General features: G+C 37.8%; 2 protein-coding genes, 1 non-coding gene and 3 pseudogenes across 6 annotated transcripts; 2 read left to right on the plus strand and 4 right to left on the minus strand.

Moving 5' to 3' along the window:
- Nucleotides 1-20682: 20682 nt before the first annotated feature.
- On the minus strand, nucleotides 20683-136336 carry DNAJC13 (DnaJ heat shock protein family (Hsp40) member C13). Of its 2 annotated transcripts, XM_069475423.1 has the most exons (57): nucleotides 136079-136336; nucleotides 120859-120939; nucleotides 106565-106640; nucleotides 105959-106108; nucleotides 105522-105563; nucleotides 103101-103301; nucleotides 101390-101596; nucleotides 101199-101294; nucleotides 100734-100825; nucleotides 98075-98241; nucleotides 97884-97963; nucleotides 97631-97800; nucleotides 97095-97194; nucleotides 95285-95392; nucleotides 94102-94257; nucleotides 93339-93395; nucleotides 90529-90650; nucleotides 88196-88271; nucleotides 87853-87948; nucleotides 86899-87042; nucleotides 83846-83860; nucleotides 83193-83275; nucleotides 81719-81872; nucleotides 79083-79186; nucleotides 78839-78998; nucleotides 77510-77572; nucleotides 76327-76428; nucleotides 75317-75421; nucleotides 74084-74286; nucleotides 72955-73039; nucleotides 68227-68381; nucleotides 67643-67688; nucleotides 64818-64972; nucleotides 63254-63455; nucleotides 61731-61846; nucleotides 60788-60866; nucleotides 59249-59384; nucleotides 56976-57160; nucleotides 56464-56538; nucleotides 55321-55440; nucleotides 54172-54351; nucleotides 53292-53459; nucleotides 50615-50728; nucleotides 50019-50135; nucleotides 48598-48775; nucleotides 46019-46110; nucleotides 44211-44310; nucleotides 42338-42412; nucleotides 42007-42119; nucleotides 36291-36460; nucleotides 36096-36138; nucleotides 35583-35756; nucleotides 33258-33437; nucleotides 32801-32941; nucleotides 30013-30156; nucleotides 27598-27697; nucleotides 20683-21545 (listed from the first exon to the last, which is right to left on the minus strand). In XM_069475423.1, exons 2-57 carry the CDS (start codon nucleotides 120924-120926, stop codon nucleotides 21439-21441), a joined length of 6747 nt encoding a protein of 2248 aa, XP_069331524.1. In that variant the 5' UTR covers nucleotides 120927-120939; nucleotides 136079-136336; the 3' UTR covers nucleotides 20683-21438. The 2 variants fall into 2 exon arrangements, with proteins under 2 accessions (XP_069331524.1, XP_069331525.1); XM_069475424.1 differs by lacking the exon at nucleotides 83846-83860.
- On the plus strand, nucleotides 114746-116398 carry LOC138386680 (growth hormone-inducible transmembrane protein-like; annotated as a pseudogene).
- Nucleotides 136337-152114: 15778 nt separating the features above from the next.
- On the minus strand, nucleotides 152115-152989 carry LOC138386681 (small ribosomal subunit protein uS2-like; annotated as a pseudogene).
- Nucleotides 152990-171212: 18223 nt separating this feature from the next.
- Nucleotides 171213-219942, minus strand: ACP3 (acid phosphatase 3). 3 transcript variants are annotated; one of them, XM_069473237.1, is made up of 11 exons: nucleotides 219781-219942; nucleotides 208220-208315; nucleotides 205093-205179; nucleotides 204477-204629; nucleotides 199789-199887; nucleotides 194694-194786; nucleotides 192838-192970; nucleotides 188045-188127; nucleotides 185530-185633; nucleotides 181848-182017; nucleotides 171213-171861 (listed from the first exon to the last, which is right to left on the minus strand). In XM_069473237.1, exons 1-11 carry the CDS (start codon nucleotides 219898-219900, stop codon nucleotides 171743-171745), a joined length of 1257 nt encoding a protein of 418 aa, XP_069329338.1. In that variant the 5' UTR covers nucleotides 219901-219942; the 3' UTR covers nucleotides 171213-171742. The 3 variants fall into 3 exon arrangements, with proteins under 3 accessions (XP_069329338.1, XP_069329339.1, XP_069329340.1); XM_069473238.1 differs by lacking the exon at nucleotides 205093-205179 and having other exon boundaries at nucleotides 219781-219912; XM_069473239.1 differs by lacking the exons at nucleotides 171213-171861; nucleotides 199789-199887 and having other exon boundaries at nucleotides 181742-182017; nucleotides 219781-219912.
- Nucleotides 219943-244319: 24377 nt separating this feature from the next.
- On the minus strand, nucleotides 244320-244409 carry LOC138388637 (small nucleolar RNA U13; annotated as a pseudogene).
- Nucleotides 244410-286478: 42069 nt separating this feature from the next.
- On the plus strand, nucleotides 286479-286550 carry TRNAC-GCA (transfer RNA cysteine (anticodon GCA)). Its single transcript has one exon. It is a non-coding gene; the product is annotated as a tRNA-Cys (tRNA).
- The last annotated feature ends 1808 nt before the right edge of the window (nucleotides 286551-288358 follow it).

Below are 288358 nucleotides of genomic sequence, written 5' to 3' on the forward strand. Positions count from 1 at the left end.
AGTATTTTATTCCTAAAAATGTTTAAATTTGTTAGAAAGTATATACATCACATGATTTTTTGATGTCCAGAGACTCTTTCAATCATGACTTAAATTTTTTCTTGGGGTGGGGGTGGAGGTGGAGAGCAGGAATTTGACAAAGGCCTGGCCTCTGACCCTTGGAGTGTTGTACGGCCCTTGTAAACATTTGCCATTACCCTTAACCTCTCTGTACCTCATTCTTCTCTCTCCACATTGAGATTAACTTTCTATTCCTAGGGGACCTGTACCTACTGAGGGTTTGTCCTGAGAATCACTGAAGCCATGTAGAAACATCTTGAAATGCGTGAAACACAATAAAGCACTTTATAAAGTATCCTTATTTAAAGTGGATAAAGCCTTATAACCCAAACTATTAATTTTAGAAGTTGTGATTTGGAAGAAATCAGGATTGTTTTTGAACAATCAGAATTAAAAGCTATGTCTGGTACTTATAATTTTGTGGTAATTGGTTTCGCTGTCTGAGGAAAGCGGGCTGAATTGGTTGCTGATTTATTTCAGTTAATCTGTTGTCACGTATCTGGCCAGCCCTAGAGCAAGTCGGTCCATGTGAACCATACTTACCTTTCTTCCTACCCTGAATTTATTCAGATAAAATTACGTTAAGAAGAACAGTATGGATTGTTTTGAAAGGGAAAAAAGTCTCCAAAGGGTAAAATGAGAAGATCAAGTCCAAGATCAGTGCCCCAGACATGGTGGGTGAACTGATGGACTGTAAGCTCCTGAGGTTCAGGGCCATTTCTAGGGCTCTGTCACCTGAGGCTGTCACCGGGAGTCACTGAGCATGGGACAGTCTGCCAGGTTTGCCATATGCTTGAAACCACATGATTTTAAAATGAGAAATCGTCCTTTATAGTAACTACATGGCAGGGAGAGGGGAGGGAGGAGCGAGCTCACCAGTTAGGGCTCTTCCCTGCACGACCCCTCCACGGTTGCCAAGCGGTCAGTGACCAAGGAGGAGGGGCCTCAAGATTGCCAGACAGGCAAGACACCACAAGGCTCCACACAAAAAGGTCACAGTCTTCCTCTAGCAACACTGTTAGGAAGCACAAGGGGGCAGCTGTGCCTGTCCAGGGGAGTAGCCAGGTAAGGATCTCTGGTAGTTGACATTTTTAACTTTGAAAACACACAACAGAAGGTTCAGCTGATTGTGGAGGAGCTGATTTCCTCATCAACTTCTGGTCATTTATAAAGGCAGCCCCATGGTGGGTCTCATCAGCCCAGCTGTTCCCATACAACTGTGGTCCACGTATGTGGCATGGGCATGCTTGTATTTCATCAGAGAAGACTCAAGTAGGTGAAAAGCAGCAAAGTCCAATATGGCATTTAGGTATTTTAATGGAAAAGTTGCACAGGGGTTTTGTTCTTAAATTAAGCTACAGCGGTCTCTGCGAAGTTCAGAAGTAAGGCACTTTTTAACCTAGGCTTCCTAAGGGATTTACATTTATAAATTTCTTAAATAAATGATTTTCTAAAATGAAATGTATTTATGAAAATGTCTACTATGAAAAATGTCCTATTTCTGTCAAGCCAGGTCACCTCCCCTGGCCTCTGTCACTGGCACTAGGTGATCCCTCCCTACCCAAAAGGCAGAGTCAGGGGGAGTGGGGACAAGATCAGTCATCGCCGCCTGTTAGCACTTCTGGCCCGTTTGTCTGCCACATGTCTTTCCGCACCATTTCTTTTGCCTGGATCACTGCAGGAGTCTCCCACCTGGACTTCGGTCTGTCCTCACAGCAGCCAGGGTGACCCTCTCAAAGGCTGCAGTGGCTTCACTTATTAATAGAATAAATTCAGGGTCCTTGCTTTGGCCAGCAAAGTTCCCTCTAAGCTTGTCCCCTGACACCTGTCTGATCTCATCCCCTGCCTCACTCCATCATGACCTCCCAGCTGCTGTTCCAGCACACAAGCGCATCCGGGCCTCTGAGCCTTGGTTCTGATGTTTTCTCTGCCTGAAAGGTTCCACTCTGAGATTTCCCAGATGCCTGCTCAGAAGTCACCTTATTAAAGTATCCTTTCCTGACCGTTGCTCTAAACTAGCACCACATGCTTTGTCATTCTCTACCTGCTTCTCTGCCTTTCTCACAGCACTTGCCACCTGATACATATATATATTTTTGTTTGTTTGTTTGTTTATGGTCTCTCTGCTTACTAGAATGTAAGCTCTACTTTTCCCTCCTATATTCACTTATCTTACTTTTTTTGTACTGGTGTCTCCTCAGTCCCTGGGATCATGTCTGACATCCAGCAGGCACTCAAAAAGAGTATCAAGGAATGAATGAGTGTGCATGGATGCTCTCCTGATCCCTGGGTTGCAGCACAGCCTCGGTGAGAGGACAAAGCATTCGTTTATGGGTCTGCAAACAGAACAAAGCCGAAGCCTGAGCCGTAGCCTGTTAACACAGAGGCTGGGCAACAGACCCAGAATGAGTTATGGGTAGCTGGAGAAGACCTGGGCCTTAGAAAGGACATCAGTGCCCCAGCAGCGGGAGGTGCACAGCACTTTGGGCAAGTCAGTTGATGTAATAGATGTCAAATGAGTATTTAACAATCCAGGGGAATATGCACTTAATTTTTTTCTCCTGATGTGTAATCCAGTCTAATCAGCTGGAGGACTGTGATCAGCTCTAGGTGTGGAGAGAAGTCGGGAAGAGAGGGTCTAAGAGAAACAAAACCACTTCTGGTGATTGTTAGAATTTTCCAATTTTCCAAATAAGCAGAATTCTGGGAAGTGTCCTCCCTTAATTCAGGGCAAAGAGCATTTAGAGTTTATGGTCCTGACACAATATTTTTCTATCTTTCTCTTTTTCAGCGCCTCTTTCTAATTGTAGCGATCATGAGTTTATTGTGAAGAAAACCCGTGCCCGTTCTAGTGTGAGAGTGGTTACAATGAGCTCTGTGAGACAAGAGCTTTTCTCTGCCTTGCCTTTGCCCCTAAAATAGGTGAACAAGGAAAGGGTGATTACTTATTGAGGAACAGTGCCTCACTCTTAGGACACCTTAAGTAAGTACTGGTCAAGTGGAGACCAGCTGCACAGACGGGGTCTGGGAAGCCGTTCTCCCAGCCCTCCTTCACCACTGGGCTAATGGCTAACATCACCCTGATGATGAGACTTTTGTTTCACTTTTGTATATGGGTAAAAGTGGAGATCGCAGACGCCCCTGCCTCCGCCATGCTTACCTCTCTGACTTCAATTTCTACTGCTGTTTCCCTATTCACTCCACACCAGCCACATTGACCTTGTGTTTTTCCTCCAATATCCCAGATATATTTCCTACCCCAGGGTCTTTGCACTTGAGTTTTTGTTTGCCTAGAAAGCTCTCCCCAGACTCCATATCCTTAGGGCTTACTCCTTTCCTACAAATGCAACTTTCCGAGGATTCCTTCGTGACCATCCCCTCTGAATATCTACTCTCCCAACACACACGTGTGTACGCACGCACACATGCTTTACCATTTTTCTCTGCTTTGGTTTTCTTAGAACTTTTCACCATGTGACATACTGTATATATTTTTTTCTTTTGTTTATTTTCCCCTCCTCTCCCCTGCTAAAATTACAGTGGGGGGCAGTGGGGGCTGGGGTGGGCGGTTCTTGTCTGTTTTGCTCACTGCAATATCCCTAGTAGCTGGAGCAATGCCTAGAGCATGCACAATGGCTTCTCAATAGGTGTTGAGTGCATGGATGCACGCTAGCTGCGGGAGGGCCGGGACTGCAGGATGTTTGATGAACCTGTATGTCAGGTAGCTCAGGCTCATGTTTACTCACTGGCCTAGAGCAGTGGTTCTTACCCTGGCTGAGGACTGGGGTCACCTGAGGAGCTTGGTGTAAACACAGCGGCCCCAGGCCCAGTCCTGGGGATTGTGACTTTAGTGATTAGATGCACCAGAGATTCTAGAGAATCAAAGGTCAAGGGTAAAGCCTCGCTTCCTGACAGATCTTGACCACATCAGTTAGGGTGCTCGGCTGCAAACACTACGAAGAGACTGACTAACGTGAGCAAAAGAGAGTTTTCTGCACGGGCGTGAGAAGGGAAGACTAAGCAAGTCTGGAGGGTCTCACCCAGACACAGGCAGGGAAGCAGGTCTGTGCAGCTGGGACCAGAGCAGCCAGAGCAGCCAATGGGAGAGTCGCCCCTGTGGTGCTGTCCTCCCTCTGACCTTGTCCACCAATTCTCTCAGTCCTGGCAGGGCGCGGTGGCTCACGCCTGTAATCCTAGCACTCTGGGAGGCCGAGGCGGGTGGATTGCTGGAGGGCAGGAGTTCGAGACCAGCCTGAGCAAGAGCGAGACCCCCGTCTCTACTAAAAATAGAAAGAAATTATATGGACAACTAAAAATATATATAGAAAAAATGAGCCGGGCATGGTGGCACATGCCTGTAGTCCCAGCTACTTGGGAGGCTGAGGCAGAAGGATTGCTTGAGCCCAGGAGTTTGAGGTTGCTGTGAGCTAGGCTGACGCCATGGCACTCACTCTAGCCCGGGCAACAGAGCAAGACTCTGTCTCAAAAAAAAAAAAAAAAAATTCTCTCAGTCCTTGCCTTGCTGAGGATTGTGTGGTTGGCCAAGCTCAGCTTACAGGCCTGCCCCCAGGCTGCCCAGGACGGGGGTGGGGGGGAGTGGGGGGAGCTCTTCCAGTGCTACCAACAGACTGTAAGGCAAGCCACACATGGAACTTAAAATTTTCTAGTGTCACATTAAAAAAGTAAAAAGAAACATGAAATTAATTTTAGTATGTTTTATTTAACCTAATATATCCAAATATCATTTCAACGTGTAATCAATTTAAAAATTATCAGTAAGATATTTTACACATTTCCCCCCAAATCCAATATAATTTACATTTATAGCCTATCTCACTTTGGAAGCTAAATTTTCAATGAAAATACTTGGTTTGTAAAAAGTTAACCATATGTAGGTTTCATAAAATTTATAGTTAAAAAAGTCATTCACATACCCAAGTTGTTCTAAGCCTACTTACAAGTTTTCAAAAAACTAAACTGTGTCAATTTTTAAATTTAAATGAGCTAATTAAAGTTAAATTAAAACTTCAGTTCCTCAGCCACACTGGCCACATTTCCAGTGCTCAGTGGCCACACGTGGCCAGCGGCTGCCCCTTGGCACCCTCGGTTTCAAGGTCACCCTCTCACTGAAACCACACTCCGTCAGGGAAAAGGGGATTATGAGAAACGGAGCACGGATGCTGAGCAGCCCCAAGCAATCGTCCACTGCAGCCATTAAGGGAGGATAGCGATTTTGTATTTTTGTTTGGTGAAGGAAAAAGTTGACGCCAACTCATCTCCTATATTTAAGAAAAAACAAAAAACTCAGCATGACAAGGAATTACCAGGCATTTCTAGTTTACCAAGGAACCTGTGTTACAGACATCCCTAAAGATTATGTGAGAGTAAATTGATATTTGTTGAGGATAGTTAGGGTTTCTGACCACAAAAAATGTTGGCTCCGATACATGGGAATTTGAAGTGTGTGAACTCACTCTCTTAAGTTGATCTATGAGCCAAATAGTCCTCTCAGCTCAGTGAGAATTAATAATGATCTTGTCTCACGGAAAATGGACAAAACATTTTTTATAAAATTCAAAACCGTAAGCATTATTCTTTCCCAATCCACTCTCTAGAAAATTTATTATCACAAAGTTTGGGCTTCAAAAGAAATGGTCCCAAATGGCGGACTTGCTGCATTTCATTCCATTTAGAGCATCGTAACTCCCATCTCTGCCTGCAAGGTGCCAAATGAACTTTGTACTATGGAGGAGCTAAGCCATGATATAAGCTGGAGGGACAGCACACTTATCAGATCTAGGTGGTCCCGGCGTGGAAGAGCAAGCCCCCTTCTCAAGAGTGCTGAGGAGCAAATGCACTTCCTTTCACAACCTGCTCTCCTGTGAGGTCAGGGCTGCTGGTTCTCAGGCTGATCAACACAGTCTGCTGGCCTTGGCAGTCTCCCTCCTCCTCTGTTGGGTCAGACTCTCAATTCTAAATCCAGCTGACACCTTCCTGCAAGAGATCTTCCTCCCAGCGCTCTAAAACGGCTGGACTAATCTAGCCTTAAAGGAGTAAATAATTTGACAGGCAAATCCATAATGTGGTATTATCTTCACATGCTAAGATAATTATTTTCTTTATTCTATTTTTAACGATTCTTTTTCTGGCAAAGTTTGAGACAAAAACCATCTAGAAGAAAAGAAGGGAGAAAGAAATAGCCACTCACAGAAGTTTTAACATTTTCTCAGATGTGGAGCACGAATGCTGAGGGGCTTCAAATACTTCCTTCCTGTTCAGTAGTATGTTTGTCAACTCATGATTCTTGATACACTTTAAAGTGTATGAAACCAAAAGGATTTCTTATTTATAAGTAGTTGAAGTAACACTAGACCAGCTGCAATCAAAGGGATACCAGATTAATTTTAGAGAGGAGATGGAGAACACCGGCAATTCTAGGCAATTCAACGAGTCCTCATTGCCCCTGGTGGACGCACCTGTGATAAGGGCCCTGCTGTCCTTGTCCTCAGGAGGTAGTTGACAGCTCGCTTAACCTAATAACCCCACCCATCCATACTAGGTAGGGCCAGATTTTCATCAACCACAGCAACCTCAAGGAAGTGAACGGGCTCTCACAGGAAATAAAAGAGAAACATTTTCAAAATTTCTCTTTTAAGATCCATTTCCACTGTAGAAGCTTGAGGACAATGTGCACGATGAGTCTGAGGCAACTTCAACCCAAGAACCTGGAAACAGGAAGCAGGAAAAGATAATAGGTGGAATTTCTCCTTATTTGGAAACTCCAGTCCCAGTTACAAAGGGCCTAGAAGCTGGTATTGTTGAAAATATTTTGAAGTCAGAGAAATCTGGCCTGGAGCAGGAATTTGTAATTTTGGAAACTAGATCACACCACACTGACTCAGGGACTGCCCACGCTGTATTAATGTGAATTGGTAAAGTTTACTGTTTTCTATTACAGTCCATTTTGTACCATGTGAATTTGGACTATTTTTTTAATCATGAAAGACTGATGTATACAAACACAGTTTAATTCCTTCACCAAACATTTAGCAGTGCCCATTATGTTCTAGGAATGTAAATGCCCCGCCCCCCCCCACCTTCTCCCTTAAGTATTTGAACTTTTGAGTTGTTTCCCAGAAATGGTGACCTTTCTGCAAGACAAAGGAGCTGAGATTCTAAAGGCCCCTGGGCAGACTTCCAGACAAGACTCACCATTCCCCACAACCTGCCCCAAAGCATGTGGCACCCACCTCCTTTAAAAGCTATGATTTCCACTAGGGGGGTCAGAGGGATTTGAAGCAGCTTCTCCTGTTTTCCTAACAAGAGAGTCTGTAGTCTGCAGTCTTGTTAGGTTTTAGTCTGAAACCATTGGTTCTTGGTGCACTCTTGGCCAAGGCATGACCAGACATGCCAAAGTTAGGCAAGCACGAAAATGAGGTTTATTGAAGAGAGAAAGATAGGATTATATAGGGCAAGAGCAAGATACAGGTTTACAGAACATGGTACATACGCCACAGGGGACGACTGGACCCCTTGTCACAGCAGGGCAAGCAAAAGGAAGGGCAAAGAGAGAGAGTTTGGCTATGGTCTGCATCTTATTTTATAATGCCCAGATAGGGACCTCTCTTTTGGCTCAGAGGTCACTATGGCACCACTTTGGACAGTTGGGAGTCACATGACCTGAGCCTTAACTACACATGTGTGTTCTAGGTCACTTTCTGAACTTTATGGTAACCATATGGCTTAGCCCGTGGGCTAGAGAGTCCTATGCATTCTTTTGCAGCTGACGTGCCAAGTTCTGATTGGCTGATTCATAGGGTATTCCCTCCTCCCCTAGGTATGGAGAATCAGGGTTGGGCAGGACCAAGATGGCGGCAACAGCACCCCCTTTCATCCCTAGGAGACCAGGAATCCCTATCTACCTAACAGTCTGTTGTATTAAAAATTCCTTGGCAATCCTCATTGTCTCAATAATTGGAGACAATGGAAGGACAAGCAACTAGACCTAGACCAAAACCCCTGTGCAGTTTCAACAACAGGTATAATACTAAGTTCTGGGGGATCTATAGATGAGCAAGGCAGACATGATCCCTGCACTCACTTCCTGCTGGGAGAGGTCAGTTAAACCAAGTGCTCTAATAAGAGGAGTCCACGGTACAGGGAGCCACAGAAGGCTCCCAGACCTGAAGAAGGAGGAGTGCGAGTAGAGAAAAATGTTCCAGGTAAAACAAGTATATGTGAAGGTCTGAGGAGAAAAGGATTGGCAAGTTCTAGAACTAGAAAAGTTTACTACTGTTGGAATGATAGCAGAGTAGCAGGAGAGAGAATGCCAGAGGAAGAAGGGGCTGGATCACAAAGGGCGTCACAGTGCAAGGTGAGGCAATGGACGTGGTCCTAACAGCAGTGGTGTTACTGAAAGCTCAGCATTTGTCCATGAGGCCAAATCAGAATAACAAGGACAAGTGGTCTGGGGAGGAGGACAGAGAAGTTTGATTATTTTTCCAGCAAAGGAGGAGAATGGAGACTCCTGTCTGAAATGCCTCCTCCTAATAATAAGCAGAAACACAGAGCTTTTAAAGGATGGGTTCTCAGCTTCAGGCAATTACTGTTCAACTACAGTTGATTCTGATCACTCCATCTCTGCTGAAGACAATCCCCTGACCTCCACCCAGGACATCCCTTTACCAGGAGGTCTAAAAAAACATCAGTCCAAGTATATGATAAATAGCATGTGATAAAGATGTCCTTCCCACTCAGTACGTGTGTCTATTTGAGTAAGAGAGAAGAAATGGATTCATTAAGTTGCTGGGGCATGGCCGGGCGCGGTGGCTCACGCCTGTAATCCTAGCACTCTGGGAGGCCGAGGCGGGTGGATTGCTCAAGGTCAAGAGTTCAAGACCAGCCTGAGCGAGACCCCGTCTCTACTAAAAATAGAAAGACATTATATGGACACCTAAAAATCTATATAGAAAAAATTAGCCGGGCATGGTGGCGCATGCCTGTAGTCCCAGCTACTCGGGAGGCTGAGGCAGTAGGATCGCTTAAGCCCAGGAGTTTGAGGTTGCTGTGAGCTAAGCTGACGCCACGGCACTCACTCTAGCCTGGGCAACAAAGTGAGACTCTGTCTCAACAAAAAAAAAAAAAAAAAAAAAAAAAAAAAAAAAAAAAGTTGCTGGGGCAACTGTCTGTCTCTGATATACAGCCCCACCCTGTATAGGAAAGGATCTGTGTGGTGGGGCCCCACCTCATTTCTTTTTTCTTTTTTTAAAAATCAAGACAAGGTCTTGATTTATTTAGACTGTTTGGTTCTATTGACCTTTTTGTTTACAGTGCCTGTCCCATACTTTTTAAAAATTTTTTTAAGGGGGGTTGTGAAGATGGGTGCTCAATTTTCTTGTTTTTGTTGAGAGAGTCTCACTCTGCTGCCCTGGGTAGAGTGCAGTGGCGTCATCATAGCTCACTACAACCTCAAATTCCTGGGCATAAGCAATCCTCCTGCCTCAGCCTCCCCAGTAGCTGGGACTGCAAGCCCACACCACTACACCTGGCTAATTTTTCTATTTTTGGTAGAGATGGGGTCTCGGCATGTTGCTCAGGCTGGTCTCCAACTCCTGGCCTCAAGTGATCCCCCTGCTTCAGCCTCCCAAAGTACTAGGATTATAGGCATGAGCCACCACACCTGGCTCTTTTCCATATTTTTATAGTAATTTCAAAAATGAGCCATAAAGTCCTGTTGGAATTTTGATTGGAATTGTACTGCATTTCCTTTATGGACAACTAACACCTCTAGCATATGGAATCACCCTATGCAGGAATAAGATGCGTTTCTCCCTTCCAGGATTTATGTCCACCCCTCAGTAGAGGGCCAGTCTTTTTTTTTTTTTTTTTTTTTTGTTGAGACAGAGTCTCACTTTGTGGCCCAGGCTAGAGTGAGTGCCGTGGCGTCAGCTTAGCTCACAGCAACCTCAGACTCCTGGGCTTAAGCGATCCTACTGCCTCAGCCTCCCAAGTAGCTGGGACTACAGGCATGCGCCACTATGCCCGGCTAATTTTTTCTATATAGATTTTTAGTTGTCCATATAATGTCTTTCTATTTTTAGTAGAGACGGGGTCTCGCTCAGGCTGGTCTCGAACTCCTGACCTTGAGCAATCCACCCGCCTCGGCCTCCCAGAGTGCTAGGATTACAGGCGTGAGCCACCGCGCCCGGCCTAGAGGGCCAGTCTTAATATAAATCTTGTGCATTTCACATTAAGGTTATTCCTAAATATTTTATGTTTCATTTTGTTGTTGTGGATATTTTTTCTATTATGTTCCCGGTTACATTATTTGCATGAACAAAAGCTATTTTTTTAAGTTTTGGTTTTACTGATATTTAATTTCTCTTTAATATGTATTGATTTTTTTAAATTTAGTTTTTTATTTTTTATTAAAGGTATATATGTCAGAGTCCAATCATCAAGTCACTGTCCAAAGCTAGTTATGAAAGACTTCAGTAGTTCCTCCTCCCACCATCCCAACATGCTAATTTCTCATTCTCACAGGCAATCACTTAAAAGCATTTAAGCTAGCCCGCCCAGCTTGAAGGCAGAGGTGGGAGGATTGCTGGAGTCTAGGAGTTCGAGTCCAGCCTGTGCAACATAGGGAGAGAGACACCATCTCCAAATAAATAAATTAATTAATTAAATAAAAACATTTAAGCTAATTGGTAAGCATGGTGATCTACTTCCATGTCTTTTAATAGTGCAAGTATAATACCGCTCACCTCTCAATTTTTTATATTGAAAAAAACTTTAAACCTTCAGAAAAGTTACAGGAAGAATGTAATGAACACTTATATATACTTACCTAGGTTCAGACTTGCTTTCTCTTCCTCCTCTCTCTATTTGAGAGTTAGTTGCCGACATTATGTCACCTCACCATAATACAATAATCATACTGGGGAAATTGGACCTTGATAAAGCATTATCTCATATATAATTGAGAAATAAAAATAAAATCCTAAGCACCCCAACCAACTGAACAGGACCCCCTCCCCCTGGCTTGGCCAAGGGAACCCCAGAGAAACCTTAAAACTGAGTTCTTGGCCATCATGGGATGGGAGGTTGGATACACCTTGTCATACTCCCTCCCTCATTAACCATTAACCGCCATCAGGCTCTCTTCCCTAAGTGTTAAACAGAATCAGCCTTTTGAAAAGACTTGTTCTGCCACTGGTTTCAATCAACTGCCTAATGCTGCTCCTCCCTTTGGTAGTTTCAACACAACTGACCAGCATTCTTTCCTGCTAAGGGGCCACCGACCATGGAGTGGTTCTAACCAGACTACCAAGTATGTGCAGTGAGGGTTTTGGTGTCTTCTGCTTCACCTTTGACATTAGAGGGCCCAAAACTCCACTCTGAGATCATGCTAATGCCACCACTTCTGAACATGGATCACAGGAAGGCGCATGAAGCTCCACTGCGCATGCGCATGATTCCCCTTTTATAAATATTCCTGACTTGTTAAATATGCATGGTCGATCACCTTGCTCAGCATAAATTCCTGTTTCTATTGTCTACTGCAGGCTATTGCTTCCCCAACCCTTTTAGGAAAAATAAAGCTCTCCTTTCCAAAGTCATGACATTCGTCATTTCTTCAGTAGACATAGTCCTTATATTGCTACTTCCTGATTTTTCTGTTTCAGTTATCTATTGATTTTTTTCATTTAGAAGCTAAGAATTCAGCTGTCTTTCATCTTCTCCTTGCAAACTTACATGCGTGCGTACACACATACTTCCTGCTTTTCATCCTCCCAATATAATCATATTGGCATTGTAACTATATAAGTACCAGTCAGAGTCTTACTTTATCATGTTGTGTGGACTATGGTTGTTGCTCCCGACTCCTCTAAATTCTTCCCCCAGCTGTGTCAATCTCTTCCTCTCCGTATGTTCAAATACACAGGCTGCCTATCAACTTCATCTTGAATTTGTTCCCAGAGACTCTGACCTGCTCTGGTCCGGACGGGTTGCTAAGTCAGCTGGCAAGCTTTTGTCTTAATAATTTTTTTTTCAGCACCATTTGAATAATCCTACCTTCCTTTTTCCAATTATTTCAAAATACTTCACCCCAAAATATGCTTCTTTGACATATTCTGAGATGATTGTTTAGAGGGCCTGCAAACAGAAGTAACCCTGCAAAACTGTCTTTTCTGGGGAGATTCGCATCTGTAGAGAGAATCTACATTGATGAAGCCAGACTTTCTCTGTGGGCCCTCCCTTGTTCAGATCTAGGAAGATTAACTGAGTCTGACACTTTTAAAGGTCTGAAAGAGACATTTACCAGCTGTTCTCTCTGAGGGCTGCTACCTGTGAGGTTTCGTCTGTGTAACAGGACCACCTCCGCTAGCCAGGACCCCTTTCCTCCGCCTTCCACATGTTTTCATGCTTCAGGCCCCCATCCTTTCTGTAACTCCCAGATGGTATAAAAGCATCAACTATCTGGCCATTTCTTTGAGTTCTCATATTCTGTGGAACTCCCTTGCACGTTAATAAATTTGTATGCCTTTTCTCCTATCCATCTGCCCTGCTGTCACCTTCAGAGGACAACAGGAAATTTTTCCCTTGGCCCTATACTTTCTTGGATGCAGAACATCCTAGAGCTTCTTGCAAAAGCATTCATGGGAGGTAAATCTGAGACTGTGTGTGTGTGTGTGTGTGTGTGTGTGTGAGAAAATGTCTTAATTCTGTTCTCCCACTTAATTGGTAGTTTGGCTGGATAAAGAATCCTAGGTTACAATTTTTTTTAAGCACCATTCCTTTGTCTTCTTTCAGTGTTATTGAGTAAACCTATTTTGATTCTTGTCCCTTTCTAAAAAATGTTTTCCCCTTCTCCTGCCACACCCTGGAAACTTACCGGATCTTCTTGTTTCCATATTGTGAAATTTCACAACATGTGCATTTGTAAGGGCTCATTGTCATCCACTGGGCTAGGCACTTAGTAGCGTAGGCTTCCTTACTGGCTAAGTGTTTGAATTTTTTTACTTTGTTCCTGGCCCCTTTTCAAAACTAGTATCTCTTTCTGGATCTAAGTTTTTTGGATAAGGGCCTCCTGGACTGGGCCTCTCTTTTGCTTAACTTTGGTTCCCCCTTTTTTTTGTCTCTATCTTTTTAAAGATTTCCTCAACTTTATCTGTCAATGTCTTCTATAGTTTTGCATTTCTGCTTTTATTACTTTTTAAAATTTATAAGAACTGATTTTAATTCTCTGAAAAAAATTTTTTTTCAAAGTGGCACCCTGTTGTTTTGGATGCAATGTTTATCTCTGAGGGTATCGTTAGATAGACTTCTTTTCCAATGTTTCTTCTTCCTTCATTGTGTCTCCCAAATTGCTTTTCTTGCTGTTTTGGCCTCTTTCATGCTGCGCTCTCTCGCCTGGAGGTGTGTGCCTGTCGCGTTCACACCAAGGTCTGGCTGAGCCGCTGGAGGGGAGTCCCTGCCACCGCAAAGTGTGGTGCCATCCAGCTCGTACAAGCTCACAAGGTTTTCTGCTCCAAATTCGAGAGGTGCTTAGATACTCTGAACTCACCTTGATCATTTTAGGGCTGACACGGTTGTCTTGGGCCAATGTTACACTGAAAACCAGGAAATACATCCCATTTCCTGCTTTGGAATGTTGCTGGGAAACCTGAGAGCTGCATACAGAGGGCTCTTTTGAGTCGTGTAAAATATTAAGATGTGAAACTGAGGTTTGAGCTTAAGTTCTAATTGAAGCAACCTTCCTCAATTGGTGCACGACTAAATATTTGGAGAATTACTACCATATGACCTTTCTTTTTGAAGACAAATGACTCACTGCTTCACTGACTCAAGCCACATCATCATAAACTTTTCCCTGAAATAAAGAGACCAAGGGCATGAGTTTCCTCTTTTCCTGCTCACAGATGTTGCACAGGGCTGGGGAACGAGGCAGATGTTCTTTGTGGGCATTAGATGTTATATATACTGCCACTGGACAATAACTGAAACTCTTCACTCACCACAACCACATAACCTTGTATATAAACCTTATTATCTTTTCAATGTTAGAAAACGCAAGCATAAACAATTCTTACTCGTATATATAACTGAGCCTTTCCATTAACAGTTCTGAGGCCTTTCTCTTCTCTTACAAAGTTATTTCCCTAAACTGGGAATTTATAAAAATGATGGAAAAGTATAGGTCTTGTTTTCTAAGGACAAATGATTTAAACTGGCCACCCTATTTCCTGTATTCATGGGGCCCTGGAGCCCACAATAGCCTGGCCCATCTTTTACTCCCTGAATATGGAAGTTAGTGGATAGTTAAGATGTGAAGTTCTTTGCTTTAAATGTTAAATGACATATTAAAAAACATATGTAGTAAAAACCAGCGATAGGAAAGCATTGACAGCATTGAACAGGATAGATTCCTGAAGTTTCCACTATAATAAAGGAGATTGAGATTCTATCATTTAAGCCCAGTTATTTATGGGGAACAGTAATTCTGAGCAGTGATCTAATCCTGGAGTTTTTAACTGGGGTAAGAGTGGGACTGAGTTTTCTAACATTTTAAAAATGTGTGGCCGTGGTGGTGGTGGTGTTTTGAGACAGAGTCTCACTCCATTGCCCAGGCTAGAGTGTAGTGGCATCAGCCTAGCTCACAGCAACCTCAAACTCCTGGGCTCAAGCAATCCTCCTGCCTCAGCCTCCCGAGTAGCTGGGACTACAGGCACGCACCACCATGCCCAGCTAATTTTTCTATTTTTGGTAGACATGGGGTCTTGCCATGTTGCTCAGGCTGGTCTCCAACTCCTGGCCTCAAGTGATCTTCCTGCCTCAGCCTCCTAGAGTGCCAGGATTACAAGCATGCACCACCATGCCCAGCTAATTTTTTCTATATGTATTTTTAGTTGGCCAGATAATTTCTTTCTATTTTTAGTAGAGACGGGATTTCGCTCTTGCTCAGGCTGGTCTTGAACTTCTGAGCTCAAGCGATGGTTCTGCCTCAGACTCCTAGAGTGCCAGGATTACAGGCATGAGCCACCGTGCCTGGCCGAAATGTGCTTTTGTGCATTCTTTCTTTCTTTCTTTTTTTTTTAAACTGTTTAAAAATATATATTTATTAAAATGTATGTTTTTAATTCCCAAAGTTTACAATCATCTTTTCATCTGGCCTGTGACGTCCTTGAGCATAGCTATTACGGTATCAGCAGTGATTTTCTCTCCCTGGGTCTCTGTTTCCTTTTTTGTAAAGTGAAGAGGTTCAAATATCCAGAGCGTCCCGTCTAACTCTAAAAACATAGTGGCTTTGGTTGGACTGCTTATTGCGTCTTCAGTCAGTACCCCACCGTGGCTTAATGAGTATTTTAAGTGAATGAATCATGTTTCCCCACCAGATGGTTATGAGTGAACAGTAATAAATAGCATTGAGTATTTTTAAATGCAGTTTTCTCTCCTGCATAAAAGAAGGATCAGGATAAGAGAGAGCATTAAGACCATGAAGAGCTTCCCAGACACTCAAGGCCATGAGATGATCTTCCTCCTGCAGGCAGTGCTGTCTGCTGGGAGGAGCTCAGTCTATCCAGAGGATAAGCCAGGAGCCTGGATAACAGTCCTGCGTCTCTGCCTTCAATCAGCCGTCACTTATTCTTCCCTTAATAAGGGGAAACGGTCTCAGAAGATCCTGCCATGCATCATGAATAAAACACAATTCATTAAAAATTTTGTTTGTATGAATGTGCAAAATTGCCAACCAGGAGTTCAAAGGGAAAATTTTTTTAAAAACTTAGTTCGTTAATATGATCCATAGAAGAGACTATCTTCATGTATTCCAAAGGCAGAAAGGTGAGAAAAAGGAGCTAGCTTGGTCTCTGTCCCCCAAAGACAGAAAAGGTCAGGAAGTCCAATGGAAGGTGCTCCTGTAGATAAGGCACAAAGCAGGAGACTGAGGGCATCTAGGGTCCATGCCCTTCATCGCTCAGAATCCATCTCCCTGTCTTGAAGATCTTTGGAAATTCTTAAGTTTTAAGTCACAGAGATGTGTTGTCATGGGCTCAGCAACCCTATCCCCCAGTTCTGTTCTCTCCATTCTCCCTTTGGTCACAGCAGCCTTACGGCACAAGACCGGGCCCGGGCCTTATGCAGGCTGGTTGAGGAGGGAGGTTGCTGCAAAGGCCTCTGAACTCCAAGAAGCAAGTGCTGGCTTCAGTTCAAAGTTTCCAGAGGTTGGGAATAAGGTGGAGGAATAGATCTCAGAAGAAGCAGCAGCTGGAGGCTGGGCACGGTGGCTCACACCTATAATCCTAGCACTCTGGGAGGCAGAGGTGGGAGGGTCACTTGGGGTCAGGAGTTCAAGACCAACCTGAGCAGGAGTGAGACCCCGTCTCTACTAAAATAAATACAAAAATTAGCTGGGCATGGTGTGTGCACCTGTAGTCCCAGCTATGTGCATTCTTTCATAGAGGGTTTATGTATCCTTCATCAGATTCTTAACACGGAAGTGTTAAGATTTCCTGACCAGACCAACCAGGGCATTTTACAGAAGAAACTGATGCCCACGGTCAGAAATCTAAGCAGGGCAGACTCTGCCTGCCACGCCGGTGTTTTCCTCCCTCCACACCAGCTGCTCATTACGAGATGCTCGTTACTATCTTCAAGGCTGGCACCGCACTAGGTGTCTACATCCATTATGGCCGACCTCCTGAACATCACCATGGGGAGGCATTCACGACTCCCATTTGGGAGGAGAGGCCCCAGGTCACACGGTGAAGGTCAGAACTGCCGCCCAGGAGGCCACAACCCCAGAGCCCACACTGGCTCCAGGAAAACTTTTTTCCATTCTCCTGCCCTCATTTAAACATAAGGTGACATAAGACCATGAGACAGACACTGAATTTGACTCAAAACCCACACCACTCTTTGGGGTTGATATGAATGAGGACTGACTATTCAGAATTAACACCTTGAACATCCAGCAGTGATTCTAATATAACCTGGACACCCAAACTTTAACAAATACTTAACCTCCCCCTGCCCCTCCAAAAAAACCCTGGAACCACTAGCAGGACGCAGCCAGTGACCTAGTTCTAACCCAGTTCCCGCTGCAAGTTCTGGTGTGAGCTGTGGGTCAGCCTTAAGGTTTTGCCTCCCCAGCTTCAGGACAGGCTGTCAGTTGTTGCTGAAGGTTCAATCTATACCAGGTTCAATCAAGGCTCAGGTGGTTCTGGTTCTGACCAGCCCTTTGTCCTACTAATCTATGAGCAAACTCTTCTCTCACTTCAGCTACTGTCCTCTAGCCAACAGTATGCATTCACCTGTTTGGGCTGCCGTAACAAAATATCACAGACCAGGTGGCTTAAACAGAAATTTGTTTCTCACAGTTCTGGAGGCTGGGAAGTTTAAGATCAAAATGCCAACAAGGCAGGTTTCATTCTCTTGGCTTGTAGGCGGCCACTATCTCGGTGAGCTCCCATGACCTCTTGGTGTGTGTCGGCAGGAAGTGCAGGTGGGCTCTCTGGTGTCTTTTATAAGGCACTAATCCCATTAGGAGGGCCCCACCCTCATGACCCCATCCAATCCTAATTACCTCCCAAAGACCCCATCTCCAAGTATCATCACATTCAACATGTGAATTTAATCCATAACAACTATTAATGGCTTCCCTGAAGTCCTTGTCCTCCTCTCTCCCCTCACAAAAGGGTATATGTGACTATGAAACTGTTATATATTACAAAAGCAGTTCAGACATTTCAAAATACAACTAATTTAACAACGCATAGGACAGAAAGCTCATCCATCCAATTCCTTTTGACCACTGGGTTGTATCTAATTTCAAGGGGAGTGAACTTCAGATTTTTTCCCCTCAGGGATGGCACACTGGCAACTCTTGGGCCGAATCCAAACCACAGGTATGTTTTATATGATCTATTTGGTTTTAAAAACTTTCAATGGGTTGGCCATATTTTAAAATCTGACTTCACGTGGAAATCCAGATTTCCTGCTTCTCTTGAGCTTGGGAGCATTTGGCACAATGTGACTACTCTTCCCTGAGGAGGACCGTAGCGGAGCCCAGCAGGGGCTGCCCCCCAGCAGACAGGGACTTGCCTTCCCTTCGCTCATCCACCTCGGCTGCCCTCGCACCGCACACGGGCACGGAAGCTGGCCGCTGTTGGTCAGACAGGCCCGCTGGAATCAATCTTCCCAAGGAATTCTGTATTCTCTAGCTTTTTCTAATCAATTAACTCCAAATTCTACACTTCTCTCTACAATGAGGATGGCTTGACTGTGTGAATAGTTTGTGTTTTAGTCTCTGGACAGAACTCATTCAACTCAGCTGCCAGGCATCCTTCTTAATTTGGAAACTAATTTAAGTTATTCTCTGAGTCTTGCCTCTTGAACGTCACATGCTGGTAAACAGGCAGCAGCTCAAGGGAAAGATGTTTTAATGTGTAGGGAACAGATGGTCTTGCTGACCAAAGATTTGGAGCCAAGATAATTACTTTTTAGTTATTGATTACATAGCAACATGGCCACTCAAGTATTTTTTTAAATTACAAATCACTTTATATAGACCTAAATAAGTCCTTGAGATTTGTTTTACCCTATTCCTGATCCAAGTATAATGAGAACAGTTAGTGTTGATAATTGCTGACTTAGTGTACCACTATTATTACTATTATTGTTATGCCTTACAGTTCCCAAAGCCCTTTCGCAGCCATATTTAATCCTCGTATTTAATCCTCATAACAACCTTGTGAGGGAGGGACTGAGAATTACCAACCTCATTTTATAGATAAGGAAACAAAATCAAAGGAGTCTTGTATTCCTTCGTCACACCCTCTCTGGCCAATAAAAGGGAACTACTTAGGTAAGAGGCCATGCATTCCTAAAAACTCAAGGAGGTGGTTAAATTCAGGGTCAGAAGAGGTTCCCAGAAACAGACTGAGTGTATCTGCAATACTTTTTTCAAAGTGCTCTTCCTAAAATCCTAGTAAAGGTTATTCACAGACTGTTCATTTAATGGACAATTTAAGCAACAGGAGAGGTAGCACAGAATTTCTGGCCCTAAGGTGATCTGAAGGGATTCTTGAAGCTGATCACTTGGAGATGATCCTTGGTTTACAGATGTGGTCCCAGAGTAGTCCCTTGCCCATTTTCCAGTGTTCTTCCTTTGCACTGTTCCTTAGTTGGACTGTGTTACTAGCATGTCTTTGAGTTTTGTCACCTCTGACCACCTTCCCCCATAACAAACATGCCAAATCAATCCCATTGCTGCTTACCTTAAACAGATCTCATTCTTGCATCATGATTAGGCCTGGATGCCCCTGACTGGTGCTCAGGACACTAGCTGGCCCCTCTCTGGGTCTCAGGCTGAGTTCTCTCTCTGGACCGTATATGCCAACCATACCAGACAACCCACCCCTCCTGGCGTCCTGTATTTACTTCCTGTTAACCTGCTCCCGCTGTCTCATGTTTATATCTCAGGACTGAGGAAAACTGCTGCATGCTTAAGTCTCAGATAAAGCCTCCACCCTGAAAGAGTAAAACTCAGTTTTCCCTGTCAGATACACTTGCTTGACATTGCTGCTGTCTTGACATAGTGGCTCAGAACAGAGACTTCAGTGTCATGTAAAAGTATAATCATTTTGATTTCTTACTCTGCTACTAGTTGTGTCACTTTTGGTAAGTTGCTTTACTTCTCTGGGCCCCATGCTGTTCACCTGGAAGATGGGGATGATTTCAGTCCCAAGCCCATTAGATTTGCTCTAAGTATTAAATGAAGTTATACAATGCTTGGCAGACAGTATATATTCAATAAAGATTAGCTACTATAGGCATCTAAACATCAATGATTGCAGATTAATTTAAATGGACCTTTAAATATTATAAATATTCACAATATTTATATTCTTAGGTAAAAGAATATTGCTGTGTTGATTTATGCTTTCCCAAACATCTACTCCCAATTTAGCTGTTAATCTTTTAATGAACATATTTTTATGACCAAGTATTGTCTAAAAACTAAAACCCTAGTTACATAGTAAAAAACATGAGTGTATTACTCCATAACCTTTGAGATGATAAATTTGATGCAAAATTTTGAATTTGTGATTTTTAACAGGAGTAAGTTTCCATTCTAGTTCTTCTTATACATCAAATGTGGAATAAATTTGGTTCTTGTTTTGAAAGACAATTTAGAGGTTTGGTGACTTGCCCATTCTTTTAAGAAGTATTTGTGTATATTTTTCATGTTTGTATTTTCTTGTAGTTTGTGGTCACACTAGAAGATCTATGTGCTGAGGTCTGTTATTGAAATGTCCTCTGGCTCTTTAATTTTCTCTCCTTTTAAAAATATTAGAATGTCATACACATTAAAGTCTTTATATTAATAGCTTGACACATTTCTGAATATTGTATGGGAAATAAATGAGACATCTGTTTCTGGAAACTTAGATGTGGCTGAAATATTAGTGAAAGGAGTTAGGAGTGATCAGATATGTCAAGATGGCTGTCCAGTAAGGAGTTATGAACGTGAGGTAAAGTCTGTGTCTACTACCACATCTGCCTTAGAAATTGATACCATGAGGTCTTCAGAGGGAAAGATTAAACTAGAACAAATATATGTCATTAACAAAGCAGTCAATTCCCTTTATTTTTAAAATTTTATGTACACATATGAATGATCTGTATAATGTACATTCAATATAGAAAGCTTTATATATTTGATAATGTATAGAACATTTCACAATTACACTAATCTCTTACATAACATCTTGACATCCATTTTAAAATTTTTTTTTGCACAAACTCCTTTTCATTCAATTTGGTAAAGCCAGTTATACATACTGGTGTGTACTGTGAGCTCTCAGAAAGTTAATGATTGAGGATACTAGTGAAGGAGGTTAGGGACAAAACCTAATAGGGTTTGATGGTGGGAGGATGATGGCCAGGAAAACTCGATGCAGGGGAGGGAAATACCTTTTTCTGGGGACAAGTGACTTAGCCCAATTTCTGTAGACTGTAGCTCAACCCCACAGTCACACTAATTTAAAAAAAAAAAATTACAAAAACTAGGAAGAAAGTTTTGTCTTTTTGATTCACAGTCTTGTAAACAGATATAAAGGAACAAAATGTGCTTACATACATTGAGGAAAAAAAATTCTTGTGTACCCACTTAGGTTGATCCACAGAGTGCTTTCTTTCAATGTGATACAATTAGAATCACTGACTTTTTTCCTAAATAAAAATATATTTATAGAAAAAGGAATAACACTGTCATGAAACCAGAAGAAAGGCAGTAAGAGTTTGCTTCAACGTATCAGCTGGAGGAATGTGGACTCGGCACTGGCCTTTCAGCATTTATTGTCTCTCATGAGTATTTCAAGTCTGATAGCCAAGGTCTCCCGCCTCATGGTCTACGGGAGGCGGCAGGTTAGACATGACTGACGTGGATGTACCCGCGGTAAGGTAGCCAGCAACTCCAGGTCCTGCAAGAAAGAAAGGAAACACACGTCATCTAGAGAGAAGAGTCATGTGAAAACACTGACCTTTATAAAAATGTCAGAACCTGGTTAGGTACCCCATCACAGGAAATTGATAATCTATTAGAGTTATCTAAAATGTACAACTATACTGTAACAAATAGCTACGCAGTACCATTTGCATGGTTTGCTTTTACTATAAAGTTAAAAATCATTGCAAATTTATGCTGGATAGTAACAGTGGTATGGAAATATGAAAAAAATTTTCCTTCTCACATCTGGGACAATCTTTCTAAAAATCCTGGGCATTGAAAGAGCTATGTCAAATGGAAAAAATGGGAACAAACAGACGAAAAAGAAAAAAAAACTCTACATTCAGTTCATCCAAAAGTCATATATGATAAAATTATCGACACAAACGCTTCTGTCAACATTCAAGTTAACCTATTTTCATTTGGTGCAAAGAAATGCTATTGTAACAAGTAACACCAAATGAACACGGTTGCTTGCTACACCAAGGTCTCTGTGAAAGAAAAGGCAGGCTCAGGACGTTCATCTATCATCGGTCAGAACAAGAAAACTAAGGGAAAAGGTATTGGTATTTTAGTTTTATATGTCTTCTTTCATTTTAACAATCTCTACTGCATGGAAATGCTATATATGCCAGAGTTAATCAAGATGCGTCCCTGTGAGCATATTAATGGCTTTAGCCCTCTAGAGTTTATTTTAAACATTGCACATTTAATTACATCTCAGAAGCACTGCACAAACTGTAAAAAGTACTTGAAAGAGACACTGAAGCATAATACTGCATACTGAGCAATACTTTTAGCTGAAATTGTAGGAAACGAGGCAAAGGACTAAGGAACATTGAAGGGTTAGGACGAGAAAGGCAGTGGGAGCGGCATGCATTTAGCAAAACATTTCTCTACCTGCTTCAGAGAGCTACACAGAAGTTAGCAAGCTGCCTGGCAGAGCGGATCTAAAGCCCACTCCTGAGGTGAAGGGGGCTGCTGCCAGTTAGAAGGGAAGGAGAGACACCTGAGGGGAAAAAAGAAATATAAGCAGCAAGGGAAGTTGTGAGGAAGTGCAAATAGCAGAGTAGTTTGATGAAGGCTAAGGCATAACAGGGGCTGATGTAGGACAAAAGGCCACAATTCAGATTCACCTTGTTTTCCACCTTACAAGCATTTGTACTGTGGGTGTGAAATGACTTGTACAGACACCGTACGTGGTTATATGGCCAGAGATGACTCAGCCCGCGTGAGCTGTAACCAAAGCCAGAGTGCCCTGGTGCTTGGCACTTTGTACTTACAAAATCCTTGTACTTAAATAGCTTACAAAAGGGCTTTCCCCTCTTTAAGATACCGTGGGAGGCTGCATCTATTGACTCCTGCCTTCTGCCAACCAGGGTGCTAGGCCTTCCACAAACTGCTCAGGACAAAGGCCACCAGGTCAAAGAACCCCTCTGACAACAGTTCAGAGCTACGGCACCGCACTGTTATCGCTTCCCACCAATCTATCATTCTCTGAACTTTAGGCAACAGCAAGATCACTGCAAAACTATCAAGTAGGTCTCACCAAAGCTGTAACCCTTAAGAGTAAAACCTCAAACATTCCAGACTGGTATGGTTTCTGAGCAATTCTGATGGTGGGCTCAACTTGGTTCACATCAAAATAGTAGGTTACGAGACCAAACCACGAATGCTACATACAGAAAGTGAACTGATGGTGCAGTTCTAAACTGTGCTGAGACAGCCTGTGGCAAATTCACAGGGGCATTGCTGGATATTTAAAATTTGAAACACAGCGACGCCTGCAGACTACCTGCAAACAGCTACTTTCAAGTTGTCTGTCTGGACATAACTACTTCATAAACTATTGCGTATTTCTTTTGGCCTAGGGAGAAATGAAAACAATTACTGAGACATTAAGGGCACTGTGAGCTGAGAAAATTTGAGAACCTCTGGGCTAAAATCTAAATTGTGAAATGATGGGCCTCGAAGGAAGGAACCAAACTCTAGCCCCACCATCTGCCTCTTTAGGAAAGGCAAATCAAAATCGACTCCTGGGTATTTCTGCAAATGGAGTCTGAGACGCTATCTCCCCCAGACCCCTGCCTTCTCCCTGAGGACGTGTCTGGTTTCTTGGGGCCAAAAGGTGCTCCCTGGTCATTAGGATGAGACAGAACAGTTGTGCTTTCCAGAGAAAGGCAGAAAGGAAGAGTTGGGGCCACCAGAAACAAGGCATATGGCAACATTGTGCAAGGCTGTCAGACTTCAGAGAAATGAGAAAAGATGGAAAATTAGCAAAGAATCCCACAAAACAGAACTGGCTACCATGATGGAGTAAATGTAGGAAAAGTTCATCTCCAATTCCAGCTCCTAAAAGCATCTTTACTCCCAGCCTCTGTTCGTCCTTTCACTACTGATTTTGTAGGGGAGAAAAATATAAGGATTTTCATTGCTGAAATTATTTTTATGAGGCCCTGAGCTTGTTGGCACCAAGCTGTTCTAGAACTTAATAAATGCCTAAGTAATTGAGGGCCCTGGGTGGTGAGCAATCAGAATTTATCTGCATCATAGGAAAAATTCCACTGAGGCACTTTTAAACAAGAATTTACCATAAAACTATATGCCAGGCAAGAGAACTTAGGGAATTAAGCAGTCTCACTTCAATTTATGAACACTGAGTAATCCTACCTAGGACTTTTACATTTTTACCCCAAATCTTGAGCATGTGATTGAATGATATTTGCTAGCAGCCAGGGAGAAGAAAATAATAAATGTAGTTTTGGTCATTTGAATCTTACTTTGAAGTAGTAAATAACTTTCCTTCATCTTCCCTAAACAAAATGCACTTAACTTGCCAAACTCACCCAAAGATAAGGGTTGCGATGTGTGTTCTGACAACACCTCATTTCATTTGCAAACTGATTAGAGAGGGGCTGGGTACAATTTGTATCTTCTGAAGGTTGGGAACAGCATGGGTACATTTTAATTAAATAAAATTCCAATTCAACACAGCATTGTACCCATTCCCGGAGTTCCACATAATGGCATTTTATCATTAGAAGTACTTGCTCCATTTATCAAACACACGACACATGATGCGTCAATGGAAAAGCTCAAACACAAAAAAACATTTGGCAACCCAAGCAATGAGCACACATCATTTCAACTGTCAGTAAACTTAGATGCTTTAGCTCTTGAAACAGAATTAGTCCTTTTAAACAGGACAGACTAGAGCTGATGGAAAAATCTTCTCAAGCAACTAACATCGTAACAAAACAATATCCCAGATTGATGATGTGCCAAGAATTGGACAATTCCGGGGCCAACACAGCTCACAGCTACTTCAGGCTGTCCTGTGTGGACATGCCTGTAGGCTTCAGCAATGGTTTTTAGAAAGCCACAGTAACATCGGGCCCCTTCCAGGTTGGGATTTACAGTATCTCCCCCTTGGCTGGGCTTGTATGGAACCTGTTGCACCTTGAGCTGGCCAAAGGATGAGAAGAAATTTGTATACCCCAGCTTTTTTCCCCCTAACCCTCTTCCAAGCCATACAGCTTATCATAGCTGCTTCTCACACTTCATTCAGAAGCCACCTCAGGGATCCAAGTAAAAAGCAACGCACAGACAGGAAGCCTTTTACTCCCTGTACTTTTTTCCTATAGTTATTAGGAAATCTGGATTGAGGGTGAGGACCAAATGAAGTCCAGGTCTCTGAGGATAAACCCCTATCTCTTCTGTATTTTAACCACAGGCCTTTTGGTCTACAGCCTGTCAATAAGTCAAGAATAATCTCATCGAGTCAAGTCAATGAATGCTAAGTACAATGGAGAACAAAAAGGATTAGAAGAGACATTCCTATAGAGAAGCTTATAATCTACCCATTACTATTCTTCAGGGCCAAATTTAAATAAGTTTACTTAGCTAAACAAAAGACAACAGATTTTTTTCAATCATACCATCCTTATATACAAAGTAATGAATGTAGGCCGGGCATGGTGGCTCACGCCTGCAATCCTAGTAATCTGGGAGGTCAAGGCAGGTAGGTCGTTTGAGCTCAGGAGTTCGAGACCAGCCTGAGTAAGAGTGAGACCCAGTCTCTACTAAAAATAGAAAGAAATTATAGACAACTAGGCCGGGCGCGGTGGCTCACGCCTGTAATCCTAGCACTCTGGGAGGCCAAGGTGGGCGGATCGTTTGAGCTCAGGAGTTCGAGACCAGCCTGAGCAAGAGCGAGACCCCATCTCTACTAAAAATAGAAAGAAATTATATGGACAGCTAAAAATATATATAGAAAAAAATTAGCCGGGCATGGTGGTGCATGCCTGTAGTCCCAGCTACTCGGGAGGCTGAGACAGGAGGATCGCTTGAGCTCAGGAGTTTGAGGTTGCTGTGAGCTAGGCTGACGCCATGGCACTCACTCTAGCCTGGGCAACAGAGTGAGACTCTGTCTCAAAAAAAAAAAGAAATTATAGACAACTAAAAATATATACAGAAAAAATTAGCTGGGCATGGTGGTGCATGCCTGTAGTCCCAGCTACTCGGGAGGCTGACGCAGGAGGATTGCTTGAGCCCAGGAGTTTGAGGTTGCTGTGAGCTAGGCTGACGCCACGGCACTCTAGCCCGGGCAACAGAGTGAGACTCTATTTCCAAAAAAAAAAGAAAACAAAAAACAAAGTAATGAATGTAATGCCATGAAAATGTAGCATGTGAACTTTTGGAAATGAACTAAAGAGGTAAAGTTTTTAGGGTATCTATAAGAACATACTTCTACTTAGAAGCTAGAAACTATAGCTTTACCCAGAATTTGAAAGATAGATAAGGGATAGACTAAGACCATATTCTAGGTATTTTCTGCATTGAAATCAGGGGCAGGAGATGGAAAAGTTAGAAGGAAAACCTATAACACTCTGCTCTGAGTGTACACACATGACTGGCTGCCAAAGCAATGCATGCTTCTAAATTTTAGGGCTCTACTCCAACTTTAGGGGTGGATTAATATTAAAGGGGTCATAATGAAGAAAACAACAGTAGTATCACAACCAAGTCTAAAATTAAAACCAGATAAAACTTTCTTCAAAGCCCCTACTTTTTAGTATTTAACACTGAGTCTTCATGATTTTATAAACCTCTACACTAGAAGTTAGGATTATTAAAACAATTACACTGGTATAAGAAAACACTGAGGGATACTTTTTTCTCTTAATATACCTTCATTATCTCTGGTTAGAGAAGCATGTGGGGCTGACATTTTTTCACACAATTTCAGACAGACAGCAGGAACCACCTCATATTCTTAAGGTTAATTTCGCACTGAAAGTTTTTATATCAGACACTATATTTCATCTTTAGCATATAGCAATAAAGTAGTGACTTGCTTTTTAAAAGCTTTTATATCAGACACTATATTTCATCTTTAGCATACAGCAATATAGTGACTTGCTTTTCAAACAGAAACCAATGTGAAAATGACTAATCTAAGAACACGATGCAATTAGTGTGCCAAATGGACAAATGTTCTGAGCTTCGAACATGTATTATTTTTTTAAACCTAAACAATAGAACATCCTTTCATTTATTATACCCACATATTCCCCCCATAAAAGAATGAATCCTAAATATTTAGCAAAACCAAAGACTAATCACTAGAAACTTAGAGGAAAATTTTTTATATATATTTGGAGTAATTATCTGTTATTTTGACAGAAAGGGAATGATGTATCATGTTTCTGATACTGATATTGAGTATGTTCAAGGTAAACATTTTAGTGCAGACATGCTTCAAATAGAACCTATGACACCACTAATTAATTAGATCAAAACTGAGCAAAGTACATGCTCTAGTCAGTACACATTCAACGTAACAGTTCACAAGCTGTATAAGGTTAAAACCAGAGCTCTGCTACATGCCCACAGCACCTCCAAGAAAAACCAGCTCTTAGTCTAGGAAAACACTCTGACCACTATTTTAAGTCTAGTCAGGGCAAAAGGAAGGCCCAAGTGGCTTCTGCCAGGTGTCTCTGAGTAACCAGTATGGTATGGCTTACCTGTGAGGTATCCTGCTGTTTGTGACTCAGAAATGAACAAATCATGTTTCTGATCTTTGAAGGCACTCCAGACTGAAGAACGACACAGGATTTCATTTACCTAGGCACGGAAAGTAAGCTATCTGAGCATAAATAAATAAAGGACTGGATGTTGGAAGATTGAAGTAAAGAGAAAAACGAGGTTCCAGAGCAACAAGGCAGGCAGCCAGCAAGGAAAGACCCAAATATGGAGCAAGAATTAGCATTCATCAAACACTCCATATGTCAGGCATTGTGCCAGGCACATCTCATTAAACCAGACCTGAAGAAACGCTCAAGTCAGTCTTCCCTCTAAAGCTGGACTCTATTATCTGAACCTACTATTAATGGCTTGTATGTAATTTGGGCAGGAAGATTCCTACACTGAGTATTTTCTCTTGACGGTAGCAGATGGCTGATAGTGTGGTATGGGCTGAGAGGAAGGGCTTTGGGGAAAAGATGTTGCAAAACTTAAAGCAGTCTTTCACATTATGGGTTGTGACCTGTAGAAGTTCATGAAATCAGTTAAGAGGGTTGTGAACAGCATGCTTGAGAAAATAAAATAGGTTAATATAGAAAGCATCAGAGTACCACATGTAAAATGGATACTCCTCTTTGAAATACATACACAAGAGTATAAATAATATGTATGTGGGAACGTGTACTAAGATGAAAGATGTGTCACACAAAAAGACACTTAGGAAATACTAACTTAGAGAATATCTTTTGCACATCCATGTTCAGATCAAATATTTACTGAGCACTTGGCAGGCCCAGTGAACACAAAGATGAGAAAGACAGTCTCTGTCTCTGCAGGGCTTACAGTCTAGTAGGGGAGATGAACAAACAGTGGCAGACAATTTCATCGTAGGCATTAAAGTGGAGATATACCTGGGGACCACTGTGAGTCCAAGGGAGGACACACGTGCCCCCACCTTAGAAAGAAGCAATAGTGTAAGTGATTAGTTGTGAAGGTAGTAGAGGAGTTCCTATTTTGGAAACTATCATACCTCTTTCCTCCCTTCCTTTTAGAGTGAAAGGTGGGTGTTAGGGTTACTTTGCTAATTTTATTACCAGGAATCCTGAGGCAGGTCAAGGGGAAGACAACGGCCTGCAAGTGGTACGCAGGAGTGCCTTTGCCTGGTGTTTGGAACACCCGTAGGCAAAACTAAAGAAAAAAAATTTTTTAAAACATACTAGTTAATGACTATAGCAACACATGCTACCTCTCTCCTTTAATATCATTCAAATGATGTTACTGATTTAGAACTGTCAATCAAAAAAATGTTTCTTTACTTGAAACATACAAATCCAGTGAATTCACTAACGGAAAGCTTTAGCCTGTAAAAGAGCATTATTAGGTGGAAACAACCCAAATGTCCATCAATGGATGAATGGATAAAGAAACTGTGGCATTTACATACAAGGAAGTCTTATTTAGACATAAAAAGGAAGGAAGCATTAATATGTGCTACAACGTGAATGAACCTTCAAAACATGCTAAATGACAGAAGCCAGACATATAGTATGATTTCATTTATAGGAAATATCCAGAATAGGTAAATCCAGAGACAGAAAACAGATTAGTGGTTGCCAGGGGATGGGGGAAGGAGGAGGAAATGGAGAGTAACTGCTTAATGGGTACAGGCATATAAAAATATTCTGGAATAGATATGGTAGTGTTTGCACAACATTATTAATGTACTAATGCCAATTAATTGTTCATCATAAAATGGTCAATTTCATGCTATGAAAATTTCACCTCAATAAAAAGAGATGAGCATTTAGCAGATGGGGCGATACAGTAACACTGAATAAGGAACTCCTCAGAGGCAACAATAAAAATAGAACCAAAGAGAAAAATTAAATTACTGGACAGGCCTGCAGTTAGCAGACATATGCAGCTGAAACACGTTAACACATACTAAGGAACAAAAGCCACAATAAAAGAAAAAAAAGCCAACATTTTAAAAGCACCAGTAAAGGAGAAGAAAACTAAAATGATGTTCTGTATCTTTTAAGATGGCATTATAGGATGGTTAATGAATGTGGTTATCACTGCCCATCAATAACTCCTAGAATTGAAAGTTAATCTTAACCAGCACTAAATGCTGAATATTCTTCTATGCTAAAGAATTCCAGCATTTTTCTTCTGGAAATGTACAACATGCCATCACTACCCAGAAAAAGAACCCTCCTGAGTGACAACTGAGAATATGGTTTGTGCTTTTTCATCAGTTATGAGGCAGCTATGCAAGCCATCCTTTGTCTTTGGATCTTCTCCAGGTACAGCCAAAGAACCACATCTGTAAGTGGAACCTGAACACAGGTGCATGGATCATCCATGGCCAAGGCCTTGGCTTTCAGAATATCAAAGATGCCTCTGTGCAGACTCACCTGTTCTCCGTACTGTAAGCTTCGAGTCATTGCCTTGAGAGCTTTCACAATCTGTGCCTTAGTGGCTGCTGGGCTGTCCAGATTTTCAAGGCCAATGCCTTCAAGTAATTTTAAGAGGTATGGGACCAAATCTGCTTTCAGGGCCTAGAAGGAATATTAAGCATATATAAACATACTGAGAAAATGTAAATCATCCACTGAAGAAATAATTTCACCACCAGGGCAATACCTGGAAGAAGAGCAGCCTGTTTCACAGTAATTTTAATGCCATATACAGACTTTTTTTTAGTATCTAATGCATTCTTACTTAATGAGATTTTATTCTGTGCCATTAACCATTCTAAATGTTAAACATCAATAATTTTACTCAATCTTCCCAATACCTAATGAGGTAGGCACTTTTATTGTCACAGATAAAATAATCAATCCATGGAAGGTGAAGAATATGTTCATAATTCCTGAGCTGGGCAGTACTAAAACCTGTATCTGGACCCAAGAAGTACAGAACCTGAGCTTTTAGCCACTACATTGTGCTGCCTGCTCTAATGACACTACACTAATAGGCAACAGTATCTGAAATAGCTTAGTATTTTCTCATATTTTCTTTCTTTTTGTTTTTTTTGAGACAGAGTCTCACTCTATCACTCCAGGTAGTGTGCAGGTGCATCATTACAGCTCACTGCAACCTCAAACTGCTGGGCTCAAGTGATCCTCCTGCCTCAGCTTCCTAAGTAGCTGGGACTACAGGTGTGTGCCACTGTGCCCAGCTAATTTTTTCTGGTTTTGGTAGAGACAGGGTCTTGCTCTTGCTCAGGCTGGTCTCGAACTCCCGACCTCAAGTGATACTCCCACCTTAGCCTCCCGGAGTATTAGGATTACAGGCATGAGCCACCGTGCATGGCCTATTTTCTCATATTTTCTCAAAACATCAATCTTTGCAGTCATCACACATTTCGTACCAGTGTAATGAAAGTTACATAATAATCCGGTATCATACAATTTTCACTGTCCCTTTTGAAACTCAAAGGGGAAGAGGTAGAAGTAACTGACATTTGGTGAGTACACCTCTCTGTTCAGATACTGTTCTTATAACAACCCTGTGAGGTAGTTGTAACTTTATTTTACAGATGAGGAATCTGAGCACTGTAAGGTTAAATGTCATGCTCATGCCTGACATTTAACCTTAAAGTCACAGAGCCTCCTTCAGGTCACAGAGCCATCAAGTGGTAGTACTGGCTCATGTTCTTTCCTATACAACAAACTCTCCAAGCCAGGTCTGAACCTCAGAGCATCCACGTCTCCTTGAGATATACCCAATACCTCTGCCGGCCCAAAGGAGGGGCTGGGGGTAAAGATGGAGGGTAGCGGGGAGATGCGGCAGGAAAAGAGCAAGGGAGAGTAGCAGGCCCAGACAATAAAGATGCAGGGCCCTGTACTCAGGCTTGGGCTATCAGATGTCACTTTGTCATCTGGCAGGAAAACCACCGAAAGGTTTTTAAGATGAAGACTGACCCAGTTATATTTCAGGGTTATATTTAATTACTTTTAAATTTTTATTTTATATAGTTATGGAATACAAAGTGATGTTATGACATATGTATACAAAGTGGAGTGATTAACTTTAGCTAATTAGCATATCCATTTCCTCAAATATTTATTTTCTGTGGTAAGAACATCTGAAATTTATTCTTAGCAATTTGAAATATACAATATATTATTATTAACTGTAGTATCATGCTGTGCGATAGAAATTTAAAAACTAGCTGGGTGTAGTGGCTCATGCCTATAATCTTAGCACTTTGGAAGACTGAGGTGGGAGTATTGCTTGAGCTTAGGAGTTCAAGTCCAGCCTGAGCAAGAGTGAGACCCCCATCTCCCTAAAAAAACCCAGAAAAAAATAAGCTGGGCATTGTGGCATGCGCCTGTAGTCCCACCTACTTGGGAGGCTGGGGCAGGAGGAACACTTCAGCCCAGGAGTTTGAGGTTGCTATGAGCTATCATGACGCCACTGCACTCTAGCTGGGGTGACGGAGCAAGACCCTATCTCAAAAAACAAAAAACAAAAACAAAAAACCTTGTTACCCCTAAAAGAAACCTCATACTTTTTGACCAACATCGCCCCATTCGCCCCATCTCTCCAGGTTCTGGTAACCACCATCCTACTCTCTGTTTCTATGAGTTTGATTGTTTTAGATTCCATTTATAAGTGATATCATTTGGTATTTGTCCTTAGAGTTATAGTTTAGAAAGATCACTTGTAATGATTTTTAAATTTATTGTACGTTTTTTGTTCCTTTGGTGTCTGTCTACTCTATGTCAATACCTACCAAGCCCTATTTTCATTAGGTGAAAAGTCTCTTTGAAAAGGGCCATAAAAATCTTGACATGTTTCTTAAATATGAGTTAAACAAAGGAGTGAATAAACAGAAGGACTCTTTCCAAAGAGAATGAAGCAAGTTTTACAAAGCAAGCTAAGAATAAATGCTCAGTAGACAGCCAAAATTTAAAATTTAAGCATCAAAAAGTACTTTGAAGTTGGTTAAGACTTTTGGCAGCTGACTCCACTATTCTGTGTGTGTGTGTGTGTGTGTGTGTGTGTCTGTGTGTGTGTGCATTCAGTGTGTCTGTGTGAGTGTGCATTCAAAGTACACAATTGTGTATGTACAAACTCACAAGTTACCTCTCACCAACCCTTAGTCAGGGAAACCAAATCTGTACTAAAGTGAAAATTTATTTGTTTAGTATGTTTGCTTTCCTAAAATAATGCTAAATCTAGAAAGTCACTTACTTGTGCTACTAATTCACTCTGCTCCTTCTGAAACATTCGATTAATTGCTTCACAGGCTAGACCAACAGTGTCTGCTCGCTTTTTCATTCCATTCATCAGTGGGCCAATGGTCTCTAAAGATGCCATGGCTCGAACACACAACTAAGTGCCCAAAAAGAGAAGGTTACTTGTAGAGTAGCAACATTTTATACTGCATAGTAAATAACAAAGAAAAAAAAAAACACCACCAAAACCCAAAAATTCTACAGTCAGTTCAAGTTTAATAATAAACTGAATTAAATTCAGTATCATTAATTATAACATCTAACCTGGTTTAAGAAATGATAAAATACCATGCGGTTCATATGCAAAAAGGCACATGGTAGAGAGGGCATTTATACTACAATGTACATTAGTCAAGAAGAGGGAGAAGAGGCAAACTTTGGAGCTGTAAGCTACTGAATGGATTCATCAATACCTCGTTTTCAGACAGGGCATGGATAACCCGGATGGCACTCTTAGGAATGGCATTGTTCCTATGATTCATCGCCTGGATAACTTTAGGAAGATGGCCCAATGGTGGGACTTGATCTGCCAGCTGAGGCTGTGCGTTGAAGAGACACACTGTTGCCATTGTCAAAGTTTCCAGAGTTTCCCCCTAGAGGGTATAAAACCACCAAAACAAACTATAAAATACTATTATAGTCCTAAATATTCTTGGCAATATATCTGATATTCAAAACCAGCGATTCAAAAGTTCTAAGTGCTGATACTTGAAAACTAATTCACAAATCCTAAGACAACAACAAACTTCCCATTTTCTTTGATAAAAGGCATAAATCCAAAGAACTTTAAGAATGTGGTTTTTTTTGGTTTCCCAGTGCATATAAAAATTATGTTTACACTATACTGTAGTGTATTAAGTGTGATAGCATTGTCTAAAAAAATGTATATACCTTAATTAAAAAATACTTTAGTGTCAAAAAATGCTAACGATCATCTGAGCCTTCAGTGAGTCTTAACCTTTTTTTTTTTTTTTTTTTGAGACAGAGTCTCGCTTTGTTGCCCGGGCTAGAGTGAGTGCCGTGGCGTCAGCCTAGCTCACAGCAACCTCAAACTCCTGGGCTTAAGCAATCCTCCTGCCTCAGCCTCCCAGGTAACTGGGACTACAGGCATGCGCCACCATGCCCGGCTAATTTTTTCTATATATATTTTAGTTGGCCAGATAATTTCTTTCTATTTTTTAGTAGAGACGGGGTCTCGCTCTTGCTCAGGCTGGTCTCGAACTCCTGACCTCAAGCGATCCACCCACCTCGGCCTCCCAGAGTGCTAGGATTACAGGCGTGAGCCACCGCGCCCGGCCGAGTCTTAACCTTTTTGCTGGCTGAGGGTCTTGCCTCGAAAGAATATGCTATCTTAATCTAAGCAGCCTTTTACTAGGCCAGGTATATCTCATTTTTACTGCAGGTTTAAGAAATCATATTCCAAAAGACACTTCTAGAAATTTTTAGACAATGTTATAGATAATGTCAGTGTCAGAGAACAACAATTCCAGAGAATGCAGAACTAGTGAAATGTTTTTCCCAGTTCTATTAAAAATCCTACTATTTAACATGTCTGGCTACCACAATGCACTTTCTATCGCGGGTAATAGGTTGCAAAGACCTATAGCTTATACTATTATATGTATACATATATATCCATAACAAAGTGAACATGAAAATTGAGATGTGCCCCAAAAGAAAGGTGACAGAGGAGGAAACTGTTTTGTGCTTTCCTTTTCTAAGTTTCAGCTTTCGAAGGTTGCATTTTCTAAGCAAACTACATATGTATTAAAAATCCCATTAAAAAGCAACATGACTATGGAGAGTAACACTGATAAACATCTGGCATACTAATCATTTTTTTAAAAATTTTACTAAGTTAATGGTAGTAACTATTAATAATTATTTCTAAGCACTCAAAATGTGCCAGACATTATGCCGGGTATTCCACACACATTAACCTATAAAACCTCAGCCTCAGGGGCAAGTGCTGGGATTATTCTATAAATGAGGCAGAGTCATGAGGTATTACCCAAGGTCACAGAGCTTGTCAGTGGTGGAGCTAGGACTGTGGTCCAGGACCATCTGATAGTACAGCCTGCGCTCTTAATCATCTCACTCTATAGGCAGCCTGTTCAATTCAACAATAATCACATATTCAACTATTTTCAATCTAAAGGTTCAAATAACAAAGTCTTTTATACTATTAGGCTTTCTGATTTGCCAAACCAAGACCAAAGCTACCTTCTTACTCACTTCTGCTTCCCTGGTAGTCTCTGGTTTTGAGCACAGACAGGTACAGGGTTCAACCACATGGTTACTGCTTTTCTGTCAATTACTTTGACTAGGGTCAGCCTTGACACATACACACACACACACACACACACACACACACCAGAGTAAAGAACATGCCTGGGCAGGACACACTTTAAGAGGAACAATGAACATTAGATTTCTCCTTAAAATTATATAATCATTGGAAATTGGGTGGCAAAAACTTTCTTTCAGAGCTTCTGTAATTGTTAGAAATAGCATCTTCTCAATATAGATATCTCTAACTTCGGTTCATAAATAACCATTTTACTAAAGAGTTTCACTTTTGAACATGGCCAAAAAAAAGATGGCTGGGCATGTGTGGCTGCTATATTCAAAGAGGTAGCTGATTTTTAATGCATGGTTAATGAAAATGAGGTTTTAAGAGAAACACCATCAGTCTAGTTAGCAAATCCTAGTTAGATTTGGGGATGACTAAAGCTTACATGAGGATTGTTCTTCTCCAGGAGTTCAGTTAATTTTTCCAATAGTGCAATAAGAAATTCTCTAGGCTTTCTTAGAACCCAAGCTGGTTGTGCAATAAAGATCCTCAAGAAGACTCCTCCAACAGCAAGTTCACCCTCTGCCTCTCCAAACACCACAGCAAAGTCTTCAGGTAACTTTAAATAGAGAAAGAACCACAGTCAAGACACAACAATCATTAGTTGTACATGAAGCAAGCAATGCAAACCCTATTAAAGAAATGTTTACAAAAGTAACCAGTTCATACCCAGCCATGAACATAACCAAATTATAATTAAGAGTTTTATTTTCTCTCAAAAAAATTTGGCAAGGGTGCTTTTATTAGTTACTTGCTTCAAAAATAAGTATTTCTATTTTTTGTGTTTGAAGCCTTATTTCCCAAGGGAATACCCAAGAGTTTTAATGACAAAGTAGCTACAGGCTGGCAATAAACTGACTCAGTAGGAATTAAAAAATAAAATAAAAGAATATTTTACCTTCCAGTTTACATCAGGGTTGTCCTGCTGATTTTTAAAGTGCCTTGGGGAAAAACGGGGGGATATCGAAGTTCAGTCACAAAATACACTTTAACTTTTAGAATAAGTCTTAGGTGAAAGGCAGAACCGGAAATGTCTGCCCTTCCCAGTAATTTTATTTGAAGGCTATATGTTACTACTTTTGTCTTTACTTACTCTAGCATCATTTCTCTAACTGTTGTGGACACTTTATCTCGGGAATTATCATTCCAAATTAACTCAGGATTTTCATGAGTCCCTTCAAAAATATGTACAGCAGCTTCAGGGTTGTCTCTCATAGCATCCATGAAAACGCTGGGTAGAAATTTCATTAATGTAATCCGAACCTATAGGAGGAGGTTTGAGAAAGGAAAAAAAATACCTATTAGAAACATTTCCATATTTGGTTTGTTTTACATTTTGCTAAGATGGAATATCAGTATGACCTATGTTATGGCTGAGTGGTTCATAACTATTATCTAAAAGCTCTGAAGTAGGAGAAAAGATACACCTTGGTTTATGCAAAGGTAAATTTAAACAACACTCACTATGACCTGGTTCTACTCACTTACCAAGTTTCATTTCTACTGGCTGCCTCAAACTTCAGAAACTAAGAAATTTAGCATTGCTGATGTGTAAAGTTGCCAGAGCGCCCCCTGCTGGCTCATGCCTCGCATAGCTGCTGCCTCTCCCCGAAAGCCCTCAGCTGGCCTGTCCTTCCAACTCTCCCTCACAACTCCCACTCCCACAAACTGATTTTTCTCATGCTACCTTTGTGTCTTACAAGTTATTTTTTAGTGCATTTATTTTGTTCTATGATTTGTTAAACTGTGCTTTCTTCTAAAAAGGATTTAAAAGGCAGCTTAAAAAACACATCTAGCATACACACACACACACACACACACACAAATTGAAAATTAGTTTGAGGCACAAGGACAAAGGGAAAATGAGGGTTGGAAAAGTAAGTTTTTTTCTTCAGATCACCACATCTGTTTTTCTTCTCCATGTCAAATTCTGTGCTCAAATCTTATCTTATCGAAACTTTCCCTGACCCAGTCTGTCTTTCTAGTTGCTCGTAATCTCAGCCTGGCACATAGCAGATGCTTAACTATTTACTGGAATAAACGAAGACTAATATGAAGTCAGTGCACGAAGGAAACATCAAAAGCTCTATATAATTGCCAGTGATATACTACAAATTTAACTCTGAACTTCCTAGCAGCCAATGAACCAAACAATTTCAGTTACATGAGAGCATCTACAAAGTAAAATCATGTTAGTTGCTTCAGAGACACCCAGCTGTTTCTGGAGGCACAAAGCCGTTTCTCCTGAGGCTCCCAAAGGATGGCATTTGTTATTATATAAAAAAAGGGTGAAATCAGCAAGGGGTTTCACAGGCTTATTTCTTCCTATATTCCCTAAGTATGCTGAGGACATCAAACCAAAATACAAGTCAATTCTACAGAGGACAAAAGGTCGAGAAAATGGTAACGTATGTCACTGTTCTTGGTTATAAGGTCCCTGAGTGTAAGAACCATGCCTGATCTGCTCACTGTGGTACATCCGCTCCTAGTAGCATATTCTCACAAAGCTCAGAGAAATACATATCAAAGAAGAACTAAAAGTTGGAGCAGGATGTAAAGGATATTTATTTTAGTTTTCTCACTGTGGAGCTAAAGAAATTTAGGTTTAGAGACAAGTTACCCAGCGTCATCAAGCTAAGTCAGTGGCCCCAGGTCTGTGATTTGTTCAAAAAACAGAGTTCTGCTCACAATGTCATGCTGCCTCCTTGCTCTACACCTTTAAAATAACAAATGATTGGATTGAAGTTTTTTTTAAAAAACAAAATCATCTTTTGAAACATACCTGGGCTACTTGGATATTTAATAAGAAGCCCAGCTTAATTCTTTTCACTGTTAAGCAACACTTAGACCCCTAACAGAACACTACTGAAACCATTCTACATCAATTTTAGAGCAGAAATATCTGATATGTTTTACATATTTCATTATATCCTAGTATTTAAAAAAAAAACTAACTAATCTCATATTTTTAAATATTTCATAGCTTGAAACAAAAATTGGAATCATTTTTATGGCAAGGAAGCTAAATTTCAAGTAATAACCTTTCTAGAAACAAACCATATATATACTTGTAAAAAGCTATATTCATAAGGTACTACTGCAGAAACCATCAATTGACCAGTTAGATGAATTTCAAATGTCTTATATTTAAGAACTACATTTATGATTATTATTAAATTGATATAAAAGCACACTCTAGTTTTACTTAGGTTAACTGTCACAAGCTTTCTCATCTCTAAGTTTATCTAATCTAGTTTACTAGCATCTGACACTTTACAAAAAAGGCACATTAAATTATTTGACCAGCTATACAAAATCAAAAGTTTCTTCCTATTTGATTTCTGATAATGCTTGCTTGGTCATCAATTTAATGAATGACCCAAGTCTATTCATTTATAAAGGACAGTATTAAAAAGCAAACCTTATCAGGATATTTAAAGCATTTCAGGTGTTAAGAACTACATAACCTGAACAACACTGGTTATAATATGCCATTAAACATTTGAGTAAAAAATCTATATAAGGCAAATACTTTTACCATAAACATTCAGAGTTATGTTCAGGTTATGCAGCTATTCTAGAACAGTGGTTGGCAAACAAGGGGCCAAATCTGGCCTGCCACCTATTTTGTATATAAAGGTTTATTGGAACACAGCCACATCCATTTGTTCACCTACTGTCTATGGCTGCTTTCCTGTTACAACAGAAGAGCTGAACATTTGTGACAGAGCTCATGTGGCCAAGAAAGAATGAAATACTTGCTACATGGTCCTTCATAGAAAAAGTTTACTGGTCCCACCTCTACTTTACACCATGCATAATACAAAAATTAACTCAAATGGATCAAAAAATATATATAAGAGCTAAAATTATAAAACTCTTAGGAGAAAATATAGACATAAATCTTTGTAATCTTGGATTAGGCAATGATTTCTTAAATATGACATCAAAAGTACAAGCTACAACAAAAAAAAGGTAAGTGGAACTTCGTCAAAATTTAAAACTTGTACTTCAAAAGTTATCTTCAAGAAAATGGAAAAACACTGTAATCCTAGCACTCTGGGAGACCGAGGCAGGTGGATCGCTCAAGGTCAGGAGTTCTAGACCAGCCTGAGCAAGAGTGAGACCCCGTCTTTACTAAAAATAGAAAGAAATTATATGGACAACTAAAATATATGTATAGAAAAAATTAGCCGGGCATGGTGGCGCATGCCTGTAGTCCCAGCTACTAGGGAGGCTGAGGCAGTAGGATCGCTTGAGCCCAGGAGTTTGAGGTTGCTGTGAGCTAGGCTGACGCCACGGCACTCACTCTAGCCCGGGCAACAGAGTGAGACTCTGTCTCAAAAAAAAAACAAAAAACAAAACAACAACAACAACAAAAAAAGAAAATGGAAAAACAACCAACAGAATGCGGGAAGATATTTGCAAATCATATATCTGATAAGGGAGTAGTAGTATCCAAAATATATAAAGAACAGTAAGAAGATAAACAATCCAATTTAAAATTAGCAAAGGATGTGAATAGATATTTCTCTAAAAAAGTTGTACAAATGGCTAATAAGCACATGAAAAGATATCCAACATAATTAGCCACCAGGGAAATGCAAATAAAAACCATGATATATCACTTCACACCTACTAGGATGATTATAATGAAACAAGACATCACAACAAGTGTTAAAGAAGATGAAGAGAAATTAGAACCCTCACAGAATGCTGGTGGAAAAATAGTAGCAGCCACTTTAGGAAACAGTATGAATGCCTCAAAAGGGTAATCACAGTGTTACCATATGACCCAGAAATTCCACTCCTAATGAAATAAAAACACACATCCACACAAAAACTTGTATACAAACATTCATAGTAGTATTCAGAATAGTCAAAAAGTAGAAACAATCCATGTGTCCATCCAGATAACTGGATAAACAAAATGTGGAATATTTGGCAGTAAAAGTGAATGAAGTACTAATACTTGCTAGAACACAGATGAAACCTTGAAAACATTATGCTAAGTGTCAGAAGCCAGTCACAAAAGACCACATATTACATGATTACATTTATGTGAAATGCCCAGAGTAGGCAAATCTACAGAGACAGAAAGTAGATTAGTGGTTGCTGGGTGCTTAGAAGAGAGGGGGCTGGAGAGTGAGTGCTAAAGGGAACAGTGCTTCTTTTGGGGCTGATGAAAATGTTCTATAATTGATTATGGTTGCCCAATCTATGAATTTAATAAAAACCTGATATATATGAATTGTATGGTATGTCAATTGTACCCTGATATATATGAATTATATGGTATGTCAATGATATCTCAATTAAGCTGTTACAGAAAAGGAAAAAAAAGTTTACTGATGCCAGCTTTAGAATCTCTTGCTGCAAATCATTCCATTAAGGGGCTGATATTTGCTTGTATTTCTCCTGTACAGAAAATTTAAGTATAAAAACATTCACTTTGATAAAATTTGTCCCTCATGTATTTCAAAAGCCAAAAACATTACTAAACAGCTCAAAGTCAATTCCAGTACATAGTTAAGCATCTAAACCACTATTTAAAACTTCTAGTATTCGATATTACAGTTATATGCTACCCTCCTCCAGCTTTGAGAAAATTCAGTATTAAACATCAATATTCATTCTTTTATGGACCCTTCTGTAGGCATCCAAATGTAATCTCCCTCATCTCATCAACGCTGCTGAAGATAGATTATTACTTTATTGCTAAGGTACAACAGTTTTAGATTCCCAATACCTAGTCTGAGAGATCAAGCAAAACAAAACAATAACAACAACAAAAAAACTGAATCCAACTTGTTTTACTGATATAAAAAGTGTTCATCAGCCTTTAAAATTTTTTTCAAACTGAACTTTACCTGGAGGGAGACACAATGTGTACAACAGAAGCCACCTTGGCTTTAGATAGAGGTAAGGGACCTGTAGTCTCTTCCTTACTCAAGGTACATCTGTAGATTCACTTGACCAAGAGTCCTAACTATCAGTCCAGGTAGGCTCCAAAACAGTCACTTGGGAAGTAAGTGTGTTAAGAATGCAGATTCCTGGGCCTCATCCCAGATATAAATATAACTCTGAAAGTAGGGCTCATGAGCCTTTATTCCACGGTTCCCACCATTCCCATCAAGGTGCTGCTTGGTGGGCCGGCACAGAGAATGAGTCAGTGGGTACGACTTCTTGTGAAACTGATTTAATAACAGAATAGAGGAACTCTGCTAACACCTGTGTCTGAATGAAATTCTATTCAGATGAATTGTTTTAACAGGGTCCTGCACTGCAAAGTGGACCACAGCTCCAGAGATTATGTGGTCATCTCCAATTCTGGAATAAAAGACCTCCTTGCAGAGTAGGGGAGGCAGAGGTACTGTTACACTCATGTCCCTGCACAGCCTCACTTCCTGTGGGAGGCTGTCCTTACTAATTCAGGTGTGGAGTGTAAAAGACAGAAATCACCATCTCCTTCACTAGCTGCTTCCACAGGCTAGTCCTTGCAGTGTGGAAGTCTAACGTATCTTCTGTCATAACCTAAATACACTCTTGTTCTCTCTTCGAGGGAGTTTATCACCATTATCCAAACTCTCTCGTAAGACCTTTCAATTTCAGCGCAGGCTTCCCTGACTACAGTTTTCTCAAGTGGTAATATATAGGAACAATTTCAGGTATGTCGATCTTCCAACTTTCACATCAAATCATTTCCTTATCCTCACCATCTCAGATTTTTGGCAAACTTCATGAAATCAGTGTTAAAGTGACAGAGATTTAATAATTAATTTACTGCTGAAAACTTATTTTGTGTTTACCTTTGGACCTATTAGTTTATCTGCTGTCATTTTAGCAAAAAGTTCTGCTGTTTGGGCTCGAACCTGTGGATGTGTTGAATTGCAGAACATATCCAATAAATAAATCAAAGCTCCTATGAAGGAAAAAAAGAATTAGTGCTTATACATAAAGAATTTGACTTTTCTAATCAGTAGAGCTCATTTTCAACCTTATTTCAACTCAATACAGTTTGATTTTTTAAAACTGTAAGTCTTTCAAAGTATTCTTCTAGTTTATTAGACTGCATAAAGCACTCAAAATAAGATTCATCATACTGAACATGACTGGATAAGAAAGCAATCTATACATTACCCTTTGCCATTGCTTCTTTGATTATTTTTGTACTTGATGTCAAAGCATAAAGAGTTTCCAGAACAAGCTGACGACCTGCAGAGGAAAAGACATTTCAAGGAATGCATCATGTTGCCTTACATTTACTGCCATCAACTCTGTGCCATGTACTCAACTAGATGTTCTACACAGGGTATCATATTTAATCTTCACAACAACCAGCAAGACAGGTATTACCATAGTCATGCTATGGATGAAGAAGCTGAGGCCCACTTTAACCAGCCTAGGGTTTCACAGCTAGTGAGCTGTATGGCTGGGTTTTGTATGCAGGTCTGTCTGACTCCAAAGTCCACACTTACAACTACTATGCAATACTGTCTTCCTACCTCATTGTTCACTGCACACTCAAAATCTCCTCACTTCCTGACACCCAGAGGACACTCTGATCAGGCATCCTAAGATTTTTACCTGGTATTACTGTCTTAGGGAAACAAGTAGGAAGTAGCGGTTGTAAGGCAGTGCTCTACTCTTAAGATATAACAGCATCCTTCTGCACACAGCCTGTGTCCTCTCACCCAGTCACTGCCATATGATATGCAAGTATACTGGATTGTTGTACTTTACTCTTCTAGAGTCAAAAGGGAATGACAGACAGGTGGCCAAAGGAATAAAGAGTTGGCAAAGAAGGGAGAGGCTGTACGGTATTAGGCTCAGACTAAAACAACAAAGATGTCTCTTAGCAAACAGTATAAGATAGAAAATTTAGTCTAAAATATAAATGATAGCAGAGTAGGCTGAAATATCCAGATATCAGCTATTTTACCTATAAGACTAACATATTGACTAGACTATATATGTCAGGTGTAAATATAAAGTTACACTTTCAAACTATAATTTCTGTAACACTCTTTATTTCACCAACCAGTTTAGTTTTGCATTGTTTGAAATCTCACAAAGTTATTGAAAACCAAAAAAAGCCAACTAAGGTTATAGGTATGATAAAAATAATCTGAAAATAATCTTTCCAAGCTGCCATTTTAAAGAGCTATTTCAAGCATGTCATCTATTCAAGAAAAAAAAAAATTGTTCAATGAAAATTCAACTCCATTCAATTCACTGAACATAAAAAGAAATGCTAAACATATGCAAGGCACTGGGATATAAGATGAATAAGATGGATTCCTATTCTCAAGGAGGTGGATGGACACAAAGTCAAGATTAACAAGATTTTCAAGGGGTTGGCAAAGCCCACTGAGCAAGGTACTCTGACTGTTAGTAGCGGGGTTGTAGTTACGTTGCAATGGCCTAAAAAATTCAATAATTTTGCATTTGAAAAGCAATCTCAAGGTTGGTGCTAGCACAGCTACAAACTATTACACTAGATAGCTGCATGGTTCGAGGAGCCTGTATTAGAACAGGCTATATTCAAGAAATAGAGTTGGTGTATTTCTTCATCACCTTGGTGGCAATAGTCTCTGTTAGTATCAAATCGGTAAAAGACATAGTACACAGGATTGAGTGCTAAACTGAATACAAGATAATCTTTACCTTAAGTATGCTTTTTATCATTCAATATCAATTATGTTTTCTTGTAAATCATGGAATACTAGTTAATTCTTATTTACTCATGTGTGCATTACTCTCAACAAATTAAGGATCCCAGGTTATTTTCCTTTGCATTTGGATGTCTCTCATCTCCAACTTTTGTAAGAGAAATGCAAGATGACCTTATTAATTTATGTAAACCATAATTAGGAAGACAAATCTAGTGTAAATATTCTAAAACTAAACATGGATAACATTTGTCTGAGGTCCTATATCAGCCATGTAATGGCTTCCTTCCAGAGGATGGCCATGCTATGGGTTCTAAAATTCTGTTTGTGAATATACGTACTTGATGGTAATGAATGTAGAAGAGCCAATAAATTGGACAAAACCATTGATTCAGCAATATTGTTTACACATTCTTGATTAGATGTCACTATATTCACAACCTGAAAATTAATCAACAGGATAATTAAAAGTTTGGGAAACAATTTTAGACATAAATCAAATTAAGTCATACAGACTTTACAAAGGTGAGAAAAATGTTTGGAGCACAAAATATTTAATTTTTAGAGAAGAGTTTAATTTTTAAAGATTGGCTTTATTACTTTGATCTTCTGAGAAATAATACCTTGAGGTTTATAACAAGCCTTCAATCCTATACCAATAACATACTCCAGAACTATAATACACTAAGCACTATAATGTGCTTTCCAATCACAGATTTGAGGTTGGGGGTGGTTAAGAAGATAATGATCTCTCCACTGGGACTTTCTTTTGCTTTTAGAGGAGAAAGTAAATGTCTTCAGTATCCAGCATAAGAGATTGGGTCTATTTTAAAGAAATAAGTATGTTTTTCTTTTAAAGAGAAAAGTCTAACTTCTACAGAATATATCTAGAGATCAGTATCACTTAATGATCATGTGGTCAGTATCTCAGAGCAACATACCTTAGATTTAATGTTTATTTTAAAAGTTACAAGATACTTGAAGGAATTCAGTAGTGGAGCATGTTCTTCAATTAAAAGAACATGCTCATTAAGCTTTCTGACCAATTTAATTTTTTCGTTTGTTTTGTTTTTGAGCAGGGTCTCGCTCTCTGGCCCAAGCTAGAGTGTAGTGGCATCATTATAGCTCACTGCAACCTCAAACTCCTGGGCTCAAGCAGTCCTCCTGCCTCCTAAGTTGCTGGGACTATAGGCATGTGCCACCACGCCCAGCTAATTTTTCTTTCTTTCTTTTTTTTTTTTTTTTGTAGAGATGGGGTCTCAATATGTTGCTCAGGCTAGTCTCAAACTCCTGGCCTCAAGCAGTCCTCTGGCCTCAGTCTTCCAACCAAAGTGCTGGGATTAGAGGTGTGAGCCACCACACTAGCGGGTTGTATTTGGTGTTCTTTGTGATAAATTATAATGAGCAGGAGCACCTGAGAAATGACCCTGGGAACTCACTCTGGGTTGCCTGGACAAACAGCTACCTGTGACTAGGAACTTCCTGCTTCTCTCAGAGGAAAAGGCTGTAGCCAAATAGCACCCCATGGGACCAATGGCTTCATTACACTGAAAAAGGGGCCTCCAACTTCTCTTGCACCCTTAAGACTAACAGGTTCTAGGCAGCTGGCTTTCCTAAACAACTGCTATAAATAGCAGCACACCCAGGTGTCTGTCTGTAACCCTCACTGGAAGAGTTGTTTTTGTACTAGACCTAAAGGGACAGCCACTGGGGGTGGGGGGTGGGGGCCAGTCCTCTGGAATACAAACCCACAGTGTGTAGCCAGCAGAGTGCCCTGGCCTCAATCTCTCTGTGAGGATGCTGAGAGATCAGAGGAGTCCTATATCCTCTTCTATGTGATCTGTGGCTCCTGAGATTCCCCAGTGAAGTCTATGTTCTTTAACCCACACATGACATTGTACAATGTATCCCAAGCCCTAATGCACAGCAATGACCACAAAGGGAACTACCTTGAATAATACTGTATTAACACTTGCTCTTCAAACTGAGTATGTTAATTCAAATTTTAGAAACATATTTGGCTTAATAGGCAAAATTTTAAAAATGATATTGCACATTTCCATTCAATTTTAGATAATGACTCTAAGACTCAAACCATATACAGTGAGTGGCAGGAAAGATAACATGCTTTAGTACAACATGCTTTTACCTCTAGAGCCAACTGCTGCACTTGACCAGCTCCATGGACTCGAAGAAGAGAAAATATTAACTTAAAGTGCCCAATGCATTCACTTTCAGAACCTAGGGAATAATAAAATGATTATTTTTTTATTTCCAAAGAGATGTTTTAAACTATAGACCTTCAGAAAACTGATATAAAGTCTCTGGTAATTCTTTCTAAACATTCATGACATGAAGTAAGTGGACTGTCTCTAAGCAGCAGTATATCTTAAAAGGCAAAAAGATATTAGCATTTCTTAAGTTTGTTTTGTTTTCATTAACACCCTCACCCCTATCACCCAGGCTAAAAACGAGAACTTCTATCAAATAATCCAAATACAGCTCAAAAATCTAAAGTGTAAGGTAGTAATTTTACTGTTTACCTCTAGACCGTAGGTCTAACCCCTTCAATCTAATTATATTTTGGGAGTGTTTGACATCATTTGGCTTTTAAGCAAGACTGGGTTAGAACTCTGCCACTTGAAGACTAATTACAAGCAAACAAACGGATAAACACATACAAAGGACTCCTGAAAATATACAGAAGGCAATGACATTTCCATTCCTGCTTACTTCAAATCCTAATCTCACATAATTACTATCATTTTGCTAATAAAATAAAAATATTAAACAGTAAAGTTTTGTTCAGCATATACTACTTGCTATACAGTAGTAAAACATACAGTGTAATTTGCAATCTTTTCAGGCCCCTTAAGATAACTTGGGCTCCTTCAACTCAAAGAGTCTGGGAATATTTTATAAATACATTGTTTTTAAATTCATTTTCAAACCATTTCTTTTTTTTTTTTTTTTTGAGACAGAGTCTCGCTCTGTTGCCCTGGCTAGAGTGAGTGCCGTGGCGTCAGCCTAGCTCACAGCAACCTCAAACTCCTGGGCTTAAGCGATCCTACTGCCTCAGCCTCCCGAGTAGCTGCGACTACAGGCATGCGCCACCATGCCCGACTAATTTTTTGTATATATATGTATTTTAGTTGTCCACATAATTTCTTTCTATTTTTAGTAGAGACGGGGTCTCGCTCTTGCTCAGGCTGGTCTCGAACTCCTGACCTCGAGCGATCCACCCGCCTCGGCCTCCCAGAGTGCTAGGATTACAGGCGTGAGCCACCGCGCCCGGCCGAAACCATTTCTTTCTTTTTTTTTTTTTTTTTTTGAGACAGAGTCTCACTCTGTTGCCCAGGCTAGAGTGAGTGCCGTGGCGTCAGCCTAGCTCACAGCAACCTCAAACTCCTGAGCTCAAGCGATCCTCCTGTCTCAGCCTCCCGAGTAGCTGGGACTACAGGCATGCGCCACCATGCTCGGCTAAGTTTTTCTATATACATTTTTAGCTGTCCATATAATTCTTTCTATTTTTAGTAGAGATGGGGTCTCGCTCTTGCTCAGGCTGGTCTCGAACTCCTGAGCTCAAACGATCCGCCCACCTCGGCCTCCCAGAGAGCTAGGATTACAGGCGTGAGCCACCGCGCCCGGCCCGAAACCATTTCTTAATAGGTAAGAATTGTCATAAATACATTAACGATACACAAACCTTACATCTAAATTAAAAGAGAGCAAGTAATTCTAACACGTGAACTTTACAGATGCAATCAAAAGGAAATTTCTGTGTAGGCTCTTCCTCAATATTTTACAAGTTCCAAATCAACAGTCTGCTTTGCTGCCATTTCTTTCTGCCTACACTAGTAATGTTTTATGCCAACTTCAACAATAAAAAAGGAAGTTTTCCTTGGATTTTATAACACTATCTTTAATAATAGCCCAATGTACACCAGGGGAGTAATTTTTCTAACATTTAATTACCGTTGATTATTTTATTTGAATAATTTTTTGGTAATAACCAAAAAGTCAGAATTTTAATAATACTTTAATACATCCCGAAAAGAGTAAAAAAGTAACTGAAAGATAATGTTCAATATTATTTAAAAAGACCTGGAGTCTCCAAGTAATTTAAATTGAATTTGTACTGTTTTAGGTTTTACATACTATATTTCTTATCTAATCAAAGTTACCAAAGTTAGAATTAGAAGCAGCTTTTATAATTTCATTAACCCATCTCCCTGGAGTCCGGCTAGAATGGTAACATTTTTGGAAATGTCCTCTTACAGATGTTCAAGAATGGGAACTCTCATCTTATTATTTCAATTTTTACACACCAAAAATTTCAGGCAATTCTTCAAAAATGTGAGTGCCCATATGCACATGGTAATGTGACCAGAAAAGCAGCAAAAATTAGACCACCTAATAGATAAATCTGACTCAACCACTTATACTTGGTATGTTAAGTATATACTAAGTCAAATTTTATACTATCATTCTGTCTTTTCAACTCATGTAGACTTTTTTTCTTAAAGATATGAATTCTTCTAAACATGGTACCTTGACCTCTCTTCCTCCCTAACCTACTGTTTACTGTAAAATTATGGTGTCAATACCCCTTAATATTATATATTATAACCACGTATAATTTTCCCTGATAAAACTGAGAATTAGAATTTTTAGGGCTCTTCTATTGGAAGGGTCTTACTGATCCTGATCGAGGGTACAGTCACATACCTGGATTATATTTTATGACATTTCTCAGAGCCTCCAAAGCCATTTCCACTCTTGGTAAGCGGTCTCCATGTTGCTCTGACTCCACTTTTGCAGCATGTGTGATGGCCATGAATGTGTGGAGGTACTGGGCCTGCGAGCCTATATAATCCAGGAGACTTGCAGCAAACGCTTTTGGAACCTAAGTCAAGCAAACAAATATTTAATAATGTGTGTCCCTTAGAAATAACCTATAACAAAGACTCCCTAGCAAAAGAAAAAACTTCAAGCTATGAAAGTGAATAAACATGATTATAATACACATATACATGAATATACCTAGGCATTATGGGGGATGGAGGGCAGGAAACATTACTTAAAAGTGTTTCTCAACTTTCAGAGGTCTGATATATCCCATCCTCAGAACCTCAGCTAGACCTTCTGGATAACTTGCTGTGGCTTCACCATCAGCACTTGCTGCTTCATCTTGAACTTTTATGTTATGGAAATGGCTTCTTTCCTTAAAAATCATGGACTAACCTCTGTTAGCTTCAAACTTTTCTTTTGCAGCTTCCTTATGTCTCTCAGCCTTCACAGAATTGAAGAGAGTTCACAGGCCTTGCTCTGGAGTAAGTTTGGGCTAAAGGGAATGTCGTAGCTGGTTTGATCTTCTATCTAGGCCACTAAAACTCTCCATATCAGCAAGAATGATGTTTTGCTTTCTTATCATTTGTGTATTTACTGGAGTAGCACTTTTAATTTCCTTCAAAAACTTTTCCTTTGCATTCACAACTGCGCTGTTTGGCACAAGAGGCCTATCTTAGCTTTTGATTTGTCTTCCTCACTAAGCTTAATTACCTCCAGCTTTTGATTTAAAGTGAGAGACATGTGACTCTTCCTTTCACTTGAACACAGAGAGGCCACTGTAGGATTATGAATTGGCCTAATTTCAATATTGTTGCTTCAGGGAATAGGGAGGCCCAAGAAGAGAGAGAGACAGAAGGCAGGAAGGGGAAGAGATGGCCGGTCAGTGGAGCAGTCAGAACACACATAACATTTATACATTTATCAATTAAGTTCACTGCCTCATAAAGGCATAGTTTGTAACACCCCAAAATAATTATAATAGTAACATCGAAGATCACTGATCACCCTAACAGATACAATAGTAACGAAAAATTGTGAAATATTGCAAGGATTACCAAAATGTGACACAGAGACACAATTTGAGCGTATTTGGTTGGCAAAAATGGTTCTGACACACTTGTCTGACACAGAGTTGTCAAACCTTCAAATTGTTTAAAAAAAAAAAAAAGCACTGTCTTAAGTGCAATAAAGCAAAGTACAATAAAACGAGGTGTGGCTATAAACAGTGTGAATAACCTAGTAGCTTTCAGTAACAAATGATCAAAGGTTTCAGATAAAATTAAAAGCAGAGAGCTTACCTCTAGTTGAAAAGTAGGGACTTCATTATACACTCTAACAAAAATCTCCCCTACAATAAGTTCTTTGGCATGATCACTGTATACAAATTCTGATCCATAAGTTTTGTCACAATCACCCTTTTTCAAAAAAGAAAATAGACTGTTAGATATAAATCAGAATCATTAACGTCTGATATGTAAGTATACCCAGGTTCAGTTTAATAACTTAATAGATAAATAACTCAAGAGATCCATTCATTTTCCTAAGGAAAGAAATGTGGCATGATACACGTCATAGCACTTCATACAACTTTGATTTACTGGGGAAAAGGGGATGAAGTAAACAATTAAAATAAGGCTTCTGTGTACAAAAACTGGTTAAAATAGAAAACAAATGTATATAAGTGGTAACAACAAAAAATCCTAATGTATTATTACATGAAATAGAATGCTGTTCTTAAATGGATCATATATTAGGTAGCAAAAAGCTATAGGCTTGATTAATACCAAAAATGAGAAATAGTGGGTTTCTATTTTGTTAATACTAAGTTATTAATATACTTCCAGAGATTCCATCAGAATAAGTTACCCAAGAATTTTATAAAACAATAACATACCTTTTTAATCATATTTTCTTGTTGGGATTCGAGAAATTCAAGTAGTTCTGCTCTTGTAGAATTGTTCCATATCAAATAGGGACTCTCTGTGTTGCTGTTAAGCATCTTCAAAATCTAGGAGACAGAAAATAACTGTCTTGCAATATTTAGTAAAAAAAAAAAAATCATTACAGTTATTTATTAAAAATGTCTACTACATGCCAAGCACTGTAATAGTTGCCTTAAGTATAAGGATTTCAATAAAAAGTATCTCAATAATTTCAAGTTTTTTGGTATTATTCAATTTGCAGCTCAAAAAAACCAAGGCTATGAAAGATCAAATTATTTGTATAACCAATAAGTGGTGAAAATGAGATTCAAATTGAGCCTGGCTTTAACATTCTTTACATTTATTTTGCTATGGTGAAAAGTCAATAGTTTATGTTAAAATATTTAATGAACATTCAGTAAACATAAGCTTAAAAAGAATCACACCATACTATCTTTATATACAAATAATATGAAAACAAAATCTAAGTCTTTAGGAAGCATAATCCTATGAAGGGAAATAAAATTTATGGGTTGCAAGTTGGGTCAGGCTGGGCACGGTGGCTCACGTCTGTAATCCTAGCACTCTAGGAGGCCGAGGCGGGCGGATCGTTTGAGCTCAGGAGTTCGAGACCAGCCTGAGCAACAGCGAGACCCCGTCTTTACTAAAAATAGAAAGACATGATTTGGACAGCTAAAAATATATATAGAAAAAAATTAGCCAGGCATGGTGGTGCATGCCTGTAGTCCCAGCTACTCGGGAGGCTGAGGCAGGAGGATTGCTTGAGCCCAGGAGTTTGAGGCTGCTGTGAGCTAGGCTGACACCACAGCACTCTAACCCGGCCAACAGAGTGAGATTCTGTCTCAAAAAAAAAAAAAAAAAAAAAAAGAAAGAAAGTCGGTTCAGATTTTCTTGGCCACACTCTGAGATTCAAGGTTGCACAGTAGTTCTGCAGGTATAGATTACAACTGCTTAGCCATCCAGCATACTTTCCCTCTGTTTAGGTCTTCTCGATTTTAAGTATAAACACAGACATCTGATACTTCCTTAAATGTCTGAATAAAAATCTTTTATATTTTACATTTACAGAGCTCTATGTTAAGAGGAAAGAATATGACCTCTATCTATACAAAGCCATCTAATCCTTGTTTTCAAAAGATTGAGTACTAGTAAAATAAAATGACTGAAAAAACATATGGTTGGGAAAAATCATTAAACACTGAGACTTGACAGTTTAAATAAGCATTTCATTAAATCCAGATGGGCTTATGCCCAGATTTAATTTTGAGGCCAGGTGCAGTGGCTCACACCTGTAATCCCAGCATTTTGAGAGGCAAAGGCTGGAGGATCGCTTGAGGCTAGGAGTTCAAAACCAGCCTGGGCAACACAGCAAGACCCCGTTTCTACAAAAAAATAGAAAAACTTAGCTGGGTATGGTGGCACTGGCTTGTAGTCTCAGCCACCTGGGAGGCTAAGGCAGGAGGTTGAGCCCAGGAGTTCGAGGCTACAGTGAGCTATGATTGTGCCATTACACTCCAGCCTGGGTGACAGAGCAAGACCCTGTCTTAAATTAAAAAAAGAAAAAAAAAAGTTTAATTGTGGAATGTTACCAAATTTGGGGGGAAGGGGGACCTTTTGAAGTTAATTACCAACTTGTTGGTATTTCTGCAGACAATGTTTTTAGTCAGCAAAACGTATCACATTGATGAGCACAAAGTCCAGGAAAAGAACAAAGATCAAGAGTGGCATCTAGAGCTCTTGCCTCTTACCCAGGGGGACTGAAAAGCATGTCCCACACTGAAAACCACTCAATCAGACTGGATGAAAACAAGCTGTTTAAATCCTAAAAGTAACTTAAATTTTAGAAACCTAGACTTTTTTCCTTAAAAAATAATAGGTGATCGTTAGAGAAAAGAAACATAGCCTATAACTCTGCCATGCAGGGATACCTGCAGTTAACATACTGGTATAGATCTAACAATCTATTCATTTCTTTATACCAAATATGGATCTAGTCTCTTCATTTAAAATCTTTTAATGTCTTTAAGTATTCTTTTACAATTAAAGGGTACATAGTAACCTACTTAATTAATGGATTTCTGTAGTCTGTCTCATTCTTTAATGCTATATTCTTAGATCTTTTCTCAATGGTACTCACAAAAGAGGACAAAGGTTGGGAGATCTGCCAAGTCCTACTTGTTTTTGAAATGTATCTATGCAGACATACAGATGTGTATATGCATGTATGTGTGCGTCCATATGTATAATATGTATTTACTTTCAGGATTTGAACCCTGAGTCTGAATAAGCTATGGCTTATCAGAAACAGCTAGAAGTAGATTTTGGATCTCCTCACTACTAGTAGTCTGCCCATTGTGATACACCATTCCAAGTGCACTCTCTTGTCCTGTCCCTTTGAGACTTAGATTGGTAAGAATTATGGTGGACTCTACCACAGAGACTGGACTTACAATGCTGATATCATTTGTGTAAATCCATAATAAAGTGAATTTCATGGTTAACAGAACAAGCATGTGAACATTTTCAATTTTTAGGTTTCCTAGAACAATCATTATTATTGTGTTCCTTTTACTACTCAAAGGATCTTGCACTAGTCATCAAAAGCCAGGCTACCTCTGAAGCACATACCTCAGTAACGCTAACCACAGCAAGTTTTCTGGCAACATAGGGTGTTAGCATGCCAGCTAAACTTTTCCTTATGGTTGGATTTTCTGGAGTTGCTTGTTCTTCAGGCAAATACCCTCCAAGGCGACTTAGAGCATGAACACTCAGTTTGGCAAGGCTGTTGGCCACTTCCTGTTATAAAAATTAAGTTATTAAAGTATATCAGTTATCTTACACAAGTAACACAATAACTTGGTGGAATCAAAATATGGAACATATTTAAGGAGCAGAAAGCCAACCAAAAAGGGCATAAAAGTTTCCAACACTGATGTCAGAAAATTTATGTATCAGAGCTTGTTCTTTTATTTATAGGAAAGACCATCAAAATCTCTGTACTTATTTAAACCCAACGCAGTATCTCATAGATAACTGGAAGAAGCACATTTGGGGGAAGCGTAGGGGATAGGGGATAGAAAAATTGATTTGCCTGCTAGAGGCACACAGTGACAATAAGAGCAATGAATGAAAGCAAACAGGAATGGAAAGACAGATAAAAGATCTAAATATCTATAAGAATCAGACAAAAGTGTTTGGGGGAGCTAGCCCCAATTGCTTGATGGTATCATTCTATTTCCCTGTGTTACACAATCATAATTTTGCAATCATAAAACTGAGAAATTAAGAAAATATTACATCTAGTATAGGCTATTGCAAATTCCCTTCTTCAAGCATAAGCAGTAAAGATGAAAAGTTCTGGGCCTTAAATAGCAATAAACTTAGTTATCTATCTTAAAAACAGTTTGTCCCCTAAGGGCTCTGGAAAGCTGAAGCCTTGCTTCACATTAATTTATCATCAAACTTTGGTTTGGGTTCAAATTCAACATTAAAGCATTGTTAAAGTTACCTGCTGATTTGTTTCTTCACTTTTCTGAATGCCACTCTCCTCTAGTGTGTAGTCATAATTAAATAAAAAACCAAGCAGATGCCACAAAATTCCAGCCTGAAATAGGTGTGTCTGTAGCCAGAAATCCACAGCAAAAGAACTGACACACTCTACCCCAAGAGCGGCCACCCGTGGAATACTCTGAGAGAATAAAAATGACAAAATTAAATTACATAATTAAAAAAAGCTCCCAAGAGAAATGGCTTATAAATGTATGTCAAGTTATCTGCTTTATTTTGCTAAATATTGACCTCTTCTTATATATTCAATTCCAATTTAAATCTGAATCCTAGATCCTTTAAAGCCTAAAATAAAAAGTGACCTTATGACGAGATATCAGTTACTGTCTTTGAGACTAGTATCCAAAGACTTGGGAATACAGTTTTCCCTGTTTTATTTCTTGCATTTTTAATTTTTAAAAACAGTCAGTAGCAACTCACAAGCTAGTGATTTTAAGCACGTCAATGATACCTTTTGTGCAGGTATGAGGATTTATTTCTTTATATCAGAGTTTGTATTCTTATCGATACTTGCAAAGACATCAAATAGATACAGTTGAGGAGATATTTTCATCAGATTCCTTACTTCTAGATACCTTAGTCCTAGATCAGCACCTCAATCCTGTTCAAAACAACTCTCGCTCTACCCAGTTATTTAAGAAATCTCTTCCTCCTTCCCAGCCACCTATTGCATCTACCCACAATCAATTCACCTCAGCAGTTTTGGATGGGGAGGAAATCGTGAGCTCTCAGATCCCTGTCTTTCCTCCCAGGCAGTGCCTGAACTCCAAGTTTCAGATTTTACAAGGCTTTTTGCTTTTTATTAGATTTATTTACTCCAGCTTTCTCTCTTTTATTCCTACCCCTCTTCTAAATCTTCAGGTGGGACCCACTTACCTTTAGATGTGTCATTCTAGTCTTATTTTTTATGGGTCAGCCTAGAAACAAAGCCTTCACTTACAGTAAGAATTCTGCGAAAAGTGCTTAAGAACCAAATAATTTATTTTCAAATAATTTTGAAAAAAACACCTGCTTATAAATTGGGACTGGCTATTTGACAAGAAAACCCTTTGCTGCCTTGTATCCAGAAAGCAATAAAGAACAACTCTACCTTGCCAAAATACAGCACCCGACAGAGATCTTTGATGATGCTGGGCATTTCTGTGATCTTCTCTCTGCATTCTTCAAACTGAGCGGCCACACTATAGCATTTACTTATGTGTCCACACACCTGCAGACAACAAAATCGGGTCAAAATAGAGTCACATGTATATTCCTTATTTAAGCCATAGCAGAAATCAAATAAGCAGAAATTTGTGAATAATACTTAATAGTATATATGCTGCTCCAAAATTAAACAGAATATTTTTACTGAATCACTAGTCTTTCTCATTAAGATTTCCTATGATGCAAGGGTTGGCAAACCACAGCCACTATGGCCCAAGGGCCAAACCGACCACGGGACTGTTTCTGTGCTGCCAGGGTGCTAAAAATGGTTTTTATACTTCTAAAGGGTTGTAAAAAAACCACAAAAGAAAATGTAACAGACACCGTATGAAGCCTGAAAGCCTCAAATATTTACCTTTGGACCTTTGAAGAGTTTGCTGGCCTCTAGATTAAGGTATTTTTGTTCATCTTATTAACATGGCAGAATATTACAATTCTATTTATGTAATGAACTTCAAAATAGAGGATAAAATTTAAAAGCCAGTGCTTAATTGTTTTATATTCTAAATTTTGCTAGCATAAGTAAAAAGCCACATAGAGAGACATGTTCTACAAAGATCTTAATGAATTCCTGATGACTTTCTACCAAATAATTCAGTATCATAAACTTAACAAAAATTAGGCCAATAATAGGGATAGGGGAGTGGGGTGGTGGAAGGTATGGGAAACAACAATGGCAGAATGACAAATGTTTGAAGCTGGGAGTAATGGAGACATAAGGATTCAGTAAACTATTCTCTACTTTAAGGAAAAAAATCAAGCCAATAGATCACAAGTGCTTTAGTGTAGTAATTCTTAAACTATCATATACAGATCAGTAGCATCAGTGTCACCTGGAAACTTACTAGAAAAGCATATTTTCAAGGCCCCTACCCCAGACCCATTGACTCAGAAACTCGAGGGTGGGGGGTGGGGTGGGGCTCAGCAACCTGTATTTTAATGAGCCCTCTGGTTGATTCTCAGATATGTTAAAGTCTGAGCCACTGGTCTAGTGTAACTTTCTTGGAACCATAGGTCTTAGCCTCACCTGTACTGACATGTCACTCGGTTTACTAGAACGATTCAAGACAGCCACACAGCGACTAAATGCCTCTTGTAACACCTGCAGAGAAAGAAGTCAGCTATTAACTCTCCATTTTGACTTGAAGCCTAAAAGTCCTTTCCTAGCAGAAATATAAATAATCTTCTAATGTCACTTAGTTGGTACATAAATGTTTGCTCAATTAACATTTATAAAATAAACGAGTATAAGAAGGGCTCCTAAAAGTTTCTTTTTAAGCATTCCCAATAAGCTACTTTGTAAGCAATATTACCTTTACCAAGTTTGAACCCAATGCTTATATTATGAATAGAGCTCCATTTCTACCTTTAATTTTGGTATGAGAATACAGAGAATATAATATTGCATTACCTGCTGGAATAAATTAAAAGAAGAAACTGTATCATCTACATTTGTACTTGGTACATTCTCCATTGCTAGGAGTCAGATAATGTGTCCAAATTAGCTTAAAGATAAGCCTGAAGGTCACTCCATATTACCTCTATTCCATTCTCCCTTCTGAGCTCTTCAGCATTGAGGGCTGAACAGTTAACAGTATGGAAAGCCAGCTCTGCAGCAGCAGGCAACAATGGTGATTCTTTTGAGAAAAGGAGGTCATCTGAAGTTTCCATTGTTATAGTCCTAATTAGCATGGGGTATCCTGCATATTTATAAGGCTGTAAATCTGAAAAACCCAAAGGTTAGTGTTGAGAGAACAAAAGACAAAACAAAAACTGATCATGCTATTGTTTTAAGTTGATTTTGACACCATGCTCAATTATGTTGTCTTAAAAAAAAAATAAAAATGATAATATATTCAACTTCTTAAATGTCTCCTAATTCCAGGTTTTAAAAAAAATTAAGACTAGTAGAAAATCCCTTGGGTCTTTCCTTTTTAGCAAACTTATTTGATTTCTTTAAAATATTTATTTCCACTAGAAAATAATATTTTCTGGTAAATTAACTGCCCTTGGTATATAGTTGTTTTGATCCTTTGTAGAATACCTACTTTCTATGTTGTCCATGTGATCTTTGCAACTTTTCACCTGGTCATAGACAGCAAGATATAGCGAATGCACCAGAAACTGCACTAACGTTCATGATACACACCTCTTTATAAAGAATAAAGATTGTGAGAAGACATTTTATTTAAATGAGAGTGAATATTTTATATTAACCTTTCTAGATAACAAGTGCCTTTTTCTATTTAACCAGTTACCTTAAAATAAACGTTCAAAAATACTGAATATAATTTATTAATAGAAATACAAAATAAAAATTTAATAACTGTATTTAGCTAATTCCATGTTTTGATAAGTTTAGAAGTGAAAGCTGGCATATATATGTGCCCAATTACTGTTCTTTTCATCCTTTTTAAAAACTAAACTATTATGCAGAAATATGCAAATTAATTGGCTGTTACATTAAAAGTAACTCTGCAATTTCACTTGAAATCTGCATAAAGCTTTTTACCCTTTGAGGATGACCAATAATCTGCCTTAAATTGAAATTCATTTCTAAACTGGCTTAAAAAAAGGTCCCTTGGAACTTGTCCTAATTTTCCTAACACATACATATATGTGAAAAGAAAAAAGAATAAATTAATTTTAAGTCCTATCAGATCAGGACCCCCACCCCAGAGCTTACTGGGTATAAACCCCCTTGGGAAAAAGGAGAAGACAAGCTTGACAAGAGGCATGGCTAATATAGTTATCAGCCATTAAAAAATAAACAAAGGTTTTGAAAATGGTTTCTAAACTCATTCTGATTAGCAGTAAATGCCATCTAACTAAAATGTTTTACAACGTGCTCTGTTCAATTTATATGCAAAAAGTAAATCAACTAATTAATCACTGCTCTCTTAAATGATACAACTGCTACATCCTCAGGCTGTCTCCTCCAATAATTCAACTGTAACTCCATCTCTTGTCTTCAATTACCCAACATTCCTCATGCTTATCTCAAATCTCCACTGTTCTTTCTTCCTTTTCTCCCAATATCATCCTGTAACAAATTGGTCTCCCATTCTGTGCTGTAAGCCAAGTTCAGTTCCCAAGTCAATAGACATTTGCCATATTGAACCTAACCCCTTATGCCCAAGAAAACCTTAAATGTTTTCAACATACTCCTGGCTTTCTGGGCTGCTACTGTTAGGGCTACCACAAATGGCTCTAGACACATGTTGGACAATCCTCTACCCTGAAATTACACTTAATTCATCTACACCAGTGTTTTCCAAACTGTCCCACAAGGGCCTTGATAGCTACAATAGGAAATGGGAGGCGTGACGAGAAGTATATGACCATTTGAAAAGTCTGTACTGCTTTTTAAAAATCTGAACATTCTTGGTGTTTTCAACCTTCAGAAGGTTCTAGAGTTATAATAGGCATAGTCTTTTATATGTCATTTAAGAACATTAAATGATCTTTAAATTCCAGATCCCATTTTAGATACCATTTAATATATTTGCTGCTAAATGGCAAAACACAAAAACTAGGTAACCCCATAGAAAGAAATGTCACTCAGGAAGGAATCATTAAAACTCACTGGAAATGCAAAATATTGAAAAACATAGGTACCATGGGGAAGGTGTAAGACAAACAATATTTTGGGTCTTTCTTTAGAAGACTACTCTTTTTCTGTCTCTAAAATGTGATTCCAAGAGTCTTTTGCAATAACAATTATAAATCTATTAAAATATGCTGAGGAAAGAGGTAACCTGGAAGGATTAGCTAGAGGATAAATTAAAACCTAAGAGTAACAGAGGCCTTACCTTCTTTATGACGGTTGAAGAGGATGCTCTGTGTTTTCAGAATTAAAATTATGTTCTCTGGATCTGGTCCATCCACTATTTTTGCTGATTTGGTACATAAAAATTCATATGCTTTATTTACTTTTTCAAACATATCCTGTATGTAACCAAGCATAATTAAATTTTAATTTGGAACATCTCAAATTACAGCTTAAAACAGGACACAACTGGTTTGTATTTTACCAATAACTTCTTTAGTTATTATTTTTATATTTTACATTAAGGAATTCATTCCAATTGTAATCCAGCTGGTATACTGTTAAGGTGAAAGTAATTTTTTTTTTCCAAATAGCACTTAGTGATCTCAATACCATTTACTGAAAAATTCTTCAAATAAGAATTTTAAAATGTATCTTTAAATAGATCATATTAAGCTCTCTAGTTTTTGACTTAATATAACAAAAATTATAACAGCTACTCTTTATTGAACACTATGCCAGGCACTGTGCTAAATGCTATTATTTCATTCAATCCTCAAAACAGCCATATGAGGCATATACTATTAATGTCCTCATTTTTCACATGAGGGTATTTAACTTAGAGAGAGTAAGTAACCTGCTCAAGGACACAAAGTCAACTGGTGGCAGCACTAAAGACTTACAGCAGGTCTGACTCCTAAATCCATGCTCTTAAACTACTATAGTATATGATGTTCTATTGATCTATATGTTGATTCTTGTGTATCATATTGTTTTATTATTATAGCTTTATGAAGTGTTTTAATATATGGTAGGTTAAGCCTGGTAATTTAATAACTGATTTCAAAATTTTTTCATATCTTGATTATTTTTTTTCCCAGATGAATGTGAATTACTACGAGGTTCTCAAAAACAGCCCAGGCTTTTGATTACAAATGCCTTAAACATAAAAGTGGCATCTTTTCAATATCAAGTCTTCCCATTCAGGAATACTGTGTCTGTTTCCAATGAAAACCACTGACCTTGAAATTAGTGGAAATTATTCTAAGTTTCTAGCAATAGACTATCAGTCCTAGTTTTAGTGGTTCTTACATGATTTCACCTTTCATGAGTCTTCATTGGATGAGGCAGGATCAGGGAATGCTGGCAGCAGATGATTTAAAATTGAACCAAATTTTCTACCTCTTTACTTAGAGTGATAGGAAGTTGGATGTCATTAGAAAAACACACATAAACTGCCCAAAGCAATCTCAATGGCAAATGCATCACCTACAAATGAATTAAGTTTACCCACATTCCTAACTGTCAATTATTCTTATGATTGCCCATTAGAGTTAACAGATATGAGTAAGGAGAGAGAATAAAACCCGTAAGTTACTAGTCACAAGGGCAGCCCTTCTAGTAAACTGAGGGAGAATCATTCATGTACAAAACATGAGCATGTGGCTAGAAGTTTATTAAACATACACTGGGAGTACATTATAAGGCAGATACTGGCACAGAAGGTGATATCTTTTCTCCTCCTAATAATAGAGCAAAAATAAATCAATCCAAAAGCCCTAATTCCAAAGGCAGTACATACCCTCCCTTCAGGATTCTTATCAGGGTGATACTTTTGTGCAAGTCTGAAGTAAGCTTTTCTAATCTTGCTCTCATCATGCCTGTTAAACAGGAAAACTTTTATGAATACAGTAAGGTACAAGAAAAAAAATTTACACAATCATCTAAAATGATGTTTTAAGAACCTTACTTATATCAGGAATTGTATGTGATCATCTATTAATGATTAATAGGCATCAAATTAAACCAGTAAGAATTAAGATTATTCTTATATGTTATCTTTACAGGTGAAAGACAAAACCTAAAAGTTCCCTATGCAAAGTTACCATTCACTTTAAATTATAAAACTACATTTGGGAGTTTGAAGAACTAAGAAATATTTTTTAGAAAACCAAAAGCCACTAACTTGTCAAAATTTTCAAAATGCCTGTTCCAATCTGTATTTCTAAGTTTTTATATCAGTCTTGCCAAAAATGTACAATTTTAGTCTATACTTAAGAAAATGGCTTTTAAATCATTTTCTCTAACATATCTAGTCTACTATAAAACTTCATTGATAAATAAGGTAAATCTGCATTCTTTCATAATCTATCATTTAGTGTCCTAGACATATTGCTATCAAATCTCTCCCTCATGCATAACACAAATTGTAAGACAAAGGGGAAAAAATATGTGAGTGACTACCATGTGTCAGATACGGTGCCAGGTACTCTGCATACATTATTTCAATTAATAGAAAAAATGAATGAACCAGCAAGAACAGAAGAATACAATTTGGCTAATGAATGTGCAATAAATGAAAGTTGCAGGGATATAGTTCCATATGGTTATTCCCATAGGGATATATATCAAAGAATAGGCAAAAATTTTTAAAATGGCTGGTTTAAATATAATTTAGTCTTTGACAGTAATATTTTAAGGTAAGGTAGACATTTGCTATTATAAAATAACTGAAAACAACTCACGGCCCCTGTCCTTGAGGCAGATTAAGCACTTCATAAGCATCATCTATTGACATTGTAGGTGGCTTCTTTTCTACTTCCTTCTTCCAGGCATCAAGGGTATCTTTTAGAAGCTTAACCTTAAAGAAAGAGGATTAAAACTTTTATCTCTTAAAGTAATGCTATTGCAGAATATAATTTTTAAGTCATAGAATTCTTGTGCTGTATTTAAAATGACACTTCTAGGCTATCTAACAATTTCTGAAACACAAATAAGCAAAATCATCTTTTTAGCACTGTTGTATAGTTGAGTAGCAATGTATTTGTTATAAGGCTACATTACTCTATTTTTTAAGTGATATTTTTTATTCTCTGCCAGTTTGTGTCTCTATCCTTAATTTTAAAAGAAACATTCAGAAAATATAAAAAGCTTTGAAATTAGTAAATGATAAATACACTGTCATAAGAAAGCAAGCACTGTGTATTGTATATGCTTCTTAAGGTGATCTGACATATTTATCAATCAGTATGATAGCATTCAAACAAATGTACGGGACAGTGAACACAAGGGAGTCTGGGTAGCAAGTGGGAAGAAAAGAGTGAATATTTATTGCATACTTATACGGCAAGGAGCTAGGTACTTACAGAACGTACAAATTTAATTCTTATATAAAATCTCAATAATACATGAAAACACTGAGATTCTGAGAGATAGCTACATGCTTCCCAGTTAGTAAGAGGTGGAGCTGGATTCAAATCTAGGTCTGACTAAAACGCCCATACTTTTTCTACTATCTCGTGTTGAACCCTGAACAAGTACCAATGTTTACCTACCTTTACTTAGTCACTGCACTATAAAGAGAAAGTGACTTGTGGTACTAATGGCAATTGTTCTGAAATCTTTTAGATAGTAACAGTATTACCTCTGCTACAGTAACAGAATAACATGGGCACCTTTGTCCCTACAGATATCCAAAGGCTCAAATTAGAGAAGTCCCAAGGAGCTTTACAAATGAGCAAGTCATACTTAATGCCTCTTATATGTGCCAAGAATTATGCTTATGTGAATTCTTATTTAATCTTCACATCTACCACCAGAGATAGCTATTATTACTACCACCATTTTAGAGATGAGAACTGAGGCTTAGAGAAGTCAAGCCATGTACTGAATATTAAATAGTTATTAAAGACCCAGATGAAACTCAATCCCAGATTGGCTAACTCTACCTGTGAGCTTAATCAATCTGCTATAAAGACTAGCTCTCACCAAGTTATTCTGGTATATAATTGTGTTATTTGCATGAAATTTGTTTTGTCTTTGTCACAAAAGATCAAGATTATAAAGTTCTTAATACTCCCTCAAAAAATTACTGATCAGTTTGAGATTTCTAATATACTGAAAATCTCAGTGTTACACAGTGCTTAGTTCTTAAGAGGAAATACTAAGGAAGCTATTATCCTTCTTATCATAGGAGGAAGAAATACCCAGAAGCGATTAGAGGCTATTTTTATAGCTTAAGAATGCACAAATTAAACTGCTCACTTACCGGGTCTTTAATTGGCCAATCTGGAAACCGGAGTGTATCACAAAGTTGTTTGAGGTAATAAATATTACAAAATAGTTCATTTTCTAGTTGTGGATAGTTGATAACAGGGATGGGACAATATTGATAAAGTGCTCTTGTGTTACTCTGAAGACGAGGTGTGAAATCAGCAAGATGGGCAGCAATCTTCTCTATCATGAGGCGCCTACAATTATAAAAACCCCAATTCATGCATTATGAAGGAATTATTTTATTTTAAAGAGATGGTTAAGATAATCATACAAGAGAATTACATGGATCACCTTCAGAATAACTTAATTATTGGCCTAAAATGAGAGCTTGTAAGCATGTTACTCAGTGTATTCTAATCTTACTGTATAAAAATACTCAGTGGAAGTAAATTTATCTATAATAGCTATAAAGATCATGGAGAAAGAGACTGATACTCCCAGTCCTTCCTATAAAAAAAAAAAAAAATCAGCCATTAGGCATGGCACTTGAATGCATGAGGATACAGCAAGGGAACTCAAGGTCACTGTCACCCCAAAACAGCTCACTACATGGCATTTATTTTAATTAACTTACTAGAGTCTAGGACCTGGCTCTCAGCTAAGCAGAAACTTGTTGTGGTCAGCACACAGAGAGATATATCTTTTCAATGGGGACTCAGACAATCTCAGGAGAAAAGAATTAGAACTGTGTTGTCAATTTATTCATATTCCTATACAATTTTTCCCAGTGAAAAATATGACTGCCATATAGAATATATTCAAATTGATGGCTAGCACATGCCAAGCCTATAGGTCAATCTACCTGAGAAGTCCAATGATAACCAGCAGATAGTATGGAGAGTGTGAAGTCAGCCTGAAGAGGGTGAATAATTGATTCAGAAGATCTAATACCATCTAGCTAAGAGAACTGAGGGGTTCTCCATAGAGGCAGTCTTGACACTGAAACTATTAATGTCAAGTCATATTCTGGACAGCACCTGGCTGGACGTTGCCATTTGCTTCTGGGCCTTTCCTTTTTCTTGATCTCCACAGGCTTTTCCTATGGCATTCCCTCCTAATAAGGACATTCCTTAGGAATGCTAACCTGCAGGTTAAGGTCAAAACGTGCTAGCTAGGGAGTCCTCATTCTGAAATAATTTGGGGTTTCTCTGGCTTGATTCACTGATCTAAACTATGTCGCTATAGCTTTTAATTAGTGGACTACAGTCCTATTTCCAAATACCTAGCAGGTATGTCTTGATTTTATCCCTATATATTCCTTATATACATATTACCAGTTCATTGTCTAAAATCTTACCAGTTCTATAAATTGATTTAAGAAGCACCAGTGGTAGTATTCCCTGTCCTTACATAAAACTCTATTAGGTTAACAGTAATTTTGTCAAGCCATGTCAGAATTGAAAAAAGCATAAGGCCCTGTGAAAACCCATCACTTGATTTGGCATCAATGACCATTATCATTTTAGACTAACGAAAACATTTCTTTTAATAGAAGTCAAACCAGATGGCAAGAAGCAAAAGTTCTGAGTATAAAATACAATCAACTGGTAATTTACCTCATTTCACTGCTCCAGATTGCTTCTGGAGTATCAAATTCTCCTAGAAAAATCTCAGAAAACTTTTCAGGTTCATAATTTTCTAAGTAACAAACCATTGCTTCAGGTAGGATGTGCCCAAGTATACTTCTTTGAAAAATATCTTGTCCTTTTGTCTTTAAAACAAAACAAAATGTAGTCAGAAACACTAAAGTTATCTTTCAATTTTCTAATAAGTGACTTACGGTTAGAGAACATTTTAAGAAAAGAAACACAACTGTTTTTATGCTACGGGAATTTAGATGGAAGGATGGCAAATGTGAAGTGGAAGGTGGCCGGTAAAAACCAGCTTAGCAGATCTCCAAGGCAGAACCGACAGCCTCCAGCCCTGCAGCAGTCTTAACTTCAAGTGTTAGGTGCTGCCAACATTATTTAGGGTGATTGGCCTTTGACCATGGGTAACAGTAATGGTCAACACAAGGAAGATCTTGTGAAGATTTGCATCGGTTATCCTGCATTACATTGATGGCTACAGTTCCCACCTATACCTGGTTCTGTTTTCAAAAACCAGTCAGTCCAGAAGATCTGAAAAAAACCTGCCCTCATGAAATGTGACTAGGGTTTAGATAGAGAATTTCTACCCAAAAGTAATTATAATTACCTAAATTGAGAAGTCCCTATCCTCTGGCTGGCCAAATGAAGTTAGGATAATGATCATACATTACCATAGTAAATTTTTAAACTCATTTCTTTACCTGATAGAAATAAAATCTTAAAGACTAGTATTTTAATACATAAATAAATGCTTTTCTTATTTCCTTCTAGGCAAATTTAGATGTTTTAGTTATCTAAAATAGGACAAAGAGACAGAGGGAAAAAAACCTAAACATGGCTTAACCACTTGGTGCAAAGAAAAATTAGAAAGGAATATTTTTCTCTGCCTAGTTATAGGAATAAAAGAAAAAAAATGTAAATAAAATTTAAAAAAAGAAAAAACAAGAAAGGAATATTTTTAGGCTTTTGGCTAATAAAAGTAATAGACGGCCGGGCGCGGTGGCTCACGCCTGTAATCCTAACACTCTGGGAGGCCGAGGTGGGCGGATCGTTTGAGCTCAGGAGTTTGAGACCAGCCTGAGCAAGAGCGAGACCCCATCTCTACTAAAAATAGAAAGAAATTATATGGACAGCTAAAAATATATATAGAAAAAATTAGCCGGGCATGGTGGTGCATGCCTGTAGTTCCAGCTACTCGGGAGGCTGAGACAGGAGGATCGCTCGAGCTCAGGAGTTTGAGGTTGCTGTGAGCTAGGCTGATGTCACGGCACTCACTCTAGCCTGGGCAACAGAGTGAGACTCTGTCTCAAAAAAAAAAAAAAAATAAAATAAATAAATAAAAAGTAATAGACAACTATCTGTTAAACTTATGGGTGAAAAATCAGTTGTTTTGTTCTTTAGAATACTATTATTTGTTAATTCTTCTATCTAGAATTCTGCCATAAACACTGTTTTGCTGTAATTGTTCAAAACACTGTAAGGGGAAATGACATGTCATTTCTAATATTATAAAATTTGAAAAAAAAATATAATGTATAGGCCGGGCGCGGTGGCTCACGCCTGTAATCCTAGCACTCTGGGAGGCCGAGGTGGGCCGATCGTTTGAGCTCAGGAGTTCGAGACCAGCCTGAGCAAGAGTGAGACTCCATCTCTACTAAAAATAGAAAGAAATTATATGGACAGCTAAAAATATATATAGAAAAAATTAGCCGGGCATGGTGGTGCATGCCTGTAGTCCCAGCTACTCAGGAGGCTGAGACAGGAGGATCCCTTGAGCTCAGGAGTTTGAGGTTGCTGTGAGCTAGGCTGACGCCACGGCACTCACTCTAGCCTGGGCAACAGAGTGAGACTCTGTCTCAAAAAAAAAAAAAAAAAAAAAAAAATAATGTATAAATGCACAGAAATAAAGGAAGAAAAAAGAATGCTCCAAATGCCTAATACTACATTAAGGTACTATCATTAGAGAATTTTCTCTTTTTACTTTTTTAATATTCTCATTTTCTATTTATATAAAGCTGTAGAAATTATGCTGCCATGGGCATTATTTTAATATTATTAGACAATTTTCTAGGGCTTTACTGGCTGCTCTAGAAAACATATAGTTTAGTCTAGTGTCTCCTGACAAAATGGTGCAACATTCTTTGTTAGTCTCCTAAACAGTAGTCTGGTTTTAGTATATTATTCTGCTCTTGACTAAATCCCCCCAAAACCTAAAAACACCCTTCAGTTATGTTTTGACAGTAAGTATCTCTTTGCAAAATGTAGATATAAAGTCTCAGGTTGTCAAAGCTACCTGATAAGTCTCATTCTTTTTTGAACTCCTAGTTTTCCTCTTCAATAAAATGACAAGAACACTTAAGAGCAGAGCATATAAAAAACTGAGTAACTTTAAAAAAGACACCTACACTCTGCCACCTTGGGATCTGAACAAAAAAAAAGCTGACGTCCTCCTGAATCATAGCTGACCCTATGAGGCTCAAATATGTAATGAATTATTTGTGCAAATCACTAATCTAAATCTTATACAAAGAGAACAACTTATATTCACAGGGACATCAGGTTATATCATAGCTTTTAATATTAAGTCTAAGGGGTTAGCAACATTTATTGTCATTTAAAAAGATTAGCTGAGACTTTCTATGTACAAGATACCACAAAAAATGTAAAAAAATGAATAAAACAATACCTGCCCTCAAGCACTTATAATCTGGTAAACACACATAGCTCAGGAACTCTATAGTGCCAAGACAGCATACCCAAGATTAAGTATTCAGATGATTGATCTGACTTACCTCCTCTGACTTGAAAGCCTGTTTGGTATGTGTGTATTTCAAAAACCTAGAAAGAAAAATAAACAACCTGTGAGATCCAGGAACTGATTTAGGTTTAGTAACCTCAATTTTCTTCAGATCTTTGACAGATAAATAAAAGGTAACTCACATTTATAGTCCCAAATTATTAAATTTCTGATTAAGGCAAGAACTTAAATGAAATAGAAAAAATTTTAAAGTACAGTCATATTAAAGATATGTAACAATATAAAAAAAATCACTCAATTTTAAGAAAAAGGTAAAATATTAATCTACAGGTATAATATGAATAGTTATAGCAAATGCATATATTAATATGCTAAATAATAATAGAATTCTTATGTTAGATGTGGTAAATTGGTACAATTCTGAGTAGTTTCTCCCCTATTCTTTTATTTCCCAAATCTTCAGACATGCGGTTAAACTGCTTTTACAATGAAAAGTTTAATAAAAACAATGACATACTCACAAAAAATTAAATAAATTAAATAAAATTCAATTAAATAAAAATCCAATTAAATAAATTCAAATAACAATTTTAAATGCATTACCCTTAAAGTTCTTACCGAGCAATAGGAAGCACATTGGAACCTGTGTACATCATGATAAAGAAAAACACTCCGCTCAGATAAAGACGGGGTAATTGTGGGTTATCTTGCATGATATGGCATAACAAAATAGCAACCTTCTCAACAAGGATAGGGTCAAAGGTCAACAGTAGCTGAAAAAGAAAATGTTTTGGTTATTGGGTTGCAAAAACTTGTAGTATCATAATTCATTTTAGGTTTATGTATTTCATGTGCTGAGGTTATATAGTTTCTTACATAAGTAGGATTTACTAAGCTGGTTTACTAGACCCATAACAGACTGGAAAATGATTCATTCTACAAAATGTAATGCAGAGATAGTCAAATATCAATTGAGAACTGGCCAAAAATTATTCAGAAAAATCCAAAACATGCCTCAAGCTAGTTTTGTCATGATGTTATAAGGTAAAATTGGTTCTTGTGTGAGAATCTTCCTAAACAGACTTCTCTGGATTAGTTTCAGTTCAGTTGAGTTGATGTGAAGAATCCCCTGAAGGCTACTTGAGAACTTGAGAAGACAAAACAACTATCGGTGAAATAGCACTAAACAGTAGATCTAGAAGGTAAGAGGGTAAACAAGTACCAGAAGTACCAGGAGTACTTCTACTACTAGAAAGTACCAAAAGATGTAGCCTTTAGAAATCTGAGCTAAGTATACCGAAGGGAATTTCTGGGACCACTGTAATGAATCTGGACTAGTAAGAAACCATACAGAATTGCTATGAATAAACATTTCATAAACAAATTTAGTAGACTTTATCTATGAAGTTTTATTAAAGTGGCATTTCAATTTTCTATAAATACTTGCCTCCAAAGAATCCCCAATTTGGGGTCAAATGCTATCAGAAAAAAAAAAAAAATAATACAACAAAGAGACTAAGGACTAGCTCAGATTAAGAAGCCAAAGTTACAGACTCTCATGTGAGACTAGACAGCTACATGTTTTTAAAGTAAATGACTTAAATTTCTCTGTGTTTTGGTGTCATCTGTTCAATAAGGTATTCAGATTAAGTGTTTTATACCATGACCTATTTTCAAAGGAAAAATACAGTCACACAGGATTTTCCCTAGTGTTAACTGCAGCTGTAGTTTAAGACTTGACATTATGGACATTAGCAGGTAAAAAAAACCAAGCAACCAACCAAACAACCCCCAAAAACAAAAAAAGCCCACCAAGTAGAGGTTTCAAACTATCACCATACTAGAAAACCTAAGACACTCTCTTACTTGTATCTCAAGCCACTTCACAAATTGTGAGGCTAGCAAAAAAAAAAAAAAAAAAGGAAAAAAATACACATACACACATACATGGTTATATCTAGTCCTAGATATAACCGAGGTGAAAGATCTCTACAAGGAGAACTATAAATCACTAATAAAAGAAATCACAGGCAAAACAAATGGAAAAAGATTCAATGCTCATGAATCAGAAGAATCTATCATTAAGATGTCCATACTGACCAAAGTAATCTACAGACTGAATGTAATTTCTATTGAAGTACCAATGTCATTTTTCACAGAAATAGAAAAAATAATTCTAAAATTCATATGGAACCAAAAAACAGCCCAAATAACCAAGGTAATCCTAAGCAAAAGTAACAAAACTGTAGGTATCACATTAACTGACTTCAAATTGTACTATAGTATGATATAGTATATTGGCTATAGTAACCAAAACAGCATCGTGCTGGCATAAAGATAGATATATAGATCAATGGAACAGATCAGAGAACCCAGAAACAAAACCATATCCTACAAGCAACTGATCTTTAACAAAGCAGACAATATACACTGGGGAAAGAAAACCCTATTTCAATAAATGGTGTTGGGAAAATTGGATAGCCACATGCAGAAGAATGAAACTGAATCCCTATCTCTCACCATATACAAAAATTAACTCAAGATGGGCTAAAGACTTAAATCTAAAGCCTGAAACCATAAAAATCCTAAAAGAAAACCTAGGAAAAACTCTTTTGGACATTGGCCTAGCCAAAGAATTTATGCCTAAGCTGCCAAAAGTAAAAACAACGAAAACAAAAATAGACAAATGGTACCTAATTAACTAAGAAGTTTCTACACAGCAAAAGAATAATCAACAGAGTAAACAGACAACCTACAGAATGGGAGAAAATATTCACAAACTATCCGACAAAGGACTAATACCCAGAATCTATAAGGAACCCAAACAATTCAGCAAGAAAAAAACAAACCCCATTAAAAAATTGGCAAAGGACATGAACGGGCATTTTTCAAAAGACATACAAATGGCCAATAAACATGAAAAAATGCTCAACATCACAAATCATCAGGGAAATGCAAATTAAAAACACAATGAGATACCATCTTACTCCAATTAGAATGGCCATTATTAAAAAGTCAAAACACAATAGATGTTGGCAAGGATGTAGTGAAAGGGAATACTTAAACACTGTTGGTGGGAATGTAAATTAGTACAACCTCTATGGAGATAAGTATGGAGATTTCTCAAAGACCTAAAAGTAGATCTATCATTTGATCCTGAAGTCCCACTACTGGGTATCTACCTAAAGGAAAAGAAATCACATAAAAAAGAAACCTGCACTTGAATGTTTATTGAAGCACAACTCACAACTGCAAAGATACAGAATCAACCTAAGTACCCATAACTGATGAGTGAATAAAAAAAAAAATGTGGTGTGTATACATACACACACACACACACCCACCCACCCATGGAGTACTATTCAGCCATAAAAAAGAATGAAACAATATCTTTTGCAGCAACTTGGATGGAACAGGAGGCCATTATTCTAAGGGAAGTAACTCAGGAAAAGAAAAATGCCACGTTCTCATTTATAAGTTGAGAGTTAAATCTATGACTATGCAAGGACACACAGAATGGTAAAATGGACACTGGAGACTCAAAAGGGGCAAGGGTGGGGGGGGTAGGAGGGGAGAGGGATGAAAAATTACATACGGGCTACAACATACACTATTTGTGTAATAAGTACAAAAGTCCAGATTTCACCACTATACGATATATACATGTAAAAGCATTTAACTTGTATCCCCTAATTCTATTTAAAGTTTTAAAAAGGAGGGAAAAAAGTTAAAAAAATTTTTGAAGCTTTATCAGATGGTAAAACTAATGATTGTTCTTAAAGTCAAATGTAGTACAGAAATCCCTTTTCAACCAATGGAGATAATGTTCCTGAAAACTACTACAGATACCTAATCGTGCTTTAGCAAGATTCTCTCAGAATATAAAAAATTGAGGGAAAAACAAAAATAACCTTTAAAATATATTTTTTGAACTCAGTATTAAAAATGTAGTAGGCATATGCTGTTAAAAGCAGCTAGATTGATCAACAAAATTCTTCTCTATCACTTTAATTGTTCAGATATTACTAAAAATATTTAGTTAATTAAAATAGAGCCTCCTTCCCCCAAGTTTCATGTTATGCTGACTGCATCTCTTAAATTTTTCAATCATTCCTTCCTGGCTTAAAATTTAACGCCATTTGCATTACTCTTTTCCTTTCAGTTTCATAAGTCTTCGAAAAATTTTTGGGAGAGGTTGATTTTCTGAGCATGGTGTTTTATCTCCATGTTGAGAGGGTTCATCATGGAAAACAAATCCTCTTTGCAACACCTCATATATGCAACCACATGGTCCTCTAGGGGTGCTGATGGTGGTAGTAATTTAGAAAAAAATAATTATAGTTCATTTCTTTTCATTTTCCAGTTTATTCCATTCAGATCCTTTTATTTAAGGATTTGAATGGAATTATTCACACAACAGAAAAGTATACAAATTTTAAAACGCTGGTATATGTAAATAACAGAAATTGGCAAAAAAAGAAAAAGTTGATAAGGCACTACTATATTCAGAGGTCTTTTTCATTATCAGTGCCTTACATGGGCACTTAGGTAGTAAATGTGTGAATGTAAAAATACATAAACTGAGTAATTCTCTCTCCACACCAATGTACAACTAATAGGTACAAATTGCACAAGTTACTGGCATAGATTTTAAAGTCAAGTCATGCGTAGTTAACGTCAAAAAAAAAAATTAGATTTTCCAACGGAATAATCAGTAAGCAGGAGGGAAATATTTACCTAAAATCTCTAGAACCTGACTTATTTGAGTTTAACGTTAATCTCATGTTTAGAAAGCTTAATTCCAAAGAGCAGAATGTAAAAGAAAAAAAAAAAAAAGAAAAGATACTTTAATATATCCTATATAATTTCAACTCAGTGCTTTGAATCAGTTGCTATCTATGAAAACACATAACAAAGAACAGTTAAAATCTGAGGCATAAGCTACTTGGGACTGCCGTTATTATTTGTTAAGATATAAACCATCATGTCAACATCTGTGGCTTGCTGGTATACCTCCCAGTAGTCCTAACATCAGCAACCTGTACCACAAACTAGAATAAATCACCTTTCAGTTACAATGGTGTGGTTTTAAGACTGGATAAATAAAACTCTTTTAGAATAATTTTGGAATCTGGAGACATCCCATGTTTTGGCTTCTGAAAACATGACCTTCCACAGTATATTCCGAGTATCAACTCAAGAGTAAGTGAAATGAATGTAATTCAGGGTTTAGGCTTTTTAAAAATGGAAGAGACAACAATAAAACAAAGACTAGGACTGATAATAAAATTGAGAAAGTGATTCTTAAGATATTACTCCTAGTTTGGTAACATAAAAGGAACTCACCTGAATAATATGGGGAAGACAAGTGCTGTCTGATAGTAGTCTTTTCACTCTGGGTAAAGGCCGAATGATGGCATTATCTTGATCCCTAGAAAGTATTTTCTAAGGTCAACATTTAATATATTTATTAAAATCTGCATGTTCAGAGCATATGACATTCTACTAGGCATGAAGCAGGTTACCTTACTTTTTTGTTAATGAAGACTAAGCTCTCATACAGCTGGGAACATGATTAGGTATTTTGGTTTAAATCTATTTGGCTGCTTAATATGACTTCATTTCCTTCCATAAGATTTCCTTGAAAAACAGTACCCTAGAAGAGCCAAAGACTCTTATTTATTATTTAATTGATTAAACTTGGTGTTGTCCAACACACTGTCAGTGGATATTTCCCCCCAAAGGGCATATCAAGCTTTCTTACAAATTTAATTTAACTATGTTCAGTATTTTCCAAGTGTAGCTTTAACTTTAATGCTACAGTATTTCTAAATATTAATTGCATGGTTTTGAGTCTGATCTGGTTTTTAAAGAGAATTGGCACCATGTAAACCTCCAGTGTTATAAAATATGTGACAATTTCTCAGTAATTTCCATCACAAGATATTTTTAGTACAGAATAAAACAAAATTATATATATGCAAATATTTTATAAAAATTGAAAAGTTCCAGGCAAGGGTTATAAATACTATCGCCACCAGAGAATAAATTCTTACCTTTACTAGTCAAGTGGGGCAAGGTGTGGGCCTAGACTCAGCTTCTATACCAGGAGTAGCTAACCTGACAGAACAAAAGGTGGCACTCACCACTGTCTATGGATTGCAGTGTTTGTTTCAAATCATTCACACCTAATTCACATAAATAACTGTTACTATTACTAGAGTACAGCTAGTAAGGCTCAATTTTGTAATATTATTTGAAATCTCCCAGATAAAGTGGCTTTTTCGCTACCTTATCGATATAATTTGTAAATTATTTTTGATATGTTTCAAAAAGTTCCAGGGTCAAAACAGCATTCCTTCAAGGTGTTTTAAATCGCCACAGTAATCCTATGACATCACTGAGGAAGCATCCATACAAATGGGGAGAACAATATATTTTAGAGTTCCCATGGAAACATTCAATTACATTTTACCTGCTTGGAAAATATCCACACATTGTGATCAACATGTTCAATATAAGAGTAGCAAGGTCAGTTTCATTCAGTACAGCCTGTCCACTGGCTAACAGACACCACTTAAGCTGCGGTATCGCCTGAAGTGGTCGCCATCCATCCATGCCTTGAGCCCAGCATCTGGTCTTTGCATTTAACATTCCTTTGGTCCACAATTCTTGCATCTTAATGGATGGAACGCATCATTACAAACAGACAAAATAAAATGCAAAATTTTGCCAATGTTTTATAGTACATACATACTAAACTACAAAACAAACATGCAAGTACATTATGGAAAAAAAATTGTTGTTGACAGGCCTTTGGAAACCCAAATTTGGCTAATGTTACAAGAAAAATAAGCATTGAGTTGGCCAACCTGCAGAACATAAAAAATACCAGAACGAGTAAAAATGGTAGGCAGAATGTAAAATGACCAAATTCTGAATGAGCCTGGGAAGCTAAGGATGGGAAGGCAGGACCAAATATCAGCAGATAAAGAGGGAAAGTGACCTTAGTTCTTGGACTGAAGGGGTAATTTTCAGTCAATTTCAGACTGCATTATTAAAACTTACCTTTTCATACCATATAGAAGCATTATACTTTGACATAATTACTAAGATAGCAATTGTTATTATATAAAGCTCATTAAACACCTATGTGATACCTCCATAACAATGGCATTTAATATTTTTATTTGTTTGCTTTTTTGAGACAGGGTCTTGCTCTGTTTCCTGGGCTAGAGTACAGTGGCATCATTACAGAGCTCACTGCAACCTCAAACTCCTGGGCTCAAGCAATCCTCCTGCCTGAGCCTCCCAAGTAGCTCAGACTACAGGCGCATGCCCCCATGCCCAGTTAATTTTTCTTATTTTTTGTAGAGATGGGATTTCACTACATTGCTCTGGCTGGTCTCGAACTCCTGGCCTCAAGCGAGCCTCTCACCTCAGCCTCCCAAAATGCTAGGATTACAGGCATGACCACCCTGCCTGGCCAGCAATAGCTTTTAAACAAAGTTTGAAGACATGATTTTGTATGCATGTGTGGTTCTCTAGAAGTACAAACCATCTAATCCGTCATGTGGAAATGGGCCCTTGGAGCTGATTACAGTAATTCAAATCAGAGTTTTAAAATATTCCACATCTCTATGAGTGCTAAGCAGGAGGGCATAAGAAAGGCTGAGACCTTCACAAAAAGTTTCTCCAAGATAAATACCTCATGAAATCCATATGGGCCACTCCTCTCTTTGTCTGCGTTACCAAAATACCATTCCTTTTCACTTTCTCTTTTCATGTCCGGAGCAGCTTCGATCACATTGCTCTAAGTTTTAAAAAGATTTGTTATTTTCCAAGGCAGAAATATAAGAGGGCAAATGTATGTCATAAAACAAAGTTGCACAGTACTCATTTGGGGGGTTTATAGCTCTTTAAAATTTCACCTGAAATTTTAAGTGACCTTATGTTAAGAGTTAAGGATTAAATGCCTAACCTAATAGTCCAAAAAAAGCTATTTCCTTATTTTTTTTTAATTTATTTTTTTAGAGACAGGGTCTCACTCTTCTACCCAGGCTGTAGTGTAGTGTTGTGATCATAACTCACAGTACCCTCAAACTCCTAGGCTCAAGCAATCCTCCTGCCCCAGCCTCCAGAGTAGCTGGGACTACAGGCACACATACACCTGGCTAATTATTTCTATTTTTAGTAGATACAGGGTCTCACTCTTGTTCAGGCTGGTGTCGAACTCCTGATCTGAAGCGATCCTCCCACCTAGGCCTCCCAGAGTGCTAGAATTACATGCGTGAGCCACCACACCTGGCCTCTTGGCTGGTTTCATCAAGGGCTCCAGATTCCTTAAGGTACAGCATATTCTAAATCCTTGTCAATGCTAAAAGTTCTATTTACATACTTGATGAATTCAGTTTAAATCCTAAAGGTCACAATGCCTCAAAATAAGCCACATTAAAGATGCAGTTACTTTAAAAGACAAAAGAGACATTAGAAAATTAAAACGGGATCAATCATTACTGACCATTTCAGATTCTTCTTTTGGTGACTTCACTTTTTATGTGTGAATTAATCTCCCAGGCATTAGTACTATTATAGTTATTGGAGAAATATACTCTTGATCACATATATTAACATATTTTCAGATTTCTATGATTCTTTTGACCCTAACATCGTATTCAAGGAATGTTACACTTGTAAAACCTAGACAAGCATACATACTTGCAGTGGTACTGTAGCTCGGCTTACATGGAGATGGGCAAGGGTAAGTAAGTCCACGAGGATTCTAATTCCATTTGAATCCATGAGATCCTTAACATTTTTCTGGAAGAGAAAATATTTTTCTGTAATCTAAAACATTCCTTTCCAATAGATACTACTACTTACAAGGTTCTCAAAGAGGAAAATACTTAGAATCTCTTGGAAATAACTAAATACTAGTATTACTTAATATTTTCAGGATTTTGTGTTTAAGGAATCTGAATTTAGATTGATTAAAAGGGCAAAACTATATTAAAAAGAGACCACATAAGAATTTTTATTTAAATATATTCTGAGTGAAAAAAACCCCCATAAAAATAAAAACTAAAGACTGTCATGATAAACTCTGGTTCTCTAGTTATTCTGCCAAAGTCTTTTTAATAAACAGATTATTCCATAATCAGAAATAATTCTGCTACATTAAAAACCTTTTAATGTTCTAGTTTGTTTTTTTAAACTTAAAAACCAGTAATTTATGAGAAGAAACTATAATTTAAATGCAAATTTCCTAGGACTTATTTAAAAACATTTGCATTACTTACAAAAAGTAAGAATAAAACCAGGCAAGTTTTAAGAAATAAAAATTTCTTTAAAAATTTAAGAAATAAAAATCTGCTTAGATGTCATTTTAACATCACACAATTGAGTTAATGTTATATATCACAACTATGAATTCCTGTTAGAAACTAGCATACATCTCTCAAATGTCTTTAAAAAGAAACAAGTGAAATCACTCATTTTATTTCTTCAATTAGTTTTTATCATAAAAATGTATATTGATAAATTAAAACCTTACCATTTTATGTCAAGTATTTATTTTATTTAAAATTTAATACTAAAGATCCCAGAAGAAAAATCAGGTAAGGATTGTTATTAAGTCATTTTAATACATTAAAGATTACCCTTCACTATTCTACATTTGGAATTTTATCATTAATTTATTCAGCATCTGTAACATTAGGGCCGAATATACAGGGAATATTGGCAAAAACTTTACCCCCAGGAGTTTAGAGTACTTTTTGATCTAAAACGAAGAAGATAAGAAAAGAACTATCTCTGGATAATTCACTCAAACTATGATAGTTTATCTTTACATATGCACATTACTTGGAAATGATTGCATATTTATGCAAAAATACTGTACCTTATTAAGAATCAATTTGTTAAGGAAGAGGATCAACCTATCTCGTTCAAGTTTATCTGTGCACTATTGAAATAAATGAGAATTTAGTCAGAAGTGAATAGAAACACAAATTAAGATATTACCATCACTGGACAAAATCAACCAATAACCCATAAGAAATAATGTTGTCTCTTAAATATAAAGGAGAAAAATCATAAAAGTCTGCCAATTATTGTAAATCCTCCTATATTCTCTGTAATTTTACATAATTTGTCTAATTTCCCTAGAAAGACAGATATTTTAAAAGTCATTGAACAGACTACTTTAATATATAGCTTTGAGGAGATATATAAAAATTAAATGAAAGAATTATTCCAAATAATACTCTTGAATTAAGTAAAAATTCTAAAGCACTGGTAAGTGATGTTCCACATAAATCACATCATGATCAACACAAATATGAGGAAAAATATAGCTGCCCCAAATACAAATGGTATGCCACAAGTACTACAAGTTCACTGGAGTAACAAAAGCACTGTCTGTTGTAACAGCAAACAGTAAGAATTTTTGACCTGGTTATGTTATTCTTAGGTATGTTTTATGACCTTACTCAGAATCAGTTTTCTAATCCACAAAACATGAGTCACACTTAAGGCAATTATAACAAGCATAGATGGCTTTTAAAAATTGATGAAATGGTTCCACTTAAAGCAGTTCACTGCAATTTGAATTGTTAAATATAAGAGCAATGTGAACACAAATGAAAAAATAAAACATATACACTGCAACAAATAGGTTAACATTCAAATAAGCTGCATGATGAATGAAATTAATTTATGGGCTGCACAATGAATGGACTGATTAATTTAACATCCCCCCACCATGCTCAAATGTTACATGACAAACTTTATAAAATAAAATCAAGATTCTGTTTTTTTGGTTATCACTATAGTTCTAAAAAGTTTTACTATCTTCATATCTCTAAATTTATTATGTTAGCATCATTTAAGATTTTTCCAAAATAGAAAGCCAAAAGTACATAACTCTGGAAGTCACTATGTCTTTTATACACCTGTCCAGCTCATCCATACTTATATTTAAAGACTTGCATATAGGTCACTAAAGTTGTTCAAAAGCAGAAACTGAAAAATAAACTGACATGGATAAATACTAACCCATCATTTTCCTCTTTATCTAACTTAGATAGAAAGTACAATATAAATTGTGGAAAAGCTCAAGAAGAAGGTTACAGTAATAACATGAGCAAATAGAACTTACATTTAGTTTTGAAATTTAACATGGACACCCGTGACAATATCAAACAGCAGTTTCCTTAAATGATATCCTTACCCTCTCTAACATTCCAATGATATATCTAGTATCTGTGAAAGGTCCTATTTCTTCGTGACATCTGCCATAAACAATAGCAAGGGCTTGTAAACATAAACACTTCATGTTTACTTTTGGGGTGAGCAGGAAACGATGATAGAGCTCATTGAAAAATTCATACCTGGATAAAAAAAAAGTTCACAATAAAAATAACCATGAAACCAATAGTGAAAACAAATAAAACAGGACACACAGAGTAGCTCACGATCTCTTTATTGATCCACTTTCTTCATTCTCATCTTCCTCCAATAGTAATCTCAGGTAATAGTCTCCTATTTTGATTTCCTCTGCGAGGCACTCATATTTAACCTTTATTAATAAAAGTAAATTATATTATTTTAGTTCGCAATAGATTTTTGGCAATTTCCACATAATTGTTTCTTATAATTCTTTCTGTTCAGAGCTTATCATTTCTTAAAATACCTGTTAATTCACATTATTACCATGACTTACTCTTTCAGTTAAATGTTGAGTTGGAATTATACACCAACTTTATGAATGTAAAACTTGCTGAAAAAACTGTCACAGCACTACATAGTATCAATGAAGACTTAGGGGGAGGAAGAATGAAATCTGCTTCATTCCCTTCTGGGTTTGCCATAACCAAGAAAGGAGTAGGTGGCCCTGTAGCACACAAGGTTTGCCCAACACACACAAGCTACCTCAGATCTTCTGTCCTACCCTGGCTCGACCCCCGGCTGATGGGCCAAGAATTAAAACCAACACATCAGCTTCATTTCACATTTTTGTACAGTACTCCTTTGCTGTATGTCAGATTACTCCAGGCTACTAATTAGAGGTGATAAATGAGGGGGAAGTCCAAGATCAAGAGTTGGGGCAGCACAATGACCCTTGCTCCCAGGCTGTTTGTCTCAAGGAAAGATTCACAAGCAATCGTAAAAAGGAATTCTCTGATCACATTATCAAAATTCTTTTTCCAAAGCCTAAAATAATTTATTTCTAAAAACAAACTACAGAAAATCAAGTATCTATAATCTCTATTTCACTTTCCTTCTGTAAGATCTGAGCATTCATTTAATTCAACTTCTATTTATTAAGCATATGCTGTGTGCCATGCACTGGAGATACAGCAGTGAACAAACATAAAAATTTATGCCCTCACAGGCATAGCAGGAAAAAGGCAAAATATATATGATAGTTGGGAGACAGCAGGTGCTATGGAGTGAAATAAAGCAGGAAAGGGGATATGGGGAGAGAATGTATATGTAAGTATGCGTATACGTGTAAAAGGGGCTGCATTTTTAAGTAAGATAGCAGGGACGGCCTGCTCAAAAGACCTGAAGGAGAAGAGAAAAGTTACCAGGCTACCCAGGGAAAAGATTATTCTAGCCAGAGGGAAGCAAGTAAAAAGACCGTGAGACAAGAACATGAATTTGGTGTTTTCAGGGAAGCCAGTGGGGTTGGAACAGAACAAGAAAGGGAAAGTGGTAGATGAGATCAAAGAAAAAAATGCCTGGAGTGGGAGGGGGTGTACAGAGATCGTATCTTGTCATTTCAAGGACTCAGGCTTTAAGTGAGAAGGGAAGGCATAGGAGAACAAGGTTTTTAGCAGAGAAATGCTATGATCTGCTTACATTTTTAACAAGATCATCCTGCTGCTATGTTGCTAATAGATTGATCACAGGGAGGCAAGGGTGGAAGCAGTGATACTGTTATAATCCAACAGTGAGATGAAGGTTGGGTTCTGTATAAAATTTGAAGGTGCATTATATAGGATTTGTTGACAAATTGGATTTGAGGTACAAGAGAAAAGATAATTTCAAGGGTTTGACTAGAAAATAACAAGTAACAAAGATCAGAAAGACTGCAAGGGGAAGAACTAGAGCACAATTTTGGAGAAAAAGTTCTAGATGCTTATTAGATACCCAATTAGAGATAAAAGTATGAAGTAAGTCTAGCAAACAAAGTCTAAACAGGAGATAAAAATCTGGAAGCCATAAGCAGATAAACATTTAAAGACAGAGACTTAATGAGATCATTGAGGTAATGAATAAAAATGAAGAGATCCAAGAACGGATCTTTTGGGGCCAGCCAACATTTAGTGGTTGGGGATATGAGAAGAAACAAATGTAAAGGATTGAGAGAGGTAGTATACAGCAAGGAAGGAAAAAATCCAGGAGACTGTAGACTCCCAAAACCAAAGTAAAGAAAGTTTTTACTTTGTTAAGGAGGGAATGAGCACGTTCACATTATTACATGTTTTAGAAATGCTGTCTGGTTAAGGATCAATATCAGCGGGATCACCCACATGCTCAAATTTATAGCTGTTATAACAGTTTAAACTATATACATGTATGTTTTATATACTTAAATTATACATACACACGTATAAAATTATCTACCACCAACATGTTTCTTATTCTTGTTTTCCCTGTTATTCACATCAATATTTTTAAAAGAACAGCAAAATATAGTCATATTCAGAATCAAATTACCACAAAAAATTAATCAAGCTATAAGGAACAAGGTGAATAGGCTGTGTTTTAATGGAGAAAGAATCTAAAGGTCCTAGAAATGGGAAAAAAAATTCCAAAAAAACCAACAACAAAAACATGCAAAGAACAGATTTAGAATACAAAGGATCAAATTTATAATATTAAAACTTCTACAGGATTCTCAGGTGCAAAGTGAGTTACTTAAAATTAACTTTTAATTTTTGTCTCAGGCAAAGATTAAAGTTTTCCAGTATTTACTCTGTAACATTAAGGGGGAAGGTAAAGTCACAAGTTCTATAATTAAATATTAAAAAAAAAAAATCACTCCCAAGATAGTATATGCTTTATTTTTTAAGATTAATGTACTGCAAAAATTAAACTTTACCTCAAATTCATGGTGGTTCCAAGAGATCACATTAGCACTACCGAGCTCTCTATCAATATTAAATGCTCTCATTTCAGATTCAAGAGTATCTTTCAGTTCTTCTCGTGTTTTGAAATTCCAAATAAGGTTTGATTTGGCATGGTCCTGACTAAACCTAGATATACATATAATCAGAAAATGGTAGGAAGCAATAAACATTAAAAAAAAACCTACATGTATCCCTCGCTCATCTTACAATAAGCAAGAAAACAGTGGAATAAACATTAGCAAGTATAAATAAAATAGATATAAAGCAAGTAGAGTAAAATGTTAATGGTAGAATATTGGTGATAGGTTTACAGGTATTCATTATAAAACACACTTTTTCTGTATGTTTGAAAGCTTAATAAGATATCAGGAAAAAAATGAACCTAAGCTACAAATCTGCATGAATTTAAAACAAAACTGATATTTCAGTTTCGATATTTATTGCTTACATAAATTCTAGTTAGAAAATAATTTTATTGTCAGATATCAAATTGCAGGTTGCAGATAAGTCTCTGGACTTTTGGGTGTGAAGTATGTGGGATGAGCAACATTCTCTATTAGAACCTTACAGATTACCCAAGAGAGAATACTGCTACACTGCCAAGCTATGATTGAGCATTTTCAAAATACTTCCCTCGTACTCTTGGAATAACTTAACTACTGTAATACACTTGGGCACAAGTCTGAACTGGGGATGGATGGACTTCACATCCATTTACTTGCAGTCTGTAATCCTCCTAGAAAGTCTCATTTCAGAGTTCCAAGGAAGTCCTAAGGGGGACAACACAATTGAGGGATTCCTGAGGGAGAAATCCAAGGCATATACTTAAGGATATACTATATACACACCATATACTTTAAAAGCAGTGTAGGAAGTTTTCACATATTTTTCTTTATTAGCCAAGGTATAATCAACATGTCAGCTTCTAGACTGAGTACTCGGTTATCTTAAAGAAGGTTTGCAAACTCCCCAAAATGTTTCCATGTCCTTCTATATATGTATATGTGGGGCAGATGACGGTGGGGTTAGTGGATGGGGAGAGGAAGGGGGTCACCATATTTGAAAGGCTAGAAAAGTATGTGAGATCAGACAACTTGGATACTCATTTCTCACACGTCTGTTTTCACCATTTACCTCTTTTAAGACTCCATTTCCAACACAGCCTTAGGACGTATGCAATTATTTCTAAGCCATAATAAAGTGTTTTAAAGTAATCACCTCTAAGCCTTAATAAAATCTTTAAAGTAATTTTAGCTCCTCAGACTATCAACATTCTATAAAAAGCCTTAATTTTATGAAAGCATCTCTAATCATACCAATTTTAACAGTAAAACTTCTTGAACTTGACAACACACAGCACTAGTTCCAGGGAAGAACAATCTGTCATAATTCCTCTAATAGCAATACCAAATTTAATCTATATTGGAAAGGAGGCCTAAAGTTTACCTATAATAGAAGAGATCCCAATTTGCTTCTATTTTTATTCTTTGTCTTCTCTTTCGAAGAACTACCGGTTTTTGATTTATGTTCTAGAATAGAAAAAAACTTCATAGTGCTCAATCTGGGGCTACCAATAGGCTCAATCAGAAGATCACCACGTTATAAGTGATAAGAAACATCTCTTTCATCAAATTGACAGAAACAAAATTAATAAAAGAAATAAAATCTATAAAATATTAATACAGGACATAAGTCATAACACATAACTTGCCAATATATACTTCTATAGTGTTGCTCAAATATTTTCCACTTAGCCTGAAGTTATTTCAACACCAAATTTTATTAAAGTTACAGTGATCATTAATAAAATTTATAACAGTAAAAAACAGTGACTCATTTCAAACATTTACATGCAGTTAATACAAAAGTCATGGGACAACAATAAATGCAAAAGACTGCAGGTTATTTAACTGCCACCAAAGCTGAGAGGAACAAGTACAAATTGAAATAGCTAATGAAGAAGAAATAAGTATCTACATTCAGACACATGTGAAGTGAGACTTGAACTGAATTCATTAAACAAAGAATATCAAAGATGACTCCACATGCCAGGCAGCTTAATGCATTTCACACATGTAGCAGCAGCAACTTAAACTCACCATATTGTTTTTGTCCTGAATTTAAATGTCCAAAGGAAAAAAATAAAAAAGATTTTAAAGAAAATAAAAACAGAGTGAACCTAGATCGGCTAAGCTATCTCTATTTTACAAATTATATGAGGATGCCATCAATATAAATCATCTTCACTTTAAGACAGAAAAAGGCCCATCTCCTTTTCTAAGCCTATGAGTCAAATTTTAGGCAGTTGTAATCCCTTGAGAATTCAAAGAAAGCTATGGCCTGTTTCAGAGATAGACACATTATGTAGGGTTTGCAGCTGGAGAAGATTTCATAGAATCCTTGAAGTCTGCATAAGCACTGAAGGTTAAGAATCTCTGCTTCATACGAAACCTGCATATATTTCAGACATGAAAATTCTAATCCTCAATGTGATAGAAACAAAAAGTAGAAAGTGGTATAGATTAAAACATGAAACTCTGTAACTTCATTTAAGAAATGGCAAATTATATAAATAAAGCAAGAAAACAGACTAGATGACATAGACAGAATAAAGGTAAAATGAGTAGTAAATTTTAAAAAGTAAATGCTGTTTATAATATAAAGCCTATTGGTTATATAAGGAAATGTTTCCTACATATTTTAATTCTGTGCACTATCATGAAAATTAATGCAAGGTGGCTTAAAGTATATAAACAATTCAAAATTTTGTTTTAATGAAACACCTTTCACTAAACCTTCTATTTAAAAAGTGCTTTCTTCAATTCCCTGCCCCCAGACCAAAGGTTGGAAGTCTAGAGTAATGAAAATGTAAATGCTATACAGAAAAAGGACAACCAACTCTCCATAAACTGAGCTGACTGAATTAGAAACTTAGGCTAAAAGCTCTAACTAGCTAAACAAATCCCTAAACTGAAAATAATGTAAATAAGGGGGGGGGGGGAAACCCAAATGTTATACATTAGCCAAAGGTTACTATTAATTCAACAAAGCATCAGCTGCAAACAGAGCTCACTTCACAAACATTCTGATTATATAAGAAATGCAGCTTATTTCAAGACTAGCCAGTTAATCTTGACAATGGTTAGTTTTCAGACTTTAACTAAAGCACAAAATCATTCCATACTTTGATGCTAGTGTTTCTATGAATAAAATTGTCACAAAGATCATTCAGTGTTTCATAAAGAAATTAATGTTAAAAATAGTACCTAGGCAGAAATGGTAATCAGTTGATGCTACCAAAAGATCTTGACCAGCATATTTATTTGCATCATTACTCGCTCAAAACTTTAATAATACTCCATGTAAATGATACCAACAAATGAGTAAAACATTTTGATATTAAAAACACACTTTTGGCCGGGCGCGGTGGCTCACGCCTGTAATCCTAGCACTCTGGGAGGCCGAGGCGGGTGGATCGCTCGAGGTCAGGAGTTCGAGACCAGCCTGAGCAAGAGTGAGACCCCGTCTCTACTAAAAATAGAAAGAAATTATATGGACAACTGAAATATATATATACAAAAAATTAGCCGGGCCTGGTGGCGCATGCCTGTAGTCCCAGCTACTCGGGAGGCTGAGGCAGGAGGATCGCTTAAGTCCAGGAGTTTGAGGTTGCTGTGAGCTAGACTGACGCCACGGCACTCACTCTAGCCTGGGCAACAAAGCAAGACTCTGTCTCAAAAAAAAAAAAAAAAAAAAACACACACTTTTCCCACTGAATTGCTGTCTTTAAATAGTAATTATCCATATTTCTAGCTAAAATAGCTTTGTGTTCATGGTTATTTTAGCTAAATGTTATATATGGAATCTGACGCCAAAACTTACTTACAGTATGATAATTATATTCAACAGTTTGAAACAAATGCAATTTTAGAACTGGGTTTAACTACCTGAAGCCAGGACCTTGTAATTTTTAATAAATAACTGAAAATCATTCATATTTATAGATTTTTCAACTATTCAAATGTTATAGTAATATTATCATGACCAGACATGTATTACAGTGCTTTTATAGTATCTTGTTTGTACATTAAAGCAACCCTAGAAGATAGAGAAGGGAGGTATCGTTATTCTGATTTTATGAAAGAAGAAAGTAAGGATCTGAAAACTCATAACTTGGGTTAATAAGTGATGGGACCAGGCTCAGATGTAGGTTAACCAATTCAAAGTTCAGTATTCTCTGTACTATCCTAGTCACTTGAAAGCCTGCCTAATGATCCTTAATACTGAATATATCATTTATACAAGCTAGCATTAACCTATTATGCTCAAGTTATAAAGAACTGAAGATTGGTCCCAATTTCAGATAGATACACAAGACTGTAATATTTGTTCTGTTATGTTTAGATATTCTGGTAATCTACAAGAAATCCATTTGTTTTATAAATATATTAAAATTATTTTCCATGAATAAGGAAACAGCTGCCATAAATAAAGAGATGGTTAAAAGGAAAGAATGTAAGTATCATCAACAAAAACAAGTCACCTTCTACAGGACACGTTAATTCATTCTCATCCAGTACAAAATCTAATTCTGTAATGCATGTTCTAAATAGAAGAACATGCATTACAGAATTAGATTCTGTAGCACGTACTACATGCTGAACAATGAGATTAAAACTGTTTTATATCTAGCTTTGATTTGAGGAACCAATATCGCAAAATTTAATTATACACAATGAATTTAATTTAAAAATGTGAATCTTAGCTCCAAAACACTTGTCTGGCTAGTTCTGAATAAAAAAGCTAAATAAGAAGAGCACCTTTATTTTTATAGGTACAAAGCAAAGTCCAGAAAAAAAAGGAAAGAAATAAACACATATGTATAAAAAAGTATAAAAACTGGAATTTATATAAGAAAAATTAAGAGTGGAATTCTGTGTTAAATAGCTAAACACCTTAACAATTAATTCATAAAACTATGAATTAAGAAAAATGTATGTACAAATATGAATCAGAATTAGGTGACATTCATTTTTAAGCTGCAGGTATTCCGTGAGAAGTATCTGAATACCATCTCCGTGAACGGCAGCAACAAAAGTAGACCTAGGACAAACAGAAGTGCTAAAAGTTTGGAAGTAGATTTTATTTTTACCTCTTTTTGAGCAATGCCCATCCTATCCCTCCAGTGCATTAACACAAGATCCACTTTTTCTTTGGCAAATTTTTCAACTTCTTTAGCAGCTTTTCCAGCTAGTCTTTGCCACTCTGGAACTTTATTAAATTTTCCATACTGATCCTATAAAATAATGTTGAAATCCATCACATACCTGTTTACAAATTGATTTTAAAACTATGTAATGCTGAGTCATACTATCTATTTTACATGATAAAATAAATACTGTATGCTAGGGTTCAGTGAAGAAACAGGCAAAATTTCTATAATAAATTACACTTTTTGTTAAGAAACTTTAACTTTTCGACTTAGGCGTCAAGATGATTCCTTTTTGAGGGGTGGCAAGATGCAAGTAGGAGATGGGTATATATAGAGAAAGAGTAAGGACAGAAAAAGAATACATATAAGAAATTATTATAACAATGTATCATGCAAGATGTTTAAGTATTTTCTCAGGGACAGCCTAACCCTAATAATTAACATAGATCTTATAAGGACAAAAAGTCTTTACCTAAGTAACTTTATTCATTGTTTACACCTTTACACCAACAACATTTATCAGTCTCATACTATATGCAAAATACTACATTACATACTTGAAATTTTTAAAAAATCCATTTCTGAATGTGCCAATAAATTGAGTTAGAGAAACAAAACATACAATAAAATTACCCATTCATAAAATTAGACAGTGGTGATATTTGCACAACTCTATAAGTACTCTAAAAATTATTGAACTGTACACTTAAAACAGGTGAATTTTATGGGATATAAATTTTACCTCAAGAAAGCTGTAAATAACAATATTAATGAGTATCTACTCAAGGCAGTGAATTCTTTGCTTACTTCTAAAATTTTTAGTGTGTTTCAGAGAAGAGTATACAATAATAGTACTCTTAATCCTGAAAAGACACTTAGGACAATCATATTTACCATTGCTATTTTGACATTATCTCTAACATGCATCCGATCGGCATCCTTCTCAGGAACTGGATCCGAGCTGTCCAAGTATGCCAGCAAGCCTGGAGGCTAAAAACAACAAATTAAAAACAAAACACAAAATCCATTTTCAAAATAACTGCACAAAAGAAAAGCTAGCCTTAAAAATCCAGATAAATTAATACTATCATTTAGACATTAACACTTACAATATGGTAACTCCTATAATAAATAACCTTTTCGATTAAAACCAAACAAACCCCTTTAACAGTATTGATAACTTATTCAAAGACATTTTATTGGACAGTACATAATTCCAGTTTCTCAACTGACTTACCAAAATGCGTTTCAACAAGTTTGTAGCAGTTGCATTATCAGCTGTCCAGAGTCCCACTAAATGTCTACTTAGCTGTCTGAAAAAAGCAGACGTTGAAAAAGGTTTGCTGCTTTATCTCAGCTAGAATAGAAAGGAATTTTTAAGAACAAAATATCATAATTATAAGAAATATGGCTATAGTAAAAAAATCATTCTGATCTAAAAATAATTTAAAAATTAATATTTTCATATGGAGAGGTATCTGAGACGCTAATTCAAATACTCATAACATTTTAGAATTTTCTCCAAACTAAAATACTTCCTTGATGAATACACTAATTTTCAATGATCCTGAACATGAAGAAGTAGGTTCTTGCCCCATTTAAAAAAATTTTTTTTTACATTAGACTTGATGACACAGTTTGTATAACAAGCCTTGATATAGTGACTATAATAGTCTGGCATTCTTTGAAATTCTGAGCACAAGAAAAAGTCAACAACTATGTTCTAATATAACTTTTTAGGCAAGGTGAGAGGTAGAAAATATTTTTAGTTTTGGAGTTTAGACAAAGACCTAAACCACTTAGCACAAATTATTCTATTCATCCCACTTAAAAGCTAAAAGCAAATTTCAATTTGGAGTGAAAATCCAAGATCCATGATGAATCTATGGTTCAGTCATTTATTAATCTTAACCCCCATGATAACATCTGTCTCCTAAACTGGAAGCTCCTCATGAGCAGGAAGCCTATTTAACCGACCATTGACCCTTTTGTGCTTTGGTAGAGATTCAATTACCATTTGCTACAAGAATGGTCATAAAACCTATGAGGGAAATAACCAAATAACAACCTACAGACATGTTTTGTATATATTGCATACCAAAATAATAAAGTTTCATAGCAAAACCGAAACTGTACTTTGTCAACAGAAAGTGAACACTAATAATACTATTCATTCCTGTGCCCGTTTGAAACCTAACATATCAGAGTAATTACACTTGTAATTTCCTTCACTGGTATTTGGTAGGTATCATTTCAGTGACTCCTAAAAAGGTTTAACTTAGGAATAAAAGACATAACACTTTATAATAGCAATCTGTAAAAGATAAAGCAATGCAAATGAAATGTGGAATTTCTATTATACATTGACAGCCTTCTTTTTAATACTGTATTTCAAATATTACTAACATTTTAGAATTTTCTCTAAATTATAATGCTTCCCTGATAAATACACTAATTGATCACAGTAGGGAATTTAACTGATTAACTATAATAAAAAGGAACACAACAAACAAACATCTAACATGGGAGTTTAATGGAGTAAGACAGTCTCTATTTTAATGAAAGATGGTATCTAGCATTGATAATAAGGTAATACTAAGGAAATATCCTTCCTGTTATATCTTTTTGTCCTCTTAGGCAATAATAGAAAACTACGTTTGTGGCTAACATTTACAAGTAAGGAATGCAGATAGCTTCCGGTAACAGTATAAACAGTAGAAAACCATTGTCAAGGCAGCATACCATAACACACAATACTTAGACAAAGGTGACAAAGAAAGGAAATTTACAGTATTGTAACAAAATAAGCATAAGTTATCAACTTATGCATTTAAAAAGTCAAAAGATATAAGAAATATTTATGATACTCATTGTTTTTACTAATGAGTCATAATCTGGTATGCTTAGAATAGCTAAAAGGGTCACATCAGGGACCACAAAGAAAAGTTAAAAGGGCTAGAATTCATGTAGCCTGAAGTAAATGAATAATTTTATGTGCTTCCTTATATTTGAATGATTATTAGAAAAAAGATGATTCACCAAAGGGGAAACATTTAACTCAAGAGACTTAGAACAAGCGTAGTTTAGACTGGCTGGATGTATTTTAAAGTTTTCTTTCTTTTTCTTTTTTTTTTCCTTTTTAAAGTAGAGTACCTAACTGACCAAAAATATTTAAAAATCATCTATGCCAGATTTTCACATGGGGTCATGTGCACACCAGATGGTCACAGGAAATACAAGGAGAGAATGCCTGGGGATGTTGTGCTAGTTCCATAAGCTTCTAGGTATTTTTTCCCATGTTCCAGTCCCATGACTGTGGGTTCAGGGCCTAATAATAGGACAATGGGGAAAAAACTGTTTGGTTTTTTTCCGCTCTGAGTTATCCACAGTCAGGGACAATGATCATTCGGGCATAATCTTTCTACAAAAAAAAGAAAACGAACTAGGTGGATAAAAAGAAAATGGAGTATTTGTGTAATCCAAGCATTTATTCAGTTATATCTGAATGCACAAACCCATTCTCTAAACAGAAAGTTAATTTACCACAGCAAATTAAATTAAATAACCTACCTATTTGTAAGCATCCTTTGATCTGAGCTTATTGTAAACATCGCGGTATGCAAGTGTCGAGGTAAGGCACCTTCACTTAAGGCAAGCTCCTGCATTTTTGTAGCGATTTCTTTGTCACCTTCCTTTGGGAAAAGGGTAAGATGATCCCTAAAGCAGCAATCTAGAACAAGCTATCCAAACTTTCAAACACTAATTTTTATATCTTTAAATAAGTTATTCAGAATATAATAAAAATTAAAACTATAACTTTCAATTACCCAAAAATAACATAGGTAACTAGCAGTACGGGTAACTTTTAAGACATTATATTATCTGCCTTTGGAATAAGGTTTAAATGTTACCAGATTAATTTACCTAATGAATTACACTTTGCTAAATTTAATACTAAAATTAGGCTCATTCCCGGTGTATAAATCAGCCAACAAAGGGGAGAAGTGACTCAGGGAAATCAGTAATTCCTACCAAAGGCATCTGTAAAATCTAACTTGCTTTTATTAATAATACATTCATTTTCATGGTGAACACAATTCTTTTTTTTTTTTTTTTTTTAAAGGATAATGTGATGTAGGGATAGTTCCTCTGCTTATTTAGACTCACTTTGGCAACAGGTAAGATAAATAGAACTACCAACCAAAGGGAATCCATAGGACTATGAACTAAGTAAGCAGTTTGATGTTTAAGACAACCTGTCGAAAAGCAAAAATGCTCACAATGTTAGAGAAAAAAGTACAAGTACATATTAAATAGTATGATTATATAAAATGAATTATGTAGTATGTATACAAATATATACATAGTTTGTAATATACATATATTATTTTGAACAGTATACAGTCTGAGAGGAAATTTACTGAAAAATGTTGATAGAAGTTATCTCTGGATGGTAAAAATATAGATGATTTATTTTTATTGATTCCTTGTATTTTTTTCCAATTTTTCTTCAAAGATCATATATTGTTTTTACAATCAGAAAAAAAATAATTTAAGATATGTACCAGGGTTTCAGTGTAAATAAACAAAGTCTTGGCCGGGCGCGGTGGCTCACGCCTGTAATCCTAGCACTCTGGGAGGCCGAGGCGGGTGGATCGCTCAAGGTCAGGAGTTCGAGACCAGCCTGAGCAAGAGCGAGACCCCGTCTCTACTAAAAATAGAAAGACATTATATGGACAACTAAAAATATATATATAGAAAAATTAGCCGGGCATAGTGGCGCATGCCTGTAGTCCCAGCTACTCGGGAGGCTGAGGCAGGAGGATCGCTTGAGCCCAGGAGTTTGAGGTTGCTGTGAGCTAGGCTGACGCCACGGCACTCACTCTAGCCTGGGCAACCAAGTGAGACTCTGTCTCAAAAAAAAAAAAAAAAAAAAAAAAAAAAACAAAGTCTTTGTCACAGATATTAGCTCTAGTCACCAGCTATGAATCTGACAAGTGTGGTTTATACCTGAAGCCAAAGTCAGCACTTTGATTAGCTCTCAGTAACTATATCTGCATGTAATATATGAATGGTATACATTATGTGAATGACAACATATTGGTGGATCAAGGTCAGGAGTATAATTTTATTTGGCCTCATGGTCTTAATTGTCCTTGGCTACTGCAAGCTCTGTAAAAATGAAAGATGTGGTACTTACTTCTTTTTTTTTGAGACAGAGTCTTGCTCTGTTGTCTAGGCTACAGTGCTGTGGCATCAGCCTAGCTCACAGCAACCTCAAACTCCTAGGCTCAACTGATTCTCCTACCTCAGCCTCCCAAGCAGCTGGGACTACAGGCATGCACCCCCATGCCCGGCTAATTTTTTTTTTTTCTATTTTTAGTAGAGACAGGGTCTCGCTCTTGCTGAGGCTGGTCTCAAACTCCTGACCTCAAGTGATCCTCCTGTCTCAGCCTCCCAGAGTGCTAGGATTACAAGCGTGAGCCACCACACCCGGCCAGATGTGGTACTTACTTTGGAAGCTAAAATTGAGCATAGAACATATTAGCTGGAGGGGGAAAATTAGCTTTTAGCTGTGTATACACATAAATATGCAAATGAACTTTGATGTTCCAACCAGTTCAATGCCTATATATCATATTTTTTACAGCTACTTAAGGGCATGCCAATTCTGTGCTTATTATTGAGTTGTATGCTACATTTATGTGCCATAATAGCTGAGTTTTTTTGGCAAAAGGAGCACTTATATTTTATCCAGATTGCTACTATGACAATAAAAGAATATAAGAATTCAAAAGCCATTTAGATTGATGTCACTATAAACACTGCAGTACACAGTTGACACTCATAGGCACTATCTTATCTTTTAAAAAACATAGAAGGGTAAAGCAACTATCTTGAAGAAGTGATATGTTCAACAATATCATATCCTGATCTCTAGAGTTTAACTACAAATGTACTTTAGCAGGAAGAACTTTTTGTTGTCAGTCTTATTTAATATCATTGTGCTATGTATTAACTCCATTAATAATTTCTATGTCATCTCAGTACCTCAAAATTTCAATACCATCATCATCACACCCCAAAGAGCAAGAGAGAAAGAATACCATCTTTTAGTTCTTTTAAATGAAATAAATAATGCAGGAACAGAAAGATTTATTTGCTCTATAACCCCACTTACTCAAGAACTTCAAACTCTTTTTAAGGATTGTGTCTACAATGAATTGGAAACTAATTTCTAAATTAAGATTTAAAGTTACTTTTCTTACCCAGAGAATTGCACGGTTCCCATAAAAGACTGAAAGGCAATTTTGTCAGCTTCAATTAAAATATCCAATCAATATTCAAGTAAGTTTAAAATTTCAAAATTATTCTCTCACCTCTATTATTGCCTTCATAACCAATCCAGCTCCCTTTATAATTGCCATGGAAGGATGCTTTAAAATGGGGAGAAAAAGGTACCACTAAATAAAAAAGAATTCTAGTTTGACACATTTAGCTGTTGCTCTTAAAGAAGATACAGTTTTTATGCAAGATATAAGCCATAAAATGAGTAAAGCATATATCCCAAAGTCAGATCACAGTTTGGTTAAATATTCTACGTATTCTTACAATATAGCTTTACATAATGTAAACACAAAAAGTTTACATTAGTAGGAAACAGTTGGTACTTATTTCAATAATATAGTTATTTGAATACTTATATTTATTTGAATGATACATATCAAACAGTAATGATACTAAAATAAAAATATAAATATCATATACACATATATGTACCTAATAAATATTACAGTATTGTATAAAATAAGCAATGTTTTCCAGTGCTTATAAAGAGCTCTGCTAAAGCTCACCTTATTTGGGAATTTGTAAAGAAAAGGGAACCTTAGGCCTACTACAGAAAAAAATGGGGTTTTCACTACTTCTAAGATGGAAGATGGGCAAGAGAGTCAAATAGTAGGGCTCTACATAAAACACCAAGAAATCTATAGGCTAAAATGTCCTAATATGATAATGTACTAGGCTGTATTTATTTGTCAACATTATTACAGAAGCATGCACATACCACTTAAAAAAAAAAAACTGACCCCAACAGAGGTTTCCTTAAATTAGTTATCTGATAAGAAAAATATAAGCTCTCACCTGAAAGAGTTTAAAGAGGGTTCTTCCATTGGATGCTACCATCTCTAAGAGCATATCAAACTGCTGCCCTTCGGTTGTCTCACTATATGGAGCACAGAGGGCAAAGGTAAGGAAGTCCAAGAGTGAACTAATAACTAGGGCACCAGTCCCATGATCCTGAAACAAAGCAAAAAGTTACCTTAAAGACTTAGGAAGCTTCAGTTAACACATATCAAGAATGTCTTCCTTTCTATGGCCGGGTGCGGTGGCTCACGCCTGTAATCCTAGCACTCTGGGAGGCCAAGGTGGGCGGATCGTTTGAGCTCAGGAGTTCGAGACCAGCCTGAGCAAGAGCGAGACCCCACCTCTACTAAAAATAGAAAGAAATTATATGGACAGCTAAAAAAATATATATAGAAAAAATTAGCCGGGCATGGTGGCGCATGCCTGTAGTCCCAGCTACTCGGGAGGCTGAGACAGGAGGATCGCTTGAGCTCAGGAGTTTGAGGTTGCTGTGAGCTAGGCTGACGCCACGGCACTCACTCTAGCCTGGGCAACAGAGTGAGACTCTGTCTCAAAAAAAAAAAAAAAAAAAAGAATGTCTTCCTTTCTGTTATTCTATATGTCAGACATAAATAATGACTTTACTGTCTCAATATGAGGTTCAAAGTTTGATGACTCTGTAGTATAGTACTTGCTTTGCTAATGTAGCGAATCCATTGTCCATTATACCTCAAAAGGAATATAATTAAAATTCCATTGAATTTCAAGAGAATCCTTAAGACTCCTCAGATGTGTATAACTAAGGTTAATGCTTATTTGCATGGAAGGCAATCTTTGACAATACTTCTGAAACTCTCGTTTTGTTCATGTTCCTTCTAGATGTTATAGATGCCCATCTCCAAAACTGTTACCAGTGACTGAGGAAAAGAGATTTGGCTTAATTTTTAGAGCAGCTTTTTTTATAATGACATTTTTAAAGAAAGACAAAACAAAAATCTGAAATATTATTGCAAAAATCTAAAGGCTTTGCAAGGTAATCTTCCCAGATGAATGGATATAGTCCTAAGACAAAATATTTTATTATTAATGACCAAGCGGAACGGTAACCAATACTGACCAAAGTTGGCAGCTGCAATGAAAAAAAAATTATTCACGTTGCACTCCTAAAATACCCATGAAGACAAGTTTAATTACAACTTACCACATGGGAATTAAATTTCTCCAGTAAGTTTTCCAGAAACTTCTTTGAAGAGAGAAGAGAAGCTTTGTTTAGCTGTTCTTGTCTTAAGTCATAGTCATCATGCATGGGCTATTGATAAAAACAGTGATAATTCATAAGCAGTCCCGTGTGCTGGCATCACACAAAAATCATGTATAAGGAATATTCATTACACAATGAAAGCATTAAAAACCACAGCCTTTAAAGTGTAAGGCAAAAAGGAAACTCATGATAACAAGCAGGCAAAGTAATGATTTCCTTCAGGGTTGATCAGACCTCATAAGTAATTTGCCCAGAAGTAACTGTCCCACAAGGTACTCTCTCAAAAGTCACAGACCTTCTTTATTAAAAGGCAACAACATCACCCACCTAGGATTTTGTAATTTAAATTCGAAATGGTAAAGCTTAGCTTTTTAAAAGCACGTACTAAAATTAGCAGCAAATACTTCTTTGTTTCGAGGTGATTCTCTTTTGCCTGTTGGGATAACTGCGAGTAAAAAGCATTCCCGCATGATGGTTAGGAATAGAGTTCAAATCCTAATTTTACTACAGACTATAACTGGGAGACATTAGACAAGGTAAGTTACCTTACCTCTCTGAGCCTCATTTTCCTCAGATGTAAAATAGCATTAACAGTACTTATATCTCATAGGACCATTATGGAGCTTAAATGAGATAATTCATATAAAATATATAGACAATATCTAATATGTAATGAGGATTTAATGTATATGTGTGTTTCACATCATTGTTATTTTATTTTTTTATTATTTAGAATAGTAAAGATAATAAAATAGGTAAACTTTAATTCACCTTTGGGAATAAATGCAAGGTTTCACACAAGTATTACTAACGTTTGCTCTATACCAGTAAGCTTGCCTAAAACACTTTACATAGGGAAAGTCCCAAATACTATACACAAAATCGAGATAATCAGAAACTTCACAGTTATACTGAAAACAAGCTGTCAATATAAACTATCACCAAGTTAGATCTTTGCTGCTGAAGTAGCTTTCAAATGTGTCCCCCTTTCAGCTCCTGTGACTACCCTAGCACAGCATATCACTTCTTACATGACAATTTGGTCTACCTGCCTCTAATTTTACCTCTAATCTGTTCTTCACATACCACCAGAGTGGGCTTTCTAAAATTCAAACCTGACCGTGTTACTGCTCCTTTATTGAAAAATCTTTGTTGTTTCTTATGAAAAGTTACATATCTAGCTCCTTTGATTCAGAAGGCTTATTACTGTCTGTATATATCTCTAACTCCTAATAACTCCCCCATACATAACTTATGATCCAACCATATTTAATTATTTGTTGCTTCCCAAACATGCCTTTGTATATGCTATTCCCTGTACCAGGAAACCCCTTCCCAGAGCTGGAAAATACTTGGCTAGCCTTTAAGATTCAAATCAAATGTAACGTCTTCCAGAGAGACTGGCTGAGAATCTTTCATCTTCCCGTCACCACCAAACAAAAATAAAGTGCTGCTTTTCAGGATCCCATGGCCCCTGCTACTTTATATTGTATGCCAACCTTACTAGACTGTCAGCAATTTAAAAGAAGGAAGGAACTTTGTCTTAACATTTTTGTATTTCTATTATATAGCACATTGCCTGGTATACAGGATGTGCTAAACAAATGTTTGTTGGAATAAAGGGCTATAAGAGCAAGTTAGTAAATACAGTAAATGTGGACTTCATCGACACAATGAAGGGGTTTGTGGAAATTAAAACCACCAGCTAACTTTAAGAAAAACCAGTTTTCTTAAGAAAAATCCTACTTACACACATAAGGGCACAAAGCATATCAACTGCCGCATGGATTACTCCGTTGTTGCTCCTCTTGAGTGCTTTCACTACCTTCACTCCTAGACGCTCCCGAAACCTGTTGGAACAAAAACATATAAAAGAAATATCAGAACATTTATTATTATTTATTAAAATATAACATAATAGGTCATCTTAAGTTTCCATTGCATTACTGCAGCAATTACATATTTTGAATCCCACCTTTGAAACATCAGTTTTCGTAACAGATTTTTCTTTGAGAGGAAAAATTTTTAAGGTTAACTAAACTAAAAGGCATGTAATTTCCCATTCAAATTCACCAAAACAAGAATCACTAATATTAGTGGTGAGTATGGGGCCAATATCCCACTTCAGCTTCACTTGTCTTCCTTTTCCATTTCTCATGAATAAAAGCTACCATAGCATCATATAAAAGATATCAGGTTTAGTCAGACATAACGAAGTAAATTGTACATTTTTTGCTACTGTGAGTTATTCAGATTCTCTAAGAGAAGTTTTAGAAGACAACTTACTTTGGAAGCTGAGTGAAGGCTAGAAAACCAGCTTTGGAAGCTACAAGCCTCCTCACAGCCTGGAACTGACTCTCGAGTTCTGCATTTGAAGCAACAACATCTCCCTCTTGGGACAGTAATGCTGTTATGGCATTATTGATCAGTTTTTCTTTGTTTTCTGAGAAGAGACCCTAGGTGAAAGAAGAATATTTCAAAAAAGTTTCCATACAAAAAGTTAATGACAACGAACAAATTACGATACAATTTATCTTACATCCTGTGTTACTGCATGTAGAACGCCACTGTATGAAATATTAGCATTGAACCTGAATACAGCATCTGCAAAGTTGCCATCTGTAAGGAGATAAAAAAGGTTCAAAAAGATTTATAGGTGTGTATTCCTAATTCTTAAATTATTATTAAGCAGATGGAAGGAAATGCAATTACATTTAAATCAATACTTACTTGGAGGTGTAGCTAAGAACCTGAGATGAAGGCTCTCTACTTCCTCATCAACAGGCATGCTGAGTAACCCCCATCGCTGACCTTTATGAGTTGGTGTCATTTTTACACAAACATCTCTGTTACCAGAGGCTCTTACTCCATCCAGCAAACTTGCTAATAAGGAATCTCTAAGCAAGGTTAAAGGTAAAAAGGTTTTAGGATTGATAATTAAGGAAAATGTTGATTCAGAAAACAGCACAAGCCCTTTAGCAGGTAACCTGCTCAGGGACACACTGGGCACAAAGGGAATCATGAAGAGCAGGGCTTTGGGAGAGAGCCTGGAGCTCTAATACTAGCTCTTCACCTTGCTGCTACAAGACCTTGTGCAAGTTACTTAAGCATCGTAGCTTGTATGTCTGTTTTTAAGATTGTTAACAGCTTTATTCAGATCTAATTCATAAGTCACAAAATTCACCCAATTAAAACATAAGTTTGATAATTTTTTTTTTTTGAAACAGGCTCTCGCTCTATTGCTCAGTCTAGAGTACATTGGTATTGCCATAGCTCACTACAACCTCAAACTCCTAGGCTCAAGTGATCCTTTTGCCTCAGCCTCCCAAGTAACTGGGACTAAAGGCATATACCACCACGCCCAGCTAATTTTTCCATTTTTTGTAGAGACACGGTCTCTCTCTTGCTCAGGCTGGTCTAGAACTTCTGATCTCAAGCAATCCTCCCACCTTGGCCTCCCAAAGTGCTGGGATTACAGGCGTGAGCCACCGTGCTCAGCCTAGTTTGACAATTTTTAGTAAATTTATACAATTATATGATCAACAATCATCATAATCCAGTTTTGATATACTTTCATAACCCCAGACAGTTTGTGCCCATTTGCAAAAATACTCCCAGCCCCAGGCAACTACTGATGTGCTGTCTCTATCGTTTAGGTTTTTAAAGAAACTTCATAAAAACAGAATCATACAATATTACTTATTTTACTTATCATAGGCTTTTGAGATTCATTTAAGTTATTGCCTGTATTAGTAGTTCAGTACTTTTTCCTGCTGAGTAGTAGTCTATTTTATACATATATAACATTTAGCCTGGCTGTTCACTAGCTAATGTATATATGGACTATTTCTATAATAGCTTTTGGCTGTTATGAATAATGTTATAAATATTCACATACAAGTCTTTCTGTTTTCAATATCTAGGAGTAGGATTGCTGCATTATATGATAAGCATATGTTTAATCTTTTACAAAAGTATCAATCTGTTTTCAAAGTGGTTATATTATTTTACCTTTTCACAAGCAATGTATGAGAGTTTCAGTTCCTCCACATCCTTGCCAACAACTGACATCAAAAAGACATTTGCCATTTTAGTGGAACTGTAATAATTTTCATTTCCCTAATGACTATCCTTTCATATTTACTATTCAAACATCTTCTCTATAGAGGTGTCTATTTGAATATTTTGCCCATTTATTATTAGGTTGTTTGGGGTTTTCTTAGCACTGAGTTGTTAAGAGTTCTTTATATATTTTGGATAAAAGTCCTTTATCAGCTACATGTTTTGCAAATATTTTCTCCTTATCTGTGGTTTGTCATTTCTCAATAGTGTCAAAGTTTTAGATTTTGATAAAGTCTAATTGATCACTTTTTTTCTGAATTGTTTTTAGTATTATACCTATGAAATCTTTTCTTAACTCAAAGTCACAAAGAAGCTGCTTTATTTTCCATGTGTAAGCATTATTGGGAATAACAGTGCCTTCTTCCTAGGGCTACCCTCAGATTGAACAACATAATTTACATAAAGCACCTGAAAAACTGAGTGTGGAGATCCTTCCTCTGATTAGAACATCTGTACTGTTATTTCAGACGTTCTCTTTCCTTGAATTCAGGATAGGAAAAAAAAAATAACCTTTTGAGATTTCAGTCTTGATCTTAGATTGAAAGCTTTCTAAGGTCAAAAAAAAAGTTACTGCTCATACTATAGAAAGTAAAAAAAAATCTCAATAAGGTTGTATTATAAAAAGTGGCAAAATATACTGGAACTGTCTGGACTAATTTAAAAAGCAGATTCAGTCTCATTCTAGTTAGAGCAGCATGAAAGAACTACCTGGAATGTAAGAATTGCCAATCTCACAATGGCTTACTACATAAAGGGAGATCCAGACCCAGTCGGTCATTCACAGTGCAACAGCATTATACATGTTTACCATGTAAGACTTTATGAGTGACAGCAGCTCACAGGTTTTCAGAGGAGGACCCAAGTCACAGTAATATAAAAATGTGCAAGCATATTCCACTGGAAAATTGGTAAATAGCTTATATATTAATGTATAAATATCTAACTTTAAGTGTATTTACATAAAAGCAACTTGCTGTTATCCAAACAGCTAAATGAAATAAAAGGTGCTATTTTGAAATACTTTAAAAACACTATTACACAAATGCTTTATTTTCATCATTTTATTTGAAATCAAAGCACCATTTTTATGATATTTAGGAATATGAAAAATGAAAGTCATTTTAAATATACAATAAAATAACCTTTTCCCAAGTTAAATAATTTTAAAGTTCTAGATTATAAATCTGTGTTTTCCTTGTTAATCAAGCACTTTGCTTTGCATATGTTAGAATCTCTAAAGCTTGATGAATAAAAAAAAAAAAAATACCTTTCTGTTGAAGAGTATTTCCGTACTTGCCCTTTTATAAATTCGATGGTAAAAAGTTGAGGATTTTCTGAGTCACAAACCAATGCAAATACCTAATGAAAACAAAAAGTAAGTTCAACAAAAAATGTTTAGTTTTATGATATCTCTAGAAAAACTACACATTTAGTTTACAAAAGTCAATGTTAAAAAATGTGACTTGTTTACAATATCAGAGTTTAAGAGGTGCTTAAAAGTCTCATTCAAATTTTCATATGATTATTGAATAACAAGTTCCATTCTATATATACTTTGAAAATAAGTTTGGTAATACTCATTGTTCTAAGATCAATAAATATAAATATGTTAATTAAATACAGATTCTACCTGTTTCACACTCCCTAGGCATGAATAAGTATTAAAACAGAAAATTACTATAGTTTATCAATAGGAAAAAATCTTATTTAAGCTAATAATGCTGAAACTTACTTCTCCTAAAGGCTTCAATGTTGCAATATTATAGGTTGCTGGATCACGTTCTACTAAACATGTTTCTGTAAGTGCTAGCACTCTTTTTACAGGTTCCTTCAAACAATAAAATTGAGACATATTAAACATTTATTTTAAAAAAATAAGAAAATCATATGAACAAATTTTTATTGTCAATATGAGAGTCTTACCGAATGTCTAGGTGATATTTTTTGGACTACAAACTCTGCTAAAGACGTGATGGATTCATCAGTGCTGTATTTTCCAAAGCGAAGATTCAAATATTGCTCGAATTCTAAAGGTTCTTTCCTGATTCTCAATGAAATACCTATGTAGTTACCAGCATGGTCTATTGCACTTTTGATAATCTCTTCTCTTTGCTCAGATGCAAATAAATGCTGCACAAATTTTAAAATTTAAAAAGTCAGAGTAGAAATAATTAAAATGTGACCATATTGAATCAACTCATAAAAAAGAGATTAAAGTAGCAATAATAGAAAAAAAAAAGAAGTTAGATCCTATCAGAGATAAATAAGCAGGGTATTGCAGTTGAAAGACTTACTAAATTAAATCACAAAGTCTGGGAGACAGAGCATCGCAAATAACTTGCTGAATAGAAATTATCTCCTAACTTCTCAGGGTCCAGTTCTTACCATCTTGAACAAAACAGCATGATGGGGCTTCTTAGGAGGGGTCCCAAGGGACTCCAGCCCAGCCATTGTGGTTGGTGGGTACCATGTGGGCAGGATTCTTTCCCACAAAGGCAGCTCTGATTTAATCTGTTTTACACAGCAGGCTTCCTTGTAAGATCATGTTAAAGAATGTTTAAATGTTTATAAGTCACTGGCCTATTGATGTTACAAAACAACTTCAAGGGCTATATTTACAAAGGTAAAGATAAAGTAGGAAACGCCACAGGTTGAGTATCCCTTATCCAAACTGCTTGGGACCAGAAGTGTTTCAGATTTCTCATTTTTTCAAATTTTGGAATATTTGCATTATAAGCATCCCAAATCCAAAGATCGGAAATTTTGTACATCAGATTACCCAGCCCTCCATCATTCTGCTTATTCTCCTTTTGCTGCTATCTACCCTATTATGTATCTAATAGTTTCAGGTTTGCCTTGGCTCTGATACCCAGGGAAGGATATTTTATCCACAAAACACTAAATCTTGGAGCAGTATTCTCAAGAAACTAGGTAGTTACAAGAATTAAAATTCTCAAGAAAAAGGAATCTTGTAAATAAATTCAACTGAGGCTCTCCATTTGGAAACTTTCTCTATTGCGCCTCCTTGAGGTCTGAGGTTTAAATTTTATTAAGAAAAGCAGGACATTTCTTTAAAAAAAAAAAAAGATGGTCATTATCTATAGTTCAACTTCTATTACCGATTAATAAACAGGGTGTCTCAGCATCTTAAGTAGCTTCTGTTATATCCCACAATTTACTTATATTAATATATAATTCAGAATTTCAAGACAAAAATATGCAATGAATTCCAAAAGTTTCAATGAGTACTCAGATTTCAGATCACAAATAGCTAGGCAAAGGACAGAAGACTAAAAATAAGAGATTTTAAATTACTTTTTCAAAGAAAGTTTAGAAACTTTTAGGTAAGACAATAGTACTAATGAAAATAACAACTGTAACCATCATTTATTGAACACTATTAAGCCATCTACCCTGCGAAGCATTTTACATAAATTACATACATATTACTTCTCTCATTTTGGGGAGCAGCAAAGTGGGTTTCAAGCCCAGGTACATTTGATACCAAAGCCTGCACTCTTAATACCACACTTCCTCCTAGAGGACTCATGATTTCTAAATGCAGTGTAAAAACTTTGCTTTCTTTCAAATGGTCATGTCCCTTTTTAAATGTCTTCTATAAAATACTACTTACCAATCTACTAAATCCTCCATAAAGTATACAAAATCCTCCTTGATAATCAGAGAGATCTACAAAGCCTTCAATATTTCTATAGTCATAGGAACAGAGTACTCTGTTGGTTGCAGGATTAATTTGGTCAAAGCCTCCAGGAGTTACTTCCAAAATTACAGGTTTTCTTGTGTCACTCCAGTGATGCTTATAGCAATTATATCTCTAGAGAGAGAAAAGTATTACCTTTAAGATTTGTAAAATAAAATTACCATAAAGTAAGTTACACTTTAATGTATCAGTCACTGGTAAAACAACTAAAAATCTAAACATCACAAATATTTAGAACCACTACCCAAATTGTTAAAAATATTATTAATTTTAGCTATTCGGGGGAGTGTGTTTAATTAAGAATTTTCACTCTAACTGAAGACAATATGTTCTTTTTTAATTAGCAAAGGTTTTGGGTTACAACTTTTATGAAACAATTTTAAACTACTCTATATAAATATATAAAAAGAAAAAATCCTACATATAAATATATTTTGAAAGAGTTTTATCAGGATAAAGATTTCAACTTTTGTTGATGGATTCCTTTTATCCAAGTTAGATACCAAACAGTCACATTTCAGGGAAGTTTCAAATTCAACTTAAACAACCTGAGCTGCCTCAGTATATTAATGTACATTTCATTTCCGCATACAAAAAAAAAAAAGCGGAAGGCTAAATTTGACCTTAGGCTTTTCTAATTACACCATTGGGATGTCATCCTTAAGAGTTTTGATAATATTAGCAAGTAAAATTCCATTTAGATAATGTTCCTTTGTAAATTAAAGTAGCTGAGTATCAGAAATAATTGGAATAGCCAATATCCACTTACTACCCAGTTTTATTCTTGGAAAAAGGAGACAAAGACAAAATAAAGTTTCAGATGTGTAATAAATATCCCTTCCCCCACCCAAATACTATAAAGTTTTCTACCAATCAATATGAAGATGAATACAGTATCAATTACACCACTCTTAAGGTAAAAATAAATTGGCTGCTCTAGAGCAGCTATCCTCAACCTTTCTGGCACCAGGGACAGATTTCATGGAAGACAATTTTCCCACAAGGGGTGGGGCAGGGGGTGTGGAGCTCTGCAGCCTGGTCTCTAACAGCCAAATCCAACTTACCTAAGAGTGTTGTTTAGCTAGCAGAGCATATGGAGTTTTTACGAAGGTATAGATGTCACTTTGAGCTCCTTACTCTTGATGTAAAATTAGGTGAACTATCTTTTAGGCAATCTTCTAGAGACACTGTTTCTATCATAAAGTTTTGAAAAATATTAAGTGGCCGAAGTAAACAAATACAAAGGGAAGCTTATAAACAAAATCTATAAGCATGCTTTTGAATGCAGTTGGGTTCCAAACAGATGAGATATACAGAAAACTTGCCTGCTAACAAAAAATAATTAAAATAAGCACACCCAGTTATGATTTACAGAAATTTGACCGTGGCTCATCAGGAACAAGAAACAAGCAGCTTGCCAGTTGCCATTAAGCTGTTTTAAAAGGCTCCTGGGCAACCAGCCAATTGCTAGAGTTGAAATCACTGAGGTTTCTGGAATGCTAAAACAAGCAGAATATCCATAGAAAGGATAAGGGCTTCAGAAAGACAGGGAATGGTGCGGCCAGCATATTAGAATTCAGTTCCTGCCTTTTGTCAGAAGCCAGGGTTTTGAACAGTGCTATATAAGTTTTGGCATTACTTTTTCTCCAGTATAAAAGTAATACATGCTCATGGAAAGAAATTCAATATTTCAAGAGAGTGAAAAAAACATAAATTTCCATTTCTCCTCCCCAGAAATCTTTGATTTACTTTAAATGCTACTGTTACATGACTAGAAAAGGCCTGGGGAAGTTAAGAAGAGTCTAATAAGCTACCATGACTTCCCCAAAGCTATCAGTGCACCAAGCCAAGCTTCAGTGTGGGACAGATCCAGTGCAAGAACATGAAGTAAGACAGCTTCGGTATGTTCAAACCTTCTTAAAATTTCAATACTTCTGAAATAAGAAACTCCTACACCAAACAACTGATTGCATGTTCCAACAACTATTATCAGTAGTATGATGCTTACTGGTATTACTGGTAAGTAAGATAGTCTTAATACTGTATTAAGACTCTCTGAATGGTTATAGTGTTATTTTTAATGCTCCACAGTTGTATTTTTTTTTTTTTTGCCTAATGATTCTTCCCCATCTATCAGCATTAACAATCTTAAATCTAATTATTTGAATTTCCTGTGAAACTACATCATCTATCACATACTGTCAGGAGATATTCAAATGATGTTTCCTTTTAGCTTTGTCATAAAAGGAACATACAGATTATAAAATGATTTCTACAATAAGGGTCAACATGTGAAGAAACGAAAATATATATTAGTAAATGTTAAATATTTACCCTTCCTGTGATTTTTCCCTCTGAAAAATCAGTTCTAAATCTCTGAAAGAGAAAACATAACCACAGTTTAGGATGACAGACTGGTAAGGAAGACCCTTTCTACCCAAAACAAGTAAAATCTCAACTTTGTAACCTTGATACTAATAACTTATTAAAATTATAGTTTAAGAATATTCAAGAAAAAGAATGTGGAACTTTACGAAGGACAAGATAAATGTACAATGCTTTGTCCTATATATGCACTTTATGAAGACTAATAACTATCAAATATAAAGGATTTTCCAGCCTTTCTGTCAGAGAAAAGTGGAAGTCTTACAGTGTCAAAGGTCAATTTAAAAAAAATAAGCATAGTGGGTATAGGGGCTGAGAACATTAATTTCTGTACTTAACCATTTGAAAAAGAGAAATTTAGTTTATGAACATAGAAACTTTCTTACCAATGCTTCTGTAAGAAGTTCTGTTCTGTGCTCTGTAGAGAATTTTAAAGTTTCTGACTTTTTCCCACTGCCTTTACGAAATGTGAGGTTGAACTCTGTTCCTTGTCCTTTTCCAACAGGGCTGATGCTGCAAATGTCTCCATAAGGCCACTAACAAAAAGAAAGGAACTCTTTTAACTGCTGCTATAATATCATAAAATGCACTTATTGTTAGTACCTTAATTTCATAATCACTGATTAAATGAGCAAAATTTTACAAAATAGAGGTCAAGAAGTTACGTGCTATAGCAATTCTATAACAAATTCTTTTAAAGGCTTTTAGTCATCAGAGACAACATATTTTGCATAAAAGAGGCAGCTACAACAGTAATATATCAAAAAGTTATACCCTTGACAATCTAAAAATAAGCCCATTCTCCCCCCTCCCCTTTATTTATTTATTTTTGGTGCTGAGTGCAGAGCATTATATAAGCACATCAATCTCTTTCAGATTTGACATTTCTATCAAACATACTGACTTCAGGACACCAGGTAGTGAGTCATAGCCTGGCTTTTAAAATTCAAAGGAAGTTTGTATAAACACCTATGAGTTTTTAACATGATTACCTGATTTGTTACTTCTAAGGTATTGGGATTATATGTAGTAATTGCATGGGTTCCAACTGAAAAAACACGCTTGTACCTACAGAGAAAGACAAATGCTTAAATTCAGTTTTAAAACATAAGACATTTTGTAAGAAAATATACAGTATCAACACAAAAGGAATATTTCTATAAATAAATAGAAATGCGTTAGGTAATTAATGGTGACTAAATATAGCTAAGTTTTATATTCTCACATTTTTTAATGTTCTAAAATGTTATTAAAACCCACCCGCCATTCATTTTACCGTAAACAATTAAGATTCCTAAATATTAATAGAAAAGGATGAATTAAAGTAAGCAACCTTGTATTGTTAGTATAAATTAAGATGGCAAAGCATCAGCTGAGGACATTAAAAAGTTCCAAACGGAAAATTTTTCCAAATTTCTGATTTGGAATTTTTTATTATAAAAAAAGACACTGCACATTATTAATTCTTTCAAAATATCCTTTCAACAAACCATGATGGAAAGGAAGGAAAAGCTATGGCCTGCAAATGGCCAGTCACAGCCATATCCTGGAATCTTAACAATTTCTACTTAAGCAACTACCTATTACATCTAAGTGGTGCAATCTTATAAAAGTAGGAAGCCTACACCACAAACAAGCAATTTTCACTTCTCACTTTACTTCCTTTACGTAAAGTAACATATTTGAAAGAGAAAAACCATTTGGATATCAGTAATCGTTTAGAAGAGAGAGGAATTCATAATGATAAAAGAGGAAATTAAATTAGAAAAACTTATTTAAATTGAAGAATTGTCTTTGGAAATAAAATATTAAAATGGGTAAAACATTAGCTAGTAGAAGTAAAAAAAAAATGCTGTGTATAACTCTATGCTTGTAAACTTTAAAACTAAGAATAAATCAACCTCTATATAGAAGAATTTAAGAAAGCTGCAAAGAATTACACCTCAAAAAGCCCAAGGCTCAATTTCAAGGGAGAAGAAACTTTAGAGGACCAGGTGACTCCCACATTCCCAAGTTGTTTTAGAAAACAGAGTAAAGATGATTTCTCAATTCTTTTAGTGATACCAAAATCTGATAAGAGAACACAATAAGAAAAAAATATACCAACCTATTTTTAAAACAAATATTAGCAATAAGAATCAAGTAGTATATTAAAATAGTAATATACCATGACCAAAGAAAAAGGTTTACTTTAGGCAGAGTTTAATAGTTTAAAAGTCTATTGATATATTAATAATTGATATCCATTTGTATTTTAATAAGACTTTTAAATTATCAAAAATAGTTGTTAAATTACATCAAATGCCTTTTTGACATCTATAGAGAGAATCATGTTTTCCTCCTCTGAACTATATTTAATAATATATTAAAAAGACATCTATCACATTAAACCAACAGCTATCATCAGTCTCAAGGGTAACACACGAAGTATTCCCATTAAAATTGAGAGAGATCATTCACATTTTTATTTTTTTGTTGTCCATTTTTTCTAATCAACATATTATATAATAAAATGGCAAAGTTATTTCCATTTGGGCAAAAAGAAAATTATAGATTTTATTAGTCTTTACCATGTATTCACTAAAAAGTATATTATAAATATTTTTTTCTTAATTTTACATGTCTAAAATGCAATGGGAAACTACCTAAAGAATGAGAGCACTTCCTTTTAACAAACACATTTATTTGCTTCTTTCTAAAATCAGGTGAGGGTTGGGGGATTGGTGAACTAAACGGATTTATCTGAACAGCTGAAAGTCAGAACTTCAAAGACTTAATGGGAACTAAAACAAATACCATTGTTCATATCAATATTTGACTTAAAAGATTGCACAATGAAATCAAATGTGGGATAGAAATGTGAATTCACAAACTCTATTTTTCAGAATCATCTTCAGAGTCAAACATGAGAATCTTTACAATCCTGAAATAAAACAACAGAATTTGTTTATTTTATTCTGGGAGTAAAAAGTGTAAGAATTAAATGCCTGAAATGCTTCAAATGTCAAATGCTGTTGTCACACACAGTCTTTGAGGATCAGTTAAGAAAATATCCTTTTCAATTCTACACCAATCTCTTCTGCCACACCTAAGCCCCTAACATTTTTCTCATTAATTCTGTCATCTAGGTCAGCACTGTCCAAAAGAACTTTTTGAAAGATGGTAACATTCTAGAATACACTGTTCAATAATGAGCCACATGTAGCTACTGAGCACTTGAAATATGGCTAATGCAAGTGAATTTTACATTTGATTTAAATTTAATTATTTTAAATTTAAACAGCCACATGTGGCTACTAGCTACCATATTGGAAAGAGCACCTTCTGGATCCTTCAACAAAAGGATCCTAGAGTTATTGTGCACATTAAAACTAAAGTACTGTCATGACTAGTAAACTCAGAGATTTCTTGCAGATAAATACTGAGCTCTAAATCCTTCCTACAAAGCTATAAGAAAACAATTCTTAAGAGAATTCCCTTCCCTTTTACCATAAGTACCCCCAAATGCCACTCTTCTTTAGAATGGCTGCTGAATTTTCTCTTAAGGATAGGGCAAATACTTCTGGGTTATTTAAAACATTTTTATAAGCAGCCCTAAACTTCCAAAGACTACCTAAAAAGCCCCCACGGATAAGATATTTAGATAGAGATTAATATCTCTAAATCATCTCACACATATAGAATGTTAGTCACAGCACCTGCAATGAAAAGATTTTTTTTCTCTACCTTTCACAAAGTCACCAGTGTCTTCAGTCATAAAGAACAGACAAATTTCACAGATTTAGCAGGCACATGTTGTCTTCATCTTTGAAACTCTAACTCCTACTGTAGTGCCAAGCATTGATTATAGGTGATGCTCTGTTTGTCAAATAGCTAAATAGACCAATTTACCCAATATGTCAACATGTGTTCAAATCTATGACCCATTAGTTTACTCTTGCCGTTAAAGCAGAATATAAGTCAAAGAGCAACTAATTTCACACCCATTTTTAAATTCATAACTACTCTAACATCTTAAAAAGACTGAGTTCATATTTTTATGAAGATAAAATTCATTTTATTGACTATCTGCAAAACGATTTGCCATTTATAAATTATAATAATTTAATTTGCTGTTCTGTGAGTTTGAAATGAATTTGTTGGTTAATTCTTAAAAATTATACTAAAAATAAGTTATTAGAAAAATACAGCCATATAAAAATAAATTTCAAAAGAAAGATTAAATAGGATGTATTAGAAATTTATGACAAATGATGTCATATACATAATGTGAAGAAATATTAAAGCAAGTACCTTTTCCCCCAACTGAAAAATTAATATTCATTATTGACTTTACCTACTGCCCTTGTTTTCTTTTTACTTAGGACCTAAAAACTTACACACATCATTAAATGCCCATAGGGAGTAGGCATTTTTCCTACTCCTTAAGTTTCGATAACTCACAGATTTATTGTAATATAATAGCTTATTAAGATATAATTTATGCTACCTATTAGCTATAATCCTACTTAGAATCAGGAAACAAAAGACATAGAAGTGTTTGAGGCAACTGCTTTATCTATAGGACATTTTACTTCCATAGCAATTGGTGATAAAGAACAAGAAGAAAAAATGTGCTAAAGATAATGCTTGGATAAGATCATCTGAAAGCAAAGGAAGACCAATGAAACAAAAGCTGAGGATATAATCAAGTTTTGCATTTGAAAGGTGGTGCTTATACTTTTTAATAGACTAAACTTATATTAGTTTACATTAAAACAAATACTCCTATATTAATTTCTGCAAATAAAAATGTCACATCATTCTTTTTTTTGTTTTGAGACAGAGTCTCACTTTGTTGCCCAGGCTAGAGTGAGTGCCGTGGCGTCAGCCTAGCTCACAGCAACCTCAAACTCCTGGGCTCAAGCGATCCTCCTGCCTCAGCCTCCCGAGTAGCTGGGACTACAGGCATGCGCCACTATGCCCGGCTAATTTTTCTATATATGTATTTTTAGTTGTCCATATAATTTCTTTCTATTTTTAGTAGAGACGGGGTCTCGCTCTTGCTCAGGCTGGTCTCGAACTCCTGACCTTGAGCGATCCACCCGCCTCGGCCTCCCAGAGTGCTAGGATTACAGGCGTGAGCCACCGCGCCCGGCCTGTCACATCATTCTTAAGTTTTCTAGTCCTTATGACTAGAAAATGCTTTCTCCTTTTAAACAATTTTTTATAACATTTTTTTTTCACATGGTCACCTTTTTTTACAGAAAAAAAAACTAACATGTTAGATCAGATACTGTATTAGGTATTACCATGGGTTGACCCAATATTAAATGAGCACCTAACGCTGTGCTGGGTTGAATGATATGGCAGTGAATTAACAGTCCTTAGAAGACTTAGTTTCCTCCCAACATTTTATTATTATTTAGTTATCTATTTCAGACATCTGAAATAAACAAAGCAGTAAGAGCTAAGATTCTTGTCACTCATCGTATAAAAGTGAATTTCAGATTTGAATATTTAACTAGCTTGTATCAATCAGCATGTACAACAGTGTCAACAGAGATACTGTCGAGCTGTGCAACTGTCCACGAATTCCACTTCAGACAGAAACATAGTACACTGCTGTCAAAAGCTGTAACAAACTGACATACTCGGCCCCCATAAACTCTCGCCAACCATCCTTGTGTGGTAGTCAGTCAGGGGAAGTTAGAACTAAACCATGAGCATAGCAGCTGTCAGTTTAGCCCTATGACTTACTAATGTTCTAATTGTGCTGGCCAATTTGAGAGGATTATTTTGTTGAAACTTACTTTATTCGTTGGTATTTCAAATATGTTCATTTTAAAAATAAAACAAACAGATAAAAGATAAACAAAAACAAAAGGGCTTGTTCTATAAAATTTGAATTCAGTCAAAAGGCCACACTTAAGGACCTAAAAGGCCACATGTGGCCTTAAGGCTACAGGTTCCCCACCCCTGGTATAGCCTATTGCTTCTAGGCTACAAACCTATATAGCGTGTTACTGCACTGAACACTGTAGGCAGTTGTGACACAGTAAGTATTTGCATGTGAAATATATGGGACCACCATCATTACTAACCACATAATTCGGTGCATGACGATATACTTACTTCATAATGTAAAAATTAAAAGAAATAATGTTTAGCACTTATATACTTGGCACAGTCAATAAATGTTAGCTATTCCTATGTTTTGTTTTTTTTTATTTGAGACAGAGTCTCGCTCTGTCACCCCAGCTAGCGTGCAGTGGTGTCACATAGCTCACTGCAACCTCAAACTCCTGGGTTCAAGTGATCCTCCTGCCTCAGCCTCCCAGGTAACTGGGACTACAGGCATGCGACATCACGCCCAGCTAACTTTTTCTATTTATAGTAGAGACCAGGTCTCTACCGCTCTTGCTGGTCTCAAATTCCTGAATTCAAGTGATCCTCCCACCTCCGCCTCCCAGAGAGTTCAGATTACAGGTGTGAGCCACCACAACAGCCTCCCTATGGATATTATTCTGCTTGTTGATTAATGGATAATGGAGTGGAGGGGAGGGGAGGATCCCAAAACTCCAGTAGATTAACTGAACAAGTTATACTTAGTTTCATTATGCTTTAAGGAGTCATGACTACTTTAGCGTATTCATATTTAAAACACAGAACAAAATTAATCAGAAAACTGATCATTCACCTGGCTGTATCACCAGGATACTCTGATTGTGGTAAAACTCCGCTTGAAAGATCAGTTTCACCTAGGAGGATTCATTCACATCAAAAGCTGCACTCCTCAGTAAAGATAAAGAAGGAATGGATAGGACATATTCTGTAAATGTCTGTCCTAATAACTCCTGAGAGGAGCTCTTAGAAGAAATAAAGGGCATCCCATGAAATGCAGTATTTTAAGAACCAAATACTTAAGGACATGAGGCAATTCTACATTTTTTCCAGCTCAGATGAACCTATATTTTACACACAATGTTGTGTTAAGAGCTAAGATTCCTACGGAGGAGATGTGATCAATTTGCATATCTAAGTGGAAGATGTTCAAATCCCAGATTGCCTGATAAGGACCACAAAGAGTTATACAAAGAAAACACAAAAAGAATTCAGGACAACCTCATCTGAGGTTTAGATGTGGGCAAGGTCAAGAGCTAGGATAAAATAAGGAACAAAACCCCCTCAAGATTCCTAGGGTTATCAGAATTGGTAAGGTGTGTAAGTGTCAGGCAACTAAAGAGAAAGGTATCTCTTCTCTTGTAGAACTCTGTCCCTGTGTATAAGAAGGGTATTAGAAATTCACCAGCTTCACTGTCCCTCAATTCTTCTCAAATTTTTGTGTCTAGTCATTACACGGACTATCTCTGAATGCAGTGAGCACCTGGTATTAAATTTCATAGACTTATCACCATATATCCTAATGTACTGAGGTTAAAGATATTGTGATTCAGACAACAAAATGCTCCTCTTAAATTCAGAGCATTCCTATAAAGAATGTACGCAAATATTACAGTGATCCATAGGTAGATTTAACTTGTAAGATTCATCAAAAAAAAAAAAAAAAATTAAGAACCTCTATTTTGAACCTTACACTGAAGTTTTCCTTAGCAAGTCTGCACTTCTGCTTTAACTAAAACATCTGCACCTTCCTTCCTGTCTGAAATGGCTTGCTTAGGCCAAAAAGGAAATTTCATCCTTTCACGAAAGAAAAGGGCTTTTTTCTCCCTGAAATCTACTCTCCCTTCTTGCTCCTCCCAGAACATATAATTAAATTATCTATGTACTTTACAAATGGGGAAAATGACAAGCATAGAACGAAAGCCACTTTGCCAGCTAAGGCATCTATGGTGATAGTGGAATAGACCTGCTTTAATAAGACACACGGCAGCTACAAAGTGAAGCATGATGAAAACCACTACAAAGGTAACAGAAATGAGTCACATAAATATCTTCAAGGGGAATATGTGGAGAGGTTATCTTTAACTTCAGCTTATGAAAAGAAATAAAAATATGTATTCATCTTTACTGCCACTATCAAATAACATCTTTCTGAAATGTTGGAACCAAGTTAGCAACATGGAGTCTCTTAAAACTGAGGCCCTATATCGCCAAAATCACATACAAAATTTCTTGCATATAGCCACGTTTCTAGAGACAAGGTTCAATTAACAACGCTGAGACAATAGAAAACTTTTAATGTTGATCATTTATTTTTTACATTCACACTGCTAAGGAGTACTTTCAACCTACATTAGAACTGGCCATATACAATACGTCAGGTATAATGAAAGATTCAGTGCCACATAATAGCATACATGACCTAATGAAATGATAACTATCACTATCTGGAAAATGTAGACTCTTTCAGGGAGAATTAAAAGATTTGAGGTGTATACATTGAAAACAAAACACTGTTGAAAGAAATTTAAAAAGATCGAAATAAGTGGAAATATCACGTTTACGAATCAGAAGACTTAATAGTGTTAATACTCCCCTACAATACTCCCCTGCAGTACTCCCCTAATTCATCACAGATTCAATGCAATGCCTACCAAAATCTCAGCTGCTTTTTTTTGTAAAATTGAGAACTGACTAAAATTCATATGGAAATGAAAGAGACCAGGAATCCCCAAAATAATCTTGAAAAGGAACAAAGTTAGAGACTCATACTTCCCAGTTTCAAAACATTACAACACTACAGTAATCAAGACAATACGGTACTGGCATAACACTAGGCATACAAGATCAATGGAATAGAATTAAGAGTCCAGGAAAAAGTCTTACATTTATGGTCAATTGATTTTTGACAAGGGTATCAAAACAATTCAATTGGGAAAGAATAGTCTTTTCAACAAATGATGCTTGGACAACTGGATATCTACATGCAAAAGAATAAATTTGGATACCTACTTCACACTATATACAAAGGTCAAAATTAAAGCCATGAAACTCCTAGAGGAAAACTCAGTAGTAAATCTTTGTGAGCTTGGATTAGGTAATGGCTTCTCAGATATGACACCAAAAGCACAAGTGTCAAAAGAAAAAAACAGATAAATTGGATTTCACCAAAATTAAAAATGTTGTGCTCAAAGAATATCATCAAGAAAGTAAAAAAACCTGAGTGAGCAGGAGAGACTGAGCGCACAGTGGCACATTTCAGATCTGCCTGGTAAACCTGGTATACCACCATGTTGGCTGCAAGGCTTGCTTGTCTCCAGAGACTACCTTCCAGGGTTTTCCACCTAGCTTTCACCATGGCCTCCCCTGTTGTGAAGAATCCCATCATGAAGAATCACTGGCTCTTGAAAGTAGTATGGAGATACCTCAAAGAACTAAAAGTAGAACTACCATTTGATCCAGCAATCCCACTACTGGGTATTTACCCAAAGGAAAAAAAGACATTCTATAAAAAAGACACCTGCACTCAAATGCTTATAGCAGCACAATTCACAACTGCAGAGATGCGGAAACAACCCAAGTGCCCATCTACATGAGTGGATTAATAAAATGTGGTGTGTGTATGTGTGGAGTATACCATGGAGTACTACTCAGTCATAAAAAATGGTGATCTAATACCTGTTGTATTAACCCGGGTGGAACTGGAGATCATTCTTCTAAGCGAAATATCACAAGACTGGAAAAACAAACACCACATGTACTCACCATTAAATTGGAACTAATCAATCAACACTTATGTGCACATATGGAAATAACATTCATTGGAAATCAAGCAGGTGGGAGTGGGGAGGAGAAGATGGGTAAATTCACACCTAACAGGTATAATGAACACTATCTAGGGGATGGGCACACTTACAGCTGTGACTCCAACGGTACAAAAGCAATTTATGTAACCAAAACGTTTGTACCCCCGTAATATTCTGAAACTAAAAAAAAAAAAAAAAAAAAGAAAAAGAATCAATGGCTCCTAACACCCAACAGGGAATATGTCACCAAAATAAGAATTTGGATCCAGTGTAGGGAAAACTGGCCAAGAACTCACATTGGAACCATCGATAGAAAAAATATTTAAAATTTAAAATTGATCAGATGGGAAGATGGTTTGCTGCTGGAGGGACTGCTGTTGGTCTTGGAGCATTGTGCTACTATGGCTTAGGAATGTCTAATGACATCGGAGCTACTGAAAAGGCTGTAATTTGGCCTCAGTATGTGAAGGATAGAATTCATTCTACTTATAACTCCTTAGCAGGAAATACTGGTTTGATAGCTTTGTCTGCCTTGGCAATAAGCAGAACTCCTATTCTTATGAACTTCATGATGAGAGGCTCTTGGGTGACAACTGATACAACCTTTGTAGCCATGAGTGGAGCTGTAATGCTGGTACAATCAATACCATATCACAGGAGCCCAGGCCCAAAGCAAGATGCTTGGTTGCTGCATTCTGGTGTGATGGGTGCAGTAGTGGCAATATTAGCCAGGGTCCTCTTCTCATCAGAGTCACATGGCACACAGCTGGCACTGTGGGAGACCTCTCCACTAAGCCATGTGCATGTCCAGTGAGAAGTTTCTGAATGTGGGAGCACCCCTGGGAGTGGGTCTGGGTCTTGTCTTTGTGTCCTCACTGGGATCCTATGTTTCTTCCACCTACCACTGTGGCTGCTGCCACTCTGTACTCAGTGGCAGTGTATGGTGATTAGTTCTTTTCAGCATGTTTCTTCTGTATGATACCCAGAAAGTAATCAAGTGGGCAAAAAAAACCACCAGTGTATGGAGTTCAAAAATATGATCTCATCAACTTGATGCTAGGAATCTACATGGATACATTAAATATATTTATGAAAGTTGCAACTATGCTAGCAACTGGAAGCAACAGAAAGAAATAAAGTGGCTCAACCTCTGGCTTCTCCACTGCATCAGATAGCTTGCTTGTTTAATAGGGCAGATATTCATTGAATAGTTTGTACAAGCAGCTTCCACTGAAGTTTAGAAGCACAGAACATGTCAACACGTTTAAAGTGTTCCAGTAATGTGATGCTTTCGGACTGCTTTTTCTTCTGGAGAATAAATTCAGTAGTTCTCTTCCAAATAAGCATACACATTTCCAATTCTCATGTTTGAGTAATTTTAAAATGTTTTAATGAATGTGGAAACTAAGGTTTTTGTTATGAGAATATAAATATTTTATCAATTTTTAAATTTATTAGGTTAAGTAAAAATAAGCAAACTTGGGTCTGCCTGCATATTTTCTGGAATGTAGAATATTGTTAAGTGATGTCATAAGTGATGTAGAAGTTTGACCAGAAGGAAGTAAAAGGTGATCTGTAGTCTATTTTTTGAATACTTAGGTCTTAGCACTTGGGTGATTGGTGATGAGCCAGTGCATCTAGGTATTTGGAAACAAACAAGTGATTGCTATTTTTACATTTATCTCCTGAACTTAGGAGAAGTATTGAGCAGAAACAAAGAGATAGGGGATGCATTCTCCTGCTGTGGCTTCAGAAGGCTCTCTTTACAAAGTAGATGTGGTCATGTTTGACTTCTCACTGTCAGGACAGTCCAGAATGTTAAGTATATGAAGAATCCCTTATGGAATTATATATGAGTGAGTTTTATTTTACTTTTGAATCTTCTAAAATGAAATATCCTTAAAACTGTTCTCACAATAAAATAAAGCATGAAATTTATTGATTTTTCAAACATACAAACAATATGTTCATGATTGCTGAGGTATTTTTTGCATATTTACTAAAATGCCTAACTGAATACATGCTTGCTTTTCTCATCCCTTCAAGCTTTGAAGCCTTCATAGCCTGTTTGTGGCTTACAGTTGAGAATACGAAAGCAGTTTTTCTCCTAAGACTATTGGTTTCTTGCATTTCCTTTCAGACTAAGCACTGAAAAGCAAAGCAAAACTAGTTGTCTTTATGAAATATAGCAATCGAAAGTGTAATAGGGGCCAGGCGCGGTGGCTCATGCCTGTAATCCTAGCACTCTGGGAGGCCTAAGCAGGTGGATCGTTTGAGCTCAGGAGTTCGAGACCTGCCTGAGCAAGACTGAGACCCTGCCTCTACTAAAAATAGAAAGAAATTAGCAGGACAACTAAAAAAATATAGAAAAAATTAGCCGGACATGGTGGTGCATGCCTGTAGTCCCAGCTACTTGGGAGGCTGAGACAGGAGGATTGCTTGAACCCAGGAGTTTGAGGTTGCTGTGAGCTAGGCTGATGCCACGGCACTCTAGCCCGGGCAACAGAGTGAGACTCTGTCTCAAGAAAAAAAAAAAAAAAAAAGAAAGTGTAATAGGGAAAAATCTTCATTAGTTTCTCTAGCAGAATTTTCCTTCTGTCCTGCATAGACCATAGACCATTACTTAACTTTCTTATGACGTTCATAAGTTTTCTGATACGAAAAGTTATTTTTGGAAGTATTTAATGAATAGAAAGAAGTCTGTATTATTATTGAGGTGACTGCTATTTTTGACAAATATTTATTATAGCAATCCAGAAATAACTAATTAACCATCTCAAAGTACATAGGATACTTATTCTGAAATAATAAAGGTTCCAGCCGGGGGGTGGGGGGTGGGGAAGAAAGAAAAAAAGTGAAAAAACCTGAAGAATTAGAGAAAATACTTGCAAATAATATATTTGACAAGGGACTTATTCAGAATATATAAAGAACACTGACAATCAATAATAAGATAGCCTAATCATGAGTAAATGATTTGAATAGACATTTCATCAAAGAAAAAATATATAGAGATATATATGGCACATGAAAAGATAACAGTCATTAGGAAAATGAAAATCAAAACTATGAGATATCACTTTATATCCATACTAGGATGGCTGAAATAAAAAAAGATAGACAATAACAAGTGTTGGTAAGGATGTGAGCAATTAGAACCCTCACATGTTGATGGTAGGAATGTAAAATATTGCAGCTACTTTGGAAAACAGTTTGGCTACTCCTCAAAGTTAAACAAAGAGTTACCATATAACCCACCAATTCTTTTAGGTATATATTCAAGAGAACTAGAAATACAGGTTCACCCAAAAACTTGTATACGAACATTCATAGCAGCATTATTCATAATAGTAAAAAAGTAGAAACACAATGTCCATCAATGGAGGAATGGACAAAATGTGGTACAGTCATACAACAGAATATTGACAATAAAAAGAGATCAAGTACTGACACATGCTACAACACTGATGAAACCTTGAAAACATTATGCTAAGTGGAAGAAGCCAATCACAAATGACTGCATTTTATATCATTCTATTTATGTGAGATAGTCCAAATAGGCAAATCCAGAGACAGAAAGTAGATTAGTGCCTGCCAGATGTTGGGAAGAGGGAGAATAGGGGAGTATAAGCTATTTTGTAAGCCGTTCTAAGAGAAAGTTTTTTTTGGGGGAGGTGATGAATGTGTTCTAAAACAGTTAGAGGTGATGGTTCACAAACCTATAAATATACTAAAAACCACTGAATTGTATACTTTAAAAGGGTGAATTTTACGGAATATAAGTGATATCTTAAAGTTGCTATAAAAACAAAAAAGTTTCAAGGTATCAATGGAGGAAAGAAATTGTGCTAAACAGCACAAAAATAGTTCTGCTCCAAATTGTTACAAAAAAAGCAAAAAAAAAAGAGGATTATTTTAAGCCTTAGTCACTACTCTATAAGAACATTAAAAAAAATTCCAGATGATCACAGTTACTGACAAGCTCACAAAGCAAAAAATATTTCAGTAAGTTTGTTCTTTAGAATTAATGCATCAGTATGTCATCATCATTATGAAAAACAGAAGTTGTATTATGATGACCAGGAAATCTACCACTTGAGGAAAAAAATATACAATTTTCTTTGAAGCCGATTCAAAAAACCTTTTAAAAAGATTCATACTACCCTGGATATGCCATTTTTCTCTCTGACTTTGCTCAACAAAACTAACTGGGGAAAAAAATTAGAGATAAGTATTCTACCAGGGTAACAATTATGCCCTCTAATTTAGGAGGAGTTCATCCAACTTAACTACTGTAAAAAGACAACAAAATCAAACACTCAAATCTTTCAAAATTATTGTCAGTTTGCTAATGCAACCAGAAACACCACAGAGTTCAGAAGTTGCACAATCCGGCCGGGCGCGGTGGCTCACGCCTGTAATCCTAGCACTCTGGGAGGCCGAGGCGGGTGGATCGCTCAAGGTCAGGAGTTCGAGACCAGCCTGAGCGAGACCCCGTCTCTACTAAAAATAGAAAGACATTATATGGACAACTAAAAATCTATATAGAAAAAATTAGCCGGGCATAGTGGCGCATGCCTGTAGTCCCAGCTACTCGGGAGGCTGAGGCAGTAGGATCGCTTAAGCCGAGGAGTCTGAGGTTGCTGTGAGCTAAGCTGACGCCACGGCACTCACTCTAGCCTGGGCAACAAAGTGAGATTCTGTCTCAACAAAAAGAAGAAAAAAAAAAGAAGTTGCACAATCCTAAGAAGTTACCACACTCTCTAGTAACTAAACAATGACAAGAATAAGAACAAAAGCTATTAGCTTTGTGCACGTGTCATGTTTTATCTTGTAGTCACCTATTTGTCAAACTGTCACACACTCATTTTATTCATTACTACTCAAAAAGATCAGAGACTAAACTTCTTTTGAAATGGTCAACAGGTACGATTCACTGAATACTCAATGTATTAGGCATAATTTAAAAGCCTTCATACATTTCATATCACTTCATTTAATTATTACAATGATCAGAGGGGTAAGAATTACTGCCAATCTTATAGAGAGGAAACAAAAGCATTTACACCTTTGGTCTGATTAGGGAAGCCAATAAAAAATGCCATTGCTCCCTCCCAAAGAAAATAAGAGATTAAACTCAATTTTTAAATTTTGTCACAGGCCTAAAAAAAGGCCCCAAACTTCACTAAAATGGCATTATTTCTCTGACAGTCAAATGGATAAGAAAATGTGTTGATTACACACAGGCTGGTCTCTGGGTAAGAAAGCTGTAGAGCTAACAATCTGCCACTACTGCACAACCTCGTCATTTACAGACAGCATCCAAGAGGGTGGTTTACTTTTTAACTGTCAATTTTAATTCTTACCAAACTCGTTCCCAAGACAGATATAGAAAACTAGAAATGTCAAAAGAAAAAAGGAACAGTAATTTATTCTAAAGGTAGCATTTACATTTAAAGTATACATATACGGTTTTTGGAAAAGAAGGGCTGAACAACACTATTGAATTGTGCAGTATTCAAGATATCGAAACAGAATAATTTTTTAAATGATACTTGATAGAAGCACAAAAAAGTAAAATCATCAGGAATACTTACTTTCCTCTCCATGAATGTTTTGTTGTGTAGAAACATGCCAGATCCTTATTTTCCCTAATTATGTTCATTTTGTGCTCAGACCTGGAAGATAAAAATATAGGTGAACTTAGTACATTACATAACCTTAATTTTCCTGAATCTCCCATACCAAAGGTAGTACGATCACTCTCAACTTTTATAACCTGTCATACATCCTTTATAAGACCACAAGGTTTTTAAGGACAGGGACCGATCCATTCAACTCTCTATCATAGCCTTCAGCACCATATTGTGATTATCTCCCTAATCATCTCTCTCCCCACTGGTCTGGGTTTCTTGAGGACAAAAATTGCCCTCTATCAACATGCCCAGTGTCTAGAATCAAAAAAATGTAACAAAGAAAATGAATCTTTAAATCTCACAGCACCAAACAATGCTTTGGGGCACACAATGGGCACCTAAAAATGTTTGAAAATGTCAGACCAATTCCAAAAGGTTTTTGTTGAGCTAAGTGCCAGCCATTTTGCTGTTACTGTCACTTCAAAGGGGACCTACTATAAACAAGACAATTTAAAAATAATTCTCATTATGAAAGTAATGCACATCCATAGTAAGAAATCTAAAATGCTCATAAATTATTCTTCATCCTAGTATCCAAAGATAATCATTCTAGCCTTTCTTCTTATATTTAGAAACATAATTTGTGCTTTTTAAACAAAACTGAGATTGTCATTTGTACTGTGTTTAACCTGTTTTCAAAGAATATTAACCTTTTCTTATAGAATTAAATATTCATTGAGAAAATTATTTAAGGCTATATACTATTCTATTGTATGAACATACTAGAACAATGGTACTCAAAGTGTAGCTGCAAATGGTTTATTTCCAGGACACATCAAGGTAAGTACAGAAATTGAGAGTAAGTTTGAATAGTGGACTCCTCTGGTTGAACACGATATAGAACAGATCAGGACAGTCACTTGTGTGATGAATCGCATGTGGAATGAGCTTCTTAACAGTCACATGCAGTGAAACGAACATTATGTGCAATATTTGTTGACTGTAACCCAAAAGTGTATAAAATCCAGAATCCATTTGTTTCATGGAAGATTTTAATTTACTAATTTTACAAGATAAATTGTTGGAACTGGCTACTAATGAAAGACATGATAAATTTTGAAAATCCTATGTCATTTATTTCATTTTTAATAAAAGTTAATTCTCAACATGGATGAAGCAGACAAAAAGTTAAAAATTAATATGGTTATTTCTTTTGTGATTTGGTTATTTCTCCCTAGCCTTAATAATTAGAAATGCACTGTAAAAAATATTGGTTATGTACCAAAGTGTCAACAATGCAGTAATGCAAACTGAATGGCTGGAATTACAGTTTATTTTAGCTTGCTTTACACCTTTATATACTATGAATTTTTTTAAATCAGCAAGTATTCTTTACACAATTACAATAAAACTATTTTCATTCAAAAACATTTTTAAAACAGCTTTTTGAGATATAATTCACACACCATAAATTCACTCTTTTTTTTTTGAGACATGGTCTCTCTGTCGCCCCAGGTAGAATGCAGTGGCATCATCGTAGCTCACTGCAACCTCAAACTCCTGAGCTCAAATGATCCCCTGGTCTCAGCCTCCTGAGTAGCTGGGACTTGAGTAGCAGGCACGCACCACAATGCCTGGCTAATTTTTCTATTTTTAGTAGAGATGGGGTCTCGCTCTTGCCCAGGCTGGTCTTATACTCCTGAGCTCAAGCAATCCTCCTGCCTTGGCCTCCCACAGTGCTAGGATTACAGGCATGAGCCACTACACCGAGCAAACTTACTCTCCTATCACCACTATTTTTACAACACTTTCATCACAATAAGAAACCCTGTTAGCATTCATTCCCCATTACAGCTCATACCGGGCAGCCACTACTCTACCTCCTATCACTAGGGATTTGCCAACACTGGCCACATTGCCAAATAATATTCTATAGTATGGATATTTCAATTTTGTTTATCCACCATTCATCAACTGATGGACATTGGTGTTGTTTCTACTTTTTGGCTATTAGGAATAAAATAGCTATGAACATGTACATACAAGTTTTTGTTTCAACATGTGTTTTCATTTCTCTTAGGTATATACCTAGTGGGAAAAACATTTTTAAAGATACCTCTATTTTGAAATTGCTTTCTTCATTCCCCCTACTTGTTTTTGTATTTCCAATTAGTGAAAGCCTTTGTACTCTACATAGGATACTTGCCCCTTGGATATTTATATCTCCTTCAAATCTGTGTTCAAATGTCACCTCCCCAATAAGGCCTATTCTAACCATCTTGTTTTAAATTGTAACCACCCTCCTCATTCTACACTTCCCATTCCCTTACCCTGGCTCTTCTTCCCCCATAGCACCTTTCATATTCTAATGTGCAATTTATTATTCATCTAACTCTACTAGAATACCAGAGAGGGGTAGTTTGTTTAGCTCACGAATATATCTCTGGAGCCTACAAGAGTGCCTAACACAAAACAGATGCTCAATACATGTCTGAGTGAATGAATGAAATATAGCAATGCCATGGGCAATTCTGATGTCTACTTCAAACTTGATGCTCTCTTCCAAATAGGGTTTTGTCAAACCTTCTGGAAAAGCATCATTAATTCATGCTCTGAAGAATACCAAAATAAACCACAAATAACACCAAGTTTAGAGAAACCTTTATTGTTACAAGAAGAAATTTCTTGCAGTCAACTGATATGTTCCTATTAGTGAGTACAGAGACAGCTAAATATAGTCCTGAAAGTTGCTGTGGTTATTTGTTTCTGGATTTCATACCTGGGATGACACAGGCAGCCAACTAAAATTTATTAACCCCCGTAAGCATTTACCCTGCCTTCTGAATCATTTGAGTAAATGATATTGCTGAAAGAAATCTGGGTAGTATCTCTGAGGACGCACCAAAAAAGTGTACAAATATCGATGTTCAAATAATATTTTCGCTTATATACTATAACTGAATATTGGAACAAGGGAAGAGAAAGAAATACAGAAAAAGGTGAATGGGTGATATTGAAGAGTGAAGGTCTGTATTCCTTGTCCATAACTTCAGATATCAGAATAACTAATTCCGTACCAAGGGCCTATCTTGGGAAAACTGAGAAAAAAGAAAATGTGTTTGAGAAGAGATTGGCTGATACCATTAAGGGTCTCCAAAATTAAAATGAAAGGCAGAGAAAAATAATAAAGATTTTAAAATGACAACCATAAAGAATGTAGAGCATGACCAAGAACAAATAAAGATCTCTAATAAATTCATAAGGGAGAAATAAAAGCAAAATAATCTTATAATTAAAAAAACAAATTTAAGAATTTTTTAATAGAAAACTAAAAAATGACCTCATAGGTATCACTGATTTGGGAGATACATAACTCAAACAGACCTTTTAGGAGAGGAATTAAAATAAGTTTATATCAAGAAGGACCTATGAACTTCGGGGTGATGAAAACATCATACTTCAGAGAGTTCTTAGGTTAGGACAGACAAAAGGATAAAGGGAGAGAAGACAGAATACATTAATATAAAAGTAAACTATCAACCACCTGACCTGTTAGAAGAAACACTGTATTCCTGATGCAGATTAAAATGCTGACAGAAAACATCAGGACTAAAAAAGTAGTACTTCAATTCTCTGCACATTGGAAGTTCCCTATGGCCAATACCAGGACACCTCGTAACTTTCTCTGTCTCTAATATTTTAGAAAGTACCAAGTGATACTGCTACTCTGCGTGCATCCAACAAAAGACTAGTAAAACTGAAGTCTTCTCTATGGAAGAAAATTGCTCCTCTATCTGAAAAGCTTGTCTTCAATCATGTTATAATTACATAGGGGTATATGTGAGAAGTAAGGAAGGGAGGAGACACCCACCTAAGTAGCCAAGTCAACTCTAGAAATAATGAGATAATTCAATGCTATTATTAGTGTCTGTACAGCCTCAAAATGGAAATCAGGATAACATTTTTCCATTTTAAACACTCATTAAAGACAGAAAGTTGAGGAGGCAAGGTTACTCTAATCTAAAAATTTATGACATATTCTGAAATTAGGCAACAACTTTTGAGTACTCATCACCTTAGTGATGGGGCTAGGCATGTACCACACATTTATCTCATTTTGTGCCCATAACAACACTGTGATACAGGTATGATGATTTATTCCCATTTTATTGACAAGAAAACCAGAGTTAAAGAAATCAATCATTTGCCCAAGGTCACACAGCTGGTTAAGTGGTTGGACCAGGCTCTGGACCAACCTGCGTAACTCCATACTCTATGTACTTACCCTAAGATTTAATACCTTCCCTCCACTTTAGGAAATCAAAATAAATCCATTCTGACTACATATTAATAACTCTAGACTTGTTATTTGAGAACATATTCTTGGAATAATTTAGAACTACTTCCAATTATCTTCACTTGGAAAAATGAGTAGGTACTTCTTAGAAATAACTTTGAAACCCACAATTTCAGGCAGTGAAACAAATTACCATCCATATTCAATACAGGACAAAAGAAATAAAAGAAAAGGGAAGTCTCTAAAGCTAAAAATACCATCTATAAATAAACTTATAAAGTGTTTCCATCTATACATAAGTCTTAAATTTTTCTAACAAAGTATTCACAACAAACATAAAGACAAAAATTTGTTACTAATCTATATTTCAGGATACACCTTAAGGAGAGGTTCAACAATTATTTTAACTAACATGAGCTTTTAAAATAACTAAATTAATGAGATCTGAGACTGGGATCTATTTCCCAGCAGTATAATATTAACCCCTCCAAATTTTCAAGTAAAACTATTTTATATTCTCAGTAAAACCTCAACTACTTTTTGGTCAAGTCACCTCATCCAATAAATGGCAATTGGTCTAGGAACTGCATTAACTCTTTCAGATCATGAGGATACTTCTAGACACACAAATAACTCACTAAAGAAGATAATGGCAATGCACAGAAAATGCATAAAAACAGAATAAGAATATTCTGTACCAACTGTACATCATTCAAAGTGACAGCTGGAACAATTTCAAGGGAATCACTAGAAAATGAGTGAAGGGGTCCTCCAGGTACGGTAGTCAAGTGTCAATTCAATCTCGGAAAAGTTCAAAATATCTCACTGGAGCACTGATTCCAGAGCAGCTACTCCACATACTATACAATTTTTTAATGATTAGCAAAACAAGCTACATTAACATTAAAGTAATTTTAATACTCAAATGATCATCAAGGTAAGGGTCGTACATTTTTAAAATTACTTATGGCACAAAATGGACTAGCAATAACTGCCATTTACCAGCTGCATGACTTTGAACAAAAGTTTCTGAACTTCTCAGAATCACAGTTCATCTATAAAATAGGGATAGTAACTGCCCCAGAGGGCTGTGGTGAGGACTAAATGAGATGACCTGAATAAAGAAAGGAGTTAGGAAGGTACCTAAGAACACATACTCGAAAATATTAACTATAATCATAATAATTACTGTATTTTAAATCTAGCATCTCAGATATACAACAGTTATTTGGGTATTTTTATTATTTCTTATTATCGAGAATCTACTACCACCTGTACTTTTTAAGGCATTTTGGAGGGCAAAGTTACATTACTTGATTTTCTCTAAATATTTTATTAGTTTCAGTCTTTCTACTATTCATTGTATATCATCTAGAATTTCTACCTTCAAAAGTACAGTGTTTTACCAATTTAATCAGTTTTTACTTAACCATTCAAAAATAATTATAACAATATATCATATTTCTTAAACTGGATGACCTACCTGAGCACATGATTTTATTATTGCTGTTGTCATTATTGTTTTATCCTTACAGTTTATCTTTCCCATAAATGAGGTTTTTGTTGTTTTTGTTTTGTTTTGGTTTGAGACATGATCTCGCTCTGTCACCCATGCTAAAGTGCAGTGGTGTCATCATAGCTCACTGCAACCTCAAACTCCTGGGCTCAAGCAGTCCTCCTGACTCAGCCTCCTAAGCAGCTGGGATTACAAAGAATGCACCACCATGACCAGCTAATTTTTTTTTTTTTTTTTGTAGAGACAGGGTCTCACTTTTGCTCAGGCTGTTCTCAAACTCCTGGCCTCAAGCAATCCTCCTGCCTTGGCCTCCCAACATGCTAGGATACAGGCATGAGCCATGGAGCCTGGCCATAAATGCATTTTTTGTTTTGTATTTTTTTTTTTTTTAAATTTCAGCATGTTACGGGGGTACAAATGTTTAGGTTACATATATTGCCTTTGCCCCACCCGAGTTAGAGCTTCAAGCATGTCCATACCCCAGATGGTGCACACTGTACCCATAAATGGTTTTTAAAAAGCAAAAATACATAAGATAGACCAAGATAATCATGACAGATGAAATTTTTCAAACTTATCTTAAGTCAACTATAACCCAATACTTCAGCTTCTCTTTATTTCAACTTTATTCCTACAAAATACTATTACAAGTTAATCTTTACTATAATTTCAATACTCCCCCTTAGGTATTTGAAATTTTAATTATTAGAATTATATTTTTACATGTATCCAACCTAATATTTTTAAATTTGTTTTTGATGCCTATAAGTTAACTATGGTTTGAGAAATTTTGGGGGGGAAAACTTCACCCCACAAAATAAATGTAATCTCCAGTTAATATTTTCTCAGTACAAATTTCTTCAATAAGCTCTAAGAGTGGTTCAAAAATCATTGCCTATAGGAAAAAACTCTTAAGCAACCATTAATTCCCATTACTCATGAAAAAAATCTGTAGAATTTCTAATATCAAAAGGCTCAAATATCAAGAAATAGCTAACAGTCATTTATAGGCACATGTTATAAATAACAATAAACTGTCCAAGTACAAAATGTGTAAACTGTTGAATGAGACCTTGGTAGCTGCCGTATCGTCACCATCTGCTATTCTGCCAGTTGTTTAGAGGGTATCAGAATCAGCAATTTAACTGCTCAAACTATCATCACTTAACTTCATCTCTTTCATTCCTACAATAGTGTCCCATATTTCAAATTCTCAAAGACTCACACTTGTTTTCAGTGAGGAAAAACTCAAATTTGTGTGCCCTTTGTAACTAAATTGCATTGAAAGCACCTCCAATTTTTGCAAGTCTGCTTCACTTGTTTTCATTCAATATCCTAATATTATATCACCACCAGAACTTTTTTGCAACTTCTGTTTGTTCCTTTGATAGAACTGAACTAAGGGTTAAAAAGTCAAATTCAGGGCAACACAGGCATTTTGGCTAGATTCACCTTTTTCAATGAATTCCACTGCTTCATGCTTTCAAATAACACAGTATTCTTGCATTCTCCAATTTATTACTGGCAGTAATACTGGCAATCCATTTAAGATAATTTATGGATAAAGTAAGAATGATCTTTTAGAAGATACATAATTTTGACACAAAACCACAAGATTTGAGAGTCCACTGAGCAGAAGCCTACATCAAACTGACACTAAGAACAAAAGCAGGATGAAGGAACTCAACACCACAGACACCCAAGCAGATTACAGCCAGGCTATAAGCAAAAGAATTTGCACACACAACAAAATTAAGTATATGTTTATGGCTTGTGTTAACTAAAAGCTCAGACAGGACACTCATTTAGCCAGGAATGAATGAGTACACTCAGAAAAAATAATACACTAGTGGATGAAGGAATTGGCATTAATCAAGGCTAACTGCCCGTTCAAAGCATAAATTTTACATGACCAACTGGAAGTAACATGACAACTTGCAGAGAGCAAGTAACATACTAATTTTCCCACTTTGAGTCTGTAAAATGTAAGAATAAAATTTACTTTCATCATTAGCTCTGCTCTCAAGTAATGAATTAAAAATGTGAGTTTGTCTTGAAATGCATCATAAAATAAGATGGATTGATGGATGGAAAGATGGACAGATTTGTGATAAAGTATAGTAAAATGTTAATGTAAAAATCTTGGCAGTGGACATGTGGTGTAAAGTTCTTTCAACTTGGCTGTAGGTGAAAATTTTTATAATACGTTGGGAGAGAATTATGAGTTTGCCTTTCTTTTCTGATCAAACTCTCCTACAACTGCAACATTGTTTACCTGCTAGCTTACAAAACCACACCTAAAAATGTAGTAGACATTCATATCATAGGAACTAATGTATGAAAGTAATACTTTTTCACACCACTATATATATTACTGAAAATGCAGGGTAAAAAAAACCATTGTTAAGGCAAAGGCTAACCCTGAGTAATAACTAAAGAAAGAATCCCTATGCTGGCTTCTTAAAGATCTAGTTTTATTTGTAACTGGATTCAAAATCTGAGTAAATCGTATCAATAGGTCAGTCTCCCAATAAAAGGTAAAAAATATAAATGGCCAAGAGAACATTAATTTTTACTGAGATTAAAAAGCTATTATACAACTAAATTGTTTTAGATAGAATGTGCTGTGTATGGAGGAAACTGCCATATGAACTTTAACCCTCTTTAATTCTTAATTTTAGCTTCACTGTAACATATGACTCAAGTACATAAAAGTATTTCCTTCCAAATGAACAAATTAGTATGTGTAATGTGTATGATACCAGCAGGAATCTTAAAACAGTCATAAATAGATCACAAAGTAAGGTTTCAGTACATTCCATTCTAGGCTTCCTTAACTTGAGGAACCTGATATCCCCAAAGCTAAATGTTGTTAGAGAATAAGAAAGCCAGTGGCAATATCAGACTTCAGCAGACAATTATATCTCCAAATAATTACCACGAAGTTACAATACTGAAGTGTTCGCATTGTCTGCCACATCAAAAATTAACTTTAAAATACTTCCACTACGATAGGTTAGGTGAAATGATCCGAGATATCTCTTATTTAAAAATTTGATTCCTTCAGTTAGAAACTAGACATATATTCATGGAATAAAAGGGCAAGAGAAATTCCAAAGCAACCCCTAAATCTGAAGAAGCACTTAATGGGAGGAGGAAGTGAACATACACAACACAGAGGTTAACCTTCCCTATTCAACAATGGAAATCAAGTATTAAAAAAGAGACCTATCTCATCTATTTTCATCACATGTATGCTAATTTTATCTGAGGGAATATAGTTCTTATTTCTGAAAAAACAGACCTTTATCTGTTGTTAAAAAAAATTAACATTTTTTCTATGAAGATATATTATTGTGATGCTTCTTCCTTTTGCAAAATTTAAAAATGCCTTGTAATATTCACCTAAAATTTTTTCAGAAATGTGTTCGCTTAAGCAATTCTTTGAAATCATTGGTATTGATCATTTACATATTTTTATATAGTTTGTACACATTATTATAACTTTCCAGACCTAATTTCTATTTCATGTTATCTTTGAAGCATAATTTGGCTTATGTAAGAACAAAGTACACTAGTTCAATACGTTCTTCTTCAGCTTACAAACAGGCATTTAATAATCTTGGTCTATTACGGTAAAGAGATTTCCAGCAGCTCTGTTCTAACTTCTTGTTTTTCCTATCATTATAGTAAATGTATAATGGGGTAATGGGGGACTAAATTTCCCAAGCCTATAACAAACATAAATAGAAGAAAGTTTTACAGTAAGCATCTTAATATTCAAACACTGTTCTCTTTATACTATCAGAAGACAAGGAGTTTAAGTTGCTACAATTTCCCTTTCACCCAATACAAAATAGCAGTAACATAGGTTTCTTATTTAATTCTTTCTGACATATCCCTATTATTCATAGTACTAATACTTTACAGTTTAGAGAACACTTCCAAATTACCTTAAAAAAGGAAAGTTCCACTTTTAAAATTAAACCCAGCAGCTCTAAAGTTTGGGGGAAAAAATGGTTTATCTGCTCTAAGATTTGATAAACATTCAAAATATATTCTACAGCTTGACTGGAAGTTTGAGGGAAAGAAACCTCATAGCATTAGATGACGAAGGAATACAGTACAAGTCAGAAAACCACGTATAAGAGTTTAAAGGTTAGTATACATAGTGGAGAATTCCCGAAATATTAGAGAAAGTCTCCTACACTTATAACCTTATCAATCCTTCCATTAAGTTCTGGCAACTTTAGTTGACAAAATGAGAACACTAAAATAATTTAGATTGCTTTAGGGGTTTTGTTTTCTGTTAACTAAAAAATCAAGCACTAATCAACTGCAAAGAGATTACCACTGGGCATGTGCTAAATATATGAACACTGCTTAGGCAGTGGTTCTACTTTTACGGGCAACTTAAGAGTGCTGCAACTACAAAATCCTACTGATTTTTGACCTCATTGTTTGAGAGATCACTCTTCGAGTAGTCCATAAAAGTACAAGTAAAACTCAAATATGCAGGCTGTTGAATAAAGTTGAGCATCTGAAATGAACTACTAGCAAGTTAAATGTTTATTTTTATTGACCAAACCACAACTAAATCTACCTTTGCATAGGTAACTGTATCTTAAATTTGCAAAGATGATCATAACCATGTTGGCTTAAGGTACTTGCTACAAAGATATCCCCTAAATCTGTGGCCCCCAAACCCCAGTCCCTGGCCTGTTAGGGGCAGGCCACAGAGCTCTGTACTCCCTCTCCTCCCCCATGGAAAAACTGTCTTCCATGAAACTTAGGAAGTGGGGGGATGCACAGCAAGAAGTGAGGGGGGTGAGCAAGGAAAGCTTCATCTGTACTTATAACCCTGCTCCCCTCCCCATCACTCACATCACTGCCTGAGCTCTGCCTCCGTCCCCTCACCGCCCCCCCACCTCACCCGTCAGTGGAAAAATTGTCTTTGGCACTGGTCCCTGGTGCCAAAAAGGTTGAGGACCATTGCCCTAAATCAGTAACTCTCAAAGGGGTTTCCACGATTAAAAATGACTCCCTATAACAAGAGATGTTATGGATTGACAAATGTTGAGCATGTGAACACTGCTGAAGCAGAAAAATGTGTTAAAAACCACTGATGAAAATTTTGAACTATATGATGGTTAAGGGTGGGATGTCACCCCATCTGAGGTACTATGATTGGGAGCACTACTAGCATTTAGTGGATGGGGCTAGATACCCCTCACGGTACAAGACAGTCCCACTGATTGAAGAACGAACCTCGACATATGACTTTCAAATGTCCAAGTGGTAATTCACATAGATAAAAGCCTATTTATAATGAAGTAATCCCAGAATCTAATTCAATTTTATGTATAAACTGAAGTACATTTAGCAGGGTTTAATATACACAGATTTTCCAGGAATGGAACACTAATGTAAATTAAGAGATTATACTTTATCTTGTTCATTTCAGAAAACAAGGCTAATGACAATCCCACTTGTGGTATTTGAGTCACCAATAGGACAAACCTGTACCCATCAACATTTCTGTCAAAAACAAACTGGTTCAATGCAAAGGTAACAAGCCTCTTCATTGTGCATTTTGGTGTAATCACACAAGTATTTACATATTAAAAGGCATATAGTCAGTTCTTCCATAATGCTCTTCTGGTAATGTGAGTTTATTCCAACAGGATTGATATATTACTGAACAATCTGGATGACACAAATTCCACATTTCTTTATGTGTGATTTTGTCCCCAACACACACTAGGTGAATGTAGAAAACTGTACCCCACTAAACTGAGCCAGACAGGAATTCACAAAACACAACCCCCTTGGTTGCACACATTCACATATATGTTGTTACTATTTTCCATTCCATTACATAACTTTCCCCTTTTCACTACTCACAAGCTGAAACTCCTTCCAATGCTCTTTGCCACAAGCAAACATTTTCAAGGCAAGATGTCATAATTATTATAGTATTTAACATGTACAAAACAGTGCTCTTGTTTTTAAGCTTTTTTTTAAAAAAAAAAAAGTATCATGATAATTGCTTTCTCTTGGGAATTGTTTTTCCTTTTCATAGGCCTCAACTTCTTGTCAAAACCTGTACATATTATGTAGCACAGTGGAGACTGAGGTGAATAATTTTTATGATTGGAAATGGGCATGCCTTTTGTTTGAGGTCTTTAGTGCAGGGTTTGTGTTAATCTAGTTAGGATTGGGCTGTTTAATGATCTGTTGTTGCTATGGTTATCCTCAGTGTACCACAGGCTTCATACACATACACAAGAGTTTGTGTCCATGGTGGGGGATGGTTACTAGAGCAATGTCAGTCTGATTTTTTTGTGCTGTGCTTTGCATAATCTTATTCCTTTCCTAGTAGCATTCTGTGGTTACTTGTTATTTGAAGCTTCTTAGCTTGGTGGCAAGCAGTAAGAGGATACGGTCTCTTGTTCTGATTAAAGTTCAGTCTAAGTCTTGTACTATGTCACTGGATCTCAGGGGTGTGGCCTTCTCGGTTCTCCTGACCCTCCCCTGGCTGTAGTTTTGGAATCAGGGACCCACCTCCAGGCAAAAGATTCTTTCCCCCTTCTTTGTTCACCCCCAGCCCAATGAATGTTCACCAACAGGGCAGGAGAGATTCCTCCTAACCCCCAAACCAAAGCTTTTGTTCCACAGAAAAGACAGGGAAAGAATCAGTTTCTTGACCCTAGTGAAAGCTCTGCTGCTGTTCCCCTTCTCTAGGTCTGCACAACAGATACTCCCCAGGGGTCTTTCCAATCTTTTCTAGGAATAGACACTGTGAGGTTTATGGACAAAGGGCTTGCACCATAGTGCACTCAGCCTCCATCAATTTGTCAGCTATTGTAGCTGAATTCTGCTAGTCCAGTTTTGTCTGATGAAGATGAACTGAATTCACATCTTCTTCTTCTCTCTCTCTCTCTCTCTCTGCAAGAACTTTCTCTCAATTTTTTGGACAGTGGTTTGGTCTGTGGCCTTAGTTCTTCAGGTTTCAAAAAAATCATGAATTTGAAGTTAGTCTAGTTCTTTTTTGTTGTAAAGGTGAGGGCAAAGCTTATTTTTGGCCAAGGTCAAGGCAAGAAGGTGATTATACTATTTTTATAAACTATTTCAGGATAGTAAAGAAGGTGTTACAAATTATTTGATATAAAAGGGGAGCCTTTGTTGGGTCTGATAATGTTGAGAAACACTGACTCAAAGGATCTCTTTCAGAACAACTCCCCTTTAACCACTGCCAAACATTACGGAGAACATTTAGGCCAAAATCTATCGGTAGCAACCAAATTTGTAGTGCAGTTTATCTGCACAGACTTGTTTCTATTTTTCTGAGTTTAAGTATCTCAATCAGAGAAGCAGGGGAAAGGTATGTGTAACAGACACCTCAAATTCACCTATGTAAATAGAACTGGTTGAGAAATGGAGCCAAATTAGCTAAAATGCACCTTTTTATTTCGACTCTAACTTAGTATCTACTGAGAACCAGACTCCGCTATTAATCTTTTCACAAATTTAATAAAGTCAGTATTGTTACAGCCCACCCGGGCAACCAGCTTCTATGTATTTGTGGATAAAGTTAAATTCTTAAAAATAACTCATGCTTTCCATGATTCCATAACTGTTTTTCACTGATGACACTCATATTTTACTCATTTTAGCTGAAGTATTTTATTTGTTTGCAACTACGCTTGTTAACACTGTATGATGTTCATATATTTTAGACTATTACCACCACTTTAGAAAAAGCAAAACATCATTGCCTCTCAGTAGAATACAAATGCTGATAATTTCCATGAACTGGACTGCAGCCTTAAGGTTCTTTACATTCCTATTTCTTAATAACCCACTGACTCCTCTTTTCCTCCCTTAATATATTCTACTTCCTGTTTTCAATCAAGGAGTATAATGTAGTATTTCCTACACAAGGACTTATGTTCCCTGAATGCATTGTGATATTAATAGCGCAACCCAAGTTTGAGATATAGCCACTTAAACAGTGTTTCACACTACATTTAAAATGTTAACAAGATTTTATGTGATATGCTAAATTAAGCCAAACAATAAAGCACTTTCCGGAAACCAAGGAATTGTGACATCAAGTCTTTTTAGGATACCGAATTTCTGACAAGTAGTTTCTATAAATTTCCTTTCTGTTTTTAAGGTAAGTCCTGTTTCATACTCCCATAGACTCACAGAGTACTGGTAATAAACTAAAAAACCACTGTAATTTCCCCAAATCTTGCAGACAGTACTTTCAGGACTTGATATCTATAAAGTCCATAAACTGAGAAAGATAATACAGTAAGAAAGACAATCACTAGGGGCAGGTCCTGAAGAACTATCCTGAAATTTTACTTTTCTTACAAAAGGCTCAAAATAAGTTTAGATTGTAAAGCCCTTCATGGAGGACGCAAAAGCATCACGTACAGACCCTCCTTTTTGAGGAATCAGAGGGGGAAAGTAAAGAGGGGAAGGGAAGCAAGAAATAATTATTTTGAGAGACCACCACCACATTAGGGGGAAATTCTTACTTTTTTTCCCCCTAATCAGTTGATAAAAGAAATAATCGAAAAGACAAGAGTGGTCAACTGAACAACCTACAGTAAGGTGACAATTTAAGGGAAAACACTCTTCTTAAGTGTAGTTAAGTCTCAAATACGCGATTAACAGCCAGCCAACTTCACTGAGCTTCTACATCGTACTTCACCCACTCCAAAGGCCACATTCAGAGGTAAAACTGCAGCAGCCCGAGGAAAGACCACTGTGAATAAACTACCTTGCAGGAAGGAAAAACCTTGGGGAAAAACTTGATTTTGGAAAAAGGAAAGGACTAAAGAGACAACGCGGGCGCTCATTTCCTAACAAAACGAACAAAGCTAAGCAAAGAAAGTTAGAGTCAATGCAAGACGTGCTGGGAAGGAAGGTCGCTGACCCAAAGAAACGAGTTACCGGCATCCAACAGGAAGGGTGCTGGGATTAGGCGGCTGAAAGGGAATCCCGAGGGCGGAGCCCACAGGGGAATGACGGGTGTGTGGAGTAAGGATGTGTGCTAAGGGAAATAGGAAAGCACAGTGGGTAGAAAACAAGAAGACCTGGTAAAAAAGAGGGGTGGGGCTGAACCGAGCAACGCCCTGGGCGAGTGTCACTCAGAGTTTGGGGGGGGGGGGGTCCAACGGAAGGAACCAGACCAGCGGCATGGGGGAAGGGTAATCTGCTTCCCTTAGCAGCTGCAGGCTGTGGCAGCCAAAACATCACCCCTCCTTTTCCGTAGCCTGAGCCCCCCAAGTCCCTGCAGCATGGGGAGAGGGTAAGCTAGAGCCCCAAAGTCCAGGGCTTGGAGTCGGCTTTACCTTCGCGGGGGACTGGAGAGGCTCCAGCCCTAGCTCCTCCCGCCGCCGGCTCAGCGTCCACAGTGGGATGAGGTGCCCTCCGGCCTCCTCACCCTCACCACTTCCCCTTTCCCCCGCCGGGGCCCGGTAGCTCCGCTGCCGCGGGTTCCTGTTGCTGCCGCGGTGCTGCCTCCCCGCCCCCTCCGCCTCCTCCCTCTGCCTCTCAGAGGCTCACTCTGGAGGCCGCCATCTTCGCTCAGGCTTTGAGCGACCGCGCTCCAATACGCCTGCGTCGCCACCGCCCAGGTTGTCACGAGACCCAGTCAGCTGATTTCAATTCTTCCGCCTTCTGCCCCGCCCTCCCCGTGCTATTCGTTCCCTTTCCAGGTACTTCTGCGTTCCGCCGCCCAGCTGTTACACATGCGCAGACTGAGAGGCCGGCCGTGAGATCCGGAGTCCACGCAGTGCGTGAGGGGGCCCGCCCTCCGCTCACATTGAGGACACGCCCCTGGGCGCGCGCGCGGGGACGGCTACGCCCCTTGGTTGGTGGTGTGTGTATCTTAGGGTTGCTGCGTGGGGTCTATGCTCTTAATTCCCCGGAAATCCGTTTTAAAGCGTCACCCCAGTTTAGCCTTTGACTTCAAATGCCCTGGAGCATCGCGAGACATTCTGGAGCCTCAGTCTATTCCCTGGTTTGGTTAGATTGGGAGCCAGTAGGTTCACTTGCTGTTGAAACTCCCAGAGCGACATCTGAGCTGGGTTTAAATTATGGGTGGTCTGGGGCGAGGGATCTCCGAGACCAAAGCCTAACATGCCTCGGGCTTTTGCTGATGAGAGTGCTGGAAAGATGATACTGATGGCTCCCATTTATTGTCTGCCTATCAGGTGTCTAGAGGTTTACTGAAAGTTACTTACTCAGTCTTAAACTCTTCTGTGATAGGAATTATCCTCGTTTTGTGGACAAATTGTGGCCCAGCCCCACGGTAGTGGCTTTGATGTTTGAACCCAGGCAATTTGACTGCAGAATCTGTGCCCTCTGGATGCTGTCTCCCCCTGGGAGCTGGGGGAGAGGAGTCAGGGTAGTGAAAAGAGGGAATACTGAGACTAAAGAAGGGTTTAGGTAGGAATTATGTTTTCTGTGGGCAGTGTTTAAATTAAGGCAGGTCAATGTTCATTCCCAGACCTGAATGTAAAAACCACAGTTTAAAATTTAGTGATTCTGCTGCAAACTTTGCAAGATAGTGTAGGGTGACTTGCACGGATACATTTTTATGAGGGTTAAAGGTAAGGAGTTTAATATTCACTCTGCCTGGCAATGCTAAAATTGTGATTTCTTGGGGTCTCTTTTAGCGGTTGGCTTGTTTTATAAATGGCGATTGCAGGATGAAACAATGTAGAAAATGGTTTTTACAAATTTGCTTCTTGACTCTATTAACCCTTTGCCCTACCTCAGGGCAGAAAAAGACTATTGGTGTTTATCCTTAGAGTAGACTTTACTGCAGCAGTGAGATAAGGTGCATATAAAGGGAGGAACCAGGAATAGCTGGGTGTGGGAAGACAGGACCTGAAATAGAGTAGGAAGGGAGGAGAAGAAAAAAGAAACAGGAAGGCTGAGTTAAGGGGCGTCCTTAGCTTTTGCCATGGAAACAGAAACTTGTGTATATGTGGCATTTTGTAGGTTACAAAACCTTCCAATAATCCCAGATGTAGATGTGGGGTGTATTATTTCAATGTTATAGAAGAAGCAGACACACGGAATCCAAGAGACTTGCTCAAGTGACCTAACTCCCAAAAGTTGAGCGAAGATTTAGTCACAGGACTTGTCACATTAAGTCCAGTGAACTGTTAAACCTCCACACTGCCTCTCTGTTTAATATTTGAGACTGATAAAATTGATTCTCAGAGTTAAGAGGAGTCTTAGGCAACACAAACTGACTCCATCTTGTGTAGTGGAAAATTCCCTGCCCCCCAAGACATCTTTTTCAATTTTATAAACCACTTTCCTTGTATTGAGTTAACTTGTGCTTTCTTCTGTGAGTGCTTTTTTTTTTGTCTTTTTTGCCTTTTTCCTCTTGTATGAGACATCCCTTTAAGTATTTACCAATACAGCTAATCATCCATCCTATCCCACACCCTCTCTCCTGCTTTTCCCTCTACCCGAGCCACAGATCCTCATCTTAAGAAGCCATCCATATTCCTAGTGCTTTCAATAGTTGTTCGTGAGAAGTGGTTACAAACCTTTTCACAACTCCTCTGGCTTCTCTTAATTGGATCTGCACAAGTTTGTCAGTATCTTTCTTAAAAGCCTGGAAAACTTAAACACAACAGTCAGAGGGAGCAGGACTTTCCCTATTCCTGTGTTAAATCAGCTTGGTCCCCTCCACCTCTTCCCCAAGCTCCTTTTTGAAAGAGTGACAAATTCAAGGCAGGACATTCAAAACTCTCTTTCTGGATTTATCTTTTTATTCAAAATTCAAGTTTGCACTAGCCTTTCCGACATTTTCATAGTTCAGATGTATCACATTTACGATCCAATTATGTGATATATACTCTTACTATATTTCACAGCTTTTTAAAAAATACATTTCACAGCTTATAGACACCAATAGCTTTTATCATTGTCCTAACAGCATACAGGCAGGAGAGGTCTAAGACTTTAGAAAGCCCACAAAATAGTCAAACACCTGTTTATCGAACTTCTATTGCTGCTAAATTGACCTTCCCAATTATATCAATGCCCAGATCCAAAATAAATCCCTAAGGACTCACTACCACTCAAAAATATTTGGACTATGTTTTCAATACAGTAGCCACTAGCCTCGTGTGGCTACTGAACACTTAATATAAAAAGGTGTAAAGTATTGCATTAACATTGTTTATATTGATTACATCTGTCAAAGAAAAAATTATTTAATGATACTTGTTAAAGCTTGGTAATGAAGACTCTATTCAGGACCATTGCAATAGATACAGCAGCAGTCCTAACCTTTTTGGCACCAAGGACTGGTTTCATGGAAGACAGTTTTTCCATGCAGGGGGTGGGGAGTGGGGGATGGAGCTCAGGAGATCAGGCAGTGACTCTAGTGATAGAGATCAGCTGTAAATACTGATGAAGCTTTCCTTGCTCCTGCTGTGTCCCCCACCACCCTCCCTATGCTGCACTCCCTGCGTCCCCCCACCCCCACTCTGCCCCGGGCGCTGCCCCGGTTTCCTAAGTTTCATGGAAGACAATTTTTCCATGGACAGGGATCGGGGGATGGGGGTTGTGCTGCAGAGCTCTGCAGCCCGGTCCCTATCAGGCCAGGGACAGTACTAGTCCACAGCCTGGGGGTTGGGGTCTACAGAGGTACAGGGACCACTGCAACAAGGTCATACAGCATGGACAAGGGGAATTTATAGCTGAGGAGCAGTGTGTGTGTGGGGGGGGGGGCAGGTAGCTGGTGGATGGAAAATTACTGAGAGGAAACATCATGGGTAAGGGGGATTCTGGCTAAACCTACATAACAGGATTCTTGTTGAATACAGAACGGAGTGATCAGACATCCCTTGGGGGAAGATGAAAGATTAGAATCCTGATCAGATATAGAAGATGAGGGGCTTTGGCTCAACTGACTTAGCAGGGTTCTTTTGCTAAAACTGGATCTTACAAGGAAGTGCACAGATGGGCCTACAGGAAGCTTTAAAAGCCTGACTAAAGTTTGGCCAAGCAAAGAATCTTCGTGACATGTTGAAATGATAATATTATGGATATATATTTGGTTAAATACAACACATTATTAAAATTAATTTCACTTGTTTCTTTTTAAAAATGTAGCTACTAGTAAATGTAAAATAAAACATATGGCTCACCTTATATTTCTCTTGGCCAGAACTCCTATTTGAAAGTCTTGTGCAGACACTCAGTAAGTGTCAGAAAACACTTTAGTTGAATTGGTGAGCTTGACGCTCTCACAGAATCTCTTCTACTAGGATTTATTTTAATTTGTTCTGTGGTGGTTGTTTGTCTTTAGTAGTTTTTCTCAATATGTATAGCCACATATATTTAGTTTTTTGTGTTCCTTTATACCAATAATTGTAAAGATAAGACTTGAAATTTTTGAAAAAAAATGACATTGTTTCATGATTTCTTGACACATATATACGTATATATCTGCGTATGTAGTTTACACAATTTTTTTTTTTTGTAAATCATAGCCTGGCTTCTTAATCCTGCCCACTTAATCCTACCCTAGGAACTCTGGTTTCATTATTAATGTGAGTGAAAACATCTATTTAAAATAGTATAGTGATGTTCATGTTTAAATGAATTTATAATAATTTTGTATTAACAAAACCATGCTTTCATTTAATGATGGGAAATTATCTAGATCTGATCACATTTTCAAAGATGAATCAAGAGGCAAAATAAAATACTTGTTCTGTGGTCTAACAATATTAAACCATTACTGAAATTTTAACTGCTTAAGGAAAAGGACTGTGTTCTTTCTCTTATTAGAATTAACTCCAACTGCTCTTTTGCAATATATACATTGCTAAGGATTTTCTAATTCAAATGTTCTTACTTGTTAATTCAAATACTTCTAGTGTTACCAGATTTGAGAAAAATCTAGAGCCTTACATATTTTTTCCACAAAAGGTTTTGAAGTGAATGAGATTTAAAATCTCTATGAAATTATTATATTCAAACATATTTAGTCATCAGCAGTTGAAGGAAATATAATATAGTTAAAAAAAAAAAAATCACAGGCAAGTTTTTTGAGCCTTAGTTCCCTTATCTGTATACTTGGAATATTGATACCTACTTTGAGAGACATTTGTGGGATTTAAATAAAATAACTTACACCGAGCATGTGGTTACTGAGCACTCAATAACTTAGTTTCCTCCTTATATTATAGTTAATATCAGAGTCTCTTTTATATTATTTGTATAGTCCTTATGCTTGAGTTTTCTGTAAATGAAACAAATTAACCATGACAAAGTGAACAGAAATTTAGACTGTATTATTAGCAAAATGGGAGAAGTTCAAGTACTTACTCTTAAAAACCATATCTGAATACTCTTATGAAAAAGCATAAAATAGTTCATACAAAAAGGTGTCATTTTTTTATTTCCTATAAGAGAACATAGAGCTGACTGGCTAAATTCATACATATATGTTAACAAAACTAAAAAGACCTGACTCATGCAGTTCTGTCTGTCACAATGTAATATTTGAGAAATGATGAACCAAAACTTGACCATGAAGTTCTTAGAATGCCAATGGCCCATTCATGCCTAAATCAAGGTGAGTTAATTAGGTACAACAGAAACTTTTATTTTCCATTTATTTTGTCAAAGTTCATTGCAACTACATAGAAGGTAAGGAATAATAACTGATTTATATTATGTTCATCTGAGCACATAAAACATTACACAATTAAATTCTTGCTGGCTTTGAGCATATAAAGATGATATGACTGTTTCCATGTAAAACTTAACTTTGCCATGAAAAAGGTAACTATCTTTTTTTTTTTTTTCTTGTGAGCAGCAGCAAATGAGGTGGCATCCACCTACTTAGCATAAAGGAAAATAAATAAAGTCGTATTTAAAGCTCACCTAATTAGCTTATAAAGTTATTGGTTCTCAAATCCATGCTGTGGATTTTACAAAAAATAAATAGCAAATCAATGTAAACTGAAATAAAAGGCATCTATTAATAAATGCATTTTGAAAAAATCTTACTAAGATAAAAGTAACTCACATATATTATACTCGTCATTGCAGCTACCCAATTTCAAAAAATAGTTACTTTGGGTCTATTACTGATCTGCCTATCAGACAAACTTTGAAAGTTGAAAACCGTGTACGATACTAGAAAGAAACAAAGGTTTAGTTAAAGAGAGTAAGGTATACTTTTTCTTATTTATAACTATCTTCTGATCATGTATTCACTTGGGGACATATTTTTTTTCTGTTATCTTTGCTCTGCCTTGCAAATGTTCAAATCCCAGTTCTGCCTTATTAGCTACTTAACCTTCAAGCCTCAATTTCCTTATTAATGAAATGAAGGTAATAATACATATCAACTAAAGTTGTTTTGAGGATTAAATGAAAATCAAAATATGCTATCTAATATTGAACCAATATTATTTAATATTATAATGTACATAATAGAAGAATAAAACTCATAAACTTTCAACAGTGAGATAAGGGAGAGGGAGATAGTCTAAATGTGGCAAGTCCTCATCTTTCACAATAAGGAGTAAATTAATGCTTTCTAAATTTTAAAAACCATGAATGGAGGGCAGAAGGAAAATAACTTTTATGACTCTTTTAGTAAGTACCACTCATTCTCCATAAAGTTAACTTTCTCCCTTCTTTATATACCTTTTATTCCCTTCTCTAATTCTAGAAGCAGATAATGCAACATTTGGGGCAGTACTATATTAACAGTAGGCAGTTTAAGTAAGTGCTTAGGGTATCAGCAAAGCAAGGATTTGCTAGTTAGTATTTTATAAAATAATCATGGGGAAAAACTCACAACTTTGTCGAGTTTCTTTACTTATTTCATGAGTGTAGAATTGAGGAGCTCTAATGATCTAAATCCAGCTATGAATTGGGGAGATTTAAAAAAAATCTGTTAACATATATTCATGGAACAGGATGCTTCCTGTTGAAAATGGTAGTTGAAGATAAGCATGATTCAAAAATCATATGAATACCTTGGACTAAGGAACTCTTTAAAAATATACCAGATTACTAAATTTAATAGCCTTTTTATCATTTTTTTTCTGTATAATCTTAGAAGACATATTTTCTTTAATATAGATTTCTTTAACCTATGTGTCTGTATAAATATTGGTTACTGGAAAAATATGTCTTAGTCCACTTGGACTGCTATAACAAAACGCTGTAAATTTACAACTTATAAGCAACAGAATTTATTTCTCCCAGTTCCAGAGGCTGGCAAACCCAAGATCAAGGTGCTAACAGATTTGGTGTCTGGTGAGAGCCCTTTATGGTTCATAGATGGTGCCTTCTAGCTGTGTCCTCACATCCTGGAAGGGGTAAGGGATCTCTCTCGTGCCTCTCTTATAAGGGCACAAATCCCTCCAATGGCCCCGTCTCCTAATACCATCACCTTAGGTGTTAGGATTTCAACATAAAATTTTGGGGGAACACAAACACTCAGACCCTAGCAATACGTAACTATTAGAAAACTATGTTTGCCATAAGATATTTCTGTATTTATATATGTTAAACATACAATTGAAGATTGTCTACAAATGTCAAAATGAAATAGTTTGTATTTCTGAATTTAAATGTCTCTCAGCAACCCAATTGGTTCTAAAACATGAATAAGCCCAGGTTTGGCAAAAAAGTCCTTGACATACAGTGAGAAATTCAAATAGACAATGGCTTCATGATGCCTTAGCTCTGAAACAAATGAAATTTGAAAAATTCTTATCATTGAGCACCTTCCAAGAAAAATTATTCATTTGTCATTAATATTTTCTATACCATCTCATATAACCAAGGAAAAGATATTCTAGTTAATCTGAAGTTCTAGTTAATTTTGGACCAACTTTTAAAGAAATATCATATGTCATATATCATCTTATCTCATGTCCATCATTTATTGAGCAGTTACTTTCTGCCAGGCACTGTGCTAAGGACTTCAATGCATTATCTCCTTTAATGTTTCGTAACACATAGGAAGATACTGTTATTACATCCATTTTACAGATAAGGAACCTAAGACTTTAGAGAGATCAGTTAACTTTCCTGATGTCATATCCCTAGAAAGCAGTAGCACCTTTCAAACCAAGTCTCTTGGATTTGAAAGTCCATGCTCTAAATCACTACATTTCATTTAATATACAAGCTCTACTAACCATGATTTCCTCTTTACTTGATCATCTAGGAGTAACTTCTGATTATCATTCTACTGAAAATTTATATTAGAGATTTTTAAATGAAGGAAAGACAAACAGTACAACTCTTTCACACTTTGTTCCATAGTGCATTTTCTCAGAATAACATGAAATGCCTGTGTTTTATTCTTATTAACATCCACTTTGTAATACTATATTATCTTTTTATTAAAATCTGGCCTATAGATAAATTGTGTCCTGAAAAATATCATGTCTATAAGTACATAATTTTAAATAATAGAAAATATGACTTACCCACATCTTCAGTCTTCCTCATTTCCAGCCCATCTGTAGCCTAAATTAAGAATAAAAGAAATGGAGAGTAAATAGTCTATTTCTAGTGAAATCAAATAAATGACAAAGGGGAAGTAAAACTGCAAAATAATCTAAACTCAACTGAAATTAAACTGCTCAGAGTTGAAGTTAGTGGATTAAAGAGGGGATTTTCATATTTTTTCTTTTTTTCTTAGTGTTTGAGTGAATTTATTACATTATCAGTTGTCTTGAACACAAAGTCCTAGTCTACATGAAATCAGGTAGATTAAGAAATCAGGGCCTGGAAGCTATTGGCTGTTTCCTTTCTTTTCCTTAGCTTCGCCTTTTAACTCACTCACCTCCTCTTCCATTTGGTAAAAGATGTCTTTGGAAAAGGGAGAAATCTAGCTAAACATTGGGAACAATCTCCCAATATTTTAAGAAGGAAGCAGATGCGGAAGGATATGTTACTATATGGACAATTAACAGTGGTGATGACCTATACAAAGTATAGGCAAGAATTGCTGATATTATCTCAAAAAAATCTTTAAGTGATCTCTCTCTGTCTTTTTTTCTCTCCAGCTTGAATTTTTTTCTTTTTGGTTCAATTTTATCGCCATTACTGACCTCACTCAGGGGAGCTTTTGAACAGAAAATGACCAAATGCATTCAGCCATCAACAAAGTTAAAGAGGCCTTCTAGATAGTCCATCACTCAGCCAATATTTCTTACAAAAACACCCTGATTAATGTTGTTATTAAGAGTCTGCTTACTCCACTGGCACTTCAGTTACACACTTTCATATTATTACAGTGGTTTTCATTGAGGAAGGCAGCCAACCATTCCTTGCTGCTGTCAGTCCGTGATATGCTCTTGAACATCTCTCCCACTGCAGGTTTCCTGGAAGATGGCGAATCCAGTGCCACAAATCAGATGGGTGGGAGTGGTAATTTGAATGTCCCAAAAGAAAGCCTGACTCCCTCTGCTTGGTTTACCACTGGCCAGCTTGGAATATTACAGTCATCATTACAGGTCACCACTGTTTACTCATAGTGCTGGGGTCTGACTCAAGTCTGGAGCAAGTCAGACTGTGAAGGCGAAACTTCAATTCTGCCTCTTGAGGGGCCTGAGTGAACCATGTAGCACCCTAGACCCTAACAAGCCTCTGGATTGAATGCTGCTTATCGAGTTTTGCATCAAAAACCCTGACTGCACTAGTCAGATAGGGTCACCACAGTTTTAAGAATCAATAAATCAAAATTCCTGGAGAAATCATGAAGATTGCAAAATGATTTGTTGAGAATAGTTGAACGCACTCTATTGAATGAGAAGGGCAGAGATTTTACAAAACATTAATTTTTACCATAACACATGCAAAAACAGCAAAATACATGCAGTAGGAAACTAATAAATAATTCCAGTTTTGCCTCCCTAAGGAACTGATTTGATACCAGCCCAAATAGCCTTTTTAAAGCACTAATTTAGTTTCTCATCCATCCTGCTTTCTGTTATGCCTCTATCCTCCTTGTGACCCAATATATGACTGGAACAGAAACTGTCTAGGGTCATTAAAGCAAGCTGTTGCAGAAGCTGGGCTGTCGATTCAGCATTTGGCAAAAGAATAGAAGACTTTTCAGTGAAAGCCTTGATTTCATTTTTGTTAGGCCAGCAAACAATAGCAGCACACTGGCTCTGCTGATAAAAAGAACAAAGAAAACAAACCGTACCTTTTGCTGACATTTCTATTTCTAATAAAAAAAAAAAAAAGGATGAATTTTCTGCCTTTCCCACCCTGCCTTTCTCACCCTTTTCTGGCATCAAAAAGTATTAATTGGATGGGCATAGTGGCTCAGGCCTGAAATCCCAGCACTCTGGGAGGCCAAGGCAGGTGGGTCATTTGAGCTCAGGAGTTCGAGAACAGCCTCAGCAAGAGCGAGACCCTGTCTCTACTAAAAATGGAAGGACATTAGCTGGACAACTAAAACTATATAGAAAAAATTAGCCGGGCATGGTGGCACGTGCCTGTAGTCCCAGCTACTCGGGAGGCTGAGGCAGGAGGATTGCTTGAGCCCAGGAGTTTGAGATTGCTGTGAGCTAGGCTGATGCCACGGCACTCTAGCCCAGGCAACAAAGTGAGACTGTGTCTCAAAAAAAAAAAAAAAAAAAGTATTAATTAAGTAGCCACACTGAGAACTAGTCCATTTGTCTGATAGTAAAAACTCATAACCAAAATCCATAAAAATAAATATCTGAATAAATAAATGGTCCCAGCCCTTCCCTTCCTACCCTGCTCTGCTTCTCTTCCCTCTCTGTTCCACATTGCTGTCTGCTCAATACAATTATGATCTTTAAAAACCAGTTTTTACAGAGAGGAAAAAGATTCACTGCTTTGTAACCTTCATGCTGCTCTAAGCAGTGTTCTGGTTGATAGTTCAGAACTCATGTTGCTGAGAAAAGGCCTTTCATGAGCAAGTCACACTGGCCTCTCCTAATATAGTTTACCATTTTCCTGCTTATGTTGTGCAAAAGTAGCAATTCTACATTTTTAATAAGCCCAGTTTCTTTCAGGAGAGAGAGTGTAAGTCCAAAATCAAAGGACAGACGTCTTCCTGTGCTTTTGTACCATTTATGGTAAAGCCTCTGGGCAAGAGGTTTGCTCTACTGAGTGATGAGTAAGGGGTTGTCAATTTGCTCTCTTGGGGTAAAATGTTTTGAAAATCTTCCATAAAGGACACAATATCACTATTATCATGTTTTATAATTTTCAGAATTATGCCTGTTCTGAGCCAACTCTGACCTTATTTACAATAGATGTCTATGAAATAGTTTGGCAGGTTTAGATTTTTTTTTTCCTATTGCCCATTAGTGAGAGTTATCATGGCTTGTTTCTTTTGTCATCTTTTTCTGTTTCTTCAGTTGTTCCTTATTATCTCTGTTGTCTCCATGTTCTCTATTAGGAGTCTTTTTTTTTATTATTATTTTATATCATCTTATTGTTATGGGGGATACAGAATTGCAGGTTACATACGTTGCCCATGTACCGCCTTTCCCCCCAAGTCAGAGCTCCAGGCGTGTCCGTTCCCCAGGTAGTGCACGTTGCACCCATCATGTAGGTATATATCCCTCCCTTCCCCACCCACCCCTTCCAGAGTCACCACCTTCAAGCGTTACCATTCCCCAAACGGTGCGCAATGCACTCATTGTGTAGGCATACACCCATCCCCTCCCCCACCCCCCACCTCAGTCTGATATCCGATTGGTGTCGTTCCCAGATGTGTATTTAGGTGATGTTCAGGGAAACCAATTTTCTGGTGAGTACATGTGATGCTTGTTTTTCCATTCTTGGGATACTTCACTTAATATAATGGGTTCCAACTCTCTCCAGGAGAACCATAGAGATGGCGTATCTTCATTATTCCTTATAGCTGAGTAATATTCCATGGTATACATATACCACAGCTTACTAATCCAATCATGTATTGATGGGCATTTGGGTTGCTTCCACATCTTTGCTATTGTGAATTGTGCTGCTATAAACATTCGGGTACATGTGTCTTTGTTACAGAATGACCTTTTTTCCTTTGGGTATATGCCCAGTAATGGGATTGCTGGGTCAAATGGCAGGTCTACTTGAATCTGTTTAAGATACCTCCATAATGCTTTCCACAGGGGTTGCACTAGTTTGCAGTCCCACCAGCAGTGTATTAGTGTTCCTGTCTCTCCACACCCACGCCAACGTGTTGTTTTGGGTTTTTTTGATAAGGGCCATTCTCATTGGGGTTAAGTGATATCTCATTGTGGTTTGATTTGCATTTCTCTGATGGTTAGGGATGTTGAGCATTTTTTCATATGTTTGTTAGCCATTCTTGTATCTTCTTTCGAGAAGTTTCTATTTATGTCATTTGCCCACTTTTTGATAGGGTTGCTTGATTTTTTTCTTGCTGATTTTTCTGAGTTCTAAATAGATTCTTGTTATCAGTCCTTTATCTGATGTGTAGTATGCAAAAATTTTTTCCCATTCTGTAGGTGGTCTGTTTATTCTCTGGACTGTTTCTTTGGCTGTGCAGAAGCTTTTTAATTTAATCATGTCCCATTCATTTATTTTTGTTGCTGCTGTGATTGCCTTGGGGGTCTTCTTCATAAATTCTTTACCTAGGCCAATGTCTGTAAGAGTCTTTCCTACATTTTCTTCTAGAATTCTGATTGTATCACGCCTTCTATTAGGAGTCTTTGCTGCAATTTTCCCTCAATTGGAAATTCCTTTAGACTTATTTGAAAAGGGCAATAACTTTCCTAAAATGCATGGAATCCAAAGAGAAAGGGGATTTTTCTTGTAGAAATGACCAGCTGGGTAAATGGTAATATTGTCTGTATTGAGATTTTAAAGACTTTATCTGTCATATTTTAGAATCATAGAATGTATTAGAATCATAAATATGATTTTTTCCTGATAAAATGTTACCACATTTTACATATGTTCATTTCTCAGTCCTTATTAAAGAGTCTGAGATAGAACAAGGCAGGCATTTTAAGTGCTATGTTCAGACAGAGTAACCGAGGAATTCATCTTGGCAAGGTTCAGGCTAAAGTCAGACCAAAACTTTGATGATAGAAATGGTACTGGCCATTCCTCACCCTTGATGAGTGAAGAACACAGTTATCGTCCACACTTCACTTAAAAGAGAGAGAGAGTGAGAGAGAGATGTTCCCCAACCTCTATGTGGCTCAGTTTCCTCAACTTAAAATGGATAAAAATAATATATACTTTATAGAGTTGTTGTGAGGAATTCTGTGCACATCTGAAGTGCATCTAAAAGTACCTGGAACATTGCAAGATCTTAGTAAATGCTGCTGCTACTATTGCCAGTACTACTATGGTAATCATAATTTGTTTAATTGAGGTACCAATGAGGTTAAAGCCAGATCTCTAAAAGGATGAGACTTAAAAAACTGATATTATTTAAATTTTTCTTTGATTATGTTTCTTAAAATCCCTGCTATTCTAGGATGTTACAAGAGTAACAAGGGTGAATAAGAAAGCATAAACCATTTCTGAGTATCTTATATGCATACATAAATATCTATTGTGTATGATGGATATATGGGTGGTGTGTGTATTTATGCATATATGTGTATGTATACACAGTTGTCCCTCTGTATCTATGGGGGATTGGTTCCAGGACCCCCATGGATGCCAAAATCTGTGGATTGCTTAAACACCTTATATAAAATGGCATAGTATTTGCATATAACCTATGTACATCCTCCCATATACTTTTGATAATCTCTAGATTATTTATGATAACTAATACAATGTAAATGCTATGTAAATAGTTGCTATACTGTATTATTTTAAAATTTTTATTTTTTTGTTGTGTGTTATTTTTTATTTTTTGAATATATATATTTTTAAAACAGGGTCTTACTCTGTTGCCTAAGCTGGAGTGCAGTGGTGCTATCCTAGCTCACTGCAGCCTCACACTCCTGGGCTTCATCGATCCTCTTGCTTCAGCCTCCCAAGTAGCTGAGACTACAGATGCATGCCACCATACCAGCTAATTTTTTAATTTTTTTGTAGAGATGAGGTCTCACTGTGTTGTGACATCACATAATGAAAACATGTCAGTAATTGCATTATGTAATTGCTATTGTTAATAATAAATATTACTCATTACTTATTGAGTGTTTACCACATACCAGGCACTGTGCTAGGTGCTTTGCATGCATTAACTCTTTTAATCTTCAAAAAATTCTATGAAATGCATACTACTATCAGCCCCATTTTACAGATAAGGGAAAGAGAGATTGTCTATGTTTAGATAGCTAGAAAGTAATTTTCATCAATTAAGGACAGTGAGAAAGTTTTGAAGATCAGTGTTCTTGTCGGAAGAATTTGTACAATACTTTCTACTTATCACTGCACAAAATGGAATTTTAGCTATTAAGTTAATTACTATAGATATCTAAATTAGGTAAAGCAAGACCCTAGTTGGGTGCTTATATTAATAAAATGACCCAGGTATTAGACACATCTTAGTAGGAACCTACATGTCTCCATTTAATGTTCTTTGTTAAACTTTTTGATCAGATTAGTGACATAATCTGAGCACTGAGAATGGGAGAAATTCTTCATGGCTGAAAGCGTAAGTAAATACAGTCAACATAATTCTTATCTCCTTAACAAGGTGCAAATTCATATTGTCACATTAAGGCAGCTTGTGCTTTCATTGAAGAGGGTTAGATCAGTGTCTTCTGGAAAGGGACCTCTTTGTGCAGGCATATCCTGAATGACACAATTTGTAAAGGGTCTTAGTCCAGCACAGGACAGCTTTGAGCCAGCTCACCCTCATCTCCAGTAAGTTTTCACACACTATTTGCTGAGATCCTTAAATATGACTAGTCCAATTTTTAATTGTTTTTTTGCAAAAAATATGAATGGAAAAATGACTAGAAGTGTTACATCAAAATCTACCTCAATTAACATTCGGTGGTGATATTACAAGAAATGTTTCTTAATTTCATTGTGCTTTCCTATATTTTCAAAATTTTTGACCTTGAACAAAATTAAACAGCAGGAAATATTTTTCCTAATATTGTCATTTTCTAGTTGTTACATAGCTTTGGTAAAATTGGATGGGTGGGTCATCTACTGATAGTATCATTTCATTTGGAGGACAGGACCAGAATCTAGGCATGCCTTTGTTATAATCACAAAGAAGAAAATGCTTTGTGAGATTAACTAGTACAGAGAAAGAATTCTGAATTATACTTTAGTTTGCTCAAAATCTCTAGGCGCTCACATCTTAGTTTGCATCTGAAGTTTGAGGAATGTCCAGTCAGGATCAGCAACCTCTGTCTTCATCCAGAGTGGATTAGACAGAAGAAATGTCCACAGATACAATTCGTTTCTTTCTGAAATATACTTCAGCGCTTTAGACCAAAAAAATCAAGTGGCAAATTCTAAGACTTTACCTGCTGAATCAGAGTCTCTGTGGATGGGGCCCAGTAATCTCTTTAAATGAGCTTTCCAGGTGATTCTGATGCACACTCAATTTAAAGAACTACTGGAATACAACACAGTAGCAGCTTAGAGCAGGAACTTTGGAACCAGACTACACAAATTTGAATCTCATTTCTATAATTTACTAGTTTTTCAAGAAAGCTGAATTTAGGCAAGTTATTAAACCTCTTTGTGTCTCAGTTTCCCCATCTGAAAAATGGGGCTAGTAACAGTACCTTTTTTATAGGACTAAATCAGTTAATATTTGCAATGCACTTATTACAGTCTCTGACACATGGTAAATGCTCTAAAAGAGTTTCCTATTATTATTCTCCTGGGACTATAGCAATATCCTACTTAATATTTCTGGAATCCATAAACCACAGTAGTAGAGCAAAGATGTATCTCATATCAATTATGTCATTCATTTATGCATTTATTCATCAAATATTTATTCAAAATCTACTAAGTTTAAGGCACGATGTTATGATTTTCGCATTTTTAGATAGTGACTCACACTCTTAAAAGCCATATTTAAGAGTGAAATTAGTTGGGAGAGCAGATGGTGGTAACTGGATCAGAGTGGGATGGATAGAAATTGTAAAAAACAAAAATGAAACCTCTGCATTAAAGAAAAGGGTACCTATTTAACCAAAAACAGAATAGAAAGTACTTGTAATATCCGTCATCAATGAGGATTCCTAACCTTGTGTTAACTTTTCTCCTAATTGTAATACTATTTTCTATGTGACAGTGGTGGAGTTATTACTGTGTACCTGAGTTTTGTTAAACAAGCTTATTTATTTATATATATATATTTTTAGAAACTGATGTTTATTTTCCATTAACCTTATATTCATCTTCCTTAAGAGCCTGTGGAAGAACAGCTTAAGACCACTCAGTGGTTGTTCCTACTCATTCAGTGGCCTGAGCAGTGGAAGCTGCAGACCAGTCTTCCACGGCAGGCTGAGCGCTCGTCTCGAGCAGAGAACTGTTGAAGAGGCACAGAAGGCTCCTGCACGCTTTCAGACCAGCCTGCAACCTCAGGTTGAGTAGCAGTAAATTCAGGACCTGAAGCAGTCTGTTCGCCCTGAAATTTCTCCTTGGTCACAGCTTTTTCAGCGTCAGCCTGCTCTTCCTTTTCACTCTCTTCAGGATCTCTACAGAAGTAAAGATCAGGCATGACCTCCCACAGGTGTTTACAGGTGATGCTGCCACGCGTGCACAGAACTTCCCAGGCCAGCATCCACATCAGTCCCACTAAGTGAGCTCCTTTGTTGTTCATGGGATGCTGATGTCCACATAAGGCAGAGGAGTCTGTGTTGCACAGAGCAACTGTAGGCAGGTTCACATAGGACACCTCTGTGAGAGGCTGGAGTCCTGGGATCAGTAGCCACCAGAAGACGCAGCTCCCGGAATGCTGCCTGGATCTGGTTAGTGAAGGTTCCAGGAGTGCAGTGACCAGCAGTAAGAGTGGCTCCAGTGGCAAAGGCAAACATCAGCACAGCTCACTGGCCAGTATCCCTGGTGGATATGACATTGACATCAGCAGGGTTCTCAATGGCAACAATGGCACGAGCTGCTGGCAGAAGCTTCTCCCAGGTCCTCTTCAGATTTATGATGTAGATGCCATCACTTTTCCTTTTGTAGATGGACTGTTCCATTTGGAAGTCGAGGTTGGTGCCATCTAAGTGTGTTCCCACTGCAAGGAATTTGAGGACATCCTCCCCCTTCATTTGCAGGACATCAAGGGCTCTGGACATTGGGAAAGTTTCCCTTTGAGTTATGACAGGAATCCAGAGCAACACTGCCTGGACCCCTCCCTAGAAAGTGCAGAAAAAGTAAATATGCTTATTAAAGAAGGATGCACAGCTCAGTAAATCAACTGATTTTGCCTTTTTCATTTTATTTCCACTTAACTGCTTTGTCTAGAAATCTTGATGAACTTTTCAAAATCTATTTCAAGTGTTGGGTCGTATGTTTGTTTTATTGGGTTTGTCGTTGTTGTTGTTGTTGTTGTTTTACTAGTTCTACCTATTCCACTCTGATTTAGTACCATCATCTGATCTCCTGACTAATGTAATTCATTCTTAAATATGGCTCTTAAGATTATGAGTTAGTATGTAAAAATGTTCGGCATCATGTCTTTTTTTTTTTTTTTTGAGACAGAGTCTCACTCTGTTACCCGGGCTAGAGTGCCATGGCGTCAGCCTAGCTCACAGCAACCTCAAACTCCTGGGCTCAAGCAATCCTCCTGCCTCAGCCTCCTGAGTAGGTGGGACTACAGGCATGTGCCACCATGCCCGTCTGGCATCATGTCTTGAACCTAGTATATTTTCAATAAATATTTGATGAAAATATACAGAAATGAATGATATAATGCTTGTTGTGCGATACATGTTTACTCTCCTATTGTGATTATGTATATTTTTCATCCTTTTACTTTTAACCTACATATATCATGTTTGAGCTGTGTTTCTTGTAAATGGCATACAGTTAGGTCATTTTTTAAAATGCATTCTGGCGATTTCTTTTTTTTTTTAGAAAAACTCATTTTTCAAGGTGCAGCGGCTCACATCTATAATCCTAGCTACTTGGGAGGCTGAGGCAGGAGGATAGCTTGAGCCCAGGAGTTTGAGGCTGCAGTGAACCATGATCACACCACTGCACTCCAGCCTGGGTGACAGTGAGACTCCATCTCTTAAAAATTAAAACAAAAAACAAAACAAAACAAAACCACCTTATTGAGGTCATTGACATATAAAAAGCTCTCTCTCTATATATAATGTATACAACTTGATGAGTTTAGGGACAATTCATTTTTAAAAATTAGTATATTTAGATCATGTACATTAATGTATGATTGATATGTTTGGGTTTAGATTGATGCTACTCCAAACTCTGGTGTTCTTCCCCAATTTGCCTGCTGCCATTTACTTTCTGGAGTCTTCAAATAGTTGTGTCTTGCATTCTGTCCAGATTTTGTAATTATATTTAGTGGGAGAGAAAGTGTGAAGCATGCCTTCTCCATCTTACCTGCAGCTGGAAATCTGGGGATAATTATTGTTAGAGCTCCCCTTGAAACTAGGGATCAGAATCTAAGTTTCTAACTGTCATGTTAATGCTCTTATCAGATCACAATATCCCAAATGTGCTATTAACCCAACATGCTAACATGACTATTTTCCTTCAGCAATTAAAAAAATACTCCCAAGAAAGCCCAGGATGGACTGCTCAGAAAACTCTTCCCAGTTCACTGCTTCAGACTCAGAAGTTCCCCATAGTTCAGAGATGCTTGTGGTGAGCATTTATGAGGGTGTAGACTTCTAATCAAAGCATACCAAGTCTCTAGGCTAGCAGATGGCTGATGTCACCGAGTATTAATGCTTTTATCTATTAATTTTTTTCAACAAATATTTTTTAAAGCATTTACTATGGGTCAGGTCCTGTTCTAAGTATTGGGGATGTAGCAGTGGACAAGTAAAAGGCCCTTATGTTCAGTGGATGAGGAGAGAGGGAAGACAGAAAATAAACATAGACAGATAAATGAATCAGTTTCCGTTAGTGCTAAGTGCTGTGAAGAAATAAAAAACAGAGTGGTGGGCCAGAGAGTGAGAGGGATGGGAAGGGCAGAGTGGTTACTTTACCCAGGTGGTCGGAGAAAGCCTCTCTTGAAGGTGACATTTGAGTTTAGATATGAATATTGATAAGGAGTGAATTAGGGGAAGATAGGTAAAGAAGGTTTCAGGAGAAGAAATAAAATTGCAAGGTCTTGATCTACTTATTTTCTACCTTTCCTTCTGTATTTCTGACCTCAGAATTTAAATCTAGATGAGGAAAACCTTTCTCTCTCTCCCCCTAGAGCTACAGACCTTACTAGAACCTCAAACTATGCATAAGTAGTAAGCTACCCTAGAATTAGACAGATATAACCCAATCCCCAATAATATATTTTCTGCAGATCAATGATAGCCCCAATTCTGGCCCAATATTAAGGGAATTTGGATGGTGAATTTTAGCTAGATACAATGGTTAGAATGCAGAAATCAGATCATCAGATTGTGGATAAGAAATGTAAATTTGCTGTCCCATTCTTTCATGAGAAACACCGAAGCATGTTATTAATATCTGCATTTTGAATCAGATTTTAAAGCTGTCATGAAAGCAAGCATGCCAAGACCACTTATGGACTGTAGATGGCAGACTGTACCCACAAACTAATGGTTGACTCCTTTGAGCACTCTCACAAATATTTTGGAAAGAAAATGCGCCCCAGCTTCTTGCATCACAGTGATGAGAACATCCAAAGTGTATAACAAGGCTATTCACAATTGTTGGAGCAATGGGAAGTTTCAATATATCGATACCACTGACTAGACATTTAAGAGGCTCTGGGCTCTGAGGAATAATATTTTAATGACTAAAACATCCTAGACTCAGTCTTGTATGATGAAAGCTAACACATGTGGTTCTTACAGATACTGTCACTTGTCTGTGATTAAGACTATTGAAAGAGAGTAGTCTTTGAAGTTCTCAGAACTTTCTAGGTTGAAAAACGATATCTGGTGCACTATAGTATGAAAAGGCAATAAAACTTTCAAAAATAGCATTTTTATAAATGGCATGATTTTGTGACATCAGCCACCTGCTAGCTTAGGGATTCTGTTTGGTTTAGTCTTAGAAAAGTGTACTGTGTGATTCCATTTATATGACTATCTCAAAAAGACAAAACCATTAATATAAAGATGGAGGACAGATTAGCGATTGTCAGGAGTTATGGGTAGGAGGAGAAGGTGACTAAAAAGAGGTAGCACAAGGGATTTTTTTTTTGAGTGATGGAACTCTTTTGTATCCTGATCATGGTGGTGGATACCTGGATTTATATATGTGTTAAAATTCAGGGAACTGTACACAAAAAGAAAAAAGTCAATTTTACTGAAAACAAAATTAAGCTATATACAAAAGTAATTTTCCTAATAATAATTCCCCTTCCCTTCAAAAAGCCTTTGAAGAAAAGGAGGAGGTTGGAGCCAAATTATCCACTCCCTCAATCAGAATCATCAACTTTTGCTCAGCTCTTTGCCTTTTTCCACCAAAAAGTTAGCCATTGAGTGAGTCTAAGAAAAAAGTCTTCCATAGACATGTAGTTGAATAATATAGTCTATGCTCTAAAAAGTAAATGATAGTTGTTGAGCTATGAATTGGTATTCATCTCTATCATATACAACTGGGACCATGAACTAGGTCTGTCACAAGAAAATGAAAAGATGTAATTGCAAGTCATCAAAAAATTAATTAAAAAGTTAATAGTAAACAGTTTAATTAATGGACACATAATGAGTATATAGACCTGTATTCTACCAACCCATTTATCTATATCACTTTAATCTGTAACTAAATTTCACTAAAATTCATTAAAATTCAAAAGACATGTTCTTTTTAAGCTTCCAGTAGTATGTTTTGTACCAAGATGATAAAACTGACCAAAAAAACAATTTTGAATTGTGTCTTCCTGTCTTATAGCAGCACAGTGTATTTCTTTAAAATTTTTGAGGACTCATTTTGTTTTATTCATTTTATTCATTAAGATGATATTTTATGTTGCCCATGTCAACCTGAAGGCAGATTTCTCTTTGCCCATATGCATTTTAAAAATGCAATTTGTATGGTTCAGAATGAACTAGATTCAGTGTTGGGAATAAGGAACCAGTTTTAGAATCTAGACCTACTATCACAGAATGGTGACATGATCTAGCGGGTCTTTTAGTCTGTTTTCCAGTATACCATTCCCCAAATGAAAATGGGGGATGTGATTAATGACATGTGTTTTTTCACTACTTCCAAGGTGAATTATACTAATTATTAGTATAAAATATTAATATATATTAGCTATCACTGTACGATGTTATTTATATATGTCATCTAACTGGATTGTCACAATGGCCTTATGAAATAGATGTCATAAGTGGATCTAACTACCAAAAACTTGAAATTCTACAGTTTAATTCTGGCTCTGACATCTGAGACACCATGACCTTACAAAACCCAGGGTCTTCATTCCTGCTTCGCTCCAAGCAAGTCTGCCTTGCTGACAGCTGCCTTCTCTGTGTCATCTGTGGACCTCTCTGATGATGTCAACTGTTGAGTCTCAGTCCCTTAAGCTCCTCAGTTCCTGCCAATATCCTGTGGACTTTTAATGGTACTATAGTTGATCTATCCAAAATATTATTCTTGGTTAAATTCAACTCCAGTGACTTCATTTGCACTCCAATTCAGTTACTTGGTTATTGGGTCACACTTTGTAATTGGGAGTTGGTTCTATCTTAGAAATCAAAGTCTAAAATTGCAGTTACTGACTAAACCTTCCAGCTCGTATGTGCTCAAACTCCATTTAACCTCCTAAAAGCCTCTGATTCCCTTATTCTCTCCATCTTCCCTTTTGTGTCAGCTCCATACCCTGCCCATCTCTCTTTTTCCCTCGTCCAGCTTGAAGTTCACAGTTTATCACTTGACTTTCTTAATACCAGCCTCACCTTTTTATATCCTGAAGTCTTTCTTGGGGTGGCTCCTTCTTCCCTTGACCTGATGACCCCTAGACCTGTCCAGTTCACTCCTGTTCCTCTTTACATTCTTCATTTTTGTTTTCTTATGCACCACTAGTTCATCATCCCACTGATTTTTGTTTAATCCTTAAACCACTAAAAGTGTTTCCAGAGGGTTGTCAATGTTGGTTCAACTGGTAGATCTAATGCACACAGAAAGTTCTTAATTCCATAGGTAGTTCTGCTGCATTTCATGCTATAATAGATCATTCATTAAGGTTTCTATTCAGAAATGACATGTATTTTCTCTTCTGTGTACTGTTTTGCTGGTTTTGCTATTGGGTTGTTTGCCTTCTTATTAATTTCTAATAGCTTCTTATCTGTAAAGGAAATAAAAAGAGCCCACTGTCATTTATGTTGTCATTTTTTTCCTGGTTTGTCATTTGTCTTAACTTGGTTTATGGTATTTTGTTCTATGATATAATTTTTAATACATATGTAGTTTTATTATCTCATTAATTATAACTTCTAAGTTTTAAAAAGCCTTTAAAAAGCTTTTCCTATTCCAAAATTTTATATATATTAATGTATGCATACGCACACACATACACATATGTATAAGCTTACATGTTTTCTTGGTATAGTATATATGATTTCATTTAAAAATATAAATATATGATTCATCTGAAAATTATTTTTGGTAGAGATCCAGTTGCTTCATCTTTTTTTCACTAAAATACTATCTTTATCATATATTAATTTTCCATATGCATTTAAGCCTATTTCTAAAATTTATATTACTTTCCCCTCATTGGTCTGTCTATTCCTGCAACCTGTACAAAATGGATTTAATTTTTGTAGAGTTATAAAAATCACCAAGGTAATACACATATCTGTTTTTATGCCATTATACTTTTAGTAGATATATAGTGATTTTTAGAAATAATGTATATAAATCTCTTATTTTCTTGATCTATCATAATATATCTTTTGAATCACTTTGACTTTCCCTGAAGTAAGAGGCAATATATTATAGAAAGTTAGGTATTTCTCCGTGCCTCCGTTTCCTCATTTTGGGAGATTCAATGAATTAATTCATGTTTATCTCTTAGAATGAGCACAGGATAAGTACTTGGTACTAGCTATTATTAAAATGAGTAAATTAGGCCTCCTAGCCTTTCCTCTACTTCTTTTCCACTCTTCTATCTGCACTATTCCCTACTCTACCACAACTTTTGTCAGCTTTCATCATCTCTTCTGTAACAATGATTTTTGCATACTTTGTTCATTGATTGAATCTAAAATTGAAGGTATCAATTATATAGCATTTCCATTATTGTGATCATGTTAACATTGTTCACTATCCTATGATTTCAAAGTACATTTATTTATTTATTTATTTATTTTTTGTTGAGACAGAGTCTCACTTTGTTGCCCAGGCTAGAGTGAGTGCCGTGGCGTCAGCTTAGCTCACAGCAACCTCAGACTCCTCGGCTTAAGCGATCCTACTGCCTCAGCCTCCCGAGTAGCTGGGACTACAGGCATGTGCCACTATGCCCAGCTAATTTTTTCTATATAGATTTTTAGTTGTCCATATAATGTCTTTCTATTTTTAGTAGAGACGGGGTCTCGCTCTTGCTCAGGCTGGTCTCGAACTCCTGACCTCCAGCGATCCACCCGCCTCGGCCTCCCAGAGTGCTAGGATTACAGGCGTGAGCCACCGTGCCCGGCCTCAAAGTACATTTATTTTATTTTATTTTTTGTCATATGCCTTCATCATGTCACTAAGATTATCTATCTTCCTTAAACATATTCCACCATGGTAAGTGATACAATACAATTACTGGAGATGTATTTCCCAGAACCATCTGACTCACTGCAGTCTGGACCAGCTGCTCTCTCGGCTGAATGCCAGGCTGTCATCCTGATTTCCTTTCACTCTAGTCCTGGGTTGGAGCCAGCGTTCTTTGAATCTCAAGCCTTTACCTTTCTTGGATTTCATTCTTGTTTTGGCTGGAGAACATCTTCAAGTAATTTTCTTGAAAGAGTGCATAACAAAGTTTCTGAATTTTTACATGTCTGAAAGTGACTTTATTTTTCCTTCTCACTTCCTCACTTGATTGATATTTTTACTGAATATAGAGTATAGGTTCATAATTATTTTTCTCAGAAAGTTGAAGTTATAGCATCCAGAAATCTTAATAAGAAATTATATCCTTTCTCCTTGGTAGGACATATTTTCCCCCTCTGGAATCTTTTAGGATGCTCTTCATACTCAAAGTGTTCTGAAATTTCTTGAGGATATTCTGTTGTTTGGGTCTTTTTTTTTTTTTTTTTTCTTCTTGTGGTCATGTTTATGTGACTATATAAAAGTGTCAAAAGTTATCAAAAAAGTACCGTATTGAATTGTACCATCACGAAGAAGAAATCCTGTAATGCTTAAAGTCTGTGCTACAGCAGTCAACATTAGATTATATCATTACGTATGGTTTCTCTAAGTGTTTTATGTGTTCATATGTTTAATGTTTTGATCTTCATGCTAAGCAGGAATTCTTTTGGGCCATAAAACCCTCCAGATTTCTGGTGCAACATATAAACCCATTTCCAGAATAATGTTTTTAAATATTTAAAATAAAATATATGGGATTATAAAGGAAACCACTTAAAAAAACAAAATTGTAATAGATTGTAACATATTGCTTCTTTATTAACACTTTAAACAATAAAGACACAAGTAGAGTTTATAGCCACTGTAATTTTAAAGTAGCCATGAGCATACATGATATTTTGAGATATTTACAACTGAATGTGCTGTGAAGATATCTATTGTAACAAAATCACAAGTGGTGTTAAAACTACTGTAGTTTGTGTCTATATTTGAAATGGACAGAAATGCTAAAGTTCATTTAGAGATTAGGGAAAATAAAAATATAATCTTTTCCTTCTAATTTCACAGGCTTCCTGATTTTTATCCAGGGACCCTTCTTTGTGAATCTTTGACTTAGAGTGGAAGCTCTTTAAGGTGTGCCAGACTGCATGTTCCAAAGACAGAGACAATAGTGTCTCCCACCCTCACGTGTTCTTTCACAATATGACTTTGACACTCCTTTATCAAGAGGTAGAGTTGCTTCCCCATACCTTTGAACCAGGTGGGCCTGTGACTGCCTACGTAACGAATATGTTGCAAGTGATGTTATGCCAGAGCATAGTTCTTAACTCATCTGTCAACTTCTGCTTCTTTCCTCACAGAAGCAAGACACCGTGTAAGAAGGCAATTATTCTGGGACCACCATGCTGTGAAAAGAACAACCCATCTGAATATTTTTCATATGAAACATCACAGTGAGAGCAAAGGAGATCAAGGAGCACTGAGGTACCCGATACCCGAGTAAAGAGGTCATCTTGGAAGTGGGTCCTTTAGTCCTACCCACCCTAGCTGGTGCCACATGGACAGAGATGAACTGCTCCTCTGAACTCTTACTTAATTCTTGATCCATAAAATTGTAAGCAAAATAAAATGCCTGTTTCATACCACTGAATTTGGGGTAGCTAGGCAGCAATAGGTTGAACAGAGGGCACTTACCATGTTCTATATGTCTTTGTATCCTTCACATTGATTAGCAAATTGGTGTAAAATAGGGGCTGAGGAATTGTTGATATTGAGGTTTGTGAAGCATTTTTTGTGTCAGTAAAGAACCACAGGGAGTTACACCATGGGATCAAAACACATTGTCCAATAGGTGGCCTCTGGCTACAAGGCATCCCAGCCTGCATTCAAGACCTCAGATTAGCCCCAGGATCCTCCCCAAACGCTGACTCCTGCATTGGTTCCCAGAGAGTTCCAGAAGTTACTCTCTCCCCAGAAAGGAACATGAGAGGATTTAAGAGGGGGTAACAGAAATGCAAGTTAAAATGTTGCAGTTGTACTGGAAGCAATCCCTGTGCATATGAACACATAAACTGGGTCTGGGGACAGACCCAGTGGGGCATTGCTGTGCCATGGTTGTGGGCACAGGCTCTGAAGTCAATGTGTTGTGATTGAAACCCAGCTCAGCTACCGGGCCTGCTATGTGACTAGGGCATGTGATTTAATCTCTCTGTGCCTCAGTTTCTACATCAGTAAAATGGGAGTCAAATAATACTCTCCTCATAGGAGTATAGTAAGAATAAGTTAATACTTTGGAACATTGCCTGGCACGTAGGGGTCCCACTGAAGACCCAATGGCTCTCTCTCTTGAGTTATGTCATTGATTCTTGAGTTATTTAGATTGTTCCTAAAATACATATGTGTCACCTATGATTTTAAATGGTGCACATTATTGACTTTTTATAATCATAGTAGTTTATATTTAATGTGTATTAGAAAATACATAACCAGCATTTCTGAGTTTATACATAGAATAAGATAAAATTGTAAGAAGAGTCAGCTAAAGGATATATTAAACCATAAACAGTATAGCTATAGCCCCAATGGTAAAGATGAAACTAATTTCAAACTATGAAAATGAAATTAGCATTTAGGAGTTGTAAATCTAGGAGTTTGCAAAAGAGAAGGGAATAGAAAAATGGATTCATTTATTCATATTCACTGAACCGACGTCAAATTCTAGCAGTTCTTTGCCTAAATCTATTTCACTTTACATTTGATCACCCTAAAATTAGCAACACTATTTAACTCTGTGTCTGCTTTCTAAAAGAGCAATGTATCTCTAATGGGGCAAGCTGTAATATTTCCATTTCAGCATGTTTTCCTGGAAAGGATCATTAATTGTGGTCTGTGAAACATTGATCTACCAAATTATTGTGCTAATTGGGTAAAAGGAAGTTCACATTAGATTGACTGATTTTATTGCCATGTGCTCTGGTTTCTGGAACTTTGTATTTTTTTTCCCCCACTGGTGTTAAGGTTGCAGCACTAACTGCTTGAGGACTTTCCACACAGCTCAGTTATGATTACCGGCTTTGGCAGTGACTTTGCAGCACAAATTGAAGGGAAATCTGGCAACTCTGCAGGAGGTTTCGGCACTAACGTTTTGCTAGGTGGGGTTAAGGGAGGGCATGAGTCATTAACAAATATCTGATTACTTTATCAGCATATTAGATTGCTCACCTGAATAGCTTAGCCCCAAAATGTCATTCATAAAATTATGAGACTATCAAATGTTATCTTCACATCCCATTGCATGTACATAAAAACCACAAGCTTGAGGCTGTGTCTATGTAATTGTGGAAATTCAAATTTAATCAAAAGTTAGACATTTTAAGTATAGAGCTATTTATCAAATCTTCCAGTTATATATGACTTTAAAATGCCCAAATAGGAGTGTCATTTACCTGAATAAAGTGTGGAAAAACAATTTACTTTCAGTAAGAGGCATCAAGTTTGAAATTATCAAAATAAAATAGTATTCCACTTGGATAGGAATCATATCTTCTTAGCAGTCATTTTCTTTCAAGGCATTAACATCACATAAGTGAGAGATATTTTGGATAGAAGAAACAACAACAAAATAAATAAGAAGGAGACACAATTTTATAACTGTGAGAATCTTATCAAAGTATTTTTCTTCAAAAGTGGTTTAGTGGTTTAAAAGTATAGCCTCTAGAAGAAGACAGCTTGTATTGAGGTCCCATTCTTGCCACCTTCCAGCTCTGTGACTATATGTGGATTACGTGGCCTCAGTCTCCTCATCTGTAAAATGGGAATAATGTTACTATTAATACATGCCTTATAGAACTGGCACATAGTAAGTGCCATATAAATACTTGTTAAATGAACAAATTAGACAAAATTTATTTGTTGACCACAGGTATGTTTCATCAATTGATCAGTTGCCTTAATGAAATAAGGGGTGTTCCAAGTTCACAAATACATATGGGTACTTTTCCCCATTTTAACAAAGAGTGACTTCTTAGGAATTATCTATTTGTACACAAAATGTTTAAATTATGAAAATAACAGCTTCTTACTATGTCTTGTATCTTAGAACTACATTGGATTAAAAGCATTATAAATTCTTTTCTCATCTCAATCTGTCCCTGTCAATCTTTCAGAAGACCAAGGGAAGCAATTTTGCGAATTAAGAATGCCTTGAACTGAATGGTGTCCTCAATAGGCCAGGAAGGCAATCTGTGTAGGAAGGAGAAGGGAGATGGGCTAGAAATTTTCTAGCCTATTGTACCCAGGATTTGTGTGCTTTGAGAAAGGGCCGTTCATGATTTTCTGCTGGCTTGTGGAAGGAAGAGTGCATATTTCCCAGCCTGGAAAAACTGCTTCATAGTCTGATCTCAGGGGAATGGCCAGACATGCTTGAAATCATCCAGTTAGTAAAGGCTGAAAACACCCATTCACCTGTGTAATTTTGGAGACATCGCCATGCCAGCTTCATTGAGCTCACTGAAACCTGGGCCCAGGGGTGGCAATTCACGTCGATAAGAAAGAAGTTAAGATATGGCAAGAGACTAAAGAAAGTTGGAAAGGTATCTACCGTCTACACTCAATATTATTCTATTTGAAATTATTCTATTTTATCATTAGCAAGATAACAAATCTTTATAAAAACCAATCCTTTGCTTGTTTCTTTCTTTTTGCATATCTACTTTCAGATCAAATTGGTAATAACTTAATCTGGCTCCACTGTAGAATCCAACTTCCCATTTTAATGATTTTTATTTTTTAAGTGCATCCTATCACAGTTGACCTTGTCTTGAAATCCATTTGTTTTGTATTTTGCAGGGAAGAATGTCAAGAATGTTATTGTCTCTCAGAAAGAAATCCTCAAAGTAACAGTTTTAATAAGATCACACATCTGTCTGTTGCTCCACCAAATGAAACTTCCATCATTTTAATAAAAGTTGTCATTTCAAGATGTGGTATAAGAAGACTAAAAAGAAGACAAAAAACTAATGAAAAATGACATTTCTTGTTTGTTGCTTTTAACTTCATAAAATTCAGAATAATAATGTTTTTGGCTGGGAATGATAAATTTCTGCCTTTTTTCATTCAATATTTTATTTAACACTTATATAGTGTTTACTATGTGCCAGGCACTGTTTCTGTCACTTTACAAATATTAACTCATTATTCCTTATAACAATCCTCTGGAGGTAAGTACTATTATTATCTACATTTTACAGCTGAGGAAACTGAGGCATAGAGAAGTTGAGTAACTTGCCTATGATCCTATGGCTAGTTAAGTGGCAGAGCTGGGATTTGAACCCATGCAGTTTGGCTCCACTACTTTATTCTCTTCTGTTCTCCAAGAATGAGAATGGATAATGCCCCAAACATAGGGATCCTGGTGATGAGTAAAATTCCCCATCAGTCACTTCACTGAGAACAGTTGCTTCTAACATGGAAGTAATTGGCAAAAATTTGGTTTAAAAGACTTGGCCCTTCCTTTATAAAATTTTAAAATTGAATTATAAGTGGATCAGACGTATCTGTGAAGAGACATTTCCTGAAAAAGGAAGGAAAAAAAAGCAAAAACATATTTTTAAAGACTGAAGGAGAGATATAAAAGTTTTGTTTTCTTCCCATTCATTTTACTTATTTCAAGTATAATTTACTTGGTACAACATTTGTAAGAGGGCTGGAAGAGAGAAAGAAGTGGTGATAACAAGTAGTTTCGGCTGATTTAACAACAAAGGGTCACATATTAAAGTGTGGCTATAAATTTTCTGTGGTATACCAAAAGTTACTATTTGTCCTAGATTTTTAAGGTTTATTTGTCCTATTTTTAGGTTTAGAAAATATGATCATGGTCAGCGTATTGCTATTCATTTAGTAATAAAATGGATGTTTTGGGAACCACAGCTTATGAATGGTTGAACTTCTTCAGGAGCCATTGCCGTTTGTGTCCAAAACCACTACTTTAACAGGCCTTAATTCTTTTAGTGCCTCTGTTCTTTAGGTGAGACTTCTTAGAACTATATTTAAAAATTTGAGCTTGTTTCCAACTTCTTCTATGATTGTTTTTTTTTTAATACATCCTAATGCCTACATAATTGAGGCAATTTTAGACCTCTGAGTTGCTTCACAGAATCTTGACTAAGCAGACAAACCTGCGTATTCTACACGCCCTAGTGATTGACTATGGTATAGTTTAAAGCAGGGTTTCTTAAAGCAAGGTCAGGAACCACCTGCAGCAGAATCACATGCAACTCCTGTTAGAAAGGCAGATAGATTCCTGGACCTACTCTAGGCTCACTGAATCAGAATTTCTGGAAGTGAGGCTAGGAATCTGAATCTTGAACAAGCATCCTAGGAGATTCTTCTCAAATTTGAGAACTGCTATTTTAGTAATATTTCTGGTAGAGTCTCTGTAACCAGTGAATTTAAAGTGGGGCTCCCCAATAAAAACACTCCAGCTTTAAATTGACCAAAGCTTGTATGGTTAGCATCTAAAGTAATATTAGTTAGGTCAATCAACAGGTTACTTACAGAGGGCCTAATCAGAATCCATCTAGTGTATATTTTTGAACAAAGGACAGAAACAAGTCTTAAGAATATTGTGCAAAATTAACTGGAAGGAGGGGAGACCTTATGATTTAAAACCATAAACGTGGTGTGGAGCGGCAAAATTTGGTGGTAATGGTAGAGAGAAAGGGCCAAATCCATGAACTTCGAAAGAATGAAATTGTAATAGTGCTAGAGAGAGTGACATCAGCAGGTCAGATATTTTGAGAAATTTTTCAAAGCTAAACAGATGGGATGAAACCCATGAAGAAGTCAAAACAGGAACTGCAGTTAGATCCACCAGAGATGACTGTGGGTCTTCCTGATAGAGCCACAGAGAAGCTTGGAGCATGGCTCATCACATAGTCTTAGAAAACTAACCACACACAGGAAGACTCCAAGCAGCCTAATGAAGGCTAAAAGAACTGGACTGAGATTTGGGCTACTGCCCATTGCTGGGGAGACATTTCTCAGTTTTTCAGCCAATTGAACTGACTGCTTAAAAAAAATACTTTCTAGAGGAACATACTAGAATAGAATCCAGAGCCTCTACAACATATTATTCACAGTGTCTACGACACAACCCCAAATTGCTCTACATAAAAGGAAGCAAGAAAATAGAACCCTTACTCCGGAGACAAGACAGTCAATGAAGACTGGTTTTGAAATGACTAAGGTGTTGCAATTAGCACATGAGCATTTTAAAGCAGTTATTCACGAAGATGACTGTTGGGGAAACATGTACGTGACAAAAAGGAAAACCAACACCATCCATCTACTAATCCTCAGAGCTCTTCATTTGTGGATTATGATTCACAAGAATTTGAGAAAAACCCAGAGCATGAAAGAGGAGATCTAAGATGAATAAAGTCAAACACTGAGCCCAGAGAAAACAGAGATAACTTAGAGAGCAGAGGAGAACCTGAAAATTTTAGTATCCTTAAAGACATCCACGAGAAGACTGCACTAATAAAATAATGAGGCCACTGTGAAAAAGGAACATTCAGTAAACAGGAAAGGATACTTGGAAATTACAAAAAGAATAATGCAGTTGCTGAAGACCAAGTTGGTGTACTGGCAAATGAAATTTGTTAGAATGCAGAGATATAAAATAAAAAAGGTAGAAAATATGAGAAAAAAGTTGAGGCATGGAGGATAGATCCAAGAAATTCAAGTTCCAGAACACAATTTCCCTATGTCAGAGAAAGGCAAGTGTCTTTAGATTGAAAAGACTCATGCAAACCATACAGAATTAGACAGAAAGCAAACTATAAAACAAATACCCACATCTAAATACATTCTGGTGAAATTTCAGAACTCCAAGTATAAAGAGAATGCCTCTTAAAATTTAGGAAAAGCAAAACAAAGCATATTACAGCAGAATATTGCCTTCAAACTTTTGGGGGAAAATGATTTTCAACCTGAATATACCCAATCAACTGACAGGTAAGTGCAAGGGCAAAATGTAGACAGGTTGGACACGTTAGGATGAGAAAGCTTACTGTCCATGCATCCTTTAAAAAAATTGCTTCAAGAAAATGAAAAAAAGGATACAAGAAAGAAGACACCATGGGTTATAAGAGCAGAGAAAGATGTGAAAATTTCAGAAAATAAAAGTATGTTTTATAAAATGAATGCTATTCACTACCAGAACTAAAATCAGGTATTGTCCACAGGACACAGGATTGCCAATGGTGATTGAAAGTGGGCAGGAAGATCTTTTTTAATTTATATTTTATACTCTTCTATATTATCTTTATTTTTGTTTTGAATACAGATTACTCACACTTAATTAAACTTTTATAAGTTACCCCCCACACCAAATCTAGCAAGCACTTACCTTCTAAGCATGTTATCAAATTCCTTCTTAAGACATTTAATAAGAAGAGGAGTTAGTCCATTTAGTTTAGGAGAGTTTTGGAAAAGGTCTGGGCTGCTATTGTTAAAATAGGTTTACAAATAAAACATTTCAGAATAATCTTTCATTAATTTAGCCACACACAAAAATAGTGAGATGTAGACACATAATAAAGATGGTTTTTATTTTTTCTCAATAACTTGAAAGTGGATTTTATAAATTATAACAAAGAATACATTCTCTCTGCTTCAAAAAGGTTGTGCTCTAATGATCTAAAGCAGAACTGTCCAATATAGTAGCCATCAGCCACATATGACTATGGAGACTTGAAATGTGGCTAGTCCAAATCATGACGTGCTACAAGGATAAAATGCACATCAGATTTTAAATACTTAGTATAAAAAAACCATAAATATCCCATTAACACTTTTAAAATATTGATTACACATGGAAGTGATTGGATGCATTGGGTTAAATAAATTTTATTATTAGAATTAATTTCATCTTTTTATTTTTACCTTTTTAAAATGTGGCCATTATAAACTTTAAAATCACATATGTGGTTTTCATTTGTGGCTTGTATTTTATTTCTATTAGACCACCCTGATCTAAAGCACCAAAATGTTGCACACACTTGTTATTGCTCAAATGGGATTTCTCAAAAGAGAGAGAGTTTTTAAAAGAGAAAACAGTAACACTCTGGCTTTCACTTACCAAGAAACCTCCCTGGCTATGAAGAAAGAACCAATGCTAACAATATTAGAGCATGACAGAAAGAGAACAGGAAGTTGGGAGAATAGAAAACATGACTGAATTCAGGGAGAAGAAATGCCAGTTCTAATATAAAAAAGGTTTGTTGGTAGAATGACTTCCAGTAAAATGTTTGCCTCTAAGGCTTGTACTCTTCTAAAGCCACAAATTATTCTTTTTATAATCATATCCTTTTAATACATACTTTATGCAATGCCATTCTAGATAGGGAGATCCCACCTACACTCTTCCTTATACTTTCCTGCTTATATATTCCTGGTACTTTTTATGCTAGAGAATGCCCCTCCACTGATGTGATAATTATTGCCTTATTCTAATCCTGTTTAAAGCCTCTATAGTGGTTCAAATGAGGAAACATTTTGGAGCAGAGGTTATCTCAGCTCTAGTGATTATCTTTCAAGCAATATTTATTATCATGGCAACTGGACTGATCATCCCTGAACCTTCTGAAAAAGTCACTATTATCATTAGAAAGAATTTACATCCTTTTTGGTTGAAGTTGGATGATTACCTTATTTCTTGAGAAACATTACAGTACCTTTGTGCTCTCTGCTTTATTGTTATAGATCATTTGTCACTTGTGATTTTTCATTCTGCCATGAAGTATGAAAAACAATTACAGTATTTATTGACAGAGTAGCTCTGTGGAAGGTAGAGGAATCAAACTAGATTGGGAGTGAGAGCTTTCTTCACAGTAATCAAAAGAGATGGTAGAAGGAAGAGAAATGGGGGCGTTAAAAAATCTCTCAAAACCAATAGAAAGTAGAGATATTTTTAGCCACTGACAGTATTAAAGATGATTTGGGAAAAGGGTTGTCAAACCTTTTACTTTTACACTTTACCAACTCTGGAAAGGTTGGTGTTGGAGCCAAACACATTAATAATTACATTAGGGGTGGATGATTCGGCATCTTGGTCAGTGATTAGCAATAACCCCATCCAGTTTGTGGAGACAAACTTATGACTTGTGGTTCTGTTTATACTTCTAAAGTTTCATCACTTATTAGCATAAGATATTGTGGCTTGTGTACTAATATGCCTGGCTACTTTAACAAGAAAGTAATTTGTCCTTTATTCTTGCTGCTATAGATGGTTTTCCCCCCCCTTTCCTAAGCTAAGAATTTAGCCAGATCTTGTTTGTTGTGTTTTGTTTTCTTTTTTTAAATTTTATTTTTGCCTAGGTGGCTTTTGTGTTGTAGCAGGAAGCAGAAGTTGCCAGGCAAGAGAAGACAATTTCTTCTCAGTCTTTTGTTTGTGATTAGCCTTGGCTCAGTGAGGATTATGTAGAAAGTAAGGGTGATAGAGGTAAGTACTTGATGTTTACTAGGTGGAAGTTGTGGGACCCAAGGGGAGAGGAAGATTCCTCATACTAAGAGATGGAGTGGGGTTCTGGGGGGCTTGGGGGAGGAGTTCCATGTTGAGCAAAGGTATCATCACCCCAGGACTGCGCAGTCCCAGGCTGATAAACTCCAGGAGTATATTTTTGGGAGCCATGGCACAGATGTCCTCTGCCTACCTTCAGAAGACTGTGTGGGCCTGGACAATGAACTGATCAGAGACCAGTGTGGACAGAGGCCTAGAGGACCCTTCTTTGACTCCTCTCACCAGGTATACTCTGCGACCTGGAGGTGGAGAACCCTACTGAGGCGTGAGATTGAATTTCCCACCAACTGGATGGTTAGGGGTTCAGAGCAGAATAAAATTGTGTGGCGTAAATGTCAGGCTTATCACCATGGTACCATCCATGACAGCGTTTGCTTGGGCAATGACTCATCCGTAGCATAAAATGAAAAAAAATTGTTTACAGAACCTGAGAACTAGATGTGACTTCTATGTTCATCTAAGCCAGATTCTTTATTTTTAGATTAGGAAACCAAAGTTTAAGATAGAAAAGAATGTGTCCCGAGTCGTGGGCCCAAAGCCAGTGCAGAGCTGGGGCAGTGAGCAGCCAACCCTCCGTCCACTTTTCTTTCTACCTCAGACCTGTTTGTGGCAATTAAAATACATTATCATGTCATCATGGCCATGAATAGCATTTGTCAAAGTAAGATCTTATAATTTTAAAATGAAATAAAGAAATCAAACTGTATAAATACCTAGCTGTGATAGTGGAGGTAAACAAGATCTATGGTTACGTGGATTTTCCAGTTATTCTCACTATAGAAATTGCGGGAAAGTTACCTGAGTCACATCTAAATTGGTTGATACTACAGTTTCTGAGAATTAAATACTTTTGAAGGTATTTTAAATATGGATATGTGCATATATGTGTGTTAGTATACAGACACACACACACAGAAATCTGTTAGCTACCAAACACTGGGTAGGGATTTTTTTTCAGGGGTGTGTGTGGGGGGTGTGTGTGTGTGTGTGTGTGTATGTGTATGTATTAAATCTACTTAAGAGCTAAGGAAAAAGTTTATAATTTCTGATTGGGTCTTATTTTTTAAGAATCATCCTGTATAATAGTACTTTTAATATAACTTTCTCCATTATCCAGTTTTCTCTAATCTATGTCTTTGTCCACCTTCTTACCTTTTGCGCTTTGCAGACAAAAGCTGGTTGGAATTTGATTTCTTATTTCTCTCTAGACATCTGTGTCAGAGAATACAACTATCCTCTGCAGAAGTGCCTCTTTCTAGCCAAATGAGCAGCCTGCACTACCATGCAATGATGAGAAGACCTAACTAAGTAGCCTGGGTGTTCATTCATCTGTCAGTCCAGCAGCTATCCATGGGTCGCTGTGAGTTCAGACCCTCCTCCAGGCAGGTTCTGAAGGAAGGGTGTGGGCAGGGCAATGCCCACATGGCAAAAGCCTGTCCTTCAGATGCTGCATCACTGAGCAATGAGGTTGGCCTGGCTTGTCCTTTCTTGTTCCATCATCTGTTCAGATGTTCCCATAGGAGTCTCTATGCCAGCAGGGCCCATGACGAATAAGCGTAAACAGCAGCACCACCAGGACACCAGATACCAGGCAAAAGGCAATGGCAAGGACAATCCTTAGAACTGTGGAAAAATGGGAAAAGTATTAATGTAAAATTAATATGTTAGGAAAACATGAAGATCACACATGAGTGTTGATTTTTGCCTTAATTGCAAATTTCAGAGGAGCTTCTGCAGTAGCCTTGAAATCAGCATAGTGTGGTAAAAAAAAAAAAAAAGAGCACAGGATTAGGAGTCAGGAAATGACCTAGGTTCCAGTTCTAGTATGACCTTTGACCCTTGGGACTTAGCTCCCCACTATAAAGGGAGGATAACTGGCTGCAGAATTTTTAAGGTTGTCTTATAGCACCAACTTTATGCATTTTTCTACAGTTAAACTAACAATTGTTCATGGTCTCAGGGTCAAAGGAAATTCTGAACACTCAACTGCAATCAATTAGATCTAAAAGAAATGGGGGGATGGGGTGGGGAGAGGGGATGGGTGTATACCTACGTGATGAGTGCAATGTGCACTGTCTAGGGAATGGACACACTTGAAGCTCAGACTAGGGGGGATGGGGGGACATGGGCAATATATATAACCTGAACTTTTGTACCCCCATAATAGGCTGAAATAAAAAAAAAAAAAAAATGAAATCTTTCAATTTTTCAATTTGATTTTCAGGTAAATATGTTTTAGAGAGGCAACCTTGAGCACATGTTGACTATGGCAAACATTTTTAGCATAACTGTGTACTATTGCTAATATGTACACATTCCCCCCTGCTCTTTTTTTTGAGAGTCTCGCTTTGTTGCCCCAGCTAGAGTGCAATGGTGTCATCATAGCACACTGCAACCTCCAACTCCTGAGCTCTAGCAATTCTCTTGCCTCAGCCTCCTTAAGAAGCTGGAACTATAGGCAAAAGCCCAGCTAATTTTTCTATTTTTTTTTTTTTGTAAAGACAGGATCTCACTCTTGTTCAGGCTGGTCCTGAACTCCTGACCTCAAGCAATCCTCTCACCTCAGCTTCCCAGATACACACATCCCTTTGAAGCTGACCAGTCATGAAGCAGATATATGGGGTCATTTTTGTATGAGATACTAATTTATTACTTCATCTGGAAAGTTACTCTATTACACACACCCCCAGTCTACTGTAGTATACCCATAATAAACACCAGTTTTTACCATCTCTAAAGGTATATCTTTTCCTCATGAAAATATAGGGCTGCTTGTTGGCTTAGGCAGTGGGAGAGAAAGCATCTCTCTGATTCTGTCATCTCTTTCTATAGAACCCTAGTGATGCATGGAACACAGGTGAAAATCACTGGTTTAGTCTAACATTATCATCCTAAGTATGAGGAAAATAAGAAGCAAAGAGATTAGATAATTTGGTTAAGGTCAAGCAGATGATTGTAGTGGTCTTGGAATACATGGGATCTTATCAGGTTTATGATTTTAAAAATCATTGATTCACTAATGACTTCTAAGTTTAAATCTTCAGCCCTGACCTCTATCTCAAGCTCAAGACTCTTACATCCAGCTGGGTACTTGACATATTCCCTTAGACATGTAGTAGGCATTTCAGTCTCAACAAGTCCAAAACCGAAATTCCAATCCCTCCATCCTCCCGCTCACACCAAATCTTTCCTTCTCACACCCTTGCCCCATCTGAGTTGATGGAAGCTCCCTTCTTCTGTTGGCTCAGGACAAATTCCTCAGAGTCTTCCTTGACTCCTTTCTTTCTCTCACATCCGATACCTAATCTGTCAGGAAATCCTGTTAGTTTTACCAAAAAATATATCCCCAAACTGATGACTTTTCCTCTTCTTTGCCACCACCTTGCCTTGAACCACCATCATCTTTTGTCAGGATCACTACAATGGCCTCATGACTTGTTCCCTAGCTTCTATCCTTTCTCCTTTACATTCTGTTTTCAACACAGCAGCCAAAGGACTTCAAGTCAAATCATGTCACTCCTCTGCTTAAAAACAAAGTCTGCAATAAATGTTCATCTCAATCAGAATAAAAGCTAATGTCCTGATTTTATAAGGCTCTACAGCATCTGGCCCCTATTCACACATTGACTGATACACTAAAAAATTTTTTTTTTCCCCTTGGGGCCACAGTGTTTTATTACAAAAATAGAATAAAAATTTCAAAAACAAAATGATCCTTTCTAATTTAATGAAAAATTTGTTATTTTTTATTGTTTTCTGTGTGTGAGTTATATGCAAATTGAAAAATAGTTCACACAACTCCCAAAGTAGAGACGTGTGAGTTACATATTCTTCACAAGGCCCCTGGGGTCAAAACTAGTGTGAGTTAAATACAACTCACACAACAGTTAACGTGTTAACCCTTTGGATTTCTTCTCCTACCACTCTCCCTTCACTCACTCTCTTCTGGCCACATAGCCCTTCTGCAGTTCTTCAAACGTGCCAAGCACTCTGTGCCTTAGTGATTTTGCTATAGCTGTTACCATTGCCTGAATGCTCTTCCCATACATCCCTGGATTAGGTCACTCCCTTACTTTCTTTGCTTAAAACTCGTCTTCTCAATGAAGCTTTCCCACTTAAAAGTGCAATTTGTACACTTTCCCCCACTTCCACCCCAACTTGGCCCTTATGATCCTCATCTTCCAAAGCACTTAATTATTATGTTTATTATGTGTTATCTTCCCCTCTCTCCTTCTAATGGGATATAAACTACATGAAGGCCGGAACCTTTGTCATTTTAGCTCATGAATGTATCCCAAGCACTTAGAACAGTATCTGGCACATATATGTATATATAAAATATATATTTGTACAAAAAATTAATGACTTAGAACTTACAGGTTCCCAACTCTTAGTCCAGTGTTTTTCCTTGATGCCAGGATGCTTCTTAGCATCATGAGAAGGTGATTATTAATAAAGTTATACCCTGAGGGGTAGTGTCATTAGAAATAATGGAGATGGGGTTAATATAAGTTGGAGGGGACTAAATGAAATTGAGGAAGGAAAGAAAGAACTAAAGGGAAACGAGGGCGGAAGATAGATACTAATTATTCTTAAAATCTATTTTCATGGCTGCCTTTTTGCATTTAGAAATTTATTTTCAGTTATTTTTGTTGGCTTTGTTATCATAGTAGTCCCATGGGATATGCTTCCCTGCTATCCTTCCTTCTTTCCTCCCTAGACATGCAGTGAGCACACATGATGTGCCAGGCAGGCTGTGCTGAGTACTGAGGTTCCATCATCTCTGCTCTTAAGGAGCTCAACGTCTAGTGGGAGAACCAGATAGACAATTCTGAGATAATGTGATAAATACTAAAAGGGAGGCATAAAAGATATGCCCTTTGGAACAAAGAGAAAGTTGCAATCAACAGAGTGTATTCTATCTGGGAGGAAAGAGTTTGGAAAGTCTTCTGAGATTTGAGCTGGCCTGCAAGGTGAGTAGGATTTTGCCATGAGACGAAAGGGGCTGCAGTTGCACAAGGGGATGTTTGGGAAATAGTGAGCAGTTACATGTGGCTGGAGCATAGGCTTCAGAGAGGTAAGACCAGATGTATAGATTGGGGCCCAGTTTTTAGAGTGTCTGGTTTGACATGGGGCAAATGGGAGCCCTCAGCAATTATTACACAAGGAAATGACAAGGCCCAATCTCTGTTTTTTAAAAAAAAAATAACTGTGGAAAAGATAGGATGGTGGGATGGGAGTCCTGGTAGGGAGCTATTGAATACCTTGGATAGGGTACTGAGGGCTCAGAGCTGGAGCTGTGGCCCTGGGAATGCAGATGAGGGAATTGAAGAGATGCCCATGAAGTAGAATTAACAGGCTTTGGTAACCCGCTAAATATGTTGATAAGGGAGAAGTTACAGTCAAGGCAATCTCATGGGTTCCTCTTTGAGTGACTGAGAAGATGAATTGAGTTTTGGACCACAAAAAAGGATTAGTTTGGAGTAGAAAAAATAATAAATTTTGTTTCCAGTGTGGAATTGAGATAGGTTATTATCCTGATAGAGATGATTTGTAGGCAGCTGGGAAACAGGTCAAGAATTCTATGATTAGATGTGGAAACAAGGATTGCAGATGTAGATGACAGAGGCCTGGGTATACTGGCTCTCGGGGCATCTAGAATGAGGAGCCTGAGAGCAAAGAAGGGACAAGGCTCTCTTGTGTGCGTGCATGCACTCTCTATTCGATGTTACTTATTTTTAAATTATATGCTCCCTTGGAATGTAAAAAATTTTAAGCGTTTGGCAGAGCAAAGCTGAGAAAAGAGAGTGTGATCAACTGTGTCTTACTACAAGGAGGTCCAATACAGGTAATGACTGAGAAGGTGTCCTGCATGGAAATACACAAAAGTTGCTGAAGGTAGTGTAAATTGGCACTACTTTTTTGAAAACCACTTTGGCAATATGCGTCAAAAGCCTCTCCCTCTTGCCATTAATCCTCAAGTCCTGTCTATCCTACTTCTTTTCACCATTTGAATAGTCTGCTTTTCTCTTTTACTCTTCCTAGTCCTTCGAATATCATAACAGCCTCCTAACTGTTCTCCTGCCTCCAGTCTCACTCTTCTCCAATCCACTCTGCCCATTAAAGCCAAAGAATCTTCCTAAAACAAGAAGCCAATTACAGTATCTGTCCTTTGCCTAAACCCTTTTAATGACCATAGCTACTCAGCTTGACCTATGAACCATGAGATTCCTGCCCCTCTGCCCCCGTCCTCCGCACACTCACCAGACTTCTCCCAGTTCCGAAATGCCCAATGCTACCTTTAGCCTCTTGGCCTTTCTACTTTCTCCTCTTTTGAGTGTAACATCCTCCTCTCTCCTCACCTGTTTACCCGGTTAATTCCTTTTCTCCTTCAGGTTTTGGTTTAAACATCACTCCTCTGAGAAGCCTTCTCTGACCTCTAAGTCTTGGGCTAACTGCCTCTGCTGTGTCCTTGTTGCTACCTGTATGCCCTTCATAACAGGACTCACTGACAGCCCTAGGCTGTTAGGGCTGGTTTAATTCTTTATCACCTTGTCCTTGTCTTCTCCTCCTTACCCTCCAAGGTCTACAGGTCACATGGGGACAGCCTTTTTATCTGCTGCTGTTTCCTCAGCAAACTTAATGCCTGGGACATAGGTACATATTGAGTACATAATAGATACTCAATAAATATCTATTTTCATTAAATATTCATGTACCTTGACCCACTAATCCTATTTTTGGAAATCGCCCTAAGGGAATAGTTCATAAGGCAGTGTGGAATGAAAGGGGAATATGCTATAGTAGAAATCTGGTGCTGGAGAGTGTTAGGTTTGAATCCTGACCCTACTACTTGTGGCATGTTATTCTCTAAGTTTCAGCTTTCTTCTCTGGATAGCAGGGGTGTTGACCCCTGCTTTATAAGGAAAGAAAAAGAGGCCACTGAGTTAGACACTGATAACTTTAAAAGGGGATGTTTTAAAAAAGAGATGATGGAGAGATAGACATAATTTTACAGAGTAGTTAAGGAGGAGATGTGAAAATAGTGCTAGAGAATGTAAATCATTAGTTTAAGAAAATTAGTATTGAAGAGAGTGAGATGGAACAGGCACTTGAAGGTGTTTTGATGAGAGGATGTTTGGACATTTTCATAGTAGAAAGGAAGGAACTAGTGCCGAGGAGGAAAATGATGCTAACTAAGAGATTCAGCGAGGTCCCGAGGAGACTGTCGGGGTGGGATCATATGCACAGCGAGAGGACGCAGTCCACTCAAGCACGGACAGGTTTTCCTGGGGACAACAGCAAAAGAAAGTTAAAGCTACTGAGATATTTTGAGGCAGTGAGAAGAGAACTTGAAAGAGTTATCAATGGATTGTCTTGCTTATAAGAATAAAGATGATAAAATGGAATCAGAAGTTTGGGAAAAATAAAAAGGCCTTCCTGTAGAGAGCTGGAAAAGGGTCCAGTAAAGGTGAATACATTTACCAAGTGGTGTTGAAAGACCCAGCTGAGGATGGAATAGAAGTTTCAACACCCATAGTTTGTCTAGGGCTGTACTGGTACAGTGGGCAGGGCATGGGAAGGTCAGCATGGTGACTGTCGGACTTGCCTAGGTTAAGGGAAGGCGTGGGAGTGAGGAGCAAACTGGCACATGCCAAAGCAAGTTCCCAATCTCTTTAGCAAGCAATGAGATATGTCCTGGGAGACTGATGTTAATGGCAATAAGAATGAGGAAAATGGTGGTACAATCAGGTGGCCTCATATCTTGGGGTGGTGGTGGTGGTGCTGGATGGGATATCATTGAACAGGGGCTCCTAACAGCAATGGAGGAACAAGAGCACACCCAGCAACTGTGCTGAAAACACAGGTCAAATAACACAGGCACGTTGGTGTGTACATGTGTATGCATGGCCAACAGTTGGGGCTGTAGCATGCAATCACTTTTGAGGCTCATTTGTTGCTCCTCTCCCCTATTTATTAACTGAATGCTAGGCTTCTGACATCTGGGCCCAGGCATGAGGAAGTCAGGCTAGGGATGGAGGGCTGAACATTTATTCAATTAGCAAATACTAGTGGAAAGCACCAGGCATTATCTACTGGCTGATGATTTAAAGAGAAAAAATTTTAAGAAGCTCATGGTTGAATCTTGGGAATGTGTATATGTACCGTAGATTCTCAGCTTTACAGAGATACTGAGAGGAAACTGGAATTTCCCACCAGTAAACCTCCCTCTTGTGAAATAACTAGAGTTATATATTGACGCAGGAGGTGGGAGAGCACTAGTGAAGAAAGTCTGATTGTCTTAGTAAAGTTTTGAAATTAAAGAAGCTTTTTTTAAAACAAATTTTTATTATTTTCAAGTAACACAGTATGAAACACAGTCTTATGAATTTTCCAGCAAAGACTCTGGTTAATTTAATTGATATGATCTGGTTAACTGGGCCTAGTAGTACTAGCTAAAAACACTGCTTATAATTATGGTAGAATTTTATGGGTGGAAATACCCTAAGAAGCAGGGATGTTGGGCAACTTGTATATACAGGGCGTGTCCTGTATTTAATGATTTTGTCCTGCTTCCTGAACTGGCTTTCTCAGAATACCCTGTCTTGTGTTCTGTTTTTTTCCAATGAATTATAAAAGTTCAGCAATTAGTGCTATATGTCAAATTTAGCTGGACATCCATCCCTTTATTTGCCAAATTTGGTGGCCGTGCTGAGGAGTCATTCGACCCCTATAAACTTCCATGCTTTGAACCGGTTTATAGTAACTCTGCCAAGGCAAGTAGTCACCCAGCCCAGTGGTCACTTCCTGCCTCAGGAATTTCCCAACACTTAAGGACAATCTGTCTTCCTCCAATTTTTACCTGCTGCTCCTAGTATCACTCTTTAAGAGTGAGTGAACAAATCTATTCCCTTTTACTTAAAGAAGTTCAAATATTGAACTTAACTTTACTCAGGACCACCTTACGTCAGAAACTCTTAACAAGCTTTCTACGAGCTAAAACCAGCAGTGTGCTGGTAAACTGGATCAAAAAAACAAAACATAAAACACTTCTGATCTGTAGCCTTTGCTGATATCTGTGGTAAAAATATTCCTGCCATGACCAACTTCAAGCTGCCAAAGTGAAGTTGCTGAACTCAGGGTTGGGAAGAGATGTGCACATTCCACTCTCGAGATCTGTATGAGCTGGCTACAGCATACCAACTCCTGTGTTTTCTTTTTATGAACATATTTTGCTGCTGATCATACTTCACTCTACTTAGACAATGAATTTTTGATATTGATGTTTTGAGGAAAGGAATGCTACAAACATAGTGCAGGTAGACTTGACAAGAAGAGGTGAGTGACTACAGGGACTGGAGAAGGTGCGGAAAAATGACTCCTAGGTTACAGGGTACTGCTGCTAATCGAGAGAGAAAAGAGTAGGTACAGAGAGGAAAGGTAACTAATTTATACATTAATTGAGCAAATATTTATTGAGCACCAATCCATGCCTGGTACAGGCACTTTTAGGTTAAAGGGCAGATAGAGCAGACAACACACCAGATAAAATCCTTTTTCTTGTGGAGCTGATATTTTTGTCTTTTTAGAAATGCCTCCTTGAATGAGACCTGTGGGAATCTCTTCAGGTCCTGAATCTTCTGCTGAGTAACTGCCCTGTCCTTTCCAGCTTCAAGCCACCAAGACATTTGATGAATGTCTTTCAAATACTTTGTTCCACACCATTAGAAACCTCCATCCAAACTGACTTCACGTGGTGCAGTTGCTACCTCCTGCAGAAAGCTTCCCTGACCCTCCTTACTTCCTCCCTCTAAATCTGGGTAACTCTTGTTTCCATTCCAAGCAGTGTAGTCATAAGACATAACCCTTGTCATTCTGTGTAATACTGTATGTATCGCTTTACTTCCCTAGTACACTGTGCACTTCCTGAGGGCGTTTTCTTAGCAAGTTCCATCTTAAACAGATGAGGACGAGCAATCCACAGCTTAGCCTTTATCTGAAGAAGTAAAGTCCAAACTAATTTTCAGTGTAAAATGTTCATTTAAGCCAGTCAAATATTTTTACTTTATATTAATATTTTCCCTCCTGTTACATTAAAACAACCCCCCCAAAAAGAGAGCCCCTGAAATCTGCCTGCATTAATTTTATTCTAATTAAGCACACACACATGTTTTTCATAGTTCATTATACAAGTAATGCTTTTGAGCTTCCTAATAATGACTTTATTCACTATTTTACATTTGGCTCATTGCTAGAAGAAAGTTACAAGCATAGATAATGTCCCCAAGGACAAACATTTACTTGGGAAAGAAATAACACAAAGCAGCATATCAATCGATGTCTTGTGTCAGTCATTCTGTGAACCAACCAGGAGAGGGGATGGTTTTGCTCTAGAGTTTGGCATCCAGTAGAAGCCATCTCTAGAAACCATCTCATCTTTACCCGTAATGGTAATGTAGCACCATGTTCTCTGGATGTGTTGCATCTGCCACATGGCAGTTCTATAGGACTGTAAAGAGTATCATTCAAACATGATTTCTTCTCGCACAGTGAGCAGTTTCAGCAGGACAATCTGTGTTTTTGCTTAGGTTTTCTGAAGATACCAGAATCAAAGCCTTACACGTTCCTTTTGTTCCTTGAACAGATTTCACAACCACACTCTCAACGTTCCATTAAGTTTTGAACTTGGAGGTACTCAGAACATTGTTACATTTCTAATTTTGCTCCAGTTTGATATGTGTCTTCCTCTCTTAAATCAACTTTAGATTCAATATCTCTTGCCACCAGAGCTTCAAGAGAAACTCCATCGTGCAGTGCTCTCACCTCTGATGAGTTGAGCCTCAATCTCTTACTCTCATCAGATGAGTTCTTTGCTATGATGTATATAATCCAAGAACTGCAGTATGCATTCATACTGCATATGTCAAATCTTCCTGGAAAGTTTGATTTTTGTTTCTTTAAAAGGAACATGAATGTTCCAGGGCCAAAGAACACAAAGAGGCTTTTATTTTTCAGCTCTGCTGCCCAATATGTTTTAACATAAATATAAAAAACAGATAGTACCATGTTCCCAGTGGAGAATACTTCTCCAGATGTCTCCACTGTGTTTTATTTCTTTGCCTCCCCTTGAGAGAAGGCTGGAACTGATGGGTAAGTTGCTCCTTTGCCCGGGAGCCTATGATTAACATCTTCCCTTCCTTGCTCCCACCCTAGATTGTGGGCGTTGTTTGAAATCTATCCCACTTCAGGCATTTAAGGAACAGCCTGCTCAAGGAAAATCTGGGAGTCTTTAAATAACAAAAGGTCCTGTGAGATCAATCATATAGCACATGGCAGCCCTATGAACTTTGACCTAAGTTTTATTTCTGATTATATTTTGGCACTGATGCCCTTTTACATTAACACTGAAAAAAAAAATAAGTTAAATTTTATGGCAAGTGGGGGCAGGGCCAGGTTGGAGGAGTAGGAGTTTCCTGAAGTTGAGGGTCCCTGAAACATACAATTATCATCCAAAACCCATTTTCCTCAAAGCTGGGGGTTTATATCCTAGGGCATCTGCTGTCTCTATGGAGATCTCTGTGCACACTAATCTGGAATGTCCTTGGTACCTTGGTGGTCGCTTGTGATCCTGCACTCCGCAGACCAGTCTTGAGGGAGCACAGGGGCAACCAGCTCAGCAAACTTCTCCAGCGGACAGCTATGGGTGCAGCCTGGTAGTGTGAGCGGATGCGGCTCGTGCTGGGTCTCATTCCGGTAGAACATCTCCACGAAGTACTGCCTGGGGGAGAAAGGCGGACAGGAGAGCTCTGTTAATTCTGTGTTGTTGAACTGCTGCTGAGTTTCTTTCCACCTGGACTGTAACATGTCAGGTGAGGGACTAGTGGAAAAACTTATGGGAACGAGATTTTAGCCAATTTAGGTGTGGGAATGGGGAGATTGCAGCAGGTGGGACAGATTTGGAAGGTGGAAATGGGAGGGCTGGTTTGTTAGATGAACAGGGGCATAGGAGGTAGAGACCAGATGCTTAATCAGAGGAGGAGGTGAGAGGCAACGGCTGGGGAGCTGGTGGGACCTTGATGAGCCTTTGAATAAGAAGTGGGGGCAGGTGGAGGCATTGGATTTTTCCTTCTATTCCCTTCTTTACAAATTTGCTGCTTCCTTTTTTTCCTCTTTTCCTCTCTCAATATTTCTTTCAGTCCTTCCGCTGGATGTATCTCCCCTCTCCTAAGCTAGGCCATAAACATGTAACTGAATATTATGTAGCATATGTGCTATAATAGAATACACCACAAGGCTTTATCAAAAAAGTAACCCTCAGAAAGAGGGAGTGGGTAAATATTCAAGTCCTTACATTGTGTCATATTAAGAAGGGCTTTCTCAGTACTTTATTTCCAAAAACAATGTGCTGTTTGGGGAAGGTCCAATGGCCTAAACTAACCTCAGTAAAACTAGTATGAGTTGCTTATGGAAGTCATTTGCTGATTAGAGAGGCAGGAGAGAAATTCAAGTAGAATTTAGTGACCCTTTTTGGAGTAGTTAACCTCACAATTGCAACTTTTGGATGTTGTTATAAACAAGCCTTTTAAAATATCACTTTAAAAAGCCATATAAACATAGTAACTGCAAATATTCACTTATAAAATAAGTTTTTAAAAACTTTCCTAATATATGAATGAATACTTGTATCTTGGAATAACTTTTCCAGTGATGGTATCTTCCGTCTCAAGATGACTGGCCTAGATGACCAATAGTACATCAAAATTTATGATTTGCTTCCCATAGAATAGAGTTATGGCTCAGAAGTGACTATATTTCCAGACTCTCTATCACCTCAGTAGGACCAAGTCACTAATTTAAATTAGTAGAATGTACGCAGAAATGATATGTCTTCTTTTGGGCTGAAGTGGTTGATACCAGGTTGCCTTCTTCACTCTTTCATTCCTTTCTACAAGCTGCCTGCAAATGAGCATAGCACTCTTGAAACTGTAGGCCCCAAAGAGGGAGCCCTGGGTGCCTGAACCAGCACAGGTGAATCACATTTGGGTGAGTTCGCTTCCTATTGACTAGGAACACCTGCATTGGACTGTTAGCTAAGGGAAAAATTACTTTCCACTGGGCTAAGACTCTAAGAATTTGAGGTTCATTTGTACAGAAATCAAAATTACTCGTATTAGTTAATATATCTGGAAAACTGTTTTAGGGGACTCAAAATTGGATCTAGTGGTAAAGATACAAGCTAAAGATGCATACAAAGAGTTTGGATAAAATTGCTTCATAAAATGTGAAAATGGAAAAAAATCAATATTTTTCAACTTATTTTATATAGTCTGTGGTTTTAAATTTATGTACCTAACTAAAAATAAAACCTTTTAAGTATATATGTGGCTACCTGAACAGTTTATATATTTAAGATATTTGGAAATCTAAAACATTCTCCGTCTCCCTCCTTATCTTTTCATAGGGAAAATGTGGTATCACCTTACAGTCAGGATCACCTAACAAGGAGGCATATACAATATTTGGTAATTTGAAGCCTCCTTGTTCCTAATTTAAAAGCAATCAAGTTTAACCTTTGATATTTCTGTGGAGTGCCAAATAAAAACATCTCAATATAACATAAACTTGATTTGACCTGTACGTAGCCCTTGGTTAATTTTTTTTCTGTATGTCAATGTGTCTCAGTAGAAAAAAATACCCTACCCCATACTTGACTCATAACATGGATTTACTCAAAGTAGTGAGAGAAAGCAATTCAGTGGGAGAAAATGCTGCTATGCGCTTGTAAAGCAAGCTCTAGACCACGGAGGTGCAGAAACCAGAGAGTAAAGTCTGAGCAAAGTCAGTAGCTTCTCTTACCCCTGAAGAGATGGGGCCTGCTCCTAGAGCTGATCCTGGAATTTTGGCTGGGCTGATTAACTCTATGTCCAGAGCTGGCCTTCAGAGGGGCAGACTTGTGCAGAGCTTGTTGTTAAGAGAACACTTTATGTCTCTAGTCCTCTCATTCCCATTTGATGCTCTATTTAGCTAGCCTCCACTTTGAGGATCTTGTCTCTCCACTCTGACGCTAGATATTTGAGAGCAAGGTTAGCTAAGACCACATTTTAGTTCTACTTCATTCTGCCTGGAACCCAGTTAGAGGTTCCGTAAAGGGTCTATCTACCCTTCCCTAACTGGGCAGGACCCACTTTCTTTGTAAGCAGTGAACATATTGGTTGAGAATGAGGTCTCTGTGCTGTTACTTTTCTACTCTATAAATTCAGGGGACCACAAAACTACATTCAAGACTATAAAATTTGCAAAACGAAATGCAGGACCCCTTGTTTAAAAATTATTTAGAATTTCAAGGTGGCAACAGCAGATCATTAAAACAAGCATGGGCTCTTCTGAGCACAGGCCCTGTGTAAATGCAGAGTCAAGCTGCTATGCAGCTACTGTGGATGCCTTGAGGGAAGGGCCAAATATATCTCCCCAGCTAACCCTGAAACAAAACTCTGGGGTCATTGCTTTAATGCAGCCCCTTCCTTGCTCTTATTCCACCAATAATATCCTATGGGCTCTGGTAACTTGCCCAAAACACCTCCTCCTTCTCCTCCCAAAGAGAATGCCATTGTCACAGCAGATACAAATTTTTGGTATGACGTTGGCTATGGTAATCAACTCTTTCCAGTTTTCCCAGAACATTCTCAATTTTAACAATGAAACTCACGTGTTCCAAAGACGCCCTCAGTTCTGGATAAACCAGGAAATTTGGCCATTCTAACCATTCTGGTGGGTTCAAGCCAAGCTGTGGTCAGCTGGGGAAGGGCATACCAGGTCGCAAAGAGGTAAACACCAGTCAGAAGTTGTACTTTTAAGAATCTTGACTGGCGGATATAAATCACCAGAAAGTGAATGGATCTATCTGAAGTCTTTAAATGAAAGAATATTATTATATAACCATCAAGAACTTTAATTTTTCTCTCGCCATTTATCAGCCTGTGTTTTCCAAGAGAACAATGCGTGCATACTTCCTAGAATACCTTAATTTTTTTTAAATGTAATTTCTATCACTTAGGGTAGATCTCTTCAATTTTTCATCTACTGTGTATGCACACTATTTCCCAATAAAAGTCTGCATAAAAACAAAGAAAAAAGAGTTACGACTAGCAAAGATACTGTTACTCACCACCATTCTTCCCTCTGAATATAAAACCAAACCAAAGACAGATGCAACAATCCTTAAGTCAACAATAACAATAACAAAACCTGGGGTCCAGCGATACTGATTTTGTGAAGCACTTAGGCACTTACCCCTTGTCAAGGTACAATTCCATAAAGTGGCAGGAAGCATAGGGAGGAAGCATTCCGTTGTAAACATCTAGCGCCATCTGTAGGCCACTCACAGTAGTGTCATGCTGCAGAGAGTGAAGCAAGTCATTTTCTTTACCTCTGGTTCAGATTTACATTCAGTAAGCATTTAGTAACTGTAGAACACCATGATAGTTTCTGATTCAATTAAATTTCCTATGCCCCCAATGACTTAATACGTAGAGAGGAAAAGAACACCTGTGTTCTAGGCAATGAAATTTACATAAATATCATTATTTCCACTTAAAAGATGGAAAACCTGAAACCCAGAGAAGTAACTTGCTTAACGTCATGTAACCCCTAAATGGAGGTAAATTTGAACTAAGCTTTCTGATTTTAAGTCCCAATAGAGTCTATCTCTTCTTTAGCTTGTTTCATTGATTTTCATTAAATTTTAAAATATTTTGGAGCACATTACTGCTACATTATATTTTTCTATAGATTAGCATCATCCGTGATTCAAAGTTGTAGAAGAGTATATGAGGTTATAAAGGTTTAGGAAGGATAAAAATGTAAAGAAGTAGAGGGCGCAGCTTAAAAATTATAAAGTTAAATGTTGACCTCAGTGTGGCTGGAAGGTACAGAGGAGTTGTTTAAAGTCCCAGTTTGCCACTGATCAGCTATCTAATCTTAGGCAACCCCCAATTTCCCTATTTACAAAATGGGATAAGATTGGGTTGCCTAAACTGTATGAAAGCATATGCAGATTCAAAAGCGGCTGGAAGCAATCTGATAGAGAAAAAAAGGGAGTTACAGATATGACTTGCTAGAAGTCACACAACAAATTAGAACTGGAAAGTAGATTAGAAACTTACAAAACTGGCTGAATTGACTAATTTCAGGCCTGCCTCTCTCCAGGAAGCAGCACACTCTGCTCCATCCGAGGGCTATTTCTTTAGTCTGTATCATTTAGAGTCCCTGACAATTAGCAAACTTTCCTTTATCTTCAATCACCTTTCACCTTCTTGCATGAATGAAAACATGGCTTTCTCTAGCCAAACCACAGCTAAGAAATCCTTTGTCATGGGGAGTGGGAGAAGGAGTCAGCATACTACAGCCTGTTTCCCTGCTCACCACAGACAACATGGGCAGCTATCTGTATGCATGATACATTCCCAACACTGTCCCTTCCCCTGGCTCCTGCTCCAAGATGGAAGTCTTCTCTAAGATCTCTCGCTCTCTTTTCTTTCTTTTCCCAAATGTAGCCCTAACCTCAAGTTGCAATTCTCCTTTCCTTTCCCTCTTCTATCCTTTACCATCTGGAGTTTTCTGCTTGGATTCCCCTATGGCATTTCAAACCCATTGTCTAATCAATACATTCACCTGGCCCAAGACCACCTCTGTTAACAGTTCCACACTTCTGCCTGCCATGGAGACCCGAAAGCTGCCTTCGTCTGTGGCTTCGCCTTCCACATCCTTTCCCTCCACTCACATTCCAATTCATCACTGAAACATGCACACTCAGCTCTCCTTATAACCCACTTACCTCTTTTCCTGTCCTGTCACTGCCCTAGTTTTAGGCCTCATCCCCATTTTTCTACATTACAAAGGCTTTCTACACTATATCCTGTTCCCAATATCCAGTCATTCTACAAGAGGGATTAACTTCTGAAATGCAGTTCCTATCCCGTCAGCCCTGCCCTGCCTTCCCAGAGCAAACACTGTAGGGGTTCTCCGCTGCTTCCTTGCTGTTCTCCACATTAACCAAAGAAGCAGCAGAACAAGATGGTCTTTCAGCTGCCTTCTAGCTCAAACTTCTGAGACTCTATATCAGGGCTGTGTAGTAAAACTTTCTGTGATGATGGAAATGCTCTATATCTGTACTGTCCAATTTAGCAGCCACTGGCTAAATGTGGCTATTGAGCATTTAAAATGTGGCTAGTGTAACTGAGGGACTTAATTTTTCATTCTACTTAATCATAATTACTTTTTAAATAGTTAAATGTGGCCACTAAGTATCAGGCAGCACAGTTAACATTTACTAATTTGGTACCACCTTCTCCATGTAACGTTCTAGATAGAGGCCTTTCACCTCTATTCTAATAATTCCCTTTATACTCCCTACACACTGGTGAGGAGACACTCACTAACCCCTCCATCATGGTGTATTGCATGTGCTGCCTCTTCCAGGAAGCCTTCCTGCTTCTCTTCTCATCCTCCCAGGACAGAAGAGGTGGCTACCTTTTCTGAGGCGCTAGGACACTTGATTGTATGGCATTTCTATACTGCTTTGTATGGTGTTTATATGTTTATTTGTCTTGTCAGACTATAAATTCCTCAAAAGCCAGAATGATGCATTTAATTCTAAAAGCTCTGTGCAGGTGCTTACCCTTTTCTGAGTGATGAGGAAATGAAGATGAAGATGAGGCCCCATGCTCCAAGAGATTACACACTTGATACAAACTGATGTTAAATGAAGAGATACAAACTGATGTTAAATGAAGACAGAAATACTCACTGCAGAATACATCACGAGTTTTCTGTGGCTTGATGCCTGGGTTACACTCTTCATTTCATTGAGGATTTCGTTGACCAGGACACCTTAAAGAAGACAGATCAACAATGCAGTGGAACCAGATGTAGGCTTATATTTTAGTTCGTGGGCTTTTTGTAAATTCTTAGTTGGGGACTCTCCCTGCCCTGACTTGAGAGGTAAACCCCTAATTTTGGTTAGGTGCCTGCTGTGTGCTAGGTAGTGTGATTTACACACATTTTTTACTAAATCCTACGTCTGCCTTATCCCTCATTTATAGGTGGGGCATCTGAAGCCCAGAGACATTAAGCGACTCGCCCAGCAGGGTGAGGAGAGCTGCACCGGCACACTGGGACTAACGTACCAGGTTTGTTAAAGCTCAGGTTAGGGGGATGATAAGCTTGGAAGGAATTCCAGATGGCTTTTTCAGATCATACAAGACAGCAGTTAGCCTGTGCTCTTCTCCAGAGCAGACCTGAAACGACAGCACGGCAGGCACTTGTCTGTCCTCACCCCTCTTGCTTCCACTCTCTGGCAGTCCTAGGGCGAAGGCAGCTCTCTAGATGTTTATACAGGTCATGGACTGTTTTCTGTGGACCATTTCTCTAGGTTACCTCGGTGTCACTACTGGGGGGCAACCATCATCTTTAGCTTCTTCCTGAGGTTCTGTCTTCAGTAGAGGAAACCTTTTTGCCCTTCACTTCCAAAAACCTAACTGCCGTTCCTTCTGAGGGGGCAAGGCAGATGCACAGCTCAGTCTCCACCCAATCTGCAGACACTGAAGACTATGGGGCACCTTGTGGTGCCACATTCTGTTATGAGGACATGTTGCCTCAGGGACTTCCATAACCATCCCCTGGTGTCTCTGTCTACTGGTCTCTCTACTATGCATGTGTTCTCCTGGCTTGAGAATGAGTGGGGTGTGTGTGTGTGTGTGTGTGTGTGTATGTTTTGTGATGAGCAGGGCATTGATGTTAACAGACTGACTATAACCCCAGACTCTGTGGTCCCCTCAGCAAACACACACTCAGCAGCTATGATGGGCCAGATACCATGCTAGGTGAATCAGACACGGTCCCTGTCCTCTAAAAAGCTTATAAAATAGTAAGAAGAGACAGGTCTGTATACCAGTAAGTACAATAAATGGTTAATTAAGGAGGTAGGTGATCTGTTCCTTCTGTAGATGATAGAATTTCCTTAACTGCGAATGGAAAAAGCTAGATGCTGCATCTATAACAGGTCTAGATCCCTCCATCCCAGAGAGGGTTGCCCACAGCTTGATCATCATGCCATGTTGGCACTAAACTCTATAGCTAAGTTTCTGAAAGGCATGACAGCCACTCAATCAGCAACTTGCTCTTTGTCAACAAGTGCCTTTTTGGCAGGCTGCAGCCTTGAAAGTGAACATTTTGCCAGTTCTGGGCTCTGGGATGATTATACTCTTGTCCCAGGAGTAACTAGGGGTGACTATCCAACTATCCCCAGGCTTTAGCATGTCAATATTCTATTTTATAGGTGGGGAAACTGAGGCTCAGAGAGGCTCAGCAACTTGTCCAAAATTATACAACTTATAAGCAGAAAAGCTGGGCTTTGAATCTAGCACGTCAAAACCTTACTCATTATCATTAGACCACACTGGAGCATAAAGCTAGCTTCTAAGTTCCTTGTTGCATCCTTTATTAAATCTGCATAAACCAGACAAAATATCATTGCTCTGAAGACATAAACTTCATTTCCTTCACTCCTGGGCTGCAGCAGAGGGTGGCAAACTTTTTCTGTAAAAGGCTGGATGTCAAATGTTTTAGGCTTTGTCGGTCATAAGATCTGTTGCAACTACTCAACTCTGTGGTGGTACCATGAAGGCGGCCATAACTAATGCATAAATGAATTATGTGTGTGACTTAATGAAATATGAGTGTGACTGTGTATCAATAAAACTTTATTTGTAAAACCAAGCAGTGGGCTGGATTTGTTCTATAGGCAGTAGTTTGCCAATTCCTGGTCTAGACCAAGAAGAGGACTCTTAACTGATGTGAGCAGCCATATATTCTTAATCTAACCTTAAGGGTTTTTTTGGTGTGTGCAAGTGTGTGTATCTTACTGAACGTGTCATCCCTGCAACTAAATAACTGAATAAAAGTTCTGGCAAAAGTCAGGAAATGCTGGTCACAGTCCTGATGTTCCTGTGTTATGCCTGACAATGCATGTTTCTATGCAGGACCTTGTTCAGCCGATTCATCATTCAACAAGCGAGTCGTTGACAAAACTCTCTTGCCTCGCCAGAGCTGAACAATAGTCTGAGCTTGTGTTTTGGCAGAACCACACAGGGAAAAATTTCCTGGCTTGTTAATGGCACTGGGATTTCCTCCACAAAGTGGAACAGGTGGGTACACACCAGTGCCAGCCTTTGGCATCCAAGACCAGGTTACATCTCAGGGAAGGACTCTTAGAGACACTTCTAGTTTAATCCCCTTATCAGATGGGGGAACTGAGATCCAGAGAGGGGAAGTGGCTTCTCCCAAATGCAATCTTCTAGTAGCCAAGGGGGAAAAAAGGAGGAAAGATGAGCAAGTTTCTAAGATAAACTCCATTTTTAAAATTCATATATAGGTACTCCTGCATTGATTATTAGTCTACTGTCAACCCCTGTCTGGTACAAAGCAAGTTGGGATTTTATTAAAATGCAGATTCTGATTCAACTGGTTTGGGGTGGGGCCTGAGATTCTGCATTTCCAGCTAGCTCCTAGGTAATGCCGATGTTGCTGGACAATGGACTGCACTTTGAGTAGTAAGGGGCCAGAATACTAATCTACCATGATTGGGTTGTAGGAAATAAATCAAGAGTCTACCCTCCACCATCTGATGGGGCTTGGGACTGAGTCATATTGCTGGCACCTGGCAGGCCAGAAATGAGGCCTGGTGCTTGTTTATGTGGCCAACAAGGCACCCTCTGCATCTTTTGTTGTTAAGCACATAAGATTGAGTTTCTTCCTGGGCTCTGCCCCTACACACAGTCTGTAACCTGCCTGGCAATTTTTCCCAACACTGCAGCTTCCAGCTAAGGCTCCTCTCTGGATGTGCTCCCTTCCTCAAGGGCCATATATTATTTCTCATGCCCTTAATATGATGTAAGGACTTGCACATCTCTATCAAGTCTGCCTCTGTGCCATACAGCCAGGACTTCTTTAACAGCAGGTCTGCCACATCTGGCCACTGTCTTAAAATTTTTGCCCCAACCTACTCTGTTCATCTCACATGAATTTTCTCTTGATCATCCTGGTTTCATACCTCATGAGATGTTCTCCTGGTCACTCTTGCCTCACTCTTTATACCTGACATGCAGCCCTGCCTTTCTGGTTTTAATTGACTCCTCTTCTGGTCAGTGGTTTGAATTCTTTCTCTAGTTACGCAGCCGTGAGTGAACATCCTCCCAGGCTTGTCCAGCCCCCAGTATGCTTTGCCTGTATGCATTCTCTTGGGATTCTGATGGGCTTGCCCTGATCCTGTGGTGAACAGGGTCTGGCAATGGCTGGAATCCTGATGTGATTGTTTTAATCTCTTCAAAATGTCTGGAATATATGTGTCAACCTGACCTGGAAAATCTCCTGTGGCTTGGACTTTCTTCAGATGTCAACCTGACATGTTGGACATTCTCTTGCTCTTCATCCTTAGTTGTTTTTTTTTTTTTTTTTTAAGAATTATGCAGATTCTTTATTAGTCAATAGGATAGTTCTGATTAAGAACAGGTTACTATTTAAATAATTTTCCTTTGTCTCCATTGGCCGTTTCTTCAAAAACTTTATAGTTGTTTCCAACATGGTCTTTGGTATTCTGTAACATGTTGTACTAGCAAGTACTAAGGTTTGGAAGAGCAAATAATTTTTATCTTGCAGGTCATCTACAGTCCAGTGGGAGTGGCTGCCTCAATCTCTGTACTGAGAAGCAGCCTGACCCCTTATCCAGGAAGGCTCAGTAACACCTACATTAACGACATCTGAGCCTGACACCCCATTTGGTGTCTTGGCCTGCCCACCCAGCTGCCCTCGCAGCCCCCAGCATCTACTTCTGTCCTGCCTGGTCCTGGCTTTTGTCTTCTACCCACTTATCCTGATTACAAGGATCCAGCATTCTCTTGCCTGGGTCACCTTGATTATGGCAGGGTGACCTATCTCTGAAGGGCCAATTCTAACCAAGAAGAGGCATCACTGATAAATAAATCTCAATAACTTTCAGCACTAATGGAAAAATTTAAGCTGTGTCACAAACTTGTCAATTGCAATATATATTAATTTACAGAGCATAATTGGCCTGAAAAACCTGTTTTATCAACTTAAACAATGACCACCACGCAGGGTTTCAGGAAAACAGGCCATTTTTATCATACCTCCCACTTGAAAAATTCATCCTATAGACCACCAGACACAAATCCTGGATTCTTTGATCTGGAAGGCATGGAAAGGATTATTTATCTTTAGGCTAAAGCTTTTGTTTTCCAGGTGGGAAAACTAAGGCCCGAGTGGATAATATTGATGATTATAGTAAAACATAATGTTCATTGACAGTGTATTGTGTACAAGGTACCATTTGTTCTAGGCCCTTTGAATACATACATTCATTTTAATCCTTACTATCAGTATTACCCCCATTGTGCAGAGTGGGAGCTGGTGAGTAAGTGGCCTGTCTGAGGTGGCACAGCTGATTAGTGGGAGGACGGGGACTCAGACCCAGATCATCCAACCACAGATCCAATATGCTCCTCTCATTTTTTTAATACTTACCCCCCTGGAATCTAGATTTCTCTTTCTGCTTGTGAATTCCATAGAGGGACAGGAGGGACAATTCTGATAATTCTCTCAACTTAGTTATGGTGTCCTCGGTGGCCCAGGTGGGTAAAGTGAAATTGTGAACACTCTGTGGCAAAGAAAAAGGAAGAAACTGTATGTGTATTTTTATTTATGACTGCTTTCTTTGTTCATTTAAAACATTTTCCATTATCCCACAAGAACTATCGGGGCCAGTCTATCTTGTCCTGCCATTTCTTTCTAAGAAGACTTTATATTGTGATAAGCAGTGGTATTGATTTTCGGAAGAAAAATTTTGATAAACAAATTTGCCCCTTCCTACCAACTCCATAGCATTTGGCTTAACTCAGGGTCAACGGGTGATTCATATTTTGCAGAGGAGGAGTGCAGGAGGGCAAGAATGTACCTCATTCCTTTAGGAAAGGGTTAGAAATCTTTCTATGAGCCTTTGGGAAAGATAAAAGCTGACAGGGTTAGATGATGTTCCCTTAAAAGCTGAATGACCTGCCTGAGAGGCCAGGTAGAAAAGGCAATGTATTTCTGGAGCCTCCAATAATATATATCCACTCCATCAACTTCTGGTTCACTCGCTCTTGGGGAAAGTCTGCACTTTACACACAGGAGGTACTTGGTATTTTAAATGGATGAATTGCAAGCAGGTCAGGTAGAGACCTTGTGCCAATATTTTTTACCCATCAGGAAGAGTCGCTTAGGAATCCCCCAGTTTCAAAGCCAGGATTGAGAGAGAGAGGAAGAGTGAGTTCATGAAAGAGGAGACCACAGTGAAGTGACCTATGGACAAAGTAAGTGAGAGAGATGTGAAAAAGTACCACATAACATGGCCACATTTCAGAATAGCTCAGATCAGACTGTAGTAAGGACAAAAAAAAAAAAAAAAATCAAGACTGGAACTAAAATGTGAGCTCTTGTTTCCATTGAAGAATCGTTTATAAAGCCAACAAACCTTCACAGAAACCTACCATAGATGATAAAGTGAAAATACTGGGAAGTAGCATGTGGCTGGGTCAATTAACTCTATCACAGAGGGGCAAACTGTGTCCTCTGTTACTGAGACAGAACTACAGGAGTAATTACCACCCCCTAGACTCTCATGGTGACTTCAAAATCAGAAGTGGGTATGAGTCAGGTGGGTGATCAGGATCTTGCCCAGGATTTAGTGAATGGGCTGGGAAAACAGGAATAGAGAGTTCTCCTTTTGGCCAGAAGGTGGAGCATGGTGAGTGAAAAAACACCATGTAGCCTTGAAAAACAATCAGAATTTTTCTAGCCACAAATGCATTGCACAGCAAGGAAGGGGTTCTTTCTTTCTATATATATATTTTATTATTTCAGCATATTGTGGGGGTACAAAAGTTTAGATTACGTATATTCTCCTTGCCCCCCCCCCCACCCTCTTGATAAGCAAATTTCAATAGCCTGGCTTACTGTTGGCTTGCTTATTTCTGTAGCCACAAATCCAGGTAATTTTTTTCCTGTTACTGTATAACAATATTGCTTTTTTCATTAAAACCTATACGACAGAGCCCAGGGTTCTTGAGTGACTGCAAGACAAATAAGTGGTGACACATAGAAGTGAAGCAATTTTGCTTGCAATTTTCTAAAGGGTGAAAAATAATGGAGAGAAAAAACAAGAAATCAGGATTTTCAAGTTAATATGAGGAAGTCTTGATTTATGTTTCAAGGTCAAAGGAAGTATAAGTACTACTACATCTGTAAAAAAGAGAAAGAAAATGTATTTATCTGTTTCAAAATAAACATAAATCATAAAATTATATTGAAAATTAACCTTAGATATATATATATTTTTTTACCTCACAATATAAGGGGTCGTAGATTTTACTCCAAATTCCAAAAAGGTCCTGGCTATGGAATCCTGAAAGTTTTAGCAAGGTTTCTATAAAATCCTGAAACACAAACAGAGAAAAAATATTTCTACACTAGGGTTTCTCAGCTTCAGCAGTATTGATATTTTGGGCTGGATAATTCTTTGTTGTGGGGGGCTATCCTGTGTATTGTAGAATATTTCACAGTATCCTGGCCCTCTACCCACTAAATGCCAGTGGCATTCATGATCTTCTAGTAGTGTAACCCCAAATGTCTTGATATTGCCAAATGTTCTATATGAGGCAAATTTGCCCTTGCTCTTCACAAAAAGTGCACCAGTAATATTGGCTATGATAATGCCAACCCCCAAAATATTATACACACTAATCGATCACTTCTCATTACATTTAAAATGCAGATAAATGCTGGCTTATTGTCACATGTTCCTAGTTTGTGCTGGAATCGGACTGAAGTGCACTGCCTCAAATTCTTTTTGGAAGTAGGGGAAGTATAATGCATATGTAAATGAATGTCCCAGGTGAGAAGGGAAAGCATATCTCAGGCAGAAGCATCCCAGGAAAATACAACAGAAACGGGACCTGGTCTCTGGCTATAAACATGAAATCTGGACGGAATACCAACATTTTATTAGGCTCTGTATTATTCTTGGATTGCCACAATAATAACCGATGTCCAGCGATCTGACTGCTGAAATTGGCAGCAATCTTTGGGAAGCCTTTTGCTGACATTGTCTGTCTGATGGATAAATTTTCTAGGGAACTACAATTTGCCAATATTAGCTCCAACAGATTTCCATAAAATAAATAGAAATAATTGTTAAAGAGCTCCTGCTACCACCTCCCTAAACACAAAAGCTATAGAGCCAGATGATTTCATGGAGGAATTCTACCAAGCTTTCAAGAATAAATTATTCTAAAGCTATTTTAACTGTTCTGGAGCATAGAAAAAGAAAGAAAACTTTATGAATTAAGTATAACATCGACACTGACAAAGATTGCCCTCAAAATAAACCTATAGTTCAATGTCACTTGTAAATATCAATGTAAAAGGTATAAGTAAATATTAATATTAGCAAATAACTCAATGTCACATTAAAATAAAGAGTTTTGATTTGAGAAATATAAAGATTGTTCAATATTAGTAAATCTATGGATATAATTAAACATAGTAATTGATCCAAGGAGAAAAATAACTTGATTATATTAAAAATGTTAAAAAGATGTTTCAGATAACTAAACAATCAATATTTATTTAAAGAAATACTCAAGAAAATAGAAAAGATGGACACTTCCTACCTTGATAAAAATATTTCTCTTCTGGTTCAAAAGCCAGCATACTTAACAGGAAAAAACTTTTAAAATCGGGAATAAGACAAGAACGCCTACTACCAACACTGCCAAATAACATTGTGCTGTAAGTACTAGCCAAAAAGAAAGAAACAGAGGTATAAATTTTGGAAAATTAGAGGTAAACCATTATTGTTTTCAGATATGGTAAATATGAAAGAAACTTAAATTTATAAATTTAATATGACCCTAACAAAACACTAAAAATCAAAAAATAATATTTTTGGAACTAGACAAGTTGATCCTAAAGTTCACAAAGAAAATTAAAACATAGCTGTGAAAACTCAGGAAAAGTAGCACAATGAAGGATGGCCAACCTTTTAGATACTAAAACATATAAAATCTTAATAATTAAAAACGTAGTTTTGGCTAGTAAGGACAATTAAATAGAATAAAAGTTCCAGACATAGATTCCACATATGTGGAAATTTTAATATGTAATAGCTTAAATTAGTAGGAAATGATGAACTATTCAATAAATAGTGATAGGGCAATTAGATAATCTGGGTAAAAACTTAAGCAGGATACCTACCTCATACCTAACATTGGTATAAACTGTAAATGGACATAATATATAAATGAGAAATGAAGCTGTAGTAGAATTAGAAGAAGGCATTGCAGACTTCTTTTATAACCTAGGAGTGGGGAAGGTTTCTCTAAATATGACTCAAACTATAGCAGCCATATAAAAGTACATTGATACACTTACAACCTATATGGTAAGAACACCGTAAGCAAAGTCAATAAGCAAACAAACAAACAAACAAACAAACCCCCCCCATATCACAGAAATGTTAAAATATATTTAAAAAGCTCCTAAAAAACTTACAGAAAAAAACCCAATAATCCAAAAGAAAAATAGACAAGGGATAGGAAAGGAAGTGACATTGAACTAGATGAAGATACCTAAGCTCATTGTCATAAAAGTACTAGAGTACAATGTTGTATAATAGTGATAATAGTGGGCTTCCTGGTCTTATTCCTGATTTTAGAGGGATGCTTCTTTTTTTTTTTTATTATTTTTTATCATCTTATTGTTATGGGGGATACAGAATTGCAAGTTACATACATTGCCCATGTACCGCCTTCCCCCCCCCCCCCCCCCCCCCCCCGCCGAGGGATGCTTCTAATGACACTGTTTTTCACTTATGAGATTGGCAAATATCCCCAGCGCTGTCCACACACTGTTGACAAGGCTGTGGAGAAACAGGCGCTTTCATGCTGTGCTGACAGGAGTAGAAAATGGTAAAGCCTCTTTGGAGGGTGATTTGATATTTCAAATCGACCCAGAATGTCTACTTCTGGGAGAGTATCCCACAGATATTCTTTTGAAATTATTTAGATGTACAAAGCATTCATACAGATTATAAAAATAAAAGATTGGAAATGGCCCACTTTTCCACAATAGGGGCTAGTTAAATAAATTATAGTATGTCCATAAATACAAATAGTACACTTTTGTAAAAAATAAAGAAAGAAAGAAAATAAGGAAATGCTTTATGTACAGATATAGAAATATTTCCAAGATATTTTGTTAAGTGGGAAAAAACCCACAAAGTTACCTAACTCTGTGACTAGTATACCACTTTTGCGTAACGAAAGAGGAAACTATCAGAATATATTTGTATTTGTTTGTATATGCATAAAGAAACTGGAAGACTACATAAGGAAATAATGCCAGTGGTTACCTGTGGGGTCATTGAGAGATTTTCCACTGTATTCCTTTTTATATTTTCTGACTTTTGGACCATATGAATGTATTAATGATGAAAATGATTATTTTTAAAAATGCAAAGCATTATATCTTCCTTTTGTATAGTCCTGAAAGGGTGTATTTCACAAAGAAACATGGAAACAAAAAAGAATATCCTTTGTATATGAAGTATAATAGTCCCAGCACCTCAGCTGTGATAAGGCAGGTGATTTTAGACTTGCATTTATTCTCATCCAGCCACTCACTTGCACCTGGTTCCTTTCAGGGCTACAGGTACAGGATTAGAAATCAATCAAAACCCAGCTTCTGCACTGGTTTGTGGCCCCCGCACAGGGAAGGGGATCAGGGAGGGATGACTTCCCTCATTAAATATTCTAACCCTTTGCTATAGCCAGCCACCAACAGACACATTCATCCCATACTTTTAAGAAGCCGAAGCTTCATCCTTTGTCTTGGCCCTCACACTCACGTAGACCACTAAATACTACTCCTTTTTTTTTTTCAGCTCATTATGGGGGTACAAAAGTTCAGGTTATATATATTGCCCATGTCTCCCCATCCCCCTGAGTCTGAGCTTCAACTGTGTCCATTCCCTAGACAGTGCACATCGCACTCATCATGTAGGTATGCACCCATCCCCTGCCCCTACCCCCATCCTCCCCAGTCAGAACTTCAAGCGTGTCCATTCCCCAGGCAGTGCGCATCGCACTCATCAAGTAGGTATACACCCATCCCTTCTCCCCAGCCCCGACCTCTGTCCGATATCCAATTGGTGTTAATCCCAAATGTGCACTCAGGGAAACCAGTTTGCTGGTGAGTACATGTGGTGCTTATTTTTCCATTCTTGGGATACTTCACTTAATAGAATGGGTTCCAACTCTCTCCAGGTGAACCAAAGAGATGCCATATCACCATTATTTCTAATAGCTGAGTAATATTCCATGGTATACATATACCACATTTTGCTAATCCATTGATGAATTGATGGGTATTTGGGTTGTTTCCACATCTTTGCAATGGTGAATTGTGCTGCTATAAACATTCGGGTGCAGGTGTCTGTTTTATAGAATGACTTTTGTTCTTCTGGGTATATGCCCAATAATGGGATTGCTGGATCGAATGGTAGGTCTACTTGAATCTGTTTAAGGTATCTCCATATTGCTTTCCACAGGGGTTGCACTAGTTTACAGTCGCACCAGCAGTGTATGAGTGTTCCTGTCTCTCTGCATCCACGCCAACATGTATTGTTTTGGGACTTGTTGGTAAAGGCCATTCTCACTATACTACAAGGCTGTGATTATAAAAACTGCTTGGTATTGGCACAAGCACAGGGACACAGACCAGTGGAACAGAACAGAAAATCCAAATATAAAACCATCCTCATATAGACATCTAATCTTTGACAAAGCAGACAAAAATATACTCTGGGGAAAAGATTCCTTATTTATTAAATGGTGCTGGGAAAACTGGATATCCACATGTAGAAGACTAAAACAGGACACACAGCTTTCACCTCTCACAAAAATCAAATCACAGTGGATAACAGACTTAAACCTTAGGCCGGAAACTATTAGAATTCTAGAAGAAAATGTAGGAAAGACTCTTATAGACATTGGCCTAGGCAAAGAATTTATGAACAAGACCCCTAAGGCAATCACAGCAACAATAAAAATAAATAAATGGGACCTGATCAAATTAAAAAGCTTCTGCAGAGCCAAAGAAACAGTCACGAGAGTAAACAGACAACCTACAGAATGGGAAAAAATTTTCGCATACTACACATCAGATAAAGGACTGATAACAAGAATCTATTTAGAACTCAGGAAAATCAGTAAGAAAAAATCGAACAACCCTATCAAAAAGTGGGCAAAGGACATGAATAGAAATTTTTCAAAAGAAGATATAAAAATGGCTAACAAACATATGAAAAAATGTTCAACATCTCTAATCATCAGGGAAATGCAAATCAAAACCACAATGAGAATACTACTACTTTTTAACCTTATAAGGATGCAGCCTCTTCTGGAATTCCTCTGATTTCAAAGTCTCACTCTCAAGTTCTTGAAAACGAGGGCAGTTCCTGAAAGGCAGGTATAGCAACTGAGGACAAAAGAAAGATCATAAGAAATTTATTAGTCAGGAGAACTTTGCTTATGAAGTTGCAGCAATATTTTAAGCCTCATCAGGTCCAAAGCAACCTTAATAAAAGATTCAAATGTGTTTTGACCTTAATGGAAATTCTAAAATTGAAGGGAAAAAGACAAACATCCTTAGGTTTTAAAATAGCAGGATATGTACCCAGAACTGAAAACCTTTATTTTTCTTTCATAAACTTGCCTAACAGGACTGTGCTGTTGGTAAATATTCACACTTCCTGGTTTTCCATGTGAATGATCACTGTTATCTTGCTTCCTCCCCAACCTCTTTCATTTCTAGCACTGGGTGCACGTCTGTGTGCACATGTGCACACGCACACACACAAGGATGGAGAAATGAATTGGAGGTTCTGGAAAGAACCTTAAGAGATCAATTTAGTGTTCACTGACTTCAGTTATTGCAGATTTACAGATTTTTGAAATAAGGATATATATTAAATATATAGAAAAATATTTTTTAAAGATTTCTATGAGGACAAAGTGATCATCCTAAAATGAGTTTAAATTTGACAATCTTTTGTAGTTTTAAATATAACCCACAGGTTGGTAACTCCCAAGTCTATTTTGTTGTCCTCACTTTCCATCTGTGGGTAGTTCTGTATTTCTAGCTCTTGGTAGATACCACTAATTTGGATGATTCTCTTCTTCCTCAAATTTAACATGCACAAACTTGAACTAAATTTCTTCATTTTTAACCATTTCCTCTTTGTAATTCCTCTACTTTTGCCAATGGCAAAGTCTATAACCTGCTTCATAGACTAATCACTTTTGTCTGTCTACTTTTAAAATATATCCAAAAAGACCTATTTTCTTGGCCAGGCGTGGTGGCTCACGCCTGTAATCCCAGCACTCTGGGAGGCCAAGGCGGGAGGATTGTTTGAACTCAGGAGTTCGAGACCAGCCTCAGCAAGAGCGAGACCCCGTCTCTACTAAAAAAATAGAAAGGAATTATCTGGACAACTAAAAATATATATAAAAAAATTAGCCGGGCATGGTGGCACATGCCTGTAGTCCCAACTACTCGGGAGGCTGAGGCAGGAGGATTGCTTGAGCCCAGGAGTTTGAGGTTGCTGTGAGCTAGGCTGACGCCACGGCACTCTAGCCCTGGGCAACAGAATAACACTCTGTCTCAAAAAAAAAAAGAAAGAAAAAAAAAAGAAAACCTATTTTCTTTATCTTCAGTGTCCTCTCCCAGTCTGAGCCACCACAACCTGCATTTCAACTACTGCGATATTATCTTATTTGGTCAACTGGCATCCATTCTTTCTGCCTTCACATCTCATTTTCCACGTAGCAGCTACAGCGACCCTTTTTACTATTTAAACACTAACCTTTTTTTAAAGCATCAATCAGATCAAATCACTTGGTGGTTCATGACCTTCCTTGGCTTTCCATTTTATCTGGAATAAAATCCAGACTCACTACCGTGACTTGCAGGAGTCTACATGAGTTGCCCCCTAGCAATCTCGCTGCTCTACTTTCCTATTACTTGTCCTCTCACTGCCCTCCAGCAACGCTGTGAGCCTTCTAACTGTCCCCTGAACACGTAGGCCTAGGATCTCTGCATAACGTGTTCCTGCCTGCGTCACTCCCCAGCGGACACCACCTCAGCTCTCCTAGCCATCCTGCGCCAGCCACTATCGTATTAATATTAACTTGTTTTATTTCCTTCAAGGAACTTATCACCATCTGAAGTTATTTTATTTATTTACTTCTTTATCATCTATCTATTTCCTATGAAATATTAAACTCAATGAGAGCTAGGATCTTTTTGTTAACTGCTGTATTGTCAATGCCTAGAACAGGGTTTGGCATATAAGTAGCTACTCAGAAAACATTTATAAGTTGCTTCCTGTCTGTCATTTCTGATTCTGTGTCACCTTACCTTACCTTGATTTCATTCCTCTAACATGTTTTACCATCTAATTTCAGTCCTTTATTTCTTTTTACTTCAATAGTTATTCTTGAAGGCTCTAATGCCTTTTCCTTCAAAGCCACTGTCAGGCAAATAAATGCCTCAAAGCACCATAAGCATATGTGTGTAATATGGAAGAATGTATACAGGTTTCTTTTATGTCTGTTGCTTTAAGTTTAAATTTCCCTGCATGGCTTTCAAATTTTTATATAGGAGAAAAATGATATTATTGAGGAAAAAAGCAGAAGACTGTTTATTAAAAAGCTTGGGTTTTAATTAATCACTTAACCTCCCTGAACTTCAGTTTTCTCATCCACAAATTGTCAGGCTGAAAGTAAACAGAATAACTGCCCAGATAACCGTCCAGAATTTTGCAGTGTACAATGTCTTTTCTGTTTCTCAACTGATGACTTTCACAAATCCTTAAGCAGAAGTTAGGTAAGTACAGTTGTTCCCATTTTACAGAAAAGGAGATTGAGGTGTAGGGAGGTTACTCAGAGTCATAGAACTGAAGTGGTAATTGACTGTCAGACTCAGGTTTTTCAATTTCAAATCCAGACCTTCTAATTTCACACTTCCTTTCTCTCAGCTCAAGATTTCTTCTGGCTACTAAATTTGGATTCTCCAATCTGCACCCAACATAGCCATTCAATCTTATTTTCATTCTTGCTAAATATAAACTCTGGACACAGAATAACTAGGACTGTGCATATTCACTCAGTGCCATGGTTTTGTGCTTCCTTCTCCTCTCCTACCCCTCCCGTGAGGTCTGGTTCAAGTTCCCAGTCTCTCCGCAAAGACTTGAGTGACTGCCCTGGGGCAGCTCCCGGTATGTCTCATTCTGTGAATTCATCCGGCACAGACAGCTTGCACTTGCAATCATCGCCCACCACCCTGTAGTGTCTTCTACCCGCTTCTCACATACTGACCTGGTTTCATCAAACAAGTTATGAATTAGGGAAGAAACTTGGCCTCACATTTCACCATAGCACTTAGCACAGCTAAGGGAATAACCTTGTGTTAACTGATTTTGTTAGATTTCTTAATTGATATTAGAATTTTTTTCACCTTAGTGAGTAGGAAGCTGGAAGTCATAGGTAGATAATGTTGCTTTCTTCTCTCTCCCTAACTCTCCCTGTTTCTCTCTTCCTCTTATTACAGCACATGCATTCTCTTTACCATTTAATTACTATCATTCAGGATCAGGGTTAAATAGCTACCTTGGTTTATAATTAGCTAAATGTGGTGCTGGGATCCAGTCTTTATCTCTGAAAAAGACTGTGGTAAAAGAGATTTTTTTTTTATTTTTGGAAGAAAATATTTATAAATTCTTAAGACCACAATCATAATATTTCACTGCTGATTCTGTGAAGGAAAGAGATATAAATAACTCATCCTGTCTTTTCAAGAAACACTAGAAAAGTGGTTGGAGTAGATGGACCTCCAGTGAAGTTGACAGAGGGCAGTTTCTATAAAGCATTTGGGAAAAATCCTTAAGTCATTGGATGCAGCAATTTAGTCAAATTTCTAGGAGTACTAGCAGGACAAAGAGGATAGTAACCTACTCCAGAGATCACTGGGCAAAGGGCTGGGTCCAGCAGTCAGGCTAAGCTTCAGCCATAAAGAGATGAGATGGTCATGCCTATGATGTGACTGCAGGGAAATTAGGAAAGGATTCTTTGTCTCAAACTATTTCATTCATATAGTCTTATGTTCCAAACCTGGAAGATTAGATTTATTTATCAGGAAGCATGGCTTATGGAACTGGTTCTCAAACTTGGCTCCCACTGGAATAATCTAGAGCAATTATTTAAGAAATACTGATGCCTGGGTCTCACCCTCAAAGATTCTGATTTGTTATGGGGAATGTCCTGGGCATCAAGGTTTTTTTTTTTTTAAAAAAACTCACCAGGTGATTCTAATATTCAGCTAAGTTTGAGGACCACTATTTTGCAGGGAAGAAAATTGCTCTGGAATGAAATAGGCCTAGTTTTAATCCTGGAGGTGAGGCTTGCCAGACATGTAGCTCTGGACCAATTTTCTTTGTCATTTAACTTCCCTGAGCACTTATTTCCCTCACTATAAAAGGAAAACAATAATATTGTCCATTCAAGTTTGTTATGAAAGTTAAATATGATGACACGTATAAAATTTTGGGCATCAATTATGCACTCAAATCTTTCTTTTTTCCTCTGGGATCTTTCATGAAGGGAGGAGTGTTTGGTAGGTATAGAGAACTTTGGATGTTCTGGGGAGGAAAAAAAACCTGTGTGGGGCACCAAAAGCCTGGGTATTGAAGGCAGAGCACTGGGAGGGGTGTGTGTGTGTGTGTGTGTGTGTGTGTGTATGTGTGTGTAAAATGGAAGGGGCCAACTGCCAAAAGTTGAAAGAGTGGCAAAGCAAAGTGGATGATAAAGATCCAAAGAAAAATTCGATTCCTACTCTCAGTTGCCTAGGACTTTCCATGTCCTATATTGTCCTTTGCACTTTGATTTAAGAAAGAATTAAAACTGTATAGCCCAAGGAATGTTCAGACTTCCAAATCCACAAGTACTGAGCAGCCTGCCTTGCACCCTTCAGGCACATGTGGAATTTCCCAATTTTCCTAGTATACTGACCCGATCTTCAGGAAGAGAGACTGTGTGCACGGGGATGGGCTGCCAGAGCAGGCTGGGGTTCCAGATGCTGGTACCTTCTGGGGGAAACAGGGCTGCAAGGTTTGCCATGGCACTCATCAAGGTCCGGTCAACATCTGTGCTTCGAATATAAATCTAGAGCAGAAAAATCAAAACAGAAGTCAACGTAGAGGAAACATGAGGAGTTTTTTCCTGTGGAGCTGACAAGGTATTAGAGAAAGGGCAGGACACCCATATTAAAATATTAGCAAACATTGTCATCACATCATAACCATAATATCTGTTATGGAACAAGTAATATTATCAGCATGCCACGGTACAAAGCAACCTGGTAGACCAACAATTGAATTGACAAATGAGACCAATTAAGTGGAGGCTTCTTGCCAAGATAAGGTATTTACATAGGTGCACATAACATTTTGAACATATATTCAGAATATTTTAGAAGCAAAATAATTGTATAAAGAGGAGTACATTTGTAAACAAGATCTCTGACTTGTATAGGTTCCTTTGAAAACAGGCAAAGCACTTTTACATATGCATAATTATTTTAATTCTTTCAAGGATCAAGCTTCCCACTTTTGGCTCCCCAACTTGCCTGTTGGTGTTTATAGGACTCATTCAAGAATTTTCTGTATCTTTTTCTTATATACTGTCCAAATTCATAATGCTGCTTTATGCCTAGCTATGGGAAAAAATAAAAGCAAAAGAAAGTTTTATGAATCACATTATCATAGAAATTTGTCTCATATCAAATTTATATGGGTAAACAACAGTATGTTTTAGTAGTTCCACAAAAACAACACATATTTAAATAAAAATGAGAAAAGAAAGCTGTAGTGTTTAATCATGGCTCCCTGAGGAAACTTATTCGTCTTCATTAACACTTTAACATAGAGACTTGTATATGGTAAGTACTTAGTTGATAGTTGGTGCTTGAGCTGATTAAAGTAAATGGTTTATCTCTGGTGTAATGGGATCTTTTCTGGGGTTTTGTGTAATAAATTCATCCATACGATGAGGTTGGACTTTATGAATTTGAAGGTCCCTTTCAACCTCTGAGTGCAATGATTTATTATCTGTACAGTTTATTCATTCCTGGTTTATAAAAAATTAGAGGCTGTTACTCAAAGTATGGTCTGTGGATCAGCAGTGTTGGCATTACTTGAGAGCATGGTAGAAATAAAATTCTTGAGTCCCACTCTTGACCTACTGAACCAGAATTTTGAGGGGGTTGAGCTCAGGAATCTGTTTTTAAAAAGCTCTCCAAGAACTTCTGATGGGCAATAATCATTGAGATACATTGCATTAGCTCAATGGTCTACAAGCATTACTGCGCAACAGAGAGAAAATTATCTAGAGGTGTTTGTTGAAATGTGGATTCCTCAGCATCTTCCCCAGAGATTCCAACTCATTAGAGCTTGAGTGGGACCCTGGAATCTGCATTTTAACAAGTACCCCAAGTGATTCAGATGTAGGTGGTAGAGCATCATGCTTTGCAAAACACTGCAGTCAAGTTTGTCTTTAAGAGCCTCTCCAGAGCTTTAGGAGCCAGAGAGGTTGTTATCACTGCTGCTTGGTCACACTTGTCATTTGCTTGTCACTCTTGTCCACCTCTATCATTACATCGCATCTAGGATGGGGATGAAGGTGGGAAAGAAATAATGTGCCATGACCTGGGTAGCTGAGAAGCAGGTACCTTGGGTCTAATTGTGTTCTAACTTACAGCTGACTTTTGAGGAAGTAGTCATCTTCTGTGTAGAGCAATGATTTTCAAACCTTAGCATGCACAGAATCACTTGGAAGACTCATTAAAACACAGGTATCTGGGATTTAATTCCAGAGTTTCTGGTTCACTGGCTATAGGGTGGGACCAGAGAATGTATATTTCTGACAAGTTCCCAGGTGATGGTCCTGGGAACCTGGACCAGGAAGTGCAACGAAGTGCACTGCACCTCTGAGTGCAATGATTTATTATCTGCACAGTTTATTCATTCCTGGTTTATAAAAAATTAGAGGCTGTTACTCAAAGTATGGTCTATGGATCAGCAATATTGGCATTACTTGAGAGCATGGTAGAAATAAAATTCTTGAGTCCCACTCTTGACCTACTGAACCAGAATTTTGAGGGGGTTGGTCCAGGGACCACACTTTGAGAACCACTGATGTAGCAAGCCATCACCTCATCATTATGCAGATTAGAAGTACGTCACCAACTAGGAATCTGAGCTCTAGAATCTTGTTACTTCAAAAGTGGTCCATGTACCAATACCATTATCATCACCTGGGGTACATTAGACAGGTAGAATCTCAGGTCCTACATCAGATCTGCTGAATTAGAATCTGCATTTTAACAAGATCCCCAAGTGATTCATTTGCACATGGAAGCTTGAGAAACACTGCTGTAGTAGAATCTGAAGTCAAGGGACTTCCAGAAGAACCCAGATCCTGCAGTCTAGAAGAATCTTTTGGTCTTACTGAAAAAGGATAGCAATGGAACAGGAGTTTCTACAGAGCCATAAGTATTAAGCAAACCTCAATTTTTGTTACCCTTCTCTCATTCAAAGAGCCAGAAGATGGGTAGGCTATACTGGGAAGATCTCTGACCTGGAAACCAGAAGATTCTGGCCTCAAATAGCCTTTCTGAGTTTTCTCCTCTGTGAAACATAGGTAGGGCAGTAATTTTCAGCCTTGGCTGCACAATAGAGTGAATTGATCAACTAAGGAGCCTCTAAAAATCCCGATGCCCAGGCCACATCCTAGACCAATTAAATAAGAGCATCGCAGGCAGAAATCTATCTATCTATCTATCCATTTGAGACAGAGTCTCACTCTGTCATCCTGAGTAGAGTACAGTGGCATCGTCATCACAACTCATCACAACCTCAAACTCCTGGTCTCAAGCAATCCTCCTGCCTCAGCCTCCCGAGTAGCTGGGACTACAGGTGTACACCACAACACCTGGCTATTTTTTCTGTTTTTGGTAGAGACAGGGTCTCGCTCTTTCTCAGGCTGGCAGTCCTCCCACCTTGGCCTCCCAGAGTGCTGGGATTACAGATGTGAGCCACCACGCCTGGCCAGACATCAGTATTTTTAAACATCTCCAGATAACTCTAATGTTTGGGCAAGATTAAGACCCTTTAGTTTTGGAGATATTCAACTCTAAACATTCTGTGACATTATCTTAATAGATTTAGACAGTGCTTGGGTCAAGACAGAAGCAATGCACCTGGCCTTGTGGCTCCAAACAGAATAACCAGCAAATCTTACAAGTGAAGGAGGGTAGGGCCCTGGAACAGAGACTCAAGATGCCTTCACTCCCCAGTTCACCTTCTTCTTAGATGCTCTTTAAAAAGTAGGACTCCCTGTGTTTAACTGACTACTTGTAAGGAGGCTTGAATCTCAATATATCCAGCTGACAAGAAATCAAGTTCTGGTATCAGCAATTCCAGAGGAATCATGTTTTCCTAATGCTGGTGATTCAGCTTATTGATTATAAGACTATTTTTTACTTTTTTAAGTGAAGCCTGAGAAACTCAGAGGCTGCCATGTACGTACCTCTTGGCTCTTTTCAGCATTTCTAAGCTCATATATTCTTCTGTTGTCCATATACACCTCTCATGCTTAAGTAAAGCCAACAAGGTAAACATATCAACACAGACAATTCTATACACATTTTCCCTTAAGATTCAAAAACAAACCTTTTAGGTGAAAACCTAACCAACCTGGGTGAGTTGGCCAAATCCTTGTGGCCATGAGGATTCCTTAATGGGGTCATTAGGAAAGGTTTCAATGGGACTTCTGTCTCCATGCCGAAATACCTGAAAATAGATGTGAGACAGTAATGCTACAAACTTGACTTGAGTGTTTTGCTTATGCTCATTATAACAGATTTTCTTCTAAACCACCAGTTTTCAATCTTGGCTGCCCACTGGAATCACTCAGAGAGTTTAAAGAAATTCTGAGGATTGGGTCCGACCCCTAGTGATCTGGGTTTAATTAGTCTGTGGTGTGGCCGGGGCATCAGGATTTTAAAGTATCCCCAGACAAATCTCAAGTTAGGAACTGCTATTCTAAGCTCACTAACACTTTGTCCATGTTTCAGGTAATGTAAGAATTCTAGATGATTAACCATTAAAAAGCAAGTGATACACACATGGAGATGGGTTTATATATCAGCACAGGAAGGAGCATAATACTTACAAGATCACTTTGTTGCAGACAAATTCTGATGAGAAGTATTACTCCCTTGATTATGATTATAGTGATAATGGTGTCAAAATTTTCACGTATAATAAAACTAATGGCTTTCAAATGCCATGTACAATTTGTGACAATTTTGAGCTAATGGTTTACTAGGCTTTAGGAGGTTAGGGGTAAAGGAATTGCAGGTGGGGAGATTATAAAAGCTAATTCTCAATACTTTAATAACATACTTTTGGATTTGTATGCATGCCATGCTATTTTGATTGCACTTTCCCTTTGGGGAGAGTAGCCTGGACTTTTGAAATCTTGGTACTTTGATTCTAATATGCTTTCTGAGTAGGATACCGAGCCAAACACAAAATTATTTTATAATCAAAAGGTAAGAAAACACTCAAGAAGCACAAGATGAAGTCTACACTGATGTTAGCAAATATTTTTAATATAGAAGAGGACTGCATAACACCTTGCTTTATCTGTCACTTACACTACCTAAGATGTTCCATTGAAAAGTAAGCCAAGAGCTTGCTCTTTTGAAATCCTATAAAATAGTTCAGTAGACACTGAATAAGGAATAGTCTCAAACTTTAGTCATCCTTGAGAAGGAATTCCAGGGAAGTGGGGGATGCTTGTAAGACCCGGGTTGTATCTCTGATATCTGAAAAAACCTGATCTTTGGCCCCCTAATCAAGTGAGAAATTAAAACCTCAATAGAACAGGCTACAGCAAACAGGGACAATGGTACAATGGATCTTAAGAAATTTTTGTCAGGTAGGAATTACTGTTATGAATGGTTCCCTTGTGGCAGGAAGAGCAGCTGTGTATTCCCTTGTGAGCACCTACGGTTACCAGAATCCAGGGGTGAGTTGGTCATGATCAGAAATGATCAAAGCTAACTAGCCATCAGTTAGGCTCTCTTTCCACGACTGAAATGCATTTTAGATTTTTTAGCTTCCAGGTAATTGTGCAAAATACTTTCCCAGATCTGAGTAATTGTTATATGGTTTCAATAAATTATTAATATAACCCCCACATTGTTTAGTTTCCACAGTTTCTCAACTTCAGTACTGTTGATATTTGGGGTTAGATAATTGTTTGCTGTGGGGGCTGTACTGTGCATTGTGAAATGTCTAGCAGCATCCCACAGTTGTGACAACTGAAAAGGCCAAATGTCCCTTGGGGACCAAAATCACCCCAATTTAAGGGCTACTGAGTTAGCCAAAGAGAAATCAGACAAGAGAAATTGTAGTAAAATAATTTACAATGTGTCCTACCAGCCTATAACCATAATAACCCCTCAACATTTTTTGAACACTTGCTTTGTCCTGGAAACTGTGCTATGAACTTCTCATATATTTAATCCTGTCTTCAATTCTACAAAGCAGTTACTATCATTTCCATCTCACAAAGGAGGAAATTGACCTTAGTGATCTGCCCCAGCTCACACAACATGTAAGTGGTAGAGGTGAGATTCATGCAATTCAAACACAGACTGTGTGTCTCCGACATCAGCATTCTTAATCACCTGTAAGAGGTTCAGTTTTTTATGTTCACACTCCTTAGAGTCCCACCAGCTAAATCTGGATGATCTGGAGATCTAGAACTTCTTTATAAACTCTGCTCAATTTACTCTTTTCCTCTAAGATCGGAAAGTGTGTGTATGTGTGTGTGTGTGTGTGTGTGTGTGTTTTGCATCAGAAGAAACCAAACCTTGGTACAGAAACAATCCCTAAGGCACCGTGAACTATGTACATTATTTAAAAAATAAAATCGAGATGATGCAACTAAATGACAGAATGGCCTGGGGGAGAAAAACAAGCATAGTCATGTTAGTGGAGTGTGTCTTCAAGAGCAGAGCACTGCAACATAATCGTGAGGCTTGGGCAAGCTTTCTCACTCTGACCTATAGTTCAGAAATAATTGTATTCCCCTAGATTCAGCAGGTTTTAAGTGTAGTGGCTCAAACTTGCTGTGAACTCTTTGGAAGGAATGTCCTACGGAAGCACTTAAACCAATCCCCACCCTCTGGGGCCAGAAATCAAAGTGTGTGTGTGTGCACACATGTGTGTACCCGCAATGCACAGATGCTATTCCTGGAGCTTCTGGAGTTTTGAAATTCAGGTGGAGCCCTTGTACTGTGCCCAGGTGTTCTTTTAAGTCTGTGGTAGGGCAATCTTCTTAACTGCTGCTCTACCAAATTTATTACCTCTGCTCTTAGTCCAGCAATCATACTCTGTAAAGTCCTTTAGAAACCCCAAAATACAATTATCAGCAGTTTGTGTTATTTGCAGTACTAGTGGTAATTGCAATAAGAAGACATCCAAGATGATAATTATCCCTCGCATTTATACAACCCTCTACAGTTGGTGAAATCCTTCCCCTGCTATCTCTTTCAATTCTTACATCCCCCATGAGGACACTTGCATTGAGCAAGTAAGGAAACTGAGGCTCAGAGATTGAGTAAGCCGTCCTGAGCTCCTAAGTTTCACGATTGTTAGCCCATGGCTTTTTCTCCCACACTACAATCACTTCACCCTTTTAAATCACAGGAAACTTTTAAAGAGCTGTTGTTTGGTCCTCCCATGAACGACCCTCCTCCATGGAGGCTGCTAAACAGATCCGGCACATGTCTAAGGGTGTGGAGACCCTGGTGAGTACAATTGAGGATGTGACCAGTCCCTCTCTCCATGTGGCAGTCATGTGCTCTTTTAGAAAATGCCAGTCAGATATAGTAGTAAAACTCAATGGAAACCAAGCAGGTGGGAGTGGGGAGGAAGAGACAGGTTCATACCTAATTCATACCTAATGGGCACAATGCATGCAACCTTGGTGATGGGCACACATATAACTTTGATTCAAACTGCACAAAAGCAAATCATGTAACCAAAACTTTGTACCCCTGTAATATTCTGAAATAAATAAAGGAAAATGCCAATCAGAAGATGTCACTTGATTGCTTAGAACTCTCTAAAGTCCTCTCATTGTATTATTAAACATTCGTTTAAAGATATGCAAAAGTAGAGACTTTTAAAATGAGCCCCTGTGAGCCTGCCACTGGCTCCAACGGTTGTCAACTTGTATGTGGCCAGTCTTGTTTCCTTATACCCTCATCATTCTTAGACATTAAATCATGATCCATTGCTCTTTGCATAAAATTCAAAGTCTTTACAAGGGCCCACAGGACCCTACCGGACCTGGTCCCTGCCACCTCGATGTCCTCACCTTACAGTCTTGCTAAACATGCTTAGCCACAGGGGCCCTCCTGCTGTTCCAGCCAATATGTTAAGTTTGTTCCAGCTGGCCTTTGCCCTTGATGTTCTGTCTGCTTTGAATGTCCTACTTCTGGGACACACGCTTACTAATTTCAGGTCTGTCCTAAAAAATGTGACCTCTACAGAGAGGCCTCCCTCTCTCCATCATTATAACTCCTGTTCAGTCTCTGTTGTCTTTTAGTTTTATTTGTAGTAAATATTCCTGACATTTTCTTGTTTTTTACTTTTTACTAAATTTTTTAAAAATCTGGCTCTTGTCCCCATGTATTCCTCGAAAGCAGAATCCTTGCTGTCATGAGCACTGCTATTACCCCCAAACAGTGTCTGGAACATTGTAATACACACAAAAAGGACTGTTTGGATGAATGAGTGAATCTTGCATTGGGTCTAGTTCCTCCAGGTATATTATGTTTCCAATCTTCTCACTTCACAAGAGCTTTTGATTTTCGTCCTTATTTATCAGCAAGGTGTGGCGTGTGTGCTCCTTCTCCCCCCTTTTTTCATTCCCTCATCTTTCCTTGCTGTCTTGGCCCATTTTCTGTTGCTATAGCAGAATCCCTGAGACTGGGTAACTTAATAAAGCAAAGAGGTTTATTTAGCTCATGATTCTAAAGGTTGGCAGGTCCAAGACCGGGCAGCCACGTCTGGTCAGCTTCTGGTGAGGCCCTTGTGCTGTGTCATAACACGGCCGAAGGCATCACAGGGCCTGGGGCCACACTGAGAGCCAAACTGGCTTTATAACAGACTCACTCTGTGATAACTAATCCGCTCCCATGTTAACCCATTAATCTGTTAATCCACGAACGGATTAATCAATTCACGAGGGCTGAGCCCTCATGAGTCAATCACCTCTTAAGGCCCCACCTCCTAACACTGTTATGCTGGGGATTGTTTCAACATGTGTTTCAGAGGGGTCAGACATTCAAATCATAGTATCCTCTATCCCTCCATTTGTGCCTTTGCTTCTAGAACAGTGACTCTGCTCCAGGGATAGATTGGAGTCTCACAAACCATCATGTTCTCCTTTCAGGTTCGGAACTCAAAACACATCATAAAACTTTGGGGTGATTCTGGAAATCCTGAGAGAGACCTTCCCTTTTGACATTAAACTCCTCTCTCTATTTTATTAGGGTGCACTTTAAGTTGTAAAAATCTCTTGATGCACAAGGATTGCCATAAGTAGAACATTTTCTTCTTCTAAGAATTGAGAAAGAAATCCAGTGGTAAAGAGGATTGAAAAGTGAAAGAGTTTGGGCAGAAATACATGAGTCATGTAAATGAGTGCCATTTCCAAAGTAAGAAAATAGGCCAACTGACTATGAAAGAAATCATGGGAAAATATGTCCTGCACTGTCCGTGAAGAAATCAGGACAAGACTCACAAGACTTTGATGCACAGCCCAGGAAGAATGCAGAAGGCTGCAGGAAAGGGAAGTGATGAAAACGGGGTGTTATACTGTGTAGAAGCTGTTATGATAGATACATCAGAAAAGGTCTGGGTTTCCAGTTGGTTAGACCTGGGTTCAAATTCCTGCACTGTCAATGACTAGATTGGTGACCATGGGAAAAAGATTTAAATTAAGTCTGGATGCCTCAATTTCCTTCTCTGTAGGACAAGAAAATCATTATTTACTATGCAGGGATGTGATGAGAATGTAATGTATAATATAGGTAAAGCCATCGATATAGCACTGAGCACACAGGATGCATTCAATATATGTGATTTGTTATTACAGTTCCATAATTTTTGTTGTTGTTAATATGCTATTCAGACATTTAGCTTAGCTACCATATATGCTTCCCTTCCTACTGGCAATAGTTTGCAGCAGAGAGGGCAAATGAGCACTACCTGTTAAGGAAAGGGAAATGGAGACCTTTCCTTCAAGAAACACATCTATTGATTTCTAATCATCTCTCCTGTACATTTATTCCCCTGAGTGAACTAATATTTCTTTGGATTAGGTTGCTTTGAAAGCTTCAAGAGCCCATGGGGTTACCTGGTTGGCCGAAATGTCTCTAGCCAAATAAAATTTCCCTGATCAATTCACCACCCTGAAAGGTTGCAAAATGCATTAGCATAAAACTGGGGAGAAGCTCAGGGAAGCAAACTGCCCGGACCTTCTACTTGGCTTAGCACCAACACTCAGTGCATTGTGGTCTCCCCAGCAAATGTCTTTGAGAAACCTGAAGGTCTCCATAGACAGTGTTGCTGCTCCTTGGCTCTGCCTTGCAGCAGGAAAGAGAGATTGTATGTAAGGCTGTTTGTGAACTGAGACAGGAGACCTGGGTTTTGTTCTCCAGTGGAGAGTTTTGTACATCTTTTTAAAAACCAAACCAGAAATTCTATATATGCCATCAGAACAGTTACCTCTTGAGTCCCCAGTACCCAGTACATGAAATATAAGTTTCAACTCCTTTTTTTATTACTCTTACATAATGCCAAGATATTACAAGTCTTATGGGTAATTTGGGTGATTTGAAATACAAAAATAAAGAGCCTGGCATCTGGTGGATGCTCACAATCTGATAGGTACAATTATAATTTTTATCTTAATAGAAGCAAAAAAAAAAAGAAAGGTTTCCAGGTCTTTAGAAGTTCATGACTGCATTCAAAGAAAATTAAACATGAACAATGAAGATGAAGGCACATAACAAGGTAGTAGTCAATAGTCCATTCCAGTCAAAAGTTATGAAGGAAAGGACCAGTAAATTATTTGGATCAGTAAGTCAATGAGTAAAATCTTTTTAACTCTTGGAATCACATTTTGAATATATATTTCTCCAGTTATTATTGGGCCAGAGGCCCAATGCTGGGAGGAAAACTGATCAAACTTAAAAGAAAGGAGGCATGTAAATAGTTCATCCTTTTGAGGATAAAGAGAACAAATGGAAAAAAACCTGACATTTTAATTAACTGGTTATATGAACATTATAAAACATACACATGGGGTAATTGTGCTAGTATATGTATATCAATAATAGCTATGATATTTTAGGCATTTCCCAGATAGGCTTATAAGCACTTTTTAAATATTAACTAAAGCCTCACAACAACTCTATGAGGTACTATTACGCCCATTTTACTGATGATGAAGGTGAGGGATAGCCTGGTTAAATTACTCATCCAAAATCACACAACTGGTAACAGGTTCAGCTGGCATTTAAACCCAGGTGGTCTGATTCTTTTTATTTTATCATAAGCTCAAGCAAGTGTTATGGTCTGATTCTTGAGCCTGCAGTTTTAACCACTGTGATATGTTGTATTGTGTAGTACAGAATATCATCACTTTCCTTTTTAAGAATTTCAAATGTTTGATGCCGTTTATGTATCCTATCTCCATCATTGTCTTTCCAGTAACCCAATTAGAAAACTCAGGGTCATTTTGGTTTCTTTCTCTTCTTTAATACGTTCAACCCACAAGGATTCTGCCTTCACAACAGTTTTTCTAATTATCCTTCTTTCCAATGCTACTGCTTTCTGAGCCAACGCAGGTCTTCATTATGCTTTGCCTGGACTGTGGTAGTAGCGCCTCTCTGTATTCCCCCCAGCTTCTCCCCGCCTTGAGCCATACTTGGCACACAGAAATATGTCTCCCCCAAGAGAAAATAAGTTAGAATTCGCAGGTGGGGAAAACTTAAGTACAAACAAGATAAGTAGTTAGTCTAAGGGTCTAGTGGAGATGATAACTATCTAATATCTTTGTTCTCCTTTATTTTCTTCAAATTACCACATGTGAACTATTAAATTTATAAGCTCAAGAATAATGGAAGATTCTATAATAATAGAATCTTGAGGACATTATGCTAAGTAAAACAAGCCAGTCACAAAAGGACAAATGATATATGATTCCACTTACATGAGCGACCCAGCAGAGTCAAACTCATCAAGACAGAAAGCAGAATGCTCTTTGCCAGGGATGAGGAGGAGAGGAAATGGGGAACTATTGTTTAATGGGTACAGAGTTTTGGTTTTGCAAGACGAAACGAATTCTACAAATGGATAGTGGTAATGGTAACACAACAATGTAAATGCACTTAATGCCATTGAACTGTACATTTAAAAATGGTAAGTTGGTAAATTTTATGTTATGTGTATTTTACCACAGTTTAAAGGAAGAGAATAATTAAGGATCATTTAGACTTTATACAAAAAGTTGGATTGCTTCTGTTTTAGACTGATGACTCCCAGCATTTGTATCATGGTTTACACTTTTATATGTATATCACGTCATTTTATCCTAAAGACAACTCCATGAAGCAGGAAGCACAATTATGATCATTATCCCCACCTTTAAGTTTGGGGCACTTGAAACTCAGCTGGATTAAATGACCTGTCTGTGGCCCAAACCTGGTCAATGGTGCTGGAACTTGAATTAATAGAAGTTTCAATGCTTTTCTAGGAGTGGCCTTCAACTTCTAGCAAATAGCTTTAGAAAATTAATAACAGGATTGGCCTGCCAGCCCAAGGAGTGGGGGCAGGAAGAACCTGAAGATCTGCTGTCCCTGGAAATGTGTCCTGACTGCATCATTTGAATTTGCCCAAACACAATACACAAGTTACCCATCCCAGTGTATAGATTATGTGCTTAGGATTTGGAGGCTATTTCCATCAAGAATATCCTAAGACTTGGGTAAGAATTCTGCATGAACAATGTCAACCATGAAGAGGGAGAAGAGCATATACCTGGTGACTCATCATCCCTTTCATTGTAAAGCACCAGTGGAATGAGATGGAATTTTTCTCTTAGATCACCTGAGCTTGTGGTTTTTCCCTGGTTTAGGGAAGAGAGAGTGCTTTAAAATGGCAGTTCCCTATTTCTGGATGTAATAATAGGATGCATGACATTACTTGAAAAAAGTCAAGTAGGTGTGTGGGGGAAATGAGTGGGCATATAGATGAAACAAGATTGGTCAGGAGTGTAACAGTTTTTGAAGCTGGTTTATAGGTACACCTAGATTCACCATACTTACTATTCTCTCTATGGACATTAAAAATAGCAATTCTCTAAGTGTTTTCTGGAGACACTGGAAAAAAGGGGGAGGTGGATGCTGTAATCAAAGTTTTGGAAACACAATTTATTAGATCCATTCCTTGAAAGACAGAATACATATTAGCATATTAAAGACTTTAAGGTGTCTTTAATATTAAAGAGATCTTTTTTTTTTTTTTTTGGTAAACGCAGTTTAACCCAGTTCTATTCCCAAAGCCGACTTGACTACTGAAACCCAATGCAACACCTGTTAAAGACTTGAAAAACTAGTACTCCATGGGACACACTTGGTTAATCTGTTTTAAAAGATCATGTTGTGACTCTATCTATGGGAGAAAACAAGGATCAAGGACAAGTTCCTGCTATTTCTGCCAAAAACAGGCTTACAGAATTGGGGAAGATTTATTTTTCTTGGATGACAGAGGGAAAGTACAGAAACCACGTGCTGATTCTGAGTCAAGTTATTAACAGCAAACCTTACAGGGGGACCTCAGACCAGCTCCACGTGCTGGATTATACACACACACACACACACACACACACGCATGCACACACACACACACACACGGGACAGACTTTGTCTAGTAATTTAGGGAGTGGCCTCTGGGGTCAGACAGCCTGGGTTCAAATCCTGTCTCCATCATTCCAGCTGTGTGACCATAGGCAAGTTGCCTAACCTCTTTGTGCTTCAATTTCTTTATCTATAAAGTAGGATTCATAAGTTTACAAAACTTTATAGAATGGTTGCCAGATTTGGCAAATAAAAATTCAGGATGCCCAAATATTCCATGGAATATACTTATACTAAAAAATTATTTCCTGTTTATCTGAAATTCAAATTCAAATGGTCTTCCTGTGTTTTACCTAGCAACCCTACTTTACAGAGTTGTCAAGAGGATTATGTGACATAATTCATATTAAACTCTCAGAACAGTGCCTTATATACAGTAAACACTCAACAGTTATTATCATTAATATTACTACTTTAATTAGGGGCACCTTTCTTTTCTTCTGGTTTTCCTAATAATTTTCTAAGGATTTTCCTGAGTATATAATTTAATCATTATAACCAAATATTCTCTTTAATCAATAAAAAGAAGAAAGTGATATCTTCTGGCTTAGATAGAATCTAAGTCTTCGATAGAAGTTGTTTTGTAAGGGCCAGGAAAAATATATTCAGTTGCCCTTCATCTACCATTAATGGAAGAAAGCCATGGTAGGAAAAATAGTTAACACTGGCTTTGTACAATATTTGTTAATTTTTTAGCTCTAAGAGAGCTACCTTTGTACTTTGGTTTTCCATAGGGAAGAATTAACTTGAAGCTCCTGAATATATGTTAACCAAAAGTGGAGAGAGGGAAGGAAACCCACAACAATTTGGTAGTCAAGGGAAGTTAGCCTGGGCTGTGGATAAAACATGGAGGAGAGAATCCACCATGTGCAGTTAGCTTGGAGTTCACTGTAATAACTCGAAGAGGATTGCCATTCTACCAGCTTGTCTCAGGTTGACAGTATGACAAAAATGGCAGATGAGGTATAATTTCTGTAGTCCCTACACTTGTTTAATGCACATCTTGGCAAGAAAACTATGAATATAAATAAAGTCTAGCTCCCATAGGTTTCCCTATGGAGAGTACACCGTGTTATACTGTTTTTCTAGCACAGGAGTCTGACAGCTAGTGAATTGTTTGTAAATAAATTGATAGTATGTTTCCTGGTTTTCTATCATTGTTAACTCACCATCTAATAAAGATTTACTGGACTAGGAATCATGATTTACATAAGCGTAGGGTTACTAGATTTTCTGTTAAGAGTTCTGAATACTCCGTGCTGAGAAAGCAGGAACTTCATGTTTGATTTTTAAGTTAAAGGTCACCTTGCTCCAAATTATAAAAAAATTTTTGAGTATACCAACAGAAAGAAAATTTACTTATCAGCCCACTTTCACTATATCAAATAAAAAAAAATGTAGGGAAGAGAAAGAGTAAGAGAGCCTGTGAAAGACTAGGAGAGGTTTGGAGGTAGAGAGTGAAAACAACAACAACAAAAAAGATACGGAGACAGAAAATCAGACTCCTTTGTATAGTGGTAAATCCCCTTCACTTTGCAAACCCTCTTTCCATCTATTTTTACATAATGCCAACACTATATTTTCTTTCCTGACATCATGTATTAGCCATTCTCCCCTGCCTTTTTTCATAACTTGTCACATACACCATGGGTAGGGAAAAACATGCTTTTAATGGTCAACTAAATCTGTATATCAGGAAATCATCCTAAAACTGAGTTTAGCTTTACTTTTATACTTCAAAATCTATTTACAAATATTTGTTCCAATTTCCTGATAAACAAAAGAAGAAGGGACTACTTCAGAAAATGATCATTTTTTTGATTTGCAAACAAGTAATCATTAAATTGAAGGAAGCCCGTTCAGCTCTTAGTACATAAACAGTGCCAGCTGCAGCTTCTCCTGGACTCACGGGGCTTTCAAAAGGAATCTGAATTCAAGGCAGTTGTAAAGTAAGTAAATATATAACATTGGCAAGGGCAAAGGCAAAGACAAACGCAAAGGCAAACAAAACAAAACAAAACAAAAAAAAAACACCAGAAAACAAAACAAAATGAAAACCACCTTTTTGTTAGGACATGTTAGGTCTTCATTTAGAGGAACTTGTGAAACTTGATTATTCACTTTCTGAGTATGAACAGAGCCTGGTCTCCGGGAGAAAATAAAAAGGTGAAATGAAATGGAACACTTGGCTTTTCAGATCTTGCCGGTAACACAGTTTTAAGGGGAAAGCAACGAGAAAAGTCCACTTACCAATGTGACAAACTTCAACTCCTTGGCTAGCAAACCGTGATCTAGACAGAAGAAAAGCAGAAGCAAGAAGCCGAGGAGAAGGCTGGCTGCCCTGGCCACGGGGAGGGGTGCGGCGCTCATGCTGGGGAGAGCTGTTTCTGGCAGAAGTACTGCTTCCACTTCAAAAGACTTTGGAGGGGAAGCTATTTAATCAAAGGATTGAAAGGGAAGGAGGAGCCACCCTCATAAATAGTAAAATTTCCAGGAAGCTTGGGGCGGGGCATGGCATGTAATAATTTATAGTTTTTGAGCTGAGAATTCGAGATCACAGTCTCCTGGATTTAAGTTAGGACACTGAGGTCCAGATAGGGGAACGAACACTGTTGCTCAAGGTCAGAGAGCACGTTAGTATACCTTCTTATCTTGTTTTCAGTTTACCTTGATCTTTTCTTTAGGTGGGATATGATACAACGTTGGCTTTGTGGCTGTCACTTGGGAAAGGGATCTACCCTGACTTTTAGGAATGTTAGGCCAGTGATTTTTAATTTTTTGGAAATCCAGAATTGTAAGAGGAGAAATCTGGAAGGAACTGCAGGTTATTGATATGTGTTTTGGGCCTATTCCCTTGCCAAATATGGCTACTTTTCCCAAAACTCTGATGTAGCCTATAGAGGTGTTTTTAAATTGAAGAAAACTAAGAGCAAGTTTATGTTGAAAATTTTTAGTTATACCTGAAGACATTTGGGGATCACTTGTGGCATCTCAAAATTAGAATTGGAAGTCCCTTTCCAAACTTGACACAGTTTTTTTTTTTTTTTTTTTAAATAACCCACAACCAAACATACTTACAACTCTGTATTGTCAGTCATCACCTTTGGCTGTAAGCCTTACATTCTGGGTGAGCCACACCCTGGCCACTCTCCAGCCATGATCTCACTGGGGACGCTACCAAAGAAGATGATTCTGACTGATAGAACTTTGCTTTCCATTCTCCCCAGCCTGTCAGTTCCATCATAGGCTAAAATAATACAGACTCTAGGTGCACATTGAGATTTTGTAGGATTTGTGGGCAGAGCTGCTTGTTGTGATGCTTCCATCCCAATGGCAAAGGGAGAACCATGGTTTTCCCATGGCCTGCTCTCTGGTATATTGCACTTACCTGTGACAGGACGGTTGTGTTGCCACGAAATCATAGGATGCCCTGGAATGTAGTATGTGGGAGAGCTATTGCTGCTTCTGGTATGAGGAAATATGAGCAAAGAATGCATGTGTGGATAAGATTATATGTTTAAGGGGACTTGTGACCTTCTCTTTGTCATCATATTCCTCATCTGCCAATCCCCACTGTCATTTTTTCTTTGAGGCAGGGTCTTGCTCTGTTGCCTGGGCTACAGTGCAGTGGTATCGTCATAGCTCACTGCAACCTCAAGTTCCTGGGCTTGAGCAATCCTCCTGCCTCAGCCTCCCCAGTAGCTGGAACCACAGTGTGTGCCACTATGCCCGGCTAATTTTTCAGTTTTTTTGTAGAGATAGAGTCTCACTTTTGCTCAGGCTGGTCTGAGCTCCAGCAATCCTCCCACCTCAGCCTCCCAAAGTGCTAGGAATACAGGCATGAGCCACTGTGCCCAGCTCCCACTGTCATTTTTAACGGGTAAGATTTTGAGGAGATGGGTGCAAGGAAAAGGAAATGAAGGTTGAGAGTTTGTCCAGTCTAGGGCAGACATGAAATTGCCACACTAATCCCTGCTGTATGCACCAGGCAATCTGAGAAAGGAAGCTCCAGCACCTACTTACTGTTCACAGGATTAGTTTTGAACCACCTTCCTTAAATTATGCCAGATGTCTGATTCTGTTGCCTGTCTTATTTTCTCGGTTATCAGCCTGGCTCCTTGTTTTTCTATCTCCTTCTTTGTCTCACCCTTGGATTGGTGCCTGGAACTATTTTAACTATAGCCTGAGCCCTTCCTGATAATGACCTACCTATGCCACGTCACACTATTGCATAAACCCTCTTGCTAAACCAGACCTTACTTTCTCTGTGGTACCTAATCTGGGCTCCCTTTAGCTCCTTTTAGCCCAAGGAAGAACAACAACAGTTTTCTTTGAGAGAGAACCAGAAAAAGCCTGCTTGAATTGAATATATGTCAATTCAAACTTAATTCAAGTTGAATTTTGTGGATGGTTTATACTTCTATCTCGGTCATCATCCTAACTTCTACTTTGATCACCAAGTTATAAGGGGATGAGAAGCATTCAAGATCATAAATGTAAAGTCTTGAAAAATCTGAATGCAATGAAATTGAGTCTAGAAGATCTTCAACTCAGATGAAACCCACTTTAGAATCTTCTGTGGCCTCTTGAACCTTCAACTCATAAGGCCGTTGCAAAGACTTAAGGGTCATCTGGGATAATTAAATGGATATAGAAACATTTATTTATCCCAGATGATCCCTGAGACTTGAAAATGTGAGTCTTGAAAAAATATTAGTATGTCTTTATACAAGAGTGAAGGGTATCAATAATTTTCCTTGATTAGTAGAATTTACTGACCAAATCACCTATGTTCTCTTATAGTACTTCAAGTGTTCAACCTCTAAATAATAGTGTTAGAAATTTCCATAAATGGAATGAATTAGGTGTTTTGGAAAGCAGACTCCCAGATAGAGATTTGCATGTAGGAAGTTTATTAGGAATCAATACCAGGAAAGGGAAGAGAAATAAGCAGCGTTGGGCAGAGGGAAAAGTAACGCAGCTGTAATGCTAATGCAATATTGACCGAGGTCTCAGCTGACCCTGCTAGGAGTTCTGAAGATGGGATGCCCTTTCAGAGTTGACTTGAATTGGGGTGAAGGAGCCAGGCCTTTTTATCCTGGCAGTAGGCAGTCATTAGATACAGTCTGCCCTGGTAGGGAGTGTGATCATGGGTGAGGTGAAGGTGGCTGTCTTCTGTCAAGGCAGTTCTCAAAGGGGTTGCCAGCTGAGGTATGTCAAACAAGGAATTTCTAAGAGCTAGAGGAAATTAATCCTTCAGTTTATGAGGGCGGATTTGGGAAGTGTAACAAAGAATCCATGGTAGTAAACATATATTTATAGGAAAAAATTCATGATCCTTAGTAGATCAATGGCTATGGAAGCAATAAATGGGCTTCCGATAGTGAGAGTCTGGCTTGGCGCGGAGACCCATCAATAGGTATGTGACTGTTTGCCAGGTAGGAAGATTGTGTTTAACCTGTCTGGCTTCCTGTCATCTTTACAGTTGTACTATTTGGCTCTCAGTGCCTTATGTACTACTTGGCACTCAATAATATTGATCAGTTGTCTATATAAAGATATGTGATTGTATCAGAGCCTTGTTACAATGTGAGCTGCTTTGAGGCAAAATTTAATAAGATGAATTTACCTTCACAATGGCAACAAAGAAAATAAAATACCAAGGAATATATTTAACTAAGGAGGTAAAAGACCTCTGTAGAGAGAACTATGCAACAGTGAGGAAGGAAATAGCAGAGGATGTAAACAGGTGGAAAACCATGCCATGCTCATGGGTCGGCAGAATCAACATTGTTAAAATGTCTATACTACCAAAAGTCATCTATAGATTCAATGCAATCCCTATTGAAATACCACCATCATTTTTTGCAGGTCTAGAAAAAATAATTCTATGCTTCATATGAAACCAGAGAAGACCCCATATAGCAAAAGCAATCTTAAGCAAAAAGAACAAACTGGGAGGGATCAATTTATCAGAATTCAACCTATACTACAAATTTATAGTAACTAAAACAGCATGGTACTTGCACAAGATCAGAGACATAGACTAATGGAACAGAACTGAGAACTCAGATATAAAACCATCCTCATGTAGCCATCTAATCTTTGACAAAGCAGACAAAAACATACACTGGGGAAAAGAATCCTTATTCAATAAATAGTGCTGGGAAAATTGGATAGCCACATGTGAAAGACTGAAACAGGATCCACACCTTTCACCTCTCACAAAAATCAACTCACGGTGGATAACAGACTTAAACCTAAGGCACGAAACTATAAAAATTCTGAAAGAAAATGTTGAAAAAACTCTTATAGACATTGGCCTAGGAAAAGAATTTATGAAGAAGACCCCCAAAACAATCACAGCAACAACAAAAAATAAATAAATGGGACCTAATCAAATTAAAAAGCTTCTGCACAGCCAAGAAAACTATCATGAGAGCAAACAGACAACCTACAGGCTGGGAGAAAATATTCGCATGCTACATATCTGATAAAGGGCTGATAACTAGAATCTATATAGAACTCAGGAAAATCACCAAGAAAAAAAATCAAACAACCCTATCAAAAAGTGAGCAAAGGACATGAACAGAACTTTTCAAAAGAAGATATACTAACGACTAAGAAACATAAAAAAATGCTCAATATCTCTAATCATCAGCGAAATGCAAATCAAAACCACAATGAGATATCACTTATCTCCAGTGAGCAAGGCCTTTATCAAAAAGTCCCCAAACAATAAATGTTGGCATGGATGCGGAGAGATAGGAACACTCCTACACTGTTAGTGGGACTGCAAACTAGTACAACCTTTATATAAAGCAATATGGAGATACCTCAAAGAGCTACAAGCAGAACCACCATTTGATCCAGCAATCCCATTACTGGGCATCTACCCAAAAGAAAAAAAGACATTCTATAAAAAAGACATCTGTACTCGAATGTTTATAGCAGCAAAATTCATAATTGCAAAGATGTGGAAACAACCCAAGTGCCCATCAATACATGAGTGGAATAATAAAATGTGGTATATGTATACCATGGAGTTCTATGCAGACACAAAAAGTAATGGTGATACAGCACCTCTTGTATTAACCTGGATAGACCTGGAGCCCATTCTACTAAGTGAAGTATCACAAGAATGAAAAAACAAGCAGCACATGTACTCACCATCAAATCAGCATTAAGTGACTTAACTGACCGACACTTACGTGCACATATAATAATAACATTCATTGGGTGTCGAGCAAGTTGGAAGGGATGGGTATGTACACACCTAATGGGTGCAGTGTGCACTGTCTGGGGGATGGACACACTTGAAGCTCTGACTCAGGTGGGGCAAAGGCAATATATGTAACCTAAACATTTGTACCGCCGTAATATGTTGAAATAAAAATAAAAATAAATAAATAAATAATTTCTATATTAAAAAAAAGAAAAAAATTTTTTTACATGGGTGTCCATATTGCTAAACCTAAGTGTAAAAATAGACAATTTCCCCGTATCTTTGGGCCTTCATTCTGAAGCATCTATTCCCATATACACATTAAATAAATTTGTATGTCTTTTCTCCTATTAAAAAAAATAATAAGATGGGTTTAGAATAAAAGTTTTCCTCCCTCAGCCCATCATTTTGCATGTGTTTTATTTGCCCCTGGCATGAAATAACTATTATTTAATATTTAGACAAATATCTCCCTGTAAAACCAATGACTTTGTTACTGGGATATCATCAAATTAAGGTGTGTGTACCCTCGGAGATTCATGAAATAAACTAACACTTTCAAAGGTGAAGAAAGTGTTAGAACTTTTATTTCTATGTATGTATTTTTTTACCTAAGAGGGGAAAAAAGTATTTATAATAAAATTTTATTCAAAATGGGCTATCTGCAGGTGGAATATTATTTGGCCATAAAAGGGGATGAAGTACTGATACATGCTACACCATGGATAAACTTTTTGAAAATATGCTAATATTATGTTCCCAAAAGACCACATATTATGATTCCATTTGTATTGAATGTTCAGAACAGGAAAATCTTAGGAGACAGCAAGTAGATTGTCTAGGATGGCGGAAGAGGGGATTGGAAGTAATAATTAAGGGTATGGGGTTTCTTTTTGGGCTGCTGAAAATACTCTAAAATTGATTGTGGTGATACTTGCGCAACTCTGAATATACTAAAAGTCATTGAACTGTACACTTTAAACGGATGAATTGTATGACATGTGAATTATATCTTAATAAAACCATTATGAAAGTAATTTTATACAAAATTAATATTCCAATATTTAACATAAAGATGGCAATAGAAGTGTATCTTAATAAATAAACATTAATTATATATATGTTAACACTGATGGAGTTCATGATTGAGCAAGTTTGGATATCACTAATCTATATTAATACATAAAAGCCTAGAATATTAAAGTTATCTATTGCTACAAAACAAACTAACACAAACTTAGTGGCTTAAAACAAGACATATTTCTTATCTCACATTTTCCCCAAGTCAGGAATCCAAGCATAGCTTAAAAGTTCCCTCTGTTCGGGGTTTCTCACAAGGTGGAGATCAAAGTGTCAGCCAGGCCTGGGGTCATTTCCTAGCTCCTGCATGTGGTTGTTGGCAGGATTCAGCTTCTTGCAAGCTGTTGAACTGAGGGCCCTGCTCCTCAGTTGCTGGCTGTTGCCTGGAGGCTGCCTTCCATTCCTTGATACCTGGGCCACTCCAACAAGGACCTTGATTCATCAAAGCACTCAAGCCGCAAGCCAAGAAGGCAATAGAGAAACTTTAGACATCACCTCCCGGTACTTCTCAGACTTTATTATGTGTAAGAATCACCCAGAAAGCTTCACTGACCTCTTTATTCCTCAAACAAGCCACATATGCTTCCATTTCATGCACTTTGCGTGACTGTTCCCTCTGTCTAGAACACTCTTTCCTCAGATGGCCTGATATTCCCACTTCACCCCTTCAGAAAGACTTTCCCTGTCCACCCCAGTTAAACCAGCAGCTTCCCTGTCAATCTCTATAGCACCACCCAGTTTTGTTTCTGTTATAGCACTTTAAATATCTGACATTTTGTTATATATGTATTTTTTCCTTGTTTCTTCTTTGTCTCTTCCATTACTAATAGAATGCAAACTCCATGAGAACAGGAACTTGGTTTTATGTCCCCATCGTGTGGCACATTGTCGGGGCTCAATAAATATTTGTTGAATGAATGAATGAATTTTCAGTATGGACATCAGCTTCTTTATCTACAACAAAACAAAACAAACAAACAAACAAACAAACAAACAAAATGTACATGTATAGTGTATATGTGTGTGTCTGTGTATGTGTATCTATCTATATGTATCTCCCAACATGTTCTGAGATTTTCTTGTGATGTTTCTATATTGGTTATCTGTTTATCCTATTACCAGAAAGATGGGCAATTTTACTGCTTGGATGACTTGTTTTGGGTAAATAAAGTCATGCTGGTCTTCATCTCGTGAATCTGTGTCTTTCAAAACTTTGTGATTTTCTAAATCCTCTTCCCTAGTAATGTGACTGCTCATCCTAGGCTCTCTGCTACTTTCTGTCCATTGCTCTGTGTTCTGGGAGAATTAATTTGCTGAAGGAGAGACATTTCATCTGAAAAATTAATATAACTTCTTCATTTTGTGTGCTAACATGTCTGTGTTTATTTTAATAAATACAATTTTTAATTACTTACCATGCAGTAAGTATTGCTTACCACCTGTACTGCTGAATGCACTCCCTGAGATAAATATACCCTCTTTTTGGAAGTATGCCATTGTATTATCCTCAAAAGGGCATTACTGTAAGAAAAATAGGGACCCTTTGTGATGCTTAATGGGGAAAGCTTTGTGATAAGGCAGTAGGATGTCCCCTGTTACATCACAGTGAAGTTGAGAGTTAGCTTCCCAAAACTTTTTAAATGTGTCCATTTTATCCTATTTCATCCTTCTTTTCTACTCAAATTTATCAGTCTGACAAGCGTGGAAATTGAATAACCTGAAGTTCATACTCTTTATCTGACACTGCTTCTTAGAAATGATGTTGAACACAGAACTGTTAGCATGAGAAAAATGAAAACACTTCTCTAACATGACATAATTCTGGATAGCATGTAGATAAGGGAAAAAGATTTTTATGGTCCCAATTTTGGACAATGAAGTAGTAGCCTTCTTTTCTCATCTGTATGAACTTAAATAATTAAATAATTTCAGGGAAATTATTGTGATGATGCACAGACATTAATGGATTTGACCAGATTATAAAGCCACATGGCTATTTCAGTCAGAAAAATCATTTATTCAAAGGGAAACCACAGGTATCGCTATTTATAGACTCCTTCTTTTCCATCTCAGAAAGTCTGATGGAAGACCAGGACCCTGTAGCTGAAGGATTTTATAGTTAGTGCTGCTACTAGCATTATGAAAAAGTAAAGATTCATAAATATCCCAAAATATCAGTTGCTCAAAAATACCAATTACTTGCATTAAAAAATACCTTAGCCTATTGAAGTTCTATCAAAAAAATATGTATTTGATTAACATGTTTAGTATCCTGTTATCATTTTACAAAATCACATTTTTAAATTTAGAAAACAATGACTCACATGAAATGGCTGCCAGTCCACCTGTCACAAAGATCCTAGTGGGACGTAGTGACTATGCTCAATCTGAAATCATCACTCCTGTCAAATCCATAGTACCTAAGCCAGGTTGGAATAAATATGCTTCTCTGAGTTAGCCCATTGAGTTGAAGACTTACTACAAGGCAGTGATTTATAAAGTGTGGTTTGGGAGTCCTGAGACCCTTCAGAGCGTCCCTGAGCCCCCTTCAGGGGATTCCTAAGATCTAGTCAGGGGGTCTGTGGGGTCAAAACTATTTTCATACCAACACTAAGATATTGTTTTCCCTTTTATTTTCATTCTGTCACGAAGATTCTTTGGAGTTTTCCAGAAGCTTCATGACTTGTGATGCCATCATTGCTCTCATGACAAGTTCAATGTGTACTTGTGTATTCTTGTGTTTTTAAATTTCCCCAGTTTTAATTTTAAATACAGTAAATATCAATATATATAACCTATATAAACAAAAGCTCTTAAGGATCCTCAATTTTTAAGAATATGAAGAGGTTCTGAGACCACATGTTTGAGAACTGTTGCTGTAGGTAAGCTAATGATTCAAATGTTTTATTCATTTAAAAAATTATGTTGATTTTCTACCATGAGCAGCCCTCAGGAACACCAAGTTTTAGAGACAAAGTCTCTGCCTAAACGAGCATACTGCCTTGTGGCGAAAGATAAACAATTATAGTGCAATGAACCCAATGAAACAAACACAGAATATTATGGTTGCTCAGAAAAGAACGATTCATTTAATAATTTATTAACCTAGTATTTAGATCAATGGAAAAGATATGAAGGAATGAAAGATTGTTGCTGAAAACTCGGCACTTGTTCATGAGGCCAAATCAGAAGAACAAGGACAAGTATTTGGGGGGATGCATAAAGAGAGTTTACTTTGCAAGGGAGGAGAAATGGTAGACCTTCTGGTCTCAAAATCCAAATTTCCTGAACATAAGCAGAAATACAGAGCTTTTAAAGGGAGCGTTCTGTTTCAGGCAATTACTGTGATTAACTATTCTAATGGTCCCATCTCTGCCAAAGACAAAGCCTGTGAACTCCTGCCAGCTGTTTATCTAGGGGGTCTGGTGCCACCTGGGAGTTTTAACAAAAGACTTAACCTACTTCAGGGATACAGGCCAGGTTGCAGTTCCCAAAAAGAGTGGGGGAAGTTTTAAGGACACAGAAAATCTTTTTGCCTGCTTTTTTCCCCAGGCCATTCTCTCTGTTACAAGAACATGATGTGTATAGGAAAGTGCAAATAATTTGTTTGAGATATCTTGAGGGTAAATAATCCCTTTAAAACATATTTTGTTTCTTTAGCTATTTTTGCAAATTTGGTTATTACTATCGCATCATATTCAAAAGGATCCACTGAGAGTGCTGCATTGTAAATGTTTAACAATTGGCTCTGAAAAAAAAAGTTCTAATTTGTAGCTTTGGTCAATTTCTGTGGTGTAAATACTCCTACCGTGGTTTATTTCAAGCTACCAACATTATGTGACTTTACATGGAGTTGGAAAAAGATGAGCACACCATTATATTCCATTATATAGCATTTCCATCATACAGATACAAGTGTAAATAACCTCAAGAGCATAGGTAACAATAAAATGTAGCAAAACAATTTGTAAGTGATGAGTTTTGAGTATTTTTGCCTTTGTTTTTAATATAATTTGTTTACTTTTAAGTTTATATAATTTAATTTTTAATAGTGGCTGTATTTAACAACCAGCTAGATTCCTAAAAATTTAATAATTGGTTTTTGTAAACTAGTATAAGCTGACTCCAGCACACCACTGGATCTACTATATCATTAGTACTGCATAGTTAATTATGGTGTTACTACAGTTTCCTCATTTTGGATGGGGGGGGAAATATGGGACATATTGGCTGAGAGATGGGGAATTATAAAACTCTAGTTATGGGTGTGGTTATGAGAGGGTGCGGGTGGAAGACAAGTGGGCCAGGGGAGTTGTACAAGGGCTTAACAGAAGGGTCAAGACTGATAATTATGAAGGCAAGGTCAGAGAGTGAATACCCGATGTTTTTCCTTAGAGGGGAAAGAGAGGAAGAAAAGGCACTAACATTTATGGAATGCCTACTGTATGCTGTGAGTGTTCCAGTCACATGGCCCATCATATTTTGTCTGATCCTTACAACATACTTGAAAGGTGGTTAACTAAATAGCTCAGTGTAAGAACATGAACTCAGATCTATCTAACTTCAAAATCCTTACTCTTTTCACTTTATCAAGCAAGGCTAAAAAATTTACAAGGGAGTGGAATAGTGGTATCTGGAAGCAGAAAGTAAAGAGATAAATACAGAGGCTAGAGTGGTGTCACCACGAAAACAAGATCACGGTGTGTTGGACCTGGAAAGGTTATTGCTGGATAAGGCAGTCTTATGGCAGTCTGAGACAGCTTCCTAAGAGGAATGTCTATGGTCTTGACAGACAGAACATCCCCTTGTGACGAAAGAGAATTCCTCTTCCTTTTTCAGGAAATGCCAAGAGCTTTGGTCAGATACAGCCAGCATCACAGGAATCAGTGCAGTAGATAAAGGAATACGTGATAAGCAAAGTGCAGGAATCTAGAGTTATAGACATCTGATTTATGGTTCTCTATACAAAGCTCCAACAAGGGAAGAAGAAGAATGGTACCAGGAGATAGTACTCGGCTCTGCTTTATTTACACCACAGCTGCTATTTGATGGTCTTCTGTAGCTTCTTCTTTCTGTCCTCCCTTCAACAGAAGATGTCAGTTGCCCACCAAACATAAACATGTTATTTCCCTGAAACTATAAAGCATGGATCACCCAGGAGTTTCTACTCCTTCCATTTTGCCTGTATGTCATTCTTTCTTCCTCATACTGGCCCCTTAGATAGCATGAGGGCAGTTAGTGTTGCCCTGCACTTGGTTAATGTGCTGGTTGGCTCCTCCAGAAAGCAAATGCTAAGATAGAGTTAGAATAACAAGCAATTTTTTAGGTATGATGCCTGTTAAAGGAGTAGAAAGGAAAAGCCTTCAGACTGTGATGCAGATCCAATATCTGGAGAAGGAGAGTTCGAAAGGAGGATTAGATGGGAAGAGCCTCAGACTAGTGCAACCCTGAAAACAGTAGTCTGAAAAATGCAGGCTCCAGTGTAATAGGGGGATTCTGAATTGGGCAAAAATGTCCAGACTTAGTACCACTGCCATGCTCAGTCATTGTCTGGGGCTGCCAGAGAAGAATGTGGCCTCAGCCCAAACACTACAGTGCATCCTAGAGGCACTGCAACTGGAGGCTGTTGGCTAACTGCTCTTCTTGGAACTTACTGGCAAGTTTGAGTTTTTGAAGGCAGATCTGAGCATCACACTTCCATGGTTGTTACTGCTACTTTTCCAGACAGTGAAGGTACTTCCCACACATTTGGCTTGGCATGGATAGGGGGAAGAGTGGGGTCTCAGTCCAGGTAACTAGCTCCTGACCAGGGTCCCCTTCTGAATCTCTGATGTTTGAACTTCCTTTAAAGCCTGTTATCCACTATACTATTCAGGATTCTTTTGGTGGCCAGTGATGGAAATCTAATTTGATTCATTTTGGGCAAGGAAGAGAATTCTTTGCCTCATGTAACTGAACAAAAGAAGAGAAAGGATCAATGAGGACTTGTAACAACAATGCCAGTGACATTCATCATTCCATTCCTTTCTTCTCCTTCTCCAACTGGCTTCAATTTCTCAAACCACGTACCCTCCCAACTGAAACTAGAACCAAGGCTCGCTTAGCTTTACCCAAGTAGAAACGGTTCTTCTTCCTCAGCTCCAGTTCAAAAATCTTGGGGAAGAATCTAATCGATCTGATTTTGTTTACATGCCCATTGCCTTATATTCATTCATTCATTCAAATATTCATAGAGTGCATACATATGTTAGGCACTGTTCTAGGTTCTTAGAATGGTATGGTGAACAAAACAGATAAATTCCTTTTTTGAGTTGTTAACAGAAAACATCAAACTCTGTAAAATAAATTGAAGAGCCTTATTCGGAGCCAAAGACAATGACCATGGTCCATGGAACATAGTCTCAAAAGGTCCTGAGAAAATGCACCCAAGGCAGTCAGGTTACAGTTTGGTTTTATACATTTCAGGGGGATAGGAATTGCAAGTAAAATCATAAATCAACACATGGAAGTTACACATTGGTTTGGCCCCAAAAGGTGGGACATCTCAAAGTGGGAGCTCACAGGTTATAGGTGGATTCAGAAAAAGGCTTAGAACCACTAGAAAGGAAACTTGAGTTAAGGTAAGGGGCTCTGCTATCTGTCATGTGATGCTATACCAGGGTCAGGTTGGACAGTAAGCCCCATTATACGGGTTAATAAAAAAACCTATGTTTAATGAGATTTAATGAGTTTTGTAAAGCCTAACTTAACCTTTGCCCTGCATAGCCTTAGGTCCTGTTTGTAATTTAGTATCTAATTGCCACAAAGAGTCTGTTTTGTCAGTCTTATGAGCTCCATTTTGACATTAATGCTGGTCAGTTGTAGTGTCTAAACTCCAAAAGGAAGGGAGTGTAAGGAGTTGTGTTGTCCGACCTCCTTTTCCATCAAGGCCCGGAACTCAGTTTTAAAGATTTTTTGGGGTCTCCTTGGCCAAGATGGGGTCTGGTCAGTCAGCAGGGGGCTTAGGATTTTATAAAATGAAACTGATATTTTAGCAGAGAGAGACAGATAATAAACGAGTAAATGGATAAATAAACAGGATAATATCAGATAATGAGAACTACTGTGAGGACAATAAAACAATGTGATATGACAGAGAGTGACTTGGGGTGGCTACTTTAGATGGGTAGTCAGAGAGGGTCTCCAAGAGGTGACATCTGAGGTGAGACCTGCATGAAGTAAAGGGGTAAGAGATCAGAGCATCCCAGGAAGCCTGAACAACAAGTGAAAAGACCCTGAGGCTGGGAGTGAGGTGGTTGTATCAGAGAAGAGAAAAGAAGGCCAGTGTGGCTGGAACTTAGTGAAAATGGGGAAGAGTGAGAGGAGACAAGGTCAGAGAGGTGGGAAAGTGCTGAGTCACCCAGGATCTTGTTTGCCATGGCGAGGAATTTGGATTTATTTTAAATGCAATGGGAAGCCAAATGGGGAATTTTAATCGAGGGAGTGATATGTGTTAAAAATCACTGTGGCCACTTGTGGAGAGTGGATTATAAAGAGGGAAAAGAGGGAGCGGGGACATCCAGGAGGCTACTGCAGTGGCCCAGGAAACAGATGGTGGTAGCTTGGACCAGGGTAGATGGGGGGGGGAGCGGTGGAAAGAAGTGAATAGATGGAAAAAATGCATATATACGAGGAGGAGCTGACCAGTATTGGATATGATTTGTGAGGGAGACTGGTGAGAAAACAAAAATAGCTCAGAGCAGTCTGAGCTATGTCATGTATGCAAAATTTATCAGGCCCAGAAAGACATGAGAATGAGACTTCAGTCAACCCCATCCTCGTGCCCATGCCAAGGGGAAGTTGTTTAAAGGCATTTGTTTCCTGACTAGCTGCCCCTTTTCCTTTAAAAATCCATTTGTAACTGTTGCTAGTTGTGGTGTATATTCAGAGCAACTTGAATCTATGCTCCTGGAGGCCATCCTCAAGCTTTGGGCTTCGGTAAACTCTACGCTTAATAACATTTTCTGAATCTCATTATTTAAGACTGAGGGGGAATCAAGCAGCAATTCTAGGTGTTGGACTTGAGATACTAGAAGAATGGCAACAAACGTGTCAGACATAGATGATGAAACTTCAGAGAGACACAGGTTTATCTTATTGATATAACCCATACTTATATAGCTCTTACTGTCCTGCTTCTCAACCTTAGCCTCACATTAAAATTACCTGAAAATTAAAAAAAATACCTGTGTCTCATTAGGTATTAGGTAGTTTTTTGAAATTTTAATTTAATTGCTATGGAGTACAAGCTGGGCATCCAGATATTTAAAAATTGCCACAAATGACTCTAATGTGTCTCAAAGTTTGAGAACCCTTGACTTCCTATATGGCTGGTTCTGTTTTTAATGCTTTACAGATATTACTTTAGTTCTCATAACAATTATGAAAGTTGATAAAAGTTGAGTCACTCTTATCATACCCAGCTAAAACAGAGTTAGGAAGCCTGGGGGAAAAAACTCTCAGAATATAAAACATTGCTTCAAGAATGTAATTCTCTACAAGCCTGACTGCAAACTGCTTGTTGTAACCTGAAATCAGTTTTATCTATAGCTTCTGGGGTAACTTGCTGCAACTCTAGGACAAATTTTTTCCACTGCTATCTCTCACCAATTGGAACTTGCCAATTACTCACTTACTAGTGCCAATGAACTTTCTCAAAGAGTAATACATAATATTTCTTCTTTTTATAAAACCTCTAACCTTCTCTTTGTTCTTAGGACATACCAAAGACCACCCAGTCTGCAGGTATACCTCAAATCGCAATCCATTCTTCTCAAACAAGATGTTAAATTTAGAGACTTGTCTCTACATTTTTATTTTGACTTCAATATTCATGGTGTCAGAAGTGGGATTCAAAGCTAACTCACATTGGGGAGAATCGATGGCCCTTGGAACTACAGCATGAGATACCCACACTGGGGCCCTTTGAGGCCCATGCCCAGCTTTTGTGGTTTGCCTTTTCTTCCTCCTGGTAAATCTCTCCTGGATAGAACTCTTGATTTGGGTTTGAGTTCTGGGTTGGTTTTTTTTGGATTTTCTTGGGCAAGGGTTTTTTTCCCCCCTCTTGTTTGAAGAGAGGTCTTCTCCCTATTTGGGAGAGCTCTTGCTGGAGAGGGTTATTTTCCTGCTATTGACCTAGGCTGTGAGGTTTGGACCTTGAGGTTTGGGTGAGGGGATTTTTTTTCCCTTCATTTGGAGAAGGCTATTGTCCTTCCTGGTAAATGTGTATTTTATTTTCTCCACCTGCACTTGACTTTATTTGGCCTTTGTGTATTCAGCACTTGTGTTTAATTGGCCGTTGTGTATTGGGCATTAAACTAAATCACCTAGATAAATTTAGTTACGAATGAGCTCTTAAAGTTCAAAGGCATGCCAAGATATTTTCAGGGATGCCAGCTGATAATATGTTCAAACATTACAGGAATCATTCAGTCTGTTCTTCTGAAAACAAAACTAAAAGACCATGGCTATAATATCATATACTCCAAATAAGATATGCATATTTCATTGATATCTTGAGGCAAAGAGCACTCCCACCCATTCATAATGCAAAGATCACCTCATTACAACACTGTCTCAAAGGCAGCTGAAACTTTTTTCTCTCCTGAGCTTTCCCCTCCCCTTCTTACAATTCCTCCTCTTCATCCTTCTCTAAGCAGCTATTCTGGAGTACTATTTCAGTAAAAACACTTAAAAACTGGCAGATGCAAAAAGAAAATCATTTTGAACCTCATTCTGTTTCCTAAAAGCAAAATATGAAATTCCCATGTATTAATAAATACCCCTCCCTATAGGAAAAGGAATAGCAACATTCTTATCTTCAAGGACAAAAAATTGAGTCCAAGAAAATGCTGCACAGACCTTGTTGGACTGACTCTTATCTTTTGGGCCTTGTCACGTAATTCAGTCCCATTTTTACAGTTAACTATTGTTTGTCCAATCCAGTATATTGGTAACTGACTCAAACTGCTTTACCCAAAATTTGGTTCACAGCCTTTATAAGATTGCCTATTTTTAAAAATCTTAAAGTTTAGGCTTATTCCACTTTGTGACAAAAAATTTCATCTCCAACTATCTTTTTATAAACCAGTGAGTTTATATGTTTTACTATCTTATGACTAAAATTCTAAAATAAAATCTATAAGATCTTTATTTATGTGTATGTATATGTGATTAGATGTGTTTATGTGTATGTGCATGTGTATGTCATATGTATGTCTACATAATAAAATCTGATGTAGTCAGCCAGAAATCCCTTAAGAAATTCTATTCTGATTGGTTTAAATAATTGAGTGCTCATATAAAATATATAGTAATTAACCCAAAGGTGTTTTTTTAGTTGACAGGACTTAAGAAAATCATGGTAAATTATTGGCTTTAAAAATGTTGATAAAATAAAATTGGAAATGTCTTCAAAATTGTCAACATACATTTTTGCCTGGGTTTACTGGTTAATTTTGTATTTGTCTCTGCTAGATGTTTTAGGGTCATAAAGCTGTAAACCCAGCCTAAAACAAAATGATCTTTGTTTATACATTGTTAATAAATAAGATTAATTTAATATTGTTGATTTAATAACAACAGCTATATCTTCTGAATTATTGCCAAGATATCCATGTTTTTAACTTTAGGGTTTTTACTTAGGTAAATACTTGATATTAAAGGCTATAAAATTGGTTAATTAAAAAAACTTAATGACCTGCTCTGTTTAATATCTTAATTTTCATAATCTAATTGTTAAAAAATAAATTAGGTAATTCTAAATGAAATAAACATTTATAAAAAAACTTTTCATATACTTAAAAATCTTAAAGTTATTTTATGTTGAATTAAATAATGAATAATCATTAAATGTCTAGATCATATCCAAATAGGATTTTTAAGAAAAGAAACAAATTGCTAAATAAATACGTTTGTCTTTGGCTTCTTACATTTTTTATAGAGAATAAATATATTTATTTCTATTAATCAAAGTATAAACTTAGGAAAAATATTTTATATAAAAAAATCTCATGTAATGAATTTCTGTCTTAAGATAAAATAAGTGGTTGCCCCAAAATAAAAAAAAAATGTATAGGACTAATACTGGGAGTTTGGGAAAATGATAAAAGGTTTAAACAAGTTGAAAGAGATTTGTAAATGATGGGCCTAATAAAGAAAGTTTTATGTATGATCACTTGGCTGGGATTGGAAAAAAATGTTTATGTGTTTTTCTAACAATTAAACATTGATGTCAGCGGTATACTGATACAGGACAAGAGTCTGGTTTCCTATATTTAAAACAACGAGGTTTTCTTGAAGTACTGATCTGTTTTTAATAAAATTAGTTTTGATTTTTAGTTCTAAAATCTGTTTCTTAAACAGCCATCTTCTTCCTGAAATCCATTTAATTTCCCTAGTTTCAGGTTACAAACACTGTCCTCTTCATTTAAAATGGTTATTTAATTTCTTGAGGTAGAGTTTTGCTTTTGCAATTTCTCAAATTTGTATTTTAGAAGTTCAACTTTTGCTGTATCTCAGCACACATGATTTGCAGGTCATAAATCATTGCTTTCAGCTTTTTCTCTGCCTGAGAAGGCCTGGGATCATAACTCTCTCCTTCAACTTTTGCGTCAGCTCCTGTAACTTTTTTCCTCATCTTAAACTCTGCTGTTATGGTCTTGCACTGAAATGTTTATCTTAAAGGCCTAGAAAAGCAATCTGCTTCTTCAGTATAACTTGATTCTTCACTCTTGGCTTTTCTTGATATGTCTAAATTGTTCCATGTAGCCAGGAAACTTTCCATGCTGTTACCAAGAGCCATGTATTTCCCTGTTTAAAATACTTATTTTCTTGTTTACATTCCTATGTGATATAGTGTATAATCACAACCTTGGACACATTCTTTCTGTGTTTAATTAAATCAAGTACTCTTCATTAGGTTTGACTTCCAGATTATCTAAACGAGCTTCTCATAAGGAGAAACAATTACACTGCAGAAGGTTTTTCTTTACCTTTTTGGTAGCTGGCCTAAGAAACAAAAATTTTGTGTTTTATCAAGATAATTTTCTTTTAGATTTATTTATTAGATTTTTCTTTTCTTTTTGAGACAGAGTCTCACTCTGTTGCCCGGGCTAGAGTGCCGTGGCGTCAGCCTAGCTCACAGCAACCTCAAACTCCTGGGCTCAAGCAATCCTCCTGCCTCAGCCTCCCTAGAAGCTGGGACTATAGGCATGTGCCACCATGCCTGGCTAATTTTTTTCTATATATATTTTTAGTTCTCCAGCTAATTTCTTTGTATTTTTAGTAGAGACGGGGTCTTGCTCTTGCTCAGGCTGGTCTCGAATTCTCAAGCGATCTCAAGGATCTCAAGCGATCCTCCTGCCTTGGCCTCCCAGAGTGCTAGGATTACAGGCGTGAGCCACCAAGCCCGGCCTATTAGATTTTTTATTACTGAGAAAAACCAAGTTTTAAAAGGGTGATTTTTACATCCATGTAACTTCCTCTGTTGCTTTTGAAGTATTTTGATTGTCATTCATTAAATAAATGACTATTGTTTTACAATGACCTATGATTCTATTTTGATCAAATGTTATGAGCCTTTTCATATTTGACAAACTACCCCCAAATTGTATTCTAATTTAAGTTTCTTTAATCTAAAATTAATTTTGGAATTTTCCAGGTGGGCCTCTAGAAAGCCTTAAAAGATATATCTCTCATCTTATGGAGATATTAAGCAATTAGACTTATTTGATAAATTTTATAAAAACATTTCCAAATGATAAGTGATACCAAATCTTCTTTTAGTTACATTTATGGATATGTTGTGGACATAAATGTTTCAAAATTTATATAAATTCATAGAAATCTAATATGTTATTAGTCATAATTCTGGTTGTTATCTTAAAATACTATATGTAATAGAAATAATTAAATTTCCTTGTTAACTGTAAACTTTCATCAGATTTTTAACCATGGCTATTCTAAGTTTTTATCATCCACAGTTATTATTTTGAATTCTTCTCTAAAACATTTACAATCAGGTTCATGGAAAAGACTCCAATAAGCACTCGTAAGGATAGATTTCTGATAACTTTAAAGTCAATGGCTAAACAAAGTTTTCCAAAACTCTACTAAAAAACTGGCAGATCCATGAAACTACTACTGGAGAGCAAGCAAAAGTTGTTTACTTGAGATTAAATAATTGATAATGTTTTTATGACTTTCATTTAAAACATTGCTGGTTCTTTACTTAAATGTTTTGTTTTCTAGATTTAAGGAAAGTTTCTTTCTTTTTTTTTTTTTGAGACAGAGTCTCACTCTGTTGCCCAGGCTAGAGTGAGTGCCGTGGCGTCAGCCTAGCTCACAGCAACCTCAAACTCCTGGGCTCAAGTGATCCTCCTGTCTCAGCCTCCCGAGTAGCTGGGACTACAGGCATGCACCACCATGCCCGGCTAATTTTTTCTATATATATATTTTAGCTGTCCATATAATTTCTTTTATATTTTTAGTAGAGATGGGGTCTCGCTCTTGCTCAGGCTGGTCTCGAACTCCTGAGCTCAAACGATCCGCCCACCTCGGCCTCCCAGAGTGCTAGGATTACAGGCGTGAGCCACCGCGCCCAGCCGAAAGTTTCTTTCTTAAGGTATCTATAATTTACAGCAATTTGTTAAAATATATTTTTGTAAACAAAAATATAATCATTTTTCTTCTTAATTTCTCCAAAATTTCAAAAACTACTTGTGAATATTCTCATGGCAATATAGTTATTTACACAAGTCCAGTAAAAGTCTGATCTCTTTTTATAGCAAAATACAACTGAAAACATTGGTTATATTACCAAGGCTTTGATTAAAATGTCAAATTGAAAATACGTATAAAATGCCTGACTTCAAGGGTTCATATCCTTACAATGAAAAACTATCACTTCCTGGCAGGCCCAGGAACCTTAAGACTATAAGTAAACTCTAAAGTCTGCCTTGGTTTAGCTTCCTAGCCTCAAAAGGTTTTTAAATCTGAGATCCCTATATGATCTCTCTCTCTCTATATATATATATATAAAAATTTATGTTTCCAAAAAAAGCTATAATACACTTATTATTAGATTGTAGCTCTGTACATTGTTTTCTGAATTCTTCTAGGTTCCTCTGATTCAACTTTCTTCCATAAAATTATAAAAGGGGAACTACTGTGTTCCTAAAGCCCTATAAACTAAAACTAGATAACCTTTAAGGAGCAAGTCTCATACTTGATGTATGAGCCACACAGAAAGTTTACCAAACCACCTGATGCCATACCCAAAGACACTCAAACTGCAAACCAAGACACGGAGTTGACATTTTTCCTGTTACAAACAGATTTTCCTGAGACATTGGAGCAAGATTCCATATCATAATGAGACTCTTACAACCCTTAATGCTACCTTTTCATTTGGCAGGATAATACTGTAATTAAAATTTCACAATCACTAACTGCTATAGGTAACTTGACAAAAACCCAATTTAAGAAGGAATCCTTTTAGCAACTTTGACAATATCCCTAACACAACTTTTTGTTCAAATTGTACTGGTGGTCCCTTTTGTAAAGTTGGCATTCTCTACTTTAATTCAACCCCGTTATAAATTGCTACTCAGTGGCTGCAAGCCTCACCAGATATGTTTGGACTTTTTGATCTGCTTAGTTGGTTATCTTCAAAATTAGGATTATGGTTTAGAACTATTATTCAAACTGGATTCATTATATTTTTGCCAAGTATTTTTTGTATCATGATTTGTAAGCTGTGTTCTTACTGCCTGGCTAACTTTGTAAAGCCCACTCTCCTAACAGGATAATGTTAGTTCAATACCTCAGGATGACTGCTGATGCTTATGGACTGATAAGACAGAACTCAGTTCTGGATTCCATATAAAACCACCCTAAAACATTTTTCCTTCTGGACTCTGTGTTACTTAAATGTGGCCTGAGTCCCTGCTATAGGCCCCCATACCTTTCCCCCAGTGTGGAACAGAGACAACTGGGACAGGTCCATATTGGCATTGAGGAACCATTAAGCTTAACTTCAAAATGGTTGATCAGTGATGCTTTCAGAGAAAGATCTTGAGCAAAAGGGGGAAATGTGAAAGTTGTGCATAAGAATTGGGTCATTTTTGTCAATCTAACTAAAACTGAGTCAAGAAGCCAGGAGAAAAAAAAACACTCAAGGTACAAAATGTTGTTTCAAGAATATAATTCTCTGCAAGCCTGACTGCTGAAATTGCTCATTGTAATCTGAAACCAGTTTTATCTATAGCTTCTGAGATAACTTGCTACAACTCTAGGACTAATTTTTTTCACTGCCATAGCTTACCAGTCAGAGCTTACCAGCTACCCAAACCCTTATTAGTGTCAATGAACCTTGAGCAACACATAACATTTCTCCTTTTTATAAAAATTCTAACCTTCTCTTTGTTCTTCAGACATACTGAAGACCACCCAGTCTGTGTGTATGCCCTGAATTGCAATTATTTTTTCCCAAATAAAATGTTAAATTTAGAGATTCATCTCTATAGTTTTATTTTGACTTTGACACAATTATATGAGATAGGTACTATTAGTAACCCTCATTTTACAAATGATAAAATTAAGGCCCAGAAAGATTAAGTTGCTTGTCTAAAGTCACAGGACTAATAGATGAGAGCCAACATTTAAACTTTGGAAGTCTAGCTGTAGACCATGCTCTTAACCACTACACTTGGGGAGTAGACAAGCAACAGTCTGGTTTAGTAGCGTTTGAGACATCAGTAACCTCAGTAAAGATGCTGAATGGCCATTGGATATGTGAGTCTGGGGTCTGGGAGAGAGATTGAGGCTATTGACATAAATATGATTATTCTGGACATATAGATAGTATATAAAGCCACAAGATTGTATGAAATCACCTAGAGAGTGTGTGCCAAAAAGGAAAAGCAACTTTTTACAAAGAGAAAATATATTATACCAGTAGTTGTCTGGTGTTGGCATGGTAACTGAAATCAGCTGTAAATGAGCAAGAGGGATCTTACTGGGGTGTGAGAAATGGTCTAAAACTGGATTGTGGTGATTGTTGCACAAGTCTGTAAATTTACTAAGAAAACATCAAAGCACACACTTTCTGTAGTGTTGTAGAAGCTGGGTGGAGAGTGTGTTTCAAGAAGGAAGTGATAAGTTGTTTTGAAAGCCCTGAGCGTTTGCTGAAGAAAGATGGGGACAGAAAAGTGACTGCTGGATTTGGCAAGAGGAAGTCATTTGACTTTGCTGGGAGCAAGGCCTGTGGAGTGGTGGAGATGGAATTGGGAAATATCAGCTATGAGAGGGAGCTGAAGATTGGGAGATGGAGGGAGGAGATTTGAAGTTGTGTGTGCATTTAAGTGTTAGCTTTGTATGACGATGCAATAAAGAGTACAGAGGAAAGTCCTTGAATAGGGAGAGGGATGGGATCCAGAACACAATGGCATGACTCGCTTTAGAGAGGAAGTGGAAAATTCATCCCATTCATACGGGAGGAGGGAGGGGAGGATTAAGTGCTATTCTGAAGACCTTTATATTCTCAGTGAAAAAATAAGCGATGCCACTTGAGGAAATGTGAGCAAGGAGGGTGGAGAATGTTTTAAAGGTTTCAGGACCAAGGGGTTGGGAAATTCATGTCCGACACAGTGGGAGAGTGAACATGTAATGGAAACATGGTGCAATTAGCAGGCAGTGATGAGGGCCCGCTTGAGGTCTCTGCTATAATGTTGCAACACTCCTTTATTTAGATCACTTTGTCTGTTTATCTTTTATCCAGCACAAGCTGATTAAGAGTACACTTTCAGTTTTTATTCCTCTTATTTCCCTTTCCTAATGGTAATAGTACTAGAAAAGTAATTTTAAATTATAGTTATGATATGGGTACATTTTAGTCCATTTCTGACTTTAAGGGAAATAATTCTAGAGTTTCACCATTAAATATGAAGCTAAATTTTTAATATACACATATCAATACAGGCACACTCACACCCACAGACTTTTAGAATTAAAAATATCCCTCTGTTCCTGCTGTAGGAGTCTCCTAAATATAAAAAAGTACATTGAATAGGTATTGAAATTTTTACAAATTTATTTTAACATCTATGGCAAGAATTATATGTTTTTGCTCCTAAGAGAAGAAAAATAGCTCAGAGCGGTCTGAGCTATATGAGGTAGGCAAAACTTACCAGGCCTAGAAACACCTGAGAATGGGACTCCAGTCATGCCCCCCACACCCACGACTGAGGGCAATTGTTTAAAGGCATTTTGTTCCTGACTACCTACCTCACCTATGACCTTCACTGCTCATGAAATTTATGTACAAAGAACAATGTACAGCCAGTCAATAGCTTATGTTACTTTAATGTAATTATTGGCATACGACTTAGGAACTGCCTCTTTTCCTTTAGAAACCTACTTATAACTGCTGCTAATTGGAGGATGTACTCGGGGAAACGTGGATCTATGCTTCTGGGCTGCAGTCCTCAAACTTGGCCGAAATAAACTTTCTACTTATTTATTGAGTTTGCCTCAGTGTTTTCCTTTAGGTTGCCATTCCTTTGATCTTTCAACATGTCGAATTTTAAAATTTCTTCAGTGAATCTCTCTTGATCATCTTTTTAAATGCATGGCTGGGTTCTATTTCCATTATTTTATTTTTGATTTTTAAGTAGTATTCTTAAAATATTGGTTTGTAGTTTTCTGTGTTATTATTTTCAGATTTTGGTGTCAAAGTTATGCTGGCTTTGTAAAAACGGTTTGGGTGTCTTCCTTTTTTCTTTATGCTTTGCAACTACTTTATTAGCGCTGGAAATCTTTGTTCCTTGTAGGTGTGACAGAAGTTGATTGAAGTTCTCTGTGAAATTGCCTGGATTTGGTGTTTTATACAGGGTAGGTGTTTGACAACTTTCTCTGTTTTTTTGTGGTATTTGGTCTCCTTGACGCCATATTTTTTGCTGTCAGTTTTGGTAATATATATATTTGGTAATTTATATTAAAATAATCTGTTTCATCCAGATTTCTTATAATATTTTAAAATTCCCTTTATATTTATGTATGTGTATTTTTTCTCACTTCTACAGTTATACATTTTTGTGCTCTCTTTAAAAAATTATATTAGCCAGTTAAGCTACCTATTTCATTGTTGTTTTTCTAAGATTCAATTCTTAGGTGTATTTATTAGTTGTCTCTCTGTTTCTTCTTTTTTTTCTAACTCATTGCTTTTCTGCTTTTATCTTTATTTCTTTCACGTTTTTTCTTCTTGGTTTACATTTGCTTTCTTTTTCTGAAATGGTTTGATTTAAGAGCTTAACTCTTGCTTTGTTAATAATAAAAATGTTTAATGTTATGAATTTTCCTCATGGCTTTCAAAGTTTCCCAGTTTCTGAGGATTGCAATTTTGTCGCTGTTATTTTCTAAATTATTTACAATTCTTTTTCTTTCACATCAGACAGATATTGTAACAAGGTTTGAGAGAGGCACATCTCACATGTGAGTGTGAAAACCCGATCATCCTTATGAACTACAAAAGGATCTATTTACAATTCTTGATTTGAATTTTTTCTTGACCAAATTGAGAGAGAGCTTCAAAATTTTTTGGCTGTAGGGCACTTTGTTTTTTATTTTTATTAAATTTCAAAGATAAGCTAAAGTCTCATATTGTAATTTTATTTTTGCCTACTTATTGCATTTTTTGAAGTTGTTGTCTTATGGATTTAGATACTGTTATTTGCTGTATAAAAATTTATGATAATTAGATCTTCATTGTGGACTGTGCCATTTATTTTATAATGACTATCTTTATGTTTTTTTCTACGAAATTGGTAATTTTTCCCCAATTATTATATAGTTAAGACTTTTCTTAATTTTATAATATATATTCTAATCTTCCTCCCATTTTGATCCTGTCCCTCATCAAAACAACCCACATCCTATAATGCAATGGTTTCAATGTCCCCTTTAAAACTCATTTTGCAACTTAATCCCCAATATGGCAGTATTGAGAGGTGGGGCCTTTAAGAGGTGACTGAATGGATTAATCCATTCACAGATTAACGGATTAATAGATTAATGGATTATCATAGGAGGTGGACTGGTGGCTTTATAAGAAGAAGAGACACCTGAGTCAGCATGTTAGCATGCTCTGCCCTGTCGATGTGGTACTCTAAGGACTCTGAGAGTACCCACCAGCACGAAGGCTTTCACCAGATGCAGCCCCTTTACTTTGGACTTCTTATCCTCCAGAACTGTAAGAAATAAATTCTCTTTCTTTATAAGTTATCCAGTTTCAGGTATTCTATTATAAGCAACAAAAAATGGACTAAGACATAATAAAACACTAGGTGAATTCATAACTTCTACATTTTGATCCATAGCTTCAATTACTCTGTTAGAGTTCCAGATGTCTCTAGATTCTTTCTTGGCACAAAGAAAAATGTCGAATGTGGAGGAATGCATACCCTATAAAAACTAACCAATCAATCAAACTTTGTATGTTGTAACTTTGTGTGTTACAACCTGGACAACAGAGGAGCCGAGGAAAGCTGCTCCACCCTAGAGTTTTTCTTAAGGAATCACCTGGGGAGCTGGTGTAGGGGCAGAAACGGGAATTTCAAGTAAATACTCCAAGTGATGTTGCTGCAGACCTCTGTTGACCCCCTTCAACACTACCACAGGGAAAGGGTTCTGGCTAAAAAATAAACGTAGAAATCCTGGGGAATTATCAAAATCATCTGCCTTACACTGTTTGCCCACTTTAAACAGCTGGCCGTCTAAGGGAGCAAGATCTGGGATCCTTTTCCCATGGGCTCCACAGCCTCGCAGGACATCTCTGCATGGAGCTACTAGCAGAACAATGCTATTGCTACTCACGTTTTGATTTCAGACCTTCTCTTGCCCTATGCAAATGCTTAGCATCCTTTCTTTTCTCAGTTCAGTCTCCGAGATACCGCTTACCTTACCCGACATCTTGCCTTGGAAGTACATCTCTAAGGCAGAGGAAGGAAACATGTCTTCTATATAGTCTATAGTAATCCATTGCCTCCTCAAGAATGAAATACATGCATCCAGGAACACTATTAACTATTTTTAGGAAACTTGAGGTTATATTGTCTATTTTAACATAACAAATTAGCTTTAGGTGGATTTTTTTCTTTTTTCTTTTTCCTTTGGGCTGTTGTAACTAAGTGGGCAGCTTAAACAACAGAAATTTGTTGTCTCACAATTCTGGAAACTAGAAGTCTGAGAAAAAAGTGTTGGCAGGGTAGGTTCCTTCTGGGGGCTATGAGGGACAATTTGTTCCATATCCTTCTCTTAGCTTCTGGTGGTTTGTGGAGAATCTTTGACGTTCCTTGACTTGTATCTACATCACTGTAATCTCTGCCTTCATCTTCACATGACATTCTCCCAATGTGTTTGTCTCTGTCCAAATCTTTCCTTTTTATACACTGTCATATTAGATTAGGGCCCACCTTAATGACCTCATATTAACTTGATCATCTGTAAAAACTATTTCCAAATAAGGTCACATTTACAGTTACGGGGAGGTTAGGACTACAACCTCTTTTGAGAGACACTATGCAACCCATAACCCTCCTCCTCCCCCACTTTCCAGCAGCACACTATTGCTTCCAATTGCTATTACTGCTGACCCTACTTCATATCTCTTTCCTCTTCTTTTGACTATTTGTTTGATTTTGGTTCTTATACACTGACACCTCTTTCATAGGGTATTTGATCAGGCAGTCAGTTATTTATTTTTATTTACTTTCTAAGTATTATTATATCAGTAAAATCCATTTATTGTGGATTTGTGAAAACAACAAACTATAAAGAAGAAAATGAAATTACCCATAATAGCACCAAGTACCTAGAGATAGTTTCATAAATAAACAATATTTCACTGAATCTAATATAGTACTGATTTTAGATGGATCCTAATTTCAAAATGTATACATTAGAATCAATGAAATATAGCATTTTATACATATGCACAGATATGTACATAATTAGAATCACAACATTTCATAAAAATGTCCCCAATCCCCCCTAAAAAAGCCAATTTTTTTACATTTCCACTATTTTTCTGAGCATTAGCTTAAGTAATTTCCCAAGATATTATATATATTTTAAAAAATATGTTTAGTGACTGCATTTCCTACAGTATAATAATTTAACATTTGTATTTTTTCCATATTTTACCCTTTTAAGATTACTCTGACATGAATGTCATCACATATATTAATATATATCTTATGTAATCCTGAATTATTTCCTTAGAATAGATTCTGGATCCACAGATACTAAGTCAAAGGGCATACATTTTTTAAATGTGCTTCATATTATTGCCACATTTTTTTCAGGAAATGTCTTTCAATTTTTATTCCCATTGGCCCATATATATAAAACCCCTGTTGAAAGTGTACAATTTGCACATTTTAATTTTCTTTCTTTTTTTCCTTTCTCCGTCCTTCCCTTTCTCCCTACTCCCCTCTTTTCCACCCCTTCCTTTCTTTTTTCCTTCTCCTTCTCTTTGTCCCTCTTTCCTTCTTGTCTTCTATCTCTTTTGTTCTTGCTAATTCAATATTAAAAAATGATCCATTGTTCTGTTAGATATTTCTTACATTATGGACAAGTATAAAAGATTTATTTTAATTTTCTAGTTTCTCAGCCATTAAAATTTCTTCTTTGGTGAATTATCTTTTAAGATTGCTTACCTTCTTTGTAGGGCTTAAACAATTTTCACATTGATTGACCTCTTTAAATATTAAATATTTATTTTATTTATTGCAAACACTTTTTCTAGTTTGCTATTTGTTTCAGTTCTGTTGATGGTAATTTTAACATGCTAAAGTATTAAATTCCTATGTAGTCATTATATCTTTCTTAACTTTCAATTTATTTTTTATTTTTTATTTTTTTGAGATAGAGTGTTGCTAGGTCACCCTGGTAGAGTGCAGTGGCATCATCATAGCTCACTGCAACCTCCAATTCCTGGGCTCAAGCGATCCTCCTGCCTCAGCCTCCTGAGTAGCTGGGACTACAGATGAGTGCCACATCTCTGGCTAATTTTTCTATTTTTAGAAGAGATAGGGTCTCACCCTTGCTCAGGCTGGTCTCGAACTCCTACACTCAAGTGGTCCTCTTGCCTCGGCCTCCCAAAGTGCTAGGATTACAGGCATGAGCCACCATGCCTGGGCAACTTTCAACTTTTTTTACCTTGGAAAATGGTTAGTAAATTATTTACCAGAGCTCCAGCAAGGCTCAATGGAAGAAGATTAAACTGAGACAATTACCTGAAAACATTTTCTAAAAGTAATACATAGCATTTATTGAAAGTTTTCTATTGTCAAACCTGGGAAAAGGGCTTTATACTATCCTCACAACAATCCTGAGTGGTTATCTCCAATGTACAGATGAATAAAGTTAAGTTTGGAAAGGTTAACAGATTTTCCCAGGGCATTGAATATTAAGGGCCAGGTTAAACCCAGAATTTCCTGAATATAAAGCTGATAATTTTTAGACATTCTTCCATATCTCTGCTAAAAGGTATGTATGAGCCAAAAGTTTAAAGTAATGACAATTTAAAAAACATATTATCTTGGTACTTAAGTGATCAAAAATAACTTTGTTTTCTATCATATATGTATTTAACAAATATTTATTGAAATCTGAAATATACTAAGCACTGTGGTAGGTGCTGGCGATACAGAGGAAAACAAAGCACATTCACTCTTGGGAAATATCTCAGAGAGAAGCAAGTGAAATCAGATAAACTAATAATTACCTAACATGGTGTGTGCAAAGTACTCAGAGAAGAGAGAAACTGGCTCTGTGGGTATGTCTTGTCCTAACTTCATAGGCACTCTTCCTTATTCTCTAAAAACCTGTGTCAGTCTTAAGCAAACCTACCCCAGAACTTGAGATGACCTTCCTCACATGACCACAAGCTTTTGTGCTTTTGTCTCAGCCATTTACTTCTTGTCTTTACATAAACGGCTCCCTCTGCTCTCAACATGAACTCACTTTTCTGAGCAATAACCTGCTGCAGCGTGCCTTTTGGACAGGAACAGAGCAGGCAGTTTGGAGCAGAGGAGGTTTCTAGTGTTCCAAATAGACCCTTACCTTATAAGGTCAATCTATGTTGGCTCCAATGGTCAAGGTAAAAGGATACTTCCCTTTGTAGACTATGTTTATTCTTTGCTTGTCTACTTGAGTTACATATCCATTTCCTTCTGAGGGTCCAGTGAGAGGTTGGCAAACTTACTTCCTAATAGTTAAAATGCTTTACTTTTTAACAACATTGTATGATGCTTTCATATTACTTAATGGCACCACATATTTTGATGTGCTCTTAAAGGCCCTTTGGTCTAGTCACTTGTTCACTCTTAACTCTCCAGAGAGGGATGCGATTGGTGCAGGGATTAAGAGCACAGGTGTAGGTTTGATTTCCAATCCCACTGCATGCAGTCTGAGTGTCTCTGGACAGGCTCTTTGAGCTCATGAAAGCTTGGTTTCCTCTCCCGTAACATGGGCAGGATAATAGTAGTGCTTAACTCAGAGAATTTGGGGTGGCCTGACTCAATAAATAATATAAATAATATGTATTATTTTTCTAAAAAACTAATCTTTTGCCATTCAGCTAACAAAAATTTATTGCACATGTCTTATGTGCCCAGACCAGTTTTAAGTGCTAGGTAAGCAGCCATGAATTATGTTTATAATAATCATAACAAAACACCTTGTCTTCCTTCAGCTTACATGAGAGTTGAAGAAACAGACAATATTCAAATAAACATAAATCTATGATAGAGTTTCAGATAGCAATAAGATCTATGAAGAAATACTAAGAAGGACAAAGGGAAAGAAATAGGAGATGCTGTTTGTTCAGGAAAAACTCAAATCATGTTTTTCCTCTGTTCTCAGACCACAATAGTCATCAACACAGAAGACGACTTCTATGACCAAACGTGTGGGAGTTTTTCCCCACACAGCAAGCAGCAGACACCAGCTGGGTGTCCTCCGATGCGGTTCCCACACTGTGTGTCTGGAGATAGCACCAGATCCCACAGGTTGAGGACTCAGTCCCCAAAACTGCACCTCTCTCTTCAGGCAGCAGTCACAAGTCTGGCCTTTCAGAACTTCTGACCATCTGGTTTCAAGTTGGGGTTCCCGTGACCCCCTTTTTGGGTTCAATTCAGTTGCTGGAGCAGCTCACAGAACTCAGGGAAACACTTACTTACATTCACTGGTTTATTATAGAGGATACTCCAAAGGATACAGATAAAGAGCTGCATAGGGTGAAGGATGGGGGAAGGGGTGTGAAACTTCCATGCCCTCCCCGGGTGCACCACTCTTCAGGAACCTCCATGTGTTCGGCTATCTAGAAGCTCTCTGAACCCTGTCCATGGATCTTTTATGGAGACTTCCTTCAGTGGATAGGTATGATTGACAACTGTGTAGAAATATGTTTAGACAAAAATCTAACTCCAGCAAGGCCTGTCTGTTTAGACTTTTTCATGCCTCTCTGGGCAGCATTCCTTCCTCCAGGATATGGGCCAGGCCCCTCCCTGGAATGAGGGTCTTTTGACCCACAATCAGATTACAGTCCTGCCTTGAGCAGGTGAAAGGAGAACAGGAGAAGATTAAAGAGAGAGATTCTGTTTCCTGAGGCCTGTTCCTGAGGCCTAACGTGCTCCAACATACGAAAAATTGTAGCAAGGGCTATGGGAGTTATGAGCCAGGACCTGTGGACAAAACCCAACATGTATATATCATAACATCACAGTATTAGGTGAAAATGTCAGGGAGGCCTCTTTGAACAGGTGACACTTTAGCAGAGATCTGGATAAAGTAAGGGAGTAAAACGTGGCTTTTTGAGAGAAGACCAGAGCTATGAGTAGTTGTAGAAGGCAGATAATTTAGAAAAGAGATGAAAATATTTGATTCTTCCATTTTATGTTTCCCACTGAACTTGTGTTGTTTGAGTACAACTGTGGTTTGAGACTGGAGCTCATGGGGGCCTGCTTTTACATGGGTTACACACAATGGCCTGGTTGGGTTGAATGGCCCTAGAAGAGCAGTGGAAGTTTGATCCCAGCTGTCCTTGTGTAAGTGTAGCTGTCACTCCAGCAGGCTTTGCAGAGCTTGGGAGCTCAGGATTTCAACCTGGATAATAAACCAGCTGAGCTACGTGGTGGATGTCAGAGATCTCCATTTTACTTGGCAAGTAGCTGCCACGACTGAGCCACATCTTAGAAGAGATAAAAATGTACAGTGCAAAAGTGACTTCCTATAATAGGTAGTGATATATTATAGGCAGATTTCCCCCCTTCTCTTTACCATAGGCTTTTCTCATTTAAAAGTTAAAGAAATGTTGATTAAATGCCTTTCATGTACCAGAACTTTTATATACGTGTCTCATTTAATCATCACAGTAACCCCAAGAGATAGAAATTGTATCATCATTTTACGAATGAGGAAAGAAAGCTCAGAGGGATTAAGTACCTTGTCCAAGATCACACAGACAAGCAAGCAGCAGAACCAGCATTGAAACTCCAAAGCCTGTGAGTTCCCACTCACATAACATAGCCTCCCACAGGCAGGGAGTTTTAGCCATATTGGCCAGTAGGACAGTTTCCTCTGAACTTAAAATAAGAAGAAAGTCTCCCAAAGAAGGTTCCTGAAGGCTCCATATTGTATTGTGGATCGAAGAAGAGGAAATTAGAATTGTTTGATAGGCAGCTACTTTCTAAGTTGATTTTGAGGGAAATTCATGGTATTGAAGAGAAGTGACAACTCAATAATAATTCTCACACCACAAAGAAGTCCTTTATGAAAAGATAAAGGCTTTTGCTATATCCTTATGGAAACTAAAACACTCTTAAACTGAAATGATTTCCTGTTTACATGATAGGGTATTTAATAAGGTCCCAATTAAAAACTAGTCACAGCATTAAGAATCCTCTTATTTAAGCGTATTAAAACACTTGAATCACATTGGAATTCCTCATAGAGCTGGACTATAAAATGTAATTCTTCTTCAAACAAATCAATGATATTTTAAGATTCAAAAAAGATAAAGGCTAACCCTGTTAGTCAAGGCCTCTCACATGCTCTTTTTCCATCTCCTTGTCTCAACTCTGCATCCCTTGTTCTAGAATAGGAGCCATAGAGAAGATTATCTTGAGGATATTATTCCTTAGGAGGAACTAGCGTAGTTTGGCTTGACTACTGGCAGAATCCGGATGTGAGTATGCAAATTAAATACAAATGTGTCTTAGGCTTCTCCCACAGTTGTTTATTGTTCAGTTGCTTCTTATCTTTTCATCAGCGAGTGGTGTCACTTCCCCAACAGTAGCTTAACCTGGAAACCTTGGTGGAATCCTAGATTTCTTCATCCCCCGAATCCTTGCATATTAAATAGTCACCAAATCCTGCCAAGTCCTAGTTCTTCAATCCAGAACCTCACTACAGTGCAGTTAACATGAGTCCAGAGTTCAGACCCTAAACTAGCCACTTACTAGCAAGTTAATGAACTTCTTGTGCATTCATTTCCTAATCTTTAAAGGATATTGCATTAGTTTCCTATGGCTGCTGTAACTATAACCGTGGTGGCTTAAAGCAACACAAATTTATTATCTTATGGTTTTGGAGGTCAGAAGTCTGAAATAGGTCTCACTGAGCTAAAATGAAGGGTTAGCAGGACTGTGTTCCTTCTGGAAGCTCTAGGGAAACTGAATTTTCCTTGCTTTTCCATTTCTAGAGGCTGCCTGCATTCTAGAGGGTTTGTGGCCTCTCTTCTGTCTTTAAAGACAGCAGTGGCCAGTTGAGTCTTTCTCACATGGCATCAGTTTGACACTGACTCTTTTTTGCTTCCTTCCTCCACTTCAAGAAGACTTATGATTTTACTGGACCTGTCTAGCTTAAGGTCAGAAGATAAGTAAGCTTAATTTCATATGCAACCTTAATTCCTCTGAGCCATCTCCACAGGTCCCAGGGATCAGGACATGGACTTCTCTGGGGGACATTATTCTGCCTATCACAGGTACCTATCTCCGAGGGCTATGATGAGGATTAAATGAGATACGGCTATCGAGCACTCTGCACAATGCTTAATGTGATGTAAATACTCAATACATGCTAGCCTTATGGGTGTATTAGCTGGTGTCTTCAGTCTCCCTCTCACTACCTTCCAGACTAACCTTTATACTAGACTCAGAGTTATATTTCAAGAGCTCAATCTCCTCCTAGTCTCCTCATCTTCAGTTCTTGCTCTGGGCCCCCTTCCATTCTCTTGCTACCCTGTATTTTCTATATATCGACTTGCTATTCTCTAATTATTGATTACCTATCTTCCACCAGAAGGTAAGTGATTGTGTCAAAGTGTGGTCCATGAACCAGTACCACTGGCATCACCTAGAGCCTGGTAGAAATGCAGAATCTAAAACCCCAACCCCCGCATCAAATGAATCATCATCTGCATTTTAGCAAGATCCCCAAGTGATTCATATATACATTAAAATTTGAGAACTATTCTGAATTACAAATGCTTGGTAAATAGTAGATGCTCAATAAATGTTTACTGAACAAAATAACAAATAAATGCCAGGCACTTGTATTAGGTGGGAGAAGCACATACATAACAGACATGATTTTCCACAGCTCCTTGAATGTATCCTGCTCTTACATTTCTTCACATCTTTATAGAGCCTACATGATGGTTATCTCGGAATGGTTTAAAGGTAGAAGTTTAAGCGCCTCCAGAATTACACAGGTGGTATCACAGAGTCCAAATAGGCAAGGATTTTTTGTCTGTTTTGCTTACCACCCTATCCCAGCACCTGGGATAATGACTGGCACATGGCAGATTCTTCATAAATATTATTAAATGAGCGAATCCATCTATTTTTTTCCCAGTGGGAAACTCCATCCCAAGGAGGTGACTATTTTCAGCTCAAATCCATTCAGGAAGGTACTCCTTTCATCAAAAGAAACAGGACATGCCTGTCTTTCTCCTTGTCCTACCACAGTAGACTGCTAATCCCTAAGAACACACAGGCAGCTGCTCTGGAAATGATATATTCAAACAAGACAGAGGTAAAGAAAACTGCAGGGCTTTGTCACCAAAGAGAGAAGCCATTTGTGGGCCAACAAGTCACACAAGAAGCAGGAGAATTCTTCACAGCAAAATTGGCAAAGTCTCTGTTAGGAAAGTGCCCCCTGAATCTATGTTGAAACAGGCACTGAACATACAGGTTCTGGTCCAAGAAAACAGGGTGGACTGTGCAGGGATGAAAACAGCACAAGATTCAGAAAAGTGGATCAGCAGATCTTGAACAATGAAAGAAGATTTGAAATCTGGAGTAACAGAGTCCCAGTGGCCAAGGAGTTTTACCAGTTCCTTGGTGATGAGGAATTGGAAGTTAATATCAAACAGACCCTTCTTGGTACATCTGGAACTCGTGCACATACTACTGGAGCTGCATGGTAAACTGCATATGGTTCTCGTTCCACAGTTTTGGGCTCAGTCATTCTTAATGAATTGTTTGCTGTCATCAAGTCCTGAGTTAAACAATATCCACAAGTATTGTTATAAATAGCTACCTGGCCTGAGCGAACCCAGGTGACAAGTACTCAAGGCTGGGACACCAGCTGACCCCCTACCCCAACTGGTTTAACAACATATGTTTTTTTTAAAGAGTAAACTCAATACATCAGCACATGCTGTTCTCTGCCTAGAAATCACTGTGTTCTGCCTCTAGCTCCAAGTTCACTCTTATACTTCCTTTTAGAGCCAGCATAAATGTTACCCTTTTTCAAATCTTTCCAGACTCTCCCAAGGAGTATTTAATATTTTGTCACTACTTCCTGTGTCCTACAGCCTTTGTACATAGTTCATATTTCTATTGTAACATAAAGCCACTTATTTAACTACTTTAGGCATAGAATGTATCTGATTCTCTTTCAACCTCCCCCTGACTCCCAGAAACCACCAGCACATAGTAGGCACCTGCAATGCTTTGCAGACATTGGTCTCATCACCAGGTGAAGCAGCCAAACCTCTTCAGTTCTTGGAATGTCTCAGTGGAGGGACAGTTGAGTTGCTGTGGGCAAATATCTGGCCTTCATTGTTTAACTGAGTAAACAGACCATGATCATCTTTGGCCAGTAGCTCTTCTCTTTGTACAGGAGAGATCGATCTGCTTATGTAATCAGCCTAGTTAGAAGAAAGATAATGTTATAGACCATGGTTATGCCCCCTAGTGACCTTGTTGCAAAATGCTTTGTCTAAGCTAATCGTATATTAACACTCTGGATTTTTAAATTTTATTACCATTATTATTATTAAGAAATCATTTGAATTTTTATTGCTAGAAGGACTTCATCTGGAATATAGAGCCAACTAAAAATAAACAAAATTCTGCCTTTAGAAAGATATTCAGTTTAGTCATTTTGAAGACATTCCAATAGCAAACTACACACTGAACTAAGGGGATATGTCTCCTCCCTCCCTCCCTTCCTCTCTTTTTCTTTCCTTCTTTCCTCTTCCTCAAATATTTATTGAGCACTTACATTTTGACAGGTTCTGTATTAGGTAAAAGAGATGTAAAGTGAAGGAGCCATAACCCCCTGCTCCCCAGTTGCTTTCTTTCTAGAGCTTTTCATTTGAAAAAAAAGAAAGAGAGAAGAGGGATTCCTTAGAATTTGTAAAAGTCAATTGAGAGCAAGAGTTGGTGGCTGCTGATTAGCTTTGCACTAGTTGAGACAGAAAGCACTTAGAAGGCTAAAAGTCCCATCAGATAGTAAAATCAATTATTTAATTGCCATAAATCCAGATTGTATTAATTGCTCTTACTGTATTCAAATTGTATTGAATGAATATAAAATGTGGCCCCTACCCTTGGGAACTTCATCATTAGTGCTGTATTGTTTATGGGAATCTAAGTTCTTTGCCAACATGCTGAAAGGCTAACATTATTATGCCTATTGATACGCTGGAGGAAATAAGGTTCTAAGAGTCTGACTTTCTTGTCTACACCGGTAATTCTCAAAGTGTGATCCTCAAACTAGCTGCATTATTGTCAATTGGGAATTTGTTAAAAAGGCAAAGTCTTAGGCCCTAACCCAGAGCTACTGAATCTGAAACTCTGGGGTGGGGCGGGGCGGGGCAGCAATCTATGTCTTGACAGGCACTGTCTCTGTGGTTCCGATGCAGGCCCAAGAGTGACTGAGACCACTCTCCAGTCTAGACCCTTGGTATTCCCAGTGTGGTTTCTGGACCAGCAGCAGCAGCTCCTGGAAGCTTGTTAGAAATCTAGAGTCTCAGGCCCCATTCTACACCTACTAAGTCAGTATTTGCACTTTACCCAGATTCCCGTGTGATTTGTCCTCACGTTACCTTTTGTGAAGCACTGCTCCAGACTAGCTTGTACCTTGAAGATCACTGAGCCAGGGCCAATGACTCCTCCCATCTCTGTCATCAAAACACTGAAGCAAGATAACAGGCTGCTCTGTTCCACTTCCTTCTGTGCTTGGGTGACACTATCGTGAATTGGCATTTTGAAAACCTGGACAGCATTGAGGTTTCTTGCAGAGCAGATTGCTCCTGCCCATGAGGACTGGGGGTGGTACCCCTTGAAACATAAGCAATTTGTTGTACCAACAGATTGCTATTAAAATCTTTTAAGTGTCAGGAGTTTCCCCTTTCTTAAGATACAATTAAGTTTTCTGTCTAAAGGAGAGGTAATAAAATTTCCAGCATAAGTGGGTCAAACAGATTTACAAAACAATGAATAATAAGAGATATTTGGGATTTCTCAGCCTAGTATTTATCACCTTGGCATCTGGAAGGACCAGTGCAGCCAAAATGATTAATAAGATATTGCAATTCTTCCCTAGTGGGTGGTAAACAGCTGTTGTCCCCACGCCACTCCGGCTGCCCAGCTCTTTTGGGCTCTCCTTACAGCTTCCCATGACCCAGCACCCAGCCCTCAGTGTACTCTTGCCCGGCACGTCAGGAGCCCCTCGGGCCTTAAATAATGTGTTTGCATCTTCTGATTTGTTAGTGCGCCTACCCTACCACTTGTCAGATACAGTCAATCCTTACTATTTGCAGATTCCATATTTGGTATACACTTACTTGATAAAAATTATTTGTAACCCCTCAATCAATACTTGTGGTGCTTTTGTGGACATGTGCAGAATGCAGAAAAGTTTGAGTCATCCAACACACATGATCACAGGCTCCAAGGGTTTAGCCAGCAAGCTCGATCAAACACTCACGAAACAAATCATTCCAGTCTTACAAGAACTCTTTTAGGTAAACAGAGAATCATTCAAGGAGTTTAGCATAACTTTGGGGTCCAATCTGATAAACTATGCATAAGTAAATTCAAAGGACAGTCTTACTTATTACTATACAAGCAAAAAATGCTAAAGAAAAAATTAGGAAAACAAATTCAGTGATGCATATAAAATACAACATGAACGAAATGGATTTTTCCCAGAAATGCAAGGATTACTTAACATTAGAAAATCTTTTAGTATAATTCTCCCCCTTAGTAAGCCTATACCATCATCTCAATAGATAAAAAAGACCCTTTGATGAACTTCAATAATGATAATAATAATATTCATCATTTAAAAAAAGAAGAGAAACTCCTAACACATCAAGAATAGAGGGGAATTTCTTTAACCTAATAAAGAGTAGCCCTCCAACACCCACAATGATGATGTGACCACAGGCTTGCAAGAACCTAACCCTGTATATCCCTAGGAGCAATGTTCAGTATGCCAGTTCAGAGTTCCAGGTTATAGAACATAACTACTGTGAACAATGAGAATTGACTGTATTTAGAATAGCCCAGGGGTGTGGTTTATAAATATTTTAATCTAAGTCTTTACTCTCCAAAGGCTTGCCAAAAATGTAGGGTGCCAACATTGCATCTTCCCATTAGATTGTGACTGTTTCAAAATACTTACTGGGCGGGAATGAAAGATGGAATAGTCAAGTGTATGTTCTCTGTGTGAATGTCTCCATCTTTGTATTCCCAAGGCAGCGTTTACTGAATGTTTCCCGTGTGTGGTTGATTGATGGTGCATCTTCAAGGGGGAACCCCGTGAGCTAGTGATGAAGCTGCAGGGAGGGGTTGAGGTCTAGTTAAACCCCTGGCCATGGCTCTTGCAAAATTCATGATTCCTTTTGCTACAGAGTGGATGTGAAGTGCCATAGGTAGACAATGATAGTGAGAACATGGTCCCTTCCCTTAAGAGCACAAAGCCATGAGCAAGACAGACGCATAAACAAATAATTCCCACTCTGTAATCACAGGCATATTTGAACTAATGTAGGAGAAGCTGTGGGAAATTGGAGAAGGAAATGCATGGCTTTTCCAGGAGATTTCATGGAGAAAAAAATGTTTGACTTGAGTCTTGAAGTAGGTAAAGGAGTTCTTTAGGCAGGCCAGACGGTGAAGTTAACTGGGGGCTGAAAGTGGGTAGAATTCCAGGCAGAGGTAGGGGAATTATTACAGCAAAGGCATGGAGGTGTGTTCAGAGTGTGTGTGTGTGTGTGTGTGTGTGTTTGGGTATGTGTGGGGTGTGTTGTGTGTGAGTGTGTGTGGTATGTGTGCGTAGTTTGTGTGTGTATATGATATGTGAGCAGTGTGTGTATATGATATGTGAGGGGTGTGTGTATATGATATGTGAGGGGTGTGTGTATGGTATGTGTGTGATGTGTGGTATGTGTGTGGTATGTATACTATGTAAGGTGTGTGTGTTTATGTGGTGTGTGTGGTATGTGTGTATGGTGTGTGTGTAATGTGTGTGAGTATGTGTATGTGTGTGTGGTGTGTGTGGTGTATGTCAGTGTGTGAGGTGTGTGTGTGTGTGGTGTGTGTGGTGTGTGAGTGTGTGTGCGAGTGCATAGTATGTGTGTGGTGTATGTGTTGTATGTGATGTGTGAGTATGTGTGGTGTGTGTGTGTGGTGTTTGACGAGTATGTGTGGTGTGTACATAGTATGTGTGTGGTGTATGTTGTATGTGGTGTGTGTGTGTCATATGTGTGTGGGGTATGTGAGTGTGGGTGGTATGTGTGTGGTGTGTGTGTGTGGTGTGTGCACAGTATGTGTGTGGTGTATGTTGTATATGGTGTGTGAGTGTGTGTGGTGTGGTATGTGTATGTGTCATGTGTGGGGTGTGTGAGTGTGTGTGGTATGTGTGTGGTGTGTGCGAGTGTGCATGATGTGTGCATAGTATGTGTGTGGTGTATGTTGTATATGGTGTGTGAGTGTGTGTGGGGTGTGTGTTGTGTGTCAGTGTGTTGTGTGTGTGTTGGGAACATGTAAGGAGGTTGGGCAGACAGGAAGGGGACAAAATGGTGAGATGGAGGAGAAGGGTGGTGAGCACTGTGCGATCAGGGGTCTGGACCTCACCGTGTGGGCCACTGCACAGCAGTAACACATCTAGTTCAGCTAAGGTCACTCTGCCAGCGGGGGAAAAGGCAGGCATCAGGCAGACCCTGCGGTGATATCAGCACTGGTGATAACCCACCTCAACCTGCCTCTCCAGAAATATCTCTGTGCCCATGGGCCTCAACAAACAGACCAATACCTGTGAAATGATTCTCTAAATTTAACCTTTTCAGACTTGACTGGCCATATACATCTGGTTGAAATGCAAATTATGATTCCATAGGTCTGGGTGGGGTCCTAGTCTTTGCAATTCTGAGCTCCCCAGCGATGGCAATGTTGCTGCTCACAGACATCCTTGGAGGAGCAAGGCTTCCACTTGTTCGCACAGAAGAACAGCGTGGATTTAGAAAAAAAAAATTATTGATGTCTTGTGCCACCCCAGAGATTCTGATGCAATAGGTGTAGGAGTAGGGTGTGGCCTGGGCACTGAGAATTTTAAACATGCCACAGGTGAAGGACTAGCATTTTTGTTTGGTTGTTTTGTGGTGTTTTAAAACTTTCAGTCCTGTCATACTTTAAAAAACACATCAAAACAAATTAATAGGAAAACAAAATTGAAGGGAAAAAAGACATGCAAATATAAGCTACAATTTAAAAAAAATTATTGTTAGATTCAACAGACATGAAATGACTGTGTCAAGTTGCTATACAGGTTCTATTTGCTTACTCTCCATTGCTTACTTCTCCAGCCATGAAAGATGGGCAGAGAACAGGGGATTCACTGTCCCAGGAGGGAAGGAGCAATTGCTTAACCCTGAGCTGGCTGCTGGTGGCTGAAATGGGCCTGACAGAATGAGATTTCCTTGTGCTTCCAGATCCTGTGGTCCCTGGGGAGAACTCAGGCATGCCCAATGGTAGCCTGGCGGTAGTGTCTTCACCTGTCAGCCAAATCACTATGGAAGAGCAAGGAGGAAACTGTTTTCCTAGCTTCTTGGGTCTTTCCCTGTAAATCTTCCCTCCTTGCCTTCCAGGTTTATTGTAATATAGATATGGGCTTTAAAGTTCCTTCTTGAGGATCATGCTGTCTACCCCATCCCATGCTATATTTTGCAACAAGCCTTGTTATTTCATACACATTATTTCTTTTCCATGCCTTCAAGTGCTGGCTAGAACTGCCAGCACAGTGTTGCATAGAATTAGTGAAAGTGGTTGAGTGCCCTTGAGTTGTTTCTGACTTCATAAAAAATACAATTCAACATGTTACCACGTTTGCTCTTTTTGGGGGCGGGGGCGGGGATTGGGGAGCTGATCTTGATTAGGTTAAAGAAATTTCCTCCCATTCCTGATATGTTAGGAGTTTTTCTTCTTTTTTAAAATGATGAACATTATTAAGGTTCATCAAGGATTATTTTTTATCTATTGAGATGATGGTATAAGTTTATTAAGATGGAGAATTACAGTAAAAGATTTTTCTGATGTTAACCCATCTAGAGTAAGTTTTTGGGAAGAATGCATTTTTTTCATTTTATATTTTACACCCATCACTAGATTTGCTTTACTAACTTTTTGTTTAGCATTTTTGCTTGTATAGTGATAAGTAAGATTGTGATTTTCTTATTCATACTTTATCAGATTGAACATCAAAGTTATGCTAAATTCATTGAATGATTCTTTGTTTACCTGAAAGAATTCTTATAACACTAGAATTATTTGTTTGTTGAATGTTTGATAGAGCTTACTGGTTAAACCCTTGGGGCCTGAAAGTTTTATTGCTGGTAGACTTTTTTTTTTTTTAACTAATAACTCAAATTCTATAATGGTTGTAATGTTCACTGATTTCTGCAGTGTGAATAGTCCCACTCTGGCTAATATTAAGCTACCAACAATATAATAATCAGCACACAAAATTCCTCACTATCTATGAATTAATCTGTGGATTCCAGTCTGAGACAGTTGCAGAACATCCATTTATAGGGCTCTGTCTTCTGGGATTTTTGTTGGATTCACATTATATTTTTTTCTAAAAATTTGTCCATGTCATCTGTTTTCGAATTTATTCACATAAAATTGTATTATCCTCCTGGCATCTTTTAAATCTCTACACCATATTTCGCTATGTCCTTTTCATTTTTAATATTATTTTGAGGGGCTTTCTTCTTGATCAATCATGATAATAGCTTATCAGCTTTTGTCTTTGTTGGTCCTCTCCACTGTATATGTGTTTTATATTGTATTAATTTCCATTCATCTTTATTTTTTCTTTTGTCTACTTGTCAGCCAGGGTCCTGGTAGATGGCATACTCCAAGGAAGGGTCAAGAGAGTTTAATGAGGGGAGTATTTACATAGATGCCAGGGTCAAAGAAACCAATGAGAGATGAATTTCCCAGAACCAGCAGCAGCAGGAAGCCACAGTTACATCCAAGTTGTGAAGGGAAGATGGACTCTTTGCAGACTTTTGATGAGAGCTGTAGCCTTAGGAGGGGAGATGCTCAAGAGAAGCCGTAATTCCAGCAAAGCCTCTGCCAACACCATGGCTCAGTAAGGAGGGAGCAGAGAATAAAAATCTTCTCTCTCTTCCTACCCTCTCATGTCTTGTCAGTGTTACCCATTGGGTAAACCAGCTGGGATGATGCCGTCCTTCCAGGCAAGGCTCCTGGGGACCTAGAACAAGAGAGAGAAGGGCAACCTATGGGTGACCAGGAGCATAGTGAAACCAAAGCAGGGAGACTTAGCTCATTTGTTTTAGTCTCTCAGACCCGACCCCCCAATTTGTGTATTTAAGGCTATGTATTTCCCTTTAAGTACTAATTTAGCTTCATCTCATAAATTGTAAAATGAGGTAATTCATTATTGTTCATTGTCTAATGTTTTGTTAATTCTGTTAAGATTTTTTTTCTATAACCTGTGAATTATTTAGATATATGTTTATTTCCATACATTAGGGGTTTTGTCTTTTTGGTATTGGTTTCTAACTTAAATGCCTTGTGATCTGAGATGATCTGTATAACACTAACTCTTAGAAATGTTTTGAGACTTGCTTTCTAGCCTAGTACATAATGTTCTCTCTGATTGAAAAGATTATGTGTTTTGAAGTGTTTGGTGTAGTATTCTATATATGTTTGTTAGTTCTCATTAGATCAAGTTTCTTTATTGTTTATTCAAATTTTCTATGTCCTTGCTGATTTTTGTCTTCTTGATCTATAAATTACTGAGAGAAGTGTATTGAAAACTGCCATTATGATGGTAGATTTTTTTTCTATTTCTCTTGTTTTCTGTCAACTTTTGCTAATATATTTGAAAAATAATTTATTAGAAAGATAGAATTTCAGTCATTATTTCTTCCTGGAGAATTCAACTCTTTGTAATATGTACTGATCATCTTATCTTTTGTTTTTCTTTTTGTCTAAAAGTCTATTTTAATGGACAATAATGTAGCTCTACCAGGTTTATTTTGGTTAATATAATACTGATTTTTTTTTTTATCTTGGTTCTTTCATCTGGAATCACTTTTCTTCTGCAGGATGAACGTTCATTACAATTTTCTTTAGTGAGAATCTGTTGGTCCATCTGTTAGGCATTTGAAAATGTCTTTATTTGTTCTGTTCTTCAAAAGTCTCTTTCCTATGCATGTAATTCTAGGTGAACATCTATTCTCCAAGGGAATTATTTTCCCTTCTACTCATTATCAAGTTTTAAGGTGCAATTTTCCTTGCAATTTCTGGGGGATTGGGCAGGGGTGTCAGTGAGGGCTAATTTTTGTAGGTTGAACCATATGAAATTATTTTTTTTGTAAGTCAAAAATAATCAAATATTGGCAATTTCTTATAGTTCAACTTAATTGGTTACCCTTATGCTCAAATTGGGTACTTTTAGAAGGATCCCAGGTTTAGGTGGAGGGGTTTGCTATAAGATAATCCATGTTGGGTGAGCCATGGGCTTTGTCATCTGTCCCCCATAGTCTGTGAGTTCATGAAAATAGTAAATCAGTACTGTACTAGGCAGATGACTCCGAGGTAAGAACCAACTTTAATATTTAGTTTACTTCTTTTAGTTTGTTGTTGTTTTTTTTTTTTTTTTTTTTGGCTTTGGACTATTTCTTGGTTTCTTGCAAGCTTATCAATATATTTAAAAAGCTGTTTTGAATATTTTAGTGGAATCATGTGGTTTTCATTGGAAGCACTATCTAATGTATTCAGTTTGTCATACTGTCAGAAACAGAAGTGTGTCTCATTGTCCTTTTTTCTTATACATTTTTATTGAGCTATAATTCACGTAGCATATCATTCACTCTTTTAAAGTATGCAATCCATTGGTTTTTAATATATGCACAAAGTTGTGTAAATATCATTGGTATCTGAATCTAAAACATTTTTTTCATCTCCAAGGAAATACTGTACCCTTTAGGAGTCAATCTCCATTTGTCTCTCCTACTGGCCCTTGGCAACCACTAGTCTATTTTCTGTTTTTATAGATTTGTTTATTCTGGACATTTCATATAGACGGAATCACACAATATTATTATGGTCTTTTGTAACTGGCTTCTTTCACTTAGCATGATGTTTTCACAGCTCATATGTAACATGTACCATTCATTCATTCCTTTTGTGGCTGAATAATATTCCACTGTATGGATATACTACATTTTGTTTATCCATTCATCAGTTGATGGACATTTGAGTTTTTCCTATTTTTTTGCTATTATGAATAATGTTACTGTGAACATTTGTATACATGTCTGTGTGGACGTACATCTTCAATTCTCTTGGGTATATACTTAGGAGTGAAATTGCTCACTCATCTGAGGTCATATAAGGTGTCTTGTGCTCTTAAGGTAAATATCTACATTCTAAAATTGGATTGCAAGGACCTACCTGCTTGAGAGGTAATCTGGCCTTGGCCACCTCAATCTTTCTGGCTTCCTTTCGCCGGCTTGAACTTGCCCTCTTATCCTCGCACACGCTGCGCCTTCTGGTGGGAGCACTTTTCACAGCCTCCTTTCACTTTATCAGTCCCTGCTACTCCTTCGAGTCTCAGCTCACATGTCATTTCCTCAAGGAAGCTTTCTTGACTCTCAGAATAGGTCAGATGCCTGCTTATGTGGACGATTTGGCATCTTCATTGTCTCTAGTTATTTTCGTAGTTATTTTCTTTTGTAATTTTACGTTTTTAAGTGATTATTTGATTTCACGTCTGTGTTCCTCACTAGACTGTAAGAACCATAATGGCCGGGGGATGTCTGTGGTTGTTCACCGTTGTGTCCCTGGCAGCTAGAACAGTCCTGGAAATGAGTAAGCTGTGAGTAAGTATCTGATGAATATATAGATGGAATGAAAGCTGATTGTGAAGATGGCAGAACAGGCCCCACATGTACTCGCCATCAAATTGGCACTAACTGATCAACACTATGGTGCTCACACGGTGGTAATGTTCTTCAGGGATTGGGGGGTTGGGGGTGGGTAAACTCACAACTAATGGACGTGGTGAGCATTGTAGGGGGGAAAAGACACGCCTCAAATCATGGTTTGGGTGTGGCAAAGTCATAACGTGTAACCAAAATGTTTGTACCCCCATAATATCCTGAAATAATAAAAAAAAAGATGGTACATTAGCTTGTTAGGGCTGCAGTAACAGAGTACCACAAATCGGGTGGCTTAAATGACAGAAATTTATTGTCTCCCGGTTCTGGAGGCCAGAAGTCTGAAATCCAGGTGTTGGCAGGTGTGGTTCCTTCTGAGGGCTGTGAGGGAATGGTCTATTCCAGGCCTCTCTCTTTGACTTGTGGATGGTCGTCTTCCCTATGTCTCTTCACGTTGTCTTTCCTCTGTGCGTGCCTCTGGTTCTAAACTTCTTTTCACCAGGAAGACAGTCATATTAGACCCCACCCTAATGACATTTTAACTTGATTATCTCTGTAAAGGCCCTACCTCCAAATAGGATCACATTCTTAGGTGCTGGGGATTAGAACTTTAACACATGAATTTTGGGGGGGACACAATTGAAACCATAACTGATGGCTATAGATGACTTCCTTTAATGGCCACTGGAGTTTGAGGCTGAGAGGGACGGCAAGTTCATGAAGTCGTGTGTGTTCTAGAGGAAGGAGAGCAGGGAGGCACTTAGCTAGCAAGTGGTAGAGCCAGAACACAAACTCTTTCATCTGAAACAGTTTTTTCCTTCTTATATTTGAATGTTTATCTTTTTCTTTTGTGGGACAATGTAACACTTTGAACATATGGGATTTAAAAAATATAGGTCTAGGGAACTTTTCCCCAATATCTTACATAATCTGAATAAAAGTTTTCATGGTAAAATGTATTTGGGAAACACTTCAGACACTCTTTACTTGCTTGGAGTGTTATGAGGCACAGTGATAAATTAGAGGGTCTGAGGAATCTTGCAGTAAAGTGGCCTCTTTTATACAGTATTTTTTGAAATTATTTTTACCAGAGAGTCCCCTCTTCGTATTTACATACTGTATCATTTGTCATTTGTTATGTAATTTATTAACTTACTGTATCATTTGGTCAGATAGGTTTGGGAAATGCCAGAGTTTCTTCTGTGGGTAGGAGACCGATGCTATCCCTGGTGACTGACTACCTTTCTGTCTTCCCTCTTCTTATAAGGGGGTAATTACCTCTCTATCTTTCTCTTCCTGTTTGCATGTCACATTTAGGTTTTGTATGAATGGCAAAAGCCCTGGCTGTGGCTAATGGTTTTGACTGATGTCACAAAAGAAGAGAAGGCGGTTGTATTTGTTGCTGTGTGTTTGTTTACAGGGAGCTTTATGGGAAATTTGCAAAGAAACCCTCCTTCATTCCACAGCTCTTAGAAACACTACCAGTCAAACACAAGATCTTTTCTAGGTCTCTAAGTGTCTCAGCGATGATTTAAGCAGTAGTCATGTGTCTGTTGCAAGTTTTTCTTTGTTAAGATTCCAATTTTAAGAGCATCAACAGTATAAAATATCACTCCTGAGTGGGAGGTTGATTTTAAAATGACAGATGAGAGAATAAGATGGGATCGATGTGAATTCCCTCACTGCTAATCCCACAGACTTTTGTGAGAACTGAGACCAGACTTATTCTAAGGCATCTGCTTCTTCCCACGTCCCTCCCATTTGAGAGTGAGGAAGCAAATTGTTCAGGGAAACCCGTCAGGCAGCTGTAGCCTCCCTGGAGATGGATGGAGCAACACGTAGGTATGTGCTTTCAGGGAGCAAGGGAGTCACCGCGTTTTGGCATCATAACTCCTCTGTACCTGTGGCACGGAAAAAATACATGTTCTGTTTAAGTAACACCTGGACATGATTACATGAAGTTGCATGTGGGATGACGAGAAGGCTGAGGAAAGAACATGAATTCCCCAACCTCCAGTCTGGGGGCTCTGTTTCTCTTTGTTTTAGGTCCAGAGCCATAGTTCTGCCTAACACATCCCTCAAGGAGGTGAGGCCTGGTCTGAGGGACTCTGGGAAGGCTACCTTGGGCCAAGGGGCCAATTGAGAAGTTTAGGGAAGCTCTGGGGTGAATCTGATGCTAGGAAACAGAGATGTGAACTCGAACGAGAAGCTCTAAAGGATTCTCTTAAGAAATGTTCTCCATTCCTTTTACTTTCTATGATTCTGGGGTTCTTCAGCTTAGATATGTCTCAAGCACTCTGCCAAGTGCTTTACCTGGATGTGTCCTTTAATCCATAAAATAACCCTATGATGAGGTTCTGTAATGATCCTTATTTTGTAGATGTTGAAACTGAGGTTCAGAAAGGTAAAGCCACCTGCCCAAGATCACACATTACTGGGATTCATGCCCAGATCTGTCTAACACCTGAATCCCTGCTCTGAGCCACCATGCTATGCTGCCTAAATTCATGAGTGTGTGCCGCATTTTATGAGCAGAAATGCACTTTCACATTTATCTCCCTCTCTCTATGCTATAGTTGTGTTGGATAGGTTGAGGAGGTATGATTATTCCCCTAGTGCAGAAGAGGAAACTGAGGCAGGGAGTCTGAGTGAATTGCTGAAGGTCTCGTATTGGTTAGCGATGGGACAAGGCTCCGATTCATACCTTCTCCAAGTTTCTTCCCGCCCATACTGCTCTGTTTCCAGCCCCTGCTTCCCTCACCTGAATGCACGGTCAGAGTTTGAGGTGAGTGTGAAATTGAATCAGAACCCAATTAATCACTGAGAGTACATTGTAAAGCCTTTAGAATGGAAAATTATTACTATTGTTTTCAGACACAAGACTCATCTAAAAACTTCCCATAAACAAAGCCTATAGTTTTAGTTTGAAATACAGTTGTTCCATTGACTTGTTTCTTAATGCGCCTCATTATGAATAACAAACAAACTTGATATAATAAAACTTTGACAAAACTGTAAATTGCCTAAACAAAATCACTCAGTTTTCACTTTATGATCACTTATGGGACCTGAGGATATGCAAATGGTAGAGGGGAGAGAAACAAAAGCTGGGAAAAGGAGGAGGTGTTCAGTGTGGAAGAGAACGCAAAGAATTGTAATGCTCTAAGAGCCACTGAAATGGAGTAGGAATTGCCTCATTTAAAAAACTTTGTAAATTCAACATTAGACTTTTAAAATAAATTAAATACAAGCAAAGATAGAATCTTGACAGATTGTAGCCTGATCAAGGTACACATCTCTCTCTTAACATTTATCTATACATACTAAAATGTATATGATGTTTGAGATTTGATTCCAAATAATCCAGATTCCAAATAATCCAGTGTGTGGGATAAGTGGATGGGAGAAGTCAACAATATTGGCCATTTGCTGATAACTGTTGACACTGGGTAATGAGTACAGGGGTTCATTATAATACCCTCTCTAGTTTTATATTTGTTTAAAAATTCCCATAGTACAAAGTTTCTGAAATTTTTTTAAAGAAATACTTCTTGTAGCCACTAGCGCCATCTATGGGTCACCCAGGGGAACTGTCATTCAAGGGAGGACGACTCGCTGAATCCCTAAAAAACATGCTGCGGAGTAACTGAGAAGTGAGACACTTGGCTACTCAGTTACCTTGAAGGACTAAACTTCGGGCAGTTGATGCTCGCACTTTTAGAGTCACAGGGTTGGAGATATTATGACATACGAACTTCCCGTGCGTTGTTCATAGAGACAGAGCTTAGCACACTGGTCTGCTGTTGGTAGTCACTAAATGCTCATGAATAAAAAGAATAACAATAAAGCAATTTTTGAAGAAATGGGTCATATTACAAAGTTCATGGGGTTTGGGTTCGAAAGTGTTGATTCAGCCCTACCGGTTAGTATAGTTCAAAAGTTAGGATTTATTCATCTGTAGAAACAAGTAGCATACAGGAAGTTTTTTTACTTTTATTTTTGAGAGGTGAGAATCACAAAAATTCTGGAATAACTTCTGACACTAGAAAATAATAATTTTTGTGAAATCATCTCGGCACTAATGTGTCTTAATATTTCTTAGGTTACTCAGAATCTGTAACAATGACATTAATAGTTTTCTGAGTTCAGAGGCTCATGGATTAGACTTTTGCTGTATAACGCCCCCTCATTTATTTTACCCTCTTTAGCCCAAATAGCCACTTTATGGATTAAACACCATTTCAACCAGGAAAGGGATGGGAAAAGAGTGATTTATTGTCTATTTTCTCCTAAACCTTTTCTCATTTAATCCTCACAAATGTTGGTATTTATATGAGTTTGCTAGGGCTGCCATAAAAAAGTGCCACAGACTGGGCGGCTTAAGCTGTAGAAATTTACTTCCTCACAGTTCTGGAGGCCAGAAGTTAAGATCAAGGGTATCGGTAGGGTTGGTTTCTCGTGAAGGCCTTTCTCCTTGGCTTGTGAAGGACCGTTTTCTCCATGTGTCTTCACATGGTCTTCCCTCTGTGTGTTCCATGTCCTGATCTCCTCTTCTTACAAAGACGCTAGTCCTACTGGATTAGGGTCCACTCCCACCACCTCATTTAAGTTTTTTTTATTTTAATTTTAATTTTCTTTATTTCAGAATATTACAGGGGTAGAAACAGCCTTATTTAATTTTAGTTACCTCTTTCAAAGTCACATTCTCAAGTACTGAGGGTTGGGACTTCAACATATGAATTTTTGGAGGGGACACAATTCAGCCCATGACAGTATTTATTACCATTATTCCATTTTTTGCCAGTGCTGAAGCCAAGACTTGGAGAATATTTCAGTATCCTTCCCCAAATTTCATACCGTAGAAGTGGCACAGTCTGGATTAGAATCTAGATTACTCTCACACTCTTCTCTTTCCCACAGTGCAAGCTGTGGCCTGTTTACCCCTTTCTTCATACCAGCAGATACTTTTCTTATCTCTGACCTCCTCTTGGCAGAGTTGAATGTCATCCTCTCAGCTTTTTGCTGCTTTGAGAACGACAAAGATTTTTGTTGTTGTTGCTTGTGTTTGAGTATTAAATGAAGGTTTTTAAACCTACAACATTTAAATTCAGTTGTATTTATTTCAGTAATAACTGAAGGTTTTTACTACTCACTTCTCCAGGAAAATAGACACTGGCTAGCACAAATAGTAAAGTAGTAAGACATTCTTGTCCTGATTTCCCCATCTGTTATCTGGGTTGCCCTCCTTGGTGGGCTCTTCAGGGCCCCAGCCTTTCTATTTTCTACTTTTATCCTGCAGATTAGCTATACATTAGTCTTCTTCCCTCCCCATTGGCTCCCCTCATCACCCCAGCTTCCTTTGAGCTATTCCTCCGGGAAGATTTCTAGAGTCAGTTCCTTACTAAGTTTGGAAGGCTCACTTTGAGCAGACCATCAGTGGTGAATCAGCAGGTAATTCAAAAGACTCCTAAGTGGCAATTTACATCTTAGAGGAACCCCAAATAGACAGCTCTCATCTCATTTTCAGTCTTCTTGATACAGAAAATTTTGTCTTACCTGTCAATAATAATATTAATAATGAAAATTTCTATTCAGGATGGCTGACAGAGCATACCTGTTTACCTGTCCTCCCTTCCCACATTCCATTAGAATGAAGAAATATAAAAATTGAGTATAGTAAGTTATATTTCTACTTTCATGTACATTCATTTAATATTCACAACAAATCTAGGAGGTAGGTAGTTAATAGCTGCATTTTAGATAAGGAAGCTACGTCTCAGAGAGGTAAGCTAGCTCGCCCAAAGCAAAACAACCTATCAGTGGAGGAACTGACACCTGAGCCCAGGTGTCCAGAATTGCCTCATTCAGAGCACTGGTTTGTCAAGGTTATTTTATGGTGCGAGTCCAAGCATCCCATCAGGCAGGTTCAGTTTCTAATTACCTTGGAAGTGTTCATATGGTGAAACCACTTTATAACTGGCTTGTAATCCAAAGGTCTGTTCTTATTTCCATTAGATCTCAATTTATAATGCAGGATGCATCTGATCTCACCATCCATCCCTCCTGTAACACAGGCCCTCTCCAGATTACCAGAATTTTCAGTGGTGTCTAGATGGTGCCTCAGGCTCACTGAGCTGGCTATTTTAGGCAGCTCTCTGTTATATTTAGTATTATGGCAGTATCTATGTTTTGGTTTGGGGGCTAAAATAATAATCCAATTGTATATATAATTTTCAAAACCTTTTAACCTTATTGGTGTCTAACTGAAAGCAATACCAAATGTCCAGTTTCTTACAGTGATAAGCAGAAACACATGAGGCAGGTGTCCATAGAGACTCTGCCTTGTCCCTAAGTTCAAAGAGGTTTGAGAACCATGGTTTCAGATCATACTAAATAAAACGCAAGATTCAAGGGCAGTTGTGTAAAGAGGAAATGCATCCAATCTGTGGCTTTATGGACAATCATTAAGCAAATATTTAATTACCAAAAGCTGTTTAGGAGAAACTGAGCATGAATCCTTTTGCTGGCTGAGACAAACTACTTTTATCTGTACATAGCTGATAGAAGAGTGGATTCTACAAATCAAGCCAAATAAAACCAAACAAAAAACCAGTACCAAAATCAGAGAATTTGAGAGCTGTCAGGTAAAGTGGTAACTTGAAAGATGTACCTGACAACTGAAGGACTTGAATATACTGACCTTTTAAAATAATAATTTTTATTTGCTCTATGCTTTTTGTGGGAAATTTGATTACATTTATTATATTAATAGAATTGGGGAATAAAACTACTTGTTATTTTACTATATGGGCATAATCACTACTCCTTTTTGTTTGTATTCTCTACCATTCTATTGCTTGTTCACTGAAGGTGTATAGACAATCACGTACTCACACACATGTTCCGTGTATACCACATACAAACACACAATGTAGTTAGTGGCTACCACATACACATACAAACATACTCATCAGGGTTATATTGTACATGTTATATTATAGGGTGTCTTTTTTTCCTTTAACATATAATAAATTTATTTCCATGGCAACAAGTAGACATATACATTAAAGATTGCCTTATTTTCAAGGCCATTTCATAAGCACACAGGCTACTATAGAAGATGAGGCCCACATTATTACTGAATTTCCATTCAGCAATATTCATTGCTTCTATAAATTTGATTTAATTTGTTATGTACAGTTTTTAATTTCCAGATTGGTGTTGAGGGGATGGAGAAGTACAGGCATGCCCTATTTAGGCACGGGATGAATTTCTGGAACTGGAAGACCAACCAAAAGAGCAATGTGAACAAGATGCGGGGTTGGTATAACATAACCCCTCTGGAGATACTCTTCTTTAATTGCCTGGGAACTACCTTGGATTCTTTTAAAATCTCCTAAAGTTACAATATGCCTCAGGCCAAAGTTTCTTTAGGCTACTGTTCTCTCACTTGTGATTCTTCCCAAGCTGCAGAGATAATGCCTGACTCCTTCTTGGCAGGCACCCTGCTTTCCCAACATTTCCCTGAAGGCAATGTGAGCTGCTCTAACAGTTGTGTTTTAGTGCCCAGTGCCATAGCCTTCCTTGCCACTATTGAGTCACTGTCAGCACGATCACCTGCAAATCTTTTGTTATCCATCATCAGTCAAAAATGTTCCCTGGCACATGCTGTGAGGGCAGGAAGAGACACAATGAGGTGGTAGTGGTGGGAGCAGTCCCCATAGGGTGCAGGCAATGAGGGGGTGTGTTGTCTGTCAATAGTTTAAAAATAGTAACAGAACTAAAAGTTGGTCTTCTTTTTGTTATCACTGTGCACCAGCAATTCTAAACAACATTAGTGTTAAAGTTTTTCTCCGTACCTCAGAAGACCCCTCCCATCCACTCTCCCTCTGGGAACACCACTGCTGAGCAAATCCCAGGCTCTGTCCACAGTGAAGGAAGCGGAGTTTGGTACATTAGTGCCTTCTGGATGAGAGCACTGAAATAGCATACACTAGACCTGCACTGTCTAATATAGTAGCCACTAGCCACATGTGGCTGTTCACATTGATATCAATGAAAATAAAATCCTATTAAAAATTCAATTCCTCAATCACATTTGAAGCATTCGTTAGCTCCTTTATTCACAAAGGGCAGAAAACAAAGAGTTTATTAGTTCCATGTAAGTAGTGGCTATGATATTGGACAGTGTAGACATAGAATATGTCCATCATTAATGAAAATTGTATTAGACAGTGTTGCTCTAGACTCTAAAAGCAGTCTGACTATAAGAAAAACACATATTAAATTCACTGGTCAGATATAATATATAATAAACATTATACATGTATATTATATATATACAGTAATAACATCTCTAAGAACAAATAGTGGCATAACAAATTAGCATTTCCTGGGGCAGCATTAAGTGAGATAATGTCTCTACTCATAAAAGTTTGAGAATAGCTCAGTTCAACATTAATATTATTGAATGTGCTAAATACTGTGCTAAGTAATAGAGATAGCAGAGTAACTAATCGGATATCTGCCTAGGAGGAGTTCATCATCTAATAGGGGAAACAAGTAAACAGATATTATTAAATATTTGCAGTGAGATGGTTGTAATAATTGAAGTGTGTTTATAGTCAGTACAAAGGAAGGTGGAAATTGGTATTTGAAGTATATATGGGAAAGGGCATTATGGTAATTCAATTGGAGAAATGAAGAACACCCAGGATGATTTACCCACAGGGATCAATTCAGCTCAGGCCATTGTAAAAAGGGATAAACAAGGTGGTTTCCAATCCGCAGGAAAGGTGGTGAGCTGTACTTCAAGCACTGATGCTGCTAAACTGGAAGATGAGTTAGGTTGGCAGGATTAGAAGTGTTAGCTGAGTTAATGTCACAGAATCCATGTATTTCTCGGGAAGGCAATGTTTAGAGAAGATATGTTTAGTAACATGAATATTGAATCAAGATATGAAAGAGTAAGGAAGTTGTGAATGAATTGAAGATAATAGCATGTTAAGGCAGGGAAGTGGGGAAAAAGTCATAAAAGACAAAGTATAGCAGGAAAAAACAAAGAGGCCTTCTTTGACTCAATGCTGAATCCTATCTAGAATAATGCTCATGCTTTTTGACATAATTAAATCAGTAGAGTACCTGAAGTCTAGAGGGTGGGGGGTAGTTGTGTTAACCCCCTGCCCTCTGGGTACATTGGCACCTATAAAACACTTGGTGGTGGTTCTCAAAATTTCCTGAGCATAAATGAGACAGGAGTTAGATACCCTGCAGGCAGTTAGGGCAGAGGTCAGAAGGAGAGGGCCAATAGGATAAGAAAGCCCTAAGAATGTGAATGTACTTAGCTAAGATAAATGTAACAAACAGAGACCCTTTAGTTATCCTTCTGTGACCATAGCATCCTTATCTGAAGCAGAAGAGGAATTCCTTTAATTGGAGTATGTGCACAGTTGAGGCAACAATGTCCCTAAAGGAACTAGCCTCATTAGCATGATAAAAAACACACCCATTAGCGCCATGAGTTTACAAATACCCTGGCAAACCCTGGAAATTACCCTGTATAGACCAAAAGGGGGAGGGGGCCCTCAAGTTCTGGGAACTCTCCACCCCTTTCCCAGAAAAACATGAATATTCCATCCCCAGTTTAGCATATTATTAATATTAGGGATTAGTATAAAATGGGAAAACCCAAACCCATGCAGGCTGCTGCCTCCTTTGGAACAGTCTGCTCTCTACCATCTTGAGAGTGTACTGTACTTTCTATACTCTATCTTTAATAAATGTGTGCTTCATGTGTGGCCCTGTGTTTGAATTCTTTCTTGCCCATAAGTTAAGAACCCTCTCTGCCGTTGCAGGCAGTGTTCTGCACCTGTATCGTAAGTCTCACCTAAGGAGCTTGTTAGAAATAGAGATTCTCTGGGCAAGTCCCCACTCCACTCAAGTAGGTTTGGAATGAGGCCAAGAACTTGTGTTTTTAACAAACATCCCAGGTGTTTCTTATACAAGTGGCCCCACTGACCACAGTTAGAGAAATACTGGTTTATCAAAAAAATGAAATGTGGAAGAAAGAAGTCAGGCCACCTGAAGACTTCTTGGTCACTTCTCTTTCAGAAGAAGAAAAGGAATATGCAACGTGAATATTAGTTTTGATTCCCAGAGAAATCTACAAATAAAGTAAATGGTAAATGGATCCAAGAAATTAGCCATTACATGTGGAAATTGGCTGACCCCATTAAGAATACTGAGTAGGAAGGAAATAATTGCTTGTACTTTAAAATTTATTCAGTTTGCAACATATGTTTATTAGCAGTAATTTGTTTAGTTCTATAAATTGGGCACAAGGATAAGGGTTGTCTAGCCCCAGCTCCAGGTGAAAGGCTCCGGAGAGACTGAGGAGAAATCAAGGTCTTTGTTGCAGCCAGCTGCTGCCTCTCCACTGGCTCTCAAAGACCCCTTTCAAGATCCCCTGAGGAATGTTTCCCACTTGAGATAAGGAGGCAGCTTAACATCCTCCTAGTTCCTTCTGCCCTAGACTTCCTTTTGATCAAAGTGAAGGGGTCTTCATGAGAGAGGGGCTCTTCTGGAAAGACAAGAGCACAAGAGGGCTGGTGTGCTTTGATGTTCTGTAGCCTTGGGGATAAGAGAGCAGAGAAGGTATCTGGGCTTCCTGGAACAGAACAGAAACAAAGCCTAGGCCTAGGAGAATGTGGTAAGGTGTTTTGAACCTCTGGGGCTTCCTTATGTTTTATCTGGGACATCCTTTATAACTCCATTTAATTTAGTCATGAAGTCCTTAAATAAATAGTGTTCGGTACTTACTGGGTAGATGGCATGGGCAAGGAGGGCCTGGGAGATAGGACATCTTTGGGAGAGTTTTAATGGGATAAAATTCCTAAGGAGGGGTGGAGAACAAGCTGGCTTCCCATTGCAAGAGCTCTTAGTACAAAAAATAAAAATAAAAGATATTTTTATTAGCATAGAAAATCCACTGCAAATTGTGAAGCTGCAGATGCCGTGTTAAGACCAAGGTCTTACAAAATGTATATACTTACAGGATGTACAAATAACTTCGTAAAATTCATGGAAAGGGAAGAAAAAAACAGGGCGGACAGGCACAGGCTCCAGAGAGTCGGCAACACCTGCTGCTCAGCCGATGCTTCCTGGCAGGAGCTTTCATTACTCACCCTGAACAACGGTGGTTCCCGCGCTGATGCTGAATGCAGGGGCTCTCCCAGCAGGCCTGCCTCTGACTTCCTCGTGCATCATCATCTTTTGCTGCCTTAAGCAGCTGCCATATTTTCTTCCTCTCCCTTCATTTCTTGCTTTTCCCTTTGGAAGGATTGCCAGTATACTGCTGTCTCTGCTAGACCAAGGTAAAACACATCTTGGCCCTTCCTTCCTCTACTGGCTGTAGGATGAATGTCCCCTCCATTATCTTAATTGTGGCCCTGATGGGAGACGGCTGCATTCACTCACAATTTTAGCTAAAGACTCAGTACTACTATGTTAAGTTGAATTCAGGTAGGGTTGCTGGATTTATCAAATAAAAATATAGGAAGCCCACCTAAATATGACTTTCAGATAAACAATGAGTAATTTTTATAGCATAAGTATGTCTCATGTAATACTGGGACATAGTTTTACTAAAATATCATTATTTATCTGAAATTCAAATTTAACTAGGTACCTTGTATTTCATGTGGCAAGTTTACTTTCAGGAACAGGAATTCCCATTTCAGTTGCCTAACTCAGGAAGGGCTCCTTCTTTTAGAAAGGAACACAGCTGTAAAAACAAGGATTGCTTATCTGCATACAGCTGTGCTGTCTGTTAAGGTAGCCGCTAGCCATCTGTTGAGCACCTGAATTGGGATTAGTCTGAATTGTGTAATACACACCTAATTTTGAAGAATTAGTGTGAAAAAGAGAATGTAAAATATCACATTGATAATTTTTTTACTTATTGGTTACATGCTGAAATGATTTTGAATATACTGGGTTAAAAAGTATTAAAATTAATTTAATCTGTTTTTTCCCCCTCTTTGAATGTTGCTGCTAGAAAATTTAAAATGAAGTACGCAGCTTACATTCACAGTTCACATTCCATTTCCATTGGACAATGCTGGCCTAGAGCTGGAGCAAAGTCACGGAGACCTAATGACCATCAAGCCAGGAGCCAGGTGCCAGCCTGCCCAGAGAGAGCAAGATTCTCCTCATTGTAAGCTTGCTCTGCCTGAAACGGTTTGGGGGTGGGGTGGGGGTGGTGTAACAGAATGCTTGAATGTAGAATTTGTTCACATAGTTTTCATTGTTTTATTTTCTATCCTGACAAAGATGTGGTGATGTTTGAATGAATACAGAACAACTAGAATTGTGGCTGGTGTTTCCTATTATGTAATATATCTGGCAGTTGAATTAGACGTTAGATTGGGACACAGTAGGGGGGAAGGATGGGAGTTGGAGGAGGGGAGTGAGTTGGGAAAGGCCCTGGTTCTGGAAGCTGGGCTGAGTTGTCTCTTTTATTTCTTCTTTTTCTTCCTCTGGTTTTATGATTGCACATTGGTGGTGGCAGGGAAGCTCTGTCTATATTTGCTAGAAGCAGATGTCCACATTAATTTAGAATGTTAGGGCTTGAGAACCATAGAGGGTGGCACTAGGAAATATGGAAAAGGCCAGTGAAAATTTTACCAGGCGAATTGTGTCTGTGCAAGTCCTCTGACTTCTGAAAACTATTTACAGAACTGGGTTCTGAAAGTGGGACATCTTTTTATAACTGAAAATATTTTGGGATTTCAAAGTTTACATCTAGGACTTTCAAGTCCTCTCTTTGATCTTCCTCTCCCTCCCTTTCCCCTCTCTCCCATATCTAACCTTTTTCTGAAGTTCCTGGAAAGTAAAGAAACGTTAGTGAAAGCAAAGGAAATGAAAATTTAGGACCTTCTAGAGTCCAAGGGCTTGGTTGACGGTAAAATAACCTGATCTTTATCGGGCTCCATTTAAAACCGTATGCCAACCACGTTAAACTGAAGAATCAGTTCTCAGCTGCAGGAGCCACCATCTGTCAATTTCCATTTTTTCTGCCTGATCTCACCACCCACTGCCTGGGTTGCCACATTGCCCTCCACAGATGCCTTGTCACCTGATTCTAAGATGTGACACCCAAGATCTCAGGCCGGTGAAAAGGAGCTGCTGCCACCTCCCTTATGAGATGGCGATCCGTGGCTACTGTGTGTAGTCTGGCAGCCCTCCCCGGACCCCTTGATCTTTCACTTAGCATTACTATCATTGTTTTGAGGACTATGGTAGCACTGTGTAACACATGGCTTTTCAGCAGGAGGAACGTTAATGGCATTGGCTGGCAGAGTGAGGCAGGGAACAGAGACACAGAGGCTGTGTGTGAGATGCAATTTTGGGAGAAGGAGAACATCTCACTTCTTTGAAACCTTAAGATCTGGGTCCCAGAGGAGACTGAGTGTGGAGGAGGAAAGGTGGGTGCTGACCAGGAAGTTGCTGCTGGCTGCACTCACTTTCTCAGAGGGAATCCTGGCTTGCCCAGAGATGGGTCTGAGGCAATGGTATGTGGCCTGGAGTTCTACCAAATGAAGCTGGAGATTTGCCAGAGGCTTTCACCCATTGGTCATTGGTCTTTGTCCTAGGCCAATGGGGAGAAAGACATGTAACGAAACTGGCTAGCTGGAGGTATAAGGAAATAGCAAAATTCAGCAGGCCCAGGCTTGGCTCACCAGATCATATTGCCAAGCATCAAGTATTAGACTACGATTTCCTTTTCCTTATTTATTGCCTAATCTTAGTCATGTTACTCATCATTGTGTTTGTACTATTTTGAGATTCTGGGGGTCCTGTTCCCTTTCTGTCTTGCTGACCATCCCCACCACTGTCAAACACACTCTGTGTCCAGAACCTGTCCTTCCCCTCACCTGCTCTGATTTGCTATGACAAACTGCAATGCCTTATAAGTATGCTAAGACATAAGTATGCTAAGAAATAGAGTTAATTTAGTAATAGTGATTAAGTGTTAAATGTTTTCTAAGCTTCATTCTAGAACATACTTTCACACAGCTGTGTCTATGTTTGATATATCTTTGAATATATACATAAGTCTAAGCTTTGCTTCTGGAAATGTTTGCTTCCAACTTTTTTAAAGATGAAGCATCTCAGTGAATTTAGAGTGTTATTTAGAATGGAATGTTTGAAGTTGATGAGGTCTTGCAAGATCATCAATTTCACCTCCTTCTCTCTGCATATGAACAAGACATTGTGATTTAATATGCACAGGTATGATTTCAGATATAAAATGACTCTAAACATACATGAACCAGTAGGTTTGCGGTTGGACAGTGGTGAGTACAAGGGGACAGAGAATGTAGGGTTCAAGGTAAGATTTTGAAGAGAGACCCCTGAGGGAGGCCAGAGCTGTCCTCATGGTCTCTGCCCACAGTGAGGCTCCAGGGAAGGTGAGAGGTCAAGTCTGGATGCCACTATCCTCCTTCTCAGCCATTCAATAAAGTGAAGGCCATTACAATTAGGATTTAGTCAAATCAAAGTATTTCAGCTCCTGCATGTTTGGACTTATTTCCTCCAGTAATTAGTTAGGGTCCAATCAGGGAAGCAGAGCCATACAAGTGATATAAAAGATTTACTATATGGACGAGACTGTAAACAGTTGTGGGAGCAGTATAGGTAGGTCTGTTGCTGCCTTGTCTAATGCTGGGCCTGAAGTCAGCAAGGCCAGCAGTCTGGAAAGGAAGATAGATGTGAAATGGGGGAAAGAAAGGGTAAACTGGAACCGGCATCAGTCTCTCAATGCCTCCAAACCTCCAACTCCAACAATGAAGAGATTTGCAGAATTGCTGACACATTTCATCCCAAAGCTGCTCACAAACCTAGCCCTGGATTCAGGGAAGCTAAGGAGAATGTCCAGTAGGAAGTGGAGGATCAGTGGGCCTGTGGCAGCCCCAGTCAACAAGGTGAGCCACAAGATCAGTGCCACTGAGCAGCCTGCAACAGCACCTGCCACTGCACCCTCCCCCTCAGTGTAAACATCGCTGCAGCTTCACCTTAACGGCCACGTCTTCCGGACGTTTCCTTGTGGGCAACTCTAACCTACAACCACGTGGAGAAGGGAATTCTGGGAGATGTAATTTCAATTTAGACAAGTTGATGTCGTACAAGCCACTGTGTCTATGATTTAGATCATTCTCCTTATTCTCCTGATAACTTTATATTCAGTGTGCTAGCCGAAGGGTTGGTAGGTTGGCTATTTTTCAGAGATTCTGAAGAAAGCTTAGAGAGGGAGAGTACACGTTCATGAAACAAATCAGTGGAGGCATTCATGGAAGGACACACTGATATAGTCATCACATAGTAACTTTTAAGGAACAAACCTTTCCCATAAAACAAGACACTTCTCTACCTGAAATTGTAACTTCTGGACTAGAACAAAGCAATCTGAGCAGCTTGAATGTAACTTGTAAAAGGACTTTTGCTTCATTTAGAGAATAAATTGAACCCTGTGAGAACCTAGATCAATTTGAAGAATAGAGAGAAAGAGGGAGGGGAAGAGAGAAGAGGAGAAAGAGAGAATGAGTTTGAGAATAAATTTTAGAGTAAAATACAGCACTTTGTATGACCTGAAGACTACAATTCAGCAGATAGTTTTTCCTGAAGCCTCTTGGGATATCAACTGCTAAGCAATTACTAAATATGTCATTTGGCCAAGCTTCCCCATGAAAATTCATTTTGGTGCTCTTTGACTGGGACATTCTTTTTTTCCTTTTTTTAAGGAAAAAAAATAATAAATCTAACATGCACCTCTCTCCTGGCTGAAGCTTAACAAAAACTTGGAAGATTCTCCTGGGTCATGTGCTGATGGAGTGAAAAACCTGGGCACAGGGCCTAAATCCAGATGTTACTTCTTCAAGAACAGAAAATAGATGTTAATATTAGCTCCATTTTGTTTTGTTATTAAGTGGGTAATGAAAAGGAGCTAAAATAAATGACACAGTGACCATCTGGGAAATAAAGAATGCCAGGTGTTGGTATGCTGTTATAGGGGCAGAGGGAGACATTTGAGATTGCCATTGAGTTAGAGGAAGAATTTGTCTTGGTCTGTGAATCAGGCAAAATCTATTCACCAAGATGGAGGTTGCAGAGTAGCTCACCATGAAGTAAGGTGAGCACTTGCATGTGTGCTTGCCGTTTCTACAATGGGCACACGTTTGGTTTCTGGAGGTGGCTTGCTTTGTTACACAAGTTCTTTCTAATATTAGAGCACAAGTTTTTTTTTATTGTGTTAAAAAAGCATATAACATTAAATTTATCATATTAACCATTTTAAGAGTATATAGTTTCATAGCATGAAGTATATTCACATTGTTGTGCAACACATCTTTAGAACTTTTGCATCTTGCAAAATTGAAATTCTGCACCCATTAAAGCCTACTTCCACCTCCTGCCCCCAGCCCTTGGGAACCACCTTTCTACTTTTTGTTTCTGTGATTTTGATTCCTTAAGATGCTTTTTATGAGTGGAATCCTACAATATTTGTCCTTCTGTGACTGGCTTATTTCACTTGGCATAATGTTCTCAAGGTCCCCCCATGTTGTAGTGTGGGACAGGATTTCCTTCTTTTTTAAGGCTGAATAGTTTTCATATATATATATATATATAAGTATATATATATATATCACACATTTCCTTTCTTCACTCATCTGTTCATGGACCTTTGAGTTGCTCCCACCTCTTGGCTCTTGTGAATAATACTGCAATGAACATGAGTATATAGCTATCTTTTTGAGATCCTGCTTCGAATTCTTTTGGATATACACTTAGAAGTGGGATTGTCCAGTCATATGGTAATTGTAGTTTTAATTTTTTGAGAAACCTCCACACTATTTTCCATAACATTCCCACCAACAGTACACAAGTGTTCCAATTTCTCCACATCCTCACCAACCCTTGTTATTTTCTGTTCTTTTGATAGTGGCCATCCTAATGGGTACAAGGTGATATCTCTTTGTGGTTTTGATTTGTATTTATTTATAATTAGTGATGTTGAGCCTCACTTTTTTTTCATAGAAGATAGGTATTTATAAGGAAAAATATTCTGTGAGGAATAATGTGGGAAAAAATTAGGGCAGTAAGGTTGATGGTAAATCTTGTGGCCATGGTAAGAACGTAGTCTCTTTCTTTCTCTTGATGGACTATATTTGAAAGCTGTCACACAGCTTCGTCATTGTGTTCTGCTATTATGTAGCCATACTTGATCTTGTTCCCCAGGAGAAGGTCAATTTTTAATTTGTGAGTCATTGATTACCAAGATTAGAAGGGATATAGGACATCTTTCCATTATATCTCCTTTTACAGTAGAGAAAATTATAAATTAAAAGGTGAAAAAGAATTCAATTGAGAGGCATATCTTAATATAAGGAGAAAAATCCTCCTAATTAGAGAAAAATTTAATTTTTTCCCCAGATTTATTGAGGTATAATTGATAAATAAAATTATGTATTTTTAAGATGTACAGGGTGATGATTTTATATACAATATGTTGTGAAATAATTACCACAATCAAGTTAGTTAACATATCCATCACTTCACATAGGTTACCATTTTTTTGTGATAAGAATATTTAATAACTATTTTCTTAGCAAATTTCAAGTATTCAATACAGCATTATAAAGTATAGTCATAATGCTGCACATTAGATCCACAGAACTTATTCATATAATAAGCTGACAGTTTGTACCCTTTGATGAACATCTCCCCATTTCTCCCTCCCCTTACCCCCTGGCAACTGCCATTCTACTCTTTGCTTCTATGAATTCAACTTTTTTAGATTCCACATAGAAATAAGATCATACAGCATTTCTCTTTCTTTGTCTGACTTATTTCAGTTTTTAGTATGATGACCTTAAGTTTCATTCATGTTGTCACAAACGGCAAGATTTCCTTCTTTTTTTATGGCTGAAAAATAGACACACACACACACACACACACACACTATACTTTTTTGACCATTCATCTTGATGGACACTTAGGTTGTTTCCACGTCTTTGCTATTGTGAATAATGCTTCGATGAACATTGGGGTGCAGATATCTCTTTGAGATACTGATTTCATTTCCTATGACCATATACCCAGTAGTGGGATTGTTGGATCATAAGGTAGATAGTTATATTTTTAATTTTTTGAGGAACCTGCATACTGTTTTCCATAATGGCTATACCAATTTACATTTCTACTAACAATGTGCTGGGATTTCCTTTTCTTCACCTCCTCACTAACAGGTGTTGTCTCTTGCCCTTTTAATAGTGGCTATCCTAACAGGTGTGAGGTGATATTTCATTGTGGTTTTGATTTTCATTCCCCTGATGGTTAGTGATGTTAAGCACCTTTACATGCAATTGGTGGCCATTTGTATGTCATCTTTGGGAAAATGTCTTTTTAGGTTCTTTTCCCACTTTTTAATTGGACTATTTGGGGTTTTTTGCTATTGAGTTCTATGAGTTCTTTGTGTATTTGGGATATTAACCCCTTATCAGATATATAGTTTGGTAATATTTTCTCTCATTTTGTAGGTTGCCTTTTCATTTTGTTGATTGTTTCCTTTACTGTGCAGAAGCTTTGAAAAACTTAAATTCTTTTTTGTTGAGACAGAGTCTCACTCTCTTGCCCTGGCTAGAGTGCCGTGGCGTCAGCCTAGCTCACAGCAACCTCAAACTCCTGGGCTCAAGCAATCCAACTGCCTCAGCCTCCCGAGTAGCTGGGACTACAGGCATGTGCCACCACACCTGGATAATTTTTCCTGTTTTTAGTTGCCCAGCTAATTTTTTTTTTCAATTTTTAGTAGAGACAGGGTTTCACTCATGCTCAGGCTGGTCTTGAACTCCTGACCTCAAGTGATCCTCCCACTTCAGCCTCCCAGAGTGCTAGGATTACAGGTGTGAGCCACCGTGCCCGGCCAAAAACTTAAATTCTAATTCCCATTATGAAACAGTTTTGTGGAATCTAGAAATATTAGGAGATATTAGTTTCTAAAACCTTGTGATTAAGCATATTTTGAATAATTGCCACAATTTTTCCAAGGCCTCTGCAAGATGTTTTGTATTGTAATCCCGTCTTCCTTTGTAGCTCTTTGAGCGGTAGGCGTTGGAACTCAGGCCAGATTGTTTAGCTTATATGGCTTATAATTAAAAGAAATGTTAATTTTTACTTTTGTTTATGCTTTGACACTGAGAGCAAATTCACATATGTGACATTATGGTGGCAGAGGGTTAGGAACATTGGAGCAGGTTAGTTCAACTTCTATCTCATGGCAGGTGCTGTTCTGGGCCTTAGGTAGTATGCACAATCTCAACAAATGCAGGCAAGATCCTCAAGGCTAGGGAAGGTCTGATTATTCTTCCCAGAGCATGCTGTGTGAATTAGTCAGGGTTCTCCAGGGAACAGAACAAATAGGACACACACACACACATATAGAAAAAGATTTATGATGAGGAATTGGCTTATAAGATTATGGAGGCTAAGAAATCCCCAGGATCTGTAGTTAGCAAGCTGGAGACTCAGGAGAGTTGATGATGTAATTTCAGTCTGAAAGTCAGCAGACCTGAGACCCAAGAAGAGCTAATGTTTCATTTTGAGTTCAGAGGCTAGAAAAGACTCATGTCCCAGCTCAAAGCAGTCAGGCAGGCTGAGTTCCCTTTTACTCGTAATTTTTGTTCTATTTGGGGTCTTAATTGATTGGATAAGGTTCACCTACGTTAGGGAATGCAATTTGCTTTACTTGGTCTACAGATTCAAATGTTAATCTCATCCAGAAACACCTTTAAGACACACCTAGAATAATGTTTAAACAAATATATGGGTACCCTGTAGCTCTGTCAAATTGAAACATAAAATTAACCATTACACTGTGGTTACCACTGAGGATTTCCTGGATGACTTTGGTGATGTATGGACAAATTTACTAGCCGTGTGACCTTGGGCAAGTTATTTAACTTGTGCCTCAGTTTTCTTATTTGTAAGGTAACAATAATAATATTTCTTCCCTCACTGGATTGTTTAGAGGCTTACATGAATTACTATTTGTAAAGTGTTTAAAAGCATGCATGGAAAGGTCTATGTGCAACATGTGTTAAATACAACTTTTAACATATTTCAATAGTTATGTATTTATTTTTTGAAATGCAGTAGAAAGAAATACAACTAGCATGATTTCAGGGATATTTTTGCTTAGGATGAAACTAAGTAAAAAATGTGGGTTGATTTCAAGACCGATATTAAATAAATACTAGTATAGGAGGTATGTGGAAATGATAAAAATTGTGATGGTAGAAAGTGAGTGATTAGGTTTAGGAAATAAAGAATAAGGTAATATCCAGGATGACAAACAACTCAGTTTTCTGAGGGATTTCCTGGGATGCAGAACATTCAGTGCTAAAACTGGGGAGTCCCCAGCAAACCAGGATGGTTGGTCACTCTCTATATAACTACAGTCTGATAGTCATCCCACAAACATTTTTTGAGCACCTACGTTGTTCCAGGCAGTGGGGGCTTCCAAAGGGTCCCTGCCTCTAATGAGCTCTACGTAGAGAGGACCCTGGTTTGCTACTGATGTGCCTGAGATTTTAAGCAAGGCTCTTCAGCTTCTCTCCGTATGTGTTTCTTATTCTACAAAAGAAGTGGTTAGGATAAATGATCTCTAAATCCCTTCCGGCACTGGGGTTCTTTGACATGAAGCACACAGTACATCTGTTACTGCTAAAATCTCAACTCCCACTGATGTCCAGGGTGAGAAAGCAACAATTAGCAAAGCGTGCATTGTGATTCCTTTCTTAGCTCTCAATTGCAGTCTGGGGTGCGGGAGCCCCTCCTCTCTCCTCACCTCCCAACCCAACCACAATTCTGACACAAAATGACCATCCCAAGCTTAGGATCCTCTGGAAAGGCCTGAATAATGTACGTGGCCTAGGAAATTGGCAGAAGAGAGATTTCCCAATAGGCCCCAACATGCAAGATTTCTATAAGAAGAACTTGCACAATTTATTAGGGCTAGAGGAGGTGTTCATGAGGTCAAGAAATACAGGTGCTATAATTGTGGGTGTGTTTGAAAGTTGAAAAGGAATCTTTGGTGGTAGGACCAGGATAAATAATTTACTTAATTGATTAAGAGGCTCTTGTCTGAAGCCTTGTTTCTCTTCCTCAAATGACCTTTTGAAGTTGACAGTATTCCATGCATGTTTCAGGCAAGTTATGCTACATAGGAATGTAACTCACTGACCATTTGTTTTTATTTGACAAAAATCATCTTACAGTTATGGCTTGGAAAACATATTTCACACAAATTGTGATTTATATATATTTTTTCCAAAGTCAATTTAATGTAACAAATATCTACTGAGTGCCAGTTATGAGCTCAGTTCTGTGAAGTCATAAGGAGGAATGAGAATCTCAGTTGCTAGGAGCTTTGGCTAAGGGAAGCATGACAGGAATCCAATCATCCACATTAAATTGATGTTGCCATTTGTAGAGAAGCTGATTATTTTTCCTTGGAACTGAGTTTTGGTTTATGTGAAATATGGTGGATAGGAATGAGGCTTTGGGTACTGGTGAGTCTAAGAAGAGTTTTTTGGTTCTGAAAACTTAGTTCTCAGGAGTTCTGTCTTTTATCATAATAAACCTCTTCTAAAACTTGTAACGCCCAGAATCTCACTAGGCAACATTATAACTCTAATTATAGCTCCCCTGAGTCATTGGAGGTTTTTAGAACAAGAATTTTTAGAGATAGATAGACTATAAAAGCAAGGTTATTCCACTGGGGGTATAGCTCAGGGGTAGAGCATTTGACTGCAGATCAAGAGGTCCCTGGTTCAAATCCAGGTGCCCCCTCTGCCTTTTTGTTTTGTATGGATTGACTTTGACTTTATTATTTTCTGTGGTTCATGGCTGATTGAATAATAACTAATGTCCTTATATTCTTAGAATATACCAGGCACCAGTCTTTGATTATCTCCTCCATTTCTCACCAAAATTTTATAAGATACATACTATTAGTATTTCCATTTTACATGGGGAGACTGAGACTTGGAGGTGCTAGTAATTTGCTGAAGGTCAAAAAGCTATAAAACGAAGGTTCAGGAGTTGAACTCAGAGCACATTCTCTCCATGACTTCAGTATACTACCCATATTGTTGTCCTAATGTTAAAAGCTGTGTGACAAAATCCTACTTAGCAATGCTCCCAAGGTCCTATTATTGTCCATGGAGTTTTAGAACCTTTCGGCTGCAAGGAAAACGCAGGACTTTATGACTGTGCCCGTGCTTTGCAGTGCCCTGGAGAAAGTCAAGAATAGACTTTTGTCTTTATCCATAGAACATTGCTGGGGATAACATGAACTGGTCTGAGGTTTAAGCAACTGCACTTTTCGCTTCTCTAAAACTTGAGGAATATCCATTACCTTCCATCCCCTATTCATTTGCTACAGCCAAGCACCCCACATTGGGTACCTTCATTTAGGACCCAGGCATAGGGCCAAAGGTCAGGCCCTAGTCTAGGTCTAACTCCCAACCACAACACAGGCAATGCTCTGTCTTTGGATCAATTTGAACAACATACACTATGCACTATGTACCAGAACTGTGCAAAGCATGAATCCAAAGGTGAACAAGACACAGCCTCTGTCCTCAGTCTGCTCTCATTCAGGATGTAGGAATGTAAAATAAGAAAACAGAGCACTATCCACTATGCTGAGCTGTGCTAAGTGTAGTAATGTGGAAGACACAGTGAAACTTCTGTCCAGAGGAAGGGAAGTTAAGGGAAGCTTCAAGAGAAGCTGATGTCCAACCAGGGTTTCAAAGATGAATAATAGCTCACAGATGGAAGGTGGAATGGAGGTGGGGGCGGTGGAGAGGGGTGGTTGTAGTTCTAGACAGAGGAAATAGCATGGACAGAGGCTGGAGCCAGGTGGATGCAGTTGGAGGCAGCTGGAGCACAAAATGTGATATGAGGAATGTCAGAAGATGATGAAGCTGAAAAGGCTGGTAAAGATCTGATGGGAAGAACTTAGCAAGTCGTGCTAAGAGAAGTTTATTGTGAAGGCATTTAAAGGGGAGTGATCTAGATGGATTTAGTTTTCAAGCAGGCTGCTCTGGGAGCAGTAGAGGGTGACATGTTGGGTGGAGGCCAGGAGGCTGTTTAGGAGGTAGTGGCACTGACAGTGCTGGGTGTGTGTGGGGGGGGTGGATATAACCAGTGTCAAAGGTAAAATCAACAGCATCCAGCAATTCACTAGAACTGGGGAGGAGGGAGTGGGAGGAGACTAGAGTTGCTAGATGACTAGAGTTGCTAGAGTCAACAACCAAGATAGGGAGGAGGCTGATCAGCTGGTTAAGTAGGCAGGCCCTGCACTCAGCCCTGAGCCTACACTGGACTCTCGGCCCCACCGTCTGCTAGCTGTGTGACCTTGGGCCACGTATTTCAATCACTCTGTGCCACAGTTTCCAACCTGCAAATTCAATGTACTACTAATATTAATAGTACTTATTTTATGAGATTTTTTTTGATGATTACATGGGAAGTTGTGGGTAGAACTTTTAGTACCATGCCTGGTGCATTGCAAATGCCCAATATATATGAGCTATTATTATTACAACAAAGCAAAATATGGGGAGATGCAGGTTTGGGCAAGATGACAAGCT

Source organism: Eulemur rufifrons, chromosome 7, assembly GCF_041146395.1.
Source record: "Eulemur rufifrons isolate Redbay chromosome 7, OSU_ERuf_1, whole genome shotgun sequence".
Taxonomy (NCBI): domain Eukaryota; kingdom Metazoa; phylum Chordata; class Mammalia; order Primates; family Lemuridae; genus Eulemur; species Eulemur rufifrons.

What these genes read in the sequence shown, in the direction of transcription:
- DNAJC13 (XM_069475423.1), bottom strand. Translation starts at nt 120,926, where the DNA reads ATGAACATAATTAGGGAAAATAAGGATCTGGCATGTTTCTACACAACA. An exon ending in ATTGGCCAATTAAAGACCCG is followed by an intron (nt 61,847 to 63,253) that starts GTAAGTGAGCAG and finishes TCTTTCTTTAAG; the next exon opens with GTTAAGCTTCTAAAAGATAC. An exon ending in CTGCCTCAAGGACAGGGGCC is followed by an intron (nt 60,867 to 61,730) that starts GTGAGTTGTTTT and finishes CCTGTTTAACAG; the next exon opens with GCATGATGAGAGCAAGATTA.
- ACP3 (XM_069473237.1), bottom strand. Translation starts at nt 219,900, where the DNA reads ATGAGCGCCGCACCCCTCCCCGTGGCCAGGGCAGCCAGCCTTCTCCTC. An exon ending in AGTCCTATAAACACCAACAG is followed by an intron (nt 204,630 to 205,092) that starts GCAAGTTGGGGA and finishes TTTCTGCTCTAG; the next exon opens with ATTTATATTCGAAGCACAGA. An exon ending in AACTCGTGATGTATTCTGCA is followed by an intron (nt 185,634 to 188,044) that starts GTGAGTATTTCT and finishes CACTCTCTGCAG; the next exon opens with CATGACACTACTGTGAGTGG.